Source organism: Schistocerca cancellata, chromosome 4, assembly GCF_023864275.1.
Source record: "Schistocerca cancellata isolate TAMUIC-IGC-003103 chromosome 4, iqSchCanc2.1, whole genome shotgun sequence".
Taxonomy (NCBI): domain Eukaryota; kingdom Metazoa; phylum Arthropoda; class Insecta; order Orthoptera; family Acrididae; genus Schistocerca; species Schistocerca cancellata.
The window spans coordinates 529454515-529742872 of record NC_064629.1 but is presented as its reverse complement, the minus strand read 5'-3'; the positions used below and the strand labels follow the sequence as shown (position 1 = coordinate 529742872).

At 40.3% G+C, this 288358-nt stretch overlaps 1 protein-coding gene across 4 annotated transcripts; it reads left to right on the top strand.

The window, feature by feature from the left end:
- Positions 1-64224: 64224 nt before the first annotated feature.
- LOC126184958 (dynamin) lies at positions 64225-180283 on the top strand. Of its 4 annotated transcripts, none has more exons than XM_049927633.1 (18): positions 64225-64687; positions 64907-64980; positions 66014-66163; positions 74975-75178; positions 81465-81657; positions 81756-81876; positions 91860-91948; positions 95977-96176; positions 99418-99563; positions 99881-100038; positions 100131-100299; positions 101919-102041; positions 122898-123017; positions 124508-124576; positions 143150-143356; positions 150712-150890; positions 155466-155684; positions 179167-180283. In XM_049927633.1, the coding sequence occupies exons 1-18, from the start codon at positions 64524-64526 to the stop codon at positions 179306-179308; spliced, it is 2727 nt and encodes a 908-aa protein (XP_049783590.1). In that variant the 5' UTR covers positions 64225-64523; the 3' UTR covers positions 179309-180283. The 4 variants fall into 4 exon arrangements, with proteins under 4 accessions (XP_049783590.1, XP_049783593.1, XP_049783591.1 ...); XM_049927636.1 differs by lacking the exon at positions 74975-75178 and adding an exon at positions 75683-75886 and having other exon boundaries at positions 177947-179304; XM_049927634.1 differs by lacking the exon at positions 74975-75178 and adding an exon at positions 75683-75886 and having other exon boundaries at positions 64226-64687.
- Positions 180284-288358: the final 108075 nt, after the last annotated feature.

The window sequence follows — 288358 nt, the reverse complement described above, 5'->3', positions numbered from 1 at the left end:
TCATGTTCCACATTCATTCCATGTGCAATCCCATCGAGAATCACTCTCCAGAGAAAATAGAAACTCATCTGTGCAAAGGACCTTAGCCCATTGTTCGACCATCCAGGTAGCATGTTGACGACTCCACTCTAGATGCTCCCTTCTGAGAAGATGGGTTAGAGGTACACGTACTGCAGGCCTGTGACAATAAAGACCACTCTGTCGAAGCCTTGTGTACACCATTTGTCTTGATAAAACACGTCCAGTAGATGCTGTGAGCTCGATGCCACTTGTCGTGCAATGCTAAGGTGGTACAGTTATGCCCTTACAGCCAAATAACGATCCTCCCTCATCTGAGAAATAACAGAACAATTCACAGTAAGCCATTGGGCCATGTCAGCTTGTGACTGTCCTGTTTCCATTCTTGCCATGGCCCTCCCCCGCAGGGAGTCTGGTAGGCGCTTCTCTATGTCATACTGCACCGTCTGTGACTGTGTGCACAGCAAATCTGGATGTGGGACTACCCAGAAACACTACCCCATTGATAGGTGCCCTGACGTCATCCTTGGCATGGTTGCCTGTTGACTGAAATGCCATCTTCTGTGCAGAACATGATCGTAGAGTCATCTGTTGACAGTTTGTATGATTATATTGTGAATTAGATAAAGGCTGGGGAAATTGCGGTTTGTTGCTTTATTTTTGGACACCAGTGAATTACACCCGTCTTATCTAAAATCGCAGAGTATGTAATTAAAGATAGAACAGTCAATTTTTAGAAAAAGACAATACTTTGAATGATGCACAGTGTGGGTTTAGGGAGGGTAGATCAACTAAGAGAGCAATAGCTGAATTTATAATGTGTGTAATTAAGGCACTAGACGAACAAAAGAAAGTTAGTGGTATATTTCTTGACCTTTCAAAAGCTTTTGATTGCGTCTACCACGGCATATTATTAGAAAAGCTTAGGTAGTATGGTATGAGGGGGAATCCAATTGATATCATAACTTCATTTGTGGAAAACAGAGCACATTGTATAGAAATAAAACAAAATGCAAACAATACTGTTACAAATGTCTACTCAAATTTTGAATTTGTTAAATGTGGAATGCCTCAAGGATCAATTCTGGGCCTGCTACTTTTCATGTTGTATGTAAATGATATGTCCAACATAGTAGGTGGAAATACTGTCATGTATGCAGAGGACACTTCATTTTATAAGTAGTGTTTCAACAGATGACTTACAAAACCAAGCTTTCCGAAATATGGAAAATGCAAACAATTATTTGAGAGGAAAACTATCTTTTTATAAATGCAAATAAAACCACATATATGAAAATAAATGCAAAAAACACCTAACTTGAACAACATTACTATCAAACTTGGATACTTTGATCTAAAAGCTACAGAACGTTATAAAATCCTGGGAATGGCAGTGGATTGGTACCTGACATGGGAGAAGCATATAAATAATATTTGTTGCAAAGTGAATTCAAGGATGTTTCCAATGAAAAAAAATTCAAGGATAATTATCACACAAATATTGCTATCAATGTACTATGGGTTAGTTAATTCACAAATTTCATATGGTATCTTGATCTGGGGAAATTCTGCAAAACTACACATGCAAAGAATACCAAAACTACAACATAAGGCTGTAAGATGCATAACAAAATTATCTCTTGGAGATTCCAGCAGAATTAAATTCATAGAACTAAACATATCAACAGTAGCGTCACTATACACATCTGAAACAATTATTTATGCAAAAAATAATCATGCTGCTTAGTTAAACAGAGATATCCATAACTATAAGACAAGAAGTAAAAGTGACTATCATACTGAAGGAAACTGGCTCAAATTAACTGACAAAGAGCCTGTAAAAGCAGGATGCCTTCTGTACAACAGTTTGCCAAACTAGATAAATATAAAAATGAACTGAAATGTCACTTGATTCAAACTTGTCTATACAGTGTTTAAGAATATCTTGAGGCACAAAATTTGTCTAATGTTTTATAAGTAGTTCTGCAAATATGTAAAAAAACTTTCAGAGAGCATAACGTGATTGTAATCTTTGGTAATTAAGTAAGTATATCAGCATTTGTTTTTTGAATTCTTGTATTTTAGAGGCTATTTTTGAAGAAACCCGTCGTTTTACTGATATATCCACGTACTTATGTATTTTTAAAAGATATAATTTTTCATACATCATGTAAACTTGTCCAATGCCATTGTACATAATGGTTCAGAGACATAAATAATTAAATAACATTGAATGCTGAAAACAATTGAGCTATTTAAGGATAGAGAGGCAGTTAAGCTGTTCAGATTTGTAGTTTGGAGAAATTTGTACGTTGGTAAAAAAAACTGTGAGTCTGAATGGTGATTATGATTCAGTGCAGTATTTCATTTCATTTAGAAAACTTCTGTGAAATAGTGAAAATAATTATTCTTAGGATGAACTAGAATCGCTTGGAAGTTGAACTTTCAATTTGTTTTGGAAAGGACTGATTTCAGATCACTGTCAGATGAAAACTCAGGGCCCAGGTGTAAAAGTTTCATTTGCAGAAACAATTGTGCATATTTTTGGGATTTAAATATTAGGTCCTTGTTGCAGGTAGTTTCAGCTGAGACAAAGAATTTAACACTAAATTGGTGCATAAGTTCCTAGCATTTTTGTTTTGCATGTTGGTATTCCCAGTGCTATGGATTTATTTATCGATTGTCATTTTTTGTTTGTAGTTCACTGTTGCTATTTGACTTTACATATTGTCATTTTCTCATTTAGAGATAATGAATGGAGCTGTGGAAGCTAGAAAATGGAGTGCCAAGTGGAGAACGCGGAACATTTCAGATATATTTTTCTTCTTCTGTTTGAGTTAAATAGAGAGGTGACAGCAGTGGAGACAGACAGAAATATCTGCGCCGTGTATTTGGATATTGCCATCGGACAGAGCATGGCAAGAAAATGATTTTCTCGTTTTAAGGAGAATCATTTTGACATTATTGACTCTCCACGCTCGGGAAGACATTCGCGGTTTGATGAAGATCGTTTAAACGCATTAATCCACAATGATCCACGTCAGGGTACTAGAGAACTGGCGAATGTGATCTCCTCTGGTCATTCCACCATCGTGCAACATTTGCATGCAATGGGGAAGGTTCAAAAATCGGGTGAATGGGTACCGCTTGCTCTAAATCAAATCACAAAAATCAGTTGGTGGCCGTAGGTGCATCTCTGCTTGCTCGTCACTAACAGGCTCGTGAACAACACCGACCATTCGTATCCTGTATCGTTACTGGTGACGAGAAATGATGTCTTAATGCTAACGTAACGAAAAGAAAGAAATGGTTGGGCCCAAACAAAGCAGCAACTCCCTGTACAGATTTGAGCGCATCCGCAAAAGATGTCATACATCTGCTGGAACAGCGACGGCGTGATGTACTACGAACTGCTTCCCCGAGGTGTAACCATCACTGCTGACATTTATTGTCAGCAACTGAGACGACTTGCAGACACAATCCAAGAACAACGGCCAGGAAGGCTGCGTGAAGTGATGCTACTCCACGATAACCCGCGCCCGCATTCTGCTAGACTGACAAAAAGCGCTATACAGGAGTTGAGTTGGCAAGTCATGCCGCACCCACCTTATGCACCTGATCTTGCGTCCTCATATTTTCACCTTTTCTATTCTGTGTCGAACAACCGTCATGGAACTTCCTTTCCAGATGAAAATGCGCTCCGAATATGGGTCGACGATTTCTTCGCCTCAAAACCACGTGATTTCTGCAGTCGCGGGAAAGAAAACTTAGCCCAGCGTTGGCAGACTGTTGCAAATAGTGAAGGAGCATATATTATTGATGACTAAAGTTTACATCTACATCTACATGGTTACTCTGTAATTCATACTTAAGTGCGTGGCAGAGAGTTCATCGAACCATTTTCATACTACTTCTCTACCATTCTAATCTCGAATGGCGCGTGGGAGAAAGGAACACCTAAATCTTTCCGTTCGAGCTCTGATTTGTCTTATTTTATTATGATGATCATTTCTCCCTACGTAGGTGGATGTCAACAAAATATTTTCGCATTAGGAAGAGAAAGTTGGTGACTGAAATTTCGTAAATAAATCTCGCTGCGAAGAAAACCGCCTTTGTTTCAGTGACTGTCACCCCAAGTCACGTATCATGTCAGTGACACTCTCACCTTATTGCGCGATAACACGAAACGAGCTGCCCTTCTTTGCACTTTTTCGATGTCCTCCGTCGGTCCTACCTGGTAAGGATCCCACACCGCGCAACAATATTCCAGCAGAGGACGGACAAGCGTAATGTAGGCTGTCTCTTTAGTGGGTTTGTCGCATCTTCTAAGCGTTCTGCCAACAAAGCGCAGTCTTTGTTTCGCCTTCCCCACAATATTATTATCTATGTGGTCTTTCCAATTTAAGTTGCTCGTAATTGTAATTCCTAGGTATTTAATCGAATTGAAAGCCCTTAATTTTGTGCGATTTATCGTATACCCAAAATTTATCGGATTTCTTTTAGTACCCCTGTGGATGACCGCACTTTTCTTTGTTTAGTGCCAATTGCCACTTTTCACACCATACATAAATTCTCTCTAGACCATTTTGTAACTGGAATTGATAGTCTGATGATTTTACTAGACGGTAATTTACAGAGTCATCTGCAAACAATCTAAGAGGACAGCTCAGATTATCACCTACATCATTTATGTAAATCAGGAACAGCAGAGGGCCTATGACACTACCTTGCGGAACGCCAGATATCACTTCTCTTCTACTCTATGTTTTACCGTCCATCACTACGAACTGTGACCTCTCTAAGAGGAAATCACGAATCCACATAACTGAGACGATACTCCATATGCACGCAATTTGATTAATAGTCGCTTGTGAGGAATGATATCAAAAGCCTTCTGGACATCTACGAATATGGAATCCCTTGTCGACAGCACTCATTTCTTCGTGGTAATAAAGAGCTAGCTGTGTTGCACAAGAACGACATTTTCTGAATCCGTGTTGGTTATGTATCAAATGGCTCTGAGCACTATGGGACTTAACTTCTGAGGTCATCAATCGCCTAGAACTTAGAACTATTTAAACCTAACTAACCTAAGGACATCACACACATCCATGCCCGAGGCAGGATTCGAACCTGCGACCGTAGCGGTCGCGCGGTTCCAGACCGTAGCGCCTAGAACCGCTCGGCCACGCCGGCCGGCGGTTATGTATCAATAAGTCCTTTTCTTCAAGGTGATTTATAATGTTCGAGTACAGTATATGCTCCAAAATCCTACTGCAAATTGAGGTCAGTGATATGGGTCTGTAATTCAATAGGTTACTCCTATTTCCTTTCTTGAATATTGATGTGACCTGTGCTACTTTCCAGTCTTTAATAACAGACCTTTCGTCAAGTGAGAGGTTGTATATGATTGCTAAGAAAGGCGCTATTGGTCCTCTGAAAGGACCCTGATTAGTATACCATCTGGACCGGAAGACTTGCCTTTCTTAAATGATTTGAGTTGTTTCGCAACACCTAAGATACCTACTTTTATGTCACTCATGCTAACAGCTGTTCTGGTTTCGAATTCTGGATTATTTACTTCGTCTTCTTTCGTGAAGGAATTGCGGAAAACTGTATTTAGTAACTCCGCTTCAGTGGCACCATCATCGGTAACATTTCCATCGCTATCGCGCAGTGACGGTATTGACTGATTTTTGCCATTGGTGTAATTTACGTACGACCAGAATCTCTTTGGGTTTGCCGCGCGGGATTAGCCGAGCGGTCTCAGGCGCTGCAGTCATGGACTGTGCGGCTGGTCCCGGCGGAGGTTCGAGTCCTCCCTCGGGCATGGGTGTGTATGTTTGTCCTTAGGATAATTTAGGTTAAGTAGTGTGTAAGCTTAGGGACTGATGACCTTAGCAGTTAAGTCGCATAAGATTTCACACACATTTGAACATTTTATTCTCTTTGGGTTTTCTGCCATATTTTGAGACAATGTCTCTGTTATGTGTATCTGTTATGTTTAATAAACTTATGGAACACAGCTGAGAACTCATGCGCCAATCAAGTAATACCAGGAGCACACAGGATTGGGAGTGTGTGCACGGATAGACTGTTTAAAAATATTCTTACACACCTCCCAACAGGAGAAATGCCACACCGCCGACTTTCCTACCAGGATTGTACTGGCAGTCAGTTGATTTTTGGAAGAACTTCTACTTTCAGTAGGCGAATATGTGAATAGCTGCGCAACGGCTAAGGGGTGCTGCTCAGCTCGCCTCTGCATGGGGTGCGATTCAGTCCACCCCTCACGACGTCTGCTGCCACCTTTGGCGATTTTAGGGTAGACTGTATGATGCTGGCTGCCTTGGTGGACGGCTGAGGTTCGACGGTACTGTCCTCATGGCAGCTCAGGTAGCACAAGTGCTGAGTCGCAGAACCGGCGGTGAACACATTAGCTCGCCCGCTATGCTGTGGCAGCAGAGCGAGTTTGTGCTGTATCTGGTGGATCCAGAACCTACAATGAGGGCATGCAGTACTGCCTGTCAACCCCACAGGGCAGGTCACTGAAACCCATCATAGACGGCGGCAGCGAGTGGCGGCATCGCTTTCAACAACGTGTCTAACTGCTGCACATTCTGCGGGCCACAGCTACGGCTTCCACAGCACAGGGGTCCATCGGCAGCGCATACAGTCCACTTGACAGCCAATCTACAGGATGGCTTCCCTACAATGTCTTGCTGTATAAATTTAAGATATGTTATTAAAGACAGTATTTTAATAATTAATCTAACTATGGAATAGGAGGTGATTATAAGAAGGACTTGGGTGGTAAATGTGGCAAAACAGAAGATTTTAACACTAAATGAGAAACCGTAGGAAGTGACTGTGATAAAGGTATAAATGACAAGGTATCTGCAGGATCAGAAGAGAAGTGGTGAGTTAGTAGATCAGAAATTACCAAGTTAGGTACGTGTATGTATTGACAAACCAGAATGAGATAAGCAGCAGTTAAGATTAGAAATTGGAGCTAATCACAGGGAACTGAAATCTGATGTAGAAAATAAATGGTTCAAATAGCTCTGAGCACTATGGGACATAACATCTGAGGTCATCAGTCCCCTAGAACTTAGAACTACTTAAACCTAACTAACCTAACGACATCACACACATCCATGCCCGAGGCAGGATTCGAACCTGCGACCGTAGCGGTCGCGCGGCTCCAGACTGAAGCGCCTAGAACCGCTCGGCCACAGCAGTCGGCTGTAGAAAATAAGCTAGATGCTAATTACAAAGAATTCAGATCTGGAATGCAAAATCAGTCTAATGAATGAATAAAGGAAACATAATGGGAAGGTGATTCAGTAAGAAGGGATTTTAAAACTGATATTACTAAAATACGACATGAAGTTGAAATGAATAGGCAGGAAGTAATACAAAAGAGACCATGAGAATTTTAGGACCTATACGAAAGAGGTCTTAGATGAATTTGTGGTACTTTCGTAAGAAGATGAATAATTTACATATTAACAGTACAACTATATAGTGACTTAAGGAAGGGACAATGTGAATATATCTGCTCTGTTACAAAATAATCTTCTGAACTCAAGAGTTCTTGTAAATTAACGAGTAAGAATCAATCTGTAATTGAAACATTACCTAATAATGTAGATCACTTGAAACCTGAAGTAACAGCGCAGGTTGAGGAACCAGAAAAGATTTGTTGGACAGTAAGTAATTAGCTGAAGTCCTTTGTGTAAACCTATCTTAATAAAACTAAAGAAACGCATTCTAGAAATAGTTAAGGCAAACCAAGCAGTAAAACATGTATTGGAAAAATCGGGATCCCCTGGTAATGTGGATTATCTTTACAGTGAATGAGATATGCTATACTGTAACTGGAAAGCAATAAGCTAAAGGTTGTCAATGGAGTGGCCCTAACCTTGGCCGAAAACTATTCCGACATCCACTATGGATAAAATTAATTTATTCCAGGGCTATTATACAAGAAGTAATACAACCTGGAAAGTTAACCACTACAGAATATGAGGGGAATACGTTGAAATATGTTTACTTCCCAGAACCGGGTGGAGTTTGTGTTGTTATGTAATGGACGCCTAAATAATTTTCAATGAGATATTCTTCAAAAATAAAATAGAAAGGATAATCGTTGGGAGGACTGGAATGATGTTTTGTGTTTATGTTGTAGGAATATTAAATATTTTTGCTATAAGATATGATTAATTGAGAAGGACTAAAACCATTTAAGGAGAAATGCTTGTAAGATGTATCTCTTATTTAACTAAGGAACGTGATGTTCTTTGGAAAATATAATAATGCAGGATTATTAGATAATTTATTTGGAGTAGATAACAAAAGGACACAAAATTGCTAGCAGTTATGATAATTATGTTTACTACTTGTTTGTTTTACGTTGAAGGATATTACCTACGAGAGAATGTGCCGAAAACTAAATAAATTACTATTGAGACGTACTTTATTACTTCCTGACTGCATAAATCTAGTATAAAGGTTGCTCATTAGTGAAACAAGGGTTTGAAGGCGTCTTAGGTGATGTGTAAAGTATGCTATGTTATGTAGCACAGTCAACTATCAGGGACAGAATTCGAAAGATATTTTACTTATAATCTAAATGCTTTTTACTCAAGGATTAGATGAATTAATTTACTTACTTCAGGCAAAGTTGTCTTATCCATTTGTTTATTTATTTATTGGTTGAGAAGAAAGAATGAAGTTACAAGAATTTAGGTATGTACATAATGTAAGGAACGTCAGTCAGCGTTCAGTTGCTTCTAATAGCTGCAGCAGACAGTTAAGTTGTTATAACAGTATCATTAGTTTAGTGCAACAGAACATATGCTTAAAGTCAAACAAATTCTTGCAGTCACATTGCACACTGCTGCGTAATAAATCTGGTGGTTGCTTTAGTTGGTATGCTTATTAAATAAATGAATATTGCAATCAATTTTGTGAAGTTGTTAGGTAAATGAATGCTTAATGAAGTCTTTAAAGGGATGGCGGAGAAAAATAATCAAGTATTAATAATAAACAAGAGAAACAGTACTGATATGAAACATAATCTTTACATTTACCAGTAGCTTTTTGTCTTTAAGAGTAATGCTTGTATTATGTCTAAAGGCAATTTGAATTGAACTATATTACTACTTTTAAATACGTGGAGTGTAATACTTACTCCCACTACCGATGTTTGGAGTGAATAAGGTAAGAGAAGAGCAATAAATGGTATTGTACATGAATAAGGTAACTTGTGTAGTAAAGTCATACGCTCAGAACAGAAGATATAGTTCCGAATGAGTCAGACGGTAGCAGGGAAGTCTGGTTTTACTTGCTTGTAGGTTGAGGCGTACGGAACCGAGTAGAGTTCATAACGAGGGAAGAGCTGCCTCCTGCTGACTATCCTTTTTGATGATCAAAACGTCTGTGACGGCAGAGAGGGAACCCCTAGTGCTGCGAAACTCGTGCAAAGGCAACCCATTTCTCTCGGTGTTAATTGAGGTTGAGCCGTTGCCGGCTGGGGGGGGGGGGGGGGGGGGGGGCGAGACTAGGTTTCAAACGCTAAGGAATGTGCCTGCTACATAAAAACATGCGGAGCCATAGACACTTAGGGGACTGCCCCACCACAGGTCTTATCGAGCCATGGATCGGTACTCCGCAACAGGTTCCGAAAGACCACAGAGACAATCAGCCAGATAGGTAAATGTATGACACACAAGCAGTAGGACAGATAATTACGACTGTTGCAACCTGGTTACCTACAATACGCAAGGAAAAGATACAAAAACTTAAGAGTTAGTGCCCAACTTAGAAAAGCAAAAAATTGAATTAACTGTAATTTCAGATATAATAAGAAAACACAAAGGTTTACTACAAAATGGGGAATATTTGACGATTTACTTTGGAACTGAGGAGATTATTGAAGTTAAAAAAACTCATATATTTGGATAAATGACGGGATAATTTCAGCGCGTTTGAAGATGGGAAGAAATCATTTTTTCTTCTGCCTTTGTCTCGCAATTGCGCGGGGTCGGCATGGTTACTAACGGATTTTGAATGGTAAGTTTAAAAGGTGGCCGGATGCCCTTCCTGTTGCCACACCGTTACGCCACAGGACGGTATGTGGGCATCCCAATATTCTGCGTATTTGTGTGAAAGAGTGCGAAAGTTTCTAAATCTTTGCGAATCGTGTAACTGTATCGGGACTTTGGTAGCAGCCCGGTAGTCACGAAGTGGGATTTGGGAATCCGCTTAAAAATCACATCGTGGCTGGTCGGGATATCGAACCTCGTTAATCCGCCCACCGGATTCGACCGGAGTCGGCACACCTTATGATCTTATAATAACATTTGGAGATTTAACAGCCAAAGCTGGAATGCAAGCAACAAAAAACTGAATATTACGTCACACAGAGACAGAAACAAACGGAAATGGAGTTTGGTTTAGGGGTTTCTGTGCTTATGAGGAAATTAAGAGTGAATACTTCCATTTTTAGGCATTAACATACATATAAATTTACCTTGTTTGCACATGGATTAAAACCCACATCAATTACGCCCTCGCAGATTGTAGAATTTACCACATAAGCAATGTCAGGAACATACATTGTGGTGACGAAAGCCATGGGATAGTGATATGCACATATACATATGGCAGTAGTATCGCATGCACAAGGTATAAAACGGCAGGGCCTTGACGGAGCTGTCATTTGTACTCAGGCGATTCATGTGAAAATGTTTCCCTCGTGATTATGGCCGCACGACGAGAATTAACAGATTTTGAACGCGGAGTGGCCGCGCGGGATTAGCCGAGCGGTCGGGGCGCTGCACTCATGGACTGTGCGGCTAGGCCCGGCGGAGGTTAGAGTCCTCCCTCGGGCATGGGTGTGTGTGTTTTTCCTTAGGATAATTTAGGTTAAGTAGTGTGTAAGCTTAGGGACTGATGACCTTAGCCGTTAAGTCCCATTAGATTTCACACACATTTGAACATTTTTGAACGCGAAATGGTGTTTGGAGTTAGACGCATGGGACATTCCATTTTGGAAATCGTTAGGGAATGCAATATTCCGAGATCCTCAGTGTCAAGAGTGTGCCGAGAATACCAAATTTCAGGAATCACCTCTCACCACGGACACGGCAGTAGCCGACGGCCTTCATTTAACGACCGAGAGCAGCGGCGCTTGCATAGAGTTGTCAGTGCTAACAGACAAGCAACAATGAGTGAAATAACCACAGAAATCAATGTGGGACGTACGACGAACGTATCCGTTAGGACATTGTGGCGAAATCTGGCGTTAATGGGCTATGACAGCAGACGACCGATTCGAATTCCTTTACTAACAGCATGACATCACCTGCGGCTTCTCTCCTAGGCTCTTGATTATATCGGTTTGAATCGACTGGTAAACCGTGGTCTTTTCAGATGAGTCTCGATTTCAGTTGGTAGGAGCTAATGATAGGGTTCGAATGTGGAGCAGACCCCACAAGGTCATATACCCAAATTGTCAACAAGGCGCTGTGCAAGCTGGTGATGGCTCCACAATGGTGTGGCCTGTTTACGTGGATTGCACTGAGTCCTCTGGTGCAACTGAACCAATCATTGATTGGAAATGGCTATTTCCGTTCATGGACTTCATGTTCCCAAGCAACGATGGAATTTATATGGATGACAATGAGCCATGTCAGCTGGCCACAATTTTTCGCGATTAGCTTGAAGAACATTCTGGACAGTTCGAGTGAATGATTTGGCCACCAAGATCGTCTATCATGAGCCCTATCGAACATCCATGGAAATAATAGAGATATCAGTTCGTGCACCGGCAACACTTTCACAATGATGGACGGCTATGGAGGGAGCATGGCTCAATATTTCTGGAGGGGCCTTCCAACGACTTATGAGTCCATGCTACGTTGAGTTACTGCAAGTCGCCGGGTAAAAGGTGGTCCGACAGGATATTAGGAGGGTTCTTATGACTTTTGTCGTAGTGTACATTATGATGTTTTAGCTTCCATAGCGCTAGAAGATGGCAGGACGTCAGCTTCTAGGAACGTCACTGAAGAAAATTAAGACTTTTATACCTTTCTTTTCATTACGTTATCCACTCACTTGCACTTATTGTTAAACGAAAAACAATAAATATTTCTAAGTTGATAAAGAAAAAAAGGAAGGAAAAATTAAACTAATTAATATCATTCATGAAGATAGAAACTTTCCTTTGGCCCTTAATAAATTTAACTAGTAACACTGAATGTTCTGTCTAGCTGGGGTTAAAATACGTTTTTCGTAAGACTGAGGGCTCCTCATAAACGCACATTCACCGTTACGTGGCGTTAAGCTGACGTTCTGCCTTCTGTCTCGTGTGAACCAACTCTCATTTAATAGAACGTTCCCAGTCCATGACGTGACATTTACTTGACGTCTAGTGGGAAACCTTCTTGAGTCCTCGCCATAGATAACTCTGTCGTGAGACCACAATCTCGTAGAGAGACGATATCGAAATATATTCTAGTGGTTCCTTGCATGGCTCTACTAGAATTTTTCATATTTTAGTGCTGTTTAGTTTGGCCTACAATCTTGAAATTATGATGGACCATGGTTTGCTCTTATTTACATGTTTTTCTATCTATACTAAGCATCTAAGCTGCAGAGAATTATTTTATTTGTTTTCTGATATTAAATTATTGCTTTAATTTAACAAAATGTAATTTTTATAGACGTTTACAATGCTTTTGCCATTGTTGATTACAGTCATACTTATTTGATAATAAAAGTAAATATTCATTTTACGGACTAGCTTATTAACCAAAAACAACAATTTAAAATTACGTGATCTTAAGCTTTCTCGGTGAATCTAGTCTTTGTATTGCTCTCGGGAGTCCATCTGGGTGCAGTCGTAAACGAAATACAGTATTTCGACAGCGTACCTTGCCTTGCGCAAAATAAGCTCATTCTACATATATCAACTAAAAAGGATGGCAAAGTACTCTGTCGAACTATCGCGTTACGTAAACGACTGCGTCCGGCTGGACACATGAGAACAATGAAAACAGTTTAAAAATATTCGCTAGGAGATAGCCCAAGGCATGGGAAGGGGCGCCATACTAGCAGATGGTGTTATTAGAAGTGAATTTTCGCATTTTGAGAAGACAGAAACAACGATCTGTTTTACTTGCTAAAAACGTTCAAAAGACAGTATCGCATAAATATTTCTTTATTTGAAACAACAGGTTCCGACAGACTGTACTGTCATCTTCAGGTCTGAAACATCTTTTTGTTACGATAAGTGTTCATTTTACGTTGGACCGTACGCCAGGTTGTCATGTGGATAAAAATCAGCACATTATGAAAGGTTTGTCACAACTAAAATCTAAAATATTTAAAATCATAAAGCATCTTGAGCGAATGGCCATGTCCACACACCGATCACAGACAGCACGGGTTGGCGCAGGCCTAGGCGCTTTGTCACGGTTCGCGAGGCTCCCCCCGCCGGAGGTTCGAGTCCTCCCTCAGGAATGGGTGTGTGTGTTGTCCTCAGCGTAAGGTAGTTTCAGTTAGATTAAGTAGTGTGTAGGCCTAGGGACCGATGACCTCAGCAGTTTGGCCCCTAGTACCTTACCACACACACACACACACACACACACACACACACACACGCACGCACACACGTTTATTACGTCACAAAAACAATAAGGTCATACCTTATACGCCGTTTAAGGTGAATTTTCAACGATTAGAATATGTCCAACTTGTGTAAACAGACATGCTACTGCATGCATTTTTGTGACGAAATAAGCCTGTGAGTGATATACATATGTAGACAGGGCCATTTGCACAAGGTGCTTTACGGTTTTAAATATTTTAGTTATGGCAAATCTTTTATAATGTGCTGATTTTTATCCGCATGACAATTTGGCGCGAGGTCCAACGTAAAATGTACGCGTTTTATAACAAAAATACTTTTAAGATCTGAAGACGACAATAAAAACTGTCGAAAATTGATGTTTTAAATAAAGAAATATTTATACGATATTGGCTTTTGAATGTTTTTAGTATTGCATTGTTAGTTTGATTTGGTTGAAATACTATCTCTGTTAATGCGGTAAATGTCCGCAGATCTCACATTGTCTGCAGTGTGTGTTATGCTAGGTTGCTCGGCCTAAAGGCAGTACTGACCACAGTAGGGTAGCTATGACTGCCTACTGTTAAAGAAGTCATACGCGCAGCCTCCACACTGCAATGACAACACTCGTCACACGATACTAGCACGTGACACCATATCGATAATCACAATACTCTACGCTATTTTAGATATCTGTGACTTCCTCGCTTACACTCCTATACCAGGTTTGCAGAGATCTTATGGCCGATTCTGTTTACTTCACTCCTGATGAAGTTCAGGTGGTACTGCAAGTCTACCAGAACTATACAAGGTATTATCTAGAGCTTCATGTTCTGAGGTTCCTGTTTCTCTATACGGGCAGGTTCCTCTCTGGCTTTGAATCTCCTTGGGTCTATTGGATAAGGGCCATGTTCTGTTAAGATACACAGCCGACTGAGCTGATACGTCACATCTTCTCCGCCGGCCGGAGTGGCCGAGCGGTTAAACGCGCTACAGTCTGGAACCGCACGACCGCTACGGTCGCAGGTTCGAATCCTGCCTCGGGCATGGGTGTGTGTGATGTCCTTAGGTTAGTTAGGTTTAAGTAGTTCTAAGTTCTAGGGGACTTATGGCCACAGCAGTTGAGTCCCATAGTGCTCAGAGCCATTTGAACCATCTTCTCCAGATGTTTGGTAAGAGAGAATACAGTATTCCATCCTGATCAGTGGTATCCCGTTGACTTACACTGTTATCCAATATCCAGTGTTTCAGCTGTTGTTTGTGATACCCGTCCTACGTACCTTGCGAATCATCTCTAAATTCTCTATTTTCAACCAGTACGCGGCTGCCTGATACCCAACGATGATGTCAATCGGCTATGTCCAGTGGCAAAGATTGGGCATAGCAAGCGTGGTGCGTACTCTGGACATCGTTTCCGCGGGGCACACTGTTGTGATGACGAAAAAATGAAGAGAGCCAAAGAAAAAGAAAAATAGGGAGCGTGAAGTAGGAGGAGGAATAAGACGAAGAAGTAGAAGAGGAATGGAAAGTATTGGAGGGGACTAAAAACCGAAAGAGACGGAGATGTATGAAAGTAAGTAATGATAAGACTCTCATTGGGTTGTGTTGAATAACAATTCTGCAAGATCTACTTCTCCCTGATGCTGAGACGATTGGGTCCTGATTTCAGCTACTAGGTGGAGCCTCTCTCGTTATGCCAAGTGAGCCAACGCATTGAAAGTGTAAAGAGCGTATTTGGCGTTATTATGTTGGTTTGTTTGTTTGTTTGCAGTTTTCCATCGATCGGAAATGAAACAGTGAAATTAGAATCGTGTTACTGTGACAAGCGATGCGACTTTGGACTGTGTGTTTTCATGTTTTTAAATACGAAAACGAATTACTGAAATGTGTGGAGGACTAAACAACAAAAAAATTGGGAGTTGTCGGTAGGTAGTGGCGAGAGGAGAATGGGGGCCAGTCGAAGTTTGCCCCAGTAACTGCCAGTTAGCCCTGTTCTCAAAAAGAACATGACACGAACCCATTGGAAGGGGCCGGAACACACTTGAAGTTCTCACCAGCTTGCCCCTCTGTCCTCGACGCACAGTCGAAGCAGAGCATGTGTGCCCGTATGCTGGCTGCAAAACAGCCTATAGAAGAGGAGATTGCGTTGTCGTATACTTTCATCACGGGCTTTTGCACGATCCCAGTCGCTTCATCAGTGATAGCGCCTATGAACTCAGTGTGGTTGCGTTGTCCACTCGAGGCTATAGTGTCACAAAATTATTTGCAACACTCACTACTCACAGCAGCTGATAAAATGTATGTATTACGCATTTTTATAAGTTTTATTATATGCTGACATAGATAAATGTTTACTACGTGACTACAGAAGTAATGTTTTTATTTTCATGTAATGGCTAATCGCCCAGTATGTTGTCCTCGACGGCGAGTGTTCATCAGAGACGAGCGTATCGTCAGGAGTGCCCCAGACAAGTGTGATAGGACCCCTGTTGTTCTCTATATACATAAATGATTTGGTTGTCAGGGTGGGCAGCAATCTGCGGTTGTTTTCTGATGATGTCATGATGTACTGTAAGGTGTCGAAGTTGAGTGACTGTAAGAAGATACAAGACGCCTTAGACAAAATTTCCAGTTGGTGTGATGAATGGCAGCTAGCCCTAAATGTGGAAAAATGTAAGTTAATACGGATGAGTAGGAAGGGCAAACCTGTAATATTCGGATACAATATTACTAGTGTCCTCCTTGACACAGGTAAACCGTTTAAATACCTGGACGTAACGTTGCAAAGCGATATGAGGAGGAACGAGAATGTGAGAACTGTGGTAGGGAAGGCGAATGGTCGACTCGAGTTTATTGGGAGAATTTTAGGAAAGACTGGTTCACCTGTAAAGGAGACCGCATATAGAATGCTGGTACGACCTATTTTTGAGTACTGCTCAAGTGTGTGGGATCCGTATCAGGTCGGATTGAAGGAAGACGTCGAAGCAATTCAGAGGCGGGCTGCTAGATTTATTACCGGTAGATGGGAATCCCTGGAGGGAGGGCGCGTATTGCCCCTGTAATATCCAATCAGTGCTGAAGTATCCGAATAATTATTATTAAAAAATGAATCTGTATAATTTCTCACGGTCTGGAAAGTCGGAAACACTGGCGAGAGAGAGGAGTGCTGACTGGATGTTCGTCCGTACCGCATCCGCATGACGCCGCAAGGCAGAGGATGACTCGGAGCTCGGTCGTCATCCCTTGGGCCTTCGCGGTCTGGTGAGGAGTTTGTATTTCGTATAATTTACCGTTCTGTTGAATGAATTTCAACAGTTAGTTGATGTTGATACTCTCCTAGATTTATTTCCTTTTGAATAAAAGTTTAGCGTTGGAAATGATGATTTATCTGAAGTTAAATATTATATGAGAATAAAGTGCTGACTTGTTGAAATTTCGAAGATCATTTTTCATCCAATGATATACAGGGTATTAACTAATATGAGGGAAACCTCTAGGGAATGAATAGAGGACTTAAAAAGAAGCAAAGAACTTCACATACACGCTGGTCACTATTTTTATTTTCTTAATTACAGATCAGGAGAAAGAAAACTGGCGTTCTACGGATCGGAGCGTGGAATGTCAGAACCCTTAATCGGGCAGGTAGGTTAGAAAATTTAAAAAGGGAAATGGATAGGTTAAAGTTAGATATAGTGGGAATTAGTGATGTTCGGTGGCAGGAGGAACAAGACTTTTGGTCAGGCGAATACTGGGTTATAAATACAAAGTCAAATAGGGGTAATGCAGGAGTAGGTTTAATAATGAATAGGAAAGTAGGAATGCGGGTAAGCTACTACAAACAGCATAGTGAACGCATTATTGTGGCCAAGATAGATACGAAGCCCACACCTACTACAGTAGTACAAGTTTATATGCCAACTAGCTCTGCAGATGACGAAGAAATTGAAGAAATGTATGATGAAATAAAAGAAATTATTCAGATAGTGAAGGGAGATGAAAATTTAATAGTCATGGGTGACTGGAATTCGAGTGTAAGAAAAGGGAGAGAAGGAAACGTAGTAGGTGAATATGGATTGGGGCTAAGAAATGAAAGAGGAAGCCGCCTGGTAGAATTTTTCACAGAGCACAACTTAATCATAGCTAACACTTGGTTTAAGAATCACGATAGAAGGTTGTATACATGGAAGAACCCTGGAGATACTAAAAGGTATCAGATAGATTATATAATGGTAAGACAGAGATTTAGGAACCAGGTTTTAAATTGTAAGACACTTCCAGGGGCAGATGTGGACTCTGACCACAATCTATTGGTTATGACCCGTAGATTAAAACTGAAGAAACTGCAAAAAGGTGGGAATTTAAGGAGATGGGACCTGGATAAACTGAAAGAACCAGAGGTTGTACAGAGTTTCAGGGAAAGCATAAGGGAACAATTGACAGGAATGGGGGAAAGAAATACAGTAGAAGAAGAATGGGTAGCTTTGAGGGATGAAGTAGTGAAGGCAGCAGAGGATCAAGTAGGTAAAAAGACGAGGGCTAGTAGAAATCCTTGGGTAACAGAAGAAATATTAAATTTAATTGATGAAAGGAGAAAATATAAAAATGCAGTAAATGAAGCAGGCAAAAAGGAATACAAACGTCTCAAAAATGAGATCGACAGGAAGTGCAAAATGGCTAAGCAGGGATGGCTAGAGGACAAATGTAAAGATGTAGAGGCTTATCTCACTAGGGGTAAGATAGATACTGCCTACAGGAAAATTAAAGAGACCTTTGGAGATAAGAGAACCACTTGTATGAACATCAAGAGCTCAGATGGAAACCCAGTTCTAAGCAAAGAAGGGAAAGCAGAAAGGTGGAAGGAGTATATAGAGGGTCTATACAAGGGCGATGCACTTGAGGACAATATTATGGAAATGGAAGAGGATGTAGATGAAGATGAAATGGGAGATATGATACTGCGTGAAGAGTTTGACAGAGCACTGAAAGACCTGAGTCGAAACAAGGCCCCCGGAGTAGACAACATTCCATTGGAACTACTGACGGCCTTGGGAGAGCCAGTCCTGACAAAACTCTACCATCTGTTGAGCAAGATGTATGAAACAGGCGAAATACCCTCAGACTTCAAGAAGAATATAATAATTCCAATCCCAAAGAAAGCAGGTGTTGACAGATGTGAAAATTACCGAACAATCAGTTTAATAAGCCACAGCTGCAAAGTACTGACACGAATTCTTTACAGGCGAATGGAAAAACTAGTAGAAGCCGACCTCGGGGAAGATCAGTTTGGATTCCGTAGAAATACTGGAACACGTGAGGCAATACTGACCTTACGACTTATCTTAGAAGAAAGATTAAGGAAAGGCAAACCTACGTTTCTAGCATTTGTAGACTTAGAGAAAGCTTTTGACAATGTTGACTGGAATACTCTCTTTCAAATTCTAAAGGTGGCAGGGGTAAAATACAGGGAGCGAAAGGCTATTTACAATTTGTACAGAAACCAGATGGCAGTTATAAGAGTCGAGGGGCATGAAAAGGAAGCAGTGGTTGGGAAGGGAGTGAGACAGAGTTGTAGCCTATCCCCGATGTTATTCAATCTGTATATTGAGCAAGCAGTGAAGGAAACAAAAGAAAAATTTGGAGTAGGAATTAAAATCCATGGAGAAGAAATAAAAACTTTGAGGTTCGCCGATGACATTGTAATTCTGTCAGAGACAGCAAAGGACTTGGAAGAGCAGTTGAACGGAATGGATGGTGTCTTGAAGGGAGGATATAAGATGAACATCAACAGAAGCAAAACGAGGATAATGGAATGTAGTCGAATTAAGTCGGGTGATGTTGAGGGTATTAGATTAGGAAATGAGACACTTAAAGTAGTAAAGGAGTTTTGCTATTTAGGGAGCAAAATAACTGATGATGGTCGAAGTAGAGAGGATATAAAATGTAGACTGGCAATGGGAAGGAAAGCGTTTCTGAGGAAGAGAAATTTGTTAACATCGAGTATAGATTTAAGTGTCAGGAAGTCATTTCTGAAAGTATTTGTATGGAGTGTAGCCATGTATGGAAGTGAAACATGGACGGTAAATAGTTTGGACAAGAGGAGAATAGAAGCTTTTGAAATGTGGTGCTACAGAAGAATGCTGAAGATTAGATGGGTAGATCACGTAACTAATGAGGAGGTATTGAATAGGATTGGGGAGAAGAGAAGTTTGTGGCACAACCTGACCAGAAGAAGGGATCGGTTGGTAGGACATGTTCTGAGACATCAAGGGATCACCAATTTAGTATTGGAGGGCAGCGTGGAGGGTAAAAATCGTAGGGGGAGACCAAGAGATGAATACACTAAGCAGATTCAGAAGGATGTAGGTTGCAGTAGGTACTGGGAGATGAAGAAGCTTGCACAGGATAGAGTAGCATGGAGAGCTGCATCAAACCAGTCTCTGGACTGAAGACCACAACAACAACAACAATTACAGATGATTTCTGTTACAAGTTTGTTTCGTTTCTGTCTTTTGTTTTCAAATATCCATGTTGGTACTATAGCTACTCTTTTATTTTCAAATTTTGTCTTCTGATGCTCAAAATGTCTGCCATTAGCTCTAACATAAGCTTCTAAACGCCGCATCATGGATTGTCGTACTCATTCCCATGTACTAGGCATTATCTGAATCTGCTGAATCCCTTCTATAACACTCTGAAGAAGAATGAAACATTCGCAATAGTTCTTGAATACACTATGTCCTTTAAATGCCTCCCAAAATAAAAATCCAATAGCCTAAGATCAGAAGGTCTGGTTGGCCAAGACGTTGCTCCCCCAAGACCTATCCATTTACTTGGGAAACGCTGGTTCAAAACTACTCTCACTTGCAGAGTACAATGAGTCTGTTCCTCGTCGTGCATGAATCACATGATCTGACGTAATAGTAGGGTACCTTCTTCCAGAAAAACATTTGAATGTTCCATTAAAAATTCTCTGTGTGATGCTCCAGTCGGTATTCCATGGAAAATGAAAGGATCAACTACTCTGTCCCCAATTATGCCAGTCCATACGTTAACGCTGGAAATTTGAAAACAAATGACAGAAACGAAGCAAACATGTAACTGTAGTCTAGATCTTTCCCTTCTTGTAATAACTTTAACGCCAGAGCGACCTCCTCTTCCACGAACTAGCATCTGACAATTAAATATTATTTTATTGTCGAAGTAAGTTTCGAATTTGTGCCTGACGTTGTTGGTCTTTGTACATGTCGTCATCCTCTGTTAGTTAGTGTAGCAGGAGCACTGCCGCAAGTCATCTCCTGACAGGAGTTGAATGAGGATTATAATAATAAGAATAAAAATTGTCCACAGCTCGTGGTGTAGTGGTTAGCGTTGCTACCTCTGGCCCACGGGGTCCTGGGTTCGATTTCCGGCCGGGTTGGGGATTTTCTCTGCCCGGGCACTGGATGTTTGTATTGTCCTCATCATTCCATCGTCTTTCGTGAAAGTGGCAGACTGGTCTGTGTAAAAAATTGAGAATTTGTACGAGCGCTGATGACGGTGAAGTTGTGCACCCCACGTAGCGGTCGCATGGTTCCGAACTGTAGCGCCTAGAGCCGCTCGGTCACCCTGGCCGGCACTTAGTACATCAATAAGAAGGTGCAATTCAGAAAAATATATCATTTTCAAATCATTCGTACGAGAATTTGAGAAGTTTGAGTGCTTTGCAATAGATTCCAGAAATGTGCGCTTTCTGTATGAATATGAGGTGTCTGTTCCTTCGGACTTGTTCGAAAGAACAGGCCCCATACAATCATATAATTGATTTACCTCGATGGGCAGTTAACCCACAACCTTCAGTGCAGATGTATATCTCAGTTCGACCTTCAGCGGGAATCTAAAAGTAGCGAGCATGGCAGACATGGACGGAGACTTCAGATATGTAGCGCTAGGTGCGACTGTGGGTCGGCTGAGGAACGTATCGAGATAGTCGGAGTATTTGCTCTAAACACTGGGTCTGGGTGGCGCAGTGGTTAACGCAACTGGCTAGAAACCAAGATATCTCGGGTTCGAGTTTCGGTCTAGCACACATTTTCAATGTTGCTGCTGATTTCCCAGAAAGTGCCGATGCAGTTGATATCATTATTTCCCTCCCTGTCCTTCCTCCTCGTCCACTTTCAACTACATAATCTGTACACCTTTGGTAAAGGATAATGTGGTCTTGTCCACAGGCTACTACCCCGACCTGTGGACAACCCCCGTATCCTAATGTTCCTTAAGGCTGACAAACCGCCATCCGCTGTCTCCTCCTACCGTCCCATCAGCCTTACCTCAATCTTCAGCAAGGTCCTGGAATCCATCCTCACGCGACGCATCCACCTGCATCTCCGCCAGCACCGCCTCCTTCCCACTACCCAGTGTAGCTTTCAACCATCCTTCTTTACCGATGACCTTCTCCTTCACTTCACTCATCTCCTCTCCGAACAGCTCAACTCCTGTCGATCCGCCATCTTCCTCTCCCTCGACCTTGAGCTTGCTTCCGACCGCGTATGGCATTCCGGTCTCCTCTTCAAGTTCCAAACCTTCGCCCTTCCTATCAACTACGTCCGTCTAATCGGGTCCTTTCTTTCCCAGCGTCCTTCCTATGTCACCATCCATAACACGGATTCCTACACCTTCCACCCCTCCACCGGTGTGCCCCAAGGTTCTGTCCTCTCCCCTCTTCTCTATCTCCTGTATACGGCGGTCATGCTGCCGCCTTCACCCCACATTCTCCAGTACGCCGATGACACCGTCTTCCTTGCCCTCGCCCCCACCCTGCAACGCTCGCAACACCTTCTCCAATCCCATCTTGACCGGTTCACCACTTGGTGCAACCAGTGGTTGCTCAAGATCAATCCTTCTGACCCAGGCGATCATTGTAGGCAAAACCACCCCTTCCTTCCGTCTCCTCAATTTCTATATCACCATTTATGGCCATCCTATCGCCCTCACCCCTACCCGCAAGTACCTTGGCGTCACCCTTGACCGTCGCCTCTCGTGGACCCCTCATCTTCGGACAATCCAAGCCAAGGCATGCTCCTGACTCCGTCTTCTCAAGCTCCTTTCTGGCCACACATGGGGTCTGGACTCCTCCACCATCCTCCACACCTATAAATCCCTCATCCGCCCTATCCTATGCTACACCAACCTGCCTGGATCTCCACCTCTCCTACCTTTTACAAATCCCTTCAAATCCTAGAACGCCATGCTCTCCACCTCACCTATCGCATCCGTCTCCCCTCCCCCATGCGGATCTTGTATGACCGTAATCCGTTCCCGCACCTCCTCCTTTTCCTGGAACGAATAGGGATCCTCTACATCTCCCATAAACTTGTTACCCCTCACCCGCTTGTCTCTCCCATCCTGTCCCACCCCAGTCCACTGCCACACCTGTATCCCCATGTCCCACCTGCTCTCCATCTCTCCACTCTGTATTCCCTCGCCCAAGGTGGCTTCCACCAACTCCCCCTCCCTGATGATGCCCTAATCCCCTCCATCTACTCCTCCTACCAACTTTGATCCTCCCCTTCCAAACCCTGACTTTTTTCCTTAGGGCACTCTCTCTCCCTCCTCCCTTCCTCCCCCTCCTCCTCCCAGGCTTCCCCTAGCCCCCCGTCCCTTCTTTCCTCCCCCTCCCATCTCCTCTGCCACTGGCATCTACCCTCTCCCCTCTCCCTCCCCTTCCCCGACCTTTCCCCCTTTTGGCAGGTCCCTGGACTTGCACACGTCAAGTGAACATTCGAGCGCCGGAAATCATCGCCATCGGTTCTGTGTGTGTGCCGTCATGTTAGTGCTTCAGTGTATTCACCACACCACGCTCCATCGTTCACATGTGTTATCTTAGTCGTCAGTGTTCGTGTACAGTGCTGACCGTTTTTTATATTTTTACTACGCCTGTTGAGGGCCGGCCTGAGTGGCCGTGCGGTTCTAGGTGCTCCAGTCTGGAGCCGAGCGACCGCTACGGTCGCAGTTTCGAATCCTGCCTCGGGCATGGATGAGTATGATGTCCTTAGGTTAGTTAGGTTTAATTAGTTCTAAGTTCTAGGCGATTGATGACCTCAGCAGTTAAGTCACATAGTGCCCAGAGCCATTTTTGAACTACGCCTGTGAACGGCTCCGTGTTTTTTACTCATGTGTCTACTGTTTTTGTGGTCCACCATTTTGTTTGGCTTTTCTGTGTCTTCCATGTTTCTATTTGTACTGTCTGTGGCCGAAGAGTGGCGTAATATTGCCGCTGCCGGCCCACCTTTCGTATAAGGTGTAAAAATAACAATAAAGGAAAAAAAATTGTAAAGGAGTAATTTACACGATATAAAATCGCTGTGTGCCTTCGCAATTGCAGGTATTTCACATAACACTACGGTTGTGTGCAGTGCTCTGCGACTACAGCTATCTGAGCGAAGATGGGGGAACACTGATTTTTTTCAGTATTTTGCCCTTTCGTTCAGAAAAGTCATTCTACCTCTTATTTTCAATTTTTGCGTTACTCAACTTCATGTGGTTTGCTGGTTCTTCCTCTGAACTCACGAACCCTGGCAGATTTGTTGTTGCCATAAGGTAGACTACGGTCAGCCTGTAAAGGGCGCCTTTTCCAGCTGGAATATTTTTTGTGGCTGATCAAGCTCATGCGAGCAACTGAAAAGTACCCCATCTTAAACATGACTCGCGATTTACTAGAATTCCTCGTCCGTTTCGAGACTGTAACTTTTCAGGGTACTTCATTTTCCGAACGTTAGCCAAAAAATTTGGAAATTGTTATACACCTCCTGGAAGAAAAGATATAAGAAAAAAGTGAAACACTCAAAAGACATGGTCGAATGTCAGTGTGATTTTGTGCCATCGGCGGGTGTGTAAGTGATAAAAGTTGTAGTCCTCTGAGCAAGTACAACAGCCACCAAAGAGCGTTAGTGCCATTCTTGTTTAGTGTTGTTTACAGGCGTGGCAGGGTATAAAAGGGGAGTGACAGTGTCTGATGTTGAGAGATCACCGCGAAGGATACAGAGATACTGTGCAGTTGTGTGAGACAGCAGTATCAACACCTCACAGTGTTTGAAAGGGGTCCCATTGTTGGTCTCCATTTGGCCAGCTGGTCAAATTATGCAGTATTCAGATTTGTGGGGCATTCTGATGTGATAGTGGGCCGATTTTTGACTCCATAGGAACAAAAGGGCAGTCATACTCGTTGTCAAAGTTCTGGGTTACTACGTCTGCCCACCACAAGAGAGGATCGCCGTGTTGTGCACCCTGCTCATCATAACCCCTTCAGATCTGCGTATGCCGTCCGAAAACAATTCATGGACTCCCTGCAACACTCTGTGTCATACCGCTACACTGATCGGAGATTGGCAGTAGCCAGACTAGGGAATTACCGTCCAGTCCGTAGGCTGCCGTAACACCACAACTCAAATGGCTGCGTTTGGAGTGTTGCCAAGACCAGGAAGCATGGGCATCTGCTGAACGCCGTCGCAACGTATCCAGCGATAAAATGTAATTCCGCATTACCCTGGATGACCATCGTTGGCGATTTGGAGAAAGGTCTCAACTTCCAATGATTTGGAGGGGAAGAGTGATGTCATTCCTGGCGTCATGGTGTGAGGAGCCGTTGGTTATGACGTCAGATCACGGTTGGTAGTGATTGAGGGAACTCTGACGGCACAGCAGAATGTCAAGGACACCCTGCGTCCTCGTGTATTGCCTCTCATGCGATGGTATCGTGACGCCATTTTTCAACACGACAATGCTCATGCACACACAAGGCACATATCTCGTGAACTTTCTGCGTGCTGTTGATGTACTCCCGTGGCTGGCAATATCCCCGGATCTATTCCCAATAGAAGATTTGTTGGGCCAACTCGGACATCAACTCTGTCCGAGTGACAGTGTGCAGCACATAAAGGACTAGTTTCAACAGTTGCGGGACAGCTTGCCATAGGAGAGAATACAACGGCTTTATGACACTCTTCCCAACCGAATTAGTGCATGCATCCAGGCCAGATGGGAGCCAACTGATAAGTGAGCTGTTACTACCCAGTTCCTTGTAAATTTGACTCAGTTTTGTAATCACTTACGTAACCTCAAATATCCTCTTAACCTGTCAAGTTTTATGTAGTTTTCCTCGCCTTCTGGGAGCTTCACTTTTTTTGTCAGGAAGTGTAACTCAACGGTTGCACTTAGTTTTTGGGATAGCTCTCCCATAAACAACATGTATACAATTTTACTTGCAACTATTATTATTCTGTTATTCTACCACTATCGCTCTTTGGGAGCATATGTTTTGCATTTTCTTAAAGCTTTCATCTGGTTCAAAAAAATGGTTCAAATGGATCTGAGCACTATGGGACTTAACATCTGAGGTCATCACTCCCCTAGAACTTAGAACTACTTAAACCTAACTAACCTAAGAACATCACACACATCCATGCCCGAGGCAGGATTCGAACCTGCGACCGTAGAGGTCGCGCGGTTCCGGACTGAAACGCCTAGAACCGCTCGGCTACAACAGCCGGCCTTTCATCTGGGATTCCGAGATATCTCCACTATGATATCGTCATCATAAGCTAAAACTCCATCCTTATCAAAAGCCCCATCCAACATCTAGTTGCTGTTGTAACTTGTCTTTTAGCTACTAGACTGAATAGTCGTATGTCCAAAAAAGTTATATTATTATATTACCTATAGCTGAATGGTTGTTAATTCAACTGTATAATGTACAGTCAGCACATTATCATACACTACTGGCCATTAAAATTGCTACACCACGAAGATGACGTGCTACAGACACGAAATTTAACCAAAAGGAAGTAGATGCTGTGATATGCAAATGATTAGCTTTTCAGAGCATTCACACAAGATTGGTGCCGGTGGCGACACCTACAACGTGCTGACATGAGGAAAGTTTCCAACCGATTTCTCATACACAAACTTCAGTTGGCCGGCATTGCCTGGTGAAACGATGCCTCGTGTAAGGAGGAGAAATGCGTACCATCACGTTTCCGACTTTGATAAAGGTCGGATTGTAGCCTATCGCGATTGCGGTTTATCGTATCGCCACAATGCTGCTCTCGTTGGTCGAGATCCAATGACTCTTACCAAAATATGGAATCGGTGGGTTCAGGAGGGTAATGCGGAACGCCGTGCTGGATCTCAACGGACTCGCATCACTAGCAGTCGAGATGACAGGTATCTTATCCGCATGGCTGTAACGGATCGCGCAGCCACGTCTCGATCCCTGAGTCAACAGATGAGGACCTTTGCAAGACAACAACCATATGAACGAACAGTTCGACGACGTTTGCAGTAGCATGGACTATCAGCTCGGAGACCATGGCTGCGGTTACCCTCGACGCTGCATCACAGACAGGAGCACCTGCTATGGTGTACTCAACGACGAACCTGGGTGCACGTATGGCAAAACGTCATTTTTCGGATGAATCCAGGTTCTGTTGACAGCATCATGATGGTCGCATCCGTGTTTGGAGACATCGCGGTGAACGCACATTGGAAGCGTGTATTCGTCATCGCCATACTGGCGTATCACCCGGCGTGATGGTATGGGGCGCCGTTGGTTACACGTCTCGGTCACCTCTTGTTCGCATTGACGGCACTTTGAACATGGACGTTACGTTTCAGATGTGTTATGACCCGTGGCTCTACCCTTCATTCGATCCCTGCGAAACCCTACATTTCAGCAGGATAATGCACGACCGCATGTTGCATGTCCTATACGGGTCTTTCTGTATACAGAAAATGTTCGACTGCTGCCCTGGCCAGCACATTCTCCAGATCTCTCACCAATTGGAAACGTCTGGTCAATGGTGGCCGAGCAACTGGCTCGTCACAATACGCCAATCACTACTCTTGATGAACTGTGGTATCGTGTTGAAGTTGCATGGGCAGCTGTACCTGTACACGCCATCCAAGCTCTGTTTGACTCAATGCTCAGGCGTATCAAGGTCGTTATTACCGCCTGAGGTGGTTGTTATGGGTGCTGCTTTCTCAGGATCTATGCATCCAAATTGAGTGAAAATGTAATCACATGTCAGTTCTAGAATAATATATTTGTCCAATGAATACCCGTTTATCATCTGCATTTCTTCTTGGTGTAGCAATTTTAATGGCCAGTAGTGTATATCCTCTCAACCAGTGAAGTATCATTCGTTTCTTCCTTCTCTCCTGCATGCTTCACTTTGTTTCAGTCATTATACATGAAAATACAAAGGCTTTTATGAAATCGTTCTTTGGAGGAGGTGTGTCATGACCTTCGCATCCCCCCCCCCCCCCCCTTACATCCCTCGCGCAGACAGGAGGATATAAGGCTGTCTCTAAATGTCTAAAAATCTATACCACGATTCTACTCTTATTTTAAACATAACCAGTTTGCATTGTTCCTTCCAAGCCCTGTGCCGCTTTAGCCGTAGCTGACGATCGAGGGCACCGCCTCCTGCCCGCAGTCCAAGGCACTTCAGACCTACTTAAATGCGCCTTTGTCCGGCCGTCGCTGGATAGCCGCGTCCGGATACATGAGGTATGAGGTGCCGTTGACACTACCTGGCTTTGCCATCCGTTTATGGACGAAACGATATTATAACACACCACAGGTCCGTTTTGCATTTGTAATCATTTGTTCTGTTTAGCAATAATAACAAAGGTACTATCGAATACGAGTATTGTACACATGATTTTCTCGTTTGGTTCAGGGCAATTATCAAACTATGTAACTTTGTACCTGACTCCGTTTCTAGGCTTTACTGCTCTGAGCTCTTCCCAAAAGCCATGCTTGTTGCAAGCTGAGCTCTCTGTTACAACTCTGAGCAACATTTTATGGGAATTCACCTGCACTGCATTTGCTTTACAGGTTACCGCCATTCCTATAGGGGGCTACCTAAGAAACCCAATCGCAGCAGGAGCTAGTGTAACGACAAACTTAACGATATGCATTCTGGGTGGTTCTAATTCAAGTGCAGCTACTCGTGGAGGTCCAGTGCAGGGTGTAATTATCATACGGCAGTGAAACTTCATAGATATGCTAATGTGTTAATGCGGAACCGATTTACGCTGGAAAAAGTTAGTTCCAATTTGGGTCACGAGGTGCAAATCTGGCGCTGTACAGCATGTCTTCGATGTCTCTGGTGCTCATATTGAACAAACTGTGTAAGTGGTGGTTAATAATAAAATCAGCACTATGCCTTTCTCACTTGTAGACTCTTCTGCTCGTGTCCCATTTCTAATCTATTACATATGGAAACATTTTTAGTGTCTTTCTTACATTCACAGCGCTAGATTTACACATGGTGGCCAAAATGGGAACTAATTTCTTTCCAGCATAAATCGGTTCCGCACTATTACATTAAAATTTCTGACAAGTTTCACTGTCATATAATACTTACGACCCACGCTGGATTACTGTGAATAGCTGCACTTTGATTATAACCACCTGGTATATATTTAATCCATGCCTACTGACATGATGAAATACGTTTTAGTGTAACGTTGGACTTTGAATCATAAAGCAAGACAAAGAATGATACTACAGCTTTGACAGACATATGTATCCTACATATCTGCCTCTTGCTCTAGAAAAGGATGAATGTTTGATGCACTAGACAATGACAAATGTGGCACCAGTAAACTTCCAAATCTGTCAAAGGCCTTTGATATCGTTTGCCACAAAACTTCCCTGAAAAAATAAGGATCATCTGGAATGAGAGGAATTGCCAAGAGCAGTATTCTTCTTGATATACATCAGTTACTTTCCAGACAATGTGAGACATTGGAATAAAACCTTTTTAATAATGACTGTAACATTGTAATCACCGATAAAAGACCAGCAAACGAAACTTCTAAAGGATGTATATAATTAGTGAGTACAGAATAAACAAGAAAACGAACAGCATGAAGTTTTGCTTAAAGAGGGAAAATAATCCTGTAAAATTAAATTTGGATGATAATTTTATAGTTTGTAATGCAAACACAAATTTTTTAGGAAACAATGTTGATTATCACCTAAAGTAAAATGAACTTACCAATACAATAACAAAGAAAATGTTATCTGCATGCTATGACCTTACAGGCCATCAGTGTAAAACAGACTATGCCTCATAACAGTAAACTAATCCTGCATGCTTTCCATCTTTAGCTATGTAATTTTTTCTCAGGGCCCCTATACACAAAAAATGGATACAGTTTTCAAACTTATAAGGGAAAGCAGATAACATAAAAAAATTAGTCAAGATCCCTTTAAAGATGTGCTTAAACAGCTGTGGGTTGCAACATGTGTTATGCATATCTAGGAGGACTTATTCAGTTATGTCATAAACAGCCGAATTAATTATAATGAAAAATAAATCAATGAAACCTACATTTACCAGGTGTGAACAAAAGAACTTCATTTTCTACAAGGGAATAAAATAGTAATGTAAATCATTGAAGGAGATTAAACAGAAAATGGAAATTCAAAATTTTGAAAAGTACCAGTATGTTAAAGTACACCTTTTCAATAACAGATACTACAAAGTCAAAATTATTTAGATAATATTTAGATAATGAGTAATGGTAAAAAATTAACATTATTTAATAACAAACAATTGTCCTTTTACAGTAAACTATCATAGTTTCATGACTCTTACTGTAAAATCCTATGCCCAGGATCTTTGATAGATACACTCCTGGAAATTGAAATAAGAACACCGTGAATTCATTGTCCCAGGAAGGGGAAACTTTATTGACACATTCCTGGGGTCAGATACATCACATGATCACACTGACAGAACCACAGGCACATAGACACAGGCAACAGAGCATGCACAATGTCGGCACTAGTACAGTGTATATCCACCTTTCGCAGCAATGCAGGCTGCTATTCTCCCATGGTGACGATCGTAGAGATGCTGGATGTAGTCCTGTGGAACGGCTTGCCATGCCATTTCCACCTGGCGCCTCAGTTGGACCAGCGTTCGTGCTGGACGTGCAGACCGCGTGAGACGACGCTTCATCCAGTCCCAAACATGCTCAATGGGGGACAGATCCGGAGATCTTGCTGGCCAGGGTAGTTGACTTACACCTTCTAGAGCACGTTGGGTGGCACGGGATACATGCGGACGTGCATTGTCCTGTTGGAACAGCAAGTTCCCTTGCCGGTCTAGGAATGGTAGAACGATGGGTTCGATGACGGTTTGGATGTACCGTGCACTATTCAGTGTCCCCTCGACGATCACCAGTGGTGTACGGCCAGTGTAGGAGATCGCTCCCCACACCATGATGCCGGGTGTTGGCCCTGTGTGCCTCGGTCGTATGCAGTCCTGATTGTGGCGCTCACCCGCACGGCGCCAAACACGCATACGACCATCATTGGCACCAAGGCAGAAGCGACTCTCATCGCTGAAGACGACACGTCTCCATTCGTCCCTCCATTCACGCCTGTCGCGACACCACTGGAGGCGGGCTGCACGATGTTGGGGCGTGAGCGGAAGGCGGCCTAACGGTGTGCGGGACCGTAGCCCAGCTTCATGGAGACGGTTGCGAATGGTCCTCGCCGATACCCCAGGAGCAACAGTGTCCCTAATTTGCTGGGAAGTGGCGGTGCGGTCCCCTACGGCACTGAGTAGGATCCTACGGTCTTGGCGTGCATCCGTGCGTCGCTGCGGTCCGGTCCCAGGTCGACGGGCACGTGCACCTTCCGCCGACCACTGGCGACAACATCGATGTACTGTGGAGACCTCACGCCCCACGTGTTGAGCAATTCGGCGGTACGTCCACCCGGCCTCCCGCATGCCCACTATACGCCCTCGCTCAAAGTCCGTCAACTGCACATACGGTTCACGTCCACGCTGTCGCGGCATGCTACCAGTGTTAAAGACTGCGATGGAGCTCCGTATGCCACGGCAAACTGGCTGACACTGACGGCGGCGGTGCACAAATGCTGCGCAGCTAGCGCCATTCGACGGCCAACACCGCGCTTCCTGGTGTGTCCGCTGTGCCGTGCGTGTGATCATTGCTTGTACAGCCCTCTCGCAGTGTCCGGAGCAAGCATGGTGGGTCTGACACACCGGTGTCAATGTGTTCTTTTTTCCATTTCCAGGAGTGTAATTCTAACCTCTGTCCATTTTCCTGAGCCTTTTTACGTCATTCATTGTGGTGATGTTCTGACTTAGCTCTCCCAGATCGGCCAAGAGGACAGCATAAAGAATGCAATAGACTGGCAGAAGTATAGTCAAGGTCCTGTGCTGGTCGAAAGTGTGTATGTGTGTGTGTGTGTGTGTGTGTGTGCACGTATAGTACAGTGCAATGCTGCACAGTGTAGTGTGTTCATGTGCAGTGTAAGCAGTGACCAGACATATACAAATGAATAGGGTAATAGTATTCTTTAGGATTAATTTTAAACTTGTTTGCAAATATAACACTTTCCACAACATATCAAATTTAGCAAAATAACTTCTTGATCTAGACGTACATGAGATAATAATAATGATCACATAAATTAGTTGATATAAAAAATGTTTCCTTTTTCAATAAATATGATATGGCTTATATCATTCTGATCTGTGGATGAATGAACAACTAACTAATTAACTAACGTAACTGTGCTGTATTGGCCATCTGAGATACCAGCAAATAATACACATGGCAGAAATTTTTCCGATGTCGTTATGCAGGGTGATTGTGCGATGATGTTACAAGCTTTTAGGGATAATGGAGAACGGTAAATGTATTTATTTCAGGTAAGGGACAATGTTCTTTAAACAACTGAGTCGAAACTTACTGGCAGATTAAAACTGTGTGCCCGGTCGAGACTCGAACTCGGAAAGCTGTGGGGATGGGTCGTGAGTCATGCTTGGGTAGCTCAGATGGTAGAGCACTTGCCCGAGAAAGGCAAATGTCCCGAGTTCGAGTCTCGGTCTGGCACACAGTTTTAATATGCCAGGAAGTTTCATATCAGTGCACACTCCGATGCAGAGTGAAAATGTCATTCTGGAATCTGAGTCGAAAGTTATAAGCGCAAATCGTTCTGATACATCTGACACTGGACCTCTTCTACTGCAACCTCTTTGTTTTCCATATTTTGGGAGGAGATAGTTGGACCAAAACAAGAAAAAATTATCTAGTCAGCATTGGTTCTAAACTGCATACCTTAGAAGCTATGAGCACTCGTTCTGTAGAAGAGATGTTTGGCAGTAGCAAAGATGAACAAGTGCTCATTGCTCTTAAAGTATACTCTTTAAAACCCATGTTTACTGGACTTTTTTATTGTTTTGGTCCGTGCTATCTCTTCCAAAAATATCGAAAACAAAGAGCTTGCAATAGAAGAAATCAATTGTCAAAAGTAACAGCGATTTTCGCTTATAGCTTTGGACACTGTCGTTTCCGAACTGGTGTCCCTTACCTAAAATCGATACCTTCTCCATCACCCCTGACAGTTTGTGACACCCTCACAGAATCGTCTAGTATATGATTGGGCAGCTTTAGTCACAATCGTTATTCTATAGTTATTCATTTGTTTCGTTAACCCTCATTAATTGAAAATTTTGACAATATGTGTTAGTTAGAATTTAAACAAGGTGTATTCGAATAACAATATGTGACAAAGATCCTTTCCTTTAGAGTATGTGATATACATACATAACTGAAATACTTGCAGTGCATTTTTCATGTCATTCCAAGCTAGCAGGTTTGAGTTATTTTCTGTACCAAGCTGTGAGAACATGACTCATCTGTACTGCTACCCATAGCCCTTGTATTTGAAATAACAAATATCATTCTTATCGTCCTGTGCAGAAGCAGAACTAGCTACAACACTCACATTCTGTACTGACTGAAACTTCCATGGAACAAGGAAACCAAAATTCAAAATTGAAATGGATTATATCTGTTTGAAGGCACTGAAACATATACCCTATATACAGGATGTTGTTCGAAAGCATTGTTCAAGTAAAATAAAACGTAATTTCGAAAAAAGGGGAAACTGGTGTTGTTGTTAATCCAGTGAATCAATAATAGTAAATTATAATAATGACATCGCTGAAAAGTATAAAATAACAAAACATGTCCATGTGGAGCTGACTGATTTTTATTTGGACCCATTTGATTACATTATGTACGGAGCGCATACCTGTAATATAGGACAAGTCAACTTAACCTAAAATCGTAAAATATTTGGCATACACACTGCAATATAAAATAACATACAAGTATATATATAAGTAATTTACATACATCATACTACAACAATGATTACAGTACATACACACAAGTAATAACAGCATTCCTTATTCTTTACGCTTATTCTTCAACAGTATAAAGTTATTTTTCCATTAAGTTATCCTTTAGAAGTTTCTGGAATGTCCTTTCTCTCACACTGTCGTGTAGACTGTCAAGAAGACGCTTTACCAGCTGCACATGAATATTGAGGACCTTTTTCCAGCCTGTGTGGTATACTTTTCAGCTACCTTCTATTTCTTGTGTCATGTGAATGAACAGCTGCATTTTTTTCTAGTAATGTATTGCCTTTGATTAATAAAATTATTGTTCTGTATCTATACGAGGGGCGTTCATAAGTAATGCAACACTTTTTTTCTGAAAGCAGGTTGGTTTCATTCAGGATTCCAGTAAACCATATTATTCCCCACACTTTCGGCTACAAAACCCTATTTTTCAGCATAATCTCCATTCACTGTGACGTCCTTACACCACCTTACTGGGAGGCCCTCTATGCCTACATGATACCAGTGCAATGATCGAAGTCGGAGCCAAAGTTTCGCTGTATCAGTAACCTCCCTATCATCCACGTATTCCTTCCTGCGGAGTGCATCCTTAATTGGGCCAAACAGATGGAAGTCGGAATGTGCGATATCCACGCTGTAGAGTGGATGAGGAAGAACAGTTCAATGAAGTTTTGTGAGCTTCGCTTGGATGTTCAGACTTGTGGAGAAGGAGGAGTATGTTTGCATTTTTTTGGGGACGAACACGCAGGAGTCGTTTCTTTAATTTCCTGAGGGTAGCACAGTACACGTCAGAGTAGATTGTTGCACCATGATGGAAAGGACATCAGACAGAATTGCCCCCTCACTCTCCTAGAAGACGGTCGCCATGAGTTCACCGGTTGAGGATATGGCTTTGAACATTTCCTTTGCAGAATAGGTGTGTAATGCCACTCCATGGATTGCCGTTTAGCTTCCGGTTCGAAGTGATGAACCTATATTTCAATGACTGTAAAGATGTTCGACAGAAAATTGTCACGATTAGCATCGTAACGAAGTATCACTAACATTCATCCAAACATGTTGGAAAGTAAATGTTGTAGAAGAAATGAAAGTGTATATATCTTTACCAAATCGAGCATCAGGTGTGAAAGGAAGTGTGAAGCCATACCTTTGAGTGTTTAAAAACATTTTGAAACAGAAGCTCCACAGTTGTATAAAATAGAAGGTACAGTCATATATGTGGCAATATACAGACCACTTATGTAGGACAGAGAAATATTTATTACTCAATTAGAAAAACTGCTTAACATTCTCTTTACAGAAAGACTCGCTGTAGTTGTGAGTATATGCGGGCTTCAGTATAAATCCTATACACGAAAGCAGGCTAAAAGGTCGGTTCTTAAATCTCTTATCTGGTTTTAACCCAATGCATCACATATATGAACTTGCAGGATTAATAAATAATACAAGCAGGGTTATAGGCAATACTCACTGTCAGAACAAAATTAATACACTGTTTTTCCAATTCACTCAAGATTTATTGTTGCAACGGTGCATATTGAGTACTTGAAATGATTACATTTACAGAATAATAGAAAAAGCGATTCCGAGGTAGCAGGTATCGACCAATGCTGAAACACCCATATTAGTATGTGGCGTAGACTCCAGTGGCGGCAATGCAGGTGCTGACTCTGGCATCAAGTCTATCATACAGATGGCGAATACTGTCTGGGATGTCACATGCCATGCCTGCTCGGCCTGCTCATGTAATTCTGTAAGTGTTGTTGGTTAACGAGTCCCACAAGTCACTTATCTTCCCATCATATCCCGCACATGATCGATTGGAGACAAGTTCGGAGATCATGCTGTCAAGGGCAGTTGCTGCACATCTTGCAGAGCGTGTTGAGTTCCAGGTGTGGTGTGTAGGTCACCGTTATCCTTTTGGGACAATACAACACTTTCCTGTTGCAAAAACTGCTAAAGAAAGCGTCTAACAACATTCATCACATACCGAGCACTGGTTAGCGTCCCCTCCAGAAACACCAAAGATGAACGAGATTTGTGCCTTATCTCACCCCAGACCATAATTCCAGGGTTGGAGCCAGTGTGTCTTGAACGAATGCGTTCTACGAGACATCGCTCACCACGTCTACATCGTATGCACAGAAGACGATCACTTGCGCACAGACAAAATCTGCTGTCATCCATGGCGCTCCATTCCCCCTTCCAAGTGAGTCCCTGACGGCACCATTCGAGCTGTGCACGTCGCTTCTGTGGCGTGAATGGAAGATGGGTGTAACGGAACCTATTAAAGGCTTTACTTTACCGAAGTATGCGTTACCCTCCAAATTCAACCAGTTTAACGAGTATTTATGATTATAGAAAAGTTATTGTGTATGTTAACAATGATTGCATAACATGTCTCCATAAACAGTCAACCCAATAAATTATATTGAATAACTGACCCACACAAAAGTTAATATCACTTGATCACTGATACAGCAAATGTCATCATGTAAAAACACTAATTTCATCTTAAAAAATTAATATGAAGTACGAAAAATAGTGGCCAACTTACGTATTTTGGATCTCCTTAAATAAAAATTGCCCAGTGAAACCTATTTGTTCACTAGGACCGTTTTCACTCAGTATTCACGTAAACGCTCCTATTTTAGACGAAAACCAATGTAATTCTTAATAATTCATGTATTTACTTATTTATGCAAATTAGAGAAGTCAATTGACAAACTTCTAAAAAACGGCCTTTTTGTAACAAAGAATTATTCTGTCAAGTCAACAAATCTGTCTGCATTTGAATAACCTGTCAAATTATGTCTCTCGATATAAATTAATAACTTTTCTGCACAAATTATGATAACAGATGTACATACATGTGACTTATAAACTATATCTCTTTTTACTAGTTCTTTGACAAGGTTATAAATACAAGCAGCAAAAAGGGTCGGGAGTGGAGTCTGAATGTCACTTTGGTAAAGTGTATGTGTGTTATTATTTGAGGTGGATAAACATTGCAAAAAAGATGTAAAAGAAGTGCTACTTTGTGTTGTGTCATTGTCTTTGGTGGACAGTGGAATTAAGATGGCCACCAGAGTAATAAATATTTGAAGTTTAAATATTTGTTGGTTTCGCTCATTATTTATCATCAAAAGCACATAAAAAAACACGGGACCTCGTCTTTTTACCCCTAGACAACCAGATTTAGAGCCAGCATTAGCATCGAGACACAGCAGCGATCCAGCAAGCAGCAGCGATTACCACAATGCATTTTAATGGCGCCAACCTAAATCAAGTGCTAACAAGCTCCGTAAATGGGAGTGAAATAGTGCGATTATAGCAATATCTACGACTAGGCGACCATTATATGGGCTAGGCGTGTGCGTGTCCACAGTCCCACTGTTAATAACCGGTTTGCAACAGTTCGAGTTGACACTTCTGGGCTCACAACCCCTCTTATCTGTACTGCGGTAGCTGCATGATCTGCCAATGCTGCCCTTACAATACAACGATCTGGCAGGCGTCTGTGCTGCGCAGACGTTCAGAACCTCGTCTACTGGGTCGAGAATGTTCATGTAACCACTAATACCAGCACCATCGCACAACTGACGCAGCACGCCCGACTTGTGTGACAATTCTCCAAAAGGACCATCCCACCACTTGGAAGGCCACAATTTGACTCCTTTCAGACTCGCTCAGTTGACTGTAGGAAGCACGATTGCATCTCTGTGGCATGCTTGTCTGCTTTCCACACTCATTTGCACCACACTGAGCCTTCTGGCACTGAGCATTCCCTATTAAATGGTAGGCGCTGATGCCACTCTGGTAGCTATGTCGCTATGCTACCTGTTGGCAGACGATGTTGAAACCATTATCAGTACATACAATATCCCACAGGTGGCATATGCCGTCATCGGATCAAAATCGACGTCGTTTTTCCAGGTGTTGTAATTTTTTTTTTCTGGCAATGTATTTTCAAATGTAGGATCTACTAAAATAGAAATAACAAACAATGATTTAGGGTTATCAGACCACAGTGCTCTTGTCCTCAAAATTCCTTCAACGTCATTGAAAGTTAAGTGTTGCGTCGCAGTCTTTATACAGTAACATTATAAGACTTCAGCAAAAGTAATGAGAAGCGGTGTGGAAGCCACTGTGGAGCGTTGCATTGAGGGTCGCAATCCGGTACCCGGCAATGTGACGACATGTGGGTCACAATAACAGACATGTAAGTGGATTGCAAGTCTAGGACAGCTGAGCGCAGCAATAAACTGTACCACACAGCGGTAATCGTGTAGCCAGCAGGTTGATGTCACCACACCAGGGCAGGTCTCCTGTTATAAACGACATGACTAGGTGCTGAGATTTAGTGAAACAAATGGGTGCTGGAGGCATGTAAATAAGGCTTAGTTTTAACGCTCGGATCACTTCTCACAGCCTGAAACCAGCAGCATCGCCACAGCGCCAGAACTTCGCTGGACAGCGGGACGACTGGGCTTTGCCAGTATCAGCCATTGGTTCGAGAGCAGGCTGCGCCTTCTGCAAGCACTAAGTCCTTCGTGAGACTTTGTGCCACAGCCCCGTCATCCTGCCGCCTGTGCCTGCAGCCGCCAACACTGAATTCCTAGGACTTGGTGCCACAGTGCTAGCTGCCATCTGCCACCTATCCGAGGGCAGCAGGTTGAATCCCTCGTACACCTGACTTGACACGTCACAACCGCGCCTGTGTGCGGAGCTGAGGGTCCAAGCCTGTCACTATGTCATTTGGTGACAGCAGAAGAAGTAAACAAAGCCTAAAACTGCCATCTATGGCTGACTCTACTACGGTATGGGTACTGCTCGTCGAATTGTGGTGACAATTATGACAAGTTGTTGGTTTTGTCAAGGGTTGAGTCATACTTGTAAGTTCAGTAGGTGACGTAATTAGTTTTCAACCTGGTTGGTATGGGCAATATCGGTGTCTAAGTCTCTGTCTTGTATTTGCTTGCCTCTGCCACTAAGGTTGAGAGACGGCGCCATTGCTGTTGCAAGAATGATGAGCCCAAGAAAGTGGAATAATTTTTAGCTGATAACGTCATTTGATGTGAAGCCAACAATGTAGAGTAGAGGAAGGTGAGGATGCTCCAGATTAAATAATGGAGAGCATGAATTCCGTGAATCTACACTTTATTACTAAGTGTAGATACATCAGAGGGCCGGCCGCGGTGGTCTAGCGGTTCTGGCGCTGCAGTCCGGAACCGCGGGACTGCTACGGTCGCAGGTTCGAATCCTGCCTCGGGCATGGGTGTGTGTGATGTCCTTAGGTTAGTTAGGTTTAAGTAGTTCTAAGTTCTAGGGGACTTATGATCTGAGATGTTGAGTCCCATAGTGCTCAGAGCCATTTGAACCATTTTTTTGAACATCAGAGAAATATGTACACCATAAACACTAAGAAGGGGCTAGTGCCAAGATTGTTCCACAGTGCAGCTGTAGCGCTGACCAATGAGTTTCCTCATGCTGCATCACGCCATCATTGCTAGGTCGTCACAGATTTATTTTTAATGTCAAAATCATGGAGGTAAGAATAAAGGGAGATGCCGTGACGTCACAGCTGCAAAGCTGTGTGAAGCCGAGGTTAGCCATCTTAATCCGACCAAAACATTGAACCTGTAAGTTTGTGTGCATAGGCTTGACGCTCTTTTTTGATAGGATTTTGCACTATTATGGTGACTTGTGTGGTGTTCGGCTGACGAATCGTTCTGACTGTGACGCGAAATCGAAGGGAATAACATTTCATGTGTAAGTTGTCTCGCTAAGTGTGATTTTACAACTTCATTGTGAACGAACGTGTACTACATCTTTACTTGTACTATAGCGTATTTTTCTCTTTTATGATTTTAGATTTCCTAAAGATGAAAGTTCGAAAGCTCTGTGGGAGAATGCCATCACGAGGAAGAATTGGCGTGCGTCTAAATGGAGTACTATATGTTCTCAGCGTTGTCGAGAAGAGAACATTGACCGAACTTCTCTTTCAAAAGTACGGCTCCGAGAAAATGCTGTAGTATCAGTTTTTCGTACACACCCAAAACATTTGCAAAAGGTATGTTAACTCAAAGATTTAAATTCTTAGATAACAAGTTCACGTTTCAGTATACGGTAATACGTACGTATCGCCGATAATCGAAGTGTTCAGCAACTCGCATTCTGTCTTCATCATGTACCAAATTACGAGGGCAGTTCAATAAGTAATGCAACACATTTTTTTTCTCGGCCAATTTTGGTTGAAAAAACCGGAAATTTCTTGTGGAATATTTTCAAACATTCCCGCTTCGTCTCGTATAGTTTCATTGACTTCCGACAGGTGGCAGCGCTGTACGGAGCTGTTAAAATGGCGTCTGTAACGGATGTGCGTTGCAAACAACGGGCAGTGATCGAGTTTCTTTTGGCGGAAAACCAGGGCATCTCAGATATTCATAGGCGCTTGCAGAATGTCTACGGTGATCTGGCAGTGGACAAAAGCACGGTGAGTCGTTGGGCAAAGCGTGTGTCATCATCGCCGCAAGGTCAAGCAAGACTGTCTGATCTCCCGCGTGCGGGCCGGCCGTGCACAGCTGTGACTCCTGCAATGGCGGAGCGTGCGAACACACTCGTTCGAGATGACCGACGGATCACCATCAAACAACTCAGTGCTCAACTTGACATATCTGTTGGTAGTGCTGTCACAATTGTTCACCAGTTGGGATATTCAAAGGTTTGTTCCCGCTGGGTCCCTCGTTGTCTAACCGAACACCATAAAGAGCAAAGGAGAACCATCTGTGCGGAATTGCTTGCTCGTCATGTGGCTGAGGGTGACAATTTCTTGTCAAAGATTGTTACAGGCGATGAAACATGGGTTCATCACTTCGAACCTGAAACAAATCGGCAATCAATGGAGTGGCGCCACATCCACTCCCCTACCAAGAAAAAGTTTAAAGCCATACCCTCAGCCGGTAAAGTCATGGTTACAGTCTTCTGGGACGCTGAAGGGCTTATCCTGTTCGATGTCCTTCCCCATGGTCAAACGATCAACTCTGAAGTGTATTGTGCTACTCTTCAGAAACTGAAGAAACGACTTCAGCGTGTTCGTAGGCACAAAAATCTGAACGAACTTCTCCTTCTTCATAACAACGCAAGACCTCACACAAGTCTTCGCACCCAAGAGGAGCTCACAAAACTTCAGTGGACTGTTCTTCCTCATGCACCCTACAGCCCCGATCTCGCACCGTCGGATTTCCAAACATTTTGGCCCAATGAAGGACGCAATCCGTGGGAGGCACTACGCGGATGATGAAGAAGTTATTGATGCAGTACGACGTTGGCTCCGACATCGACCAGTGGAATGGTACCGTGCAGGCATACAGGCCCTCATTTCAAGGTGGCGTAAGGCCGTAGCATTGAATGGAGATTACGTTGAAAAATAGTGTCGTGTAGCTAAAAGATTGGGGAATAACCTGGTGTATTTCAATGCTGAATAAAACAACCCCTGTTTCAGAAAAAAAATGTGTTGCATTACTTATTGAACTGCCCTCGTAAAAGCTAACACTAATTTAACTGCTGTAAAGTACAGGCCTAAACGGGACACTGTGTAGATTTACCATTCTATGTGTTTCCGTAAATATTTGTATTATTGAACAGTGTTTCACAGTAGGGTAGTGTAACTGAAATGTTCCTGTACTTATCACAAACAAGATGTATTCATAGGCCCTTGGCGGAAGGGCATAGCTAATTTAGTTTTCAGTTTCTGTTATTCAGTCGTAATTCCGAAAGTAATTGAATACGCATATGAAGTAAATGTTATCAGTTATATGAATACAATGTTATTACAAATGATTGAAGCGATTTCACAGCTCTACAATAACTGTATTATTTGAGATATTTTCACAATGCTTTGCACACACATACAAAAACTCAAAAAGTTTTTTTAGCCATTCACAAATGTTCGATATGTGCCCCTTTAGTGATTCGGCAGACATCAAGCCGATAATCAAGTTCCTCCCACACTCGGCGCAGCATGTCCCCATCAATGAGTTCGAAAGCATCGTTGATGCGAGCTCGCAGTTCTGGCACGTTTCTTGGTAGAGGAGGTTTAAGCACTGAATCTTTCACATAACCCCACAGAAAGAAATCGCATGGGATTAAGTCGAGAGAGCGTGGAGGCCATGACATGAATTGCTGATCATGATCTCCACCACGACCGATCCATCGGTTTTCCAATTTCCTGTTTAAGAAATGCCGAACATCATGATGGAAGTGCGGTGGAGCACCATCCTGTTGAAAGATGAAGTCGGCGCTGTCGGTCTCCAGTTGTGGCATGGGTCAATTTTCCAGCATGTCCAGATACACGTGTCCCGTAACTTTTTTTTTGCAGAAGAAAAAGAGGCCGTAAACTTTAAACCGTGAGATTGCACAAAACACGTTAACTTTTGGTGAATTGCGAATTTGCTGCACGAATGCGTGAGGATTCTCTACCGCCCAGATTCGCACATTGTGTCTGTTCACTTCACCATTAAGAAAAAAATGTTGCTTCATCACTGAAAACAAGTTTCGCACTGAACGCATCCTCTTCCATGAGCTGTTGCAACCGCGCCGAAAATTCAAAGCGTTTGACTTTGTTATCGGGTGTCAGGGCTTGTAGCAATTGTAAACAGTAAGGCTTCTGCTTTAGCCTTTTCCGTAAGATTTTCCAAACCGTCGGCTGTGGTACGTTTAGCTCCCTGCTTGCTTTATTCGTCGACTTCCGCGGGCTACGCGTGAAACTTGCCCGCACGCATTCAACCGTTTCTTCGCTCACTGCAGGCCGACCCGTTGATTTCCCCTTACAGAGGCATCCAGAAGCTTTAAACTGCGCATGCCATCGCCGAATTGAGTTAGCAGTTGGTGGATCTTTGTTGAACTTCGTCCTGAAGTGTCGTTGCACTGTTATGACTGACTGATGTGAGTGCATTTCAAGCACGACATACGCTTTCTCGGCTCCTGTCGCAATTTTGTCTCACTGCGCTCTCGAGCGCTCTGGCGGCAGAAACCTGAAGTGCGGCTTCAGCCGAACAAAACTTTATGAGTTTTTCTACGTATCTGTAGTGTGTGGTGACCATATGTCAATGAATGGAGCTACAGTGAATTTATGAAATCGCTTCAATCATTTGTAACAGTCCTGTATTTCAGGCAGTAGTTTGTGAACATCTCACTTTGTCTGGTGTACTGTGTTGTACAACATTTTTATTGCACTGTTTTTACTAGTTAATGATAGTTATGTCTTGGGAGTAATTGATACAGCAAGCGTTTTAATTATCTATGTTGATTTTTGGAGGATTCCTTCACGTCATTTCAATAAATTAATTTCACTTTCCATCTCATTAGCTCCTTCTACATAGCCTTTGCCTAGGACTGATTTCATGCTGTGTACAGAATTTAAGAGTGGAGGTGCTGGAACACTGAAATGTTTCTGCATCTACAGAGTATATTATAAAGAGATAATCTGGTTCTCCACATTGTCATGTAGAAACAAATTTATGGAACTTCTTTTAGATGAGCGTCAGCCTTTGCAGACAAGAGAATATTTCAGTAGAAAATTCAGGGTCATTGTTTAGATTATGCACTGTTTTTACTAGTCAATGATAGTTATGTCTTGGGAGTAATTGATACAGCAAGCGTTTTAATTATCTATGTTGATTTTTGGAGGATTCCTTCAGGTCATTTCAGTAAATTAATTTCACTGAAGTTTCACTGAACAAGTTTGTCTGGTATAATTATTTAGTGAAGTCACAGAAATTAATACTTTGGCTGTGTTAAATACAATTGTGTATGTGCAATAAGCACAGCAAATGAACATTTCTTTTGTTTGATGCACTGTTAACTGACATTCTCCATTGAAAAATATCATTATTGATTAAAAAGCTTTAGCACTACCTTCTTGTTAACATTATCCAGTACTGTGGAACCTACTACTGTCCCAAAATTAGATATAACACACAATTTTATATCATTAACTGTTGGACCAGTTGTATTAAGAGCTTTGTTAACTGACTGCAACCATAGTGATAAAGTGTGATAGTTAAACAAAACACACCAGCATAAATATTTTACATGTTCAGAGTTTACATTTTTTCATTAAGTGTGAATTAATTGTCGCTTCACACATGGGAGGAATCTCAAATTTTCTGCTGAACACAACAATGGTTTTTGTTAGAGTAATGGATATTTCATGAACAAGATAAATAGTTGCTGAAAAATAGAATTTATATTTGTGTAAAGTACTGAGAATAGGAGTATTTAGTGGGCTGTAACATGCTGTTCATGACAAAGACTGTAACACTTTCAACCATCTGTTAAAAAAGCGGTTCTAAATGTTTTCCATCTGTTCATTTTCTTTAGGGAGACAAGAAGAGAAAGCCACCACTGCGGAAGGCGAGCTCTTCCTTTCCATCTTCAGTTTTGGCTACTGTCAGCAGAGTGCAGGATGAAGTAGTTCCTGCTCCTGTTCCTGAGTACACTGCATTACCACAGGAACTTAGTCACACATCCTCTGAAAGTACTGAACTGAAGAGTAACTGTGAACACCTCATTACAAAAACTGAACAGTACAAAAGACAAATTAAAACTCTTCAGCAGTTTAAGCGACGACTTAAGAAGAAAGTGGCTTCTTTGAGTGCTGTCATTAAGGTACTGAAAGACAAGCATCTTGTGGATGAAAGTTCACTAAATATACTAGAGCGGCATACCTGGAATGCAGAGAGACTTGCTGCAGCAGCAAACTGCGAAAGCTAAGGCGCAATCTGTACCTAAGACATACAGCCCAGAACTGCGCTCCTTTGCTTTAACGTTGAATTTTTATTCCCACAGGGCGTATAATTATGTTAGGCGCTGTTTTAATACATGTTTGCCACATCCCAGAACGTTATCGACGTGGTACCAGTGCGTAGGTGGCGCTCCTGGGTCAATCCATATTGAAGTGGTCCAGTGATGGTTGCTTGACCATTTTTAAATATTTTAATTTTTTTATATGCGACTGCCCTATATTTGAGAAGTTCAAAACAGTTTTTTTAAAATAATTTATCTTGCACCTTTACTGGATGGCGGCCATTTTTATTTGTGGGTGCGTGACAATTTTTCAGTCTGGAGACATTAGCGAAAGTTTGAATACGTCTGCACTGGGTTAAGTGACAACATTGTAATTGACATGATTGTTTTCAGAAAAGTGTCCTCCACAACATTGTCTATTACACAAAATACCCTAAATTCAAAAATAACCAGTCAAAATAACCTCCAAAGTTTGGTATCCAAATGTTCAAAAATCCACTTTTTAGGCCCAAAAACAACAAACAAGGAGTGATTTATGAGAGTTTATTTCTTCCTATAGTTAGATAAAATACACTACTAGCCTCATATAGACCAAGAACACTTACATATGTTTCCTTAATTTTTTATGAATTTTTGAAATTTGAAAATTTTCATTTTTTGTAAAGTTTGGAGTTATTTATCTCAGGTGGGACTAAATATAAAAATATGATTTCTGCAGAGTTTTTCCACCTATATGATAGCAACGTATTGCAAAAATTTCAACACTGATATCTGACTCTGAACAAAGATATGAACTTTTGAAAATGAGGAAATAATTCGCATTGCTCTACAACTGTTCTTATGGCTGTTGCCTATTTAAACGGTTTATTATTTCATTGTAATAAAATTTAATTGTGACATATATTTAGTTAACGTTATCACCCAATATTCATTTAGTTTATTTATTTCTAATACGTACAATATTAAACAATAGGAGCTTTCGCTTTTCTTCTATGGCAACAAAAATGCCCAATTACTTTTAGGTTTATTGTCAATAAGAAGTACATTATTGCTGGGTGTGGCATTATAGAAATACATTGTTGCTAGGTGTGGCATTGTTTTAGTCAGTCTGTTCTGAAGCCTCTGTTAGAGTGGATGTACATACTTCATTGAGAGCGTAGAATGTGTTATGTGCTTTGTTCTATGTCTAATTTGTAATAAATTTTGAGAGATTAACTGGAATGCAATAACATGGATGAACAGTGTTCTGTTGGACAGATAGCAAGTGAAGTGTGTCACAAAACAGTTTACTGTTCAGTTTCAAAAAAAATGAAAAATGTCAATGATGAAGTTAGACAAACTTTGTTTAAATATCGAGTAAGTTCTTCTGTAACATCATTGTGAGAGTATCATGAGAAGAAATATATCCTGAATTACAACCATATTTTTGGAAGAAAGTGCTGTGATCCACTTAAAGTTCATAAAAAAGACCTTTTATTGAAGGTTTAAGGGAAATAGAACGTGAACATTTATCCTTGTTATGTAGAGTGAAACAGCTTCCCAAGTGAAACGTAATGTGATTCCTGCAAATTTCCTGTGCCCAAATTGTTACTGAAAAATATTTCTTGTGAATCCAGAACCAGAATCATGTAAGCTTGTTAATGACATTTATATTCCTAATTGGGAAGCTGTTAGCATATGGGATTTTGCTTGTTCTAAGTTAGACGTATCTCCTGCTTCAAAAAGAATAAAATTAAGTAGCAGAATAAGAAAAGCAGCTATTGAAAATAAGGTACAACAAATTTCAGACAAAATTAGAAAAGACCTCGAATCATGTTTTAATAATACAGATACCAACATTATTTCTAAAGCATCATCTGACACTAAATATTTAAGCTTAACAGAGAAATTAAAAATTAAACGTTCAGTGACTTCTAGAGAGGAAAAAGTTAAAATTTTAAGTATGCTCCCTGACTCATGGTCAAGAGAAAAAATAGTTCATGAATTTAACGTTTCTCATCGTTTGGTTAAACTAACCCAAAAATTAGTGAAAGAGCTGGGCATTCTTCCAGTTTTAGGAAAGAAGAAAGGAGAAGGTATAAGTGAAGAAACAAAAAATCCAGCAGTTTTTTGAAAATGATGAAAACAGTACAATGTATCCAGGTTGGAAAGTTAGCAAAAGATTTGTTATAAATGGAGTTAAAGTAACAGCAGAAACGACTAGTGCTGTCAAATTTAAATGAGCTTTATGTAGCTTCCAAAAATTCTCATCCTGAATGCAAAATTGGAAGGTCAAAATTTTGTGACCTCCACCCTAAGTGGTGTATTTTGGCTGGATCCTCAGGGACACACTCTGTATGTGTTTGTTTATATCATCAAAACGTGTGGATGCAAAACTCAGTGATCTTAACTACAAAGAGTTACTAAATTTAATGGTCTGTGACACTAACAGTTATGACTGCATGATGAGTTTGTGTAATAAATGCCCTGTTAAGGAATTGTTTCACGACTATTATCTGAAAATGCCAGACAGTATTACCTTCAAACAGTGGGTCACAACTGACAGGGCAGAAATGATAACAGTGGTTAAATCTCAGGAAGAGTACTTGGACCTAAAAAGTATTGGAGGTGAGTTTGACTGGTTATTTTTGAATTTAGGGTATTTTGTGTAATAGACAATGTTGTAGAGAATACTTTTCTAAAAACAATCATGTCAATTTCAATGTTGTAACTTAACACAGTGCAGAGATATTCATATTTTGCTAACTACATTAAACTGAAACATCGTCGCGCACTTACAAACGAAAATGGCCGGCATTCAGTAAAGTTTAAAGGTAAAATTTTTTGAAAACTGTTTTAAACTTCTCAGTTATAAGGTCATCAAATACAAAAAATTAAAATATTTAAAATGATCAAGCAACCAACTTAATTTTTGTTGGACCACTTAATTTGGATTGACCCACCTGGATTCACATCCAAGGCGTTTCAGGTAATTAAGGCAGAAACTTGTCACCCTGAAAAATAGTTTCCGACTCTATGTAGCTTGTTTATTGATGAAATTGTTATCAGGTTTGATGGTACATGCTATTACAGTTATGTTGACATGGGGTCATCTGTAGACACAGATAATTTACCCATTTCCAAAGAAGAATTTGTGCTCATGCTTCTGGCTATTAATGCTTCTTGCAAGCTCTCAGTTGGGTATTTCTTGACTGCTGGTATGACTGGTGGGCAAAAAGCCGAGTCAGTTAGACAACTACCTTGATCTTGCCAATTCAAGTGGTGTGAAAGTTGTTTCACTCGCATGTGATGGTTCAGCTATCCAGCTAGATGTTTAGTCTGCGATCTTAATTGTGAAACTTTTTCAGTTGAAGGAAATGATCATGAAGTGTCATTTTTCCTAGATCCTGCACATATGTTGAAACTTGTGCACATCACGTTAGGAGATAACAAAATTTTTGAGGATGAGCAAGGTAGTGTCATTTCTTGGCACTTTTTGGAACTGTTACATAAATTTCAGGTGAAGGAAGGGCTCCACCTAGGCAACAAGCTTACTGCCAGTCATCTTAATATTTTTTATAAAATGAATGTGGAACTGACTACTCAGCTGCTTAGCAATTCCGTGCAGATGTCATACAGTACTCTTGTGATGTGAAACTCCCAGGTTTTGAACAGGCATCTGCAACAGTAAAATTTATACGCATTTTCAACTGTCTCTCTGATGTCTGCAATTCCAGAATACATTTACAAAGTGATTTCAAGCAGGTTTAAATACAGAAAATTTTAGTGCTGTAGAGGGATTTCTTTTAAAGGCACAGAGGTACATCAAGGAACTCATTGTCAGTCCAAATCCTCAAGCAATGAGAGTTGTTGACTCAAATAGAGAGACAGGATTTATTGGAATCCTGGTGTGTCTATCCGGTGTTTTACTCATGTATAGCAAATTACTGGGGACACAAATTCATGCTCCTCCACTGAAGTTCCCACCTCTGTACAAATGTTCTCAGGACCACTTGAAAATGTTTTTTAGTGCCATCCGAAGTCGTGGTGATTGGAATAACAACCCCACAGCTCGCCAGTTTGTTGCAGCATACAAGAGGCTTCTAATTCATAGTGAGGTCTGCAGATTGGGAAAAGGGAATTATATGCCTTTGGAATAAATTTTCATTCTTACTTTCAGCAGTTCCAGTGTTCAAGTTTACACTTCAGAACAGTGGCAGTTACTAAGTATGGAAAATAGTGCAGCGACACCTGACCACGATTACTTTCCTACTGGAACTTATCTCTCTGAAGTGGCCATCCATATTGTAGTATATATAGCCGGATTTGTGGTGCACCACTAAAAAAATCTTAAAGTATGAACCATGTTTATCCGTGTTATGAGGGGATGGTAGCCATGTTGCTTATTCTCTCATTCATAGAAAGTGTAGAGGATGTTTGGTTTTACTATCAAATGATGTTTTTGACATCTGTGTGTGTGCAGGAAAAGTGTTCTGGTGCTATACTACAGGTAATTTAAAAGTTCCATTGGAAAATCTCTTTTTCAAATGTGTGTCTGAGGTGCTTAGTGAATTCATATTCAAGCCAGTGTTCAAAGAGGTAGCAGACAACATGAAAAATCAGCATCCCTTGCACAATCATATGACAGTACTGATTAAAGCAATTGTCACACCATACCTCCTAACACGGAAAAAACATGCCGCCAAGAGAATAAGTGATGCATTGCATGAAAATAAAGTCAGTACAACTTATACAAAACTGGTACTCTTTAAAGGTCAGTAACTGATATTTGTACACAGAGGCCTAGTGTGTGAGGCATCTAGTATCAAGCAGTCATTATATTGAGGCAAACTGAGAATGTGACCTTATTGTATTTAATAAATGATGAACATTCTATCTTTTCTGTTATTTCTGTGTAATTATAACCAGCTACACAAAGTTTGTGCTGTCTGTATCTTGAAACTAATAGTACTAGAATATTCATTTTATCTATGAAAATTTATTCGCAGTGTGTGATGGAGCCAGGCAATTATAATTTTATGTGTGTCTAATACCTTTCAAATATACCTTCCACAAACAAACATTTATAACTACCTTTTGTGTAGAGTGTTTCCAACTGGTTGATACTCCAACATACCAGTATGCAATACTAGTTCTGCAATAACTTGAGATCTGTATCGTACACAAACTGGAAAAATGCAATGGGTGTTCCACTACGTATGCTTTACCATGTTTGATCCATTTTTCCTCATTTTCTACTGCTGGCATGAGTTCAAAGACAAATTCGTGCTGCAAACGTCATAGTGGTAATTAAACTAGTAAGCTGCACTTAATCCATAAAAACATTTAGACACATTGTCCTGAACGCATAATATGCATTATGCTACAAATCACTCTGCTGTTCAATCAATAATTTGTAATCAGTTGGCTTTAATCAATCACGTAAGACTCTAATCTGTACCCTGACTACACTGCGGATTATTATGTCACCATAATCGAGACTATTTGCATTCGAACCTTGATTCTACATTTAATTCTCTTAATGGATGCTTCATTCAAACAATCTGGATTGACCTGATGTTCCAAAACGACAGCTGAAGGCAAGTCTTTATAAACCATGGAGGTTACCTCCATGGTATAAACGCCTATGTTCAAGACAGTGTTGTTCACAAATGTTTTATTTTCATATTTCCATCCGTAATGGTTTCTATTGTTTGGTGAAATCTGATTCATAATGGACACACATTTTTCAGTACATTTAAGTTTTGATGTGGGATTTTATGTTGATAATATTTTTTTTGCATAGAACTCTGTTATTTTTAAATTTCCCAATCTTGTGAAAAGGCAGTTAACTGAAAACACTCACAGTGTAATAATATTTCTGTATACCAGTAACAAACAATTCAACATAAAGTGGATAACAACAGATCAAGAAAAGCTTCTTTGGTGGAACAGAATTCTGAATATAGTACCTAGAGTTTGTTCTTTATTTCGTTCCCAGTTACCATGCTTTTTATAAATGAATAAGGAATATATAGCCTACATTTTATTAAGACAATAATTTCAAAAACAAAACCTAGTTTCAATATAATAAAACTTTGTCACTGGCAAGCAATGAAGCTTCTGCTTATTTATTGAGACATTCCACACTAGTCAAACTCTGATATAAGATTTTGGTCCATGATCTCTGTCTTAAATCCTTCATTATTTCATTTTGTACCACAGTACATACCTGTCAGCTTGACAAGAAAGGACTGGATTTAAAAGACTGAAAATTATAAAATAGGGAATGGCGTAAACAAAGCTCAATGTAAAATGGTTTATGCCTAAGTTACCTAAAAACATGGGACACTGTTGCCCTGGTAAGAAATCTCTTTCTTACCAAAATAAGAAATTGGAACCTAAGGTAAGTAAGCAATAACTAGAACTCCTTTTAATATTAAAATGACTTCCATAACAGATGAAAATTGGAACATTGTTATACTGCCTTGGTTAAGAGACATGTCATGCAGCAATTGCTGCTGCCACAACTGAGTTGTTTGTTACCGAAAAACGGGCACTAGCCTCATACTAGAGCTGCTGTATACCACTTAAGAGAATAAACGTGGGTATTTGTTGATGTGTCTATGAATTGTATGGTAAAGAGTTTTGTTTTCTTTCTCAGGGTCAATGTTACCTTTTTTGTGGATAACAAACTCCTAATTTATATATCTTGGGATTCTCCACAGTTCTGTTACATTTGACAATAGAATGAAGTTGTGCACAACGTGACAGGTTGTTGGCTAAACATTAACTCACATTGAGTTATTTTATCAGACTTATTTGTATCGCTTACACTGAAGACTGGAATATACTAGCTATTCGTAATATTGCATTAAAAACTATTTTTAATCGGAAGAAACGCGAGATTTCGCCTTTACGAGATTTTATTTTAAACAAAAACTTTGAAATAACAAATTTTATGATGTCACATACGTATATGGTGCAATTAGCGACTGTAAATACACAGCGCTATAGCACACTGAGAATGTTTTGGTCAGAGTGTCATGGCGGCCAGCCACGCCCCCATGGCTTTAAAACGTAGTACCACTGGGATACGTAGCATCATCTCCCTTTATTCTTACCTCCATGGTCGAAATACAGTTCACTTTTCTCTTACTCACTTTGGCTACCGCCCCTTCGCCATTTTACAATGTGCAAATGCAAGATCTCTAGTATCGTAATTTATAGTTCTGTTATATACATTAAGTGATGTACAGCAATAGGAAACGACTAAATCATATTCTGATGTAATTAGATGTGAATGTCAGTCCAAAAAGCACATTTTCATTTCTCATGACACAACTGTCAGCTATTTGTAGATATATTCATCAAGACCACAGCTCATTCATTAGCACATCCTTCTCTAAGTCGCCTTTAATGAACACCTTAAAGCGTATCTACTGTTCACATGTTAGAGAAAGATTTGAATCATATACTTTCTTGTTTTTCCTCTTTGCTCTAAATTAATCAAATTCAAAGTATAGTCTACTACTCCTCCATTACCTAATTTTTTATTTTTCAAGCTATCCTGGGCACCATCCAGATTTCCATGTATCTTAGTGAACATAGCTATTTGATAATCAAACAGGTGTGAAAGCCCTTAAGTCCTCTCATGAACTGTTATAAGTCTCTTTCCCCTACATGTGTTTAAACTTAACAACTGAGCACCAGAGGCAGCAGGAAATATCAAGTTAATATCGAAATTTGGAGTAGTGCGTAAATGAACATGCAGAGATGGATGAAGGAATGTACCTGGTGTTATGTTACCATCAAAAGTGAACTACATGGACACACATAATCATTTGTCAGTAATGATAAAGTACAAATCGCATGGGATTTGACATTCAAAGAATAGTAAGGTTTGTAGCAGCCTTATTAGGTGTTCATTATTTTACACTTCCTTGACATAGGCAAGAATTTACGATAACTGTGGTGGTTAATACATTCTAATACTAAAAAACGATGCAAATGAAGGAATTATCTGAGTAGGCCAGAAATCAGTAGATGTGATGCACATGCACAGAAAACAAATGTTTACAATTTTAGAAAAATTGCACGACTTTTTCAAGAGAAAAAACTTCACAACTTGAGCAAGTCAGTAACGTGCTGGTCTTATGAAAGTAGTTATTTGGCATAGCAATGATTAACACAGTTGTTGGATGTTCTCCTGAGGGATATAGTGCCAAATCCTGCCTAATTGGCTCTTTAGCTAGTCTAAATCCCTGATTAAAGAGCCCTGCCCAAAATACTGCAAACGTTCTCAATTGGGAAGAGATCCAGCGACCTTGCTGGCCAAGGTAGGGTATGGCAAGCACGCAGACAAGCAGTAGAATCTTTCACGATATGTGGGCAGGCATTATCATGCTGAAATTAAAGCACAGGACGGCTTGCCATGAAGGCCAACAGAACGGGGCATAGAACATCGTCGATGTACTACACTGCCATGCTGTAATGGTGCTACGAATTACAACCAAATGCGTCCTACTATGAAAAGAAATGGCACCTCAGACCAACAGTAATTGTTGTCAGGCTATATGATGGATGATAATCAGATTGGTTTCCCATCACTTTCTGGGGCGTCTGAAGACACGTCTTTGGCCTGAACTCCCAGTGACTGAAGCAGAATTGTCTTCAGTGATGAGTAACACTTCAGATTAAGCCCCAGTGGCCATCGAAGACTTGTCTGGAGATGACCGAGGCAGTGGAAGGATACCAACCTGACTGTCGCCCGCCAAGCAGCCTGATAACCAAGAGTGATGGTTTGGAGTGCCATTTCTTATCATAGCTGGACGTCTTTCATTGTTATCCATGGCACCTTTACAGCACAGTGGTGTGGTATGTCCATGATATTCTACTCCCCAATTTGTTGCCCTTCATGGGAAGTAATCCTGAATGCCCACTTGCTGATGAGAAGAGTCTCTGCTCCTTGTGCCTGTGATTGCCAAGCTCAATCTTGGTCAGCAGTGTTGCTGGACCTCTCCCCAACTGAGAATAGTTGGAGCATTTTGGGCAGGGCCTTCCAACCAGCTCAAGATTTTGATGATCTAATGCAGCAGTTGGACAGAATTTAACACGATATTCCTCAGAATACCAATCAGTGCCAAGCCGAATAATTGCTTGCATAAGGACCAGAGATGTACCAGTGCATAAGTGACTTGCTTAATTTGTGAAACTTTTTCTCTTGAATAAATCTTTATATTTTTCTGATACTGTAATCATTTATTTATCAGTACATGCACATTGCATCTACCGATTTTCGTCTCATTCAGATAATTCGTTTGTGGTGCATAGTTTTCTTTGTTTTAGAGTGTACATGAGTTCTCCATGGGCTCACCAAAGAACACCTCTCACATGAAGAGAAGAAGTCTTTCTTTCCACTGAAAGGCTACAAACCATCTATGTTTTGTGCAATGTCATGACACCTGTCGATAACTGGACGTTTTGTCATTGTAATTCTGCATAGCGATCGTGTACTGATGTTACAACAGTCTCTTTCCTCAATAAATTAATGATAAATGTTTGGCCACCCGTTTCTGCTGTAATTCTCCGTTTGTTATTATTTATTGTTGAAATAATGAATACTGAGCTGTGCTCTCCCGATGAGATGAAATGCGGAAAAATACGAGTAGAATAAATACTTTTGGTAATTAACTATGAAGCTTTAGTGTTTCTTTACACAACTAAACAATGAAAACGCAAGAAGATATCACTATTCAGAAAGAAATAAAAATTTTATATAGGATGATTGTGTTCATGCAGTATTAATAAGTATATAAAGCTTGACTTAAACTTTAGTAATAAAAATATATAATTTAAAGTAACCACTACTTAATCTGCCCACTCACTCAGAAGATAGCCAGTAGGTATGTCGTAAAAATATCAATTAAAGAAATTTAAGTTTCTGAACTGGAGGCCCAAGATTAAGTGAATTGTACTGTTGCTGACAGCCTTATATTTTCAAACCACTTGTAACGCAGATGGAGCAGCTCTCTAACTTTGTTAGGTTCTTCAAAGCCAGAACTTTGAAACTTGTGGTAGTGACATCAACATTAATATTGTAATGTATCGTTGGACACCTGTATGGCGTTCAGTAGAGCTTCTTTTTATTGATAAAACTCTCAAACTTTGGAAAGTTCTTCCAAGTCAGCACTTTGAAACTTGTGGTAGTGATGTCAACATCAACAATGTAGTGTATAATTGGAAGACCTTTATGGTACTTAGAAGAGCTTCTTTTGATTAATAACTGCTCCCTTATATTGGATAACTTATGGTTGAATATTAAGAACCAAATAAACCAAACCATTTGCACTGTTTCATAAATCATTACTTTCATGTTCCTGATCAAGTGTGTCTTCTCTTATTTTACATTTTACTCTTCCTAGTAAAGTATACTTGTTCAGAAAATCCCACAGCTGTCTTGTTTTTGGGCTGAATATAATTGGTTGGATTCAATATAATTATTGAAAGTCTTATCGTGGTTCCTGAGAATCTAACTGTTGATAATGTCAAGTACCACTAAGTGTGAGTAAGCATGCCCATTTATGAACTTTGTAAAAATGCGAGGAATGGCATGCATTTCAGGACAACAATTTCCTTTATGGGATTTGTAAACTGGTAAGTCCTTGCTCACTTATAGGCACATGGCCTCACCCATAAAAGAGGTAATATTCCTCATTAAGTATGGTCCTGTCTTCGAGTGGAGTTTACTCTGTAGGAGTGGGATAGATACTGGCTGGATCGATAGCAGAATCATAGGTGCATACCTGTAGTCACAGATGTGGAGGCAGCCCTGTTTTTTAGGGTAAACTCAAATTTCAATCAGACCGTATTAAAAGAAGTCAATATAACTAAAAGTTTGGAGACCAGCACATTTGAAGATAAAAAGGGGGTTAATGTATGTAAAAAAAAAAGAAAATCAGTGAACTTTTGATTTGTTTAGATGAACTGAACCTGCAATCATGTAGATCTAATATAAATATAGTCTGACCAGTGATATAAGAATACTGAATATGGATGGATATAGCTTAGTTTCTAGTTACTACAGGTAAAATGTGGAGAAAAAAGAAATTGTCACTTAAGTAAGTTCCATGTTTTGGCCATAGATGGGCCAATGGGAGCCAACCGACCGCCATGTCATCCTTTGACAGTGGCATCATTACATGAGGAATGGATGGTGTGTGGTCAGCACGCCACTCTGCTGGTCATTGTCAGATTTCTTGACCATGAACCACTACTAATCAGTCAAGTAGCTCCTCACTCAAGTAGCTCCTCACTTAGCCTGACTGCATGCCTTACCAGTACTCCCACTAAGAAAAACTCCCTGGCAGTACTGCTAATGGAACTCAGATCCTCCAATTGGCAGTCAGCTGCTCTGACCACTCAGCTATGGTGGAGGATTCTTACTTAAGAGATACAAACATAAAACCATTGATACCTAACAGTTTTATAATGACTAGCATTTCAAATCTTGTATGGCAGAAGAAGATTTTCATGCAAAGTTAATAATACTACTCACAATATACAAGTTGCCATTTTGTAATTTTGAATTACTTATGAAAAATCTTGATACATTATTAAACTTCATCACTTCCAAGCAGAAGGAGGCAGTGAAGATTTAATTTTTTTGTAGAACTGTATAAATATATTTGAGTCCATTGATAATTCATATAATCTTGCTCCTCTCATACAATTCAAAACAAGAATTATGAGAATTAGCACCACTGCTGTTGACAATATTTCTATAGTTGAAAAGTCATAGTGGGATTCTCACTGTTTATGGCCTCTCAGACAACAATGTTCACATTCTGGCTTTCAATAGAAAACTACAATCACTCTAAGCGAAAAATGAAATGAAGAATTTGTGAATTACTGACTGGAAACATGTACATAACATCCCTGCTTTTAGTTAAAAGTGTAGTTATTTCTGTAAGATACTTGTAGGTTATTTTCAAAGATGTTTCCAAAGAAATTCTTCAGTGGCAGCAGATCAACTGTGTCTAAATTCTGGGCTATAAATGTACTCAAAATATCATACAAAACTGAGAAACGATTCTACTTTGCTTTGAGGGACACATATAATGATAGGGTTAAATCATATTACAAACTTAACTGCAAAATTCTAAGGCAAGTCATTAGACCCTCAGATTGTATATACACTGAAGAAAAAGTAAGCTCCTACAGTAACCAGGTAACAACTCTTTGAAACATAGTAAAAATGAGTCCTGAAAAAGAACCCAATGACATTTGAACTGAATTGAGTTGAATGGAGTTGATTTGTTTGCCTGTAAACAACTGTTATAGTTTATAAGGTATCATCAGTTTATCCATCATTATATCAATGGTAATACAAATGATTATACAAGTGGCTAACATACATAAATATTATTACATAGATATTTCCTATCTTGTACTCGTCATTCAATTAGTTTTGTTACACGCATTACACAGACCATAAATCAGGTTGCATGCTACAAGCTACAGTTTTGTTTGTTACAGACACATTTGTAATAAAAGATAATCTTTTTTCATTATGCATAAGTTTGTTTGTGTTATAAAATGTTTTTCGTTTCAGATTTATTTTCTTCTAATTCCCTTGTATCATGTGCTATATTGCTGAAAATATTTTACCAGCAAGTACAAAATTATTTTGAACTTTACTTAAAGTCTATTAAGTTGAAGTATGTTTAATTTTTTTCTGTCAATAAGAAATAACTTAGTTTTGAACACTTCCTTAGGAGATACCTTACAGTTTCTAAGCAAAAGTTTTCCAAAACAAATTTATTCAAATTCGTCTTCTCTTAATATTGTCAAAAGAAGTTTTTATTGTTATCAATTCTCTTAAAAGTAAATGTTTAAGACGTTATGATGAAATCAATGGTGAAATAATGAAATGTTGTTCAGCTCAACTCAGTAACATGTTGAGTCATAGATACAATGACTCTTTCAACAGTGGTACTTACTTCTCAGAAGTAAATAGCTTGGAATTCAAAAAGGACTGACAAGTGAAGTTCTTACATTGACCTTGATGGATGATGTAGTACAATCAATAATCAGATATAATTACCATTAGAATTATATTATGCCTTGCCTTGGCTTGTAACTGTGTGAACCATGATATCCTCATGTATAAGTTACAACATTATGGCATAGTAGACACAGCAGGCTTGTGATTTTTTATTTTATTGGAATGGTTGAAAGCAAAGTGTAACAGCTACATAGAAATCATGCAACAATAGGCACTCAGAATTTGAAGTAATCAGATACGAAGTGCTACAATTTTGGAGCCTCTCTTGTTTTTGAATACATAATCATCTTGCACTTCAGTTTTAGGAGATGAAATTTAGTCCTTTTTGAAGCGTACATAAATACAGGGCTATTCAAAAAGAAGAAACACATTTCAAACATTTATTGCTTCTGAACTATTAAAAATAGTAACACAATTCCAACAGTCCTCGAAAGAGAAATGTCAGATTTTTATGTATTCAATGAGGGCACTGTGTTTTACCTGACACATATCAAAACGATGGCTCATTTCCTGCCACACGCAAAGCAGCTGATCTCTCGTTACAGAATTCACAGCTTCGGCAATGCAATGTTGCAGACTTTTAGAGTGTCAGACATATGGGGGGGGGGGGGGGGTAAAAACGCGGTCTTTAACGTAACCCCACAGATAAAAGTCGCTAGCTGTTAGGACTCTGGAGACCTGGGGGGCCACTGGCGATGAAGGTCATCTTCTGCTGCTCCTCTTCGGCTCCAACGTCCCAAACCTCACTTTTTGTGGCTTTTATCTATGGTGTTATGTAAAAGAGCGCGTCTTTATCCCCACTATGCCTGAAGCTCTAGAAAAACTACGACATCGCATTGTCGAAGCAGTGAATTCGATAATGAGAGACAAATTGCTTCGTGTGTGGCAGGAAATGAGCCACCAGTTTGATATTAGTCATGTAACACATGGTGCTCACATCGAATGCGTTAAAATTTGAACTTTTCTATTTTGAGGAACTTTGGAACTATGTTTCTACCTTTTGCAGTTTGGAAGCAAAAAATGTTTGAAATCTGTTCCTTCTTTTTGAAAAGCTCTGTATAGGGATAGAGGAAGTGCAAGTCCCATATTTAAAATGGCAACTAACAAAATATTCGATAACATCAACCAATGATGTAAGGCAACTGGATTATCATTGAAATTCAATGATTCCATACACGCAGTCCAGTTTTTACCTTAGAACTTCACAAGCTACGAAAATACATTTCTCAAGCTGTGAAATACAAGAAGTAGGAAGTTTTACGGTTTTTAGTGTACAGACAGCTCAAAGCCTTATTTGGAAAACCTACTGCTAGAGCCTTATCAGGTAAATCAGGTTTCTCCAGCCCATCAGTCACCTACTTTGGTAATAAAAAAATGAAATGTGAAATGCGATATTTTCATCTTGTTGCATACAATTTTCAAATCATTTGATTTGAAGTATAAGAGACATGCTAAGTATTACAATAAGAGTTTTATGAGAAATACAAAAGTTTGAGTCTTTTATGTATATTTCTGAGATAAAGCTACACAACTACTTATCATCATTTCCAGCTCACAAGAAATGTGTGCATAATTCCCTTGTTCAAACTGTGGAACTGTTCCCATTGCATTCTTTAGTAGAATAATAGTACCTTTCCACTAGAACAGTAAAGAACAATATTTTCACTGAATGCTCAATCTTAAATATCCTACTACCTTTTATTTTATTGTACATTTTTACAGATATACTATAGAGTCCAGGGCATATAATTTTAAATGGTGTTTTGGAAACTTAAAACTATCTCTTTGGTGAGTGCTGTGTCTGTGGTGAAATGGAAAGTGTCAAGAGTTTGTTGGTTTTTGAATAAGAAAACAAACACCACATGTCTATAAGGGGTAGTCAAATGAAAATGAGACAGATGGAAAAAATTAAATAAACAGTTCATTTTTTCAAAAGTAACTACCGTAACTGCTAACAATTTTATCCCACTGTGAGGCAAGACGATCAGTGCCTTCATGGGAAAACATTCACAGTTGCCTACAGAACCATGATTGTACTCAGATATGCACATTTTCATCTGAAGCAAATCGAGAGCCACAAATGTCTTTCTTCAGCTCTCTCAAAATATAAAAATCACATGGGGAGAGATTCGGGACTGTGTGGAGTATGTATAAGAGCTTCCCTGCAAAACTGCTGCAGTATAGTTGAAACAACTCTGTCGGCATGTGGGCAGCATCTTATATAATGAGAGGGATCGATTTTATGACATTTTTGAATGTTTTAACAGTGGTTGATGTGATTCCTATTATTTGACAACATTTACATTTCTGATTTTTTGCTTCTGTAGTACTGGGAGACTTGAGACATTTGCTGAATTTTCCTGGGAGGTTATGGGATAATGAATGACCAAATTAGAATAATAGTGGTAGACTATCTTTCTGCTGTATATTTAAGTGGTGCCTGCAAATTACACATTGCAAATGGTAAGCTGTTTAGTTTATTTGTTAAGTAGTCAATGTTTACCTTTGAATTTAATTTCCTATCAAGATTTGAGCCCAACAATTTAACATGGGATGCTTCTGAGATATCCTGTTTATTATTAGTTATTTTTATTTATATTCATTCCAATGATTTACTTTCAAACTACATCATTTTGGTGTTATTTACATTTAATTTCAGTCCATTTTGATGGAGCCAAGATTCAAGTTTCTCTAAAGTATTTTCGATGTGTTGTGGGATTCTGTTTAACACCTGATTTTCAGTTATAACTGAGTTATCATCAGCAATAACATATCATTGAACATCAATGATCACAGCCCACCAGGGCAAGGTAGATGTCAACTTCGTAAATATAAAACAAAATGAAAACTTTAAAACATTCCAAAGAATTATCCCAAAGTTGTGGAAGATACTTTAATGTCTTTAAAAAACGAGAAATCAGCTGGGTGGGATGAAATTCCAACCAGTGTAGTCAAGGTGCTTTATAACATCATTTCTTATCCATTGACTAAAATTATTAATCAGTCATTTGAGGAAGGATATTTCCCACATGTGTTAAAATATGCTGAAATAAGACCACTCTTCAAGAAAGGCACACCAGATGAAATGGGATATTACAGCCCTATTTCCCTGCTGCCAGTTTTTGCTAAGGTGATAGAAAGGATTGTTGCAAAATATCTTCAAAAATTTCTTATCAAAAACGATATTATAGTTAAAAATCAATTTGGATTTCAAATGAGGAAAAATACAATAAATGCTACCAGGAAATTCACTCGAAAGATAAGCCCTGCTTTAGATAAAGGTAAAAAAGCCACAGGTATTTTTTTGTGATTTGATCAAAGCTTTTGACTCTGTCAATCACTTACTACTTCTACACAAGTTAGAGAGACATGGGACCGTGGACAGGGCATTGCAGTGGTTCAAATCTTATTTTTCAGAAAGAATACACAGAGGTATTCTAAATTTAAATGGAAAAAACCATTCTTGGACTGGAAAAAGATATTTACAGCGGTCCCACAGGGCTCAGTTTTAGAGCCTTATCTCTTTCTCCTCTACATAAATGATTTACCTTTAAGCATTGATGTTCACTCCATTTTATTTGCAGATGACACGTTTGTTTTAATTGAAAATGACAATTTAGAACAACTTCATGAAACTGTGGAAAATATAATGGAAAACCTAGAATTCTGGTTAAAGCAAAGTGGATTAAATCGAAGTCACAAAAACACAATTAGTGCAGTTCTGTGCTAAAACATGGTCAGCATCTCCCATAAAAATAGTGCAAAGCGATCACGAAATGACTGAAGAAAGTTATGTAAAATTTATAGGTATAAATCTTGAGAAAAAACTTAAATTGGAAGGCACATGTAGATTTCTTAGTAATCAAACTATACAGCCTAGCTTATGCAATGAATGTCTTATCTGGATCCACACTCATGGACACCAGGAAGATAGTCTACCACAGCTACTTTGAGATTATAATTCGATATGGAATAATTTTCTGGAGAAACTCTATGAACAGCCCAAGATTACTTACACTTCAAAAGAGAATCATAAGTAACATGTTTTAGTAAGAAAAAGAATATCATATCGCCCATTATTTAAAAAATTAAAAATACTAACCATTCATTCTCTGTACATCTACGAAATCTTTATTTTCATATATAAAAGTCAAAGTCACTTGACAATTTTCATTTCAACCACAATTACAGTACTTGCCACAGGGACAGTTTCAAACTTCCCTCTCATAACAAATAATACTTTATGCTCAAGCACCATTTTACATGGGATTAAAATTTTACAAAAAATATAATAACACAAATCTTCCAAATATGGAGTTTGTCCCACTAAAAAGATTGTCATTTAATACACTAGTGGGAAAATGTTATTAATCAATTGAAGAATTCATGCAGGACGGTTTGGCAATTTGAAAAGAAAAGAAACAATAAAGATTATGTATTGTATAATAAATTGTTAATATTTTTATAAATTGTATTGGAAGCTGCAAAATGGTCATAAGTGGTATATATGTTCTTGATAAATTGTTCATGTCAAAAATTCAGAAATGCCTGCTTTAATATGTTAATTATTATAATCGTATTTTTTTAAAGTAATTTGATGTGTCTCCAGTAAAAAGTCTTTGGCTTGTAACTGTACGTTATAACACGAATAAACTATATTATATATTCAAAGGAATAGGTCCTTTATGTAGAAAAGTAGTAAATTGGGACCCAATATAGAAACTTATGGACTTCTTGAAAAATAGTATTCCAATTTGATGAGCAATTGCTTGAATTTGAAGTTGGAATTACTCATTATTTCCTATTTGTCAAGTAAGAGTTGAACATTTTAAAACAGTGTCCGTGATTCCCTATATCTATGTAACTTGAGTGGAAAGTAAGGATGGTTCAGTGTATAAAATGCTTTCGTCAGATCGCAGACTATTCCTGTAACCTTTCTACATTTATCTGATGAGGAGTATTTCTTTTGAGTGAGTTCATTGGTGTCATTTAAAGTTCTTTTTCCTTGTTAGAATCCAAGCTATTTTTCAAGAAATTTTTGAATCTGTTTTGCTGCAATATTTTCAAACATTGTAAAGAAGACTGGCAGAAAAGATAGAGTGGTAATTCCTCATCTATTCTGTCGATCACTTTTTGAATAATAGTTTTATGTCAGCATGATTCACTTTATCTGGAAAACATCCTTGCTCAAAATATTGGTTTATTATAATCGATAGTGTCAGGGAAATGACATTGCACAGATATGGGTATTTCATCCCACCCAGATGAGGATTCTTTTTTTAAAGACAATATTTCATTTTTTTTCCACGCCTCTTAGAGTAATTTTTTCAGATTGTTTAAAATGTGTGTTCACATTCTGCTCCAATTTCTCAGTTTTTTTATTCCTATTTTAAGTATTAACACACTAACTACAACCCTCTATTGTGAGTGGCTACTGAAAAATTTCATGGCTCCATTTCTCCTGTCTTCATTTGGGACTACATATTAGATAATTTTTTTACCACTGTTCTTTGTAGGTATATATACCAACAGCACTCGTTACGTGATAACAACAACTATACATAACAGTAAAGGCTATAATACATGCAACAACTGATTAAACTATTGCAACTAGCAACAGTGTGACACAGGTAGAATAATGTAAAAGTTACTTGGAAAGATCGAAAGTAATAGGCCAGTTTGATAAAATTGTAGTGAATTACCGATCATGAGTGTATGTGGAAATATGACCATGATTTTGTGTGTAGCTTAACAATGAAATGCTGTTAGTATCTAGCAACGGATACAGGATGTGTTTCGCGATATCGATGTTATAGCTTTAGTTATTTATTAGGAACGACGATGTTTAGTTCAGTTTTGTTTCGACAGAGATCTTTAACATAGAACTGATTCTCATCCAATTCCTGAGTGGATTTTTATCTTCTAAATTTTATAAATGACTTCCCAGTTCACATGCTGAAACCAATGATTGTAGAACAGTTTTCGTAAGACTGATGTATTTGCAAGCATCTTCATACTTTTCGATTCATGTTTCTAGGCAGCAGCTTTATCGTAGCAATAATTTCAAAATGAGAGTTATTAGATGTTTCATTTTTCTGTGACTCAAATAGGAATCGCGTCAGAAAATTTAGATAAAACGCTGTACATTTATTTCGTCTATCAAGTGCTACTTTGAGCTAAATCACATTTTCAAAACTAACCAGTTTTCAGATTGGCAATGTTTCCTTGACTACATTTGTTTCCATGAAGCTCCGATAGTTTTAACTTATTCGAGTCTACAAGTATTTGAGAAAGTAGGTCATGCAATATGTCTTTGTCTGCGCGTTTTTGATATCGATTAAGACATTATCTTCCGTGTCCTCAGATCGATATCGTAATACAGGTTATCTACAGAACCTGAGACAAATGTTAACAATAAAGCGCCGTGAATAAGTTTGACAGTACAGGAAGTGTGTGGGTTCGAAGTTTGACGTTTCTGTGTTTTCTTTGGTAGTGTCTCTGTTTACGTTATTGTTGTCAGTGCCGTGTCTATTAGGAATACAGTGTTGTTTACCGAGGAATGCAAGGCTAGCCTAATAGATGAATTTGTAATCAATTGACTTGATATACAGTAATATTATGTTTTCTGCTATGCAAATGCCGACCATGAAGTTCCATTCAAAATTTCGATCAGCAGTGATGCGCAGGGACTGATGGGTAATCAGCCATATTGTTTTATATCGCGGAGTACAAAATTGAAGTCAGTAGTGCGCAGGGTGCGGAGTTGAAAGTGTAGTTCACAATGGCAGGAAATGCGGGAATGGAGCAGCTAATACCAATAGTGAACAAACTCCAAGATGCGTTCACTCAGCTTGGCGTACATATGCAACTGGATTTGCCCCAGATAGCAGTGGTAGGAGGACAGAGTGCGGGCAAAAGTTCGGTTTTGGAAAATTTCGTCGGAAGGTGAGCAGTAGAGTTTAGGCTCTGTCTTAAAGTGAGTATTACTTAGTAGGTTTTCAAAATTGTAACGATTACAGAGTGTCTTATCTTTACATCGAACATGACAGCAGGTTATGCTATACTTGCAGTTTACTTACGCATTAGTTGGTATGTGCTTCCTGAATCGGGCATAAACATACCTGGCACGCAGACGATGTTTTTCATTGATGCACGTTTTTTCAGGGACTTTCTACCTCGAGGTTCAGGAATTGTCACACGAAGACCCCTTATTTTGCAGCTTATAAATAGTTCAACTGGTAAGTAAGCATGTCGTTTGTAATATCGAATACGTAAACTTAGGGCTAAAAGTGGGCGGATGGAGCATTAGATAACAATTATTGTCGACTACATATTATTGTTCGTTAGTGCAGTTACTCTGTTTAGGTTAAGTCTTACGTCAAAAAATTGATCGGGTAAGAGCTTTTCATGTAGTAGTTGATGGTATGCCGAGCATCGAAAATTTTTGTTATTTGGCGAGACAGTCCTACTTGCTGCTGTAAATCTGAATAATTCGTGCTAGGATTGAAACACGGCAGGAACATGCGTTCAGTTTAGAAATATAGTAATCTTATGTCAGAAGTTGCGTTGTTGGAGAATGATAAAATAGGTGTGGTACACACATTTTCGATTGATCAGACATTTATTAGTAAAATGTCTTGTTCAAGACACTTTGTTACTTTGTCTACCGAAACGCCGTTAAGTGCGAGCTCAGGTGTAAAACACTATTAGTTTATGAATGCAACTGATGCGAGAGATATTTGTCCACTAAAAATTGCAGTTTGGCTCGTCCGTTCCGTTTTTTGTGAATGACATTTGTGTGCGCAGTCCCATGGATATGCAATTATGTACAGAGGCATATCCGTTATGAAATGAAAAATTGGTACACTCTTTCATTAGAGGCAAGTGAACACATGTTTATACAAGTTTTATGTTTTCACTTGTGCATAAAGGATAAGGTTTTTGTTACTTGCAGACATAAGCACTGTGTGAGATTCTAGGAACTTTTAATATTTGTTCAGTGAGCCAATTTGCGTAACTTTTTTTCCACATTCTGTTTTTAGTACACTTGTGATAGAATTTACTATTTAACTAACACAAATTTCAATTCTACATGGTCTCCTGCAATGCAAGTTATAAATACATTAGCATCTTAAATCTGTATTAAAGTTATTCTGTGTCTAAAACAAAGCTGTCACTACAGTATCCTTTTTGTAGGAAACCACGTATTCAAAACCAGAGCGCTTTTGGTCATATCATGTTTTTGAGCATCCTTTTTTATCTATTTTGTAGAGTATGCAGAATTTCTTCACTGCAAAGGGAAGAAATTTGTTGATTTTGATGAGGTTCGCCGTGAAATAGAAGCGGAAACAGACAGGGTCACTGGATCTAACAAAGGAATTTCCAATATACCCATAAATCTTCGTGTCTATTCTCCAAATGGTGAGTGTCAACAGTTGAAAGATGCACAGCAATGACTACTTTCTAAAATAATTAGATAGTATTTCATTTAAAAATAATAATGTATGTTTTCAATTATTTACTCACCTTGAAATCTTTCTAACCTGTGAGCATGATTTTGTAGTTAACTATATCAGCCTCTGTGTAATGTACAAAAACACCTTACACTTTCACCTCAGTGTCTCCTCATATACAGCAATTTCTTAATGAATGTGAGAAACAAGACACTGTAGACAGTCAAGGAATTAAAAGTGAACATACAAAATCAGTAATTTTCTACATGACTTCTTATACATTCATTTTCGATATAAACAGCAAATGAGCGCTTTGTTACAGGATTATATTTGTTTGTTTGTTATTATCATTATTATTATTATTATTGTTATTGTTAGTTGAGAAACAGATATTATCACTTATATTGTAAGCAATTTCAATGTCCTCTTCAGAGCAATAGGCAAGACCTTATGGGCAAATCTTCGATTGTGATACATGAACCAGTTGCAAAGCTGATGAGAACAACTTTCAGCCAGCAGAAATAAGTTGTTTGTGGAATGTCAAAACCTGTAGTGACCAACTAAAGATGATGGAAGGAACTACCTGGAACAACACATTGACCCAATTGGAAAACAATTTAGGTAGACAGACAATGAGAGAGAGAGAGAGAGAGAGAAATTTATGAGTGCAGCAGGTTGGAGGCCTAATCCATAATGGAACACAGTTGTCATTACGTCAAAATGAAAAACTGCAGCTTGTCTGCAGTAAAAACCAAGAGGGTACTGTAACTCAATTGTCGGCTCAGTGCTGCTGAATATTTTGCAGAGCAATAGGTTGCATTCACTGTGTGATGTTTTTCAACATGTGTTTTATAATAATGAGTTGAAGCTGATCCCTTATGTTCTAAACAAAATAGTCTTTGGTTGTGCAATGTATTTGGATGGGGAAGGAGAAAGTGACAGCTACTGCAGAAATGCAACTCAGTCACTACGTTTTGACCGAGTTAGGTGACTCAGTTGTTAGCGCACTGGACTCGCATTCGGAGGACGGTGGTTCAGTCTTGCATCCGGCCATCTTGATTTAGGTTTTCTGTGATTTCCCTAAATCACTCCAGGAAAATGCCGGGATTGGTCCTTTGAAGGGGCACAGCAGACTTCCTTCCCCATCCTTCCCTAATCTGATGAGACCGATGACCTAACTGTTTCATCTCTTCTCCCAAAACAACGCAACTCACTACGTTGGGATATTAGAACAGAAATCAAAAGTGAAGCCAACATAATAACAAACATGTGATGCGACTAATAAGATTTGTAGTTGTAGTGTAAGGAGCAGAACGATAAGGACAAATGTAATAGAAAAACTCATTTGAAATTTAATTTTATCCATATTTCGCAGCTTAGCTTCGAATGTGACTGTATTCAATACTCTGGAGGTATGAATTAAAAAACTCCTTCAGTCTCGTCTTTTCATGTTTTATTAGGTACGTACCGTGTACTTAATAAAACACGAAAAGTTGTGTTTGAAGACATTTTTTAATTCATTGGAAATTTTCCTTACCTGTCTTCATACATGTTTTATTTAAATTTATTTCTCATAAAAAGTTTGTGTGATGGACCGCATTTTCTGGAATAGGTGATGCATGTGAAACAGTGCCTTGAAATTTTTTGGCCACTCTGGAAGTTATTTGCACATATCATATCACATGTGACTTGACAACTGTTTATGTATATCTGTATCAAATAGGATACAGATTGTTCACGTGCCACATAGATAACGCTGTATAACTGTTAGTAAGGGGGGGGGGGGTGTAGAAGCATTTACTTATTGTGTCTGATAAATATTTAATGGTTTGTTGCTCAGTTAAACAGGGGTGTGTCACAGACAAATGTGCCAAACTGTCCAAAGTTGCTCAGAGAAAACAGTTCATTGTTCGAAAAGTTGTAATTGTCTTCAGAGGTATGGGATATGTGAACAGAATATTCGTGAAGCAAAGATATAGAGATGTCTTTAAGGTTTGAACATATTATTTTGCACATTTTATTGATTGTAAATAAAAACACAGTAAATTTTTCTATTAGTTTCATTTAACAGAAATCCCCTTCCCCTTTCTGATATGCACAAGATATCCTCAATTCATTAATTGCAAGGGGGAGGGGGGATTGCGGGACACCCACTGAATCACCGCTGAGTCTACCCTTCCAACTCGATCCATTTATGTGAATGTCACATAGACATGTAGGAATGCTGCAAGAAGGTGGGTGGTTGGAGGGGGGGGGGGGGAGAGAGATGTGTAAGAAATGTGATGGTGTTAGGACCATGCAGCTGTCCATTGTTAAGCAGAAAGCTGTCACTGGTGGCTTAATTTTTTTGTGGTACAGCTTTCACATAAATAAAATTCCAGTCATTTTGTATTATCTGAAGAAGATACGAGGTGGTTATAATTAAATTGCAGCCACTCATAGAGGGCCATTGTGGGCTGTAATTATCATATGACAGCAAAACTTGGTGGTGCAAATCAGTTGCTGTGAATGCAAGAAAGAGGTATAGAAATGTTTTCCTACGTAATGGATTAAGAACAGGATGTGGGCAGAAAAGGTCAAACAGTAAGAAATGCATAATGTTGATGTTATTAACCACTGCTTACACAGTTTATTCAGTGTGAGCACTGGAGACATTGATGAGATGCTGTACAGTGCACGTGGTGGCCACAATTGGAACTAATTTTTTCCAGTGTACATCAGTTCTGCACTATTGCGTTAGAATATCTACCAAGTTTCACTGCCATACAATAATTACAGCCCACACTGGACCTCTGTAAGTAACTGCACTTTAATTATAACCACTCAGTACCTTTTGAGATCACAAATATGGGCACTAATATTGCTTAATGACAAGTTCTGGCTTTGAATGCAGTCCCATCTGATCATTTCCTCCACTCCATATATATCTGTTTTTCATTTATACATGCTATATCATTGCAGTTTGTAATAAGAAAAGAAAGCCCTCTCCCACCGCAAATATTCTCAAGAGCTGCTGACAATGTCCAACCAAACCTTTTTTTCCTGTAACTTGTTGAGATTTTCTACCTCACTGAGAGCTTTGAATATCAAGGGTATTTTGATTGCTTAAGTGCCCCTCACTTTTTCACTGAATGAGCACACAACAGTTGTATCCAGCATACACTAAAAAGACTGCAAATGTCAACAATGTTTTCATTAGTGACACATATCCATGGGTGAAGTCTGCAAATTTCTCCTACAATATTGCGAATTATGTGAAACTTCTTTGTCTAATCGCTGACATTGAGCCTTGACAGGTAACAGTACACTCTGTGCTTACAACCCAGCCAAAATAGCAGATAATGTGACTTCATTGTTTATGAGAAAATGAATAATGATGCATGGCTCGTTCATGATTACAGTTGTTGAGGAAATAGTTGTTTTCACTGGATGAAAATGCTCTGGCCTTCAGTATATTCTCATCGGATTCTGTCTTGTGCCCACACCACTCAATCTTCCAGTGACTGAGGGAGGTGGCGTAGTGGTATCACACAGGTCTCACCTTTGGGAAGGCTGTGGTTTGAACCATTTAGATTTTTCGTGATTTCTCTAAATGGTTTAAGGTAATTGCTGGTGTTATTTCTTTGACAAGTACATGGCCTATTTTCTTCCACAGCCAGAGCTTGTGCTTCAGCTCTGATGACTTTGTTAATGGCACATTAAACCCCTACCCTTCCTTCATTTCTTTGTATATTCCTGTGTAGATCTGATGAAACTCTTTTTAATGTTCAAGGTCCTTGTAGGAGCAACAACAGTGGTTTTTTGGGCATGTGCTGCAGTTTTGAATTTCTTACCTTGCACTACGGTATTTAAGTAATCGACGCACAAGTCTTATATCTGAGAAGTCGGTGAAAATATTTTGAGCTGAACATAATTTCAGAAATCAACCTTCATATAACTCAGAAAAAGTACTTGCTGCAGCTTACAGTGCCTCAGTACAGTGATAAAGTATGGGATATTTAATTTTGGTTGTAGGTCTTCAGGTTGGTTTGATGGGGGTGTGATTCCCTCTTTTGCCAATCTCTTCATCTCAGAAACAGCAGGGCGATTTCATCTCAGATCATACAGGTCAAGAGTGAGTGTTTCTTATCATTATTTCAAAGTTCTCTGAAGAAAAAAAAAGTGTTGAAGTTCCACAAGACACCTCTCAAAAACTAAAATATTTTGATTTTTTGATGATTTGTTAGAATGTTTTACAACTCTCTATATGAGTATTTGTGAAAATGTTGTAACGTAAGGGAAAATAATTAAAATTGTAACGAAAAAGCTACGAGTGATAGAGATCTGAAATTATTTTTAATAAAACCATTGTTCCTAATACTGTCAGACTGATTAACACACACTTCTGAGCTTGTTTCTTCTTTAAATTGGAAAAATAAACTATGAAAATTTGTAACTTTCAGTAAACTTCACAGGATGTTAACTGTCTTGAGAAATGATAGTGGAAAAGCTGCTACCTGTCGGCTATGACATTAATGCCTGAAATTCTTAACTATCAAAATATTTTTACATAAAGATGAGAAAATCGGAATTTTTTTGATATAATTATTTTCTATATATAAAAACCTCCATCCTGAATATTCTAAAAAAATGTGTGGGGTGTTAGTTGGTCATTATGAAATTTACAATCAGAGTGGGCAATATTTTGCTGTGCAAAATTTGAGAAATTTTTGTTAGACCTAGCTGCTGTCAAGGCCAAAAATCCTGGACACTTAAGTTTTTAAATTGATTGCTGATTTTGAGTAAATTTAATGCAAAACTGGTATATCTTAATCAAAATAATTATTTTACAGCCTTAGAAGTGAGTACTTATGACCACAGCAGTTGAGTCCCATAGTGCTCATTTGAACCTTAGAAGTGAGTGGGAAAACTGTTGTTCATTCAGTTCTAGCATTAAGAAAAATAGATATATAGAATAGCTTTTTATATCTTCTTCTGATATTATTTACAAATTTTTATTGTCTTCTTTCATGATTTTACTTTCTTGTGACAGTCCATGAATTAAAATTGCCTGCACTGTAACAACCAACACCACTCAGTTGAAAAGAGTTGTATAGCCAAGCTTAATTTGTACATGGACAAGGCTGATCCAACAAGAGCAGTACTTTGGAAATGGAAACTGCCCACTGATTTGTTGATGATGGCCATTTGAAAGAATCTGCCAGACCATGAGGTGTCATAAAGGAGATGGTTACATCATACAGCTCATGAGAGAGATTATTTGTCCCACCCACCACTGATTGTCATATAATGAAGTTCCACACAACAAAGTATTCTAAAACTATACTGAGGTCTCTATATATCACTCAAGTAACAGGCTGCATTTCATGTAGAACTATTCTTGCAATGTATATGCCACTCAAGGATACAGCCCAGCAGTGACTTGACTGAATTCCTACCACTGGCTCCAATAGCAGATCTCTCTCTCTCTCTCTCTCTCTCTCTCTCTCTCTCTCTCTCTCTCTCTCTCTCTTCCTCAAAACAGAATTAGAATTCCCCTAATGTACATTCATTTAGAAGTAAGGGTTTTGTTTTGTTGTAACCTTGATATAGTCTGTACAAATCCTATATCAAGAGCTTCATGCTGGAGATTAAATCTTGTTGCAAGATGATTACAGAGACCTCCTACCCCATCACATGTACTTTTTCCATGACCTGTTGCTGAAATTCACTTTTTTTTCTTCCCCTCCTATGTAGTGTTTTCGAAACTCATAAAGCTGAAAGCAGTTTTTAAAATGAGGTGCTGCACCATCGGACACATACACATGTTTAGTAAATGTGTGGCCTTTAGATGCTGTGTCATCAATTATCATGCTGACAGCATAGCATGAATATTTAATATCATGAATAAGATCATCACTGACAATAGCAAAGCAGTGTGATGTTCTGAGGAGGTGAGCAAAATGTGAATATTGACACTTGTGATGTGTGCCAATGGTAACTTAGAACTTCGTTCTGAAAAGCAACAGACCAGTTCTCAGCAAAGTCGAAATGAATAACTAATGTGTCAGTATTCTGCAAAGTGGCTGATTTTACTTTTGTTATTGCCTGTCTGAATTCTGCAAATGTGACGATGAGCTACTCCTTTTATGACCCAATGCCTAACCTCTATAACAAACTTCCTCAGGTCCACTGTCTTCTTCACCAACTCTCCTCCCTGACACAATGCGTAGGTTACGTCGTTGTCATTATCCTGAAGGTGTAATGGTTCAGTGGTCACCCCTTCAGCAGCAGGACAGACTGCTCACTCCTGCGACCAAAATTTATCTTGCGGCTGTTGGCATATACCCAAAAGCATCAGGTCCATCTCTACTTCTTCCCTGTGACATTACTTGAAGCAAATAAGTTTCAAATTAGTGCAGTAAATACATGTGCATACTTCCTTCGCTGGCTGGTGTTTTACCCGTTTTGGTTGTGAGAGACCAATTTGTAAATTTCAGTTCTCCTTTTTCATAGGGTGATATGCTTTTCCTACTGATCTTATCATATATATTTTTGTCTTCTTAACATTTCCACCATTTTCCTTAAAAGAGATAACATCAACCTGATTAGGACTTTGCCTACTGCAATGTTTGTCATCACTTAGGTAATATTCCAGAGCAACATTAAGCGTATCATCTTGCAGTGGATGGCCACAGTAGGAATCTCGGTATGCCTAACACCTTTTTCATTCGTTATTTTATGAGCTTTTGAAATTAAGTAGTGAGAGGAAGTGGATATGTATCTGTGAAGCCGCTGCTTGGAGTAGCTATCTACTATCAGTGTCAGTAATTGTACCTTCTCAGTATAGGTATCTGCTTAGATAGCAATGTTTATGTTTTGAAGCCACACAGCAAATTGGGTGCACATGTTACTATCTTCAGCTTCTGCATCAAGTGCATCTACATTATACACTTCACAAAGTTTTGAAGATGTTGCTTGTGTTTAAAGTCCTTCCAGTTTTCTTTGTACATATTGGTTTCTTCTTGTGCTTCTTATTGTGCCTGGGCATTTAAGGAGGGATATATTAGGGGCTACAACAGAAATGCTAACATTAAATGCATCAACAACTTTATACCTGGGGAATATAAACATTTGCACTGGCTTCTTCAGTTTCACACTCCAGTGATGGTGATTGTTCAGGTGGGTCATTGCTAAATTTCTTGTTATAGCGAGTATAGCAATTCCTGCACAATGGATGTGATGGTAACACAGTCACTTGAGGTGTAAGATATTTCTGCAATAGTTCTATCAAATTTCCAACAATTCTGAAGTCATTCTCACTTTTCATTAACACCACCTTCTTGTGCCTTTTTCAGAGGCAACACACCTCACCATTTCACACTGTGCCTGCTTATTGACATTGCATCTACCAAAAAGTTCAAACCAAACACAAAACTCAATGCTGAATGATTCATGTGCAGGTTCTCACTTGTTCATTACGAATATAAGAGAGCTGGCAACAGTGTTGCTGACATGCATATTTTAACCTAGAAATTCAGTGGTGTGGAATATCCAGAACATTAGAAATTTTTCAACCTTTTACACACAAAAATATTGCCCACTTTGGTTGCAGTAACTACTAACACATTAACCAGACAATATACTCTGCAATTTTTTTTTTAAGTTTTTTGATGAACATACGAAGGGGGAGCTTTAAAGTAAAAGAAAACATCTGCCAGGTATCCAGTACTTCTGGTTTATTAGTTCTATTTTTGTAATTCTCTATGGTTTTAAGAGTTATTTTCAAAGTATACAGTTTTCAAAGGACTGTGCCATTTACAAAAACCAAGGTAAAATGAAACTGTTTTATTTGTTAACACACGTTATAGAGGCCTGACATGTATTTTTTCCAGAGAAATTCATGATGATGAGATGACATGCCCTATATGATTGAGATGAAATCTCCCAGTGTCAGTTTGTAATAGAAAGGTTTGTGGACTAAACATTAAAAGGTTGCTGGTCTGTTATGCAGTCATTCTTTGCAATAGGTTTATCTTTTAATTACATGTTAGCATACTTTAGTGTATTTTTACATTTGAAATCAGATAGGTGTTGTTATATCATTCTAAAAATTATTTAGTAATCAAATTTCATGTTACTTTCCTTACTAATCACCACCAAGTAATGTAAAACTGAAATTTGCCTTTTACTAGTAAGGTCACTACGTTTTTTTTGGAGAAGTATGTCTATTCTCCAGTCGTGATTGATACTAAGCTTATCTCCCACATTTTGTGTCTGAAACGTTCCACTGAACAGAGCCTATTCATATTATTTTCTACCTTACATTAATATTCATTTTGAGATGGGAACCCCCTTCATCACTTTCAACCATGCTGTTGCTGATTGTAGTAAAGTTTCCTTGTGCAATGGTGGATACTGAATTCCAAGTACTGTGTTTCCTTACTTCTCTTCTTTCATCCAATGCACCAATCCCCCCCTCCCCCAATTGTAAAGGCTCAAGTTTCATTTCTATTTTCATACTTGGGTACGAAATTCACCCCCAGTGGATAAGTGTGTGTGTAGTAATAGTTATGCTAATAACGGAAGTTGTAATAGGAAAATAGGCAGAATTTGATGCAAGACATATATTGGTTGAAACTCAAGTTTTTATACCATTATTAAAAATTAAGATTTGATCAAAACTTGGTTTTGCTGCTTTGTCATTTGTTGCTTTGTATCATGAAATCATATTAATTTTATTTTCACCCAGTATTATAAACGAAGGACAATTTAAAATGAATTAAAATTGTGCTGACAGTGCTGAATATCACCCTAATCGACCTCCCGGGACTAACAAAGGTACCTGTGGGAGATCAGCCAGCAGATATTGAGAATCAAATCAAAGACATGTTGCTGCAGTTCATCACAAAGGAGACTTGTTTGATCTTAGCAGTGACACCAGCAAACACTGATCTCGCAACTTCAGATGCTCTGCAAATATCCAAGAGTGTTGACCCAGATGGTAAAAGTAGAAAGAAAGAAACCTATTGAACCAATAGTGGAATGAGGAATGGTATATCAGTATATATGCTTTGTTATTGATAGATGTTTGAGGCATAAGGAGAGCCCATTTGACTTAATTTTTACAACTGTAAAGGGAGTTAGCCTTTTGAGAGGAACATGCTGTTCTCTACTTTGCATAAAAATGTTATCATTGTTGCTGCTATTTCAAAAGTTAAGTGTTCTTTGTATTTCTGGAAATTGCAGTCTGAATGTGTACTGCGTACTGCTAAATGCCTTATGCCAAAACAGCTATCAAATTTCATACTGCATGAATGCATGTTTGTTGTCAACTTTGTTTACAAACTGTTTTTGTAGTGTAACGCCTTGGGCTGTGTGCGTGCGCGCCCACACACACACACACACACACACACACACACACACACACACACACACACACACAATTTTAGTAAAAGTAGCTTCTCTTTGCACTGTAGTTGTAGATATAGTAGAGTTTTTGTTGCAGTTTTGAATCTGACTCTTATCGATCTACCGGGTATAACTAAGGTTCCAATTGGAGACCAGCCGCCTCAGATTGAACAGCAGATCAAGTCAATGATCATGACCTACATAACTCAAGACAATTGCTTGATTTTGGCTGTGACTCCAGCAAACTCTGATTTGGCAAACAGTGATGCTTTGAAAATGGCAAAAGATGTTGACCCAGCAGGTAACTTTTTCTTTGCCCGCCTGGAGTGGATTTGCAGAGGTGTGGAACAGTACTCCTGTGAAATAACTGTCTTGTGGCATATGAAGTACCTTATGAATGTGATGGATATTTGGTTTGTGTAAGCATTTGGTGATGGGAGGTGGCTAATTGATTGTGACAGCTTCAATATTTGCAAAGGCGTTCAGAATTTTAGCTTCAACCAAAGAAAAAATAAATAGTTTTATTACTTTCTTCAACGGCCCAGGCAGTCTTCACAAGACACTGGAAAATGTGCCACTTGCTTGGCATGATTTGCTTTTTTATCTTACATTGCCGGGCTCACTTCAGAAATACACTTTTTACATCAGATTCATAAATTCGTCTTTGTTGGTTTTTGCTACTACCTACTTGCCGCTCTCCACCTGTTACCCTCATTTTCTCTTTCCTTTCCTTTTTTAAAAACTTTTCTCCCTCTTATTTTTAAGTAAAATGTAAATATCGTGTGACTAGGACCTCCTGTTGAGTAGACCGTTCACCAGGTGTAAGTCTTTCAATTTGACGCCAATTCGGCGACTTGCACATCAATGGGAATGAAATGGTGATGATTAGGACAACACAACATCCAGTCCCCTAAGCGGAGAAAATCTCCGACCCAGCTGGGAATTGAACCCAGGCCCTTAGGATTGACATTCGTCCCGCTGACCACTCAGCTACGGGGGGGGGGGGGGGGGGGGGGGGGGTGGACTTATTTTTAACTGGATATTCCAAGAAACAAGTGTGATGGAGCAAAGTGTGTTTCATTCCCAAAGCCATAAATGAAGTAGGCACTTATATTTAAACAGTGTATTTGGGGTGCATTGTATATGAATAAAGTAAAGATATATTGCAGGTTAGTGGGAGACCTTTAATTTGAGTGTCACAAGGATGTGAATACCCAGCAATGAAAAAGCAACACATCCTCAGAATACCAAACAAACAGATAGTCACGACGATGCTAAATGTGGTTCCACATGTTGGTGGCAGACACTACAAAGGAAGAGTTTCAATTGAGAGTAGTGACTAATCTACTCTGGTGTGCTGCTGCCCACCTCTCCCTAAATAAAATCCAATTACAGATATACTATGTTAATGGGATATGATGTCATACATTGTGAACATTGACATAGATTAAGAGGTATTTCTTTAGGACTTTTCCAGAAGTCCATATCCATATTACATAAAATGTCCTAATCTTATTTCCAAGATGATTTTAACACTCTCTGAAATTATTTGGATGTAGAAAAATCTCCTATATATGTTCCAACAATGATTTGTCATTGGTTTGCTGTTCCCAAAAACTAATGGCATTACAGCTCCTCAGTTTGTGGGTTTTGTCCAACTGCAATACATAGCTTCAGAAGTCAACATCACTGTTATAAATAAAGACATTTAATAACAGTCTAGTTGGAGATGTCATTTCTGAAATAGTGCAAGACTATGGCCACAAGCAAACAGAAAATAATTTTGAAATGTTAGCAGCTGTCACATCATTAGTTTGAATATGTTGCTATCACTCTTGCCAGTTGCTGAAGTAGTTCAGACCTAACAAAATCTGCCTGTGGATTGTATGCAGGTACCAGTTTGCTGTTCAGCCTGTGTGTGATTTTGGAATGGTTTGAAACTTGTGTAGGTAACAGCTACCATACATACACAGTTGATAAGCCTGATTAACAAAAGCTTGTGTACTTTACTAACACATTGTGATATTACCACTGCCTCCCAATTGTAAACGTCATGGAAGATGTTTCATCTACCTAAGTCCATAGTTACAGTGGTAACAGTGTTGTGAATGGTGAAGTCAAAGGATAGCATATGGGAAACTGATGTAATATTTTACCACAAATGTGATGGTTTAAAGGAAAGCCAGAGTTGGTATGCAAATATATCCTAAGATGCCTGACCAGTAAGCAGAACAATGGTGTATGCTTAGCTGTAGTGTGAATTGATGGCACTGTGTTTAGAGCTGTTGCTGTCAAAATTGTCTTTAGATATTTGTTTCAAATCCTACAGATGAGTTATGCCTGTGGTGAAAGCACATAGAAATGACTGATCTATATTACAAATGCTAACCCAGTTGACGAGGCTTTCATCCTTTGGAATTCAATACATATGCATCTGGTCTGTATTGTGTAATAAACTATAGTTTCTCATGATTGATTGGTGGAAAACAATGAATTACAACCACCAACATAACTGTGGTTGATAAAGCACAGGCTGTTAGGCAGACCTTGGGTTGATGTTCGGTATATTACAACGAATAAAGAAAACAAGTTTCATTTTTTACATCCTCCGCCATTTTCTGCAGCTACAAGTTGCACTATTACCTAAAGTATTAATTCAAAAATTGACTTCAACATTAATCCCAAAGAAGTGCTAGAACCAGTAACAGTAGTACGTCAAAAATGCAACAGCAGTAAGTGGCCACATACCCCAACAGTGGAAGAATAGTCATATTAATTATCTGTAGTTAACTTGACTTCCCAGGACACCACACTGGCAACCACTCCTTGAAGCAGATAAATGCTTTGTTGATTTAAATTTCTGTCACAGTTGTGTAATTTTGCTGATGATTAGTTTTGACTGTAGTCCTTCATTTTCAAACCACACCTGCACTAATAGTGCTTCTCAAAGCAAACTTCCTCTTGACATACTTGGGTAATCTCCACACAGCACAGTCGTACACCAAATATTACATGCATGATTCATTCAACAGGTAAAACTGCACTGAATGCACTCAGTGCAATTTCATCTGCTGAATATATCACACATGTAATAAGATTTTCCCATATCTGTTGTGTGGACATTACCCAAGTATGTCATTGGAGTTTTTGCTGTGATAAGTAGTATTAGTGCAGGTGTGGTTTGAAAATGAAGGCTTCATTCCAGACTTGTCACCAATATAAATTACATGGAACTGTGACAGAAATGTAAATAAGAGTTGTTAAATCTAAGTTTTTGGTCCTTCCTCACCAAAACATTCAAACTGCATAAATATTTGCTTTTATCCAGCTCTGTAGTGCTCTTATAAATATTTGCTTTTATCCAGTTCTGTAGTGCTCTCTGTATTTCTGTAATGTACTTGTTGCATGCCAGTTTTGTTGCCTTCCCCAATGCTCTGCTCTCCTTACCATTCACTTTTTTTCCAGACAACCATACCTTATCAGTTTATATCATGGCAGCGAACATGTTATTACTTACATTAGCTGTCCACTACAAAGCTGTTATTGCTTGCGTTTTTCCCCTTACTATTGTTCAGTTATTAGTTGGTTGAGGTATTCAACTTGTTTCATAACTTTCACAGCATGTTTTTGTGTGTATCATTCACATTTCTTGAAGTAAAATTTTGCAGTTAGTTTGTTTGGCCTCAGCTTGTTTATTTTTATCTGTCCGTCTCTGGACTTTAAAATAATCTTACTTGCATGTTATTTCAGTTTATAATTTTCAGTATTATGTAAAATGCTGCCACTATGTTGTGCTCCAGTCAGTACATAGGATTTTGTGCATTATGAATGTGCTTTATTAGGCACATTTTTTGCAAAAGCTTTGTCAATGTTTAAATTGGCTGTTCAATAGAAAGAGTGGATATTTGAGTGACTGTTTATTCCCATTAATTGCTTTGTTTTTAGGTAGAGGAGTTGGGGCATATAGAATTGGGAAGGGTGGAGTCGTTACTTTCTTTGCACTTAATGAGCAGAAAAAAAACTAATGGCTTTATAAAAAAAAAATGAATCTATGACTTTGGTAAAATGTTTGTAAAGCAAAGTAAGATGTTTTCCTACCCCAAATGAAGACCTTTGTAATTATGTGAAGACTTCAGTGTGGAAAAATCTTATTAGTTTCCAATGGGAAGAGAAGGGGACGAAGTGAGGTATTTTCTTATTGTAGATAAGTCATATGTTTTCAGCACCCAAATGGCATGTGCCTATATAATTTTCTTTCATGCAAGTCAGTAACTTTAAATTAAAATTCAGCTTATAAATTTATTTAGGCAAATTAACTGACTGTAATAATTGGCATATGGCAGTCTTTTTTCCTAACTTTGCTTATGGGTAAATCTGTTCGTCAAAATAATTTAATGCATGAATTTTGCTCTCATATACAATAAATATATATTATTATGGCTTGTTAAGTAAAAAGTTTGCAACTTGTGTGTGTGCAGCTAATTTTGGCTTTGTATTAACATTTGAAGAATATATCTTATAATTAAATATTTCCCTGAGGCATTTAAGTCTCTTCATTATCTACGATAATGATCGAAGCAGAAGAAATGAATTAAAATTTCTTCTGCTTTGATCATTATCATACATGAAGAATAATTTATTTTAAATTTTCCATTTGTTCTCTATTTTCAAGAACTGACTTGTAACAAGCAGTTATTTTGAATCAGTTTAGATGCAAATGAAATCTGTGCTGTTTCTTGTTTTTCTGTATTGTAGGAAGAACACTGGAAGGCAAAAATCACTTTGAATTCAAACTCTGGTCATTTGGATAAGAATTTGTAAGCGATGTAGAGTTACACAATATCTAAAAATACGTTAAAAGGCTGTTTCACAAGTTCTTGGGTAGAAGTGTATGTCCAGTGAGACAAGTTCGTATGGAATGTGCCATACCCAATGGTTCTCAAAACTCTCGAGAGGCGTTTGGGCATACTTTTGCAGATAGTTTTTGAAACTTGAGTATTTATTCTTAAGTTTTGGTTTTGTGTTAAACGTAGGCCATACCATATTGGTGGAAAAAAATTGTTGCTTCAATTGAATGTACTTAGTGAATAGAATTGCAAACAGTCAGATTTTATGAGAGTCGAGAGTGAAGTTGATCTGGGCAATAAATTTGAGCCCTTTCTGTTTCCTGTAGATAACTTGTTCATCTAGTATCGGTATAAAAGATGCTAGTCTCCATTTGCAACAGGCCTTTCAAGAACTGAGGAGTTAAGAATAAAGATGGTTAACATTACTTTCTGGAAACATGGTTTCAAAATTTATGATACGGTGAAAGAAGGTAGAACAAGTGAATGGTTTTTGTCACCATTGTTGTTTTGTTTCACAATATAGTCCTTCGGTATGTTTCATGATGTGAAGTGATTAACTCTGTTGTACTGGTGGAAACCTAATGGTTATTCTCAGTTTTGATTCTGTTTGACATTAACTAGAATTATTCCACTGCTATATGGCAGCATGGCTGGTTCCTCTTCAGCCCATTAACTGACTAAAATTCTTTTTGGCATATATCTGTAATGGAAAAGAAATGAGTATTTGGGCTATTCTTCAGTAATTTCAGTAATAAAATTTGTCGCATTGCCTGCCTCTTCCCAGAATTCAAACTTCTGTGATAAAACTTCTGAAACAGCTTCGATGTACTGGTAGTCATTCTTGCGTAAAATGAAAATATTATACGGTACCAGAAGTTAAATATACATTGGGAATGATATTCACAGCTTTAGTCTGTTTCATTGTATATTGAAAGTTTCCACATTCCTTTATCCATTGGCTATTCTAGCAATATATTATTGGATTTCTAAAGTCTCTCCTTCCATTTTTTTTACTTAATTTTCAATATATAGGCATCAGAACCATAGGTGTTATAACCAAACTGGACCTCATGGATGAAGGTACTGACGCACGGGATATTCTTGAAAACAAGCTACTCCCTCTCCGGAGAGGGTATATTGGGGTAGTTAATAGAAGTCAGAAGGATATTGAAGGAAAGAAAGATATTAAAGCTGCTTTGGCTGCCGAGAGGAAGTTTTTTCTCAGGTATGTATTGTTGTGTTTTGAAGAATTGTATCAATTGACACATTGATATTGTGGACTACTATTGATGACTGTGTAAACAAAACTCTATATCATTTCAGTCATCCATCTTATCGTCACATGGCAGATCGCCTTGGAACGCCATATTTACAGAGAGTTCTAAATCAACAGTTAACCAATCATATTAGAGATACATTACCAAGTCTAAGGGACAAGCTTCAGGTGAGTGTCTGTGCAAGAAGTAAGAGTGTTGTCTAGAAATAGTGTCCTCTCAGATAATTAGTTCATTGCACTATTACAAGGGGCACTCCACATTAATAATAATAATAATAATAATAATAATAATAATAATAATAATAATAATAATAATAATAATAATAATAATAATAATAATAATAATAATAATAATAATAATAATAATAATAATACACTAAATATACACACTAGGCAGAGATCAGAACAAACCAACACACAGAAGAAACGCACAAAACCAGCATGGCAACACAGGTTACAGATCAGAATAGAAAAACTGAGAAAAGACATCGGACAGCTAACACAATTTATAAGAAATGAAATATCAGACAAAAAACGAAAAAGGTTAGGTAAAATCTCACAACAAGAAGCAATAGAGCAATTAGATGAAAAAAAGCAGAAATTGCAAGCATTGGCCAAACGACTTAGAAGATACAAAAAAAGTGAAAATAGAAGGAAACAAAACCAAACATTCAACACAAACCAAAAGAGATTTTACCAAACAATGGATAACACACACATTAAAATAGACAATCCACCAAACATAACAGACATGGAACACTTCTGGAGCAGCATATGGTCAAACCCGGTACAACATAACAGGCATGCACGGTGGATACAAGCAGAAACAGACACATACAAGATGATACCACAAATGCCTGAAGTGATAATTTTGCAACATGAAGTCACCCGAGCAATTAATTCTACACACAATTGGAAAGCCCCTGGAAATGATAAAATAGCAAATTACTGGCTAAAGAAGTTCACCTCAACACATTCACATCTAACTAAGTTATTTAACAGTTACATTGCAGACCCATACACATTCCCTGATACACTTGCACATGGAATAACCTATCTGAAACCTAAAGATCAAGCAGACACAGCAAACCCAGCTAAATATCGCCCCATAACATGCCTACCAACAATATACAAAATATTAACTTCAGTCATCACACAGAAATTAATGACACATACAACACAGAACAAAATTATAAATGAAGAACAAAAAGGCTGCTGCAAAGGAGCACGAGGATGTAAAGAGCAACTGATAATTGATACAGAGGTGACATATCAAGCTAAAACTAAACAAAGGTCCCTACACTACGCATACATTGATTACCAAAAAGCCTTTGATAGTGTACCCCACTCATGGTTACTACAGATTTTGGAAATATACAAAGTAGATCCTAAATTGATACACTTTCTAAACACAGTAATGAAAAACTGGAAAACCACACTTAATATCCAAACAAATTCAGATAGCATCACATCACAGCCAATACAGATTAAGCGTGGAATATACCAAGGAGACTCATTAAGTCCTTTCTGGTTCTGTCTTGCTCTGAACCCACTATCCAACATGCTAAATAATACAAATTATGGATACAATATTACTGGAACATATCCACACAAAATCACACATTTGCTATACATGGATGATCTAAAACTACTGGCAGCAACAAATCAACAACTCAACCAATTACTAAAGATAACAGAAGTATTCAGCAATGATATAAATATGGCTTTTGGAACAGACAAATGTAAGAAAAATAGCATAGTCAAGGGCAAACACACTAAACAAGAAGATTACATATTGGATAACCACAGCGACTGCATAGAAGCGATGGAAAAAACAGATGCCTATAAATACCTAGGATACAGACAAAAAATAGGAATAGATAATACAAATATTAAAGAAGAACTAAAAGAAAAATATAGACAAAGACTAACAAAAATACTGAAAACAGAATTGACAGCAAGAAACAAGACAAAAGCTATAAATACTTATGCTATACCAGTATTGACCTACTCATTTGGAGTAGTGAAATGGAGTGACACAGACCTAGAAGCACTCAATATACTTACACGATCACAATGCCACAAATATAGAATACATCACATACATTCAGCAACAGAAAGATTCACATTAAGCAGAAAGGAAGGTGGAAGGGGATTTATAGATATAAAAAACCTACATTATGGACAGGTAGACAATTTAAGAAAATTCTTTCTAGAACGAGCAGAAACTAGCAAAATACACAAAGCAATCACTCATATAAATACATCAGCTACACCATTGCAATTTCATAACCACTTCTACAACCCTTTAGATCACATAATATCAACAGATACAAAGAAAGTAAATTGGAAAAAGAAAACACTGCACGGCAAGCACCCGTATCATCTGACACAGCCACACATCGATCAAGACGCATCAAACACATGGCTAAGGAAAGGCAATATATACAGTGAGACGGAAGGATTCATGATCGCAATACAGGATCAAACAATAAACACCAGATATTACAGCAAGCATATTATTAAAGATCCCAACACCACAACAGATAAATGCAGACTTTGCAAACAACAAATAGAAACAGTAGATCACATCACAAGCGGATGTACAATACTAGCAAATACAGAATACCCCAGAAGACATGACAATGTAGCAAAAATAATACATCAACAACTTGCCATAAAACATAAACTAATAAAACAACACGTTCCCACATACAAGTACACACCACAAAATGTACTGGAGAATGATGAATACAAATTATACTGGAACAGAACGATTATAACAGATAAAACAACACCACATAACAAACCTGACATCATACTCACCAATAAAAAGAAGAAATTAACACAACTAATTGAAATATCCATACCCAACACAACAAATATACAGAAGAAAACAGGGGAAAAAATTGAAAAATACATCCAACTGGCTGAGGAAGTCAAGGACATGTGGCATCAGGATAAAGTCGACATTATCCCAATTATACTATCAACTACAGGAGTCATACCTCACAATATTCACCAGTACATCAATGCAATACAGCTACATCCAAACATATATATACAACTACAAAAATCTGTAATTATTGATACATGTTCAATTACCCGAAAGTTCCTAAATGCAATATAACATATACCATACAGTTACAAGGAAGTCACGCTTGACCGAGGTCCGCGCCACGTTCCATTTTTAACCAGACTTAAGTCTGAGAAAAAAAAGTAAAGAAGATAATAATAATAATAATAATAATAATACCCCAGAAGACATGACAATGTAGCTAAAATAATACATCAACAACTTGCCATAAAACAACACGTTCCCACATACAAGTACGCACCACAAAATGTACTGGAGAATGATGAATACAAATTATACTGGAACAGAACGATTATAACAGATAAAACAACACCACATAACAAACCTGACATCATACTCACCAATAAAAAGAAGAAATTAACACAACTAATTGAAATATCCATACCCAACACAACAAATATACAGAAGAAAACAGGAGAAAAAATTGAAAAATACATCCAACTGGCTGAGGAAGTCAAGGACATGTGGCATCAGGATAAAATTGACATTATACCAATTATACTATCAACTACAGGAGTCATACCTCACAATATCCACCAGTACATCAATGCAATACAGCTACATCCAAACATATATATACAACTACAAAAATCTGTAATTATTGATACATGTTCAATTATCCGAAAGTTTCTAAATGCAATATAACATATACCATACAGTTACAAGGAAGTCACGCTTGATCAAGGTCCGCGTCACGTTCCATTTTTAACCAGACTTAACAGTCTGAGAAAGTAAAGAAAAATAATAATAGTAATAGTAATAATAGTAATAATAATAATAAGGCCCGGGAAAAGAATAGGCCTCCAGTATATTCTGCCAGTCGTAAAAGGCGACGAAAAGAACAAACCACTAATAGGGCTAACCCCCCTTTTAGTGTGATTAGTTGGTTCAGGACAGAACTAAAGAAGCCTCGGACAAGCGCCGTCATGGTCGCGGATGATGTTTGAACCCTATGCCCGACCACAATGGTAACGACACTGCTAGCCAACTGGAAAATGATTTAAATCCAAATAGAGGTGTTTTGCAGGATATGCTTCCTGCAACCACCCTAGAAGGAAAACAAAGACAGAGGATGAGATGGTCAGAGGAAGTTAATCGACACCTCATGTTCTGTTATTACCAAGCAACAAACCTAGGAACCAACACAACTGGATACAGATCACAAGTATACACAACATTTATTATCAGATACCCAGAATTAAAATTTTTAACAGAACGACAACTAGCTGATCAGATCCATGTAATAATCAAAAATAACAGGATACCCGAGTCAGAATTAGAAAACATCAAACAACAAGTACAACAAATACTGGAACAAAATAATGTGCAATCAGAAGAAGAAGAAAATACAGTTATGGGCTCAAACATCCCAGAGCAAACAAACAAGGAACAACACGCATCAATTAAACAATCAGAGGAAAACGAAATCTTAAGACAGCCACCAGAACAAGCACAAACAGAACTCGAAGTAACACATATGTTAGATACAGAAGAAAAATTTCAGCTGACATATATAGAATACAAAGACACAAATACAGACATTAGACCATTCTTGCATAGACCGCCAAATAACCCACAAGTTAAAACAACAATAAAAACTATCAACACAATCATACACAACAAAATAAATGAAAACACAACTATGGAAGTGTTACAACTACTGGTTTATATAGGAGCACTCACTACACTTAATATACACACTAGGCAGAGATCAGAACCAACCAACACACAGAAGAAACCCACAAAACCAGCATGGCAACACAGGCTACAGATCACAATATAAAAACTGAGAAAAGACATCGGACAGCTAACACAATTTATAAGAAATGAAATGTCAGAGAAAAAAAAAAAACGAAAAATGTTAGGTAAAATCTCACAACAAGAAGCAATAGAGCAATTAGATGAAAAGAAGCAGAAATTACAAGCATTGGCCAAACGACTTAGAAGATACAAAAAAAGTGAAAATAGAAGGAAACAAAACCAAACATTCAACACAAACCAAAAGAAATTTTGCCAGACAATAGATAACACACACATTAAAATAGACAATCCACCAAACATAACAGACATGGAACACTTCTGGAGCAACATATGGTCAAACCCGGTACAACATAACAGGCATGCACGGTGGATACAAGCAGAAACAGATACATACAAGATGATACCACAAATGCCTGAAGCGATAATTTTGCAACATGAAGTCACCCAAGCAAGTAATTCTACTCACAATTGGAAAGCCCCTGGAAAAGATAAAATAACAAATTTCTGGCTAAAGAAGTTCACTTCAACACATTCACATCTAACTAAATTTTTTAATAGTTACATTTCAGACCCATACTCATTCCCTCATACACTTACACATGGAATAACTTATCTGAAACCTAAAGATCAAGCAGACACAGCAAACCCAGCTAAATATCGCCCCATAACATGCCTATGAACAATATACAAAATATTAACTTCAGTCATTATACAGAAATTAATGACACATACAGCACAGAACAAAATTATAAATGAAGAACGAAAACGCTGTTGCAAAGGAGCACGAGGATGTAAAGAGCAACTGATAATAGATGCAGAGGTGACATATCAAGCTAAAACTAAACAAAGGTCACTACACTACACATACATTGATTACCAAAAAGCTTTTGATAGTGTACCCCACTCATGGTTACTACAAATATTGGAAATATACAAAGTAGATCCTAAATTGATACAGTTCCTAAACATAGTAATGAAAAATTGGAAAACCACATTTAATATCCAAACAAATTCAAATAATATCACATCACAGCCAATACAGATTAAGTGTGGAATATACCAAGGAGAATCATTAGGTCCTTTCTGGTTCTGCCTTGCTCTGAACCCACTATCTAACATGCTAAATAATACAAATTATGGATACAATATTATTGGAACATACCCACACAAAATCACACATTTGCTATACATGGATGATCTAAAACTACTGGCAGCAACAAATCAACAACACAACCAATTACTAAAGATAACAGACGTATTCAGCAATGATATAAATATGGCTTTTGGAAGAGACAAATGTAAGAAAAATAGCATAGTCAAGGGAAAACACACTAAACAGGAAGATTACATATTGGATAACCACAGCGACTGCATAGAAGCGATGGAAAAAACAGATGCCTATAAATATCTAGGATACAGACAAAAAATAGGAATAGATAATGCAAATATTAAAGAAGAACTAAAAGAAAAATATAGACACAGACTAACAAAAATACTGAAAACAGAATTGACAGCAAGAAACAAGACAAAAGCTATAAATACTTATGCTATACCAATATTGACCTACTCATTTGGAGTAGTGAAATGGAGTAACACAGACCTAGAAGCACTCAATACACTTACACAATCACAATGCCACAAATATTAAATACATCACATACATTCAGCAACAGAAAGATTCACATTAAGCAGAAAGGAAGGAGGAAGCGGATTTATCGACATAAAAAACCTACATCATGTAACATCAACAGATACTAAGAAAGTAAATTGGAAAAAGAAAACACTACATGGCAAGCACCCGTATCATCTAACACAGCCACACATCGATCAAGATGCATCCAACACATGGCTAAGAAAAGGCAATACAGTGGGACGGAAGGATTCATGATTGCAATACAGGATCAAACAATAAACACCAGATATTACAGCATGCATATTATTAAAGATCCCAATACCACAACAGATAAATGCAGACTTTGCAAACAACAAATAGAAACAGTAGATCACATCACAAGCGGGTGTACAATACTAGCAAATACAGAATACCCCAGAAGACATGACAATGTAGCAAAAATAATACATCAACAGCTTGCCTTACAACATAAACTTATAAAACAACATGTTCCCACATACAAGTATGCACCACAAAATGTACTGGAGAATGATGAATACAAATTATACTGGAACAGAACCATTATAACAGATAAAACAACACCACATAACAAACCTGACATCATACTCACCAATAAAAAGAAGAAATTAACACAACTAATCAAAATGTCCATACCCAATACAACAAATATACAAAAGAAAACAGGAGAAAAAATTGAAAAATACATCCAACTGGCTGAGGAAGTCAAGGACATGTGGCATCAGGATAAAGTTGACATTATACCAATTATACTATCAACTACAGGAGTCATACCACACAATATCCACCAGTACATCAATGCAATACAGCTACAGCCAAACTTATATATACAACTACAGAAATCCGTACTTATTGATACATGTTCAATCACCCGAAACTTCCTAAATGCAATATAACATATACCGTACAGTTAAAAGGAAGTCATGCTTGATCAAGGTCCGCGTCACTTTCCATTTTTGACCAGACATAACGTCTGAGAAAAGAAAGAAAGAATAATAATAATAATAATAATAAATACACTTTATTTCTGTCGTGCATGGTATGCTATCTGACATCTTTACAGGAGCAAGTATTTAGTACTTTAATCTACTCATAGGTGGCAAGACATTAACTAGAAGTGTAATCACTGCACAGCATAGCCTGCTTTCCCAACTGTTGTCATTAGGTGAGCAGACAATATGGAGTAATCATTAAGGTCAGTGCAGGGCGATGTGGTTACTGTGGAACGAGTGTGTAAATGCTGCGGATATTCACAGGCAATTGGTGGCAGTGTGTGTGTGCACCAGCACAAAAAACATGTACACATTTGGTTGGATGGCTTAATAAATGCCTGCACATCGATGAACAAAGGGACCAATTCTGGAAGGAAAGTGATTGTAGTACCACTAGTCAGCATTTAAAGTGTGGAAAAAACGTATTCAAGAGAATAGATGCATCAGATTGTGGGACTGGAGGCAGCTACAGGACTTGTCAGAAACACTCTGCATCACATAGTACATGAAAACCTTAAACTTGGGAAAGTGTCCACCAGGTGGGTCCTCAAATCTCTGAATGCAGCACAAACACAACAGCTCAAAATTGTCAGCCTTGATCTCCTTCAGTGCCACAGCCAGGATCTAAAAGATTTCATGCCCAAATTTGTGACTGGTTATGAGATTTGGCTCCATCACAATGAGCCATAGATCACAGCCCCAATCAGTGCAATGGAAGCATACAAGCAGCCCACCCGTCTGAAATAGTTCTGTACAGTGCCTTCAGTGGGAAAAGACGTGGCCACAGTCTTTTGGGCCAAGGATGATTGGCTTGCTGGAACCAGATATCATCATTAAGCATGGTGTATGTGGAGACTCTGAATAGGTTGAAGTGTGCAATTCAAAAGAAATTGCCAAGAAAATGGGTGAACGGAGTGCTCTAGCAACACGGCAATGCTTGTTCCCTTATGGGCTGGACAACAATGGCTGAAATAAGGTTCCAAGTACTGCCATACCCACCATATTCTTCAGATTTGGCCCCCTTCTGATTACCAACTACTTGAGGTTATGAAGAGACTTCTGCACGGACAGCATTTCGCAGATGTCCAGGAACTGTGAGCAGTTGTCGTACGGTGGGTTCAACAGACTACAAAAATGTGGTTAGAGGAGACTTTCCAGAAGTTACCACATCAGAGTGCCACAAATATGTGTGGCCTGATGGATACTGTTAATAAGTGCACCTATCTACCAAGGCATAGAAGTTCCTACTGAGTGGAGGGGGGAAGGGGGAGAGGGGGGGGGGGTTGAGGAGGTGATTCAGTATGGAAATGCCTGTTTATAATGTTGTACCTTCCTCCTAGGTGCATACACTACTGCTGTTTGACATGACTTGATTGGTAGAACTATTTTCTTTTCGTGTTATGGAGCATCTCCTTGAAGTTATATGCTGCTTGTGGGATTACAGCATTACTACATAAATATAGTCACGTGCAGTGGGCTATTTTTCCTCCTTGTCCAATACTGTTCACAGGTCCAAGATAATGTAATTTTAATAATGAAATTTTAACATTCTTAACAAAATCAAATTATCTAGTACACAGATTATGCAGACCATTCTAGGCTATTGTTGGTAACTATGGACATACTACAGTGCATTATACACAGAACCAGCACATCTGTGAGACAGCCTAAAATATTTGCCACCTAATGCCTTGTTTGCACTTCTCGCTGCAGATACCTTCTTATCTGGAGTAGTCTAGAGTGAAATTTAACCTCTCCCCCTTTTTTCATTAAGTTATGAACAGTAGCAAGAGTATCTCACTCTGCAGATCAACTAATCGAAATGGCAGGCCTTTTGAAGTGTATCAGTCAGTTGACTGAAACCATTGCTAAAAAATTCTTGCTATGTGTGTTGTTGCATTTTAGGTGGTATCTGGTTTGTCATTGTGGAAATATTCCAGACCTTCTGTTTACTTTCATTCAATTTAGCCTCCTTTTTGCGGAACTTGATTCGTAAAGGTATCAACTGTCCAGATGATAAAGTTTAAATGTACATGCTATCTTTCCTGTTTTAGGCCTCAGTTTTTCCAGTCACAAATATACGAGTAATATGGGTTACATACTGTCTTTTAAGACAGCTGCAAGATACTGCATATAATCCACATTAAAGTTAGATGTATTTAACTGCACATATTAGCACTTCTGCAGCCATAATGAGACTATACTTTGAATAGAATAACTTTGTGGTTGGCTTTACAGTGCACTGAGTGGCAGGTGCCTGCCTGATGCAGTCATAGTTGTTGTTTTCAACACAACATGCTAGGTGTGTTGCTTGTTTTGTATTGGCAGAGCCTCACCAAGTGTGGCTGGCTGCACACTGGCAAGACTGCAACCCCTGCCCCCTCTGCATCACTGCAATCTGAAATCACAAAGTTATTTTATTTGAGATAGTCATGTATGCAAATGCTGTAATGCTGCACAACTACATTGCTGTTGTGTAACATAGTGCATATCTTTCAAATTAAATGATAAAATTATTTCTGTGGTGCCTCTTTCATGGAGTGTTTGATGTACTGTTTCACTTAGTCAGCTAAGTAATTATCATGTCATGCTGGTGCAATTTACAGATGTATTGAAGCACATGAGTAAAGGCAAGTAAAATATGTTTCAGAAACAACTGTTGACCTTGGAAAAAGATGTGGAACAGTATAAACATTTTCGCCCAGATGATCCTGCGATTAAGACTAAAGCAATGCTTCAGTGAGTACTTGTTGTTGTTGTTATTATTATTATTATTATTATTATTATCATCATCATCGTTATTTGCTTTTAAAACAGATACCATTAAATTCTTGATTTGAAAGTTAACAGTGTGTTGCATTTGCCAAGAATTTGCAGAAGAAATATTTGTAGCATCTATTTCTGGTGAAATTTGCAAACTACTTCCTCAGCCCCCCCCCCCCCCCCCGCTCTCCTCCTCCTTGAAATGATTAAACATACAAATTTAAAAGGCTGTCCACTACTTGCCTGAAGACAAAGCGTTAATGCTTTGAAATAACTTTGTGATGATTGGAGAACGTTATGGCTGGAATGTTTACTTTTACAAAAATTTCAACTTTTTTTTTTTCTGGAATAGCCTTTGCTTGTTTTCTTCTTTTGGCTCTTTTTAAGTTTCCAACAAATGACTCTTTTCTGTTGAGAAGCAGCAGCATTTACCTGTCAGTGAACAGAGTGCTTCTTTGATTCAAGGTGTGTCTTAACATTATTTTTCTTTTCCCTTCCAATCCAATAATTACAAACTCTGCAGAATATTAATTTTGACCTTTCGTGGGTATTCATAGCTGTGCAACCTTCCTTGACAACACTACAAATAGAACCAACAAGGTGTTTAGCACAAAGCTGAACCAAAAATAGCTATTTGCATATAAGGGGAAGCTTTTGGCACAATCAAAATACGTTGAAAGGTTTTGTTTTGTAGACTGTATAGTGTAGAATCTGGACACTATAAATTGCCAGTCTGCCACAGGCATATATCGACTAAAATTTTGACTACCAGAGAGCAGAGGAGAGGAGTGGGTGGTGTGGGGGAAACCAGTCCTGCCTCCTCCTTGTGGGAAAGCAGCCCACATCGGTGTGCTGCATTTCTGCAAAAGCAGAACTGACATAATGGTTACAGGGATCGACGATCCCTTTTTGTGTTATGAGGGTCATGATTGATCCCCGTGATGGACCAGGAGTCAACTTTATCACTCCTTCAATATAAGAAAAGAAAACTATGACCAACACAAAACATTTGGTAATGGCTACTGAGCAATTACTTGCTGAAGTCGGCAGTGTTGTAAATGAGGTAGTTTAGGCCCAATCGCTGCCTTTATTTGACCACAGTTCAAAACACCTACTGCCTAAATTACCCATGCTAAAATGTCCACATTGTACTTACATTTCAACTTTGAGTAGCCAACAAACGTATGAATGTCTTTCCTCCAAGATGGTAGGCTGAGTCGCATTATGCAGTGTATATTTTATGCAGATCATTCAACTGCCCACAATTAGCTTGGCGCCAGAGCATCGTGGGTACCGACATCTTGCGTTTGTGTATATTTTATTTTGCAAACACTTTCTTATGTGCATTATCTTCACAAATTGAGCAATATGAGTAACTGAAAAGTGGTTACATTTTCATTATTTATATGCAAAAAATAAAACCATTTCAAACAGTACATGTTAAAATAGTTCATATGAATACAATTTGCTATGAAATAGCATCTTCAGATAAGTTTTCATTTAGAGGCAGAGTACGAATCTGTTGTCGCATTTATCACAAAATTAATACTTTTCATGTCGATCAGAATAAGCATTTATTTAACTTGTGTGAAACATTGCAGTTACACCATGAAGGTCCTTTAAATGTGTCCAAGGAGTAGGTTTCACAATCATTATGGTGTGTGTGTGTGGGGGGGGGGGGGGGGCGGCAGTGTGTTTCCTTTTTTTTTTTTTTTTTCCCCTGATTGTCTCTGAAGAAAAGTCAAATTTGGTTGAAATAGTTATAAAATTATGACATTTGTTAAGAATCAATGGCTATACTAAGTTATCTTTTCTTCACTTCAGGTATGATACCACCTATTCAAATGGTGCACTACAGAATCATTGAAGTTGTCAGTAGTCTATTAAATATACAGCACCTCTTATTGAAAAGTAAATAGCATATTGCAATGAAGAGATAATCTGAAGAACCCTAGTACTGAACTAATTAAATTTCTGTGATTGATAAATCTGATCATGTGCAAAGTAATTGAATTCTGATACCTTTCAGCACAGAAATTACAAGGATAGGTGTTGATTCGTGCAGAAAAAATGAGAATCATCTTTTTTTCTGTAGGATTTATAGTGTATGTAATAGTGAGTGGTAGGTTAAAAAAAATACATTTTTTATTAATGTGTGTTTGTAAGAGGGCTTATACAGAGAAAAAAAATTTAGACTAGGAGAGTCATTTCAGTACTTAGCAGTTAAATTGTGAACCACAGGATATGACAACATAATGTCCTGATTTCAAAACACAATAAAACCCAATTTATGGATTAGATATTTTTAATTTTTGTAAATGATGTAGGACAATTTTTAAGGTTTTGTTTTGCACACAGTTTTGAAATCATATCCGATAGGTTATCTCCCCCCACCCCTTCCAATGCCCATACACAAATACGTTGATTTCCGGCATTCCTCATGACCCTTACCAGCAAAGGAGTGAGTATGTTGCCAGTTTCTGCTTGGATGTTAGTCTTTAGGTCTCATAGTCCTTGGACAGTTGACATAACACGGGATTACAAAAAAAAATTGCAAGGGGCCAAATGGGGGAAAAAGGCTGGCCTGTCCAAATCACCCCGTATTTGGATGAGGCGCTCCAGGAAGTGTTCTTTCAAAACAGCCATTGAAGCACGAGCTGTTGCTCCATCCTGTTGGAACCAAATGTTCCCCTAAGTCCAATTCATCAAGTTGTGGAAAAAAATTTCTCCAACTTGTTCACATAACGGTCTGAATTCACTGTCACTGTGACCGCATTTTGTTCAAAAAAACAGGGACCAACAAGCCCAGCTGAGGAAATTGCACACCACACTGACTTTAGATGACTACAGAGGCCTTTGATGGAATTCTTGTGGATTGAACCCAGTAATGCATGTTTTGTTTGTTGTTATATCCAGTCAAATGAAAATGGGCTTCATCATTGGAGGGGAGGGGGGATTACATCCTCGGCTAAGTTTTTGGGAAGTGCTCAACAGGCAATTGGAACTAGTGTTCAGAGAGTTCCTGCACAATTGCAAACTTGTACAGATCTAAGTGAGTCATAGTGAAGAATTCACCTCGCTGTACAATCAGAGTGCACATACAGAATGCTGTGATAATTGCAAGAGTGAAGCCCTTACTGCCGCATTGTTCTCATGTGATCTGATTGGCTAAGGGACTTCATTTCTTATTCTTGTTATACTTGCAGTTTGCCTGAACGTAGTCGCCCATGCAACAATTGATTTCTGGTCTGGTACACGGCCCAACGAGACTACATTGAAGAGATTTTTAGAAGACGCACTGGATTGTGTTCACAGAGCATCCATTTCAAAAGTAGGTCTTGATGGCAAATGCAAGCTCCTCAGTGTTCCGAGCTGATTGTGACTAACTTGGAAGAGAAAACAATTTAGAACTGTGCCTGTCAAATGAGACCACTCCTGTCCCACTACAGCTTGAATGGCATGCATGTCAAACAAGGAAGTTATGTTTCTGCACCCAGATAATGCATGGCGGCACCTACCTGATATGATTCAAAAACCATAAAACAAAACTTAATATATGTACCTATGTTATAAAAAAATAATGAAAATCTGATCGATAAAATGGTTATTGCATTTTGAAATCTGGTAGTTGTTGCTGCACCCTGTATGTGGGTACAGTAGACCGTAACTTGTGTCTGAGATTACATGATCAGTGATGAGCAGGCAAATGAAGATGATCATTAAGATGTGGAGCTGCTGATCAGTGGAGCAAAGTAGACTGTGTGTGTGTGTGTGTGTGTGTGTGTGTGTGTGTGTGTGTGTGTGTGTTGGTGTTAAAGAGAGAGAGAGAGAGAGAGAGAGAGAGAGAGAGAGAGAGAGAGAGAGAGAATATGAGAATATAAACAGCCTATCATGTAGCTCATGTAATTTCAGGGTGTAGAACCAGACTTAAATAAAATTCATAAAAATTGTGTATATGATACTCACTTTATTGAATATTTTCTGTGTACTATAATAATTTGCAGGATGATTCAGCAGTTGCAATCGGATTTTGAAAGGACTATTGAAGGATCTGGCTCTGCACAGATAAATACAATGGAACTTTCAGGTGGTGCAAAGATTAACAGACTATTCCATGAGAGGTTTCCATTTGAAATTGTCAAAATGGAATTTGATGAAAAAGAACTCAGAAGAGAAATAGCATTTGCTATTAGAAATATTCATGGTTTGTATTTCAGTCCAGTAGTATGCCAGATTAGAGAACAATACTCTGCTTGATATAAAAAATGAAGCAACCGGAAGGAGAGGAGGAAATGAAATGGAAAATTCATGTGTGGAGTGGGTATGTGATGTTGTTTTAGTGGTTACAAAATTGTCACATTTACAAATAACTTGACAGTATTTGTCCACTTACCAATAAAACGTTTCTCCACTTATCAGGCCTCTGTGCATACACTGATTCTGTTTGGAAGAATGTCAGAAAGCCATTGTATTGTGTCCAGAGTCAAGCTGGCCCACAACTGTTGTAACTAGAACTTTGGAATACTGCCACTGGAATGGGGTAGATTTCTGAGCTGGTCCCACATGTCATGTCATGTCATGTCATGGACATATCTGGCCACTGGAGTACATCATCACCACACAGTTCATAGAGACACATGCTATGTGTAAACGAGCATTGTTCTGTAGGGGGGGGGGGGGGGGGGGGGGGGGAGAACGACGATATGATTCTATCAGATAAGTATGTAGAATGTCTGTGACGTAAAATTGTGCCATCAATTACCCTCAATCACTATCAGCCATGACCTGAAGTCATACCCGATGGCTCCCCACACCAGGAGTAACACTGCTGTACATATCCAAAAGATGGGATGACTGGGACCTCTCTTCTGGTTGCCACCATACTTACCAGCGATTGTCGTCCAGATAGTGAAGAACCTGATTCCGTGCTGATCACAATGTGACTATATTCGTCAGCAGTCCGTGCTTCCAGCTCATTGCAACAACGTGTTGTGGCATGGTAATTTCCTAGTCTGCCTGTCTGCTGCTGGCCTCTGACCAATGGTGGAGGATGACACAATGTTGCAGGGAGTCATTACTTGTTCTCAGATGACTGGCAGAGATGTGAAGGGTTAAGAGTGCGTGGTGCACAATACAGTGATCCTTGCTTGTGGGGAGTCAGATGTATTTGACCAGAACTTTACGATGAGTATGCTGACCTTCACATTTCCGTGCAGTCAACATCAGGCTACTGTTACATCTGAATACTGCACAAATACATAATTTCAGGATTCAACCAGCTGGCCAAATGACAAAATGAGGCCCCTTTCAAACACTCAAATGCTAAAATGGCAGTCTTAGATGAGTATAACAGCATCCATGTGGCCTAATCATTTACGTGGTGTGTATGTGTATGAACTTACATTGACTTCTGACCATATCTTCTGGGTGTTTCACTTTTTTTGTCAGGCAGTGTAGTCAGTAGTATTACAATTTCTACTTAAAATACTAGTAAGTTTAAACTATTTTAAGTTTGAAAATTGATTCAATATATGATTTGTTCTTTGCTGTGGTTCTAAACAGTACAGTGTATTCAGTAATACAAAGTCTAGTTTTCATACTGTTCATGTACTAGCAGACCATTAGAATCATGAAATCTTGCGAGTGTTGTCTAGTCAGTTAGTTACCTGCAGTTATTTCCTGAACTGTGCGTGATCAGTTTCAATCATGAATAATGTTTGGAAACCAGTAATATTATAAAATAATTAATTTAATGTAGGGATAAATTCCCTTTTTTATCCAACAATTTAGGAGCTAATCATTTCAAACTTAAACTACATTTATTTACTACACAGTAGTCTTATTGAGTATGGACTTTTCAACTTGTGGGAGATACTTCATTTCTGATTCCGGCTGCTTAAACACTACTGTTTCTGAAATTAGCTTCTCTTCTGGAGTAATTCTGTTGTATACAACAAAATCTAACTAGTCTCTTAGTGTTTTCAGAAGTTACTTATAGGTTACTTTATATTGTATAATACATAGATTTTTGGCAAGGTATATTGCCATAAAGAGGAATAAAGACATTTTGTTTGCAAGCTCCATCACCTTTTTAGCACTTTCATTCTTTTGTGCTTCCCATCATCAATAAATTTAATGATGCTAACTGCAAGCCATTGAGTCAGAACACAAAAGCAGTTTCTTCTATTTTCCATGCACTGAGAGATAACAGGGCACACTACTTTGAAATGGGACATCACTGTACCTAATTATGTGATAAAGTTGTTTCTACGGCTAGGTTTATGAGTCTCTTTGTCAAGTAATAATCCTTGGTTGTAACACATAGAAGTTTGTTCTGATGTTTCAGCTGTAGTTCACTTGTTTGGTTCTATTTGCTTACTTTCTTAGCCATTATTTCCTTCATAATTTTTAGAATAATGGGTGACTGATTCTGAGAATGTAATTGAACACACTCTATGTGGAAATTGTTTGGAGTTAGCTATCTGAAAGTTGTTATTGGTTACATGTTTATTGTGTTGCCATTAGAACTATGACTTTCCACAAATAGTGGAGGTTTTATTTTGTCTGAGTCTTTTTTTGTTACTGGCTTGGAGCACTGTTTTGTTATGCACTACCATCAGTGTGCAGTATTTGGGTGTACATTTTTTTTTCCAATGTGCGACAAATCTGAAAGCTCTCATGTACATTCTTTTATTGCCCCAAAGTCCTTTGTTGGTGAATAGAATGCCAGAATAAAAATCCAAAAAGATGAGTACCTGGTGATAAGACATCAGAAATCAAGGGTGCAGGCTTTATTGTGACTGCAGTGATCTTTTCCTATTACTTGTTCATAGAAATAGTACAACAGTGTGGATTAAACACTGATTGAATTACTGCTTTCTGTATATTTTTGTCCAAAAGAGCTACGAAAAAGTTCAGTTACAAATTTCTTATTGTTTTCTTTTCTGTATAACCAATGTTTTTATGTTTCTAAAATGGTCAGAACTATTTCAGAAGTACGAGAAGAAATTGCTGCAATTTTATTGTTAAGGCACTGCTCCAGTAGCAAAAATGAAAGTTGGATATATCTTAATAATATTTCTAAATGTGATACTACTTACACTTTGATTAAAATGACTTTGTGAATGACATTTCAATGAGTCAAGTGATAGGGCCCAGCTGCTGGCCAGTTGTACTCCTTTCTCGAGCACCGTGCTCTTGCTGTGTTCCTGTTTTGCCGGTATGTGCAGAACCTTGTCAAAAATGATAGGGTGTATGGTAGCAATGCTACCCCTTCACCACTGCAATCTCATTCACAAAATGATTGTATTTTAGCTATATTACAAGAATGTTAATGTGAACTACACTATTATTTCATTATAGTGGGGATTGGTGCAATGATATGTCATACAAACCTTTTTTTTTTTCCCCCTTTCTAAACTTCTCTTGTTTTCTTTCCCTCTCAGGTATTAGGGTTGGCCTGTTTACACCTGATATGGCCTTTGAGGCAATTGTTAAGAAACAAATTGCTCGGTTAAAGGAACCGAGCTTAAAATGTGTTGACTTGGTTGTAGCAGAACTGTCAAATGTAGTTAGAGTTTGCACCGATAAGGTATGTTGAAAATGTGATTCACAGAATTTAGCACTTATAATAAAAAGTAGCAAATATTACACTAATTCTTGTTTTTGAATTGAATAACCTTAGGCCTTTCCTGTTCTCTCTTCATAAGAGAGACTCTTTTTAGGGTTCTTAGCAGCAATGTAAGAGAGATCTGTTGTGATTGAGTCATCCAACAATAATAAAACCGATAAAGTAATACCTGCCTGGGTCTCAAAGTCAATTTCTTTAGTCATGAGTAAAGTTATCTCTGTCATACAGGAAAAAAGTAAGTTTGGCTACAGCATCAACTAAAAATATTTTTGTTTCAGATGTCACGGTATCCTAGATTGCGCGAAGAAACTGAACGAATAATTACTACACACATCCGGCAGCGGGAACAAAATTGTAAAGAACAAATTATTTTGTTGATCGATTGTGAACTAGCATACATGAACACAAATCATGAGGATTTCATTGGATTTGCCAAGTAAATATCTGTCAGGGATTTTTTTTTTTTTTTTTAAATAAGTGGGTGTCATTTTGAACAAGCACTAAAATGTGACTAACCTTTCTTTTCAGTGCCCAACAATCTTCAGAAAATTCCGTTAAAGCAGGACGTAAACTGGGAAATCAAGTTATTCGTAAAGGTTACATGTGTATACACAATTTGGGAATAATGAAAGGTGGTTCCAGGGACTACTGGTTTGTCCTTACCTCAGAAAGCATATCCTGGTTTAAAGATGAAGAGGTAATTTCAAATTTTAAAAAAAACTTTCTCCCTGCTCCTCCTCCTCCTCCTCCTCCTCTTTCTTCTTCTTCTTCTTCTTCTTCTTCTTCTCCTCCTCCCCCCCCCCCCCCCCCCCCATCCTCCTTTTCCCCCTTCCCGTCCCTTCTTCCTCAGTCTTTTTCCTTTTTCCTTCCTGTCTGCTATTATTGAGATATTATTATCTGAATAACCAATATCACTAAGGTAAAGAAAAAATTGTAGGCATAATTTCAGCTTGATAGTCTTCTAGTGTACTTGAGTTTTCATTCAACAGACAAATGTTGATTTTCTAGCTCTGTAAAATAACTCATTGAATGTTTATTCATTGCTTCTATATTTCAGTTCGAGAAGCATCCATTGCATCAAAAGGCTTAAACATTGATTTGAATATACTCTTGTGTATTTTCAGTCATTAATTGGTGATCTAATTGATTAATATACCACAATTACTCATACTTGATAATAGTTACGTATTTTATAAATAGCTTCCTATGCAGCACAGAAAGCTAGCAATGAACCGGTGGTTCCCTTAAATGTTTCTCACTGTGATATGTGCCATACTGTGAACTTTGGTGGTGCCAATACTACATTTGCATTGGTAGAATTTCATTGTACAGTTTTGGGTTAGAAAGGTCATTGTTGTAAAGCTTCACCAACTGGTACTTATGGCTTTGTTGTAACAGAAATGTAATCCACTTAACAGATCATCTATGGGAAAATATGTTCAGATGTTGCAGTTGTACACTTTGCAGTGATACCAGCCACAGATACTGTACTGCTGTCATGTCTTTCAGGGTCCACTCTATAAGGAGAGAGGTACCATGGCATACACACTGATGTTCTATTAGCACCAACTGTAACTGAATGCCACCAAAACAAATATTATGTGGAAGTTATGACTCGGCAATTTATCCCAAGTACATGACGGCCTGTTAGTTGTGCAAGTAATTTCCTTGATGGCCTAACTATTTCGAAATTTTAATTCTTTATATTGCAGATTTCAGTACATTGTAGGCTTGGACTTTGTAGTAGGCACAGATCTTCTACCTAGATAGAGATGTGAACCAAGCATTTCTAAACCCATGCAAGTGATTAATTACCATCTGTCTACCACACTGACTAACTTCGCGCCTTTTTATGAATTTTTGCAAACTTTTCTGGCTGTTTCTTAGTTGTTAAATATTTGTGCGTGCGTGCGTGTGCGCGCAGTACAGTTAATCTTGGTTGACGCAAAATACAATGATATTTTGTACTCGTCTCTCCTTTGTAATATATCTTTTGGCAGTTAACAAGTAATGCAAGCATTGAAGTAAATACTAGCGTCTGTGGTAAACCAGTCATCATTCCACCTTCATAGATGTAAATAGAAGACTAGAATCAATGATTATTTTTAGAATGCAGTTGTTGACAGATGAATGGTTTCAAATAAATGAAAAATTATTGCATTTATGCAGATAAAATACTGTTAAATAGTAGTTTTTTGTGAGCTGATACACAAGAAGTTGTTTTGTTCATCATAAGCAAATCATACACCACACACTTAATGAAGCTACTGTGTACTTGATCTACAGTAAGTTGTTCAGTTCCATTTTTATTCGTAGGAGCGAGAGAAAAAGTACATGCTGCCTCTTGATGGACTCAAGCTGCGAGATGTTGAACAGAGCTTCATGTCAAGAAGGCATACATTTGCACTGTTTAACCCTGAAGGAAGAAATGTATACAAGGTAATGTTTTGTTCTTACAAAACTATCCTTTTTAAGTAGAGTTAATGAATATTTACTGGTAATCTGCTTAGTAAATAGTTAAAATTGGCTCGTACTGCAGGGGGCAGGTGCAGTACACAGTTAAAGGCTCTGATGTGGAGCCACCCCTAAATATATATTAAAATAATGTATTACAGAAAGTAAACTATCAGGACTAATTTCAAAGATTTCTTGCACGAATAATGGCAGTGAACGGTTTTGGAACTGTTGAGATTGAGTGATGTTTTTTGAACAGGTAGTAGCTAATCTTAAGGTGTACCTTGAAATGCCTGTTAGCCCTATGTAGTAGGGGCTCGTTGGCATGGCTTCTTCAGAGTACAGTTCTTATGAGCCTTCCAAAGGCTCGAATAGCAGAGCCTAATGGTGTCTTGCCAACTTCCACATGGTTTTTCATGTTCCACTGACTGCATAAAAAGGAAACTAACAGAAAGGCCGAAATTTTGCTATCAAACACTTCTCTCTTTATACCTCTAATATGCTGTGATGCATCATTAATTGACGTTTAATATTGTTTAGGTAGTTTTTTTCTTTCTGGCCTCCGCAATTTGTTTGTAGTAGGAATAAGCTTGTAAATGTCTCACCAGAGTGCAATTAAACAATATGATAAGTATCACCACCTAGCAGAAATACGTGTGGAAAAAAATGTTCCATTACTGTTATCAGCAGTTCTAGTGAATTTTATTTCCTTGCAAATAACTGTAGCATACTGTGAGTCTGAAAACAGCGCAGTTGAATATGCAGTTTACTACACAAAAATTTGGAATAAGGGTTGACCCATTCTGCGGTACAGAAGAGGAGACAAACTGGTAATTTTTTTTTTCTGTAAACAACGCAATGAAAGTTAGCAAAATGTGCATTAATAAGTGGTAAGAGGAAATTCATTTGTTAGAACTACCTATTTTTGTCTGCTAAATGAAGTGCTTAAAATGTGTGGTAACATGTTTTTATGTAGACTTCACTTTAGCAAAAAAAAAAAAAAACAACAAACCATACAAAAAAAAACCACACATTTTGGAGAGACCTTTAATATGGTATATCATTTAAAATACATATTTTTGTAATATGCTCATATAAATAGGGAAACCAACAAATGCAGAATACTAGCTTCACAAACGAGTAATCTTTAGGTTGTTCGGTTTGCTTATATGAGCCAACGACAGCACAGGATGCATGATACCACGGAAACACCACTATTTTATCTCACATACTAACAAGTGCCGCATATTGAACACGTGTTAAATGTCTCAAATTTAGAACCAGAAAAAAAGCATGTACTGAAGTCAATACACACAGTATTAAAAATCTATCCTTAAATGTGTATTGTAATATGATTTTTTGTGATCAAGTCGAGAAATTTGACGTCTGCATATAAATATGCTAGCTACGTATATACACTCGTGGAAATGGAAAAAAGAACACATTGACACCGGTGTGTCTGACCCACCATACTTGCTCCGGACACTGCGAGAGGGCTGTACAAGCAATGATCACACGCACGGCACAGCGGACATGCCAGGAACCGCGGTGTTGGTCGTCGAATGGCGCTAGCTGCGCAGCATTTGTGCACCGCCGCCGTCAGTGTCAGCCAGTTTGCCGTGGCATACGGAGTTCCATCGCAGTCTTTAACACTGGTAGCATGCCGCGACAGCATGGACGTGAACCGTATGTGCAGTTGACGGACTTTGAGCGAGGGCGTATAGTGGGCATGCGGGAGGCCGGGTGGACGTACCGCCGAATTGCTCAACACGTGGGGCGTGAGGTCTCCACAGTACATCGATGTTGTCGCCAGTGGTCGGCGGAAGGTGCACGTGCCCGTCGACCTGGGACCGGACCGCAGCGACGCACGGATGCACGCCAAGACCGTAGGATCCTACGCAGTGCCGTAGGGGACCGCACCGCCACTTCCCAGCAAATTAGGGACACTGTTGCTCCTGGGGTATCGGCGAGGACCATTCGCAACCGTCTCCATGAAGCTGGGCTACGGTCCCGCACACCGTTAGGCCGTCTTCTGCTCACGCCCCAACATCGTGCAGCCCGCCTCCAGTGGTGTCGCGACAGGCGTGAATGGAGGGACGAATGGAGACGTGTCGTCTTCAGCGATGAGTCGCTTCTGCCTTGGTGCCAATGATGGTCGTATGCGTGTTTGGCGCCGTGCAGGTGAGCGCCACAATCAGGACTGCATACGACCGAGGCACACAGGGCCAACACCCGGCATCATGGTGTGGGGAGCGATCTCCTACACTGGCCGTACACCACTGGTGATCATCGAGGGGACACTGAATAGTGCACGGTACATCCAAACCGTCATCGAACCCATCGTTCTATCATTCCTAGACCGGCAAGGGAACTTGCTGTTCCAACAGGACAATGCACGTCCGCATGTATCCCGTGCCACCCAACGTGCTCTAGAAGGTGTAAGTCAACTACCCTGGCCAGCAAGATCTCCGGATCTGTCCCCCATTGAGCATGTTTGGGACTGGATGAAGCGTCGTCTCACGCGGTCTGCACGTCCAGCACGAACGCTGGTCCAACTGAGGCGCCAGGTGGAAATGGCATGGCAAGCCGTTCCACAGGACTACATCCAGCATCTCTACGATCGTCTCCATGGGAGAATAGCAGCCTGCATTGCTGCGAAAGGTGGATATACACTGTACTAGTGCCGACATTGTGCATGCTCTGTTGCCTGTGTCTATGTGCCTGTGGTTCTGTCAGTGTGATCATGTGATGTATCTGACCCCAGGAATGTGTCAATAAAGTTTCTCCTTCCTGGGACAATGAATTCACGGTGTTCTTATTTCAATTTCCAGGAGTGTATATTATCTTGAAGTTAGCTTTTGATATTATGTGGTAGTTGATTATGAAATACAATTTCTAAACTTTTGGCTAGTGCACGATATTTCCACCCCCTGTGTGATCCTGAAATTGTCGTCGTCATTGTAGTAGTAATGGCAGACTATTTGTAGCAAAGCCCAAGGTCTAGGTTAGATCCAATGGGTTAATGTTGCAGCGTTCCTGATATGGAAACCATGAACTTCATCTGTGCAGGGGTATGATTAGTGTGTCACACGGGAATGTGAAAGCTTATTTTGCGTGGGATAGTGTGTGAGGTATTTTTTGAAACGTTTACTTACATTTTGATTAAATACAGATTTAGCTGCGAGCATAGGTTGTGAAAGGGAGTCGTCAGTAGTCTTCTTCTTCTTCTTCTTCTTCTTCTTCTTCTTCTTCTTCTTGTGTTACGGCCTCTGTAGGACCACGGGTATCTCCTTTGTGGACTGCATTTTACTCTTCTTCTCCCAGAACCTCTTCATTCTTTCTCTTCTTCTCTCCCACTCTTCTTCCGAGATCTTCAGTGTACGTTTCTCCTGTCAGCTCCACTGGTGACACTCTAATCTTTTCCTGTATTCTTCTCCGTCATTGATCTCCGACATATTCGTCGGTGTATATTTGTTCCTCCAATTTTCCTTTCCTTCTACCTTGATTCCCAATTCCAACCACTCCTTCCGAAGTTCAACGACACAGTTGGTTCCTGTCTTTCCCCTTGTCCTCCCTGTTGTTTCCCACACTCTCTTCATCATTCTGTACATACTCATCCAAACTGCATGTCCAGGAAACCTTGCCCTTTTGAGTCTGATTTCCCCGGATATTGTTCTCATGTTCCGGTACAATTCTTCCCTAGGTCTTCGCATCCACCTCTTTTAGAACCTAGTATTTTTCTCTCTCCTTTCTGTAGTTGTTCTGTCCCATTTCTTCCTAGTGTGATCGTGTCAGCAGCATATAATACTGCATTCCTCACTCTTGCCTTGTAGTGGCTTATCTTTGCCTCTGTGTAATAAAACAAATTTTTGGATGTGTGACTGAATGGGGTAGGGTGAGAGGGGAGGAGAGGAGGTGGAAATTGGGTAAAAGGTAGAGAGTTGCATTGTAACACATAGAACCCAAACAAAGATTGAAAGTGGTGTTTACACCAAACAGAAGGATTAAAATAGTTCATTTTTATTTCTTACATTTGTTCTCTGCTATTTTTCTTGCATATTAACTACAGAATGTAAAATGTTGGTGCTCCTAGCTAGTGAATGTAGTATAGAAATGCTATTGCGAGCTACTTGTTCGGAAAGTGGCAAACCAATGATGTTTCTTTGTCAAATGCCAGGTGAAATGTTCTCTTATTGCTTTACACTTGCAGAAGAGGAGGCAACACTGTTTATCCACTAGATCTTGAGTCTGGCTGAGCTGTAGTATATGTTACTAGTAAAATACTGGATTGATTTGAATAAGGGTGAACTAATGTATAGTCACTTTTCTTGTCTCGTGCTTCCTATAGAAGTCTGCAGTAGGTGGCTTAAGTGGCTCTGTACATAGAATTTAGATGAACTGCTGCTTTAAGTCATACCAAATGGAAGAAAGTGTTCAATTTAGAATGATTTTGGCTGTCAAACAAAATTTCCTATTGTGTGAGCTCTAAGCATTCATTTTGGCTTATTTTATGTTAGTATTCCCTGAATAATTAACTAAATTTTGATTTTATACAGGGTGTGTTGAACAGTAGACGGGCTCATAAAGGTGGTACCTGAACTCGGCATGTCAGCTTTTGAACTTCCATATTGAGAGGAAATGCTCTCACTGGATGTGTGTGGGATGAACACAAAATGGGCAAGGATTGTGGAGGGTAATTGACAGCAGAGGAAGAGGATAGGAATGGGGCATTGTCAGCAGAGGAGGAGGATAGGAATGTGTGACCAGAAACTGCTTCCATACATGTAGCCAGTAGTAGTGGCATTTTGCACACAGCAGTGACCAGGACTGAAAAAGAAGAGATAATCCATAGTGAGGAACAGTGAAATTCCTCTTTTGCACTTCAGAAATTTGAAAAAAAGGTTGTAAATTTGCGAAATTACTTTTCAAGCGTACTTAACAAAACATTAATAAGCAATTTCATTAATTGTACTGGTCTTTATTTTGAAACACTTGGTCTTGCATGTACACCATGTTTCATGAACAAATTTATGACTAATATTGTTCCACTTGAATATAAAATTGTAGTTTCAATATCCTCTGGTGAATTTTTTCTACATAGTCTTCTGGTTGTGATTGTATTTTAATATGGTTGCCACTTGTCTCACTTGAAGCTTTTCAAACTGTTCTACATGCCAGGTTCGAACCTAGCTACCACCTCAGAAATTGCCTAATATTAAAAAGAAACTGAGGTTGTCACCCAGAAAATCTAAGTTATTGCATTTTTCTTTGCAAGCTAATGTGCTAGTAGTTCTCAATGTAGGTCATGCAATTTTTGCAAGAGGCATAATGTCTGTTGCGACTGTTCAAAACTAGTTAGTCTATTATTTATTGGCTGTCATAGCTTTTGTTTATTGTTGAAAACAAGTAGTGCAGACTTCTACCACTTCAGAACTGGGGTGTAAAAGCAAAGGAGTCTAGGGCTCAAGAAAGTTAACCAATTGCAATTGCTGTGGACATCTATACATGGTGTGCTCCACCATTCCCCAGGCGTTGTGGGTGCATATATGTGTCTCGCTTGGGATTTCCTACATCTGTATGTGTCCTGAACTGCTGACTTCTCACTGCTGGGGACAGAGTTACTTCAATCTCTCTGTGAATAAATCAGTTTTTAGTTGGGAGGGAGCCCAAATTCATATTCTTGAGGGGGGGGAAAACTGTGGTTCACAAAGTGCCTAGCATCTGGTGCACGTTGGTCTATCAATTATTCATGACCTTAAAATGCATCCCTGCTCATTTTTGAACACATTCTAAGTTGATTTCTAATTGAATCATAAGTTTATTTTTGAATGCATGTGTAGCGTACGTGATGTCTCTGTCAGGGGAATCCTCGTTGCGTCTAGAAATAACTTACCTGCAGACAAAAGGGGACTGCGCTGTACCAGTTGAGCCAAATAAACTCGAACGGCCGAATGCCAATTACTATCCGATTATGTGGTTGATTGGGTTTGCGAGTTATAATTACCAGCGAAATCCATGGATTCAGACTACCAGAGTGGAAATAAATGACTAACAGGAATAACTGTTAAGAAAGATTGCATGTTATCTTTTCAGTGTATCCAAGAAAATGAAATTTTGACAGAAAATTTTTGGTCAGATCGCTACACTAGTAAGGCCCAGTTGTACAGTCCCCGGCTAGCAGCCGCTTAAGTTCTATTTGGGAAGAAGTGCAGAAAACACGTTGTACGAACACGTAACAATGCCTAAGCAGAGAATCGCGAGATAACTAAACCGGTGATTCTGGCAGGGTTAGTAGAGTTAACCGGAGAATAAGTTTTGACAGTGGCAGGAATAGTGATGACAAGATTGTTTATTAAAATGAGGAAGGAGAAGAAATGGGGACATCACACAAATTATGAAAGAATATGATGATTCCAAATTTATATAAAAATTTTGTACTACTATTTTTTGTTCTCGTGCTTGAGAAACTGGAGCGTATTTTGTGACATAAAGCTTTTTGCTTGTAGTAGGCCTAATATGCATTTGACAGTGGTACTTCGTGAATTATATTCTGTTGTATTATAAAAGTAAACATTTTTGCCAAAACAATCTTGTTTATTTGGTGTGTGTTAAAATTGCTGCAATATTAGAAAGGCTTGTTTTGTTTTATCTAGCAGACAGTGACAAAATGAAAATAGACGTAATCAGATCGAGAAACCACACCAATCTTGCATACTATTTGTATTAACAGCTTTTTCAGTATTATACAACGACATTTCGATTTTTCATGTAGCAAAACGTTTGACAAACTTCGATGATGTAATAGATTCTTTCGCAGAAAAGATAGCACGCCATGTAAAGCTGTAGCAACGGAAAGAATGCTAGGAGCGAAGCATTGAACAAATGTGTACTGTCTTGCTTGTCTCTTGTCTTTACTGGTTTTATGTATCTTATATTTAATTTTACGTCACACAAAACAGCAAGTTATTAGCTAATAGGCAATAAAGAGTGTAAATTTTCTGAAGACTTCTTGTTCTACTGATAGCAAATAATCCCATCCAGTATTAATAGCAAGTTGTGTGTGTGTGTGTGTGTGTGTGTGTGTGTGTGTGTGTGTGAGAGAGAGAGAGAGCGCACGCTGCAGGATGTCAAGCTGGCCAACTGGGAGCAGGAGAGGCACCACAGAGAGAGAGAGAGAGAGAGAGAGAGAGAGCGCACGCTGCAGGATGTCAAGCTGGCCAACTGGGAGCAGGAGAGGCACCACAAGTCATTTTAATTTCCACTGTCATGAATATAGTTTGATGGCATCCATTACAAAAATACAGGTTTCAATTCCACAGAGTGAAATACAGTGACGTGCGATAGAAGAATGCTGTGTGAAGAGTTGCAGCAGTGGACTTTGGCACACTTAAGACCGAATAACATGTCTTACATTTCCTCGAACACGTTTTGTGCATGCAACTCTTCAGGAAGATGTGCGCTACTAAATGAACATATTTTTGAAAAACCGATTTTTTTTACGTCCTATCTTATAAGTACGAGGGAGGGGTGGGGGTGGGGGGCACTATCTAGTATTGCCCTATTCAGAAATATTGTAGATCTGGGGCTGACGTGCAGAGCAGTCAGAGTTATACTGGGTAGTCTCCATGTGACCCATGTTTACATTTACTGATTTTGCTGTTTCCTCTTCTTTTACTGCCCTCACATAAAATGAAAACAAAACGGATTTCTGTGGCCAGGTGCTATCAAGTGAATTAAAATACATTCACTTCATTATGGAAGGCCAAAATATGTTATTAGTTTGATTTGATTTTATTTCCACCTTTCTAAGAGTCAAGCATTAATTGCCTTGCAGACTACCCATTTCTTTAATCCTTAGCTCTTAGCATTTTTTTTTTTTTTCTTTCTAATTTTCAAGTATATTGACTGCCTCAGCAGAAAAGATTAAGAAAAGCCAAATTTCTTTAGCAAACTGACAGAAATGACTTCATTGTTTAATTCCATACTATTGCCTAGTTTCAACTGTTTGCTGCATTTCAAGGGCATGTTTTCATCTTCTTCATATAATACAGTACTGGTACTCCAAGAAAATTTACATCTTGAAAAGCACACTGAAAAGCTTCATATCAGGTTGAGGCCTACTTCATTGGGAATCTGGGCATACGAATGTGCAATTTAAGCCAGATTGTGAATTTTTAGTTTGGTTCATGAAATTCCAATGCTCTTGGAGTATCCTCTGATGTGTTGTTTCTTTTATGACATAATGTAATATCTTTTAATGTTTTACACATACAAACATATGGGCTTCATGCGTCATTGTAGCGCGCAAGCGCAGAGACACCTGTTACCTGGCGCTCTCTGGCAACTGCTGAAATGAACCTATTTCTAACAGGTTGCAGGAAAATATTGCGAATGGCGGTTTGAAAAACATTACTTTCAAAGTAAATTTCCGTTCACGCAAGTTGAACTATGTGTGAAAATGTACACTGAATTTCTTAAATCACAGAGCGTTTGACTCTCATTTAAAAATCAACTCTTTGATGACGAGTTATTTAGAAGAATTTCGAGCCCAGAAGATCAGACATTTATGTCGTAATTAAACATTTTACTGGCAGATTTGTGTGATATGTCTTAAAGTGTAACACGTGCAAATAAGATAAACATTATATGTGAAAGCTTAGCTTCTCTTGCAGCTTATTAACCTTAGGGACCAATATTATATGTGAAAGCTTTTCTTTTCTTTTAGTAACACTATGTATATTAATTTAAGTCATTAACTTTTCCCATTTGTGTGTTCACACTACTTAACAGTGACATTGCTAATTGCTATTGGCTGCCTACATCACATGTCCTATGCTCTGGATATCCGCTGTCATTGGCCGGCGAGATCACGTGATATGAGCTATGACTGGCTTACAAAAACGCATCGCAGTCTCAATTTCAATGCTTCGGAAAGTAGCACTCAGTGTTCGGTGGAGTTCGAATTTATACTTTCATAATACGAAAATGTGCAGTGTACATGTTGCTGCACATCAAAGATCTTTTCAAAATGTGTCTTCCTCTGAGTTTCGTTTTCTAAAGCGCCGGGAAATTCTACCCCCATGTTAAAGACTATAACCATTCAAAGGATTGATAAGTTTTACAGTTCCAAGGGAAAGTATACTGTCACTTAACACGGAAAAAGTGTGTTTTCACCTGGAAGAAAGTGTATTTTTGATCGGGAAATCCAGGAAAAATCTGGAATTTTTTTTCCTTGTCCATGTGTACACCCTGTAGTTGCTGTTGTTACATATGACCTGCACTGTAGAAGATACAGCAGTCCATGTTTAACTGTTGCTCAAGCACAGGACTGTGGATGGCTTGGAGGGGGAACAGTGACATGAACATAGCAGAGAACGATAATGAGTGTAGGGAGAGGAATAATGAGAGGGCAGCAAATTTTTGTCTTGCTGCCAACCATGGGGCGTACTTTGGCTTTTTATGAACATCTGCCATGTTTAAATTGCAGTTTGACTGAATCCATTTGTACTCAGAATTGAACTGACTTCAAAATTGGGCAGATACTCGACAACAGTATAAATTTCTGCAGGATATGCAGAAAGTCTAGACCGGGGCCAGTGGCATTCTTATGTGTTTTGTGCATTACAGTTGTCGACATTCACTGCGAGGAATGACTCAAACAAAAGGGAGTGTGTCAGCTGCTGGTTCTACATAGTCAATGAGAATGCAACGTGAAGAAAATATTTTTGTAGCAAAAGACATGTAACATTCTCACATCAGTATACAAGCGAAATCTGCTGTATGTTAAAAAAAAAAAAATCATATTTGGGAGAAATGGCCAAATATTTGTGACAACAAAGATACATGTTTCACAGCTGCCCTGGGGGGAGGAGGAGGAGGAGGAGGAGGAGGAAGGGCAAGGGTGATGATGATGATGATGATGATTAAAAATAGTGGCACCACACACAACGGGCTAAACGAAATAGACAGTGAAGATAAAAATTAATGTAAACAGGTTCTTTTTTTTTTTTTTTTTTGCTTTATTTCTCCTTTTATTATCAAAATGTGGACAACCAATAAATTCTATAACTTCAGAATAGGTGTAATGGTAACTTTAGAGGCAGATGTCTTACATCAATAAAAGTTTGTAATATTGGTTAGTGAGAATATGATAAAAAAATATTTTTTTCTCAAGGCTCCTCTTAAAAACGGGAGGTTGTCTTATATTCAGGGTCGTCGTATATTCAGGTAAATACAGTATATATTGCTGAACATTGTTTCATTAATTGATGTATGTGGTGGGAAATTGGTCAATTACTGTTTATACCATTTGAAGTAACTAATAAAAATGTAAGCAGTGGGAAAACATTAATTCTAAGAACATAAAAGTGGAATTTCATTATGTACATAGAGATTTCAAATACACAGACAGAAAAAAATTGCAATATCAAAAAATAATTAATGTAGAGCAATGAAATTTTGGGACTACAGTTGTCTAGGTAGCATATTTAAGTGATTAAGATTGCCAGATCACAGGTTAAAATAGGTGCAAGATAAGCCATTGAAAATATAAAGTACTAGTGCATTAATAATCAGTGCAACTGCCAGGATGTTGAATTCCAACATACAAATATGCATGTGTTGTGTTGTACAGGTGTCTAATGTCAGTTTGAAGGATGGAGTTCCATATCTGTTGCATGTGGTCGGTCAGTATAGGGACGGTTAATGCTGGTTGCATATGATGGAGTAGTTGTCTGATTATGTCCCAGTTGTGCTCAGCTGGAGACAGATCTGGTGATCAATCAACACAAGGCAGCATGTCGACACACTGTAGAGCATGATTGGTTACTAAAGCAGTATGTGGGCGAGTGTTACCCTGTTGTAAAGCACCTCCAGAAAGCTGTTTATGAGTGGCAGCACAGCAGGTTAGATCACCAGATTGACACACAGATTTGCAGTCAGGACACATGGGATAACGATGACTGCACGTCTCATGTCATACGAAATCACAGCCCCGACTTTAACTCCTGGTGTAGGTCCAGTGTGTCTAGCACAGACAGATTGGTTGCAAGCCCTCAGCTGACCTCTTCCTAATCAACACATGGTCATCATTGGCACTGAGGCAGAACTGGCTTTCGTCACAGAACACAACAGACCTCCATTCTGCCCACCAGTGAACTATCACTTTACTCAACTGAAGTCGCAAATGGCGGTGGTGTAGGGTCAGTGGACTGCATGCTACAGGGCATCTGGTTCAGAGCTGTTCTTGAAGTAACCGATTTTTAACAATTTGTTGTGTCACTGTGGTGCCAACTGCTGCTGCAGATGTAGTATAATGTACCAAAGCCATTTATTAAACACAATGTTGTTCCCTCTCGATAGTGCCACATGGCCGACCAGAGCCCCCCCTGCGGGTCCAGGGGTTAGAATAGGCCCAAGGTATTCCTGCCTGTCTTATGAGACAACTAAAAGGAGTTTCACATGTTTCAGCCTTCATGTGATGGTGCCCTGTAGGGTTTGACCTCCATTCTTCGATTTGGGAAGGATGCCTTACAAGCTGCATCGTGTCCATCATGCATTGAGATCTTCAGCCCACTTCCTCGTCATCGCTTTGCAGTCCTGCCCATTCTCCATCCCTTGGACGAGGACACTTTCCTGCATGTGTTTTCCACCACGCACTATGCAGTGTTGATTTATGCGTCGACGATGACCATGGACTTCTTTGCACCTGATACCCAGCACGGTAGCCAGTCCGTTGCGGTGGGGCCGCCATGTACCCTGTTGGTTGTAGCCCCCTGACTGCACAGGGATCGCTCTGCTGATGCCTGCTCTGTTAACTCCCCATATATGCCAAGGGGTAAACTCCCATCCCCCTGGGGCATTGGGACTCACGGCAATGACCATCCTGCCAGGTGTCCTTTGCTGCGGCTGGGTGTCTCCCCTGGTCGAAATGGGTGGCATCAGGGCGGATGACACGCGAAGAAGCATAGTCCATCATCTCTTGCTGGTGGTGAAACACCAGCAGTCTCTAAGCGATCATGAGCTCAATTCAGCACACAGGAGTATGACCCCAAATCGCTCCCCTCCCTGGCCAGACCATGGGAGGAACGTCATGCTAAGGATGGCAGCGGATCTTATTCGCCCCCAGTACCTTGTATGTTTGAGAGCTGATGGGGAATCTTTCATGACGATGAAGCCTATGTTTTTTGTTCAGCATTTAGAGGCAAAGTTCGGGGATGTGGAGGGCTTGTCCAAAATGAGGTCTGGGTCAGTCTTGATCAAAACAGCATCTTCTGCCCAGTCACAGGAATTACTCGCTTGTGACAAGCTGGGGGATGTTTCTGTAACCATCACGCCACATAAGAGCTTAAATATGGTCCAGTGTATCATATTTCACAGAGATCTTCTTTTGCAGTCCGATGACGAGCTGCTCACCAATTTAGAGTGGTGAGGTGTACATTTCGTCCGGCGTGTCCATCGGTGTCCGAAGGATAATCAGGTTGCCACCGGTGCCTCCACCTTGGCCTTTGAGGGTGATACATTGCCCTAGAAGGTCAAGGTGATGGTCTACCAGTGTGATGTAAAGCCCTATATCCCTTCCCCAATGCGGTGCTTTAAGTGCTGGAAGTTCAGCCATATATCATCCCGCTGCACTTCCAACATCACATGCCGAGACTGCGGACGCCCATCACATCCCAATACTCCATGTGCCCCGCCTCCCATCTGTGTCAACTGCAGAGAGCACCATTTGCCTTGCTTGCCTGACTACAGGATTCTCCAGAAAGAAAGGAAAATGATGGAGTACAATACCCTGGACAGACTGTCCTACACTGAGGCTAAGAGAAAATTTGAATGCCTGCATCCTGTGCATATGACAGTTTTACACCACCACTACAACAGGTCTGGCACCATCAGGTCTCCCAACTGAGGCCACCTCTCAGAGCTGGAAGACTACACCTGCCCCTTGATAGTGGGGGCATTTCCCCTCCCTGTTGCTCCTGCACCACCTACTTTGGGAGCAACACCCCCCCCCCCCCCCCCCAACCATCAGGGACGTCCGTCCCCACTTCTAAGCCGGAGAAGCATAAGTCTTCTTCGGCTTCTCTTCCTAGGGTGGGGTCCCTTGTGTCACTCCCTTCTCAGGTTTCTTCTAGTGGGAAAGATGACACCTGCCAGTGGCTGAAGAGCCCAAAAGCACCTGGTCGTAAGGCTTCACACTCATCCTCAGTCCTGGAGACGGAGCCAGTGAAGTCCTTCCAGGCAGGGAAACCCAAGGAGCAGCGAGAGAAATCCAAAAAGGAAACTCGTAAGATCAAGGAAATTGTGGTGGCACCCACACCAGCGCTACCTACAAGATCTGTGGCTGAGGATGGGGGTGGAGATTTTAGTGTCCGCTGAGGACCAAGATCTTGTCAGACCCTCAGACACAATGGATATAGACTGCTCAGGCAATAAATCAGTGACAGCAGGTGACTCTGAGGTGTAAACTGCCTCATTGAATGTTCATGCCTTCCCAGTCTCACGATGTCATCCTCCAGTGGAATTGCGGCAGTTTTTTCCACCGCCTGGCTGAGCTACAGCAACTGTTTTGAAGCTTTACACCTGCTATCACCATTGCCCTCCAGGAAACCTGGTTCCTAGCAATGCGGATCCCTGCCCTCCGTGGCTATAAAGGATATTACGGGAATCGTAGCGGCTATAATTGTGTGTCAGATGGAGTTTGTGTTTATGTCCTTTACTCGGTCTGTAGTGAACATGTGCCCCTTCAAACCCCCTCTTGAAGCTGTGGCTGTCAGAATAAGGACGATGCAGGAAATAACTGTATGCAATGTATATCTTCCTCCAGATGGTGCAGTAACCCTGAATGTATTAGCTGCAATGATTGATCAACTCCATAAACCTTTCCTACTTCTGCCCATAACCCCTTGTGGGGTGGTACCATGCTTACTGGCCGAGGCAGAGGTGCCGAAACTTTACCGTCACAATTTGACCTCTGTCTCTTAAATACTGGGGCCGCCACACATTTCAGTGTGGCTCATGGTAGTTACTTGGCCATTGATTTATCAGTTTGCTGCACAGGACTTCTCCCATCTATCCACTGGAGAGCACATGACGACCTGTGTGGCAGTGACCACTTTCCCATCTTCCTATCACTGCTCCAGCATGAGGCACACGGACACCTGCCCAGATGGGCTTTGAACAAGGTGGAATGGGGAACTTTCATCTCTGCTGTCACCGCTAAACCTCCCACACATGGAAACATCAATGTGATGGTTGAGCAGGTGCCTAGCACAATTGTTTCTGTGGCAGAAAATGTGGTCCCTCACTCTTTAGGGTGCCTGAGGCATAAGGCAGTCCCTTGGTGGTCGCCAGAAGTCACTGAAGCAATTAAGGAGCTTCGGCAAGCTCTACAGCGGCATAAGTGGCACCCTCCCCTCGATCACCTCATAGCCTCCATGCCTATGTTGACTACCTTATCAAACAACAGAAGAAGGAATGTGAGGAGAGATACGTCTCTACCATTGGATGCCACACGTCACCTTCCCAAGTCTGAGCAAAGATCAAACATCTTTTCGGGTACCAGGCCCCAACAGCTGTCTCCAGTGTTACCATACATCGCGAGTTACGTACTCACGCAAACGCGATTGCCGAGCACTTTGCTTGGTCCTCTGCGTCGGAGAATTACCCCCCCCCCCCCTTCCCCCCCCCCCCCCCCTAGCATTTCGCACACCAAAAAAGGCGGCTGGAAAGGAACATCCTCTCATTCACTACACACTGCACTGAATCCTATAACGTACCATTTACAGAGTGGGAGCTCCTCAGTGCCCTTGCACATGGCCCCAACACAGCTCCTGAGCCTGATCGCATCCACAGCCAGATGATTAAACATCGCTCATCCGACTACAAACGACATCTTCTTGTCGTCTTCAACTGGATCTGGTCACGTGGCTTGCTGGCACGATGTCAGGGTGGCTTCCGCCAGGGTCGCTCCACCACTGATAATCTTGTGTCCATCGAATCTGCCATCCGAACAGCCTTTTTCAGACGGCAACACCTGATTGCCATCTTTTTTGACTTGCATAAAGCACACGACATGTCGTGGCGACATCATATCCTTGCCACATTGTATGAGTGGGGTCTCCGTGGACCACTCCTGATTTTTATCCAAAACGTCCTGTCACTCCGTGCGTTCGTGTGCAGGTTGGTGAATCCGATATTTCCATCCATATCCAGGTGAATGGAGTCCCGCAGGGCTCTGTATTGAGTATGTGTCTATTTTTTAGTGGGTATTAACGGTCTAGTAGCAGCTGTCTGGCCCTCCGTCACACCTTATCTGTATGCAGACGATTTCTGCATTTCGTACTGCTGCTCCAGTACTGTTGTTGCTGAATGGCACCGCCAAGGAGCCATCCACAAGGTGCAGTCATGGGCTCTAGCCCACGGCTTACAGTTTTCTCGTGCACTTCTGTCGACGTCGTACCACTCATCTGGAACCCGCACTTTACCTTAATGACAATCCACTCACTGTGGTGGAGACATATCAATTCCTAGGACTGGTTTTCAACACTCGATTGACTTGGCTCTCTCATCTTCATCAGCTTACGTAGAAGTGGTGGCATCACCTCAATGCCCTCCATTGCCTGAGCAGCAGCAATTGGGGTGCAGATGGGTGCATGCTGCTGCAACTCTACAGAGCCCTTGTCCAATCCCGAATTGACCATGGGAGTGTGGTTTATGGCTCAGCAGCGCCTTCAGCATTGCATTTACTCGACCCTGTGCACCATTGTGGGGTTCAATTAGCGACAGGAACTTTTAGGACAAGTCAGGTGACCAGTGTACTGGTGGAGGCTCGTGTCCCTCCACTACAGATCAGACATGCGCAACTGCTCTCCAGTTATGCAGCACACATTCATGATTCCCATGAGCATCTGAATAACCGTCTCCTTTTCCCGCCCGTGGCAGTCCATCCCCTGCATCGGTGACCCAGATAGGGGCTAATGATTGCAGTTCGCGTGCGGTCCCTTCTCTTTGAACTGGAGTCCTTCCCTTCACCTCTACTTGCGGTCCGTTCACGTACGCCTCCATGGTATACGCCTTGGCCGCAGCTTCGTCTGGACTTTTTGCATGGCCCTAAGGACTCCGTTAACCCCGCTGCTGTCCGCTATCAGTTCCTCTCGATACTTGACATGTTCTGGGGCTCGGAACTGGTTTACACCGATGGCTCAATGACTGATGGTCAGGTAGGCTTCGCATATGTTCATGGAGGACATATTGAGCAGCACTCCTTACCAGTTGGCTGCAGTGTTTTCACTGCAGAGCTGGCAGCCATATCTTGTGCTCTTGAGTACATCCGCTCATGCCCTGGTGAGTCATTTCTCCTGTGTACTGATTCACTGAACAGCCTACAAGCTATTGACAAGTGCTACTCTCGCCATCCTCTGGTGGCTTCCATTCAGGAGTCCATCTATGCCCTGGAACAGTCCCGCCGTTCCATGGTGTTTGTGTGGAGCCCAGGATACTTCGGAATACCCAGCAACGAACTTGCCGACAGGCTGGCCAAGCAGGTGATGCCGAAACCGCTTCTAGAGATAGGCATCTCCGAAGCTGACCTGCAATCTGTCTTACACTGCAGGGTTTTCCGGCTTTGGGAGACGGAATGGCGTAACGAGGAGACTGTGAATGTGTGGAAGTCTTCCATGCAGACCTCTTGTAGGGAATCAGTTGTCCTCTGCCGGCTCCGCATTGGCTAATGCATGGTTACCTACTTCATCCCGAGGACCCACCTCAGTGTTGCTGTGGCTCCCAAATGACAGTCGTCCACCTCTTGCTGGATTGCCCACTTTTAGCCGCTCTGTGGCAGACTTTTAACTTTCCCATCACCCTGCCTTCGGTGTTGGGCAACAATGCCTCCACAGCACCTTTAGTTTTACGTTTTATCAGTGAGAGTGGGTTTTATACTTCTATGTAGGTTTTAGTGCATGTCCTTCGTCCCTTTTGTTTCCTACACCATAGTGCTTTTAGGGTGGAGGTTTTAATGTGTTGCAGAGTGGCTCCTTTCCCTCTTTATTCTTGTGGTTGGCCAGCGACTGTAATCTGCTTTCATGTTTTACTCTCTTCTGTTTCTAGCATCTCTTTGTTGTTTTCTTGTCCTCTTTTGCGCCTTTTAGTGTTCATTGCCTTCCCTTCATTCTTGTGGCTTTCCTTTCTTTCCGTTTTGTGTTTCGCCTGTTTTATTCTCACACTTGTGGCATTATTTTATTGGGAACAAGAGACCGATTGCCTCGTAGTTTGGTCCCTTCTCCCGCCTTTAAACCAACCAACCTACCTACCTGACCAGAGCCCGGTCTTGCGACTGTACATTCTCGTAACCACAGCTGCCAGCAGTCATTTACAGTGGTTATATTCCTTCCAAGTCTTTCTGCAGTATCACAACAGGAACATCCAGCATCCTGTAGTTCTATTACATGACCTTGTTCAAACTCAATGAGGCATTCTTGACTAACATAAACTCGCCATGCCCAGTCTCAAAGGTAACTAACACTCAAGACTGTTAAAGTGTGTATTTAAAGTAAACATGATTTGCATACTTGTAGTGGCATTGCTAGCACCACTGTCATGCGACTGGTACAAAATTTTAGTAGACATAGACATAATGTGTCGGATGTAGAAACGTGCCTGCTGACTTGTTTGTCTCGCAACTGCTCCTTTGTGTTGCTTTTTTTTTTTTTTTTTTTTTTTCCCACCCCCCCAATGTTTCATGCAAAATGAGGAACTCGGGTATGTGTAAATTTGATTGGGAGGGGGAAATATGGGCTTTGATGTGAGGACACAGGGTGATGACTTGAGAGATAAGGGTAAATGAGTGACAAAGGATTGAAGGATGTGTTGTAGAGCTAATTTCCACTCGCACAATAAGGAGAAGCAGATGAATGGGGAAAAAAGGAGAACATCCAGTGAGGCACCTTTTGAAGATGATGATGATCACTTATTGCTTGAAAGTGTGTCTGCAACTGTACGGTGGACTTGGCAGTGACTGCTTTGTTAGTGACTGTAATGGGGTAGGATCTTCAGTGCTGGAATATGTTGAGTGGATTTATGGGACACATATTTATCTTGTACCTGAGTCTTTCTCAAGGATATGATGGGTATTACAGGCATTATGTCTTTGAGGGACAGTAGTATGCGGCTGGTCCCGGCAGAGGTTCGAGTCCTCCCTCGGGCATGGGTGGGTGTGTGTGTTTGTCCTTATCGTAATTTAGGTTAAGTAGTGTGTAAGCTTAGGGACTGATGACCTTAGCAGTTAAGTCCCATAAGATTTCACACACATTTGAACATTTTGGACAGTAGTATTTTATAGTGTGGATGTGTTGTGAAGTATCTTTTTGGAGGGATAGCAGTCAATAAGTAATGGGCATTTCCCATTTTAACGCTTTGTAGATAGATAGATCAGTGGTGGACAGTACGATCAGATTGTTTCATGTTATGACGATATTTTATAATAAAATGGATATGTGTCTGAGGATGATGTCATGTGGCTGGTGTGTTAGAATCATGGGAGGATACATCATAGAGAAGTGTTTATGGATCAGGTGATCAGGGCAGTATGATTTGGATAATACTTTGCCAATGTCGATGTATTATTGGTAGTTGGTTGGCTTAATATGTAGAGCTTTTTGTGGAGTTGTAAGAGGTGAATGTACATATTTAGAAATGTGGCAAGATGTCTAACCACACTTCTGAAACCAATTGTAAGACACAGTAGTCACTAAGTGAAGGACTTGGGCATATTGAAAAAATTCACCTGCTGAAGAACGACCTGCTTGTGAGGTTTGACATAAGATCTCTCTTTACATCATTACCACTTCAAGATGCCTTGCTACTCTTAAAAGATCATTTTGAACCACGTGATGGGGATCTATTATTAAGTTAATGGAGTAGCCGTAGGCTGAACACGCGAATGGCACTAAAAAATGTGTGGCTCAAACCTAAATACATCTTCTGTTATTTGGATGACATCTGAATTGTGTGAGAACATGTCACAGTGTCCCTAAATGAGTTCCTGGGCAACCTGAACAGCACCCATCAAAATATACAGTTCATAATGGTGCAAGAAAAGAATGAATGTCTTCCATTTTTTTAGACATTCTAATAAAAAGAAAGGCAAATGGTGCCCTAGGACATGAAGTCTACAGAAATAAGACCCACACAGATCTCTACCTACAAGTAATGAGTTTTTCGCGCAGCAGTGTACTAACAACTCTGGTTTACAGCGTGCATGTCATTTGTGACAAAGACAGCTTGGGAGCAGAGCTGCAACAGCTAGAGATGGGTTTTAGCAAAATAGGTACAGCAAATTGCAGATTGGTGTACATTGAAAGAAAATGAGAGGTACAGCCATCTGCGGAGAATAGGTAAAGAAAGAGAAACTCACCGTTATGTACTAATACTGGGTCTCTTACAGCCAAAAATTGCAAGAATCCTCAGTAAGATCATCATCAAAGCTGGCTTTTGACCATCACAATAAACGAAAAATATACTTGGCTCAGCAAAGGACAAGCTGCAATTGCATATACTCATGTGTAGCATCCCTTGTCAGTACAGGCTCCAGTGCATTGGTCAGACACAGTGCTGTATCTCTCAACACCACATTTAACATGTTAGTTGCGTATATCTGGGGGCATAAAGACAAGTTAGCAGTGGCAGAACACAGCCTGAGTGAAATACATACATTTGAATTTGAGAAAACAAAAATGTTTGAGTGAGTGTCATCTGGAAGAACTCTATTAAAAAATCAATTGAGATAACGCTTCATGTCAATCTCATCAACAGGAGCAAGGGCTTACAGCTAAGTTTGGCGTGGAACAGTAGCAGTTATACGCCGAGGCTGAGCCCGACAGTTGATGCTTCGTGAGTCTGGGCAACTCAGAATGCGCTAAGAGTTGAATGGTGGCCCAGGACGCCTATATAATATTGACAGTTCCCATGATGATGATGATGATGATGATGATGATGATGATGATCAAAATGTTGAGGAATTTCAGTGCAGCCACCCAAATGGAAGCTTGACAAGTTTTCATAAGAACTAAGCAATTTATTATCTTTTGTGTTTGTCTGTTCACACTGCTCAGCATTTTTGTTTGCTGGTTAGTGATTGTCATACACAGGTTCTAATGTTGACTTTTCCATCAGCATTCAATACTACTAGATAAAGCCAAAAGCTCCAGATAATCAACCATTTTTTGGTTATTGAATGCTGATCACAGGGGCGGTCTGTTTCAACCATTGAGTCATGAACAGTCAAATAAAACCTGAAATGCAGAATTTGGTTTTCAAATGTTCCATAACAGAGAAAATTGCAGGAATAATCCCAAAATTCAGTTGCTGTACCAAAAATAGCATTCTGATCATGTGAAGTCATTAACTTCCTGAAATAATATGCAATTATCTAGAAGTTCAAAATATGTAGTTGTACACATCATGAAATATAAAAATGAAGTTGGTGGAAACCTTTGTTACTCAAATCCTAGTCTGTCAACATTTTGGGAACCCAAAAAGTTATTTACACAAACAAGAACTTTAGTCTTGCCCCGATACACACAAAAAGATACCATTCCAGCATAATTTTGTAGAAGGCAGAATGTATTGTAGGTACTGACTAGTAGCAGGTATACCCAGAATCTTTTGTCAAGAAATATCTAAACTATTTTGCTATTCACCACTAAACTAAGTCCCCCGCCCCCTTTCTTCCCCTCTCCATTCAGGTCTTGGATATGCCCCTTTTGAGCGGGTCATAGAATATTTAGCTTTTTTTGTCATGTTTCTTGCATCAGATTGAATAAGTTGCTTTTGTTTGTAAAACAGGATTACAAGCAGTTGGAGCTGAGTTGTGAGAACCAAGATGATGTAGACTCGTGGAAAGCATCATTCCTGCGAGCAGGGGTTTATCCAGAGAAGTCAACAGAGCAAGCCAATGGGGAGGAGGTTGGTATTTGTTGTTTATATCTTACTGTAAAGTTGCAGTTGTAAAATCTAATTATCATTAAAGCGGAGAATTCATTGTTCACTATTTGAACTAAATATCTCTCGTTTAATCTATAAATTGTTGCCTCCTCATGCATACAAGTAATCCTTTTAAAGAATTACTCTTACAGTGCTAACATTGTTTTGTTATGGCATGTTTGCATTTTCTTACAGCCTGTTACTATCTGGTTATTTGTAGCAATTTGTGTGTTGTTTCTCTTTTTTATCTCTTATGTGAAAATTGCTAGTTGCATTCTTTTTTTAATTTTTGGAATAAGGTATGTTCAAGGAGATTTTGTTAATTGATTTGACTCAGTGAATTCATTTTCTTCATATGGGATAATTGATAATAAAAAAATATATCGGAAAATATTTCTGATGTTTAAAATACCAGTAACAATTAATTTATTCCAATGCATTGCAAGAAACTGTCCTGTCAGTAATAATTTCTGTTAACTGGTAATACTTTCCATTTTATGATAATGGTAAAACACAATTACATAAAAATAGCCATATGATTGAATATGCTGGATATTCATACTTTCACTACAAAAAGTTCATTTGATATACTTAATAAAAAGTATCACCAACCATGTTAAAATAACATCGGACTTGAATTTTCTAATTTTGTAGCAGTGGTGGGTGGCACCAGTTATTTCTTACACCCAAACCTCCAGATGTCAGACACTCAGATCGATACCAAACACTGTGTATCCATAGAGTATCAACTGAAACACCGATGTAGTTCATGCTGTAGCACCAGAAGTTCGGAATCTAGGCAAACTGTATCTCTGAACTCTGATAGTGAAGATCTATGGTAGGTGAGTTGGTAGAGCATCAGATTGTTCTATTAAAGATAATGTGTTCAAATCCTAATGGCGGCAATTTTTTTAAAACAAATTACACTTGTAATTTTTATATGGGAGAACATTTTTCTGCCATGTAAAAGTGCCTTTTGGAGTTTGTAGCAATGTTCTTTTGTCAGAACATGTGTATAGATAGGTGTGATGTTAGCTATACAAATGTACACTATAGGTACCTTCAGTGCAACACTCTGAAGATCTACCAACTCACCTACCAGAGGTCTATGTATTCAGAGCTCACCGATATGGTTTGTCTATACTCCACAGTTCTGGTGTTACTTTTAATTACCGTTTACACATCTTTTGCTGGATGACAGCACAAACTAAATCGGTGTTTTGGTTGATACTCTGTCAAAACACAACATATGGTATGGATCTGAGTGTTTGACCTCTGAAGGTTTGTGTGTTAGTGGTAACTTTTGCGGTAGTGGATATCAAAATGAGGATGGTATTTCTGTGTGTGTGCGCTTGCAATTTCGCTGCCTGTTTGCCAGTGTATAAACGTAAATGACTGTGCACCAACTGCTCAGATCAATGCGTTTTTTTTCTCCAGGTTGAAAATATGTGTGTTCTTTTCCCTCTTTTTAGGTTAGGGTAAGTGTTGAGTCTGGCAAGAGTGGCAGATCAGCTGTCGAAGAAGTGAAGTCATCGGACCTGGTGCTGTTATACTTAAGTTATTTGTTTAATTGTTTTCTTAACATTGAGATTCCATGGCACTACTATGTAGTGTAGCAAAAAAAAAAGTTCCTGGAGAGTAATTGTTACCATATTTAGTGACATTTTGATCCATTCTTGTATCAACTTTTTTAATATTTTGCTTCTCATTAAAATTAGAGCTACCCTTGTTTTACATGGCTGAATTACTTCAAATGCTTGTCAGTATTTATGAAGGTGTTTCCTTACCCTGTAAATGTGTGTATTTGAAAGAATGTGTGGGATTAATTTGGGGGGGGGGGGGGGCCGGTTGTTGGAGAATAGAACACAAGTGTTGACCTGTTTTACATGTTACAGAAGATAGTGCATGGGCAGATGTGTGCTATACTTAGCTTATTAACAGGAGAAAACACACACACACGAAAATCAGTAAGCAACTTTGTTTATTGATCAGTTTACTCAATGGATTTTTGTCCGGTTTAGAACAAATATTGTTAGTTTCAAGTCTGTTTTCCATACTTAGAGAAACTTTTGAAATTGGTCCTAGGTCATGAACAATTTCTCTATTTTAGTAGTATGATAGCAGGTTGTAGACAGCTGTTTGAACTGCACCATGATGTCATTACATAAGACAGACACAAGCATTTCTATAATATTTAATATTTCTCTGCTCTCTCTCTCTCTCTCTCTCTCTCTCTCTCTCTCTCTCTCTCTCTCTGTGTGTGTGTGTGTGTGTGTGTGTGTGTGTGTGTGTGTGTTACCATATAAATTAGTTTTGGTGTTTTGGTGATTGTAATTTCTCCATTTCTGTGCCACAGTATTCTTTTTCATATCGATAATGCAGAGACCTCCTTTTCAGACATATCATGCTGTGGTTTTTGATCTTCTACCTTGAATCTTATAATTGTTGATGCTGTAAGGAACTCCTTATCCATTGGAAGCTTTCCCCAGTATCTTCGTGTCTGTGACATGTTATTCATGTTCATATTCATGTTCATGTTCTTGTTCTTGTGGTTGTGATGTGGCAGACAGTCTAGGATATTAAAACTCTTGTAAAAGGAGTACTCAGTTTGTAAGATTGTTACAGTTGCAGAGAGAGAGAGAGAGAGAGAGAGAGAGAGAGAGAGAGAGTGTACAGCTGATAGGTGTGTACCCTCAGGAAGTGTACCTGCCTTCCTGTACTGCCAATAGAAATACATAAAAATTAATTGCACTACTCACTGGTTTCAGAAGAGTAGGTTCTTTTTCCAGGAAGGAAAGAGTAGAAAGGAGGGTGGGCAGGTCATGCTCCCCCCCCCCCCCCCCCCCAGAAAAAAAAATCTTGGCAAATTTTTTCAGAAAGTCCTCTTTCCTCTCAGAGGTTAAGACGTATCATTATGAAAGTTAAGGGTGCTGCTTTCTATTTTAACTGTTCGTTTGCAATACTGGGAGTTGTGCCTCATAAAGATAAGAACTGACCAGCCGTTCTGTCTTCTCTTGACATTAAAAATACTTGTACTTGACATTTGTTTCTTCAAATAATGAACACATCTAAACAAGAATATTAATTTTTGTGCAAGACCATACTGTGCATTATTGTCACTCTTTTTTTTCCTTTGTAATTGTTTTTCAAAAATGGTTCAAATGGCTCTGAGCACTATGGGGGCTTAACATCTATGGTCATCAGTCCCCTAGAACTTAGAACTACTTAAACCTAAAATAATAATAATAATAATAATTGGAAATATACAAAGTAGATCCTAAATTGATACAGTTTCTAAACATAGTAATGAAAAACTTTAAAACCACACTTAATATCCAAACAAATTCAGATAACATCACATGACAGCCAATACAGATTAAGCGTGGAATATACCAAGGAGACTCATTAAGCCCTTTCTGGTTCTGTCTTGCTCTGAACCCACTATCCAACATGCTAAATAATACAAATTATGGGTACAATATTACTGGAACATACCCACACAAAATCACACATTTGCTATACATGGATGATCTAAAACTACTGGCAGCAGCAAATCAACAACTCAACCAATTACTAAAGATAACAGAGGTATTCAGCAATGATATAAATATGGCTTTTGGAACAGACAAATGTAAGAAAAATAGCATAGTCAAGGGAAAACACACTAAACAAGAAGATTACATATTGGATAACAACAGCGACTGCATAGAAGCGATGGAAAAAACATGCCTATAAATATCTAGGATACAGACAAAAAATAGGAATAGATAATACAAATATTAAAGAAGAACTAAAAGAAAAATATAGACAAAGACTAACAAAAATACTGAAAACAGAATTGACAGCAAGAAACAAGACAAAAGCTATAAATACTTATGCTATACCAGTATTGACCTACTCATTTGGAGTAGTGAAATGGAGTGACACAGACCTAGAAGCACTCAATACACTTACACGATCACAATGCCACAAATATAGAATACATCACATACATTCAGCAACAGAAAGATTCACATTAAGCAGAAAGGAAGGAGGAAGGGGATTTATAGATATAAAAAACCTACATTATGGACAGGTAGACAATTTAAGAAAATTCTTTCTAGAACGAGCAGAAACTAGCAAAATACACAAAGCAATCACTCATATAAATACATCAGCTACACCATTGCAATTTCATAACCACTTCTACAACCCTTTAGATCACATAACATCAACAGATACAAAGAAAGTAAATTGGAAAAAGAAAACACTACATGGCAAGCACCCGTATCATCTAACACAGCCACACATAGATCTAGACGCATCCAACACATGGCTAAGAAAAGGCAATATATACAGTGAGACGGAAGGATTCATGATTGCAATACAGGATCAAACAATAAACACCAGATATTACAGCATGCATATTATTAAAGATCCCAATACCACAACAGATAAATGCAGACTTTGCAAACAACAAATAGAAACAGTAGAGCACATCACAAGCGGATGTACAATACTAGCAAATACAGAATACCCCAGAAGACATGACAATGTAGCAAAAATAATACATCAACAACTTGCCATAAAACATAAACTAATAAAACAACACGTTCCCACATACAAGTACACACCACAAAATGTGCTGGAGAATGATGAATACAAATTATACTGGAACAGAACGATTATAACAGATAAAACAACACCACATAACAAACCTGACATCATACTCACCAATAAAAAGAAGAAATTAACACAACTAATTGAAATATCCATACCCAACACAACAAATATACAGAAGAAAACGGGAGAAAAAAATTGAAAAATACATCCAACTGGCTGAGGAAGTCAAGGACATGTGGCATCAGGATAAAGTTGACATTATACCAATTATACTATCAACTACAGGAGTCATACCTCACAATATCCACCAGTACATCAATGCAATACAGCTACATCCAAACATATATATACAACTACAAAAATCTGTAATTATTGATACATGTTCAATGACCCGAAAGTTCCTAAATGCAATATAACATATACCATACAGTTACAAGGAAGTCACGCTTGATCAAGGTCCGCGTCACGTTCCATTTTTAACCAGACTTAACAGTCTGAGAAAGTAAAGAAAATAATAATAATAATAATAATAATAATAATAATAATAATGTTGTATGGCTCAGTGTCCTGCTGCGAATCTCTCTGTTCGATGCCACTTCGGTGACTTGCATGTCCCTGAACCTGTGACACCTGGTATTCCCAGAAGGTCACCCATCCAAGTAGTAACTGGGCTCAACATTACTTAATTACCGTGATCAGGTGGCTGCTCTATCCAAGACTATGCCATTGACATCATAAATGATGACCTATAGAAATCAAAATTTAAAGTATATAAGTTTTGTTTGTAAAAATGTGTTATTTTTTTAAAGGAACTGTTATCTGAAATTACTTTGCACTAAAAAATTAATAAAATCTTCAGATAGAGGTATAACACTACAGTAGAAGTCATGGAATCATATTTATAAGTTGTGGTTAATTCAGCTGTAACTTTATTGCAGATAGTGCAGTCCTAACAAGTAGCTGTTGCTTTATATGTTTTCCTAAATATTACTACATGTCAACTTTTACTTGCTGGATTTTCTAGTTTCTGTGTGTGATTAACAGATATTTAAATTAGTGTCTCTAGTAAATTGTGGGTTTTATGTGACTTATTTGATAAACTTTGTCTCTGATAAACTTTCATTGCCATTTACAAAAAATTGTATTTTTCATTGCATGCATTGATTAAACTGGATCAGGCATAATAGTAACTGTTCGAATCTTAGCATGCGTCACCTTACATCAGTTCAGTTTTCAACCTATGTCCATCAATTGTGAATAAGTACCTCTGTTTTTTATTTAATGCCAGATGTTTGAATTACCAATTGATCCTGGCAGGTTCAACATTTTTAACACTAATGTCTGACAGATCATTCGGGTTTCTCATTAAACTGAAGCTTAAAGTAGAAGGAACTAGTGTAATCTGTACTTTACTGAGGACATAGATGTTGATGGAATATCAACCTACCAAAAAGTGTTACAGCTTTAATTGCATTCCAGAAATGTGCATACATTCTAGACTTTAATTTTTAGTGTACAGCTATTGGAGGAACACGTCAGTGGTACATTGAATAATAGAGCACATGTTTTGAATGTCAGTTCGGAAAAAACTTGAACACACAGTGCCCGATATTACTTTTCCTATGATACGTTCTTGATGGTATACAAAAATCAAAAATAGGGCTTTTAAAAATCCACCTGTTCATAGTCTTTCATTATAATTGCATTTTAAACAAAATCCCATTAGAAAAATAATATTACATGCAGAGAAATTGCTCACAGTTTATTTACTACTCTGCAAAAATTGATTTTCCTGTGAGTGTATGCAGGGCAGTAAGGTCATTTTAGGTTAAGAGCTATAAAATAGAGCCCAGTTTGCAAAATAACCTTTCAACAAAAATGCACCACTGTGGAGCCTTGGTGATAAAATAGCAGCCAATCAACAAGTAGCGTGCAAGTGTATGCATGTATAATGTAACTTGTCCCTTCTAATACTTCTTGTGCCAAAAATTGCAGTTACTGGTTAAATTAGCTCAGGCTTTAAGCTGGACAGTCACGAGACAAACTGAATTCCTATAAACACCTTGTTTGGTAAGATGGTCTTTGGTTATTAAATCAACTTTATTAGAACTATCATAATATCATTAAATTATTAACAGAGTAATAGACATGACAAACAGTGTCGCAGTAAGGTAATGGAAATAAAATCTGAAGGTTACTTTTTAATTTTTGTTGATGTACAGGGAACTCAAATGAACTTTAACGAATAGATCAGTAATTGTAAATTAAGACCTTGGTAAAAAAAAGAAAACAGAAATTACTCTTGATTTTTCAGTATTTGAAATTTCAGGCTCGATTATTGCTATAAAGTGGACGTTATAGAAGAAATTATTGTCGAGTGCTCAAAAATTCATGTGACTGTATGTTCACAGGTGTTAACTGATGTTCAGTAAATGTGATTCTTCATAAGGCCACCACAAACATGCAGCAGATTTTAAATCTGGCTATCTGGAAGCCACTCCCAGGAACCACTGTCCCAAATCAGTTAACTGTTGCTGGAGTACGAAAGTGCAATGTAGTGGAGCATTAACGTGTTGATACAGCATTGTTCAGCATATATTTGGGAAACAGTCTTCCAGCAGCATTGTGCAATTCCACTTGCAAAAATCGTAAATAATTCTGTCTATTTAATCGATGAGATGGATCAAAAGGGTTGAATCAAGTTGTCTTGTACAGTTCCATTCCAGACACTTACCAAAAATCTTGCTTGATGATTGTGCTTTTCAATGCTGTAAGGATTGTAACATACACACCCATTACAGTCACGATATTAACCCTTTCACTGCTGCATTGTGTGCTGAGTGTGACTTTTTTGTGGCTGTACTGCTTGCCATATGCTCTACCTGTGCTGAGAGACAGCATTGCAATTGCTGTGAAATACTTATCATTCAATTTTAAGAAAACTATTAGGTGAAAAAATTGATTTTTGTACACCTTACAGTCTGATATCGTTGCTCGATGAAGGACTGAATTTCTTTTTGTTATTTGTCGCAGTTACTATACTGCATCAAATAAAGTAAAAAATTGCCGGAATTTTAAAAACTTTGCGGAAGTAAAAACGCATTACTTAAACTTTGTGTAAGGCTGATCTTAGCTCTTACATTGCAGTATACGAAATGTAAATAAGATATTAAAATTTTATTTAAAATTTAGAACAGAACAATATCTCAGTTTCTTCTCAAGTTATTGAGTGTTATACCCGATGGACGGTAGTGTGCATTGCTTCCATTTCAGTCTCTGTGCATTATTAATCATGTGGTCATAACAGTCATCATACTTCATAAATGATTAAAGGTATTGAAATGAGGTGTATTGCAGGTGATATGTTGTATGACAAGTATTCGAAAGTTTTTTATTCACTGAGATACAGAAGTAACTTGGCCGCAGCAGTAAGAGGTCGGCAGAACAGGACAGACAAACATGTCAGTGATGCATCTGAAAACCCAGGGGCCACATTTAACACATTCTCAGCACCATGGAAGTGGCAAAGCAGGAAAAGTTAACACATCCACAACAGTTAGAGTTAACTTCTCCTTGCTTAGAGAAATAGCCATTGCCGTAAATAAGATGAAGTAGGGAAAATTGACATTGTTGGAATGCTGTCTCTGCCTAAACATGAAGGAATAAAAATATGCACATCTTGGGTAATCTTCCTTCAAAACATGGACCTTTTGTACATGGCAAGGATGTAAGTCATTCCAAAAACATGGAGTTGAGCAACAGAATTGATGAGCTTTGGTCGTGCTGCTGGTTGAAGGTATTTCAAAATGTGGGAATAATCCTTTCTCTAATTCTGGAGTCCCACTATTATATGCCACTATGCAGTGTCCTGTCTGGGTGCAAATATGACCATTTCTCTAAGATGCTGACCCATCACCCTAAAGGTGGTGACTACTGGTCTCCTGCTTGGAAAATGTTCAGCATACCTTCTTGTATCAAGAACAATGCGTCATTTTGCTTCATTGGATAACATACTGTTTGTGTACTTCACCCATTTAGTAGGACAAAACCACACTGCTAGAAACACCTCACCTCCACTAAGTGGAAAAACTTCTGCTCCTTTGTCATTGAATGGCAACTGTTTTATAGCCATAGCTCCACAGTGGTGCAGCTCTGACCTGTGGTTATTCGTCAAATTAGGCTTTATTTGATATTGTAGAATGAAGGCTTTCACGACCGGTTGAAATGGCTGTTGATATACTTTCCGGGATGTGACGTTGTGGTCCGTGGTCCTCACATCCCGGAAACTTTATTTGATATTCCCCACCCTGATTTGGCATTATCAGAGTTTCTGTATTCTTATATTGTTCAATTATTTGCTACCTTCATTTTTCATAGCAGAAAGCATCAAAATTCAGGTTTGCTGTACTTTCAGCAGATGCTGATAGTTTTCTTTTCAAGTCAGGCCACTTGTATTTTAGAAGGGGAAAATATCCGTGTACAGAAAATGTAGTCTAGTCAGTAAGTAAGTATAGTTTACTCTGAAACGTTAAACATGATTTTTATTTTTTTTCTTTCGTCTTTCAATCTTGTTGGAGGGCTATGAGGTTTGTACATATGTTAGCTTGCTCCTATCTTATGGCAGTTCATGTGATGTAAAACAGCATGCAATTAATGTCAGCGCACTTAGATATGATCTATAACTCTGTTTAGATGGGTTTAACAGTCAAGATATCTTTAGCAATAGAGAACTGGAGTTTGTGCACCCTGCCTCTAAAAAACCTGTTGCACCACATTAGTCCTTTTATGGGGCAGTTAGGTTGCTGCATGGCTTTGATCTGGGTACATTTTTTGGAAAATTGTAGCAGAGGCATGAGTAAGACAGTTGAAAGACGAGACCATTGTTAATACACAGGTTCACTCTGTGACAAATAATATAATTCTGTACTAGAAGATTTTGGTTGGTTCTAATGTTAAATGTGTGATAAATGGGTGTGAAGAGTGTTAGCAACCCCTCCCCCCCCCCCCCCTCTCTCCCCCCCCCTCCCCCCCGTCTCTCTCTCTCTCTCTCTCTCTCTCTCTCTCTCTCTCTCTCTCTCTCTCTTTCTCTCCCCCCCCCTTCCCTCCCTCCCTAAATAGGTTCTTGCAGATAGTGTCTTACTATACAAAAAATGATCTACCACTTCATAATAATCACTCACTGAAGAGATTTTCTTAAACTGAAGTCAAAGATTGATTGAGATGTATCAGTATTAACACCACACAATCATATCTATTCATAAGAGTCAGTTGTTTTCATGAAAAAGGGGAGTGTCACAACTTCTCACTGCAACTGAAAATGAGCAATCTGATACGAGATATTGCTCCATTTTTATTTTTTTTGACGCTATGTTGCAGAGATAAGGAAGAAGTTTATAATTTTCTTCTTGCAGATGGAAACTAAATATGTGGTGAAAACCAGACAAAGCACCTATGAAAGCCCTATGTCCCTAATCTGGCTGTGGCAAGTGTTTTGAGTTGGAAAGGAATTCAGTCATAAACATTGTTCTTTTCATTTCACTTCTATGCAGTATTTTGAGACACCATAAAGGAAAATTGAGTCAAGTGCTGCCATAGTGTTCACTTATTGCACAATATTGTAACAGGTAACATTTTTTGTGGTTTCCAAGGATGTAGAGTGCATTTCAAAACCTACTGCTTCCATTCTGTTGTCCAGATCACTGCACAGTGTCTTCTACACCTAACATTGAAGATATTCATTTGAAAAATTTTTTGATGATAATGTGGTGAAAGGTGTAGTTCTCAACCGTTTTTCAGTCAACAGTTAAAATATTTGTAAGTGGTGTACAAATGCCACTTTAAAGATGTGAATAGACTGATGAAGTTTGGTTGAAATTATAATGTCAAAGTGATATGAATAAGTTATATTAAGATGAACAAAAAGTTAATTAAACTAGAATGTTTCTGAACTAAATTTATGTTAACAAGGATGCACTGAATTCTTTCATGTAGTTAATAAAGAAAAACTAATATTGTTTGGTGTTGGCAGAGCTTTTCATGAGGTGGTAGTCTGCAGGATTTTCATTTCATGATTTCAGCTCAGCTGGAGAGTTGGAAAAATTTAGCCATGTTTTGTCAGATATTAATTCCATTATTTCCCTCATAATTTAGAGTATAGTATTTTCTGAAGGTCAGAGCTGTCTAAAGTACAGTCATATGACATGTATTTCAGTGTGTGCTCATAGTTATTCTGGTTATTGTGTTTATGTGAAACAAATTTGAGTGGTATGTAGTAAAAACATTTATTCCCATATGACACAAATAGTTTTTGAATTCGAATGGCACACACAGCATTGATGCCCATGTGGATTCAGATAAATGCTGATGTAAAAGTTCATTATAGTTTAACAAAGGAAACAACTTATATGGGAAAAAAGATTTGATTTGCACAAAATAATACTGCATTCATACATATAGTGATTTTGGAGCAAGTCATTACTTCTGTACTAGATCCTTTGTCAGGGAGCTGAGAGTACTCAATAAATATTTTTGTGTGCATATCGTATTTACTCGAATCTAAGCCGCACTCGAATCTAAGCCGCACCTGAAAAAAAAAAAAAAATTCCCAAAACTAAGCCGCACCTGAAATTTGCACTAGGCCGCACCTCCAAATCGAAACAAAGTTGGTCCATTGTAATATGAGACACAATTTAGGTCGAATGAATGACGATACAGCTACAGTAGTTTGGTTCGAGTCGTAAGCTTAGCAGTTAAGCTTTACCAGGTAGCCATTGCTATGCGTCAGGCGCTCCGTCCGTATTTACACAGATACTCTTCCTTTTTCACGTGCTTCATCTGGTTTGAATCGATTGCTTATTTTGCTTTGATCTGATAAGTGCAGTTTTCTGTGTTACAGGTGTTTACGTCAGTCACTCTAAGCTGAAAATGCATTACTATATTGTGTCATGCATTGTTTGTCGCATTCTGATAGTGCGTGTTTACGGCCTGTTGCTGCTCGCGGCATGTCTTGCTTTTGTGCACGCTACCGCCGCCTACAATTAAAAAAAGACAGGAATCGTCTCATTAGCGAAGCAATGGCAAGAGACTGCTATTTGTAGTTACTTACACTGCTGCTTTCTTTGATAATGATCAACAAGAACCAAATAATAGACTGCGTATGATAGAACATGTTCTGAACGAGAGTTTGGCGAAATTTTTTCTCCGTTTGAAAGTCTTTGCGGACGCTTCTTTAGTACATCAAATTCTGCACAAAAATTAGTCATCTTCGATTTAAAAATCTAGTCAGTTGCCGTGCTTCATTTCTGACTGTATCACTATTAGGCATAAGAGTAATACGAATATAAACATGACACGATACGTATATTCTTCCGCGTTTGCTGTTGTCTCACTCTAGTTTCGTAGTTTATTAGGCAGACAGGATTTAAATGAGATAGAAACAAACACGAAAGAATACATGGCAAAATGTTTATATTCGTATTATTCTTTTGGTGAAGAGAATACTGCATGTGATTCACATTTCATCAGGTTCCTATTAGCAACCATCTCTTCTCACAGGTAGGAAAAAATTCAGAACGTAGAGTTGGCCATATTGACAAAAATCCCAGTCTTGCCAGTCGGACTTTCGTAGTACATTGAAATTCTGCTACATTCGAAGATGAACAATACGGAATTTGTATTTACTTCGTTGGATAATGTATGAAAATGCAGTGGTCGAAACTCGGGCGGAGAAAAAAAAAGCTCGTCTTCCAATTTTTTTTTAAATTATATTTACTGACGCAGAGGTTTTGGCGCCAGTATTTATCTTTGTGCCTACAAAGGATGCCAGTGTAGCGCTACATACATATGCGATGGCAGAAGTTAATTGTGGCGGCACCTACCAACATTTTTCAGAACTTCCGCTTGCTTTGCACTCAATTCTAAGCCGCAGGCGGTTTTTTGGATTACAAAAACCGGAAAAATAGTGCGGCTTAGATTCGAGTAAATACAGTAGATAATTGGCAGTAAACATAGCTAATTCTTTGAGATTTTGTGTATACAGTTTTATTAGTTATGGAATGTGTGCAGCTACTATGTTGGTTTGGTCAGAAAGTATTTTGCACTTAAAATTATTGGCCGTACACAGAATACTTGCAATAAAACAGGAGAAAAATGAGTAACCCATTTGATTTTGGCTTTTACAGACATTTAAGGATGTACCATCATTTTTAATTGCATTCATTAGGCACACGACGAATTGAAGGAAGTAGTTTCAAGTATAATGACATCAAAATGTTTCTCCAGCTTGCGTGCACACTTGCTGAGAATTATTTCAGGATTAAAATTTCAAATAACCACAGACAGTTGATCGGATGTGTTGTGTAATGTGACTTAGAAGAAGTTTCCTGCATTCTGAATACATAATTTGTGTGAAGTCAAAACTTCTAGTGCTGTAGTATTTACTGTAATAGTTATGGTATAAGACAGAAGTGGGGGAAAAAAATTACTAGTTACAATGAATATGTGGTGAAGAATGGTACCATCTGGAGTGTATAAACAAACATATTCTGTAATGAGTTAAATATAAAGGACTTGCAGTTTATACACACAATTTTTATGCCCTAAGTTTCATTCATTAGTCATCTAAGGTTTTTAAGTGTCTTCTAAGTCCACATCATCATTTATCTGGAGGCTTACAAGATAAATACTGAAAACATTGCCATATATTTACTGTTATATGTTTGTGGTTATTTTAGAAATACTGCCTCAGCTTTTTAGTTGCAATGTTATATCAGTTAGGAAGCTTGTATTAGCTGATAAAAACATCATTTTTATAATACTGTTACTGATGGAGACCTAGTTCTTGCATAATCTGAAATGTTAATATTCCCAGGGTCTGTCTTGATTAAATTTGTAATGCTCTTTGTAGTTACTACTGTCTTTGATTTTTAATGTAAAATACATGCAGCATATCACCAAATATTCTACTTCCAGACACCTTCCAATGGTGATAAATTCAATTTATAATGTGTACCACCACTCCACTTGCTATGAGTTTTTCCATCATTTTGTGTTTATGAAGCTACTGCTGAATAATAGTTTCAAAAGTCTTCACTCTCATATTGAGTTTCTAAATGTAGAAATTTTTCCTTGAATGTGTATTGGTTTGTAGTTTAATTTTATTGACCATTTCTCCATAAAGTCAGCCTATGTCTTTGTCCAGTGTTTCTTAAGATACTTTCAGTGTATCATATGTATTTGGAATCGGCAGCTCTGAGAAAGGTCCCTCGTGGGTGGCTTCATGCAGCTGTCAGTGTAAATGTGAATTTAAAGAATATAATCTTCTGGTTGTAGAAATTTTATTTAGCCCATATCACATGAATTACATTTGTGGATGACTAGTTTTATAAAATTTTATTTGCAATAGTAGTTCCAACAGTTTTTACAATCTATTTGTTAACGTACATTTAGAACAAAATTTTTTCAAAGTATGGGTATCACATACTCTTAACATACATCAATGTAGTGCTACTGTATGTGGTGCACCGTCTTCTAATCCTGAAAACATAGTTACTTCACTGCTATATAAATAAAAATAATTATGGAACATCCAACATCAAAAGTATGATAAAATGTATCTATTGTGTCGTACTTCAAACAATAAAACTATACCTGTGATGCACATTCATAAAAATACATCTTGTATTCAAAATGTTAGTTGCTCTGGTCATGCTAACAGCTGATGGCTCACTGCGTAGCAATAGTATTGAGTTATGGAGTACCACCAGATGGGAACAAGCTCCTACTTAATAATTTGGAAAACCAAATGCATACATCTTTTCTATGTTTGTATAATTTGTACAATGATGCAGTACTCAACACTTCTAAGATATTTTTTATAATATTTAAAACAATTTGATAACAATTTCTTATGAACAGACAAGAAATAGCCATGTCGGGTCACTGCAAATTGGTGCACCATTTAAAAGCAGACAATCCAAGTTACTGACACCTTTTCAAAACATAAGATAATTTCTCAAGATTGCATGATGAAATCCACAAGTGCAATGGACTACACATGTGAGAGGAATTGGCTTTTAAGGAGACATTTTGTTTATAATCTCAACAGACCATTAATTTACATTTTGCAACCTTTATAATGTTTGTTCTTACATAAACAATATGACAGTTAATTACAGGCAGGGTTCATTCGTATTGATGAGTTTGATATATTCATAAAACCCAAATATTACAGAGTGATACAAAGTACATCTGTACCAGTTAACATAATCAGTAACATGCTGTTACAGTCAGTATGACAGTTTATTTATAAGTGGAAGATGTACAGCTTCTCACAATACAATATCTATGTACTTTGCAACAGGTAAAACCATCTATATTTTGTTAAACATCGTAATCAGTGGTGAAAAGTATTGTGGGAAGAGGGGAGTAGAAACTGGCCAGAGAGAGGGGGGACAGTGTTGGGGGAACCTAGGGTCGTGTTTAAAGATAGCTCATCTTGAGCTTTGGTAAATGTATCCTAGGGACATACTATGACATGTTGTATCATTTGAAAAATCATCATTCACACCATCCACATAGCAGTGTTCTCACCATTAGTGTAGTTGACCTCCAAGAATGCCTATGATCTGAAACCCATTGTGATTTAATATTGCCAGATGCTTGATAAACAACTGGACAATGAACTGTGTGTTATATGCACATATTAAGTTTTTCAAGTTAACCATAACTGCAGAATTGGTTGTGTGTAAAATGTAACCACTTGTGGTTTTCATCACGCAAACTTTGAAATTATGTTATGATGTTTCAAAAGATGCTGATAATTTGGATTGTCTGCTTTTAAATGGTGCACCTTGTTGCAGCGAGCAGACAAGGCCATTTTGTGTCTCTTAATAAGAAACAGTTTTCAAATTGTTTTAAATATTATAAAAAAAGATTTTACAAGTGTAGAGCACTGTCCTCAGTGTATGTATTGTAGAAAATGTGTATGTATTAGGTTTTCCAAATTATTAAGTAGGACCATACTGCCATCTGGTAGTACTGTAATACAGTCCAGTTGACTATTGCTGGGCAGTGTGCTGTCAGTTGCCGACAGGGACAGAGCAAGTAACATTTTGTGTACAGTGCACTACATACAATGGCACTAAATTGATGTGTGTTAAGGGTATGTAATACACATATTTTGAAAAATGTTCTTCTGAATGTAAAAACAAATTTTAGATTTGAAGATGGCAATTAAAGTTTGTCAAAACAAATCAAATGGCTCTGAGCACTATGGGACTTAACTTAAAAATGGCTCTGAGCAATATGGGACTTAACATCTATGGTCATCAGTCCCCTAGATGGTCATCAGTCCCCTAGAACTTAGAACTACTTAAACCTAACTAACCTAAGGACATCACACACATCCATGCCCGAGGCAGGATTCGAACCTGCGACCGTAGCAGTCGCGCGGCTCCGGACTGAGCGCATAGAAAAAACGAATCCTCCGCATACGAATTCACATGATCTTGGCTAAATGAAACTTCAACAACCAGAAAAATATATTTTTCATAGTAAGAGATCACTCTCCTGATGATGATGTTGGGTAACTGTAAATATGAAACATTGCTTAGGTTCACATTAAAAACAAAATGTTTAAAATTTAATTTTATATGCACAGTTGTTAAAACAACCTCAGATCAGTTGGGCACAACATTCATTTCGGGGATCTTTTTTAACAATATTAACAAAACTTGAATAATCAAAATTTCTAGCAACAAGTGGGTATTGTTGTTGTGTGCTGGGGCTGTGTAAATAAAATTAATTAACAGAAATGAACCGTCAAATAAGTTGTTGTTATAGGCTGATTGAAAGAAGGTGGTGTGCTGCTAGAATTGAGTTTAGTGACCATAATATTGCTTTTTAAAATAGTTTACTTCTATCACAAGCACTAGGGCAGTATGTGGAACTAATTTTATCCTGAAGAAAAGAAATTATTTAAATTTTTAATTGTTTAACACCAAAGCTGCTGTTTATTTTCTGGTTGAATAGTTTTTTGCTTTGGCCATTTTCTCAAGCCCCCTATTACAGAGAACAAAACTTCTTGCAAGTGGATATGTCGATTGTGGCTAATAATCTTAAGTAGTTATCTTGTATAAAGGGTGTATTTGGTGTGGATAGTTCTATTTATGTCATGACACTTAAGGTCCTGTATTAGAGGATGTCATGACTGCGGTTACACCTTATTGTATTATGTTAATATATATTAATTCTGATACCTTCATTATACAGCATGGTGTGACCCATGTGACAACAGTATTCCATATACAACAGAGAAATTGTTGTTATTAGTTTATACTGTATTTCACGGTGGCAAAATTTATCGAAGGTGTGATCACAATTTTCACAGATTGTGATGAAAGAATTTTGTATGAGTCATATATAATCTCCGGCATATTCAGTTCACTTCACGATTATATTAATATCGCTGAGTATATTCAGTGTGATGCACCATCACATCACAGCTGTGAAACAAATTTTCATTTCCTTTTCAGCACTGTTCCAAGGAAACATAAGATAGTGTTTTATACTGTTATAATTTTCAGTGTCTAGTTTGTAGTCTCTTATTTGATAATAGAGATTATACACTGAAATGCCAAAGAAACTGGTATGGGCTGGCATATTCAAATACAGAGGTGTGAAAACAGGCAGAATATGGTGCTGCAGTTGGCAATGCTTATATAAGACAACAAGTGTGTGGCGCAGTTGTTAGAATACTTACTACTGTCACAATGGCAGGTTATCAAGATTCAAGTGGTGTTACAGTCGGTGCCCAAGCGATGGGACACAGCATCTCCGAGGTAGTGATGAAGTGGGCATTTCCCCATATGACCATTTCATGAGCGTACCATGAATATAAAGAATCCAGTAAAACATCAAATCCCCGACATCGCTGCAGCCAGAAAAAGATCCTGCAAGAACAGGACCAATGATGATTGAAGAGAATTGTTCAATGTGACACTAGTGCAACCCTTCCACAAATTGCTTCAGATTTAAATGCAGGGTCATCGAGTGTCAGCATTCGAACCATTCGACAAAACATCATCAATATGGGCTTTCGTAGCCAAATGCCGACTCGTGTACCCTTGATGACTGCATGACACGCACCGAGCGATGTGGTGCACTGGTTAGCACACTGGAAGATGATGATTCAAACCTGTGTTCGGCCATTTTGATTTAGGTTTTCTGTGATTTCCCTAAATCGCTTCAGGCAGCTGCTGGGATGGTTCCTTTGAAAAGGGCACGGCCAACTTCGTTCCCTGCCCTTCTCCAATCCGATGGGACTGATGACCTCACTGTTTGGTCTCCTCTTCCAAATCAACCAACCACCTACAGGACACAAAGCTTTACACCTTGCCTGGGCCCTTCAACACCAACATTGGACGGTTGATGACTGGAAACATGTTGCCTTGCCGGACAAGTCTTGTTTCAAATTGTATCAAGTGGGTAGACATGTACGGGTATGGAGACATAATTACAAATCCATGGACCCTGCATTTCAGTAGGGGACTGTTCAAGCTGGTGGAAGCTCTGTAATGGTGTGGCGTGTGTGAAGTTGGAGTGATATAGAACCCCTGATACGTCTAGATAAGACTCTGGCAGGTGAAACATCTGTGAGCATCCTGTCTGATCACCTGCATCCATTCATGTCCATTGTGCATTCCGATGGAATTGGACAATCCCAGCAGGACATTGCGACACCCCACACATCCAGAATTGCTACAGAGTGGCTCCAGGAACACTCTTCTGAGTTTAAACACTTCTGTTGCCTTGAAACGTGCTGTTCAGAAGAGATATCCACCCCCTCATACTCCTACGGATTCGTGGACAGCCCTGTATGATTCATGGAGTCCATGCCATGTTATGTTGCCACATTTCTGCGTGCTTGCGGGGTGTTACACGATATTAGGCAGATGCACCAGTGTCTTTGGCTCTTCAGTGTATAAGAGCTTGTAATGAAATTCTTTGCATCAGTATGTCAAAATTATAACAACACCTGTGATAAATAAGCCACAGTGACTCACAGTATAATCCAGTGGGAAGAAATTCTCTATTATATGTAAATTATTGTTGTTACAAGGATCACATCATGCTGGATAATGAATGTACCATAATTAAGAAAAATATATATTATGCACATAGATTAAGATAATACAACAAAGTGTGACTACAGTTATGATACCTTTTAACACAGATCTGAGGTACCTTAAGTGTCATGACATAAATAGAACTATCTACCCTAATATTCCTGCATACAAAATACATAAGTAATCACAATATGAACCGTATCATAAGTGTGCCCTTTATCATTGAAACTACTTAATGAAAAATAAATAGCAGATTTGGTGTTTAAACATTTAAAGATAATGTCTTTTTTTCAGTATCTACATCCAAAATTAAAAATTAATGTTGATTAGTATTGTGTTGTGTATGTCATGATGGTTGGATGAGTATATTTTTTGTTAAATTTTCGTAATTTGTTGACTGTGATTATGGTAATAGTATTCAGGATACACTTTTTAACTTGCAGCACTGTGTGCTAAACCTGTCTACATTCATTTTGTGAATAACAAATGCAGAGTCATATGTAAATTCTGCATTCTCTGTTGAGCATAATGTATTCATGCACAGTTATGAAATACGGTACATATTCAGGATAGGTTGTGGGATTTGTGTTAAGGAAATTTTTTTGTGCCATTAGTGATTGTGAGGATTTTTCTTCTCCCTTCTCAAAAGAAAGTAACATACTTAATGTTCCATTCTCTCATTACTTTCTTTTCCTTGTATTACCCTACTCTTCCCCCTCCCCCCACTCTCTCTCTCTCTCTCTCTCTCTCTCTCTCTCTCTCTCTCTCTCTCTCTCTCTCTCTCTCTAACTTGTTTGCTCTTACTCGTGGCAACTGTTCTGTATGTTACATTGCCTCCAAAACTATGGAACATTAGTAACTACTCAGTTTTGTATCTTGTTTGCTTGTGTGCTGACTGACATAATCATCCTTAAATAACATGCACCAACACTTACTGCATTGTTCATGCTCATTAATTTCTGGAGCAACAGCTTTATGTTCCAAAAGCATGAAATACATTAATTTTTGTGTGTCTCTTTCTCTCCCTTAGTCAAATAACTGAGTTCTATATAAAGTTTTATGTAAGCACTTTACTCCATTTATTGTAGTGTGAAGGAATGAATTTGATAACCTTTGTAATAATGGAACACAGCAGAAGTAATGGTTAGAGTATTTAGTTGTAGGGTGTGGTCTGCACATGGTTATTTGCATGAAGTAATTTGTCTTTCAGGTAGTGCTAGGGATTGTGCACAACACTTTGAAATCTTTTTAGTAGTTGTAGATTGTAGAGTTTGAAATTAACAGATCTCAGTGAAAATGGAGTCTGTTCTAATATAATGTAAAAATGGTGTGTTAGTGTGTTTCTCTGGCCTCTGAATAGAAAAATAATGTATTTTTAACCAACAGGGCGCTGGGGAAGGAAGTTCTTCGATGGATCCACAGCTGGAGCGCCAAGTTGAAACAATCAGGAATTTGGTCGATTCTTACATGAAAATAGTTACAAAGACAACTAGGGATCTTGTCCCAAAAGCAATCATGCTAATGATAATCAACAATACAAAGGACTTTATCAATGGTGAGCTGTTGGCGCACTTGTATGCCTCTGGAGATCAGGTAATTCAGCGTCTTTTCTAATTCTGCAGTGACACACTATATTTATATATGTGATTTTAGGCTGTTAGGGAAAAAGAGTATAAGTCAAAAAATGGTTAAAATGAAGTAAGATGTGGGACAATCCATGCGAAGTCAAGCAAGCCATCTTGCCCACTATCCCAGGTTGGGATGAAACGTGACTGATTTGTTCTGCATATGGAAATAAGCAACCATACCATATTTTAGCATTTCATCTCTGTCTGTGCTTTCCACTTTCTAGCATTCCAAACTTTTTAAACTTTAAAATTTTTTAACACTGTGATAATGTGAAATAATTCTTGCTAACATTTTGAAAATAAATTACAGTTTCTTCTTTAATCATCCAATATGTGTGAAATTTTTGGAATTGTTCAATACAAAGTATTTTAAAAAATGGTTCATTACCTTGAATATTGTATAAAAGAAAGGGATAATCTTCAAAATTTTCTTCCCAAAATAATCTTCAAAGCATAGGATATCACATAGAGAAACAAAATAAGTGGGTCTTTTTGTTCCTTTGCTGTATTTTTTTTTCTATATTGGAAATTTTAGGCTAGTTTCTTATTCATATCTCATATCATCAGTTATTCTTCTTCTTAAAGAAGAGCAAATTGGCCAGATTTCCTCAGAATCTGAGAAGATGGGTGAGAAAAAATGACTTTATGGTTGAACTAACGTGGAGTGATCCATATACTACATTGAGTACTGGATTGCATTGTTTTATTTAGTACAACTTGTTTAATCTTCAATGAATACTCCTCACGATATTCTAATGTGGGACCACAAGTGAGTGAGTGGACAGGGTTTATAAAAGATAGAAAGGATAAGTTTGTTCATGATAGTGATAATTTTTGACTCTACTGTGATTTTAATGGAATAGAATTATTTGTGTGAAAGTAGTGATGAACATAGTGAGGATGAATAAATTGGTGTAAACATAATGTGTTGAGAGATGTTTGAAAAGAAAGGAAACAAAAATTAGTTCACACTAAACTATTAATCCACTTTTTGAACTACGAAGGGGGGGGGGGGTGCTGAAAAGTAATTCCTATGAATTGTTTATTTGAAAACTCCTAATGCTTTTTAAGTAAAACAAATGTTATTAACATTCTTCATCTTTATTCTTTGAGTCTATGTATTTGTAGCCCTCTGTCACTGGAGGACTCTGAATTGTGCAGTGTAACATGGCATGCAGTAATGTAACTACATTGGTGTGTGAGAAACAATGCTGTAATCAAGTTAAACATGGAATACCCTCTCATTCAGCACGACAGTGCTAGATAACAAATGAGCGCTGCAACAATCCAGTGCATTGCGATCACTGTTATCAATCACCCTCCATACAGTCCTGACTTGGCTCCATCTGATTGTCATCCATTTCCAAAACATATTGAATACTTTCAAAGTTTTCACTTTGTAAGCGGTGAAGCAGTGCAACCAGAGAGGAGGTTGGGGCTCCGTCAACAAAGTCAAATATTCTACTGTGATTGTATCGACAGTCTGGTCTCTCGTTGGAAGAAATGTGTTTGTTGCCAAGGTGCTAATGTTGATAAATAAATATATAGTCATGAAGAATAAAGATGTAGAATGTTAATACCATTTGTTCTATTTAAAAAGTTTTCACATAAAAAAATTTGGAGGAATTTCTTCAGCATGCCCTCGTGGAAGGAAATACTACTGTATAGAATGCCATGAAATGCACACATTCTCAAAATGCCAGAGCAGAGGCAAGTGACAAGGAAAGAAAAGGAAGTGCAAAGCATCACATGACAAAATGACTGACAAATAGTGCACAGTTGTAAATGGGATATTTTGTGAACCTCTGGTTCTAGGAACTCAGGATGAGAAGCTCAGTGGCAGGTCTTGCTGATTAAAAGGCATTTGTAACATTAGTGAAGGCACAATATCCAACCTAGAAGAAACTCTTTTGGTTAATTCGTGTATTTTGTTTGTAGGTCAGTGGAAAACTGTTTTGTTTTTGCAGGATGTTTTACAAATAACATGAATGATAATTAAGTATTTATGACATAGTGTCTTAATAATATAAATGGTAATGTCTCCTAAAACATTAGTAGCAGGTGTAGGCTCCAGTGTTAAACAAGCATTTTTCAAGGTTAAGGAACACCCATACTATACTTAGTTTCTTAATTACATATATTACACACAATTAGAACTTCTGAGACCAGAACTTGGGTGAGGAGTTCCATGACATGCTAATAACCTCGTGGACAAAGTTGAAAATTGTCTTTTGTGCCCCCCCCCCCTCCACCTAAGATAATGAAATGAAAGTTTCTTCTTTATAATTTTTACTTTTACTCTCTTTCTGTAACAGTGCGATGTTGGTGAGATGTTGGTGATATGTACTGTGTGTGTTGCATACAACATATATTATTTTCATTGGTGATGGGATGAGAGATTGCTTAATTACTAATTACATTTTGGTCATATCCCTTTTTTGCTCTTTGTCAACATTTACTTGTTGTCTGACAGTTAATTTCTATCCCGCCAAATGAGAGTAAACTCTCTCTCTCTCTCTCTCTCTCTCTCTCTCTCTCTCTCTCTCGGGGTGGAACGATTGCATCAGCAGACATGCATGGTGGCTGACGTACCCCCTGCCCTCCTCTAAATTACTGTAAGGGAGGACCGGCGATAAGGGTGCTGGCAGCATCTCATTGTCCAGGGTGTCAGTGTGGTTGAACTATGCTGACACTGGAGGCACCGGCTAGTTGTGCGGGTGTGCCAGAGATCCTCGTGGTTAAGGACCCAACAGTGATGGCCCAGCTGGCACCAGAAGCACAGGTGGCAGTGAAGCATCTTAAGGTCCATCAGTATGTGTCAGGGCGCTGGACCCTGAAGGAAAGGCGGTAGACGGCAGAATCCAGAAGTAGGTAGAGACTGCCCCTCTGAAACAGGGATGCTCCACGAGGCCGGAATGGGTGCTGAGGGACGATGTAAAGGCAGTGGCGGTGATGGCCCCATGGCCCTCACCATGGCAGAAGGAAGCAGCTCATCATGATAGGGCATCACCAGCCCCCTCGCTTGTGCCCACCATATAGAGGCGGTGGCTGTGGCAGCTGTGGACCATGGCCAGAATCCAGTCAGTCAGTGGTCGATAACCAGGGCGCAGACCACATAGCTAGGAGCGCAATTGCCACACCGATGGACATTTGTGGGCAGCATGAGCAGGTGCAGCAGGGTGCGTTGCTGGTGACCATGGAGCATCTTTTCTGGACTCTGATCCCCCACTGGGGTAAACCTGTAGGAGCTCTAGAAGTGTGTCAAGGTATAGTCCATGGAAGAGTTTGCAACATACTTCTTTATTTGATCCTTGAATGTGTGGACTAGCCATTCCGGGGGTGGAAAGGAGGAGCTGTCATTTGGTGAATGCCTTGACGGGTGCAGATCTAAAATCGGAGATATGAAATATAGACTGTTATCCGTCACAAGCCTATAAGGCAATTCTTCAGTAGAAAAAATTTTGAGAGGGTCTGAACCATAGCTGGGGTTGATGTGGAAGGACAGAGGGAATTGCGAGAAAAACTACTGAAAAAAATTTAGAGGAAGCATAGACAACTAACGAGTAAGAATTTAGGAATGGTCTCACAAAGTCAATGTGGACGCATTTCCAAAGATGCTACAGTACCGGCCACAGAGATAATGTTGCCCGCAGTGCTGCCTGTTGCACTGTCACTGAGGGCAGACCATGACAATATGCACAGCATCCTCATTTCTGCTGAGTCAGAACATGTGTTGACGGGCCAGTGATTTTGTGTGGGACCATCTCCCCCAATGTGCCAGATGTAGGAGCTGAAGCACATCCAGTGTGTGAAATAGTTACATAAAGGATCAGAAGCACTGCCTGGAGGCCTGTCCGGCCAACTGTACTGAACAAGATGAACAACTTGGTGTAAAACCATATCGGCAGCATCAGTAGCTGTAATCCAGGAGCCCATACAAGGATACCCTTCTACTAGATGCTACAGCTCAACATCTAAGTAAATACAGAGATTGTTCTGATCAAAAGTAGGCTCCAGCTCCATCAACACCGGGACAGTGCATTGGCAATGGCATTCTGCATAGTAGGCTAACAATTAATTTATTTTATAGTTGTAGTGAGACAGAAACAAGACCCATTGGGGGGGAGGCGGCTTTCTATGTGGTGCTTTGTGTGGCAATGAAGCAGAAGATTAAACAACAAAACTAAGGGCTTGTGGTCCATAATGAGTTCGAAAAATCCGTACAAGAATATGTGAAAGTGCTTGAGGGCATAGATGATAGCAAGTGCTTCCTTCCGACTTGGGAGTAGTGTTGCTGAGTGGAGTATAGCATTTTTGACCGCTAAGCTAGTGGACGTTCATACCCATCTTCATAGCAATGTACAAAAATGGCCCCAAGGCCATACTGAGGGTGTCTGTAGCCAAGACCATGCAATGGCTGGAATGGAAGGTAGCCAAACATGGAACAGAATGCAATTTAGATTTCAAAAGTGTGAATACATGCTCACAGGGCGATGTCCACTGCAAAGGAACATCCTTACGAAGCATTTCGTGGAGAGTTTGGGCCAACATGTCCACACCTGGAATGAATTTGTGATAGTAGGCAATTTTCCGTAAAAATGCTAGGGGTTCTTCGATATTGGAAGGGTTAGACAGAGCTGTGACACGGTGACATGACGACGTAAAACGCCTTGCTCCATCCCAAGAAACCTTTGACCCCAAATACATAATGGATGGCTGAAAAAGGTGTGACATTACCAAGTTGCACTACAACCCCACAGGATGCAAGTCTGGGAACAAGGGGCATAATTAGTGTAAATGCTCTTCCATGAATGCACCTTACAATGGTGTCATCGATACATTTGATGTACCCCGAAATGACATTGTCAGTTTTTTTTTTTTAAAAAAAAAAAAAGGCCCTTGAAAAATTGCATGGGCGATAGCCACACCAAACGGGAGGTGCAGATATTGGTACAAGGAGCCTTTTACAATTGTGACCCAACAGAACCTGTGAATGGGCTTCAGGTAAATCAGTTTTAGGGAAAAACTATAAAGTTGCTGCAAAGGCAAAGCTAACCATTTGGTTTTTTTAACAATCAAGAGGAACATAGACCACGGACTGAAGGTAATAGGTTGTTGACCCCCCAACAACATCAGCCTGTCCAATTCTGATTTCACCTGATCATGCAGGGCCACTGGAATAGTACATGCATGGAAAAAGCACATCTGGGCCATAGGTTTCAGGTTCTTGTGGGCCATAAAGTTAGTGGCACAACCTAACCCACCTGGAAAGAGACTAAAACTCAGAACACAGTGAATCTAACTGCTGATGAAGGACCTGGTTGGAAACAAGGTGCACTGTATCCACATTGGAAAAACCGAAAGCATTGAAGCATCCAGACCGAATAAATTGTAGGCACCAGCACCATCCACTACCAGAAAAATCAAGTAACAAACCACAGATTTATACATCTACATCTACATGATTACTCTGCAATTCACATTTAAGTGCTTGGCAGAGGGTTCATCGAACCACAATCATACTATCTCACTACCATTCCACTCCTGAACAGCGCGCGGGAAAAACGAACACCTAAACATTTCTGTTCGAGCTCTGATTTCTCTTATTTTATTTTGATGATCATTCGTACCTATGTAGGTTGGGCTGAACAAAATATTTTCACATTTGGAAGAGAAAATTGGCGACTGAAATTTCGTAAATAGATCTCGCCGCGACGAAAAACGTCTTTGCTTTAATGACTTGCATCCCAACTCGCATATCATATCTGCCACACTCTCTCCCCTATTGTGTGATAATACAAAATGAGCTGCCCTTTTTTTTGCACCCTTTCGATGTCCTCCGTCAATCCCACCTGGTAAGGATCCCACACCGCACAGCAATATTCTAACAGAGGACGAACGAGTGTAGTGTAAGCTGTCTCTTTAGTGAACTTGTTGCATCTTCTAAGTGTCCTGCCAATGAAACGCAATCTTTGGCTTGCGTTCCCCGCAATATTATCTATGTGGTCTCTCCAACTGAAGTTGTTCGTAATTTTTAATACCCAGGTACTTAGTTGAATTGACAGGCTTGAGAATTGTACTATTTATCGAGTAATCGAATTCCAACGGCTTTCTTTTGGAACTCATGTGGATCACCTCCCACTTTTCATTATTTAGCGTCAACTGCCACCTGCCATACCATATAGCAATCTTTTTTACACACTGTGGAACCTGTAAATTGCCCCAAAATTGGTGTATGCTGGTTGTTGTAACTCATTAAACATTGAGTAATTGTTAACAAGACTGGAGATCCCAAGTCCGCATAAGTTTGTGTGTTGAGCAGTGTCACAGCTGCACCCATGTCCTCGTGTAGTCAAAGCACTTTGTCCATAACTTAAAATTCAATAGACAGTTTATTATTCAGAAGCACTGGGGACACCCAATCAACATCCATGTCCATATCTGTAGGAGAGGACTGGGAATGACACAGATGCTATATGTCCTCTTTTCCTACAGTTGCTGCAAGTAGCCCAGTGCTTAGGGCACGTGGTCCTATCATGTTGCATGAAAGAGTATGGGCAAGATAGGAGCATTGTTCAGTGCCGCTACTGTGGTCGTTGTTGTTGTTGTTGTTGTTTGGCATTTGGCACATCACTGTCCAGTGTGGTGTGGAGGACACACTTATACGGTTGTGTGGCACTTGCATCCAACGATCAGGAACAGGAGCCACAGCAGCAGTTTAGACAGTCAGTTGCTTCTTATGAAGACAATGAAGGTAATTGTCGAAACCTCAAGGTTTTACCCTGAATTGACCGAGCAGGAAGTCGGAGAATGAATTATACAACTTGTCAAATCTGTTAACCAACGCACCAACTAAAAAACTGCATAAAACATACTTATATACACAATATTACAAAATTCCCGTCCACAGCTCGTGGTCGTGCGGTAGCGTTCTTGCTTCCCACGCCCGGGTTCCCGGGTTCAATTCCCGGCGGCAGGGATTTTCTCTGCCTCGTGATGACTGGGTGTTGTGTGCCGTCCTTAGGTTAGATAGGTTTAAGTAGTTCTAAGTTCTAGGGGACTGATGACCATAGATGTTAAGTCCCATAGTGCTCAGAGCCATTTGAACCATTTTTTGAACAAAATTCCCATTACTTTTTGAACACACCACTTATTTGCTTGTCTGATTAACTATTAACCAATAAATGGAGGTAGCCTTCTCCCCATCTTCCTCAATACTTAGTATTATGAGGCTGACACTAATTGACCTGACATTGTGTGTGTTTATCTAAGCTCATTAATCATGGTATATTATATTTTCAATCTTTCCTATTTTGGCAGGGACAAATGATGGAAGAGAGTCCTGAAGAGGCTCTTAAGCGAGAAGAGATGCTAAGAATGTATCATGCCTGTAAAGAAGCACTTAGAATTATAGGAGATGTTTCAATGGCAACTGTATCAACGCCTGTTCCCCCTCCTGTGAAGAATGACTGGCTTGTTTCTGGCCTGGAAAACCCAAGGTAACATAGGAATGTTTTCTGATGTGAACTGTAAAATATGGAGAAAAAATGCATGACACTTCAGTGTAGTGTCATAATTTCTAGGAGTTTCAACATTCCCTATTTGCAGTTTGTTGGGCAACCTTGGTAAACATTGATTACAATGTACAGGGTTATTACAAATGATTGAAGCGATTACACAGCTCTACAATAACTTTATTATTTGAGATATTTTCACAAAGCTTTGCACACACATACAAAAACTCAAAAAGTTTTTTTAGGCATTCACAAATGTTCGATATGTGCCCCTTTAGTGATTCGGCAGACATCAAGCCGATAATCAAGTTCCTCCCACACTCGGCGCAGCATGTCCCAATCAATGAGTTCGAAAGCATCGTTGATGCGAGCTCGCAGTTCTGGCATGTTTCTTGGTAGAGGAGGTTTAAACACTGAATCTTTCACATAACCCCACAGAAAGAAATCGCACGGGGTTAAGTCGGGAGAGCGTGGAGACCATGACATGAATTGCTGATCATGATCTCCACCACGACCGATCCATCGGTTTTCCAATCTCCTGTTTAAGAAATGCCGAACATCATGATGGAAGTGCAGTGGAGCACCATCCTGTTGGAAGATGAAGTCGGCGCTGTCGGTCTCCAGTTGTGGCATGAGCCAATTTTCCAGCATGTCCAGATACACGTGTCCTGTAACGTTTTTTTTGCGGAAGAAAAAGGGGCCGTAAACTTTAAACCGTGAGATTCCACAGAACACGTTAACTTTTGGTGAATGCGTGAGGATTCTCTACCGCCCAGATTCGCACATTGTGTGTTTCGCACTGAACGCATCCTCTTCCATGAGCTGTTGCAACCGCGCCGAAAATTCAAAGCGTTTGACTTTGTCATCGGGTGTCAGGGCTTGCAGCAATTGTAAACGGTAAGGCTTCTGCTTTAGCCTTTTCCGTAAGATTTTCCAAACTGTCGGCTGTGGTACGTTTAGCTCTCTGCTTGCTTTATTCGTCGACTTCCGCGGGCTACGCGTGAAACTTGCCCGCACGCGTTCAACCATTTCTTCGCTCAATGCAGGCCGACCCGTCGATTTCCCCTTACGGAGGCATCCAGAAGCCTTAAACTGTGCATAAAATCGCCGAATGGAGTTAGCAGTTGGTGGATCTTTGTTGAACTTCGTCCTGAAGTGTCGCTGCACTGTTATGACTGACTGATGTGAGTGCATTTCAAGCACGACATACGCTTTCTCGGCTCCTGTCGCCATTTTGTCTCACTGCGCTCTCGAGCGCTCTGGCGGCAGAAACCTGAAGTGCGGCTTCAGCCGAACAAAACTTTATGAGTTTTTCTACGTATCTGTAGTGTGTCGTGACCATATGTCAATGAATGGAGCTACAGTGAATTTATGAAATCGCTTCAATCATTTGTAATAGCCCTGTATAACAAAAAGTCCTTCATGCTTTAGTGTGCGATATGTTTTTCTTTCATAATACATCGGGTTCCTGGATAGTTAATGTAAGAGTTATTTTTGTGTGTGTGTGTGTGTGTGTGTGTGTGTGTGTGTGTGTGTGTGTGTGTGTGTGTGTGTGTGTGTGTCAACGAAGTAATTAGTGATTAGTGCAGCTTAGATTGATTAGCATTGGAACTATTGTATTACTATAGTAGTGACAGCAAGTAATATTTGAGGAAATTGTTAACAGAAGAAAAATAGATAAACACTCACAGGTAGAAAAATAAATGAATAAATACAGAATAATACAATAAACAGAAGATTAGAAGTTGTAAATTCCTGTACTATTGATAAAGTGTGCTCAGTATGAATAGTGACCAGACTGCCATATCTGTGACAGGAATAGTTCAAAATGGGAGTTGAGCTACTCTAAATTAACTGAGAAGAATTCAGCATTTTGGAAGTATCCCTCATAAGTGAGATGGTTCTTATTAAATGTAACCTCAAGTGCATGTTCCAGTCCCTGTGCATGAATGAGCGACAAGCATGAAAGTGGAGAGTTAGAGGAAAATATAGAATTCAATATTAGGCTGTTAAACTGACAAACAGAAGAAAATGTACAAGCATGGGATAAGAAGAAATAGTGTCATAAGGTACAATATGCATAAGAATCCACTTCAGTAAATGAGGTGCTGGAAGGTGCCAGTAATACACAAACCTTAGCAGAATTAATATGCACCAGGAAAAGTTGGGGTTAGTGGCCTCATTTAGCAATAAATAGGTATTGTGACCCAAATGTAAGAGAGATTTATCAGTATAATGGAAAAGCATAGAGACAAGTTTATTCTCTTCTGTTGTTAACAAACTGGCAAGAAAAGAGAATGAATCTACCTACAAGGTCATTCTATAGTTACAGACATAAAATTTGTACAATTTACAGTGAAGTATTAACATGAAAATAAAAAAAAAAAACCATATAGACCTGAATGACACTGATATGAGTAACTTAAAAGGGAAGCAAAGAAAAACAAGACTGGAATAAGGCTGAAGTTTGTTATACATCTGCTAATAAATGAAGTATGAAATTTTCATTTAGATGCTAAATAATATTTTTAATGATGTAAAGAGAAAATGGCAGTCACATATCCCTTTTATCAAATAAAACATCACGAATCAGAAGGCAGCAGTTGACTAAATCTTTGCTGTATACATTCTGTTATGTATTAATTATTGCCTCTCAGGATTTATTGCAAAATGTGTTTGATTTAGCTAATATCAGAACAACTGACAGTTTTGCTTGATAATAAGTGTTAAACTTGGTAGACTATGTTAGTGGCAGAAAATAACTTTCCATAACCAATGATTGTTTACATCTGCGTGAAAACCAGTGTTAGACCTCCCTAATTTTAAAAACAGCCACACAAAAATTTTGCTAAAAAGATCTTGAAAATGTCTGACATGACCAAAGCATTGGAAAAATGCACTAATAATGACTTCACTCCTTCACACAGGAGCAGTATGTAGACATAAAACATGTATTAAAAATAACTAGCTGACACAACAGCAACATGATAAAGTGCAAGTGTTACCCAGGAAACAAAGTATCAAATAACTTACGTTAAGTGTGAATAGATCGAAGGATTTGCAGCAGCGCACAGCCATTTTTCTTGAAAGTCCCTGAATTATCTTAATTACACTTAAGGGTTTTGACACAGATATCCTGATAGAATTATCATCTTTCAAAGTAGTAGTAAACAGGATGGGCTCCTAATTGTATCAGTGCAGATGTAACTTTTCCTGATAGAATATATAAGTTAATGAGCAAGAGCATCATGACCAGCACACATCACAAGACTGAACGCTTTGTGGGCCTGTAATGCTATAAGGAAAGCATACAAGTGCGGCGGAAACAAATAGTGAATCATTCTACTGGCTGCAAATTGGGAAATAGATTGACATAAATGACTTACATGTAGGGTAGATTGTTATGCCCCAGTGCCTGGGAAAAAGTATCTCAGAAACTGCGAAGCTGTTTGTGTGTTACTGTCATGTGCATCTAGAGAAACCAGTGAAAAGACTGCGAAACCACGAGTAGGTGAAAGGTGTCTGACATTTGCGCGTCATCACAAAACATGGAGGTAGGAGACTTGCCCACTCTGTAAAGCAGGATAAGCAGTGATCTGTTATAGGTCTGGAGACAGAGTTCATTGCTGATGCAGGCACAAGTTTAGCAGAGCACAACATTCAGTGCACATTGTTGAACATGAGTGTCTGTAGCAGATGACTTCCCAAGTTGACTCATTGACATCATCAATTAAGATTGCAGGAACACAGGACCATAAAGATTGATCTGTGGATCAATAGAAATGTGTCCTTTGGCCAGATGAATAATGTGCAGTAGGTGACATTCAGATGAGCTTCTGTGGCACATGTAGCAATCAAAGGCACCCTGGCAGCTGTAAACTATGCAGACATTCTGGATCATATCTCCCCCTTCATGCTCAGTGTGTTCCCTGGTGGTAGTGACTTTTCCAGCAGGATAACTGTTCATGTCACAAGGCCAGAATAGTGCTACAGTAGTTTGAGAAATGTGAAGGTGAATTCAGTTTGTTGCTTGGCAGCCATATTCATCTGAGCTGAACCCAATTGAACACAAAAACCAGTAGCCCACAGTGTACAGAAATTGCATGACCTGCATGTAAATATGTGGCACCACATGCTTCCAGAAACCTACTGAGGACTTGTAAAATCGCTGCCATGCAGAAGTGTTGCTGGATTGCATTTCAAGCAGAGGCAATATTAAGCAGATGGCCATAATGTCGTAGCTTATCAGTAGTCTGAATATGAAAAGCAGATGAATGTTTCTAATCATAGAAATTGGATCTATGCATTTGTCTTAAATCTGTGATGTTAATACTGTGGTGTGGGAGATACTCCAAAGTTATATTAAATGATAAACTATCATAATATTAGAACACTGGTGCTTTGTGTGATCCCCAGTTGAGGGAAAATAGTATTGTTTCCCAAATTTATCATCTGGGAATATCATATATCACGTACTGAAAATAATGCAGCCAGCTGTTGGAAAGGACATGCATTCACATTTTTTATTTCTTTTTTATTTGTTTTGTTTTCGATATGCAGACTGTCACCACCTTCTCCTGGTGGTCCTAGGAGGACTCCAATGCAGCCAACTCCTGCTGTTGGCTCTAGGGCTCCACCGCCGCCACCAGCAACAAGCAGGCCAGCTCCGAACATCCCTAACAGGCCAGGTCCAGATGCTGCACAGGGGCAGCGTGCTCCCCCATCACTGCCTGGAAGACCTCAGTCTGGAGCTGGTCTTCCACCACCACTTATTCCTTCGTGAGTACACACAGTTTGGAAGTTCTGATGATAACTTTATTGTTAGTTTTTTGAGCTCATGTCTGCTGTTTCTGTATTAGCTTCCCCTTAACAAATGAATTTGACTCTTTCTCACATTTTTACTGGTGGATAACAATCAGTATTAGGAAGGTTTGGTATTTGAGGTTCTGCATGTATTTAATGATATAGTGAGTAGGTTTCTGCTGTGTAAATAAACTTCACATTTCTAAGTCTACATTGCGTGTGCACTAAAAAACAACCTGTAAATGTTGGTGGTCAAACTACTACTACTAATACTATTGTACTAATGATAAAACAAAAATTATGCTAGTACTGCTGTGGGGGAGGTGGGGTTAGTCTCAAGGCTTACGTGGTTTTATGAAACTGGCAGTGTAGGCAAGAATACAGCGGTGGAAAATTTTGATATAATAATAACAGTAGTGTGATAAGACATTTTACCACATAAATGTCTGATGAAAAACAGCTAATAAAGCAAACAAATGTGGTACTAATGGTAACTGAGTTATCAAACTTGCTTTCTCCACCAGAATGCGCTAGAGTAATTCCCTCTATTCCCTACTCCCACCAAGGCACACATGAACTCTGTGCCCAAAATTACACCACACACACACACACACACACACACACACACACACACACACACAACCTCCCTCCCTCCCTCCCTCCCTCCCTCCCTCCCTCTCTCTCTCTCTCTCTCTCTCTCTCTCTCTCTCTCTCTCTCTCTCTCTCTCCCCCCCCCCTCTCTCCCCCCCCCCTCCCTCCCTCCCTCCCCCCAGCATGGAGGAATAGGTTTCGGATGTGGGTGATACTGTTTGACAGGTGACAGGATAGAGGACAATGGTTAAGAAGTATGAAGCTGTTGACTAAGGAAGAAAAGGAAGAGTGTATTTAGAAGATTGCGTACCTCACAATTAGACAAATTATGGGAGGAAAAGTTTGTTGGACAAATGGATGTGTTTGCAGAGACTGTCCCTACTTGCACCATTAAGAGAAAATGGTTGTGGAGCAGATGTTGAGATTGACACCATTGTGTAGTGTAGCATGCTCTGTAATTTGTTGATAAAAGTTTGCCCTTCCAATTTTTTGAATTTACTTACCGTCTGATAAGTTTGTTTATTTGGGTCAATATTGGATTATAAGATGTTGGGCAGATATTTTTGGCAAGTCTTGTACATGTATCTTCTACAATGGTACGATCCATGTAGCAATAGTTGAGATCACCCACTAAAAAAAGACAAAGGTTCAGTGTTAATTTCTTATATTTATTTTAGTTATAGATTACAAATTATGCAATAATGATGGCAAAAAGTATAATTATCCTTAAAAAAAAGTGCAAAGTGCGTTCTTGAAACATTCACATGTAATTGACTTTTCTATTGAAAAATTGAAGTGCTGGGCTGAACACTTATTTAGCCAGGTAACCCATAAAATGTTCATTGCACAGCAGTATAATTTATAATTGTGCTTGTCAGAAATATTCCGTTGATGCAATTTAAGCTGTGCACTTAGGATCCTGCATAATCATATGTAGTAGAAAAAAAAAAAAAAAAAAAAAAAAAAAACAGCAAAAAAACTTTTTACGGTACATATTGGAGTGAAAGCTTAGCTTTCCTTGTTGCTGTACCCTGTGTATATTAATTTAAACCATTAACTTTTCCTGTTTGTGCTACTTGACAATGACTGGTTGACTACATCACACATCCTGCCCTGAATATCTGCTGTCATTGGCTGGTGAGGTTTACAGCTCCGAGAGAAAGTATATTATCATTTAACATGGAAAGAATGTGCTATCACTAGGGGTATAGTGTATTTTTACCTAGGAAAAAGTGTATTTTTTGCCAGTAAATCCAGGAAAAAGTCTGGGAATTCTTTTTTTCTTGGCCACATATGCACCCTGTATATGAATGCTATGGCAATACCTTTAGCGTATTGTGAGAAATATTTATTCTCATTGCAGATGTGATGTTCACATGTGACATGGTTGTAGAGGAGAGTGTTATTGTGTGGCAAGGGTGGTTTCTCATCCTTAGAGAGGTGGTAGGCACCTAGAGAGAGTGAGTTCATTGTGCAGAATAGAACCGTGTGAAACAAAAATTAGATGTTCCATAGGGAAAGGTGAATGTTGACACTGAGTCTGTGTCATGATGATGATGTCAGTGAGTTTGAATTGCATTGAGGAGTTTTAGGATTAGGAATTATTAGCAAGAATTACACCCTGCGTTGTGATCAGGATTTATTAGCGAGTATTACTCCTGATAGCGTATGAACAAGTTAATATTAGGAATGTGTATAGTTGTCTATTGCTTTACCATAGATTTGTATGTAGTGAACTCTCCAGTGAAAAAATAGTAATTGGTGATGCAGTTGATCGTGTTAATGAAGAAAGCCACAATAGAATCCAGTACACAGAGCATTACAAAATGTAGTGTTAAATGTCAGTGAGGTCATTGCTGTGGCGATGGATACACTGAGGTGATAAGTAATGGGATAGCAATATGCATGTATATACAGATGGCTATAGTTTCGTGCACACAAGTTATAAAAGGGCAGTGCATTGGCAAAGCTGTCATTTGGACCCAGGTGATTCATGTGAAAAGGTTTCTGACATGAGAATGGTCGCATGACGGGTATTAACAAATGCTGAATGCAGAATGGCAGTTTGAGCTAGACACATGGGACATTCCATTTTGGAAATCATTGGGGATTCAGTAATCAAAGATCCACATTGTAAAGAGCATGCTGAGAATACCAACTTTCAGGCATTTCCTCTCACTATGTGCAGTTCAGTGGCGAACAGTCTGCACTAAACAACAAGCAACACTACTTGAAATACCCACAGAAATCAATGTGGGACATATGCCAAATGTACCTGTTAGGACAGTGCATTGAAATTTGGTGTTAATGGGCTGCGGCAGCAGACGACCAATGTGAGCGACTTTGCTAACAGCACAACACGCCTGCAGCATCTCTCCTGGGCTCGTGACCATATTGGTTGGACCCTAGGTGACTGGAAAACCATGGCCTGGTCAGATGAGTCCCAATTTCAGTTGGTAAGACCTGGTGGTAGTTTTAGAGTGTAGTGCAGACCCCATGAAGCCATGGACCCAAGTTGTCAACAAGACACTGTGCAAGCTTTTGGTGGCTACATAATGGTTTGGGCTGTGTTGACATAGAATGGACCGAGGCCTCTGGTCTGACTGAACTGATCCTTGACTGGAAATGGTAATGTTCAGCTACTTGGAGACCATTTTCAGCCAAACAACAATGAAATTTTTTGTAGATGAGGATGTGCCATGTCAGTGGGCTACAGTTTTTCACGGCTGGTTCGAAGAACATTCTAGTCGATTTGAGTGAATAATTTGGCCAACCAAATTGCCGGTCATGAATCTTATCGAACATTTATGGTGCATTATTGTTATGTCAGTGTGTGCACAACATCCTGCACCGGCAACACTTCCGCAATTATGGATGGCTATAGGGGCAGCATGGCTCAGTATTTCTGCAGGGGACTTCCAACGACTTGATGAGTCCATGCTATGTCAAGTTGCTTCACCACGCTGGGAAAAAGGAGATCCAACATGATATTGGGAGGTGTCCCATTACTTTTGTCACCTGTGTAGTGATGGAACCAACTGCGTCCTGTGGAGAGCCTGTTGTTGATAGCAAAAAGAACTATATAAAGGTGTTTAAGGGAGTGATGGTATGTATAATAATGGAAGGTAGGTTGTATGTGGTCAGCGGGCTGCAAATGCTGGACTAAAACAGTAGGGAATGCATAGTGAGTGTTACAGGTGGTTGAGTTTGGATTGAGGAAGCATTTGGAGGCCAGGGGACATGGTAAGGAAAACTAATTCAGGCGAAAGGTTTTAAAATTGACATAAGTAGTTGAAGTAGATGGTGGAAGTCATACTAGACTCATGAAATGGGATCATTGAGCAAGGTTTGTGTAAGGATGTTTGGTATAATGGGGGGCAGACCTACTGTCAGGCACTCGCTGCTAACTATGAAATTGGTAGTCCACATGGGGAGTGGATATGCTTTCAAGCTGCAGATGTCTTTCAGCAGTTAGTCAGATATAAGCCTGATGGAAGGAAGGAAGGAAGGAAGGAAACCTAATCCTCAATGAGGATTTTAGCACCACTCTTTCGATTGTCTAAACTACTTTGCCACACCACTTAATTGAAGGTAATTGTAAGTGAGGAGTCTCAGGGATGTCATTAGAGGCTTGTTTTGTGGGTTTGGGTAGGGTGATATTAGGATGGGAAGAACCAGGTTGTGCTGTCTTTAAGGTACTGGACTCTGATTTGGGAAGAATAGGCCTCAAGTCATTAAACAATGCTGATTAGGGTTTTCCATGGTTTCCCAAAATTGCTTGTCAAATGATGTGATGGTTCCTTTGAAAATTATAAAGGTGATATCCATCCTCCATTCTTATCCTGTCAAAAAATGTGTTCCATCTTTGACAATTTTAGGACATCAGGTACTCTGCCTACACAGTAAGTTCAAACTGCTGATTGGGTGAGTCAAGGTAGGATGTCAGCTTTCAGTTGGTTCTGGCTAGTAGTGTTGTTGCATAGAAACATTTTTGTTGTACAGAGTAGGCGAAGAAAATAGATCTTGGAAAAACTCAACATAGTGAGGCTGAAGGTAAAGTCATTGGATTGAAACTTCTGCGAGATGTAAGGTCGAAGTGGTTGTATGGCAAGTTCTGGATTAGACAAGGAGCAGAGAGGCTGGTTATTGGAGGTGCGGGAAATTTTCAGACGGTTTTGAGTATGCTCCTACAGTTATTAGAGGGTAAGGGCTTTGATCTAGGAGCATGAGGCCTGTGTGAAAAGAATCATTATTGGTACATGAAAATTTTGTGTGTATGGCATTGAGGATGGTTGGGGCATGGAGAGGTTCCAATGTATTGCACAGTATTTCAGAAACTATGTGGAGTATTGTGTTGGGTGGGAGCAGCAAGGATCTATGTTCAGATTCAGTAGGGAGAAAAGACAGAAAAAAGTTTATGGCTGAGTAATGGAATATTAAATTGACAAACAGTGGCATTTAGTTACATAGAATTGGTATTGGCAGTAAAATTATGAAAAATTAAAAAAGTAACCTTGTTGTCCTCACTTGCTTTCTCTCTTCCACATTAACACTATACTTTTGTGGCTATGGTTAAACATTACTTCCTTACTTATGCACTGCTTAATGACTCTTTTTGTGTGGCACTATGTTGAAGACAGATGGTGTCACATGCATTTTAAGTTGGGATCCTCCTCCTCAAATCAGCAGCGTGTTGGTGATGCAACGGGATGGTCGTGGTGGTGGTGGTGGTGGTGGTGGTGGTGGTGGTGGTGGTGGTGGTGTGATAATACAGAATTAAGTATGGTAGCTGCATGAAAAGTTCATAATTTTAATGAATACATATGTGTGCTTCAGGATCTCTGAACATTTAATGTGTAACGACTGGTCATTACAGTGGTGGTATGTATTGGGGAGTGTAGTAATCACATAGGTGATGTGGCTCTCAATTGCCATAAAATTTTTAATAGTAAATAAAAATATATCGGATGTGACAAAACTAAGAACCACACAAATTCAGTCCACATTTCTCCCAATCCGTCTGGGAATCATCGTAATTAAAACTGTTTCTGTATTATTGATAGATTGTTCGTGAAACCAAAATAAAAATTGTTAAAACATATATTTTAGTTTTAATCAGTTTTGCATTGTACAGCTGTGTATAGCAATGATGAAAATATTATCATTTTAGTGTTGTTGTTGATTAGCATTCTCCTCAGTCACATGCGATTCATCCATGCAGCATCAGTGGTATTGAATTGTTGTTGTTATTGTTAAAAATTGGTGCATGTTTTTTATACTTTCTTGGTAGTATACACTACAGTTCATTTCCTGAGAACAGTATTTGTCTGTTTAATTTTACTTGTACCAACATAAGAATGATTATTTCCTCTTAATGCATAGTAATACATTTCCATTACATATTCCTTCATGACAGTGTTTAGAGGTAAACCATTGCCATTTTTTCCTGTTGTGTATGGATAAACCACTGAATGTCTTACGAAGTCTTCATTCCAATTCAGTGCAGATTACTACTATTAGAATGATCCATTCTGTAACAAAATGAATGAATACAGTGTGTTTCACCATATTTTCATATTTATGAAAGTACCGTTTGAAAGTAGACATCTGAGGTTTGCTGAATGTATTAAGACAGAAGTGTGAAGATAATCTACAGCCTGCAACCTGCAGTGTAGAGACTTACTTTCATTTGGTGAATTTAAAGGCTTAATATCTCGTCATCAAGTAAAAGTCCCCCAAGTATTCTAGATTTTTTTCTTTCTTCTGAGTGATTTTACTGAACTGTGATAGTTACATTACTCAAAAAGTTTTAATGCAAAAACCTGCAGCTACATCACTGAAACGGTAAATCAGGAAGTAAATTAACATTTGTTTGAGTTGGAACACAAAACTTTGAAGTACATTATAAAAAGGTAATTCGTTGAATTTTCATTACTTCTGGAGTTTAGTCATTTCATAGAAGTATTTTTTTAAACATGTAAAAGTACGTTAATAATGTTACCATTGGTCTCAAGTACTGTAAGAATATTTCTCATCAGATCGGTGTATGCGCTAGGTAGAATTAATATACAAGGTAGAGTTCATTTTAAGAGTGACAGTATGAGAACATCGAGAACATACTCGTCTAGCACCAGTAGTAGACAAGTTGTACATCGTGGGAATGTTGTGTTAAAGTTCCAAGAGCTAAAAGAGACAAACATGTCACTTCCTTCGACAGAGAGATTTAGCCGATCTTCTTGCATATTGTTGTGAATCGAAGAAGGAAAGGGGGGGGGGGAGGAATGATAGTGGTGTATGAAGCACCCTCCACAACACACCATCAGGTGACTTATATAATAGAGAAGTGAGTGTAGAACATAGTATTCGAAATTATGTGCACAGAACTATGAGTACCTATTAACTATGGTGAAACCAACAGTCTTGGTTGTGGAACTGATTTTATTGCTTTACGTATTCGTTAGAGTAACAGAACATGTTTAGTGTGGTCATGTGGGTGTCTTAGGCTAATTGCTGTATTCCATAGTCAAAATCTGCTATTTTGTAAACTTCTCCGGATAGAGAATTGCATATATTTTTATGGTGCATCACATCTAAACGGTGTCCCATTGTTATAAGCCACATCTAACTGCAAAAAGTCTAATCTTGTCTTCACAGTAAGCAGCTGCAACAAAGCAGTTTTAAGGTTGTGTTTCCAATACTTTGAGTTGCACCTTTGGCAAGTTTTGTGTTTGTGAAAAATGTAAAGATGTAGTATGGTTTAGGTTTTGTGTTACACCTAGGCCCATCCTTATATGACTGGGCGATTTGGGAAAAGGTATACCATTTCAAAAGAGCAGAAACCTAAGAGGCAATGTAAAATTCGAGTCAATTTTTTATGTTATGTATCAAAAGTTCACTCTTCGCCAGGGAAGATAGCGTGTGTCATTGATAAAAAGTCAAGTAATTGTGGAAACATCAGTACAGGTTCAAAATGTGAAGAATGTGCATAAAAATTATGATCAGATATGGCTTGGAAATGAATTTGACGATTTCTGTTAGAACATTGAACATAAATGACTTTGGTGATAGCACTGAGAGCATGAAAGTCTCCTGATCATTTGTAAGTAATTGAGTGTTAACTACAAAGATCAGCTGTAAAGTAATGCCTTCAATTTTTCTGTCTAAAAACTCGTAAAGCTTTTTAAATAAAACAAACATTATTAACTTTCCTCATCATTACCGGTCATGTCTACATATTTATTTGTCAACATAGTCACCCTGGTGACAAACACATTTCTTCCAACGAGAGACTAGTTTGTTGATACTGTAACTGTAGAATGTTTGACTTTATTGATGGAGCTACAACCTCACTTCTGCTTACACTGCTTCATCACTATCAAAGTGAAGTGCTTGAAGGCGTGCTTTCCATTTTGTAAACAAATGAAAATTGGATGTCTCACATGTTGAGGTTAGTACCACCATTTCTTTCAGTAAGAGCATAAACAACTAAATGTTTCAGGCTACTGATGTCAATAGAATGATCACCATGTATAGCTTTCATTCTTCTATTGATTTCATTTGCGGGCAGAAACTCAATTACAGCATGCTGTTTCTCATGCACTGATAGTTACATTACACACTGCCATGTTACACACTAAAATTTGGAACCCTCTTACAGTGAGGGTTGCAACTTGTGTCAACAAAACAGGAAAGTTGACTGAGTAAATATACAACATGTCATACCTCAACCAATACTGAGAACAGAATAAAAAGTTTGGGGACATTACTTTTCAGCATACATGTTCTTGTATTTGTTGAGTGACACCATTAAACATATACTGCTCAGAAAGAAATTCAGTTAAATCATATCATAACAGGTTGTTTCACTGTTTATGTGAACTACCACCCATGTAAATGTGTAGAAGAGGAATCTTTTTTGACAGCAAAGCAACTAAAGTCGTAACTCTTCAATGCAGCTTCCATACTTGTTTGGTCCAGTTCCTATGTGGGTTATAAGGACTGGGGAAGGAAAAAAAGCAAAGGAAGGAAAGTTCTTGTGTGTAGAAAACCTGGTAAAAGCAAGTAGACGACTGAGTAGTTCATTCTCCTCATTCATTTCTGATGATGAAACTATGTAGGAGCATTGCCCTAAATTCAGATTTAGTATTCTGTATGTGCTAGATGCGTTAGTATCGATCAGTTTCATGAAAACAAAGCAACTGTGAAAAGATGACACAGAGAGATAAAGAAAAGCAGGCACACTTCATGCACATGTCACTATCTCCAGCTGCTTTGGCCCAGCTTGGTCCTTTCATAATTGTTAATATTCTGACTTGGACGTTCCATTGTTCGATTTCAATTGTGATGAGTTGTGTAAAACCTCAAACACAGGAAAATGGTCAGTATTTTTCAGATTGGACTGTTTTAGATTGTAATTTTAATTTTGGTCTGAGAACATGAGACTTGGCTTTTCATTTTTTTCTCTTCCCAGACACTCTTCATTCTGTCACAGCTTTTCTTTCTCCCCTCCTAGGAAATGTAAGGTATGGACCGTCTTTTAACTGTTTTCCCTACAAACCAATTTATGCTGTTGACTCTACTTCTAAATTTTTTTTGATCATGTCTATTGTAACACTAGTTTCTTGTACATTTCTTTTGACTTGTTCTACTCATGTAGAGACGGACTTCAGTCATGTTGTGTAAAGTGTCAGTATTAGGTTTGGTGTTCTTGTACATCTCCTCATTTTTTTCTGTTCTTCCAAGTATCGTCAGAAGTCTTCTGACTGAGAATTCTTTCTCTCTCCTTCCTTCCTTCAAAGCTTTTCCATCTGTACCTTTTTATTTAAAATAGGATTATCTGAAGCATAGAGTCCTTCTAGTTTTATAACAGAATTAAAGCGACTGATTTTAACGTTGCAGGGTATTGCTCATTTGTTGTTTCTGCTCCATTAGGTCGTAAGAAAGATCTAACTTTTGGCTGCCTGTTTATCCAATTTATTGGGTGGGATCCACTGTCCTAAGTATTTGAATTTATCTGTCGTTTTAATCTTCCCATATTTTACCTCCAAGCTTTCCTCACCTTTGTTTCTGTGTTCGGTATATTCTATTTTCTTTTTCATATGAGTTTTTGAGACCCATTTTCCAGCGATTTCATGCAAGATCTCCAGCATTCTTTGTGCTTAAAAGTACCTGATTTCAAAGTCGTTCCCTTTTTTCTCCAAGGTGTATTCCATTTCTTCCATCCTGCTGCAGAGCATCTTCCCAGCTTTTCGTTATTTTCTCCTGAGTGATATTGGAGAGTATTCGGGATAATCTGTATCTTTGCCTGACCTCTGTCTATTTCAAAGTGCTCAGATTTCTCCAAAAAATTTAACTTTCGAGATGGTGTCAGTTAGGTTTCTATCAATTCCGAATTCCTCTAAAACCCTAAATAAAGTTTGTCAATTGAGTCTGATGCTTTTTTAAAGTTGACATAAATTACTACTGTCTTTATTGCTATCAAGCAGCATGCTTCTACATTGAAGCACAGCGAACGATGTAAAGTGAAACTGATTTCTTCACAACTACATTTGCCATCAGCTCATTGTGGCTGTATCAGTGATAGTGTAATTTCATATTGGAGCTACACCATCAATTAATCTTTATTCTGATAGACAAGCTGCTTCAAGGGCAGAGTTAATCTGGTGTTTCAAACTGATTGGAGGGAACTTTGCTATTCAGCGAGCTTGTGAAGATGTCAAACAAACTTTTGAGGGGATGTTTCCTGGAAGTGTTCCTTCAGAGTTCACCCTTTCAAGGAAAGATGTTCAGTACGTGATGCCTTCTCCTTATTTTTGAAAAGCAGTTGGTGGATGATATTGGAGCAGCACATTTCTCTCTTAGTTTCAATGAAACTGTGAACACAGCTTCAAACTATAATTGAATTACTGGGTCTGATTCTAAACAAATGATGAGGACAAGACATCTAGAGACTTTCTTCATTGGTAAAGCCATTGTTAGTGATATTTATTCCAAGTTAAATGAAGCTATGGATAAGCTTCCTCATTGAAAGCAATTGATGATGGATCCAATGTTTATAAAACTGTGAATCGTCTGAAGAGTAAGTATTTGATCCTGTTAGGGGGAAAAAAAAAATTGATTGTTGGCACATGTAACATACACCTCATCCATAATGCATTCCAAAAAGGATTAAAAGATTTTGGTGAAAATGCTTCAGACATGATCTCGTTTCTCCAATTTTCTCTATGGCCAAACATCTCATTAGGAAGATGTTGAAAAATACAATAAGATATGAAACATGTAGGTTATCCTTTTTTGAAACAAATTTCCTCTAGTTAGGAGACAATCGAACCAGCTGGTGAGTCTTTTTACAACATTGGTGAAATGTTGAAAAATGCTTTCTTCAATTCATACTCCAGCACAAAAGCAAGTTAAGTTCTTTGAAATACAAGAATATTGTTAAACTGTTATAAGACAAAACAATCAAAGCAGAAATTATGCTCCCTCATCCAAGTGCTCATACTTGAAATATTCACTGGTTTCTTCCAGAAAGAGATCCTTTAATGCATCTAACATATAAATAGCTCATAAATCTCATCAGAGTACTCATGAATTGATTTTGTGTTAGTGATGCTCCACTGAGTCATGAAGCATTTTGTAATAAGTATTACTTGCTGTTGAAAAACATATGTTTGACAATAGAGAAAGTGAATATATCAAGAAGCTAACCACATAAGAAAGATGCTATATTTCCATGAAGCTAGAAAGCACTGCGTGTGTGCGTGCTTGTACACACATGTTAGAAAAGTCCTCTTTGGTTAAACCTGTGTTGTGGTATCTTTGATGTTTGGATCCTACAAAGAAATTAAGAGAAGGATCATACAAAAGCATAGTGAAATAGGTGCAGTTCTTCCAGTTCAGTACAGTGAACATGCACTAGTTGATGAATGGAAACTATTGATGTTAGAAGAAGAAAAATCACTTAATGACAAGAACCCAGTGGACATGTATTGAGTCAGTTTTTTTAGAAGATTTATATACCTCTGAAGAAAAGAAATACCCTACCATTAAAATAATTGTGAAGGATGCACTTGCACTTTTGCGTGGCAATACAGGTCTAAAAATGGGATTCTCATTGTCAGGGAACATTTTGAATGAAAGCAGTGTAAATGTGTGTAAAATAAAAGAATGTTGGATTGACTGTAAGAGATGCTGTAGTGAATGCACTCTGAAGTGCCAAAGAAACTGATGTAGGCATGTGTATTCAAATACAGAGATATGTTAACAGGCAGAATACGGGGCTGTGGTCATAGCCTATATGACAAAAAGTGTCTGGCACAGATGTTAGATTAGCTACTGCTGCTACAATGGCAGGCTATCAAGATTTAAGTCAGTTTGAACATGGTGTTATAGTCGGCACACAAGCGATGGGACACAGCATCTCCATGGTAACGATAAAGTGGGGATTTTCCTGAACAACCATTCCAAGAGTGTACTGTGGATATCAGGAATCCAGTAAAACATCACCTCTCGGACATCTCTGCGGCCAGAAAAAGATACTGCAAGAACAGGACCAACAACAACTGAAGAGGATTGTTCAGTGTGGCAGAAGTGCTTCAGATTTCAATGTTGGGCCATCAACAAGTGTCAGTGTACAAGGCATTCAATGAAACATAATCGATATGGGCTTTCAGAGCCAAAGGCCCAATCGTGTATCCTTGATGACCGCATGATACAAAGCTTTACACCTCACTTGGGCCCGTCAACATCGACATTGGACTGTTGGTGACTGGAAACATGTTGCCTGGTTGGATGAGTCTCATTCCATATTGTGATTCTGTTCTCTAAAAGGGTTGTGAAATTGTTCTGTAGAACTGTAGAGCTATGTTTTTCATGGCAGTAGGCTACAGACTTGGAGTACACTTTATGCTTCTATATAAGAAATTTCCTTAATCAACTTGCCTTCTAAAACATTCGCATATTTTTGAGGCAATTATTGTATTGAATGCAGATTACTCTCCTCATTCATAAAGCAATGTGCAGTGATGTCAGTTATAGAAACAGAGCTCAGGGAAAACCGGTGATCATAAGTAGTCAAAACTTTACATTTTTTCGCTGCATTTAGACATTTGATCGGCTTACATATGTATACACATTTGATAAATTTGTTAAGAACTGGCCATGCACTTCACAAATTAAGCCCTTTCACAAGTTTTGTTATCTTAGAAAAATTTTAAATTGATTTGTTATTAAATTTTGCATGTCATTGCAAATCTAATACTTCAGGCAGAATACAGCAGTAAATAAATATTTGTATGAAGATTCGAGGTAGATCTTGTAGGATGAAGACAAGTCCACACAAGGAGTGGCTTAAAATATATTTCATATACAGAATGCTACCTAGTCCACAGTCATGGTTGAGCGGTCCGTGTGTGTGACTGCCTCATGAAAGTTGTGGGTTCAGTCCTCTGTCGAGGAATTTTTATTGATAGGAGAACTGGTATGGAATCCATTTAGATGTGGAAGGACAAACAAGGAGCTACTTGAAAGAAAGAGTGTTTCCAGTTTGGAAAGCCAGTGTAGGTGTCAAGTAGAGTGATGCCCCTCCATTACTACAATCCATAGCTGTCTTCGAGCAGAGGATCAAATAATGATAACTGGAGCTATGCAGTCAAGAAAAATTACAGAGTACCATTAAAAAATTTGCAGACATCTTTGGAAATCCAGCAGTTGTTCATCTGCATTTATATTTGTACTAGGAGTATGTGGTTTTGAAACTATTTCCACCCACTTATGCCACAGAACTCTTATATAGGTGCCAACTTGTCGTTTACTTTTTGTGCTCTTCGATCAAACTTGTTGTTGAAATGTAACACATGTGAGATGCAACAGAACCGTGTCAGCGACATTACAGCAGGAAAGATGGCTCTACCTGTTTCTGGGTCCCACATACTGATGGTTGATTTGCTATATGATTTATACACACCAGCCATTAATAACAGGTCAGTATAGGCTTCAAGTGTAATTTCATCGAATGCTTTACAGCTAACCCTAAAAATTCTCCACCCTCAATGTTAGTCATTTCCACCACAATAATGTGAATATAATTGTTCATCACAACTTGAAAAGATGATTTTGTATCACTTACTCTGATGATAGCATCTGAAGCAGATGAAGGATGAATGGTGTCATCACTAATGTGATTTTCTTCTTCAGAAATATTCTCCTTGCAGTCAGATGATTTACTAATGCTCCATATTGCTCAATGGAAAGAACTCATTTTTTCATGATACCGACACTAAAATAACTAAGATAGGTACATGAACTGTATCTGCACACAACAGTTGATAAAATGTAACTGTTAGCGATAATGTACTATAATAATTTAAATGCAATCAGTGACTTGCATTGTTGCATAACATTTCAGCAGTAAGGAAGGAGATATTTACTTTGTCATAAAAAAGTTCTGCTTGTACCTCAGGCATGTAGAAATGAAACTTGACTACAATATTTGTAATTCCCCTCCCCCTTTGTCATGGTCAGCTGACTTCTTGAGGAGTAAAAGTGTAACAAATTAAGTTTTTGCGAGAGGAAGAAAAGTTGTATTTTTTTTAGCTTTAAGATATTTAGAATGTTGAGAAAAACAGTCATAAAGTTTGGAGCAATAACATTTAAATTTTGAAGAGTAATGTAAGAACAAATTCATTTTTTGTTCATATTGAGCCAAAAAAAACTGTAGGGTTAAATTACCCTTCCAACACTATTTTGTAAAAATTATGGGGTGTTAAAAAGTAGAATGGAATTGCTTCTTTGTAGTTTTGAGCATAGCTCAATTTCAGCTGGTACCTAGACACACTCCAGCACATATGTCTATGTATGTGTACATAAAAATATCATATTTGGTCATGTTGAGTTGCAGGCAGGCACGATAAAAAGACTGCTATGTGTAAGCTTTCGGCAAAATCCTTCTTCAGGAAAGAAAATTTCACACGTATTCACACAAGCAAGTACACCTCATAGAAATGACCACTATGTCTGGCCGGAGCGTATGGAGACACAGTGGTCGTTTTTCGTGTGTGTGTGTGTGTGTGTGTGTGTGTGTGTGTGTGTGTGTGTGTGTGTGTGTGTACTTGGCTGTACACACAGCTCAAAAATACGACCAATCAAGAATCACTTAGAACAAAAATTATTTGACAGCCAAAAGCCTTGCCTAAAGAAAATAGAATTTTATAGGAGATACAGGGTGTTTCAAAAATGACCGGTATATTTGAAACGGCAATAAAAACTAAACGAGCAGCGATAGAAATACACCGTTTGTTGCAATATGCTTGGGACAACAGTACATTTTCAGGCAGACAAACTTTCGAAATTACAGTAGTTACAATTTTCAACAACAGATGGCGCTGCGGTCTGGGAAACTCTATAGTACGATATTTTCCACATATCCACCATGCGTAGCAATAATATGGTGTAGTCTCTGAATGAAATTACCCGAAACCTTTGACAAAGCGTCTGGCGGAATGGCTTCACATGCAGATGAGATGTACTGCTTCAGCTGTTCAATTGTTTCTGGATTCTGGCGGTACACCTGGTCTTTCAAGTGTCCCCACAGAAAGAAGTCACAGGGGTTCATGTCTGGCGAATAGGGAGGCCAATCCACGCCGCCTCCTGTATGTTTCGGATAGCCCAAAGCAATCACACGATCATCGAAATATTCATTCAGGAGCGCCCAGACCAGTACTTTTTGAGGATGCAGGGACGATGGGACTGCAACATGGGGCTTTTTGGTTCCCCATATGCGCCAGTTCTGTTTATTGACGAAGCCGTCCAGGTAAAAATAAGCTTCGTCAGTAAACCAAATGCTGCCCACATGCTTATTGCCATCATCAATCCAGTGCACTATATCGTTAGCGAATGTCTCTCGTGCAGCAATGGTAGCGGCGCTGAGGGGTTGCCGCGTTTGAATTTTGTATGGATAGAGGTGTAAACTCTGGCACATGAGACGATACATGGACGTTGGCGTCATTTGGACCGCAGCTGCAACACGGCGAACGGAAACCCGAGGCCGCTGTTGGATCCCCTGCTGCACTAGCTGCTCGTTGCCCTCTGTGGTTGCCGTACGCGGTCGCCCTACCTTTCCAACACGTTCATCCGTCACGTTCCCAGTCCGATGAAATTTTTCAAACAGATCCTTTATTGTATCGCTTTTCGGTCCTTTGGTTACATTAAACCTCCGTTGAAAACTTCGTCTTGTTGCAACAACATTGTGTTCTTGGCGGTGGAATTCCAACACCAGAAAAATCCTCTGTTCTAAGGAATAAACCATGTTGTCTACAGCACACTTGCACGTTGTGAACAGCACACGCTTACAGCAGAAAGACGACGTACAGAATGGAGCACCCACAGACTGCGTTGTCTTCTATATCTTTCACATCACTTGCAGTGCCATCTGTTGTTGAAAATTGTAACTACTGTAATTTCGAAAGTTTGTCCGCCTGAAAATGTACTGTTGTCCCAAGCATATTGCAACAAACAGTGTATTTCTATCGCTGCTCGTTTAGTTTTTATTGCCGTTTCAAATATACCGGTCATTTTTGAAACACCCTGTATGTAGGTGACACACTACTGTTAGTGAAAGGGGATACCAAAGACATGACGGACATTCTAAATCATTTCAATAATCTAAATGAGAAAATCAAATTTACAGTGGAACATGAGCAAAATAAAAGTATCAACTATCTAGAACTAAATATTACAAGACGCAACACCACATGCACGTTCAAAATTTATAGGAAAAGCACAATGACTGACACCACAATCCCTGCAGCCTCATGTCACCCAAATATCCATAAACAGGCAGCATACAGGTCAATGCTGCATAGGGCAACAAAAATACCATTGAACCAAGAAAATATGCAACAAGAAATAAACACAGTGAAAAAGGTTGCAGTCGCCAATGGTTACAATGCTTACATGGTTGACAATCTTAGACAAAGTTAAGAAAAACCGAGGTACAAACTGCACCACAGAAGAAAAAGAGAAAAACAATATCTAGTATCCCATACATAGGCAATGTATCACAGAAGATTGCATATGTTTTCAAAAATCATAGAGTAAAAATTGGGTTTTCTACATCTAATAAACTACAACAAAAACTAATACATAATATAAAGTGCAATCATGATCCATATTCAGACTCTGGAATATACAAGGTAACATGCCAGGAGTGCTCAAAGTTCTACGTAGGACAAACAGGTTGAAATTTCAACACCCGGTACACAGAGCACATTAGAGCATACACACACAACACACACACTACATCAGCAATAGCAACACACACATGTAATACAGGACACCCATTTGGAAAAATAGAGCAAAATGTCAAAGTACTCCACTGACTAAATATAAGGACACAAAATGGATTTACTAGAAGAACTGGAGATATATTCACATTACAGAAAATGTGAAGATGAAATAAAATATTAAATGAAAAACTTGAAAGTGAATCAGTGAATTTCTTCGATGTTACGATAACATACTTAAATAAAAATAGGAAAACATAGAAATAAGTATAATTGTAAAATAACACACACACACACACACACACACACACACACACACACACACAAACCAAAAGAAATGGCTTAATACACACAAAAAACACACCTGAAAATGGGAATTATTTCTTGAAATGCATCGTGCGAAAAGTAAAATAAAGAAAAATCGTGACTGGTAGCAGAAGATTTATTTATTAATAAACAAACCTATTGTTTCTACATTCGCAGGCTTTCAAAAATCATTTATAATGGATTAAATGAGATTCGTAATAATTTACCAGGAGAAGAATGGGTGCATTTATTCCTCAAACAACAGTCAGATCATCTTTTCGTTCACTTAAGCGAAAATATTAAACGAGCTCGTGCATAAGTGAACAAAGAGACTGTTAAGAAGGTTTTTCTCCAATATTAAGGCAAAGCTGTAAAATCTCCCACCTAGCAACATGATCAATGTGTAAAATGTCACCAAAATCAAATAAAAAGCATGTAGAATTTAAAAAAAAAGCAGTAAATGTCCGAATTCGCCCTCTATATACTGTAACTTTGGACAGAGATTTAACAAACACGTGTCCGAAATCACCCCAATCTATGGGGTGACTTCAGACACTTTATTTAACTGCCTGAGATAAATATACCTACACATACACTTTCTGGTTCTGGGATGTTTTATTCGTTACACATATACCCTACCACTTCCATAACAATCAATTTAATCTAACAATATATACGAAAGTTACAATCAAAATAACGACAAAACCATCTGAAATCACTCCATTTGACAGTACTCCAAGGGTTATGCCTGGACGAGAATGATCTACTACTGAGCTTTGATGTCACTTCTCTTTTCACCCGGGTGGTGCTGGATGATTCCTTAGCTCTACTCAAAGACCACTTTGATGAGGGCACACTCAGATTCTTTTGTCTTGTGTTAACCACAACGTACTTCAAATGTGGCAGGAAATTCTATGAGCAAACAGATGGTGTTGCATGGGTTCCCCCCTGGCCCCAGGTATTGCCAACTTGTACATGGAGCACTTTGAAGATGTGACACTGAACACCGCCCACCATAAACCAAAGGTGTTCTGCGGATACATAGACAACACTTCTGCAGTGTGACCCCATGGCAAGGAAAAACTTCAGCAGTGGCATACATGACTGCATGAAATTCTCCATGGAGGTAGAAGAGAATGGCTGCCTTCTCTTCTTTGATATTTTGATCAAGAAAAATCCGGACGGTAGGTTGGGACACTTGGTCTACAGGAAGAAGACACACACGGGCTTATATCTCAATGCTCAGACCTGCCACCAACCAGCACAACATAACTCTGTACTAAACACCTCAGCACAAAGAGCCAGGTCGATCTGTGACAGCAAGAGTTTGCCGTGTGAGTTAGCACATCTGCGGGAAACCTTCCAAAAGAATGGCAACACTGAGACGCAAATAAGACGCGCCTTGAGTGCAGACAAGAGACGGGAGGAGAAACCTGAAGAAGATGAAGCAAAACGTGTGGCGTTTCTGCCATTTGCTGGTCCACCGACAGCCAAGATCACAAGAATATTAAAGAATCACAAAATAACTACCATCTTTCGTACACCACTAAAAGTTAAAGATATACTTGGCTCAACCAAAGACCAGCTGGTGTGGTAGATGCCGGGCATTTACAGTATTGAGTGTGATTGTGGGATGGAGTATATCATGCAGACACAACGATGTCTCTCCCAGCACTGTACTGAACACATTGGGAACGTACGACTAGGACAGACAAACAAGTCCACGGTAGCAGAACATAGCATTATCGAGAGAGACACCTTCGGATTTCGAAAAACGAAGCAGTGGTGCAGCGCGAACGGTTTCTGGGACTTGATCTTCAAAGAGGCAGTGGAGATACGTCTACACAACAATTTAGTAAACAGGGACAGCGGTTTTCAGCCCAGTCCCGCAATTGGTGAAACACGGCAGGAGCGCTCTGATCTGAAGGCAGTGGCGTCCGCAGGCAGATTGGATAGCCACCGGATCTCGATGCCAGGCCGCGCATTGGCCCCCCCACCACCACCGTCGTGGTACCCCCTTCCGGAGGAATGTGATTGGCTGGCCTACAATAGCGGACAATGGCCAAGCAGCTATATAGATATGCAGAACACAGCATCCTGACACGTCACCAGAAGGTGATGGATATGAAACACATTGAAACATTGCGACAAGACGATGCCACCACTTGGCTGATAACCCAAAAATAATTCATCAGTAGCAATAAATGTATACATTAAAAAAGCAACCGTGATAGACTCTTGTGAAAATAGTGTGCATTGCATACAATGTATTGAGGCTATAGAACAGCATAACAAGAAATATTCCTTACTAAACATAATTTGTCCATTTATGTGTGGTTTATGATACAACAGTAAATTGAAATTTAAGTAGCATCTTAGTACAGACACTTCATTTTCTGCTTGATGTAGCTAAATCTTTCAATCTGAACTACTTCTCCCTTCGAACTTTGTCGGTATTTGCGCTGTTGTGTAGCATAATGTGTCTTGGATTAGTTTGGTAGGTTAGAACTGTAAATGTTGCAAACTGTTGATGCTTTCAAAAAATATTAATTTAATATGTATCTCTGCGTTGTTCTGTGCTACTATTCTTCTGCTTTTAGCTGTATCGACTTCCAAGCAGTTAGTCGCATAGACTTCTTTTTACTTATAACTACAAATACAATTATCTGAAATGATCCTACTGTTGAAGAATTTCCTGCTTATCAGAAGACCATTGTCGGTCCTTGTGTATCTAATGGTTGTTATTGCTGGACAGGGACCTACAGAAGATCATGGAGAACTTTAGGTTTTTTCAGATGCAAGTATTGTCGTGTAAAGGACAGTTCGTTTTGTGAAGTCAGTTAGATTGTTTCAGAAGCTGGCATAAGCAGTTCACTGATAAATGAAAAAGCACCTACTGCATTTAGGATGTCATATAGTGGTTTGTTGCTTTGACAAGAATAGGGAGCTGGGGATACCACTGTACTACTACACCACCACCACCACCACCAACAACAACAACAACAACATTGTCACCTGCAGAGTCTTGAACACTGGCTATTTATATGTAGCAATATACTTGTTCCTGCTTTTTTTATGTACTTCATTTTAATATTTCGTGTATTATTACACAAAATTAGCTGCTTAACACTGAAATGAAACTCTGCATACTATCACGAACAGGAAAGTTAAGCATCCAAAAGGAATAATGGGATTGAAATAAAAATATACATTGGTGAGGGATGTCATGAAAATATTTAAATAAGAACAAATTCTCATCAGACTGCTAAGATATTGGGAAGTATTGATGTAAGAAAGGTCCAGTCCAGTAGGACCACTTTTAGTCTGTATGTGTGTGCTAAGAAGAACTAGAAGGCAATTGTCCAGTATTTGTATGGTCTGTGGAAGCACTTTGTCTTGGCAATAACTCAAACAGCTATTCTGCTATGGCATCTGATACCACAGACTGAGGGCTTTGGCTAGTTCCCGAAAAAACTCTGCATTATGTAACTGATTATTGTGTGTACTCTGTGTGTAGAACAAAAAAGGCATTGGAAGTGCCAAGTTGTTTCCATGTGAAATGTAAGACCTGAGGATGTGGTGTACCTTCAGTGCTCATGAATCGTATCAGGGATAACTTGTTTGGACCTGAGGAATCTGCATACCGTAATGTCACGCTTGCTGCAGGTCTCTCTCTTCCTTAAATTCTAGAACTCATCCTCACCACTTTAAACTGTCATAGTTATGTATTCCTGCTGTTCAGAATACTGTTTAACCTAGATTTTTCACTGTATGCTGTCCTGATACCCAGGTATCAGGAATTTGTAATTGACAATGGTACAGGATGACATTTAGTAATTTCATTATTACATTATCTTTATGGAGATATTAGGTGCAGAGGTGTTCTGTCTGTACATTATGTTGCAAACAATATATTAATTTTCTTCAGTTTAATGTCTGAGAAACTCCATAGTATATCTGGATACACCTCAGATACCCATGGGGGTGGAGAAGGAATCTTTGGCATTTTGTTTCACTTTGAATGGTCAACGCATATGGTAGTTGCGTAATTCATGCACCAATCCACTTGTATGGTGTGTGTGTGTGTGTGTGTGTGTGTGCGTGCGTGCGTGCGTGTGTGTGTGTGTGTGTGGGGGGGGGGGGGGGGGGGTTCTCTCAAAGCTACTGCTGAGTAGTGTGTTAGTGTGACACATTCTGTATCCTCACCTGGAACTCTTGATTCTGCTTTACTACTGTACGTGTGATACTACCATATTGTGACATCACTAATGCACTCTTCTGCCTCTACATAGTATGGCAGTCCAAATAACTGAAAATGCACTGATTTTGTGCATGTATACAAAATGAACCATTCCTTCTGGTTGCTTAACTTTTTTACAGTGACAAAATCTTGGAAATGCTTCAGTAGCTTTAATCTCTGCACATAAGTATAAAATTAAGTGGTTTAAACATGTATTTTGAAACCTTTAGTACGCTGTTTTCCTTTCATCTATGTCTGAAAGATCCATTTCAGCAAAATTACCATTTGTTGAAAGTTATATAAAATGTTACTGCATGAAAATGTGCTAGTACTACTAATTTCTCCTGTAATCTTTTATTTCTGCTTCAGTTAAGAGTTGGTTTCCTACTCTTTTACATAACTGAGTTGTCTATTATGCACTTGTAATAACAAAAACGTTGTTTTTTTAAATGACCTTTTTTTTAGTTAAAATGTACTCCGATTTTAATTTTTTTTTACTACTTTAACATCTTTTGTCCTTCCCCTAATGTTCTAATGTGTAACATACTAATATTGGTTAAAAAATCAGGTACAAATGGTGGTGACTTTTGAAAAAAGAGAGTAGTGGCTATTTCAAAGAGGCTAGTCCCTTTGTTATGTTTTTCCTATTACAAAAATTGCTTTTGTGGATTAAGTGATTGGGGTTTGGTTTTCAATTAACAGCTTATTTGTAACTATTTCTGTAGTATTGAATGCAAAGTTGCTGAAATGGTCTTTCACATTGTGGTACATGTGTGTTAAATGCTCGCTTGTTCTGCAATATCTGACCCTTTTTCTTTCAGGCGGAGGCAGTAACTGCAAATAACTGCATGACACAAATCTTCAGTCAGTTAACAAACTGTGATGTGTTTGTATAAATACTAACCTCGATTTTGTCAGGATTGGTCTCATTATAACACAAATTGTAAGAAGTCAGTTCTGTAGACTTTCAAAATGTTACCTATACACCCCTGTACTGTGCAGTTATTAGTCAGTGGTATCCATAAAGGTTGTCTAGTGATTACACTTTAAATGGGAAAAGAACAACAATGTTATTGTATTGTTAATAAGCTTAATGATGACTCAGTACTTAATATAGACCATTTCATTTTGAAAAGCTGGGTGACTTATACTGTAAAAATGTGAGAGCACACACCAGTGTATAGTTGTGTAGGTAAACCACACACACTGTTAAGGAAGCAGGTGTAGCAATGTTTCTATTGCACCAGTCCAGACAGTGTTACATTTATTTGTTGCCCCATATATATTTTAGCCATGCTGCTAATATTATCATGTGTTTCAGTAGCATTTTCATTGGTGACTTATTAATCTTTTAATGTGTGTTAGTATTTCTTATAAGTGATTTATCTAATAACAATGGAGATGGTACTGCCTGCTGGAATCTGAGCATTTCAGACTTCCAAAGGATTCATTCAAAGTTCAGTGCAAATGTGTATTGAATTTGACCCATAAAGGGCAAGCATATACCTATGTCCATAATTTTGCCGTTACATACTTAATAAAATTGTCCAGAATATATTCAACCAATACCCATTTGTTTATCTGGAGCTAATGTTGTAGAGAAAGCAAATCTACATTTGTCATGAGAGAAATGTATAAAGTATAGAACTAGGCACATCTGCCTAACAATATTCCCTGCTGATAAGCACATGTTAAAGAAGACCCTTCCATATATGGAGTGTTGTTTATTTGGAAAGTTGCCCTCTGGCTGTAAACAATGAGGTTGGCAATAGGATTTATTCTGGCACATGCACAACTTCAAATTTTATTTATTTCTTCTTTTTCCAAACAAGTATAAAATTACACTGGCTGTGTTCACAGTTGATCCTTGTAGATTAAGTTATAGGGTAGTTTATGAGTTCCCAAATACATAAATAGTGTGTCTATGGACATTGGGTATATGCCGAATACATTTTACATAAGTATATTCTAGCATACTTTGGTTGTCGTTAGAATCTTTGGGCGGGGGATCTAACTGTTCTTGTCTGCTGTCTGCGCACAGCCGGGGTGGCAGCGGGGGAATTCTGGGGACAGCCATGACAGGCATGCCTCCCATCCCCCACCGTGTGCAGCAGGCGGTCGGCCAGGCTGCAGCACAGGCGGCTGTCAATGAGTTAAGAGATGCTTTCCGAATGCCAAAGTAGGGACCTTGGAGTTCCCTATTAATGAACTGTTACATTGTGATCTCATAGTATAGATGTTGCTCACGTAATGTATCTACTTTTCAGCAAATTATTTCTTTTTGTGTAATACATTTAAAGAGAATGTGGATGAAATTGTAGATGCATTCTGCATATACAAAAATGTTGATATTAATCTGTATAATGGAGAGATCTGTGTTCATTTATTTTTAATTTCAGTTATTTATCCACCAACAGTTATAGTCTGTTGTTTTTTCATTGTTTACTCAGGCTAGTGTGTAATGTTCCCTACTCCATTTTGTAATATGACAACTTAGAATATTATTAATGAAAGAATTGTACATATGATTTTGTTTGTATTTAAAAATGTTTGTATGCATAGATGTAAAGAGAGAGAGAAAGAAAAAACTCTCCAGTAGAATTATGATTACATTAAGTAATACTAATGGACTACTGGTTATTTGCACTGTAGTCCTAGCATTTTCATATTGCAGATTGTTAAAGACACTTAAGACGTAGCACAAGTTAGATATACTTACTGATGTCTGAAAGACGATAAATGTTATCTTGCAGTTATGTAAATATGGCTTTCTCTCTCTGTGTCTCTCTCTCTGTGTGTGTGTGTGTGTGTGTGTGTGTGTGTGTGTGTGTGTGTGCGCGCGGCAGTGTGTGTGCGCGGCAGTGAGTGAGTGAATATATCTTTGTATGTGGTGTACTGCTTGGAACTATTTTTGTTTTGGGCCTAGTACCTAATACGCACCACAATGCGAAATAAGTCCATCTTCAGTTCCCTCATCCATCATGTAGTGGTGGAAGTAAGTTGTAGAGACTTCATGTAAAGTGAAGGAAAGTTATTTAAGCCCTACTTTTAAAAATTATTAGTATTTTTTCTTCAGTCATCCTCATAATTCACAAGTGTGTGATGGTCACACACACACACACACACACACACACACACACACACACACACACACACACACACACACACACACTTTGCAAAGCTATAAAAAAGAAAATGGTTTGTGTATTTCTGAAACTCCAGGGAGAAAGTTGTAAGCAGCTTGTACATACTTTGTTGCCAGTCTTTCCAAATGTGTAAAACACAAAGGACCAGAAGTGTAACCAAATTATGTTACGTATCAGGTGTGTAAAGTTGTAGTGTGTGCATAGCTCTTACAGAGTTGTGATGCATATTCTTGTTCTTGCCAAATGCTCTTTCTTTTAATGAACTGAAAATCTCATATTTCTAAGTTTTGTTGAAAAGCTTTCAGAAACATTTCATTGGCCTGAAAGTTGTAAGACTCGGCAGTTTCTTACGTAACAGATAATGCAAAGTAGTACTATAGTAAACTATTTCATAGTGATGAAACTTAGTGTCATGTAAATTATGTACATGATGTGTTTACTGTTCCACAGACATTGTGGTATTGTTGTTGTTTGGTAATAGTGACTCAACTATTGTATTTTGCTCAGGTCAAGTTCCATTCATGGTTCAGTGTTGAGGTTCTTGCTGTTGCAGATGCAGCCAGGTTCTCATAAAACCCAATATTATTTATTAAATGTAAAAATTGTATACTTTTATATATTTTGTTGTGTTTTTCAAGTAACATCACATATAATCTGGTATAATACTGAATTCCATTTGTGAGTGCAGCTGTCTTGTAAACTTATATTTTTAAATGTTTTATGTAATGCTTCCATGCTAAAGTGCTCCATTTAAAATAGAATATTGCTCTAATTTTAATATCAAATACCTTAAATAAAGACATTGTAATAATAAAAGACATCTATAATTATGAGGTTTTAATTTATTCCTTTTTTTCTATCTGAAATTGTGTAGATATGTGGCTAACTTAACAACTACATACTGTCTTTCTAATCATTTATGTGATGCAGTTTACAAAATAAAAGTAACACTGTAAGTTTGGCAAAGAATGAACTTTGCTGTACAAATGCAACGAGTTTTATGTGATTTAAATATTCTTGTGTTACAAAGTGTTCTCAGATGTCTGCTGTAGAAATGTTGAGACACACACACACACACACACACACACACTTTTCTTGCTTTTGCAGATGAGTGCACTTTCCTGAAGCTTCTGTTTACGAGTAAAATGTAATGTGTTATTTTTATTAGTAGTTACTTACCCCTACAGCCTGGAGTATTGATGAATGTTTGCAGACCTTTCGTTGAGGACAGTTCTGCACAATATTCATTCATTTTATTTAAACTCTGTGTTCCATATGTATAAAATGAGCTCTTATTCTATCATGGTGAAAGTTATTTTTATGAGATGTAGGAATTATTTTCATCTGAAAAATGAATGAAAACTTCCTTTAGATATAGTGAAAATCAACACAAATATTAGTTTCAAGTGGGCTTCCATACTTCGATATCTAACTTTAATGGCAGGCGTGACACAACAAGTGCTCAGATTTTCCTTTGTGTATTCTTTTCCTTTTCCCATATTCGTACAATTACCGTACTTTTACTTGTAAATAGTTTATTTTCCATTTGTTCCAGAAAATACCTGATGTTCCTTTTCATAGAGTTTCTTTTTCTTTTTATTCCCCAAAACAAAATTATAATTTGACAGAACATACACTTGTGCAGTTATCCATCATATTAATGTCTGGAACGTGTGTAGTAACATATTAGACATTCTTCTTCTGTGTATGTATAAGTTTTGAGCTGTGTTGATGTTCCAGTGTGTCTTTTTAATAAGGCGTAGGCAACAGTTAATTGTAATTGTTGATTTGGTAATTAATCTTAAAAACTGTTTAATAATGTGAGATAAACTTCTCAAATGTTTAATCACACATGTAAGTGAATGGTATTGAAGCAGCAATGGTGGTATATGATTAATAAGAACTGTAGGTGTTTATTGTGGTATACAATATTTTATGTCATGTTGTGATGACAGTTGTTGGAGCACATGTTTGTTGAAAGTAAATTTAGGATTAATGTTCTCAAAGTTCTTCATTGAGACTAGATTTGCACTGTTGCTTTGTCACAACTAATGAATGTACTACATGCATTAAATGTCTATCCAATGTTATAAATAAAGTCACATGTGTAATTTTGAAAATTGTTGAGACTATATGTGGTTGGTAGTTCTCATTTAAATGAATAAAAAATTTGGCTGCAAATTGTGCCTCTTGAGCTGTGATTATAATTTCTTAACATGCCACACTGGTCAGGCAAATGGTAAATCAGTAGCAAACTTCATGAGAGAGACTCTTAAATCCTAAAACAGTGGATGGTAATAATTCAGTACTGATAATTTTTCACCAAAGTATATCCTCTGTATAAGTATTGTAATACCATAAGCATAAAAAAAGGTGACACAACTGCAGTTACAAAAGACACATACAATATTTTCAGTGATAAGTGTGTACACAGTGCACGAGAAAAAGGGGTTTGGAGACAGATTTTAATTCATCCCATTTAAAGTTTTTACCACAGAACACATGCCTTAATATCTTCTGTAATATTCTGATGTATAATACAATGTTTAGTAAGCCATAATTTGAGGTGAAGTAACTTTCAATGTGCTGTGCATGCATGTTTGTGTGATTATTGACAGTGAGACCAATGGCTGTCTATTTGATGTAAGAATACATCAGAGCTCAAAGGTGTAGCACACTTAGTTGGAAGGGAGTAATTTGTATAGGAGCTTTACCAGTTTAACTAGAAATTTGGTGTGTTGATGGTCTACAATTTGAATTTTAAACTAGTGGAAGATATTTAAAACGATAAATTCACAATTATTTTGCTGTTCTGTTGGACAAATGATTGATTGGTGACCTACAACAGTACCTACAGTTATTTTCCAAACTAAGTATGGTCTCCAGTTTCCCAAATTAATGTGTATTTAGTCTTATATGCACTGTCTTGAAGATTTTTTGCAAATCTTACTTGTGCAAATGTCCCCCCCCCCCCTCAATCTCTCTCTCTCTCACACACACACACACACACACTAAAAATTACATTTGTAGCTATATTGTTGAGACGGCCTGTTGAAATCCGACATTTTGGGTATTTTGAAAACTTTCCGAATTTCTTGCAACAGCATCGACATACGTTATTGGTATAAATGTATAAAAGTTTATTCTCATACCTAGAGGATAATTACTAAGGCTGTCATTGATCAGAGATAAACTGGACTCAAATCTCATTGCTTTCAAAGCTCATATTAACTGTAACAGTTGTTGCTACCAATTTTTACTAACTTTTAAATGTTAACATACATAATAAATTCTAAACAATTTCCAGATATGAATGAATGATTTATAGACATACTGGCTGTGGCAATGGCTACCTTATCAAGTAATATTTGCTGAGCAGGTACATATTTCAATTTGTGTGTAAAACTGTTAATGAATCGTCATGGCCAGTAATAATAATAATAATATGACTATGCTAACAAGAATCATTTTTTACAATAGAGTCTTAAAAGCCTCCAGAGTGTAATTAATAGATATAGTATTGTGAGTGCTATAAAATATTTCATAATCTCCCTCTTACTCTTGAAAGTGTGGTCAAAATGCTTCATGTTTTTCTCAATGTGTGTGTATGAACAGAATTATTGTGTGCTAGTGCTCACAGGCTCTGGAAATCTTGTAATGCTGTTTCATTTTAAAAAAAAGAAAAAGAAAAAGAAAGGAAAGAAAAGTCTTTTGTGGGATTGTGTTTAAAGTTAGTTTAACTATTCAAATGACGCTTTAACTCTGCTGAATTTTCGGGCTTGAAGAGTTCTTTTTAGCTTATAATTAAGATAAACTCGATATGGTGAGCAGAGAGATAGTCAGTAAGCAACCCCTCCCCCCCCCCCCCCCCCTTCTAAGGCCCCTGCCACATAGAGCAAGTTTCACCATAAGTTTGTTTGACAGTGTGTGCGACTGTTGAGTGGTAGGTAGTGGGGTCAGCTGGCCTCCCTGCCAAAGCTGTTCAAAGCTGTAAGGTGTACTAAGTTGTATTGGTGGAAAAATACTGTTTCAGGGACAGGTGTATTCTGTAACAGTTGAGGGTTGTGTCAGTGTGTAAGAATGACACTTTCCTGCACACATCAATGAAAGCTGTGAAGACAGCCACAATAATTAAAAGGCACTTTGAGGTTAGATTCCAGCACAGTGCCTCCATAGTTTGGTTGCGTTTGCAGTGAGACCCTGTGAGCAGGCTTATGATTCCAGCTGCCAACATGACTCCTGATTGGCCAGAGCAGATAGTGTTCAGAGAATCTTACAAGGAAATTATCATGAGAACTATTACCCAAAACTATGCAAAGCTCCTTTCTGGCATCAAGCCTATCAGACAACAGTGTGTGCTTGGGGGCCATTGCACAATCAATCAAACTTCCTGCAAATCTTACTTCTTTCTGACACAGGTGTTATTACAGGTAGAGTTCTGCCATAAATGCAGATATGCGAGGAGTTCAAAAGCATTTTGAAAGAAAAATTACACTGATCTTATTATGAAATTTAGATACTGAAATGAAAGTGTTCAGTGGGTCCAGAAATTTCTAATTTTAGGCAGAAGTTTCACATAGTTACATCTGTATTTTTCTGTTCAGTGCAGGAAATCGGTTTTATCTGCTCTATTGTCATATCCCAATAAAGAAAATATGATCAAAGTACAAAAAATCTTTTGTTTATAACTAATATGAAGTACTGTTCTTTTTAAGAACAGAATTGGTAAGAAACACAGCAGCAAGGAAAATACATAATGCAGAATTTTGTTAGGGATACACAATGCCTACAGAACTGAAATATACAGCTGTACCCTTAAGAGAGTTGTTATAGTTAATATGTATCACATTGTCAGAGTATTAAAGAAAACTATTAGCTTCCCACTTGGGCCTCAAGAAACAAATCATTCACACTGTACTGAACATTATTCTCATAATTATCCTTCACTGTCTTTGACCCCAACAAGGATTTTCAGCAATTTCAAACAGGACAGAACCACTCAGAATCTGGTAAGATGAGTGTCAGCTTTCAAAATGCTGTTGAATTCCTCACACATCTCTACTTTTGACAGAACTCTGCCTGTAATAACTATTCGCCAGAAGGGCAGAAGGAGTGGCAGTTATGCCTGTGTCACAAGGAGTAAGATTTGCAGGAAGTTTAATTGGTAGAGTGTGTGATGGCTCCCAAGCAGGCACTGTAGATTGCTAGGAGGTTTGCATGTTTTTGGGTGATAATTCCAGTGCTAATTCCTTTTAAGATTCTCTTAATGCTACCTACTCTGGCCAATCAGGAGTCCTGTTGGTGTCTGGTGTCATAATCTGCTAGCAGGGCATCACCACAAGTGCACAAGTGGAAGTGAACTGGGGAGGCACTCAGCTGGAACGCAAGGTTAAAATTCCTTTTAATTAATGCAGTTATCTTCACAGTTTTCACTTATGAATGTGGGGAAGAGTTGTTCTTGTATGCTGACTAACCACCCAATTATTACAACAAACACCTGCACTTGAAACAGCATTTTGCCACCAGTACTATTTGCCACAGACCTTTCAGCTTTGGCAGGTGACCCAGCTATTCCTACTACCTGCTACTCAACAGCCATGCACACTGTTGTTAAATTATGTTTAGCTGTATCTCATATTGGTGAAAAGTGGGGTTGGGAAATGTAAAGTTTAGATTGCACATATATGGTTATACATTATCTTGTAACTTTTTCTCTGACAGTGCTATTTAATATTACCTTTCTCACTTTTAATAATTCACTTGCCACTGTGCTTCCAAGTGGATGAGCTAACTTAATGAAGGGTAATGGTTAGTACATTTTAATCAATAATAAGAAAGGTATGTTTTGTTAATTAATGCATGATTGCTTTAGCTCAGCTTCTTTGCCCATCGCAGTTGGTAGCTTGTCTTCTTCACAGCATGGTACAGTTATCAGATATCACACATGCACAAGGCAGAAACTGAGTTTGTCTCGTAAGAGATGCCAGACTAGTTGCACCTTTTACTAGTTGCATATGCTCTAATTGATAAATGTGGTGAGAATGTATAAATCTATTCCTAAATGAGTATTAACTTGTTGCCAATTGTAATACAGATGTTCGTGTTAAACAGGTAATATTTTTACATTTGCAATTAGGTCCCTTTTTTTCTAAAAGGAAAAGTACATGCAAGATAAATGCAGGTGTATTAGTGCAAGAATTTTAATAATTAACACTTAGTGATGAAGAAAAATCACTCCACATCTTTTAATGCTGAAATGTTAGTGCCTGTGACTGTTCCCTAAATTAGTGTAGGGATAATCACCTGGACCAATTTGCTCTACTCTTAAATAAATAGGCACATGCAATATGAAATTGAATCTGCTTTGTTCCTTAATCATTGTTGGTTTCTTGCAGTTGCTTTTTGTGGTACTGAAAAATCATTGTTGGCTGGAGTCACTGTTCCCAACAAAGTAAAGTAACAAAAGTGCACTGTATATTTTTGGGTAGTGCTTGCAAAAGTTACATAGGTATTCAGTTCTGAGTGCAGAATTATTAAATACATACAGATGTTAAGACACACTTGCTGTTTACTTACCTTGTGGTTTTGAACAGCGAATTTGTTCTATATTTGCAGGCTGTATTGGTGTCGTGACTAAGTTCTCTGATTCTTGTTGATATGATGGGTTTGCACTTTGCATACTTAAAGCTCATATATAATGACAGCTGTTAATAAGGGAGTATTATTAAATCAAAACTTGAGGCTATAACTGTGTGTATTCATAGGTGTCATAGTTGCATATAAGTTTCAGCTAGAATGTTGAATGGCTAATTTTAATTTGCACTGAATTTTTTCTGAAAGATTTTTATCCATTGAAAATCATTTTTGTTCTGCACATAGTAAAGGAGCTATATTATGTGTGTTTTCATTGCTTTCTAGGTTATTGTATATATATCAATGATGGCTTTAATTGCTGTAAATATCTGTAAATACATATTTACCACTAGAATATTTTATTTTGTGTAGCATATTAGTTTGTAGTAACCTTATAAAAACTTCAGTTCAACATACAGCATTTCATGTTTGTTTTACACCTATTTTATATGCATTAAACTGTTTTAATGGATGTGATTTTTTTTTGTAAGAATGCATTATGTGCTTAAACAGAACTTAGTAATCCGCAATGCAAAGCAAATTTAAAAACTGAAGTAGCAATATGTTATTTTTACTAGACTGTTGGCTTATATGCTTCTTTAGTGATTTTGTTAGGTCATAAAATACATTACTTTTTATAGGCGTCCTGTACCAAACATTCCCCCCAGAGTCGTGGAACGGCCCAATAATCCATTTCGGATGTGATGTACTCTATGGAAAAGTGGATGGTGGCATCACTTGGCATTGGGAACAAGCTACAAAGGAAAAGGCTCAAGAGCTTTAATACTTAACACAATTTGTGTGAAAGTGGTGATGTAAGTTTCGCTGTGAATGCAGAGTGCTTCTCCATGTTTCATAAGAAGCCCACTATAAGAGTGTGTTCCGACATGTTTTTATGTTCTAAAAGTGAGAATAAGATGATAGGATTGTGTATTTGTGGTTGTCTGTTTGTGTGTTGTATAAATACGAATCATAAGTTGTTAATTTTTTACAGATTTCCAGGTAATATGCATTCAGTGTTCTTACCAAGAAACACTGTGTATAGTATTAACTTTTAGAAGGCTGTATCTTGAATTACTGTAAGTCTAAATAGTCCTTGTTCATGCTGAGTCGCATAATTGTGATAGGGATATGATAATTCTTGATTGTGATATTGTATTTAAATGAAATCTGTCTTCCAAAAGTGGAGTCACTGATAAAAATTGAGTGTTGTTGACAAATGGTAACATTTTCTTAGGATCAGTCAACAAAGCAAGACAAAGAATGGCAAAAACACATACCACTTTATGGTGTGTGTATTGCACTGATGATAATGCTGTTTACAATATTTTCAATTTAGTTAATCAGAATAAGTGTTAGTAATGACATATTTGAAAGGTTACAAAATTAATGATGACATTGACAAATCATGCCAAAGTATTAAAAATCTTGTTGGATCTTAATAACGCAATGTGGCTGGGATGAAAAGATTGAATCAGTCTCTCTCTCTCTCTCTCTCTCTCTCTCTCTCTCTCTCTCTCTCTCTGTGTGTGTGTGTGTGTGTGTGTGTGTGTGTGTGTGTGTGTGTGTGTGTGTGTGGTTTTTTTTTTTTCTTTAAAAAAAAGAAACAGGAGGATGCATTGTAACTTGGTAGACTGCTTACTCAAAATTCCCTTTCCATTATTTTTGTTACTGGTACTGTGGAAAGTCATTTTGGACCAGCACAGATTCCTTACTGTGTTACCTAATGAAAATTAGAGTTTTCATTATAATTATTACTGTAATCACTACAAACATGAGCCCCACACGTCATCAGAATTGTGCTCTTTTCTATCTCATTGCATTTACTCAAAATTTTTAGGAGGCCAATAGTATTCATTTTAACTCATAGTTCCTTATTAAATATTGTTTTAGCATTTTTGTCTGTCAGAATTTTACATTCTTTTGAAATGGCTCTCTTACACCTTCACTTCAGTACTTTCCCAGGAGCACATACTCTTCAATAGGATAAAAGCCTGTTATGGCTAATACTCTTCCAGTTGAGCTTACACGAACAGCTAACTTATTGCAGAGGACCTAGTGGTAAGAAAAAGCTTTCATTTGGTCTGTGAGAGCTGTTCAGGTGACTCAACTGAATGAGCACTGCTCAAATAAGGCATTTCTCAGAGTTCAAGTCTCCGTTCAGCACACAGTTTTAACTTGTTTCAATTGGTCATTCTGAACAACTTGTACAGTCATTGCCATTACATGCTTTATAAATGACTGTTGCAATTAGACTTCACCATTTTTGCAAACTTTAAGATTTCTCAGGCAGTGAAAAGGTGATTGTTTCTGATTTATACATGTTTCTGATTTATACATGTTTCTGATTTATACATGAAAGCTAACTCATTGCTTGTTACTGCCTTAAGACTGTGTATTGGTTAGAAATGGTTCTTATAAAAATAGCTTCATAGTGATAAAAAGGAAGAGAAGTCGCCTTATTTCATTTGTAAGCATAAAACACTATCAGTTTCTCTGTCACTTACCAATATAAATTTTGATGTTACCACTCAACACTCAGAAGCAAGTTAAGTGAGTCTATGTGGAAGTACTTTGGTTATGTAAAGAGTCAAATAACCAGTTGTAATATGGAGAAAACAAATTTCATTAGTTGAGATGGATAAGTCATTTTTTTTACTCATGTCCTGTTTGTTCCTCTGTTAGTGCTGACCCAGTTAAATGTACTGCCCCTCTTTTTTCTATCAATATAGGTCAGCAAATTTGATTTTTTTTCACACAAGTCATTAAAATGTGTGACTGGTATTTCATACAAGTCATTAAAATGTGTGACTGGCAGCCATGATAAATTGATACTTCAAACATTTTAAGACTTTATATTGCATTGTTAGTTAGTTCCATTTTATGAAATAGCATCATAATGACATTACTGTTGAAATTTCACTCTGTAGCATGTACAGCTTTCATGAAATAGCATTGAAATATTTCACCTAATTACCTGAATACAGGAGAGGTTACGAAGGGATATAATTTGATGTAAATGACAGTTCTTTAAATGAATGTCCAGCACAATTAATTTATAATTCATGTCAAATAGCCTCTACTTACAAACACCCCTTTAAGATGATAGTGCCCCTTTTCTCTCTCTTTTTTAGTAATGTGGGTATCAGTGCAATGACTGTAGCATATTTTGCAATAGATATCTCATATTGAATGAGATTTAATTCTTCTGATTGTCTGATATAATAGATAGTACATTTCTTCTTTTCAATATGCAAATACAGATCATTTCTGAGTCAGGGACACACTTACAGTGTTCCGTTTGCATTTGATCATAAAATGTATACATTCACTCTGTTTCAGCAGATACTAGGAAGTAATCTGTGAAGACTACTTAACTATATGGACTGCAAAATAGATCTAGACAAGGTTGGCAGGCTATCTGCTGAGTTCCTATTGCAGTTTTCTGTTTACTGTAAATGATTTTACTCCATGAAATGAAGAGCTTGAGAGGTCACATCAGATAGTTCTACTGCAGAATGCGAGGTTAACTTTGGTTAAGAAACTGGACTCGTATCCGTGAGGAGTAGAGGTTGAAATCACTATGTAGTTATCCAGTTTTAAGGTTCCCCTGGTTTTCCTAAATTCACTTAGTTGCAAGATGTCAGGTGGTGTAAAGTGAAATGTGGGAATAAATAAATAATTTTCCAAAATTACTTAGGGGAAAGCTAGCAGTGGATGGTTTGTTTGATGAAGCCATTTCCCTTCCCCGTCTCTGTCCAATCAAAACTTGTGCTATATCGCTAACGATCTCATTGTGATATGATTGAACCTGAATCCCTTTTTTTCTCCCTCCAATACTTAACCTAATGCTGATTTCTTTACAATGACTCCAATCTGATGTTCAGACAAAACACCTTAAGAAAGAAATTGGTGGAGCTATGAAAGGTCAGCCAAGAGAAATGGAGAAATGGAGTAGAGGGAAAGGGAGGAAGTGTGTGTGTGTGTGTGGGGGGGGGGGGGGGGGGGGCACCAGAGAGAGACTCCCTCACTGCTCTTACACTCATGTCCATTTTAGTTGTATAGCTCCTGGTCATGTTCTACTCACTGCTTTACTGTCTATGCACTGTTATGATATTCATTGCACCACAAGACTTAATACATTGAAAACCAACACAAGAAATTTAATTTCCACAGTTGGTGTTAATATTTCCTATCTTGTGTTGTTAACTAGGGTATTGTATTTTGCTTGCAGTGCTTATGGATTATATTTCTTTACTTAACTGGCAGGTTTCTTTTAATTGTTTTTAAATATCTTTCCTGTTTTTATGCTTTCTTCCTGCAGTTTTGTTAGTTATTTCATGGAATAGAAAACAATTTTCTTCTTATATTTTGAGTAAAACTGATGTTTCATTGAGTCTGATGACAATAATTTGGTTTTTGAATATGATGGTCCTCAAGACAATCACAACTCTTGAACATATTTTTAAAACAAATTGAGGTACATTTTCTGAAATAAAGTAAAATCTAAGCTTTGAAAAGTCAGTGCAGTATAAGCTTGGATGAGGCAATGTTTGTTAGTGCAGTAGCAGAGAAATTTAAGGTTTCAATAAAACAAAAATGGCACTCTTCAGACATCGTGAATGAATAGTGCTTGTTATGATTGTATAGGGTGTTGTACATACCAACAGCGATAATACAATTAGAATTCTGTTGAGTACATCTTGTGCAAGAACTGTGCAGTAATTATTGATGCTCTTTTTCAACAGTGTCATATTCTCTCTGTTTAGTATAATAATCTCACACCACTGGAGGAGACTATAAAAAGTCACTTGGGAAACCTTAACTTCTTTATCGTCTTTATTCTCTCCCACTCCACCCCAATGTTAGGTGACTAGTTATCTTCAGCATGAAATTTACTTTTTGCAATGTAAAACTCACAATTATTACTCTAATGAGTCTAGTGCATTGAAAGAGAACTACTCTGCTGTATAGTCCACAAATTCTTATGCTACGTGTCAGTACTATCATTACATAAACGTTTATCCAACATTTCAGTGTAGTCACCATGCACATCCTGGAACATGCTGTGTGTTCTTACCATTTCATCTTTTTCCATCTTGATTAATGACATCAGAAAGATATGCAGCAGATTGTTTATCTTCTACAGATTCTTTGGTGCTTTCACAGTGTTAGATGATTAATGGGTTCGCCAGTTTTCGGAATAAATTGTTAGAATCCGTAAATAAATTAAGAGGATGATGATGATAAATCTTGAGCTTCAGACTTGTTAGTCCTATTCAGAAGCAGTCCAGTACACTTATTATGTTTCAGTCTGCTAATCTTTGCCTGTTTTTATGATAAGTCTTCTTGTCACTTTCTTCCATTATTTGTGGCATTACATAATAAAAGCCCCTTTGCAGTCCCACAGATGGCAGCCAACCTTTAAGTAGTGCAAATAGTTGTATCAATAAATATAGTAACAGATCTATTCCCATGCCACCATGGCATTGACGAGGTATTCCTGTTACAGACCCCTCATTTTCAATTGTGTTGAGAAATTCATTTCTTGTTCCATTCTAGTTCTCAAGAAAACTTTTTAAAATTGCTTTTTGAGCCAGTAAGTTCCACATCCAGTGCCAGGGGAAAAAAGTCCCTGCCTATGGTTCTTATATAAGGACTTTGTGATATTTCAGGGAGGGTACCCTCATTTTGTCAGCTGTCAGACAAGTGTGAAAAACAATTGTTGTTATTTGTGAGCTAGTGGTGGTAGAGTGTTGTTGTGTTCATTCCACAATATTTGTGCACTTTGCTTTCCCAAAATACCATTCCTCATCTTTTGCTGGTATGTCATCATTACGTCCTTGTTGTAAATTGGACACAGTTAGTAATTGTGCTCAGCTGTAGAATTCTTTTGCTCCACCATACTTTATTATTTATATGCACAATCACTGCGACCTCCTTTTTACACTAAAAATGTGCCCATATTGACTAAAGCATGATGAAGTGTGAACTATTGTACAAAAGGCAACTGTGTGATTATTTCCAGTGTACCTGCATTTTTGTTGTTATAACTAATGTACTTTTCAAGTTTGAGTGCGGGTCAGTCACCAAGTTATCCTTGTAGAATATCTAACAACTTTCCACTTCCTTTATAACATTTGTATGAATAATGTTCAGTCCCCGTAGCTACCTTTCAAATTAACATACATTAAAAGTATATCCACGTTAAAATATTATTTCCCAGGAATTGTTTTTACTTTTGTGCTCTACAGCACTATGATAACTATTGAACACAGAATAAATTAATCAGTAATTTATTCTTAGTTCTGAAGAATTCTGAAGGAACTAATACTATTGGCTTAACTGCTTGTGGCTCCAGATAATGAATTCTAGTCCGTATTATTTACTAATATTTGTAAATATTTAGTTTATATAATGAAGATGGAATATTAGATACTACACTCCATTTGTAGTACTATATAACATTTTCCAAAATAAATCTAAATCATATTTTCAGATTTTATTTACAATAATCAAAACACGATTGACTGAAATAAATCAGCATTGTTTTAATGCTTCCTCCTGGAAACAATCAAATTTGTTTTACAATGTGTGTGTGTGTGTGTGTGTGTGTGTGTGTGTGTGTGTCTGCAAGAAAGTCATTGAGTGCAAATATTAATTGTTTGTAAGAACAATGATTTTGTAAGTAACCTTTCAATGTGGCAACCAGATGTAAATATGAAAGAAGTTTGCTGATTGAGTAATTGTACACATTTATGTTTGATAGTGATATGGTTCGTGTACCATAGGTGCAATGCATTTTAAATTACAGCAGTTCATGAATTTTAATAATGATGCAATATATGCTTTGTTTACTGATTCATCGTACTGTTTTGTTTCAGTAATGTTATATCATTTACATTTACTGAACAGTTGTCATGACTATGAGGAGGTTATTCCATAACAGAGATTACTCCATATAGTTATCTATTTGTGATACCATATATGTCATATATTATAGTTATGTACCATGTCTATTTTCTAAAAATGATCGAAACAGTGTTAATCTTTCTAGATACTGATACCTCTGGCATCTCATAGACAATTTTCCAACTTATTAAGCCTTCTAGAGATAAAAGAAGAGTTTTGTATTTATGGCTGTAAGTGTTGAAAAAAATTCTTTGTGGGGAAATTTTTATTTTGACATTTTCCTAGCAATTAAAACAGTTCACATGTATTGTTGTGAAACTGTTGCTCTCTGTTGTATACACCTTGCTGCACACAAAAATTGTTATTTCTGAATGTGAGTGATTTGTAAAACTGCTCTGTAGGTATGGTGGCTTTGTGTGTATAGATTTCATAACATATTTATTTTCTGATAGTATTGTTGCTTAATACAGAAAACCATTAATGATAGCCAACTGCAAAAGTTACATTTTTAGTTGTCTTTCCAGATGTGTTTATTGGTTCACATAAAGGAAATTATTTTATTAAACACTGACAAAACTGTGCATATTTGCCATTCCAAATACATTCTATTGTCGTAATTGTCACATGGCTGTCATCAGGCAGTAGTGGTTAAATTCAGAATGAGCCATGTATATATACATGAGCCATGTATATCTTGGAATGAAATGAATGAAAACTTTTGTAAAGTTATGTGTAAATGTAAGGAATTAACTTTATCATATTGAGTTTTGTGGAAGGCAATTGATACCAGCAGAAGCCATTTTCTATTTTGGACTTTAAGAAAATGGAAAAAAAAACTTGCAAACGTGATATTTCATGCAGGAGGTTGTAGATCTACGATATACAATTGTATTATGTACCTCTTGAAGAGCTGAAATTGTGATTGTTAACATCTGAACTTTGAAACTACTACTTTTTATTCCAAATGGGAAATTGTCACCACCAGCATTTCTTATATGTGAAAATGACTATTTTTAGAACTATTTTTTCTTGTTGTTGAATGAAATTATTTACATGCCTAGCACTTCAGTAATTCTTCTTGTCCATAAAAGGCCGTAATAGAGTTGTACTTGTACAGTTCTTTAAAACCTAATTTGTGACTGTGTTTAATAAATTAACACACAATTATTATTTATTACCAGTAGGTCTACAGAAATCATTTAACTCTCTGTATATAACACACAAAAACAAGCTAAATTTATTATGTTATGGTTCTATGCTACTGTAACTGTTGTACTGAATTGTAATTTTGCTGACCACAGCATAATTGCTTATCTTTCTTGGGGACTGGTAGGGAGACAGTGATAAAAGTAAACAAATCATATTGTTTATGTGAGTTTAAGACATGATCTGAAGTTTTCAAGTAACCATGACAACTCCCTGTACAGCTAAATTTTGTGTTATTTACATCACATAACAAGAAATATCTGGGAAAAAATCATTTGCCTTGTGTAAGAAGAAATCTGTCTCTTGTATTCCCTTTCATGGCACTGCTATTGTTGACCATTTGAATAACAGATAAATTTCGAAGCTCAGTACTTATATTTGTTTACAGGTGGTAGTAATAGGAGACTAATTAGAGCAACCACTGGAAGAAAACAAATTAATAATGCCATTACTTGTGTGGGCTTCATAAGTACACTCAAGGTCTGCACCTGAGTGATAATCCAGTGAACATTCTAGTATCCCAAGAGCTCCCTGGACTGAAAAGATTATTGATGAAATTCAATAAAATGAGTTACAAGTGTTTTAAATTGTAATTTTATAATCATTTGTTAATTTTCTATTTTAATTTCTCACCTGAATGCTGGGTCATGTAGAAAAGTATTTTGTAAGAGACCATTTCGATATTTTCTAAATTTATTTCAGCAAATATAAATCCCAGAGAGGGTCTGTCAGACTTTGATTTTAACTGTGAGCTAGTATTTTATTGGTTTGTCATGTATCTCTGTTTTTATTTCACATACAGGCCCAATATATCCATGTATGGAGAATTAATGCCTATTCATGGAATGCATTAGTATAACTGCTTAGAAGAAATTATACTTAAGTTCCATTATATATTTCTCGGTAAAAGGGATGTAGTAACACATTGAGCTGTGGCAGTGTCTTTTCCATTGGATTTCCTGCAGCTTCTTTTTAAATTGGATTAGTCATCTGAAATGTACCTGAATGGAAGTAGCAATTGTGATTATGAGTTCTGTTTATTATTTTGTGTACATGTACATAATCTGCAGTAGGGACATTTATGTCTATAAGAACCATTCCTTACGCAATGCAGGGTCTAGCAGTTACCAGTAACAAAAATCATTGCAGACAAATATTCATTTCTGATATGCAGGTTGTTTATAAAGCTTGTTGTGTAGTTTGATGTATATGAAGTTCTGAAAGTTGGTAGTCACACTTGCTGATTGCCTTCTGTTTGTTTTCTACATAAAATACGGTTCTGTGAACCAATATGTAGGAACATTTTTCAACCACTGTACAGCATTTCCTTCAATATATTTGTATGGCACAGATGACATGATTCAGTAATGGTAGTTTTAGTGTTGTACAGTTTCATCTCATTTCCCATAGAACATTTTCAGGTCATGGTGGTATTAATTTACAAAGTGCAAGAAGAATATTTGTTGTAGGAATTAGTGTGTTATAACATGTAATTGTTGCTTGTTACAATCATTTTGGTGAAGACAGTGACATCCCTCCTACCAGAGGATCATGACTAAGAAAGTACTGTGATACTAAAATAAACATTTGGGTTTATGACAGTTGTATTTTTGTTTAAAAATTAGATTCTTTAAAGGATCCCCAAAGAAAGCAGAAAAGAGATAGTGCAGTAACTTTAACTATCTTTCATTGTAGTGTCTAGAACACGAGGGATGAAGATGAGAAGCTCAGATGTGCACGAACATTACTGTCAATACTACAGAGCTATTGAGTAAAAGCAGTAAAATACATTGTAAGCATTAGTTATAAGTCACATTGTTCAGCATACATAGTATGAGTCCTGACCCAGATGGGTAGCTGTGTGTAGAAATGGTGTATAATATAATACTTTTCAGTGGGGTTTTTGCAGACCTTTGTGTCACCTGTAAATAAACCACAGAATTTTTTAAAAAATTACAGTGATTCATGGCCAATACCATTCTCAAAATCAGTTAATTGTAAGGCTCCTACCTGTGAAATGTTTGTGCATTTGCTGCACTTGACACTGCTGGAAAAATACATACGTCATAGGGGCACCTCTTAAAGTTTAAGTTACTATTACTATATTGGTGAATGACTGCAAGCACTTTCTTGCTTGGAGATCATATAATTCAATAAAATTGTTCATCTTCAGTAGACTGTTTTAACCTCTCTACCCTAAGATGGGCAAGTGGATGTGTCATTATTATTATTATCTTATTATTATTATTATTATTATTATTATTATTTATTGTTACTATTGTTCTCTGTGTGTAGATCCCTTTCCCTCCATATGCCCCTTTCATTTCCACTTAAACCCACAGTTTTGGAAGACTGTTAATGAAACAGTGTTTTGGTTATCAGAGTTTCCTTTCCATTCAAGGGCCATCATTCAGACAAGAGGTGTTCGTAGGCACAGGTTCACAATCCTTATTTCATGCTGACCACACATGTCTAGTGATTCTGGATCCCCTCATGCAGTAAGTGACCTGATAATGAGCATTGTTCTTCAGGGTGATCAGTCATGCACTCTAATATTAAGAACATTAAAAAGTGAAAATATTACTAAAATAACATATTCTCAGTATTTGTAAATGTCAGGGGGTACATATGTGAATATTAAAAATTAATCTTTAGATTTGATGGGTTCACACCATTAAAGAAAAAGAATAAAATGCATATTTCCTCATTATTTATATCAACAGCTACATTCTAAAAGAAAGTGGAGAATTAGGGATTGCTCGAATGCCACACCTTACTGGCTGTAAAGATGTCATTTGTCATTCGTCCGTTAAAAGATATCCTAAAAAATACTCCATAATTGCAAAGAAAACCATTCACACACATTGTTTTTTATCTTCTTCTTCCTTCTACTTTTTAAGTTTTACATCTGTAAATATTGTAAATACTATTTCATATATATATCTGTGTGTGTGTGTGTGTGTGTGTGTGTGTGTGTGAGAGAGAGAGAGAGAGAGAGAGAGAGAGAGAGAGCGCAACACAAAAATGTCGAGTGGAAACATTTAGTTTTTGGAAATAATGTAATATTTTAGCTTTAACGAATAGCATTTTGTAATACAGAAACTACTTGAAGTATCACAAGCAGTAGTTCATTATTTATGGTACCTTTTCCCATAACCTTTTTGTGAATATTGTAAATATGTATTTAAATTAATATGAAATGTCTCTGATGTGATAATTTTATGTAATGTACTGTCTCAGTTGAAATGCATGTAAGTTTTGAAAATAAATATTTTTGTTAATATATATGTTTTGAGTTGTTAAAGCTTATTATAAGTTATTAAACACAGTGATCTGTGCATGAATAGTTGTTTAACTATGTATCACTGAACACATTACCACCAAGTCTGTGGTACAGGAACTGTAAGAACTTTATCTGTATTCAAAAGTAACATGCAGCAGAGATTATTTCTGCAATTCTTAACAATATAAACATAAAAGTCAGGAATGTGCTATATGTTTAAGAAATGATAGTAGTAGATACCTATAGGTGGCGTATGGGCAGAAGCAGTTGGCATGGAAAGAAATTTTATAGGTAGCCAAACGCTCAGTTTGACATGATGGTATCTGGCATACTCTTGTGTGTTCTGAATTGTGGTGTGTTAGTGTCAAAATACACACAATTTAAACCATCTGATTTTGGCACAGGAGACATGTCAAGAAATTTGTCATAAAACGTCACCATAAACGTAGAACAATCAACGCTAATAATAATACAGTTTTGTTACACGTATGAGGGTAAGTCAATTATTTTATAACTATAAAATTTTATTGTAATAAAATAGGAAACTTACAAGAACATCATTTTTGTCATAGTCTCCTTATGTTTCAACACACTTGGTCCATCATTGTACAAGCTTCCTGATGCCCTCATAAAGGAAGGTTCTCAGTTGAGCTGAGAGCCATGAATGCACCACTTCTTTTGCTGCTTCGTCCAAGACAAATCGATGGCCTCTTAATGTCTGTCTGAGTGGACCAAACAAGTGATAGTCAGAAGGGACAAGATCAGGATTATATGGAGGATGATCCAGTACTTCAAATTTGAGTTTCTGGAGCGGTTCAGCAATGTGGGCAGCAGTATGCGAACAGGCATTGTCGTGCAACAGTGCAACACCTTTCGACGGCAATCCTCGGAGTTTGCTTTGAATTGCAGGCTTTAGTCTGGCAGTAAGCATCTCACTGTAATGTACGCTGTTTATTGTTGTGCCCCTTTCCCTATAATGTTCCAGTACTGGACCTTGTGTGCCCCAAAGAACCATAAGCATCAGTTTTCCTGCGGGCAGTTGGGTCTTGAACTTTTTCTTGCACGGCAAATTTGGATGTTTCCATTCCATACTCTGCTGTTTACTCTCTGGCTCATAATGATGGACCCATGTTTCGTCAACAATAATGATCCTGTCTAAGAAGTTGTCCCCTTCGTTACCATAGCAATCCAAATGTTTTTGCAGACGTCCAAGCGCCTTTGTATATGCAGTTGTGTTAGTTGTTTTGGGACCCATCTTGCACGAACTTTATGAAACCCAAGTCTGTTGTGGATGATTTCATAGGCAGAATCGTGACTGATTTGCAGACGATGCGCCACTTCGTCAGTAATTAATTGTCTGTCTAAGAGAATCATTTCATGTGAATGCTCAATGGTTTCGTCATTTGTGGCAGTAAATAGTCGTCCGGCTCCTTCATCGTACTTAACACTTTTGCGACTATTTCGGAATTTTTGAATCCATTTGTAGACACTCCATTGTGGGAAAACACTGTTCCCATACTGTACTAAAAGTCTTCAATGAATTTTGGCCCCTGATATGCCTTCCAACCACAAAAAATGGATCACGGAACATTGCTCTTTTTCGGTGCAAATACACAGCGGAGCAGCCATGATTAAGAGCATGGCAGTGATAATGAAACTAACCTAGCAGTTTGAAAATTGACTTACCCTCGTATTCATATACACTGAAGAGCCAAAGAAACTAGTACACCTGCTTAATATCATGTAGCACCGCCGCAAGTACGCAGAAGTGCCGCAACACAATGTATCATGAACTCTACTAATGTCTAAGGTAGTGCTGGAGGGAATTGACCCAGGAATCCTGCAGGGTTGTCCATATATCCGTAAGAGTATGAGGGGATGGAGATCTCTTGTGAACAGCACATTGCAAGGCATCCCAGATATGCTCAATAATTTTCATGTCTGGAGAGTTTGGTGCCCAGTGGAAGTGTTTAAACTCAAAAGTGTGTTCCTGGAGCCACTCTATAACATTTCTGGATGTGTGGGGTGTAGCATTGTCCTGCTGGACTTGCCCAAGTCTGTTGGAATGCACAATAGACAAGAATAGATGCAGGTGATCAGAGAGGATGCTTATGTATGTATCACCTGTCCGAGTAATATCTAGGAGTATCAGAGGTCCCATACCACTCCAACTGCACACACCCCACATCATTACACTGTCTCCAACAACTTGAGCAGTCCCCTGCTGACATGCAGGGTCCATGGATTGATGAGGTTGGTTCACTGCTGGTCTCTCGTACGAGGCGACTAAAAGGAGTTTCACACATTTCAGCCTTTATGTGGTGGTCCCCTGTAGGGTTTAACCTCCATTCTTCAAAATTTTCCAGAAGGGTGAGCCAATTGGGGAATGGCGCATTACAAGGTGCATCGTGCATCGAGATCTTTAGCCCACTTTCTCGTTGTCGCATTGCAGTCCTACACATTCTCCATCTCTTGGGCGAGGACACCTTCCTGGGTGCGTTTTCCACCATGCACTATGCAGTGTCGATTTCTGCGTCGACGATGACCATGGACTTCTTTGCACCTGATATCCAGCATGGTACCCAGTCCTTTGTGGTGGGGCCGCCATATACCCTGTTGGTTGTAGACCCCTGACCACACAGGGATCGCATCTGCTGATGCCTGTGCTGTTAACTCCCAACGTATGACAAGGGGTAGATGCCCATCCCCCCAGGGGCATCGGGACTCCCGGCAATGGCCATCCTGCCAGGTGGCCTTTGCTGCGGTTGGGTGGTGCCTGTGGGGAGCCCCCCTGTTGGGAGTGGGCGGCATCAGGGCGGATGACATGCAATGAAGCGTAGTCCATCATCTGTTGCTGGTGGTGAAACACCAGCAGTCTCTAAACAATCATGAGCTCAATTCAATGCACAGAAGTATGACTCCAAATCGTTCCCCTTACTGGTCACACCATGGGAGGAACGTCATGCTGAGGATGGCAGCGGATCTTATTCGCCCCGATACTTTGTATGTTTGAGAGCTGATGGGGAATCTTTCATGACGATGAAGCCTATGTTTTTTGTTCAGCATTTAGAGGCCAAGTTCGGGGATGTGGAGGGCTTGTCCAAAATGAGGTCTGGGTCAGTCTTGATCAAAACAGCATCCTCTGCCCAGTCACGGGAGATAGTCGCTTGTGAGAAGCTGGGGATGTTTCTGTAATCATCACACCACATAAGAGCTTAAATATGGTCCAGGGTATCATATTTTACAGAGACCTTCTTTTGCAGTCCGATGATGAGCTCCGCACCAATTTAGAGGTGCGAGGTGTACATTTCGTCCGGCGTGTCCACCGGGGTCCGAAGGATAATCAGGTTGCCACCGGTGTCTTCATCTTGGCCTTTGAGGGTGATACATTGCCCGAGAATATCAAGGTGGTGGTCTACCAGTGTGATGTAAAGTGCTATATCCCTCCCCCGATGCGGTGCTTTATGTGCTGGAAGTTCAGCAATATGTCTTCCCGCTGTACTTCCAGCATCACATGCCGAGATTGCAGATGTCCATCACATCCCAATACTCCATGTGCCCTGCCTCCCATCTGTGTCAACTGCAGAGAGCACCATCTGCCTTGCTCGCCTGACTGCAGAAACCTCCAGAAAGAAAGGAAAATCGTGGAGTAAAAGACCTTGGACTGAATGACCTACACTGAGTCTAAGAGAAAATTTGAATGCCTGTATCGTGTGTATATGCATTGTCTTACGCTGCTGCTACAACAGTTCTAGCACCATCAGCTCCACCAACCCAGGTCACCTCTCATAGCCGGAAGACTACACCTGCCCCCTTGATGGTGGAGGGGGGGGGGGGGGGCATTTCCCTCTCTGTTGGTCCTGCACTACCTACTTCAGAAGCAACACCCCCCCAACCATCGGGGACGCCCGTCCCCACTTCTAATCCAGAGAAGTGTAAGTCTTCTTCGGCTTCTCTCGCTAGGAAGGGGTCCCTTGGGTCACTCCCTTCCCAGGTTTCTTCTAGTGGGAAAGATGACACCTGCCAGTGGCTGAAGAGCCCAAAAGCACCTGGTCGTAGGGCTTCACGCTCATGCTCAGTCCTGGAGACTGAGCCAGTGAAGTCCTTCCAGGCAGGGAAACCCAAGGAGCAGCGAGAGAAATCCAAAAAGAAAACTCCTAAGACCAAGAAATTGCGGTGGCACCCACACCACCAATACCTACAAGCTCAGGGGCTGAGGATGGGGTGAAGATTTTGGCGTCCGCTGAGGACCTAGATCTCGCCAGACCCTCAGAGACAACGGATATAGACTGCTCAGGAAATAAATCGGTGGCAGCAGGTGACTCTGAGGCATAAACTGCCTCATTTATTGTTCCATGCCTTCCCAGTCTCACAATGTTATCCTCCAGTGGAGTTCAGGCAGTTTTTTCCACTGCCTAGCTGAGCTACGGCAACTGTTAAACCTTACACCTGCTGTCTGCATTGCCCTCCAGGAAACCTGGTTCCAGCCATGTGGACCCCTGCCCTTAGTGGCTATAAGGGATATTACAGGAAAAATAGCAGCTATAATTGAGTGTCAGGTGGAGTTTGTGTTATGTCCTAAACTCGTTCTGTAGTGAACATGTGCCCTTTCAAACCTGTCTTGAAGCTCTGGCTGTCAGAATAAGGACGATGCAGGAAAAAACTGTATGCAATGTATATCTTCCTGCAGATGGTGCAGTACCCCTGAATGTATTAGCTGCAATGATTGATCGACTCCATAAACCTTTCCTACTTCTGCCCATAACCCCTTGTGGGGTGGTACCATGCTTACTGGCCGAGGCAGAGATGTCGAAACATCACCGTCGCAATTCGACCTCTGTCTCTTAAATACTGGGGCCATCACACATTTCAGTGTGGCTCATGGTAGTTACTCGGCCATTGATTTATCAATTTGCTGCCCAGGACTTCTCCTGTCTATCCACTGGAGAGCACATGACGACATGTGTGGTAGTGACCTCTTCCCCATCTTCGTCACTGCCCCAACATCAGGCACAGGGACACCTGCCCAGATGGGCTTTGAACAAGGTGGACTGGGTAACTTTCATCTCTGCTGTCACTGCTGACTCTCCCCGACATGGTAACATCAATGTGATGGTTGAGCAGGTGCCTAGCACAATTGTTTCTGCTGCAGAGAACGTGATCCCTTGCTCTTTAGGGTGCTCGAGACAAGGCAGTCTCTAGGTGGTCGGCAGAAGGCGCTGAAGCAATTAAGGACCTTCAGCGAGCTCTACAGCGGCATCCTCCCCTGGAGCACCTCATAGCATTTAAGTCTTTTTGGGTACCAGGCCCCAAAAGCTGTCTCCGGTGTTACCATTAATGGTGAGTTGTGTACCGACGCAAATGCAATTGCCGAGCACTTTGCTCAAGCCTCTGCTTCGGAGAATCACCCCCAAGCATTTTGCACACTCAAACGGCGGCTGGAAGGGAACGTCCTCTCATTCACTACATGCTGCACTGAATCCTATAATGCCCCATTTACTGAGTGGGAGCTACTCAGTGCCCTTGCACAATACTCCTACACAGCTCCTGGCCCTGATCGCATCTACAGCCAGATGATTAAACATCTCTCGTTTGACTACAATCGACATCCTCTCATTATCTTCAGCTGACTCTGGTGTGATGGCGTCTTTCCATCGCAATGGCCAGAGAGCACCATCATTCCGGTGCTCAAACACGGTAAAAACCCACTTGATGTGGATCGCTGTCAGCACATCAGCCTCACCAAAGTTCTTTGTAAGCTGCTGGAACATATGGTATGTCAGCAGTTGGGTTGGGTCATGGAGTCACGTGGCTTGCTGGCTCCATGTCAGGGCAGCTTTCGTCAGGGTTACTCTACTACTGATAATCTTGTGTCCATTGAGTCTGCCATCCGAACAGCCTTTTCCAGATTGTAACACCTGATTGCCATCTTTTTTGGCTTACATAAAGCACACCACACGACTTGGCGATATCATATCAGTGCCACATTGTATGAGTGGGGTCCCCGTGGACAACTCCTTACTATCCAAAACTTCCTGCACTCCGTACTTTCCAAGTCCAAGTTGGTGACTCCCGTAGTTCCATCCATATCCTGGAGAATGGAGTCCCGCAGGGCTCTGTATTGAGCGTGTCTCTATTTTTAGTGGCCATTAATGGTCTAGCAGCTGCTGTCAGGCCCTCCGTCTCATCTTCTCTGTATGCAGACGACTTCTGCATTTCGTACTGCTGCTCCAGTACTGTTGTTGCTCAGCAGCGCCTCCAGGGAGTCATCCACAAGGCACAGTCATGGGCTCTAGCCCACGGCTTACAGTTTTCAGCCGCAAAGTTGTGTCTCATGCACTTCTGTCGACGTCGTACCACTCATCTGGAACCCGCACTTTACCTTAATGACAATCCACTCACTGTGGTGGAGACATATCAATTCCTAGGACTGGTTTTCAACACTCGATTGACTTGGCTCCCTCATCTTCGTCAGCTTACGTGGAAGTGGTGGCAGCACCTCAATGCCCTCCATTGCCTGAGCAGCAGCAATTGGGGTGCAGATGGGTGCACGCTGCTGCAACTCTACAGAGCCCTTGTCCAATCCCGAATGGACTGTGGGAGTGTGGTTTATGGCTCAGCAGCGCCTTCAGCATTGCATTTACTCGACCCTGTGCACCACTGTGGGGTTCAATTAGCGACAGGAGCTTTTAGGACGAGTCCGGTGACCAGCGTACTGGTGGAGGCTGGTGTCCCTCCACTGCAGGTGAGACGTGCGCAACTGCTCTCCAGTTATGCAGCACACATTCATAGTTCCCCTGAGCATCCGAATAACCATCTCCTTTTCCCGCCTGTGGCAGTCCAACTCTCGCATCTGTGGCCCAGATCGGGGCTAACGATTGCAGTTCGCATGCGGTCCCTTCTCTCCGAACTGGAGTCCTTCCCTTTACCACCACTACTTGCGGTCTGTTCACGTATGCCTCCATGGTGTACGCCTCGGTCACAGCTTCGTCTGGACCTTTTGCATGGCCCTAAGGACTCCGTTAACCCCGCCACTCTCCACTGTCACTTCCTCTCGATTCTTGACGTGTTCCGAGGTTCTGAAGTGGTTTACACCGACGGCTCAATGGCTGATGGTCACATAGGCTTCACATATGCTCATGGAGGACATATTGAGGAAAACTCCTTGCCAGTTGGCTGCAGTGTTTTCACTGCAGAGCTGGCGGCCATATCTTGTGGTCTTGAGTACATATGCTCATGTCCAGGTGAGTCATTTCTCCTGTGTACTGACTCATTGAGCAGCCTACAAGCTATCGACCAGTGCTACCCTCGCCACCCTCTGGTAGCAACCATTCAGGAGTCCATCTATGCCCTGGAACAGTCCCACCATTCCATGGTGTTTGTGTGGACCCCAGGACATATCGGAATCCCTGGCAACGAACTTGCCAACAGGCTGGACAAACAGGCGATGCGGAAACTGCTTTTAGAAATAGGCATCTCCGAAGTTGACCTGCGTACTCTCTTACACCGCAGAGTTTTCCGGCTTTGGGAGACAGAATGGCATAACAAGGAGACTGTGAATGTGTGGAAGTCTTCCATGCAGACCTCTTGTAGGGAATCAGTTGTCCTCTGCCGGCTCCGCATTGGTTAACGCATGGTTACCTACTTCATCCCGAGGACCCACCTCAGTGTTGCTGTGGCTCCCAAATGACAGTCGTCCACCTCTTGCTGGATTGCCCATTTTTAGCCGCTCTGTGGCAGACTTTTAACTTTCCCATCACCCTGCCTTCGGTGTTGGGCAACAATGCCTCCACAGCACCTTTAGTTTTACGTTTTATCAGTGAGAGTGAGTTTTATACTTCTATGTAGGTTTTAGTGCATGTCCTTCGTCCCTTTTGTTTCCTACACCATAGTGCTTTTAGGGTGGAGGTTTTAATGTGTTGCAGAGTGGCTGGCTTTCCCTTTTATTCTCGTGGTTGGCCAGCCGCTGTAATTTGCCGTGATGTTTTACTCTCTTCAATTTCTATCGTCTCTCTGTTGTTTCCTTTTAGTATTCCTTGCCTTCCCATTGTTGTTGTGGCTTTTCCTTTCTTTCCATTTAGTGTTATATGTTTCGTCCGTTTTATTCTCACACTTGTGGCATTGATTTGTTAGGAATGAGGGACTGATGACCTTGTAGTTTGCTCCCTTCTCCCGCCTTTAAACCAACCAACCTATCTTGAGGTTGTTTCCATACCCATACACATCTATCCACTCAATACAATTTGAAACAATACTCGTCTGACCAGAAAACGTGTTTCCAGTCATCAACAGTCCAATGTCAGTGTTGACAGGCCCAGGTGAGGCATAAAACTTTGTGTCATTGAGTCATCAAGGGTACATGAGTGTGCCTTTGGCTTTGAAAGCCTATATTGATGATGTTTCGTTGAATGGTTCATATGCTGACACTTGTTGATGGCTCAGCATTGAAATCTGCAGCAATTTGCAGAAGAGTGGCACTTCTGTCACACTGAACAATTATCGTTGGTCCCATTCTTGCAGTATCTTTGCCTGACCGCAATGATATCAGAGGTTTGATGTTTTATCAGATTCCTGATATTCACAGTACATTTGTGAAAAGGTCATATGGGAAAATCCCCACTTCATCACTACATTGGAGATGCTGTGTCCCATTGCTTGCGCACCGAATATAACACCGCATTCAGACTCACTCAGGTCTTGATAACCTACCATTGTAGCAGTGGTAACTGACCTAACAACTGCGCCAGACACTTGTCTTACATAGGCATTGCCGACCACAGCGCTGTATTCTGCCTGTTTACATATCTCTGCATTTGAATACGCATATCTATACCAGTTTCTGTGGCACTTCAGTGGAATAAAAAATGTAATACAAAACTCCTTGCTGTAACTATTGTTGCGTCATCCATGAATGCTTCTACTAAATAGTAGCATTTCTTCCACAGCCTGCAGCCTTATTTTTAGTATCTCTTTCTTCATAATAAGTATGTTTTTACCTAAGAATTTATTGTATATTTTCATCCCTGTGTACTGTCGAGTCTGTGCATATAATTTCAGTTAGTGTGTGGGAAGCATAAAATTCTGTTTGTTTCTCATGTTTTATGTTTAGCTAAAATGATTTTTCTCAAATAATTTTTGTCTACAGCGCAAGAATGTAGGGAGGAAACTGTTACTATTTGTTGTTTCCAAAATAATGGGCAACAAGAACATCTTTTCTGTACAGTACACATGTATCTGACAATTTACTTCTTCAGCCTTAGGATTTTGGATATGCTATTTGAACTTTGCCAGAAAACAATGTTGTTGTTGTTGTGGTCTTCAGTCCTGAGACTGGTTTGATGCAGCTCTCCGTGCTACCCTATCCTGTGCAAGCTTCTTCATCTCCCAGTACTTACTGCAACTTACATCCTTCTGAATCTGTTTAGTGTATTCATCTCTTGGTCTCCCTCTACGATTTTTACCCTCCACGCTGCCCTCCAGTGCTAAATTTGTGATCCATTGATGCCTCAGAATATGCCCTACCAACCGATCCCTTCTTCTAATCAAGTTGTGCCACAAATTTCTCTTCTCTTCAATTCTATTAAATACCTCCTCATTAGTTGTGCGATCTACCCATCTACTCTTCAGCATTCTTCTGTAGCACCACATTTCTAAAGCCTCTATTCTCTTCTTGTCTAAACTATTTATCGTCCATGTTTCACTTCCATACATGGCTATGCTCCAAACAAATACTTTCAGAAATGACTTCCCGACACTTCAATCTATATTCGATGTTAACAAATTTCTCTTCTTCAGAAACACTTTCCTTGCCATTGCCGGTCTACATTTAATATTCTCTCTACTTTGACCATCATCAGTTATTTTGCTCCCCAAATAGCAAAATTCATTTACTACTTTAAGCGTCTCATTTCCTAATCTAATTCGTGCAGCATCACCCGATTTAATTCGACTACATCCCATTATCCTCATTTTGCTTCTGTTGATGTTCATCTTATATCCTCCTTTCAAGACACTGTCCATTCCGTTCAGCTGCTCTTCAAGGTCCTTTGCTGTCTCTGACAGAATTACAATGTCATCGGCGAACCTCAAAGTTTTTATTTCTTCTCCATGGATTTTAATTCCTACTCCGAATTTTTCTTTCGTTTGTGTTACTGTTTACTCAATATACAGATTGAATAACATCGGGGATAGCCTACAACCCTGTCTCACTCCCTTCCCAACCACTGCTTCCCTCTCATGTCCCTCGACTCTTATAACCGTCATCTGGTTTCTGTACAAATTGTAAATAGCCTTTCGCTTCCCGTATTTTACCCCTGCCACCCTCAGAATTTGAAAGAGAGTATTCCAGTCAACATTGTCAAAAGCTTTCTCTAAGTCTACAAATGCTAGAAATGTAGGTTTGCCTTTCCTTAATCTATTTTCTAAGATAAGTCGTAAGGTCAGTATTGCCTCACGGGTTCCCATATTTCTACGGAATCCAAACTGATCTTCCCCGAGGTCGGCTTCTACCAGTTTTCGATTTGTCTGTAAAGAAAATACTAACACTAGTATTTTCCAGCTGTGACTTATTAAACTGATAGTTCGGTAATTTTCATATCTGTCAACACCTGCTTTCTTTGGGATTGGAATTATTATATTCTTCTTGAAGTCTGAGGGTGTTTTGCCTGTCTCATACATCTTGCTCACCAGATGGTAGAGTTTTGTCAGGACTGGCTCTCCCATGGCCGTCAGTAGTTCTAATGGAATGTTGTCTACTTCCGGGGCCTTGTTTTGACTCAGGTCTTTCAGTGCTCTGTCAAACTCTTCGCGCAGTATCGTATCTCCCATTTCATCTTCATCTACATCGTCTTCCATTTCTATAACATTGCCCTCAAGTACATCGCCCTTGTATAGACCCTCTATATACTCCTTCCACCTTTCTGCTTTCCCTTCTTTGCTTAGAACTGGGTTTCCATCTGAGCTCTTGATATTCATACAAATGGTTCTCTTTTCTCCAAAGGTCTCTTTAATTTTCCTGTAGGCAGTATCTGTCTTACCCCTAGTGAGATGAGCCTCTACATCCTTACATTTGTCCTCTAGCCAGCCCTGCTTAGCCATTTTGCACTTCCTGTTAATCTCATTTTTGAGACGTTTGTATTCCTTTTTGCCTGCTGCATTTACTGCATTTTTATACTTTCTTCTTTCATCAATTAAATTCAATATTTCTTCTGTTACCCAAGGATTTCTACTAGCCCTCATCTTTTTACATACTTGATCTTCTGCTGCCTTCACTATTTCATTCCTCACACTTACCCATTCTTCTACTACTGTATTTCTTTCCCCCATTTCTTTCAATTGTTCCCTTATGCTCTCCCTGAAACTCTGTACAACCTCTGGTTCTTTCAGTTTATCCAGGTCCCATCTCCTTAAATTACCACCTTTTTGCAGTTTCTTCAGTTTTAATCTACAGTTCATAACCAATAGATTGTGGTCAGAGTCCACATCTGTCCCTGGAAATGTCTTACAATTTAAAACCTGGTTCTTAAATCTCTGTCTTACCATTATATAATCTGTCTGATACCTTCTAGTATCTCCAGGCTTCTTACATGTATATAACCTTCTTTTATGATTCTTGAACCAAGTGTTAGCTATGATTAAGTTATCCTCTGTGCAAAATTCTACCAGACAGCTTCCTCTTTCATTTCTTACCCTCAATCCATATTCACCTACTATGTTTCCTTGTCTCCCTTTTCCTACCAGCGAATTCCAGTCACCCATGACTATTAAATTTTCGTCTCCCTTCACTACCTGAATAATTTCTTTTATTTCATCATACATTTCTTCAATTTCTTCGTCATCTGCAGAGCTAGTTGGCATATAAACTTGTACTACTGTAGTAGGTGTGGGCTTCATATCTATCTTGGCCACAATAATGCGTTCACTATGCTGTTTGTAGTAGCTTACCCGCATTCCTATTTTCCTATTCATTATTAAACCTACTCCTGCATTACCCCTACTTGATTTTGTGTTTATAACCCTGTATTCACCTGACCAGAAGTCTTGTTCCTCCTACCACCGAACTTCACTAATTCCCACTATATCTAACTTTAACCTATCCATTTCCCTTTTTAAATTTTCTAACCTACCTGCCCGATTAAGGGATCCGACATTCCACGCTCCGATCTGTAGAACGCCAGTTTTCTTTCTCCTGATAACGACGTCCTCTTGAGTAGTCACCACCCGGAGATCCGAATTGGGGACTATTTTACTTCTGGAATATTTTACCCAAGAGGACACCATCATCATTTAACCATACAGTAAAGCTGCATGTCCTCGGGAAAAATTACGGCTGTAGTTTCCCCTTGCTTTCAGCCGTTCGCAGTACCAGCAGAGCAAGGCTATATTGGTTAGTGTTACAAGGTCAAATCAGTCAATCATCCAGACTGTTGCCCCTGCAACTACTGAAAAGGCTGCTGCCCCTCTTCAGGAACCAAATGTTTGTCTGGCCTCTCAACAGATACCCCTCCGTTGTGGTTGCACCTACGGTACGGCCATCTGTATTGCTGAGGCACGCAAGCCTCCTCACCAACGGCAAGGTCCATGGTTCATGGAGGGCAGAAAACTATACCGTACATAAAGGCAGACTCAGAATTACTATTTTATACTATTTTTTGTTTACTTATAATGCTTTTGAAATGTACTGACAGAAGCTAAAATGGTAAATACTTTCACCATTAGTAAATTTCTGTTTTTTTCGAGTACCAAATCCACACAATAATATATTACGTCCTAATATTTTTCCCAGATTTGTAGTATAGAGAAGCTAGTTTAACTCCTCACCCAGATTTAGGTTTTCATAGTTTCCCTAATTTGATGAAGTGAAATGTTGTAATGGTTCCCTTGAAAACGACACATTTTAAGTTTTTATCTTCCTTGTGTTCAACAGAGAATTCATTTTAGAATACTATAAAACTGAGAGACAGGATTCATGCCCAGAGTTTGTATTCAGGAGGCAAAATATCGGTACTGCTTAGAGGCCAAGTCTGTGCACCCGAGAGGAGCTCACAACACTTCATTGGTCTGTTCTACCTCATCCACCCTACAGCCTGGATCTCGCACTTTCCAACTTCCATCTCTAGGGCCCAGTGAAGGATGCACTCTGCAGGAAGCAATCCGTGAATAATGGGGAGGTTATTGATGCAGCGCAAGCATACAGGCCTTTCCAGTAAGATGGTATAATGCCATCACATTGAATGGAGGTTATGTTGAAAAATGGATGCATATATTAATTTGATTGGGAAGGGTGTTAGAAAGCCATTGTATCCTCTTCTGAAGCAAGGTGTCCCACAACTGTTGTAACAGGTCTTTTGAGATACTGGCACTGTGACAGAGTTGGTGTCTGAACTAGTTCTACATATGTTGTATCAGGGACAGATCTGGAGATCTTGTTGGCCACAGAAGAACCTCATCATCACACAGACAGTTCATAGAGACACATGCCACATGTGTACTAGCATTGTGGTGTTGAAAAATGGCACCACAATACTGTTGCATGAGTAACACAAGAGGGTGTGGAATATATGTGATATATTGCTGTGCCATCGAGTTACCTCAGTCACTCACTAGCAACTGTGACCTGAAGTCATACCCAATAGCTCCCTACAGCATTACTCCAGGAGCACCACTCCAAGCACATTGGAAGAATGGGAACTCTCCCCAAGTTACCACCGTACTTGCTGGTGATTGTCATCTATGGTAGTGCGTCACCATTATTCATTTCTGAAAACAATGCAACTTCATTCATCAGCAGAACATGGTTCCTGGTCACAGCACCACTCCATATGCAGCCGTTTGTGTTGTAGTGTTAAGAGTAGCCTAGTCTGGCTGCTGCTAGTCTCTGACCAATGGTGCGGGATGACAGCGTGTTGAAGTGAGTCCATTACTTGTTCTTAAATGGCAGGTGCAGATGTGATACGGTTATGATGAATATGCTGAACCTCTCTTGAGGCGGTTTGATGTGGTCAACCAGAACCTTGACAAAGAGTGTGTTCGCCCTCACATTTGCCTGCCCACATACGTCCATGCAATCTAATATGGAGCCAATATCATACATGATGTTTCGTAAATCTGGATATTGCATAACTTGACCAGACGGTCAAATGGAGATACACAATGAGGACCCTTTCAAGAGTTTATGTGATTGCTCTAAGCTTGTGGTTATAGCTTGATAACAGTGCCTACCAGTTTTAATTGTATATTACAGCACTGACGATGGTCACTAAGTGACCAAAAATAGATTTTGCTGACAAAAAAAAGAGCCAATGCTGATTGTTCCTTCCAATTCTACCCCTTCAAACCCTTTCAGCTGCTGATAATGCTACCTCAGATGCGTACATGGCTACTCCCCCAGAATGATCACTAAATGTCAGATGCTGTTCATGTTCCTTATATACTCTATGAGGCATGGCAACAACACTGTGAGTGAACATGAACAACACTAATGTACTTTAGTTGCCATTCTACATGTCACAGAGAACTTTAACACTAATAATTTACATACCCACCAGTGGTGTGTACATGTGCAAAGTTACATCGACATTGCACTGTGTCTTCTAGGTGCTTCACTGTTTTTGTTGGGTAGTGTAGTTTAACCAGATTAGTGTGTGTGTGTGTTGGTTAATATTCACTTGTGTGAATGGCGGCCTCACATAAATTGTGGATTCAAGATAAAAATCAAACAGTAATTACCATATTTACTCGAATCTAAGCCGCACTCGAATCTAAGCCGCACCTGAAAAATGAGACTCGAAATAAAGGAAAAAAATATTTCCCGAATGTAAGCCGCACCTGAAATTTGAAACTCGAAATTCAAGGGGAGAGAAAAGTTTTAGGCCGCACCTCCAAATCGAAACAAAGTTGGTCCATTGTAATATGAGACACAGTTTAGGTCGAATGAAAGACGATACAGCTACAGTAGTTTGGTTCCAGTCGTAAGCTTAGCAGTTAAGCTTTACCAGGTAGCCATTGCTATGCATTAGGCGCTCCGTCTGTATTTATATGGGTACCCTTCCTTTTTTCACGTGCTTCGTCTGGTTTTAATCGATTGCTTATTTTGCTTTGATCTGATAAGTGCCGTTTTCTTTGTTATAGGTGTTTACGTCACTCTAAGCTGAAAATGCATTACTGTACTGTGTCATGCATTGTTTGTCGCATTCTGATAGTGCGTGTTTATGGCCTGTCGCCGCTCGCGGCATGACTTGCTTTTGTGCACGCTACCGCCGCTTAAAAAAAAAAAGAGGAATCATCTCATTAGCGAAACAATGCTTTCTTTGATAATGATCAACAAGAACCAAATAATAGACTGCATATGATAGAACATGTTCTGAACGAGAGTTAGGCGCAAATTTTTCTTCGTTTGAAAATCTTTGCGGCCGCTTCTTTAGTACATCAAATTCTGCACAGAAATTAGTCATCTTACATTTAAAATCTAATCAGTTGCCGTGCTTCATTTCTGACTATATCACTATTAGGCATAAGAATAATACGAATATAAACATGACACGATACATATATTCTTCCGCATTTGCTGTTGTTTCACTCTAGTTTCGTAGTTTATTAGGCAGACAGGATTTAAATGAGATAGCAGCAAACACGAAAGAATACACGGCAAAATGTTTATTTTCCTATTTTTCTTATGGTGAAGAGAATACTGCATGTGATTCACATTTCATCAGGTTCCTATTAGCAACCATCTCTTCTCACAGGTAGGAAAAAACTCAGAACGTAGAGTTGGCCATATTGACAAACATCCCTAACAGTCTTGCCAGTCGGATTTTCGTAGTACATTGAAATTCTGCTACATTCGAAGATGAACAATACAGAATTTGTATTTACTTCGTTGGATAATGTATGAAAATGCAATGGTCGAAACTCGGGGCGGAGAAAAAAAAAAAGGTTTTGGCGCCAGTATTTATCTTTGTGCCCACAAAGCATGCTTGTGTAGCACTACATATATTCGACGGCAGAAGTTAGTTGTGGTGGGACCTACCAACATTTTTCAGAACTTCCGCTTGCTTTGCACTCGATTCTAAGCCGCAGGCGGTTTTTTGGATTACAAAAACCGGAAAAAAAGTGCAGCTTAGATTCGAGTAAATACGGTAAGGTACGTAGTGTGAGCGTAGCATTGAGTACAGAAGCATGTCCAAGCAAAGTTCATTTAATTGCAAATTAATTTGCAAATTAATTTGCAAAAATCAACAGCAAGCAATCAAAGTCTAAAATTACACATTGTAACAGAACATATTAAAGGCTTTACTGTACCGAAGTATGCGATACCCTCCAAATTCAACCAGTTTAACGAGTATTTATGATTATAGAAAAGTTATTGTGTATGTTAACAATGATTGCATAACATGTCTGCATAAACAGTCAACCCATTAAATTATACTGAGCAACTGACCCACACAAAAGTTTATATCACTTGATCACTGATACAGCAAATGTCATCATGTAAAAACACTAAGTTCATCTTAAATAATTAATATGAAGTACGAAAAATAGTGGCCAACTTAGGTATTTTGGATCTCCTTAAATAAAAATCACCCAGTGAAACCTATTTGTTCACTACGAGCGTTTTCACTCAGTATTCACGAAATCAATCCTGTTTTAGACGAAAACCAATGTAATTCTTAATAATTCATGTTATTTACTTATTTATGGAAATTAGAGAAGTCAATTGACAAACTTCTAAAAAACGGCCTTTTTGTAACAAAGAATTATTCTGTCAAGTCAACAAATCTGTCTGTCATTTTAATAACATGTTAAATTATGTCACTCGATGCAAATTAATAAGTTTTCTGCACAAATTATGATAACAGATGTACATGTGACTTATAAACTATATCTCTTTTTAGTAGTTCTTTGACAATGTTATAAATAAGAGCAGCAAGAAGGGTCGAGAAGCAGTCGGAATGTCACTTTGGTAAAGTGTGTTTGTGTGTTATTGTTTGAGGTGGATAAACAATGCAAAGAACATGTAAAGAAAGTACTACTTAGTGTTGTGTCATGGTCTTTGGTGGACAGTGGAATTAAGATGGCCACCAGAGTAATAAATATTTGAAGTTTACATATTTGTTGGTTTCGCTCGTTCTTTATCATCAAAAGCACATAAAAAACACGCGACCTCATGTTTTTAACCCTAGACAACCAGATGTAGAGCCAGCATCAGCATCGAGAGACAGCAGCGATCCAGCAAGTAGCAGCGATTACCACAACACAATGCATTTTAATGGCGCCAACCTAACATCAAGTGCTAACAAGCTCCGTAAACGGGAGTGAAATAGTGCGATTATAGCAATTAGCAATATCTACGACCAGGCGACCATTACAACATCCACACCATCAACAGCCAAGTAAACTTAAGTGTGTTATACTAACTAATCACTGCGAAAACGTCCAGCAAGTCCATTACAAAGAAGTATAAATATCAACCGAAACAAATAATTACCGTTCACAGCTGCCTCAAATCTTGAAAACATAGTTAATGTTTGGAAAGTGACTTGAAACTCAATCACCAAAGACACAGTCCAATAATCTAAGTCCTGTGAGAAGTTAAAGTATGTAACTTACGCTCTCAACATTATTTGAAGTGCAGTGAAAAGTTAAGGTATATAATTCACATGGGTGCATAGTCCTCTCAAGCGACTCACCAATAGCACAATGACCACAGACTAGCTAAAGATCAATGCCATGTGTGCCCTGCAGTTTTCTTTTAAGTACTGTCTCTGACATCACACACTACTGAATCCATACTAGATACTTAAATAATGATCGTCATTCATATCTAAAGCTAATTGCACATACATAAAGGATGAGAGTACAGATAAATTATTCTGATAATTTTGCAACCTCTTATTAAAATGACATGGCAGTAAGTTATTAAAGAAGTCCACAAAGCATACCTCCATCCAATTTTACAGTTTGAGAGAATTTACATATGGCCAGTTTGTAGAATGAGTGTCCTTCTGCTCCTTAGTTGGAATGTCTATAGCTCTGACATTTTATTAATTATATTTCACACCTCTGTGGTGGTTTTATACCATTTTATTAAGGGTCATTTACATAACTAAATCAGTCAAAGCTAACATAGTGAACTGTGGGTACTTATCCACCTGGAAGATCAGGTAAGAATCTAGGAATTTCATGCTGCCTTCATTCTATTTGTAACTGTGGAGGATTCATAGTACTGTCATATTTGCATATCAGCTTTTAATAAAATCATGTGTAATTCTTTGTAAACACACATAAATTGAAAAGTATCTTTGTTGTGTTTACAGACGTCAGCTTTAATTTAATTCTTCATATGATCAGATTGTTCCACTGGTTCAGTTGTTATTAATTTTATAATCTATAATAATTAGAACAATTTTAACTTTCTTAAAATATTATATGTAAATTGAAGGTGGAGGGGGGAAGAGAGGATAGGAAAAGAAAGGGATTACTGACATCGGCTGCATTGGGACATTACATGGAATCAGTGGTGACGAGTGAAAACGTGTACCAGTCCAGGACTCCAAACAGGGATCTCCTGCTTACTAGGCAGGTGACTTAAACATTACACTATCTGGGACACAGTGTTATCGAGACTGTGCAGACTATCTCAGCATGCTTCACTACTGACCCACATTCCCACTAAGTGACACATATCCACAGTCCCTGTCCATTTCCTCCATGCATGCTACTTTGAGACTCTGTAGGAGGTCAGATGTACTTGTGCATCTGCACTGAAGAAGGTGGATCCATTGTCCATCAAGGTGAATCAATTACATGAATGCATAGTGTCTGTTCTTTTGGACATGTCCAGAAGAATGGACACCATGCAGTCACATAATTTCTTTGTATAGCCTAAAATTGTGCTTGCAGTTGCAAGGAGATTGGCCCAGCACCTGTAACATGTTTTCATTAAAAATCTAATATTCATCTTTTATTTCATCAACCAATGAGTCACCTCCACCCTTCTGCCAAGCACATATGCTGCTGCATTCCTCACCCTCTTGGCTACCTATCTCAAGCTATAAAAGCACTGACCATTACCTCTGTGTGTGTGTGTGTGTGTGTAGACTTCTGATAATGTCACAGGCCCCCATTTCATATTGCGCTCACCTAGTTAATTACAATGTGAGGCAGCACTGGATTTCCTTGTAATAATTATGTTTGTATAATAGACCCCATCCTGTCCCAAAACTAATGTGCTAAGTTTTGTGGTGAGTGAATCTTCAAGAGTAAATAAGCACAAAACATAAATACCTATATACACAGATTTAAATATAGTAGATACATCTAACCTAGAACCTAGATAAGTACGTTAATAGAGCATTAATTAAATCTTGAAGAAAACAGATCCATTTCTGGGTTTATTAAAATGAACAACTTTAGCCTCTTGGAATTTTATATCTGCCCATTTAACTCTGTTTAACTGGTGGCATTTCACCATTCAAGGAAACCTTTAGATTTTTTTATTGCAAGTGCCTGATCACACATGCAGTGTCTCACTGTAACTGTGATGATTTTGACTGCTGGTGGTGGTGTGTCATGATGCCAGCTGATTGTGACTAGTTTCTTGCATGCAGCATTTTTCAGTATGGCCAGTATTCTTCCTACACTCACATCTGTGTACAGCCAACAGTGCTCTGTGCAAAATCTCACCAGCCACACTATGTCTTATTACATATTCAAACAAACAACTGTTACGAGAGTGTTTATTCTATGTGTCCAATGAATTTGAGTCTCTAAGGAAATTCATCAAGGCAACAAGATATCAAATATACAGAAATATAAAAACTGTAAACAAGACAACTACAGCTGCTCAGATATCTGAGTGTGTTGAAGTGCCTACTTCCAAGACATAGGGAGGCCCTGGATCAAATCTGCTTGGCTGATTAATGACAGAGGACAGTGTACCAGCCAACTTGGATGTGGTTTTTAGGTAGTTTACCACATTAATCTAGGTAAATACCAGGCCAGTTTCCATGTACTGCCTCAGTTAAATGATGTGCATATACTTTGCAAACTCATGTCACCCTTGACAATGTAATTACATTGGATGCAGACAGGAGTACAAAAATGCCTACTCAGTGGGAATCTGGCAGTAGCTTTGAAATGCCTTTGAGAATGGTGACCCCATCATAATAATAGTCTATATATAGGAATGGTTGGTTCTCCTTGGAGTTGGAGAAGCCGCATACCAGTACTGACCTGGAATTGACAAGATGAAGGCCACCAGACAGAAAGGAAGGATGACAATTACCTGTCTTAAATTTTAGTAAGCTACATATATCCATGACATCCCAAGTATAAATACTTTGATCTAATGAATCTGAATTCTGATGATTGGTATTTTGTATACCAAATTTGCTTATGATGCTGTGTAAATAAAGATGAAAGCAAAGGAATAAATCAATTCCTGACTCATCTCCAGATAAATAACAAGAACTACTCTAATCTCAGACCATGAGCTAACCACAACATTGATAGTAAGAAAAATCACAATACAGTCCATTTACATATTGACACAGATGCTAGTACACTGAGGTAACAAAAGTTGTGCAGTAGCTATATGCACATTTACAGATGGCGACAGTATTGTATACACAAGCTATAAAAAGGCAGTGCATTGACTGAGCTGTTATTTATACTGAAGTGATACATGTGAAAAATTGTCCAGCAGGATTGGGGCCACATGGCGTGAATAAACAGACTTTGAATGCAGAAAGGTAGTTGGAGCTAGACACATGGGACATTCCATTTTGGAAATCATTAACTAAATTCAATATTGTGAGCTCCATAGTGTCAAGAGTGTGCCGAGAATACCAAATTTCAGAAATTACCTCTTACCACACCTAATGGTCAAGAGCAGCAACATTTGCGTAGAGTTGTCAGTGCTAACAGACAAGTAACGCTGTGTGAAATAACCACAGAAATCAATGTGGGGCATACGACAAATGTATCCATTAGGACACTGTGGCAAAATGTCACATTAATGGTCTATGGCAGCAGACAATCAATGTCAGTGCCTTTGCTGACAGCATATCATCACCTGCAGTGCCTCTCCTGGGCTCGTAATCATATTGCGTGGATCCTAGATGACTGGAAAACTATGACCTGGTCAGATGAGCCACAGTTTCAGTTGGTAAGAGCCGATGGCATGGTTCAAGTATGGCACAGACCCAATGAAGCCATGGACCTAAGTCGTCAACAAGGTACTGTTCATCTGAGAGGTGGTTCCATAATGGTGTGGACTGTGTTTACATGGAATGGATTGGGTTCTAGGTTATGTTGGGCTACTTGGATACCATTTGCAGCCATTCATGGACTTTATGTTCCCAAACAATGATGGAATTTTTATGGATGACAATGCACTGTGTCACTGGGCCACAACTATTTGAAATTGATTCAAAGAACATTCTGGGCAGTTTGAGTGAATGATTTGGCCAGTCAGATCATCAAACATGAATCCCATTGAACATTTATGGGACGTAATTGAGAGGCCAGTTCATGCACAAAATCGTGCACCAGCAACACTTTTGCAATTATGGATGGCTATAAAGGCAGCATGGCTCAATATATCTGCAGGGAACTTCCAACAACCTGTTGAGTCCATGCCATGTTTAGTTATTGACTACCCTAGGAAAAAGGGTGTCCGACATGATAGTAGGAGGTATCTCGTAACTTTTGTCATCTCAGTGTAATTTAACAATATAACCCTATTAACTAGAGATCAAATTATAATGAAAATTCCATTACAAATCTTGCCTGCAGGCACCATACTAAAGCTAAAGGTACCATTCCTCATTACATAGTTGCTCATTATCATCATTCTGATAAAGAATGAATTTGATTCTAACAGTATTGACGAAAGTCTCAATAAAAAACTAAAACAATAGCCACAAATAACGAATTTAATTCCAACATCATTGACAAAATTCTCAATAAAAAACTGAAGAATCAACCCAGATCCCTAGTGTACCAAGTGAACACTATAGTTGACTGAAAAAGGGAATGTTGCAGTTTACCTTTTATAAGTAAAACTTCAAATAGGATATGTTTTAAAAGCAAAGCGTTTCTCTGTGCTTTTCTATATCCCACAGACAGTAGGTCAAAGTCTCTTCAATTCAAAAGATAAAACAATGGGTGTTATAAGATCATCTGCAGCGGTTGTCACTGTTGCTATACTGGACAGACTGGGAGCTCAATCCGCATTAGGCTCAGAGAACATCATAGAAGTTGAAGATTAAGGAAGCCAGATTCATCCTTTGCTGAACATTGAATAAATGAAACCACAAATACACAATAGATGTGGAAGTCCTATACATAGAAGGAAAGAGTGCAAAGCTCACTCAGTTAGAAATCAAGAAACAGGTGTTTGTGTCCCCACATTTATTATTTAAGGAACAAATCCTGTTCAATTATTCACCTCTTTTAGACAATATTGCAACTCCTACACAGGAGAACCATGGTGCCTTCATCCACATAACAAAATATTCCATTCCTGTGCATAGCTCTACTCCAATGTATGTTTAGTCATAGTTATTGTAAATGAGTTGTGTAAATGCTGCCCTAATGAATTTTTTAAGTCCCTATGTAATTTGCCAAAATTTTCAACAGGGATAACTGTCAAAGTTTAAGTTAAGAATCAATAGATTTCAAAAATGACATGTTTATCTTTTCTTGATCTTCTATGTTTATCTTTTCTTGGTTCTCATCCTTAGGATCAGTTATGTACTAGAAAGTGGGCTTGCAACCAGAAACCTTTGTCATATAGCAATAATAAAATTTGTGAAACATGGCAAAAAAGTATTTTGTTTAGTTAATACAATGTAAAGTGTTTCACCAATGACCTACAGTTGATTCATTAAAATTTTTGACAAATCTTACCTTCCACATGTGTACATCAGTGATGAAGTCACCCTAAATGTTCACTTATGATGTAAACAAACATTTATTATTAATGCAAATTAAATTATTCAAGGCATTCTCTGCCTCCACCTTTATTCTGATGAAATTGTGTCTTTGTCTCATTTACAGCAAGGCAAATCATATTACACAACATATATAAACTATCCTAACTGCACATAACTTCTCCAATGAACAATTAAAAATTTCATACCGCAATAAACAAATAAACATTTGAGCACAAATCGTGTGAAACAAGATCAGTTTACACATCTGCACTCTCTTTTCGCTTCTCAGCATACAACCTCAGCTCTGATATATTGGAGAGACACCTGTAATCAATGGAGTGTGGGCAGTTAGCTACCTCAAATGAGCAATGACATAATTCAAACAGTTCTTTACTTTCCCCACCAATATCACTTGAATTTTCTCTTGTCCAAACCAAACATTTAGCCTCCCATTTAAATTCAATGATCTTACATCTGGCATCATGTCTTTTCTTTCTCTCAAGTCCCTTCTTTAACATCTGCTGCTTGACCAATATTTCCCTCTCTTGAGGGGTTATCATGTGATCCAGAGGAAACTCTACATTTTCCACTATTAAATTCTCTGGCTTCCTCACATGGTGAGAAACCAGTAGTACAACTTTTACATTGTTCACCCAGGCAATATGTTTCTTGTTGAAAAAGTCTTACATATTGTACACAGTTCTCACATGTGCACTTGACAGGACAAAAATTGACCAGTGGATATCATAGCCACAGTTAAAGTCCAGTACAACACTGATGTGGATGAAATGCAACATACTATGTCTTTCAATATACCTCAGGAACATGCAGATGAAATATTACATCAGAAATTACAGGAAGCTGATTTTGTCAGTGTTCCAGATCTGTTCAAAGAAGGCACAAAATCTGTTCTGTAAGTAGGCTATGCTGGTATTTTTTTTTTATTTTCACCATAAGAGACACATTCTACTGGTTCAACAACTTGTTGTCTATGAAGTCCTCCACTGTATTACATCAAATACATTTCAATTGCGTGTAGCTAATTTCCTAAGGAAGATGTGATGGAACTTTGGCTATAGATAAATGAGAGTCACTTCTGGTGTATAATGACATTCCTGGTATGGAAAACTTAAATTTACTGTCTCTGTTTACATAATGTGTGAGAATTATTCACACAGTTTTGATGATTTTACACAGTAACAGACTGAAAGTGTGTTGTGGCGAGTTCAATCTGCACGCCACCACTTGCTCTGTGATAGATAATGACAGTACATGAGCAGTGTGAAATATCTGTACCACATCACTTTCAGTTGAGTAACAATACACAGACACCATGCCTCATCATCTGCAGGTTATTTGTGACTGCATCATTGCTCTTGTGGAGACAGAGGAAATTTTATGGTGTTGGAGGCTAGGACATGGTATGGCATTCCTGAACACACTGCACAATGAAGGATAAAACATTATCAAGATACTGGAGAATCCATTACGCATTTGGGAACTGGGCTTTGCCATATAACAACACCTTTCCAGGATAATGAACTAGTCAACATTTCACAGTAAAATTCTTTTTTAAATGTGATGTGGATGAAACATACTACTGCTTTTCCTGGGTTAGTGGATACGGTTCAGCACTAGCTTTGGTAGGACAGACTATTTAGTAAATGTGTGGCCATAAAGAAGATACTCTGTGATGGTCATTGACTCTACTGTTTAGCATTTTCTGAGGTCAATATCAATCACAACCAGCGGAACACGATGTTTTCTGATGAATTTGTATTTTCCTCAGTGAGTGATGGTCATGTATGAGCACACAGGCTGCACAGTTACTGTTTTGACCCCAAATACATCCACAAGTCATCTCACAGTGGCTGTGTGTCCATGTCAGTTTGGGACTTGGTGTGTTCCCGTGGGGTTGGAATGCATCACAGGACGCATGGTTGACACGATGCTGCCAAGCATATCCATATTGTGAGTAATATTATGGTGTCTTCAGGATGACAATTATATCCTGAGGGATATAATTGTACTTCAGGTCTCCACAACCTTCTGACAGTTTTCCAAAGAAATTAATTCTCAGTGACTCTCCTCTCCTGATGGTGATGATATTTTACATCTCTCCCTGAATAGCCACTGTACTATATTTTATTTCTTGGATCTGTCACATGCAACCAGCTGTCTTTACTCTTGTTGCCATGTTATTAAATATTGCATACTGTTGAATTATCTCTAAACACTTTTGTGCCACATAGTATTGATGACTGAGGTGAATATTACTGATTAATGTTTCTACTTTATCATTTAGGAAACATAGTTTCCAATCTTCCTTTTCATAAATTTTCTGTCAAAGCAGAACACCTTTATAGATTTAATAATACTACTGCAATTTTTCATATCCCTTACATCTGTAATTAACTTTAATAAATTCTAATGATGGATCCCCATTTTGAAGCACTTTCTAGTGAATTTCATCCCCTTTTCTTTCTCAACTCCTTTTATCTCCAATTTCTTCCACATACTCATTGTCATCTAAAGGGAAATGCAGCAAAGCATCATCCCAGTTGCTCTGCTCAACATTGACGAACATTGATAGCATGTCGGCCAAAGTCTTATTAAGGTGTTCAGCAGGTCCATTAGTTTGCGGATGGTATGCAGTCATCATGTAATGAGTAATGTTGCACAGACGGTTTATCTCTGTCACAAGATTCAATTGAAAAACTTACCCCCGATCCGTAATTAACGACCTTGGGGCACCGCATTTTAATACAATGTCTTCCACAATGAATTTGGCTATGTCGAATGCTTCGGCTGTTTTCACGGCTTTTGTAATGGCATAGCGTGTCAGATAATCAGTGCAAACAATAATCCATCTATTGCCACTAGCAGACGTTGGAAATCATCCGAGGAGGTCAATCCCAAAACACTAGAAAGACGTACCGGCTGGTGGAATTGGTATGAGTCAGCCAGGTGGTTTCTGAGGAACTGCCTTTCTCCTCTGGCACTCTCGACAGTGTAGCACATAGTGACGGACACTCCTAAATAAACCTGGCCAGAAAAATCTCTTGCCGATTCTATCGTATGTCTTAATATATCCTAAATGTCTGGCCTCAGGTGTGTCATGGAATTTCTTTAGAACATCTAAGCGCATGTGTTTAGGAATCACTAGTAGCCACCTCTTGCCAAACGGACCAAAGTCTTTCTTGCAAAGCAATCCACCAACTACCATAAATTGTCCTTTCACATCCTCTGACCGATTTAATGCAAGCATAATTTGAGATATCTTCGCGTCCTTCTCCTGCTCAGCAGAGAGATCCTGGAGTGCAGCGAGACAGTCACTATCTTCATTAAAGTCTTGATGGTCTTGCACAGGCTTTCTTGAGAGACAGTTGGCATCTTGGTGTTTTCTTACACTTTTGTACACTATGGTAACGTCATACTCTTGAAGACGTAGTGCCCACCTGACGAGTCGTCCTGTTGGATCCTTAAGACCTGTCAACCAACAAAGCGAGTGATGATCTGTAACAACTGTGAATGGCCTTCCATAGCGATACTGTCGAAATTTACACATGGCCCAGATCACAGCAAGACATTCTCTTTCTGTAGTTGAGTCATTCCTTCGGCTTTTGTAAGTGCCCTAGAACCATAGGCTATAACCTTCTCTTTTCCATCCGAAATTTGCACCAGAACAGCACCCTTCCCATACCCACTGGTATCTGTGTGTAGTTCTGTAGGTGCCCTCTCAACATGCAGACCAAGTACAGGGTCAGTCGTCAGAGCTTTTCGCAGCACATCAAAAGACTCTTGTTGAGCACCACCCCAGATAAATTTAATGTCAGCTTTTAACAACTCCTGGAGTGGCCTGGCTTTGATACAAAAGTCTTTGATAAAACGACGGTAATAAGAACATAATCTGAGGAAGCTTCTCACATCTCTAATACTTTTAGGAATTGGAAATTCCATTGTAGCTCTCACCTTTTCTGGGTCTGGCCGCACACCTTTTTTATTTCAGTTCAACCCCTCATCAATGCATACACCTAGAAATTTTGAATATTCTACCTTAGCTACCGATTTCTGATCGAAGTCTATATTTATTAATGGGGTCATTCCATTTACTGTGTGGAACTGTATATACTGTGTTTTGTCAAAGTTTAATGAGAGCCCATTTGCAGAGAACCACTTAATGATTTTCTGAAAAACATCATTTAAAATTTCACCAGTTAATTCTTGTCTGTCGGGTGTGATAGCTATACTTGTATCATTGGCAAAAAGTATCAGCATTGCATCTTTGTGAATATACAATGGCAAGTCATTAATATATATTAAGAACAGCAGAGGTCCCAAGACCGAACCTTGTGGCACCCCATTCTTGATTGTTCCCCAGTTTGAGAAATCACCAATTTTTGCATATTATGTGAACTGTCTGTTTCAACCTTCTGCACTCTTCCAGTTAGGTATGATTTAAACCATTTCAGTATTGTACCATTCATGCCACAATACTTGAGCTTATCTTGAAGTATTCCATGATTTACACAATCAAAAGCCTTTGATAGATCACAAAAAATCCCAATGGGTGACTTCCGGTTACTCAGAGCATTTAATATTTCATTAGTGAAAGTATATATCGCATTTTCCATTCTGGAGAAAAATCGCATCCACTGTTCTGGTAAGCTGAAAAGCTTTATCATGTAGTTACAAATTTTAGTATTAAAACTTAGTTTGTACAATATTCATGCAGTTTTTTTAACTGCACATTGTGTAGACATGAAACTAACCTAAAATGGCCACCAACTTTGCTACCTGCAGACATAAATCGAAGTGGTCCATTTCTCCCAGACAAGCAGGAGGGATGGTCCACAATTAAACTTAGCTTGAAAGAATGTGGAATAACCACACTGAATAAGGCAGCAGGCCAAGACGCGTGCTTATTTGTCGGAAGATATGTATGTGGCAACAAATGGAAGAGCAGAATCTGACACACAGGCCAACCAACCATTTCAATGCTCATGGAAATGTGTAGTGATCCCAAGCACATCAAAAGAGCAGAGTTATCGACACAAGTCAAATTTTATGCTGAAGGAAAATAGTGGTCCAACTCTCCCAGCCTTAACCTAAGTGACAGAGGTTTGGCGAATGTAAATTGCACTCACTTAAGTATTCATGGTAACAGACACATATTCCAGTAAATGATTGTAACTGTTTCTGATCCTGAGGTATTTGCACTCTGTAACTGCCTTCATTTTGTTTGTAATTTATTGTCCAGAAAGTGGAACATGATTTTGAGGTTCCTGCGGTAATTACTTGGAATGAAATAACAGCACTTGTTGCACTTATATTTTTGATCACAGGACTAGTTTTGGCTACCACTGCAAAAAAAAAAAAAAAAAAAAAAAAAAACCAAGTTCACTCAATTTTGACCCCCTTTTATGCAATGGCTGACAATGTTCTGTCCATTTGTTACTGATTAACAGTATACCATCAATGTTCACAGTTAATTGTCTTATTAATTCAGATCCAAGAACATGATTTAATGCCCTTATGAATACAGCCACAGATATAGAAAATCCAAAATAAACATAAATATTCTTCCTTCAAATAGAAAAGCTGTGTATTTTATACTTTCCTCAGCTAGACGTACCCGCCAATTCCCAAAAGTTACACCTGCGTTAGACATAATTTTTTACATTAATAAAATTTGAATTAACTCATTCTTGTTTTGTTGTTGTTGTGGTCTTCAGTCCCAAGATTGGTTTGATGCAGCTCTCCATGCTACTCTATCCTGTACAAGCTTCTTCATCTCCCTGTACCTACTGCAACCTACATCCTTCTGAATATGTTTAGTGTGAGGTGGATGTTCGGGTTGGTTACACCAATTAACACCATTTTAACAGTAGTTCATTTATTCGCCTAAACACATCAAAGGCTCACAAAGAACTGACATGGTGGGACAGCCCAAAGAAAATGTTCAGCATCCAAAGACGATGCTTGGAGTCTAGAGACAAACATATATTGATGCTGGTGTTGACCTCATCGGCACCACATAGCCCCCCTCCCCCGCATTACGGGGTACTTGAGAGGCTGAGGGAGGGTGGGTGACTAAGGCGTCAGCAGGGGTGATCCGTGGGAGCCACACCATGGTCAGCTCGACAGTGTCATCGGGGAACTGGGAGCTGTTGTGTAGGAAGGTTTGACCACCGAACCTTGAAGTTGTTGAAGCATGCTGGGCGTCGTACTGGGCGTGCTGGTCGTGTAGCGACAGGTACGCCAGCAGTTTATGGCTGGAATGGAGCGATGAAGACAATGTCTCCAGTGGGTGTGGCGAACACACAAAGCATGTCCAGGTCGACGTCGGGCAAGAGGGGATCACATTTCACCAGGTGGCAGGGAATGGTGGAGGTTGTGTCATGAGCGCTGGATGAAGGGAAACACATGACGAACAGTGTATAATCACACAGTATTATTGAGATATCATGGATTATGTCTGGGGGGACAGGCACAAACACCTCGAGTGAGGGCGTGAGACGGGGGAGGGGGGGCGTGAGAAACCTCAAGAGGGTGAGCAGGCGATTGTGGAGAGGTCGAAGGGGCCGGCGAAGGGCCTGGCGGGGAGGGCGTGATCGTAGCTAAGCTCAATGTGGGGAGCATGTGGTCACTCGACGGAGTGCGTGAGATCGGAGTAGGGGACGAGGTTGGAGGAGAGCTCGACGATTGGAACTGGAAGTCACTCAATGGAGTGTGTAAGTCGGATGTGGAGGGAGTGGTCGGAGTGTCACGAGCCATGACAGTGAATGGCATGGTTGTGGCCTGAAGGGGGGTAGAAGAAGGCTCGACATGAACAGGCTTAAGTCTGTTTAGAGAGGCTGTAACAGCTGAATCTTTCATCTGGATGTCATAGGTGTTGGCTGAGCGCCGGAGAACTCGGTACGGGCCGGTATATGGAGGTTGGATGGGAGCACGGACAGTGTCATCTCGGAGCATGACGTACTCGCAATTGTCCAGAGATTTTGAGACGTGAACCTTAGGGTGAGAGTGACTGGTGGGGGGAGGGATATGGAGGTTGATGAAGTGGCGTCTGATGGGGTCCACAAAGGAAGGTAAGTCAGACTGAGGGAGAGAAGCAGAAGGGCTCACCAGTTCGCCAGGGAGAACAACGTCCTAACCGTATACGAACTCAGCTATTGTACCTTTGAGGTCTTCCTTATAGATCGCACAAATGCCGAGTAGCACAAGGGGAAGGACCTCCGTCCATAGAGAGTCTTGGCATCGAAGAGCCACCTTGAAAGTGTGGTGCCAGCGCTTAACTAGCCCATTACTTTGCGGGTGATATGCTGTGGTATGGATGCGCCGGATGCCGCAAATGTTACAAATCTCGTTGAACAGGGCTGACTCCAATTGTCTGCCCTGGTCACACTTGATGATAGCTGGACATCCGAAACGCGATACCCATGACTCGATGAAAGTTCGAGCAACAGTTTCTGCTGTAATATTGGTGAGGGGGACAGCCTCGACCCAGCTAGTTGTTCGGACGACAGCCGAAAGCCGTTAGAGGGGGGGAGAAGGCCGAAAATGTCAATATGAATATGCTGGAAACGCCCAGGATGGATTGAAAAGGTGCCGAGGGTGGTGAAGTGTGCTTGTGTACTTGGCAGCGTTGGCATGCGACGCAGGAGTGTGCCTATTGCTGGCAGTACTTGTTGACATTTCTCCACACAAAGCTTTCCACTACGAGGTGGGCGGACGCACGAACACTGGGGTGGACTAAATTATGCAGTGCATTGAAGACAGCTCGACGGAGCTGATGAGGGGGCGTAACATGCCCGTACTGTCATCGCACCAGGTCTCACCAGAAATGCCAGGGAAGGTGGTGCGGACGAAGTGTATTGAAGAGGTAGAGTCTGAAATCAGGTTTTGTGTTTCCTCGTCGGCGGGTTGGAGGTTAGGTAGTTCAGAGAGGCCTAACAGCAAATGGACGGCATCGAATCGTGAAAGGAAATCAGCAACTATATTGTCAGCACCCTTTATGTGTCTGACAATAGTGGTGAACTGAGATATGAAGTCCATGTATATGAAGCGGCGAGGATGCGGATCAGCTGGCGGGTTTGTAATGGCCGCAGCCAGGGATTTGGAATAGGTTAAAACATAGAAAGGGTGTCCCTCAACATCAGTCTTAAAATGCTTGATCGCTTCGTAAACCGCGAGCAACTCCCTGACAAATGCGGAAAATTTCCATTGTGCATTGGTGAGCTTGTGGGAGAAGAACTGCAGGGGTGAAGTTTTTCCATCGATTGTCTGGCTAAGGACAGTGCCGATGGCAGTATAGCTCGTGTCTGTGGTGATGAAAAGCTGCGCATTGGGATTTGGATGCGCGATGGTGCAGGCCTCCGCAAGAAGATTTTTGAGGGAAGTGAAAGAGTCAGTTATAGCAGGGGTCCATGGAACGGGCCGAGATCAAGAAGTGTTGGTGCCTGCCAAGGCGTCTGTCAGTGGAGCCTGAATCTCCGCAGCCCGAGGTAGATGTCGGTGATAATAATTAACTGTCCCCAGAAAGCGCCGGAGCTCTTTGAATGACGAAGGTCTGGGTAGGTTTAGTATTGTTTGTACTTTCTCAGGGGGTGGTGAAATGCCATCGGCAGAGACCCGAAAACCAAGAAAAGTGACAGCGGGTTGATGTAGCTGCAATTTGTCCCAGTTGGTCTCGATGCCTGGTGCCACGATTGTGTTCATAACAGTTTGCACATGTCGAATGTTGTCCTTGACAGAGGAGCTGAACACAAGAATGTCATCGAGATATCCAAAGCAGAATTTTAGGTGGTGGCTTCGTTGATGAAGTGTTGTCAGGTCTGGGTTGCGTTTTTCAGACCAAAGGGCATGAATCGAAGCTGAAATAACCCGATCGGGGTGGTGATTGCTGTCTTCTCGATGTCTTCAGGTGCCATGGGGATCTGGTGGTGGGCCCATTTGCAATCAGTGACAGAGAACGTGGTCGCACCTGCGAGAGAACTGGTAAAGTCGGCAATGTTGGGTATGGGGTAGGTGTCCATAATTGTTCATGCGTTTAGTCGATGGTAGTCTCCGCACATGTGCCAGGACCCGTCTTTCTTGGGTATCATATGTATGGGAGTAGACCAGCTACTGGTAGAGGGTTGAATGACGCCAGAGCTTAGTAGTTAAGAAATCTGATTTTTAAGGTGGGAGAGGCGCTCGGGACAAAGTCGACGTGGTTCACTGGAGATCGGGGGACCTGTCGTCAGGCGAAATTTGTGAACCTTGCCGTTGGTGACGATGGAAATGTTGCCGGCAACGCGGGAGGCGGTTTGTTTACAATGTGTGATGGACTCGGTAGGCGAGGCGTGGTCGTGGTGTTCGGAGCCACTTGGTGGATGCAACGGGAGCCGAGGCGGCAAAGTGTCCCAGCGCGAAGCAGTGGCACCGTGGTCGGGTGAGCTCGGTAGAGCTCGTGAGCCGTTACTGAGTCCATTGTCTGAGGGCGTGGCCTGTGGCAGCACGGTCACGGGCAAAGCGCTTGGCGCGAGTGCACTGTTTGAGTTGTCAGTGGCGGTTGCACGGCGGCGTGCAGGAGCCGAAGTTGCATAGTTTGAGGTGCTGTCTGCGAGTGGCGGGATAGGAGCCGTCAGTTCAGAAACACGTGATGCTCATCACGCATGCGCACTTGTGACAGGCCGAGTGTCAAACGCTGCTGTGTTAGGGGGGTGTGGCCCTGCGGAACTGTCAGTACACGTTATGGCAGACTTGATAGCACAGTTGCGATGGGTAGCTTGAGGTAATCACACGGAGGCTCGATTGCTGGGACTGCAAGCAGATTAGGCGCACTTACTGACCTTGCTTTGTCCTTGCTGTAGTGTCTGTAATTCCTTTGCTGCATCGGAGAGCTGGAGCTGAGTTTCGTGAAGACGGAGGGAGAGCTCGAAGTTTTCCTTGCATAGGCGAATGATGCTTTCAAGCTCGACGAGGCACTTGTGTGTTGCTTCTTGTAACGTAGTCCACAGAGACGGGCATATACAGATGAGATGAGTCTGGACCGATGTGTCACTGGGGGGTTTGCTCGACGGAGCACAGGGGAAGTGAGTCTTGGACCGGTGATGAAACACGGTGTTTCCCACTAGGTCCGGTGAAAGTTTGTGGTGTCACAAGAAGTCAATGCCTAGTATAGGTTCGTCAATTTCGCACACCAGAGAGGCCACTCGAGTTTGCAGTTTGTGGAGAGTCAGATGACGTGGGAAGTTGAACCCGAGCATTGTAGTTTAGTTGAAATCACGGCCTGCAGTGAAGTATGATGAGGGCGGATGTTCAACGACGCTAAGGATGTAGGCAGCAGCGAAACATCGGCGTCCTTGTCCACTAGGAAAAGGTATCCCGACGAAATGTCTTTAATGTAAAGTCATCCGCAATTATCCAGTCGTTCCTGCACAGAATGGAACACTGGGGAGTGCCTGTCATGTTGTGCGTAGGAGGTGTCACCCGGACCTACCTGCAATTGGCGTTTGGGAAGTAGCAGGGTGGTCTGCAGTTCCGTGCCACCTCACCAAACTGTGTGTGGAAGTAACAGTATGGGTAGTGCGGTTGCATTTCCTGTGGAACGTTCATTGCCAGTGGTGGTGGCCGAGGTTCGGTGGCTGCAGCAGTCTCGGTTGCAGGAGGGGGCGTGACCATGGGCTGATCCGGTGACGCCCCAGTAGCTTGTTTACTGCTTCTCAGAGCGAGCGGAATGGTCGGCACAGTGCAGCCCCGGCCACGTCCGGCCGCAGGGCGATGAGCTTGAACCTGAGACTTGTCAAGTAGGCAGTGGCTGGCGAAATAGATCAGTGATGCATCGTGTAGCTTGTCAGCAATTGTCATTCTTTGCTCGGCAGGTTCGGGAGACCTCTGAGCCAGAGCAAAGCAGATGTGATGAGATAGTTTATCTGACTAGATGGCGAATAGAGCTGTGTCAGAGAGTAGATTGGCGCTGACCAGGGCACGTAGCCATCTCCAGAGCTGGGAAGGTTTGTCGTTGCCTAGTTGCTTGACGTGGAGCACTTGCCGTATTGCTGCTTCAGTTGAGCGTGCAAGTCGACGTAGAACTGTCTTTTTGGCTAGATGAGTCCGGGGCGTCGATCAGGTCAGCAATCAAGTCCTCCTGGTCGTGCAGGTGGGTGATGCGGCACAGAAACCAGGTCGACTCGTCGAGTTTGTAATAGTCGAACACTCTGTCTGCAATTTTGAACCAGGTTGCAGCCCTGTCGGGATTAAATGGCAGCAATATTGGTGAGCGTTGTAGAATGTTCGGAAGAACAGGTTGAGTTGAGATCGCCGGGCACTGCCTGAAACGAACAGTTGTTGCTGTAGTATTGCAGGAGAGTGTGCCTCCAGGGGATGTGGCAACGACGGCTGTTCGGGTGGCAGCGTGAATATGACACGTGGTTGAGCACGATCTGTCACGACGCAGAAGGCCGACGCAGGTGAGACACCATAATGTGTTGGTTGCTGTTGTGGAAGCTCAACACGTTGTGGGTGTGTTCGGATTGACGTGCCGTGGAAGACCGACGTGAATGAGGCACCGAGATTTTCCGAGAACAGTAGCGGAAGCTCGACTGGAGCCGGCGGGGGGGGGGGGGGGGGGGGGGGGGGCGACAGGTGAGAAAAAGTTCAAAGTAGGAGAACGCGTAATAGTCCGCGGAAAGCACGACGTATGATCAGAGCTGGGGCCACCTGTGTTGCGGGTAGGCTGCGGAGGCGTGGGGTGTCCAGAAGCACAGTGTGGGAAATGATGTCGAACGTGGTACGGAATGTGTGAATGTTCACTGTTCATAGTCACTCCACTCAAAACAGTGTGCGGATAAGGTGAATGTCGTGGCAGAAAGCACTGAGGCGTAGCAGTGGGATGGAGGTGGAGGTCAGGCACAGATAACAAGTTATTGATCCTGTTGCAGGCTGAGGTATCGAAGTAGGAAGGCATGTGCTGATGCGGAACCAAGGCAGGCGTGGGCATGTTTTAATACTGAGGAGGTTGACCTGTGAACGAAGCAGTTTCAGCCACATGGCAGGTTTCTGCATGGTACTGCATGGATTGCAGCGTGGCAAATCGTTGTCATGGCGGTGATAGGTTGTCCAACGAAGCATTTACAGAAATCGGCATTGCTCCCGCACTGTACGGAGATCCGTAAGAGGTAACTGCACAGTCAATGAGGGATGGCACATGTGGTGGGAACAAAGGCGTTTGATAGCCGGAGTCATGCACACTCCTATCTCACTTATTGTTGCAGGCTCGAAAACGTCCGGCGAAATCGGCGTAATTGTCGAGTGAGAGGCATCGTGTCGCAGTCCTGGCGGGTGTACATCGCCCACAACACGATGCATGTCGATCATAAAATCCCTTGTTAAGCACTGGGCCGAAGTCATTGTTTGAATGTTGTGTCAATGTAATACATGTGAAAGTAACCGACGTGGAGGGTGCGGACACAGTAAAACGGCAAAAATGGAAGATGTTACAACACGGGTTCACCAGTGAGGTGGATGTTTGGATTGGTTACACCAAACAACACCATTTAACAGTAGTTCATTTATTCACCTAAACACATCAAAGGCTCACAAAGAACTGATGTGGCGGTACAGGCCAAAGACAATGCTCAGCATCCAAAGATGATACTCGCAGTCTAGAGACATACGTGTATCGATGCTGGTGTTGACCTCATCAGCGCCACAAGTGTATTCAGCTGTTGGTTTCCCTCTACGATTTTTACCCTCAACACTGTCCTCCAATACTAAATTGGTGCTCCCTTGATGCCTCAGAATAATCCCTACCAACCGATCCATTCATCTAATCAAGTTGTGTCACAAATTTCTCTTCTCTCCAATTCTATTCAGTACCTCCTCATTAGTAATGCGATCTACCCATCTAATCTTCAGCATTCTTCTGTAGCACCACATTTCTAAAGCTTCTATTCTCTTCGTGTCTAAACTATTTATCGTCCACGTTTCACTTCCATACATGGCTATGCTCCAAACAAATACTTTCAGAAACCACTTCCTGACACTTAAATCTATACTCGATTTTAACAAATTTCTCTTCTTCAGAAACACTTTCCTTCCCATTGCCAGTCTAAATTTTATATTCTCTCTACTTTGACCATCATCAGTTATTTTGCTCCCCAAATTGCAAAACTCATTTACTACTTTAAGCATCTCATTTCCTAATCTAATTCGTGCAGCATCACCCGATTTAATTCGACTACATCCCATTATCCTCGTTTTGCTTCTGTTGATGTTCATCTTATACCCTCCTTTCAAGCCACTGTCCATTCTGTTCAGCTGCTCTTCCAGGTCCTTTGCTGTCTCTGACAGAATTACAATGTGATCGACGAACCTTATAGTTTTTATTTCTTCTCCATAGATTTTAATACCTACTCCGAATTTTTCTTTCATTTTCTTTACTGTTTGCTCAATATACAGATTGAATGACATCGGGGATAGGCTACAACCCTGTCTCACTCCCTTCCCAACCACTGCTTCCCTTTCATGTCCCTTGACTCTTATAATCGCCATCTGGTTTCTGTACAAATTGTAAATAGACTTTCGATCCCTGTATTTTACCCCTGCCACTTTCAGAATTTGAAAGAGAGTATTCCAGTCAACATTGTCAAAAGCTTTCTCTAAGTCTACAAATGCTAGAAACGTAGGTTTGCCTTTCCTTAATCTAGCTTCTAAGATAAGTCGTAGGGTCAGTATTGCCTCACGTGTTCCAATATTTCTACGGAATCCAAACTGATCCTCCCCTAGGTCAGCTTCTACTAGTTTTTCCGTTCGTCTGTAAAGAATTCGCGTTAGTATTTTGGAGCCGTGACTTATTAAACTGATAGTTCGGTAATTTTCACATCTGTCAACACCTGCTTTCTTTGGGATTGGGATTATTATATTCTTCTTGAAGTCTGAGGGTATTTCGCCTGTCTCATACATCTTGCTCACCAGATGGTAGAGTTTTGTCAGGACTGGCTCTCCCAAGGCCATCAGTAGTTCTAAGGGAATGTTGTCTATTCCCGGTGCCTTGTTTCGACCCAGGTCTTTCAGTGCTCTGTCAAACTCTTCACGCAGTATCATATCTCCCATTTCATCTTCATGTACATCCTCTTTCATTTCCATAATATTGTCCTCAAGTACATCGCCCTTGTATAGACCCTCTATGTACTCCTTCCACCTTTCTGCTTTCCCTTCTTTGCTTAGAACTGGGTTTCCATCTGAGCTCGTAATATTCATACAAGTGGTTCTCTTTTCTCCAAAGGTCTCTTTAATTTTCCTGTAGGCAGTATCTATCGTACCCCTAGTGATATGTGCCTCTACATCCTTACATTTGTCCTCTAGCCATCCCTGCTTAGCTATTTTGCACTTCCTGTAGATCTTATTTTTGAGATGTTTGTATTTCTTTTTGCCTGCTTCATTTACTGCATTTTTATATTTTCTCCTTTCATCAATTAAATTCAATATTTCTTCTGTTACCCAAGGATTTCTACTAACCCTCGTCTTTTTACCTTCTTGATCCTCTCCTACCTTCACTATTTTATCTCTCAAAGCTACCAATTCTTCTCCTACTGTATTTCTTTCCCCCATTCTTGTCAATCGTTCCCTAATGCTCTCCCTGAATCTCTCTACAACCTCTGGTTCTTTCAGTTTATCCAGGTCCCATTTCCTCAAATTCCCACCTTTTTGCAGTTTCTTCAGTTTTAATCTACAGTTCATAGTCAATAGATTGTGGTCAGTGTTCACATCTGCTCCTGGAAATGTCTTACGATTTAAAACCTGGTTCCTGAATTTCTGTCTTACCTTTATATAATCTATTTGCGATGTTCCAGTATCTCCAGGCTTCTTTCATGTATACTGTGGTGTCACCGCCAGACACCACACTTGCTAGGTCGTAGCCTTTAAATCGGCCGCGGTCCGTTAGTATACGTCGGACCTGAGTGTCGCCACCATCAGTGATTGCAGACCGAGCGCCACCACACGGCAGGTGTAGCCTAGAGACTCCCTAGCACTCTCCCCAGTTGTACAGCCGACTTTGCTAGCGATGGTTCACTGTCTACTTGCACTCTCATTTGCCGAGACGACAGTTTAGCATAGCCTTCAGCTACGTCATTTGCTATGACCTAGCAAGGTGCCATATTCAGTTACTAACAGATAATATTGTGAATCATGTACTGTCAAGAGTGATGTTCATAATTAATGGATTAAAGTTAAGTATGAAACTAATCATGTCCGCATTCTGAATTCTCATTCCTTGTCATGTTACAGACCTCATGTCGGTATAGTTCTTCCCTCTTCACGCCAGCCTGCATGAGCTAAAACGCGTGCATTTTGGCCTCCTCTAGTAACACAATGTTGGCTCTTCTGCCAACACAACATATACAATCTTCTTTTATGATTCTTGAACCAAGTGTTAGCAATGATTAAGTTATGCTCTGTGCAAAATTCTACCAGGCGGCTTCCTCTTTCATTCCTTAATCCCATTCTATATTCACCTACTACATTTCCCTCTCTTCCTTTTCCTACTATCGAGTTCCACTCACCCATGACAATTAAATTTTCATCTCCCTTCACTATCTGAATAATTCCTTTTATCTCATCATACATTTCATCAATCTCTTCGTCATCTGCGGAGATAGTTGGCATATAAACTTGTACTACTATGGTAAGCATGGACTTCATGTCTATCTTGGCCACAATAATGTGTTCACTATGCTGTTTGTAGTAGCTTACCCGCATTCCTATTTTCCTATTCATTATTAAACCTACTCCTGCATTACCACTATTTGATTTTGTGTTTATAACGCTTTATTCACCTGACCAGAAGTCTTGTTCCTCCTACCACCGAACTTCACTAATTCCTACTATTTTCTAACTTTAACCTATCCATTTCCCTTTTTAAATTTTCTAACTTACATGCCCGATTAAGGGATCTGACATTCCACGCTCCGATCTGTAGAACACCAGTTATCTTTTTCCTGATAGCAACATCTTCCTGAGTAGTTCCTGGCAGAATTGGGGACTATTTTACCTCTGGAATATTTTACCCAAGAGGACGCCATCATCATTTAACCATATAATAAAGCTGCATGCCCTCGGGAAAAATTATGGCTGTAGTTTCCCTTTGCTTTCAGCCGTTCGCAGTACCAGCACAGCAAGGCCATTTTGGTTAGTGTTACAAGGCCAGATCAGTCAATCATCCAGACTGTTGCACCTACAACTACTGAAAAGGCTGCTGCCCCTCTTCAGGAACCACACATTTGTCTGGCCATCTCAACAGATACCCCTCTGTTGTGGGTGCACCTATGGTATGGCTGTCTGTATCACTGAGGCACGCAAGCCTCCCCACCAATGGCAAGGTCCATGGTTCATGGGGGTAGGATTCTTGTTTTATTGTTGGTAATTTTCCATTACAATTGTTTTGTTTCATTTTTTTGTCATCCAATACAATCCTTACTACTTTACCTTTCTTTTTAAATATCACTATTGGATTGAAATACTCACTACCACCATGCACTATTACTTTCCAATCTGACATCTTTTGATTTCTGGCCCTGAGTGATTTCTTACCTGTCATGGCCACAAAAAATGTCTTACTTTTATTACATCAAAGAGTATCACTGTATTCAAAGTTAATCAGCTGCCCAGATTTAGCAGAGGATGTGTACTAATGATCTCACAACTGTTCAAAAAGTTGTATTCCCTGATCTTCTAACAAATGTTGCATTTCATCTATTTTATTATTTATTTTCTTTGTTGAACATATTTCCACATTTTCTGACATTCTGTAAAAGTGCAATTATTTCACCCCCTGATGATTCGCTTTTGAACCATAATTTTTCCCTAATCCCCAGCATCCAATTCCACAATTCCATTCTTCACAATACTGTTACAAACATCTTAATATAAGAAATCCATTCCCAAAATAATGTTCATAGTTAAACCAGGAACATCAAGACAATTAATAGCAAAACAGTTTCCATCAATCTTAAGTTATAACAATATCTGTCTCTTAACTGGCTTGCTGCATGCCTGAGCGGTTGTTTTTATTTTTACACCAGTCATAGGTATCTCCAGCAATTTCCTGTTGCCAGAAATACTCTGATATGGCTGAAAAACTGGAGTGAGAATCTAAAAGTGCAATATTTTCCTCTTCTCTCACTACCACAGTAGTAATAGGCTGAACTCTTAGAATAGGTACTCTCTTTAACACAGTTATCTCCAACAAATCTGCTTCAGTCTCCGGCCTGCTTTCCCTCTCTGTAACGCAAACAGTCTCATGCTCAATTTCTTTGTACCACCTAAATATATCATTAAATATTCCATCAGCATCCTGTTCAACACTTTAATTCTCTATCCTTCTAACTACTTTACATTTTTTGTTCCTCCCTTTCCTCAGGAATTAAGATCTTATGGACTTTTGCATAGGACATCCAATCACTTACATTATGATCTGCTCCTCTTTCTCCATCCTGTCCCTACTGACATTCTTATCCACATTCATATGACCCCCACCTTCCATAAAAAACATGTGCTTTTACTTCTTTGCCAGGGAAAATTTAATTAACAACACTTCCATTACAATTATCAGCTCACATTTCACTAAACAACTCATCATTTACATCATTATTAACAACCCACAATGGTACGGGTACAGCATTAATATTCACCTTATTACCCACCACATTATCACTATGAACAACTTTAGCAAATATCCCATTGTCAGAAGACCTATATGCATTACATTAAAAGAAATTATTAACAACATTACTTCCCGACTTTACATTATTATTCACCTTTGCATCCCCATAAACTAATTCCTCACTAATAATTTCATTGCTTTTAACTGTATTGCTGTCAGATCCATATTAATGCACATTTCCACTTCTTGCAACAGCAGTGCCTCTCTTTCAGACATCAGATTGATTGTAATAGATGCCAGTCCCAAACTGTTTTCATTTCCCTCAATTTAAACCATATTGTCACATAGAAGAAGGTGAAATTAAATGAACGACGAACACTAAATTCACTTAACAAAGGTTTATTCAGCACTTGCACATATAAGAGCGCAGAGCAAACTGCCTCCAGCCAGAACACATACAGTATATGTACAGCTACAGAACATTCCAGTTCAATGATTCTTGACATTTGTGGATACTTCTAGAATCTACTGGAACCAAGTATACAAGTTAAAAGTATACAGACCAGGTGAACTTTGAACCAACAACTCTCCCTGCAACAGTTTAGTATTATAACCACAACACCACGGTGCTACTCAGCTTCTTCTGCGACATTGCTTCCTCCTTAAGAGAACAGTGTCTTGGTATTATGTTCTCCTAGTCCAGCAACGAGTCATCGGTCCTGCATACTCTGATTCCCAATGACTGATGCTCGCTCTGGTGGTGATCTTCTTGGAACTTCTTTTCCCGCTACACTCTTCGTCACCTTTCTGCTTGTTGCCTGTCACTGGAGCTTCGAATTTACCCTTGGTTGCAGGATCCTTGTAGAGCTTCATTTGAAGAACGTGGACCGTATCTCTGATCTTTTGTCGGCTTGTGTCGGGGATCGAAATCTTCAACTTCATAAGTAACATCGTACAACTGTCTTACAACCTTATAAGGTCCAAAGTAGAGCCTGAGGAGCTTCTCAGAGAGACCAACCTTCCAAACAGTAGTGAAGATCCAGACGATGTCACCAGGCTGGTAGACAACAGGGCGGTGGCTCACGTCATACATTTGGCAATTGTTTTCTTGATCCTGCAACGTGCAGAGTCGAGCTAACTGCGGAGCTTCCTCAGCTCTGGTTAACACCTGGCTGATGTAGTCGTCGTCCACATCATCAGGATGTAACGGAAACACAGTGTCCATCGTCGTAGTCGCTTCACACCCATGCACCACGAAAAATGGCGTAAATCTTGTGGTGTCTAATTTGGCGATGTTGTAGGCAAACGTCACGAAAGGTAGCACCTCATCCCAGTTGCTCTGCTCAACATTGACGAACATTGATAGCATGTCGGTCAAAGTCTTATTAAGGTGTTCAGCAGGTCCATTAGTTTGCGGATGGTATGCAGTCGTCATGTAATGAGTAATGTTGCACAGACGGTTTATCTCTGTCACAAGATTCGATTGAAAAACTTTCCCCCGATCCGTAATTAACGACCTTGGGGCACCGCGTTTTAATACAATGTCTTCCACAATGAATTTGGCTATGTCGAATGCTTCGGCTGTTTTCACGGCTTTTGTAATGGCATAGCGTGTCAGATAATCAGTGCAAACAATAATCCATCTATTGCCACTAGCAGACGTTGGAAATCATCCGAGGAGGTCAATCCCAAAACGCTAGAAAGACGTACTGGCTAGTGGAATTGGTATGAGTCAGCCAGGTGGTTTCTGAGGAACTGCCTTTCTCCTTTGGCACTCTCGACAGTGTAGCACATAGTGACGGACACTCCTAAATAAACCTGGCCAGAAAAATCTCTTGCCGATTCTATCGTATGTCTTAATATATCCTAAATGTCTGGCCTCAGGTGTGTCATGGAATTTCTTTAGAACATCTAAGCGCATGTGTTTAGGAATCACTGGTAGCCACCTCTTGCCAAACGGACCAAAGTCTTTCTTGCAAAGCAATCCACCAACTACCATAAATTGTCCTTTCACATCCTCTGACCGATTTAATGCAAGCATAATTTGAGATATCTTCGCGTCCTTCTCCTGCTCAGCAGAGAGATCCTGGAGTGCAGCGAGACAGTCACTATCTTCATTAAAGTCTTGATGGTCTTGCACAGGCTTTCTTGAGAGACAGTTGGCATCTTGGTGTTTTCTTACACTTTTGTACACTATGGTAACGTCATACTCTTGAAGACGTAGTGCCCACCTGACGAGTCGTCCTGTTGGATCCTTAAGACCTGTCAACCAACAAAGCGAGTGATGATCTGTAACAACTGTGAATGGCCTTCCATAGCGATACTGTCGAAATTTACACGTGGCCCAGATCACAGCAAGACATTCTCTTTCTGTAGTTGAGTCATTCCTTCGGCTTTTGTAAGTGCCCTAGAACCATAGGCTATAACCTTCTCTTTTCCATCCGAAATTTGCACCAGAACAGCACCCTTCCCATACCCACTGGCATCTGTGTGTAGTTCTGTAGGTGCCCTCTCAACATGCAGACCAAGTACAGGGTCAGTCGTCAGAGCTTTTCGCAGCACATCAAAAGACTCTTGTTGAGCACCACCCCAGATAAATTTAATGTCAGCTTTTAACAACTCCTGGAGTGGCCTGGCTTTGATACAAAAGTCTTTGATAAAACGACGGTAATAAGAACATAATCCGAGGAAGCTTCTCACATCTCTAATACTTTTAGGAATTGGAAATTCCGTTGTAGCTCTCACCTTTTCTGGGTCTGGCCGCACACCTTCGTTTGACACAAAGTGTCCAAATACACTCCTGGAAATTGAAATAAGAACACCGTGAATTCATTGTCCCAGGAAGGGGAAACTTTATTGACACATTCCTGGGGTCAGATACATCACATGATCACACTGACAGAACCACAGGCACATAGACACAGGCAACAGAGCATGCACAATGTCGGCACTAGTACAGTGTATATCCACCTTTCGCAGCAATGCAGGCTGCTATTCTCCCATGGAGACGATCATAGAGATGCTGGATGTAGTCCTGTGGAACGGCTTGCCATGCCATTTCCACTTGGCGCCTCAGTTGGACCAGCGTTCGTGCTGGACGTGCAGACCGCGTGAGACGACGCTTCATCCAGTCCCAAACATGCTCAATGGGGGACAGATCCGGAGATCTTGCTGGCCAGGGTAGTTGACTTACACCTTCTAGAGCACGTTGGGTGGCACGGGATACATGCGGACGTGCATTGTCCTGTTGGAACAGCAAGTTGCCTTGCCGGTCTAGGAATGGTAGAACGGTGGGTTCGATGACGGTTTGGATGTACCGTGCACTATTCAGTGTCCCCTCGACGATCACCAGTGGTGTACGGCCAGTGTAGGAGATCGCTCCCCACACCATGAGGCCGGGTGTTGGCCCTGTGTGCCTCGGTCGTATGCAGTCCTGACTGTGGCGCTCACCTGCACGGCGCCAAACACGCATACGACCATCATTGGCACCAAGGCAGAAGCGACTCTCATCGCTGAAGACGACACGTCTCCATTCGTCCCTCCATTCACGCCTGTCGCGACACCGCTGGAGGCAGGCTGCACGATGTTGGGGCGTGAGCGGAAGACGGCCTAACGGTGTGCGGGACCGTAGCCCAGCTTCATGGAGACGGTTGCGAATGGTCCTCGCCGATACCGCAGGAGCAACAGTGTCCCTAATTTGCTGGGAAGTGGCGGTGCGGTACCCTACGGCACTGCGTAGGATCCTACGGTCTTGGCGTGCATCCGTGCGTCGCTGCGGTCCGGTCCCAGGTCGACGGGCACGTGCACCTTCCGCCGACCACTGGCGACAACATCGATGTACTGTGGAGATCTCACGCCCCACGTGTTGAGCAATTCGGCGGTACGTCCACCCGGCCTCCCGCATGCCCACTATACGCCCTCGCTCAAAGTCCGTCAACTGCACATACGGTTCACGTCCACGCTGTCGCGGCATGCTACCAGTGTTAAAGACTGCGATGGAGCTCCGTATGCCACGGCAAACTGGCTGACACTGACGGCGGCGGTGCACAAATGCTGCGTAGCTAGCGCCATTCGACGGCCAACACCGCGGTTCCTGGTGTGTCCGCTGTGCCGTGCGTGTGATCATTGCTTGTACAGACCTCTCGCAGTGTCCGGAGCAAGTATGGTGGGTCTGACACACTGGTGTCAATGTGTTCTTTTTTCCATTTCCAGGAGTGTATTTTGATTTCTTTTTCTCCAAAGAGACACTTTCTTAGATTACGTTTCAGTCCGCCGTGTTGGAGAAACTTAAGAACGGCCCTCAGTCTTTTTATATGTTCATCAGCTGTCTCTGAGAACACTGAAATGTCATCTAAATGACAAAGATACTTCGTTAACTTCAGATGACGTAGAATATTATCCATCATCTGTTCAAAAGTTGCTGGTACATTACACAAACCAAACGGCATTACTTTAAACTCATACAGGCCCTCAGGGGTGATGAATGCATTTTTCTCACGATCATCATCTACTTCGATTTGCCAGTATCCTGAGTACATGTCCATGGTTGAGAAAAACTTAGCCCCCTTCAGACAATGTAGTGTATTGTCAATTCGTGGACGAGGGTAAACGTCCTTTTTAGTTATCTTATTAAGCTTCCTGTAATCAACACAAAAGCGCCAACTCCCATCCTCCTTCCTGACGAGGACCACTGAAGGTGACCATGGGCTCTGCGAAGGCAGAATGATGTCATTCTTCATCATTTTCTCCACCTTGTCGCGAATTATTCGACGTTCCGTTGCTAACACACGGTATGCTCTCTGGCTTATTGGTTGATGGTCTCCAGTGCTAATCTGGTGCTTCACTGTCGATTTGTCTAATTTGCTCGTCACCTGTGGATTGAAGCATTCAGAGAACTTCTGAAGAATGGCAGGTAGCTTCTTCTGCTGTTCTTTAGTGAGATTTGGTGATAGTCGAGCTAGAAGATCTTGTTTCGTAGTGGCAGCGCTAATTTCGCCCACAGACTTGGCATGGGAGGTTTTTAAGATGCTCAGCTGTTCTTCATTTAACGGCTCATCGTTTGATATGCACATGTGTCTTGGAAGGATCTGCGGTTCTTGGTGACAGTTAACTATCCACAGTTCATCGAATCCGTTCTTAAACGAGACGACAGAGGCTGGGATGACCAAGTTATTCTTCAGTGGTATGCTTCTCTTACATTCCACTACAAGATCCATGGGTTGATGCATGGCATGACACGTGAAAGTTACTCTTCCAGCATTGACTGCATGAATGGTCACTTCATCCAGCACATATAGTCTCCACACACTCAGATCCGCGTCTTCCTGTCCACAGTATCTCATCTCGTCCAGCATAATCTTCAAGCAACCACAATCAATAATTGCCCGAGAAGCTTTCAAAACATTCCATCCGAGAATGACGTCATGACTACACTCTTGTAAGATGATGAATTCTGAGGGCTGTGTATGGCCACTTATACTCACACACTTCCTGTAGGCCTTATATATTTCCCATTAGCCACCTTCAGCAGAGATGTTTTGCTGTCAATGAATTCGGTTTTCTGCAACTGGCGATGGTACTTCTCCGAAATGACTGAATATGATGCTCCAGAGTCTGCAAGAGCTTGGGCTGGTTGGCCGTCCATGTGGATATCGACAGAATTTCGTATCATTTTTGTAGTGATCGACGGCAGAGGATTTTTCTGTTTGGCGGCCTCACCTCCAAGGAAGTTCGTACCCTTTAGTTTTCCAGGTTGTGGCGGCTAGTTGATCGGCTGGAGCTTTTAAACGACGATGGAGACCTTGATCGGCATGTTGGGCAGCGTCCTCTCTAGCTGCTAGCTTGCGTCGATGGTGACCTACGTCATCCTGCACCCACATCTTCTTGTTCATCTTTGTTGTCCTGGAGTTGGCGTCGGCTAAGATCGGTCTGCTGTCTTCTGGCGCGGGTGTCATCAAATATCCGCCGCCTTTCTTGACAATAACGCATCACATGTCCCGGTCGTTCGCATTGGAAACACACTGGTTGGTTATCCTGGGTCCTCCAGACGTCAGTCTTCCTTGGTGCCCAAACAGGTTCTTCATGCGACATTGCAGGAACGTAACTTTGCCTGGGTCTCGACTTTTTCACCGTTTTAAAGGGAAATGAAGGACGAGAGATTGGGTTCAATGTCTGTTCCACTTCCTCCTTATAACCTCTTGAAGCGTCTCGGTTTTTTGCTCGCCGTACAAGCCAAGTGCCTTCTGAACTTCCTCTCTCACTATCTGACGAAGAACACTTGTAAAATTAATTGCTTCCTCCATCACAGACATCGATACGACGTTTGGAAGCCGTTCAAACTTCTTGCATGTAGTTCTTTTTTTTGTGCATTGTCTCGATATACTGGCATCATTTTATGAAGTAGTCTGCTGTCGAGATCTCCTTCAGGAGTAGCGCTTGATACATGTCCTCAGCAACACCCTTCATGAGATGTGAAACATAATCTTCCTCCTTCATTCTAGGATCCACTATTTTACACAGCTCCAAGATGTCTTGAATGTAGGATGCTGTAGTTTCTCCTGGATGCTGTGCCCTGCACTTCAATTTATGTCCAGCCAAGCACTTCTCGTGTGTCGCCGAAATACTTGTGCAGTTCCACCGGGAATACTTCCCAGCTTGTGAACTTCTCCTCGTTGTTCTCATACCATTGCTTGGCAGTGCCCTCCAAGTAGAAAAATACGTTAGCCAAACACACAGTGTCATCCCATTTGTTAAATTTGGCTATACGCTCATATACCTTCAGCCACTTGTTTGTATCTTGGCCGTCATCACCAGGGAATCCAGAAGGATGTTTCATGTGGTGGCGCACAGTTGCTGTCATCGTAACGTCCTCTTGTTCTTCAGTCTCTGATAGATTGCGATCTATTGAATATGGCTCGAACTGGGGTTTCTCGCCACGTAAACGGCGGCTCTGTCATGGCCTGATGGGAGCCACTGTGTCGTTGATAATGTTCGCTACCACAAGTTCCAATTCCCATTGTCTCCACCAGAATAATATCACATAGAAGAAGGTGTAATTAGGTGAATGACGAACACTAACTTCACTTAACGAAGGTTTATTCAGCACTTGCACATTCAAGAGCACAGAGTGAACTGCCTCCAGCCATAACACATACAGTTTACAGGGTGTCCCATTTATCTTGACCACCCTAAATAACTATATGTCCAGATGCAAATTACAAAATGTTTCAAGCAAATGTTCTCTAGCCATCAGGGGGACATCAATCAACATGATTACCTTTGTTGTAGCTTTGTTTTTTACAAAGATATGAACAGCAGTATGAATTTTTTAAATAGCACCCTGTATTTTTTATTTGGTAAATCATTTCCTCTCCTAAAGACCTGTCCAAAATTTATCACAGTGCACCATTCACTGAAACACACCGTTATTAATTACATAACACAATACTGACGTTGACGCTCCCAGTGCTTAGTGCATGTACTCGGGGTAATGGAACACATCCACGCACTCAAGTTGACAGAGGACAAATGTAAAATTAAGCAGAATGCACACCAATCATTCCAACAACCATCGTCAGTTGAAGAGTTGTGTGAGTAGAATTTACACCAACAAAGAGAAGGTGGAAAATGCTACTCATCTCTGGGGAATGTAAGTTAGCAGAACAGTAATTGCAATACTGTTTTCTTATGTACAGGTACATTTAGTACAGGAGTTTAGTCATTTTAAATACTGTTGTGTAGAGTAGGCAGACAGTAAAGGCTGTCCTTCCTACAAACTGCATCGACATAATGTTTCTTTTATTGTTGTTGTTGTTGAAGGTAGGCAAAATGCTACGCAGGCAGTGGAACTGTACAGAGAGTGATATCCTGACAAGAACCCACCTTTCCAATGGATATTTTCTCATCTTGTTGTGAAGCGTCAGGAAATGGGATGTGACCAAAATGGTACTGAAACAGAGGATGACAGACTAAAGGCCGAAATACTAAATGTCTTTTTCCAAAGTTGTTTCACAGAGGAAGATTGCACTGTAGTTGCTTCTCTAGATTGTCGCACAGATGACAAAATGGTAGATATCGAAATAGACGACAGAGGGATAGAGAAACAATTAAAATCGCTCAAAGGAGGAAAGGCCTCTGGACCTGATGGGATACCAGTTCAATTTTACACAGAGTACGCGAAGGAACTTACCCCCCTTCTTGCAGCGGTGTACCGTAGGTCTCTAGAAGAGCGTAGCGTTCCAAAGGATTGGAAAAGGGCACAGGTCATCCCCGTTTTCAAGAAGGGACGTCGAACAGATGTGCAGAACTATAGACCTATATCTCTAACGTCGATCAGTTGTAGAATTTTGGAACACGTATTGTGTTCGAGTATAATGACTTTTCTGGAGACTAGAAATCTACTCTGTAGGAATCAGCATGGATTTCGAAAAAGACGGTCATGTGAAACCCAGCTCGCGCTATTCGTCCACGAGACTCAGAGGGCCATAGACACGGGTTCACAGGTAGATGCCGTGTTTCTTGACTTCCGCAAGGCGTTCGATACAGTTCCCCACAGTCGTTTATTGAACAAAGTAAGAGCATATGGACTATCAGACCAATTGTGTGATTGGATTGAGGAGTTCCTAGATAACAGGACGCAGCATGTTATTCTCAATGGAGAGAAGTCTTCCGAAGTAAGAGTAATTTCAGGTGTGCCGCAGGGGAGTGTCATAGGACCGTTGCTATTCACAATATACATAAATGACCTGGTGGATGACATCGGAAGTTCACTGAGGCTTTTTGCAGATGATGCTGTGGTGTATCGAGAGGTTGTAACAATGGAAAATTGTACTGAAATGCAGGAGGATCTGCAGCGAATTGACGCATGGTACAGGGAATGGCAACTGAATCTCAATGTAGACAAGTGTAATGTGCTGCGAATTCACAGAAAGATAGATCCTTTATCATTTAGCTACAAAATAGCAGGTCAGCAACTGGAAGCAGTTAATACCATAAATTATCTGGGAGTACGCATTAGGAGTGATTTAAAATGGAATGATCATATAATGTTGATTGTCGGTAAAGCAGATGCCAGACTGAGATTCATTGGACGAATCCTAAGGAAATGCAATCCGAAAACAAAGGAAGTAGGTTACAGTACGCTTGTTCGCCCACTGCTTGAATACTGCTCAGCAGTGTGGGATCCGTACCAGATAGGGTTGATACAAGACATAGAGAAGATCCAACGGAGAGCAGCGCGCTTCGTTACAGGATCATTTAGTAATCGCGAAAGCGTTACGGAGATGATAGATAAACTCCAGTGGAAGACTCTGCAGGAGAGACGCTCAGTAGCTCGGTACGGGCTTTTGTCAAAGTTTCGAGAACATACCTTCACCGAAGAGTCAAGCAGTATATTGCTCCCTCCTACGTATATCTCGCGAAGAGACCATGAGGATAAAATCAGAGAGATTAGAGCCCACACAGAGGCATACCGACAATCCTTCTTTCCACGAACAATACGAGACTGGAATAGAAGGGAGAACCGATAGAGGTACTGAAGGTACCCTCCGCCACACACCGTCAGGTGGCTTGCGGAGTATGGATGTAGATGTAGATGTAGACAACGCAATCATTGTATCTCTCACACAGACGAAGCTGCCACAGTTACTGTCCTCGCTTCTGTTGCTACGAATCCACATGTGAGCACACAACAGCTTGAACATGAGACTGGCATTCCTAAAACCAGTGTCCATCATATTCTTACACTTCACTGGTTCCATCATTACCATGTACATCTACCTCAAGAACTGCATGGGAATTATTTCCAGAATCGTGTTCAGTTTTGTCAGTGGGCACAGCAGCAAATCCTCACCAATCCAAACTTCTTCTCCACTGTTCTATTTACCAATGAATGTTCCTTCTCAAACAAAGGATGGGTAAATACAAGGAACATGCATTATTGGTCCAGTGACAACCCACGATGGCTTGACAGGCGGAACATCAGTGTCAATGGAGAGTTAATGACTAGTGTGGGATGCTTGGTACTACAATTATTGGCCCTTATTTCATCAATGGTAGTTTAAATTGCACAGCATATGCCAACTTCCTCAGATAAATTCTTCCTCCTCTCCTGTATGAAGTGCCCCTAAGAACCAGAATGCTTATGTGGTATCAACACAATGGATGTCCAGCACATAATGCCTTTCATGCACATCATGTTCTGAACCAAAGGTATCCTGCCAGATGGATTGGTCAAGGAGGAACAGTTACTTGGCCTGCTAGGTCTTGTGCTTTAAATCCTCTGGACTTTTGTCTTTGGGGACACATTAAAGACGTTGTCTATCACAATATTCCAAGAACTACAGAGGACATGCAGGGACGTGTCATGATTGCTTGTAATTGTCTTCAGCAGGCAACACTGGAAGCAGTAAATAATTCTTTCACTCAACAAGTGCACCAGTGTATCGGTGTCCAGGGTCACCACTTTGAGCACCTTTGAATGTTCTACTCCTGGGCAATGGTACAGGAGAGTCAACATTAATTTTGTGTTATGTTTTTACTTGGTTTTCATTTGTTTTCTGCCAACTCCAGCAAGTGGACGAGTTTGTGATCCCAGCTTCAAAGTCAATGTTGTGTTATGTAATCAATAACATTGTGTTTCAGTGAATGGTACACTGTGATATATTTTTGAATAGGTTTTTAGGAGAGGAAATGAATTACTGAATAAAAAATACGGGGTGCCATTTAAAAAAGTCATAGCACCATTCATATCTTTGTAAAAAAACAAAGCTACAATGAAGGCAATCATGCTGATTGATGTCCCCCTGATGGCTAAAGAACATTTGCTTGAAACATTTTGTAATTTGCATCTGGACAAACAGTTATTTATGGTGGTCAAGATAAATGGGGCACCCTGTATATACAGCTACAGAACGTTCCAGTACAGTGATTCTTGACATTGTGGATACTTCTAGAACCTACTCGAACCAAATATAGAAGTTAAAATTGTACAGTCCAGGTGAATTTTGAACTCACAACCCTCCATGCAACAGTTTAGTATCGTAACCACTACACCACAGTGTTACTGAGCATCTTCTGTGACAATATTATTTGTGGTAAACAATTCCTCAACTTAATAATTAGAAATTTTATTACTTCCATTATTTCATTAATATTTATTATATTCATTCCTTATATTCCACCTGTTGTACCTATTCCAGCCTCCCCATGTCAAACTGGACTCACATTCAGGAGGACAATGGTTCAAACCTGCATCCGCCCATCCTGATTTAGGTTTTCCATGATTTTCCTAAAACACTTCAGGCAAATGCCAGGATGATTCCTTTGAAGGGAATGGCTGACTTCCTTTCCCATCCTTCCCTAATCAGATGGGGCTGATGACCTTACTGTCTGGTCCCTTCTCCCCAAATCAGTCAATCAAATAACCTCCCCATGACTTTTCATTTCCGTTAATGGCATCCATGTGGCACACTTCAATTTCCCTCTTATCTTATTTGTTGCAAGTATACTGCTTATTATTACAAACCTTTCTAATTCTGTTTCTTTCATAGGTATTAGTTCCCCTGTGGACTTTAAGTGAGGCACTAGCTAGGTTCCCAACTGTCTGTGCTGGAGGATTGCACCTGCTGGACCCCCTTGTCTTGGTATTTTCCTGTCATCCTATCTTACCTATTGAAAATTGTCTGTTTCCTCCCCATAATTCTTGTATTCCTTGTATTCTGCTTGCTATCAATTATTGTTACCCTGTAATGGTTTCTTTTATTATTATTCTCCTTATGCTCAGCTAACTTTTACCTAAAGCACAGAGCTATCTTTTAAATAAGTTTCAGGAACTCTTCCACAAAATAAGTAGGGCTGTGGATAAGTTCCCACTATAAAGACTCTTGAAGGATCCTCTTTAAACCAGAAAATTCTGCCAATGACCCTAGTGGTTTGTCCTAAAGAATGAGATTATTTAATTCCCTGACACAAAATTCTTTCATACTTTTTTCCCACTTTTATAAGTTGGTCCATGTAAGAAATCATTTTGCAACATGAGTTGCATGGCTTGTCCCCAATATTTACGTAAAATATGGCTTCAAAAGTTGTATGACCAGTGAATTGCTGAGCATGCTGGTTAGCCCATTCCTACATAGCAAATAAAAATTATCTGAGGAGAATACTTTTAACCATATAAAAACATGAGAAATAAAAATGATTTTATGCTATGCATGCACCAAATGGAATTATATGCATGTCCTACACAGTATGTGGGGATGACAATATGTAATAAAATGATGGACAAAAACATATTTAATATGAAACCAGATATTCTAGAAATAAGGCTACAGCAGAATCTGTGGGAGAAATGCTACTACTTGGTAGAATAATTTGTAGAGGATAATTTCAGCAACAGGTACCTTAGTGTTAGATTTTTTGTTTAAGGCTGCTCTTATTAACTCTTCATTGAATGCACCATGGAATGCGAGGATGTGAGACTGCAGTTTTAACTTTTCATCAACAGTTAATTAGAAATTCAAGATTTCTGTTAGCAGATTTTTCTACCTTCCCCTCCTTCCTTAACAAATCACTGGCAAACTATTGAAGACAGTCATTATTGTCTGAAGCAGCAAAGGCTGGTGAGGACCAGAGTGTCAGTTCATGTGTGTGAATTCTTGTGAGTCACTTCTGTCATCAGTTCCTTGATACTGTATTGCAAGTAAGGCAGATTTTTCTTGGTAATATTACAAAATATAAATGATAATGTTTAGAAATGCTGTGCATCTATTTCTTTATTTAGAAATTTTACTTATCCCAACTGTCATACGATTACGAACCTTTTGATTGACCAACATTGATTACAGAATGAAGTTTTTTTTAACTATTTTCAAAAGAATGGCAAATGATGAGCATCTGTTGAAATGGTTGGATGAAGAGATTGCTAATGAAGACTGTAGCAATCTAGAGTCAATATTCGAAAGTGACCAGGTTTTTGAAAGTGAGCAGTCTTTGGATGAAACTGATACTATTGATTATCCAAGCACAATTGTAATCTTGTTGGTTCTGAATTTACATGATGGAAGTTGTGCTGCCTTAGCATATTCAGTAACTTATTTACACTGGGTTTGTTACATGTTACATCAAAGCTTGAATTAAAGTCTCCCCCAATTACAGTTACATACTGTTTCCATTTCGTTATGTAGCAGAGTACACTGTCTAAATTATCTAAAAAAGTTTTATCATCTGAGTCAGGGGAGTGGTAGATACATATTATGATAAGTTTCATTATATCACATATGATCCTGGTAGTTTCAAAGTGTTTCTCTACACATGCCCAACTAAGATCTAGCTCTCTACACTCTATTTCATTTGAAACATAGATAACACTACCACCATTACGGTACTGAGATCTGCAAAAACTGTTTCCATATTTATAACCTTCTGGTACATAGTATTGTATTTGTTCTGGTTTAAGCCAATGTTCTGATAGACATAAGAAAGAATACTTATTCTGTGGAAATGACTCCTCCAGAATTTCAACTTTATTTTCAAGACCCTGAATGTTTAAAAATAGGATGTTGTTGCGACTTATCTGTGAGTTAGCAGGCTGGTTTTTCACATTTTTATTTTCTTCTTGGCTTGAAACCATAAAGAATTATCACTGAATGACACAGATGTATTTTTCCTTTGGCTCCTCCTTAAGTGTTGCTGTGTTGCTGCTCCAGTCGTTGTTGGTTCTGCTGCTGTTGCTGCTTCTGCTGATAATGATGGTGCTGCTGCTGTTTCACTTATTTCTGGTGTTTGTTGTTCCATAACTGCTGTGCCTTTCTGTGAATTATTAACATTTGGAGTGTTCACTTGCATTAATAAAATTTCACATTTGTCTTGGAGAGGTGTAGCTTCACTGACAGCAGATTTCACATTGGAGTCTACAGGATACACACACTTCCTGTCCATGAGAGGTATGACTTTTCTATCATCACACTGCACATTTGAGATTTTATTTACAAGTTCTAAAATTTTTGTTACTATTACGTTTTTTCCAAGTAAATTTAGATGGGAACCCTGTGTTGTGTGAAATCTTTTCCCTAAATTGCTGATGTTCACAAATTTTACATTTTCAAACCCCTTGCAAATATTTTGCATCTCTTTATTTGCAGTTTCAATTTCTTTATTTACACAGGACCATTCTATCAAGTCGTAACGGCGTGGCAGCGAAAAAACAATAACATTTGTTCCTCTCAGTTCATACAGTTTTCTTTTTAGCGAGATTAAGAAATCGTTTTTTTCGTTCCTAGCTATATCATTTGATCCCGCCAGGAAGATGGAAAAGTCCTTTTTGCTCAATGAGGAAATTTATTCTTGACTCATTGACGTAGCAGCACTGAATTTTGCTCCTGGTTTTATTGTACAGTTAAAACTAAAATTCTGACTCCTTGTACGCCGAAATTCAGCGGCTGTATTTCGTCCTTGGCTGTCGGCATACAGTTCAATTTTACCGGTACTTGCTGTTCCGAGATTACCTGTTTTCTGCCTATCTTTGCAGTAAGCGAAGTCTTGTTTGGCACTATTTATTATGTCTTTTTTGCTAACACATGTCGATATTGTCTCAGTAGAACAGCTTAGCGGTGAAAGATTTTTCGTGAGCACTTTCGCATATGATCTTTTACTTAACTGCTGCTGAAATATTCCATGTTTTACCTGATTCACAAAGTCGTTTGGTTTTCCACATGGTACACTCGCACTGTTAACTTCACTTTCACAATACGTAGTCGAAAGAGCTTGAAAGTAATTTTCGTTCACTATATTTATGTTTCTTTTGCCGTTTTCTGTATCTTGTATTATCTGTTTGCGTCTTTTGTACTTCACTTCCGTCCAATTCTCCGACATATTCGTATTTTCATGGCGCGAGTTTTTCATGTTCCGTTCACTTTTTTCTTCTTTAAGTTTCTTGATATCCATCTTCAAGGAACTGATAATAAATTGTAAACTAGACACCCGTTCGCTGAGCTTTGTAATTTCATCCTTACAACTGTCACAATTTTTCTTTTTCACGGCAAAATTCACACTTTTTCTCGTACACGCACAACGAATTTTTACACTAGCCGCCATCTTGTCAGCAGTCTTGTGTAGAGAGGGGTGAACTTGTTACCATTATTGCTAACGCAAATATCATTGGAAATTTCATCCCACCAATGGCAATTTCGAAAGACAAAAAGTTTCACGCTGAATTTTCTGACAGTTTTCCTAATGGTTCATTAGTAACACTGTCATACTCAGTTTGGATAAATGAAGATGCTTTTTTGAAATGGTTGCCTCATTTTCAAGCTTGTAGGGTTCCTGAAAGATGACTCTTACTTCTGAATGGACACAAACTGGCACGAAAAACCACTTAGCACCCATGGTATCATTCATATGTTTGAAAATCTTGTCCCATCTCTGAAGAAGCAAATGGACCACAATCCACTGAGAAGAAAGCAATAGGCAGTTCTCTTAACATTTCCTGAAAATATTGATGCTAAAAGGAGAAAAAGTGAGGAACGGAAATGGAATGTGGAGAGAAAAGGGGGTGAAAGGCTGCTTCCACAGTTATCATCCTCAGAATCAGAAGAAGAAGATAGAATGTGTGGATTTTGTTATGTGAAATATAGTAACCACATATTATCAAAATTGGATTCAGTGCCAATGAAGAGGCAAGGAGTGGTACCATAAAAAAATGTTTGGGGCTGAGGGAAAGAAGAAGTTTGTTTGCGGTAGATCTGTACTTAAAAATAACATTCAGAAGTACAAAACTTGTCCTGGGGCACTCAGTACACCTCCTTAATAAATATATACATTATATAACAATTAAAAGAAGAAGAAATGTTATTGAACAGTGTCCTGATTCACCTAAGTGACTATTCTGATTCACCTTCATTGGCAAGAGTAAATAGGGACATGTGGTACCTAATTGTTGACTTTAACACATTACCTATGTATTTGATTATAAAGGTAATATGTCCTGTGATTTGTTCCTTGAATATTATGATTAAAAATGAATGCAATACAGCCAGTATTTTAAATATTCAATTTTTCCCAATGCAACTGAGCATACCCTATTGATTCTCTCAACCAGTTTAACATTTTATTCAATTTTAACTTCAATTTCCAGAAAACTACCCTCCAATTCATTGAATTTCTTACTTACAACATTTATTTTTTCACTGACCACCAGTTTCACTTCCCCAAAATTAGATTCCATTTCCCCAAATTTTGGTTCCGTATTGCCAAGCATCAATTTCATACCTCCAAAGTCTGATTTCATTTCCCCAAAATTACTGCCATATTCATATTTCATTACCCTAAATCTTCCCTCCATTTCAAACAAATCTGTTTTTACTTACTTTCTGAAGCCATTCAAAATGTTTAAAATTAATGATATTGGATTTCCTACCACTGACTTACTTTCCATATATCTTTCTTTCCTTTGTAACTTAGGACTGCCTGAATCATTTCCTACATGACAGAACTACAACCACGCAATAATTTTTTTAATATCGTTAACCATGCCCGACAACCAGTAAAACGCAAATTATAAAATGCAACTACTGCCTGTATTTGTCTTAATCTTGCGGACTGTATGCCACCGCTGCACCTATGCACCCAGTGTGATATGATGGCAGAGAGGGGGTGGTTCGGGTTGGTTACACCAAACAACACCCTTTCAGCAGTAGTTCCTTTATTCACCTAAACTCATGCAAGGCTCACAAAGAACTGAACATGGCGGAACAGCTCAAAGACAATGCTAAGTGTCCAAAGACGATGCTCAGAGTCCAAAGACGAACGCATATTGATGCTGGTGTCGACCTCATCAGCGCCACATACCCCCCCCCCCTCCCACAGTACGGAGTACTCTTTAGAGGCCAGGGGGTGGGTTGGCACTAAGGCGCTGGCAGAGGTGGTCCGCAGGAGCTGGACCACAGTCCGATCGACAGTGTCGTCGGGGAGCTGTGTAGGTAGATGTCGTGAAGGAAGGTTCGGCCACCAAACCTGGAAGTCGTTGAAGTGAGCCGGGCGTAGCACTGGGCATGCTGGTCATGCGGCGACAGGTAGGCTGGCAGTTTGCGGGTGGAACGGAGTGACGACGATGATGTCTCCGGTGGGCGTGGCGAACACACGAAGCAAGTGCAGGTCGACGTCGGGCGGAGGGGAACACATTTCACCAGGTGGCAGGGAATGGCGGAGGTTGTGTCATGAGCACTGGATGAAGAGAAACACACGATGAACAGTGTATAATCGCACAGTATTATTGAGATGTCATGGATTATGTCTGGGGGGACAGGCACAAACACCTCTTGTGAGGCCATGTTCAAGATGGGGGGGTGTGAGAAACCTCGACAGGGCGAGGCAGGCGACGGTGGAGAGGTCGAAGGGACCTGCGAAGGGCCCAGCGGCTAGGACATGATCGTAGATAAGATCAATGTGGGGAGCATGTGGTCACTCGATGGAATGTGTGAGAGCTTGATGATTGGAGCTGGAAGTCACTTGATCGAGTGTGTAAGTCCGATGTGGAGGGAGTGGTCAGAGCGTCGTGAGCCACAACAGGGAGTGGCGTGGTCGTGGCCTGAAGGGGGGGTAGAAGAAGGCTCGACATGAACAGGCTTAAGTCTGTTTAGAGAGGCTGTAACAGCTGAATCTTTCATCTGGATGTCATAGGTGTTGGCTGAGCGCTGGAGAACTCGGTAAGGGCCGGAATATGGAGGTTGGAGTGGAGCATGGACAGTGTCATCACGGAGCATGACGTATTCGCAATTGTCCCGAGATTTTGGGATGTGAACCTTAGGACGGGAATGGCTGGCGGGCGGAGGAATATGGAGGTTGATGAAGTGGCATCTGACGTGGTCCACAAAGGAAGGTAAGTCAGACTGAGGGAGAGAAGTGGAAGGGCTCACAAGTTCGCCAGGGAGACCAATGTTATGGCCTTGTATGAACTCGGCTATTGTGCCTTTGAGGTCTTCCTTATAGATCGCACAAATGCCGAGTAGCACAAAGGGAAGGACCTCCATCCATAGAGAGTAGTGGCATCAAAGAGCCACCTTGAAAGTGCGGTGCCAGCGCTCGACTAGCCCATTACTTTGCGGGTGATATGCTGTGGCATGGATGCGCCGGATGCCCCAAATGTTACAAATCTCGTTGAACAGGGCCGACTCAAATTGTATGTCCTGGTCAGTCGTGATGATAGCTGGACATCCGAAACGCGATACCCATGACTCGATGAGAGCTCGAGCAACAGTTTCTGCCGTAATATTGGGGAGGGGGACAGCCTCGACCCAGCGAGTTGTTCGGTCGATAGACGAGAGAACATAACGAAAGCCATTAGAGGGGGAGAGCGGGCCGACAATGTCAATATGAATATGCTGAAAACGCCCAGGATGGATTGAAAACGTGCCGAGGAGGGGTGAAGTGTACTTGTGTACTTTGCAGAGTTGGCACTCGATGCAGGAGCGTGGCCACTGCTGGCAGTCCTTGTTGCTATTTCTCCAGACAAAGCTTTCCACTATGAGGCAGGTGGACGCACGAGCACTGGGGTGGGCTAAATTATGCAATGTGTTGAAGACTGCTCGACGGAGCGTGGTTGGGATGAGGGGGCGTAACGTACCCAGACTGTCGTCGCACCAGATCTCACCAGAAATGCCAGGGAAGGTGATGCGGACGAAGTGTAGTGAAGAAGTAGAGTTTGAAATCAGGTTTTGTGTTTCCTAGTCGGTGGGTTGGAGGTTAGGCAGTTCAGAGAGGTCTAACAGCGAATGGACGTCATCGACTCGTGAAAGGAAATCAGCAACTATATTGTCAGCACCCTTTATGTGTCTGACATCAGTGGTGAACTGAGATATGAAGTCCATGTATATGAAGCAGCGAGGATGCGGATCAGCTGGCGGGTTTGTAATGGCCGCAGCCAGGGGTTTGTGGTCCGTTAACACATGGAAAGGGTGTCCCTCAACATCAGTCTTAAAATGCTTAATCGCTTTGTAGACTGCGAGCAACTCCCTGTCAAACGCGTAATGTTTCTGTTGTGCATTGGTGAGCTTGGGAGAGAAGACTGCAGGGACGAAGTTTTGCCATTGATTGTCTGGCTAAGGACAGCGCCGATGGCAGTATAGCTCGTGTCGGTGGTGATGAAAAGCTGCACATTGGGATGAGGATGCGCGATGGTGCAGGCCTCAGCAAGAAGATTTTTGAGGGCAGTGAAAGAGTCAGTTATAGCAGGGGTCCATTGAACGGGCAGAGATCCAGAAGTGTTGGTGCCTGCCAAGGCGTCCATCAGTGGAGCCTGCAATTTGTCTCAGTTGGTCTCGATGCCTGCTGCCACGATTGTGTTCATAACAGTTTGCACATGTCGAATGTTGTCCTTGACAGAGGAGCTGAACACAAGAATGTCATCGAGATATCCAAAGCAGAATTTTAGGTGGTGGCTTCGTTGATGAAGCGTTGTCAGGTCTGGGTTGCGTTTTTCAGACCAAAGGGCATGAATCGAAGCTGAAATAACCCGATCGGGGTGGTGATTGCTGTCTTCTCGATGTCTTCAGGTGCCATGGGGATCTGGTGGTGGGCCCATTTGCAATCAATGACAGAGAACGTGGTCGCACCTGCGAGAGAACTGGTAAAGTCGGTAATGTTTGGTAAGGGGTAGGTGTCCATAATTGTTCATGTGTTTAGTCGACGGTAGTCTCTGCACATGTGCCAGGACCCGTCTTTCTTGGGTGTCATATGTATGGGCGTAGACCAGCTACTGGCAGAGGGTTCAATGACGCCGGAGCTTAGTAGTTAAGAAATCTGATTTATAAGGTCAGAGATGCGCTCGGTACAAAGTCGACGTGGTTTACTGGAGATCGGGAGACCTGTCGTGAGGCGAAGCTTGTGAACCGTGCCGTTGGTGATGACAGAAATGTTGCCAGCAGCACGGGAGGTGGTTTGTTTACAATGTGTGGCGGGCGGGGAGGCATGGTCGTGGTGTTCGGAGCCACTCGGCGGTTCTGACGGGAGCTGAGGCGGCAAAGTGTCCCAGCCCAAAGCAGTGGCACCGTGGTCGGGTGAGCTCGGTAGGGCTCATGAGCCATTACTGAGTCCATTGTCCGAGGGCGTGGCCTGTGGCAGCACGGTCACGGGCAAAGCGCTTGGCACGAGTGCACTGTTTGTGTTGTCAGTGGCGGTTGCACGGCGGCGTGCAGGAGCCGAAGTTGCGTAGTTTGAGGTGCTGTCTGCGAGTGGCGGGATAGGAGCCGTCAGTTCGGGAACACGTGACGCTCGTTGCACATGCGCACTTGTGTCCGGCCGAGTGTCAAACACTGCCATGTTAGGAGGGTGTGGCCCTGTGGAACTGTCGGTACACATTATGGCAGTCTTGATAGCACAGTTGCGAGGGGTAGTGGGAAGTAAACACATGGAGGCTCGATTGCTGGGATTGCAAGCAAATTCGGCACACTTACTGACCTTGCTTTGTCCTTGCTGTAGTGTCTGTAATTCCTTTGCAGCATCGGAGAGCTGGAGCTGTGTTTCGTGGAGCCGGAGTGAGACCTCAAAAGTTTTCCTTGCATAGGCGAGCGACGTGTTCGAGCTCGACAAGGCACTTGTGCGTGGTTTCTTGTAATGTCGTTGACAGAGAGGAGCATGTACGGATGAGATGATCTCGGACCGATGTGTCACAGGGGTGGGGGGTTGCTCGACAGAGCACAGGGGAAGTGAGAAGCGAGTCTTGGACGGATGATGAAACACGGTGTTTCGCACTAGGTCTGGTGAAATTTTGTGGTGTCGCAAGAAGTCAATGCCTAGTATATGTTTGTCAATTTCGCACACTACAATAGTCCACTTGAGTTTGCAGTTTGCGGAGAGTGAGACGACGTGGGAAGTTGAACCTGAGCATTGTAATTTAGTTGAATTCATGGCTTGCAGTGAAGTATGATGAGGGTGGATGTTCGTGACGCTTAGGACATAGGCAGCAGCGAAACATTGGCGCCTATGTCCACAAGGAAAAGGTATCCCGACGACGTGTGTTTAATGTAAAGTTGTCCGCAATTATCCGCATATTCCCGGACAGAATGGAGCACTGGGGGGAGCTACCTGCATTGGCGTTTGGGAAGTAGCAGGGTGGTCTGCAGTTCCGTGCCACCTCACCAAACCGTGTGTGGAAATTATAGTATGGGTAGTGTGGTTGCATTTCCTGCAGAAAGTTTGTTGCCAGTGGCGGTGACCTAGGTTTGGTGGCCGCAGCAGTTTCAGTTGTGGGAGGGGGCGTGGCTGTGGACAGAGCCGGTTTCGTCCCTGTTGGTTGTTTACTGCTTCCTGGAGCAAGTGGAACAGTCGGCACAATGCGGCCCCAGCCACATCCGGCCACAGGGCGATGAGCCTGAACCTAAGACTTGTCAGGCAGGCAGCGGCTGGCGAAATAGAGCAGTGATGCATTGTGTAGCTTGTCAGCAATCGTCATTCTTTTCTTGACAGGTTCAGGAGACCTCTGAGCCAGAGCAAAGCGGATGTGAGGAGATAGTTTATCTGACCAGATGGCGAGGAGAGCTGTGTTAGAGAATAGGTCATCGCTGACCAGGGCATGTAGCTGTCTCCAGAGCTGGGAAGGTTTGTCATTGCCTAGTTGCTCGACGTGGAGCACTTGCCGTATTGCTGCCTCGGTTGAGCGTGCAAGCTGACGTAGAACTGTCTATTTGGCTAGAGTGTACCGGGGAGATAAGTCCGGGGCGTCGATCAGGTCAGCAATCAAGTCCTCCTGCTCGTGCAGGTGGGTGATGAGTCACAGAAACCTGGTTGACTCGTCGAGTTTGTAATGGTTGAACACTTCATCAACAATTTTGAACCAGGTTGTAGCTCTGTCGGGATTAAAAGCGGCAGCGTCAGTAAGCGTTATAGAATATTCGGAAGAACAGGTTGAGTTGAGTTCGTTGGGGCACTGCCTCAATCGAGCTGTTGTTGGTGTAGTATTCCAGGAGAGCGTGCCTCCAGGGGATGTGGCAACGATGGCTGTTCGGGTGGCAGCGTGAAGGTGACACGTTGTGGTTGAGCACAATCCGTCGTGACGCGGAAGGCCGACGCCGATGAGACACCATAATGTGTCAATTGCGGTTGTGGAAGCTCAACACATTGTGGGTGTGTTCAGATTGATGCGTTGCGGAAGACTGACGTGGATGAGGCACCGGGATGTGCCAAGAATGGTAGCAGTAGCTCGACTGGAGCCGGCACGGGGACGACAGGTTAGATGAAGTTCAAAGTTTGAGAACCCATGTTATTCCACGGAAAGCTCGATGTATGATCATAGCTGGGGCCACCTGTGTTGCAGGGAGGCTGTGGAGGTGCGGGCTGTCCAGAAGCACAGTGTGGGAAATGATGTCGAACGTGGGACGGAATGTGTTAATTTTCACTGTTCATAGTCACTCCACTCAAAACGGTGTGTGGATAAGGTGATTGTCATGGCACAAAACACTGAGGCATAGCAGTGGGAGGGAGATGGAGGTCAAGCACAGATAACAAGTTATTGTTCCTGTTGCAGGCCGAGGTATCGAAGTAGGAAGGCGTGTGCTGATGCTGAACCGAGGCAGGCACGGGCATGGTCAGATGATGAGGAGGTAGACCTGTGAATGAAGCAGTTCCGGCCACGTGGCAGGTATCTGCGTGGTACGGCACGGATTGCGGCATGGCAAATCATTCTCATGGCGGTAGTAGGTTGTCCGACGAAGCATTTGCAGAAATCGGCATTGGTCCTGCACTGCACGGAGATCCGTAGGAGGTAACTGCACAGCCGATGAGGGAGGGCACATGTGGCAGGAACAAAGGCATTTGATAGCCAGAGTCATGCACACTCCTAACCTCACTTATTGTTGCAGGCCCGAAAACGTCCGGTGAAATCGGTGGAATTGTCGAGTGAGAGGTATCGTGTTACAGTCCTGGCGGGTGTACATTGCCCACAACACAATGCATGTCGATCACATGATCCGGCGTTAGGTGCTGGGCCAAAGTCATTGTTTGAATGCTGTGTCGATGTAATACACGCAAAAATAACTGACGCAGAGGTCTCGGACACAGTAAAACGGCGAAAACGGAAGATGTTACAACTCGGGGTCACCAGTGTGGGTGTGGTTCGGGTTGGTTACACCAAACAACACCCATTTAGCAGTAGTTCATTTATTCACCTAAACACATGCAAGGCTCACAAAGAATGGAACATGGCGGAACAGCCCAAAGACAATGCTCAAAGTCCAAAGACGATGCTGAGAGTCCAAAGATGAACGCATATCGATGCTGGTGTCAACCTCATTGATGCCACACGGTTAACCATGCCTGATAACCAGTAAAATGCAAATTGTAAAATGCACCTACTGCCTGTACTTGTCTTAATCTTGCAGACTGTATACCACCGCTGCAGGTGTGTACCCAGTGTGATATGATGGCACCATCTGCTGCTGCTATGATGTGAAGTCACCATTTGTGATGTGGAGAATCTGCCCACCATGTGAACATACAGCTTGCTACATGAAGATACCGCCTGCAACTGTTGCCAGCTGCCATGCTGAGTTTTGAAGCAAAGTTGTCCCTCATGGACTGCTTCCTAGACATGGAGCAATGTGTTCTGTGCAACTGCTGCCATTTGGATGGACCTGCACGTTCTGTCATCTGCCTCTGCACTCGCCATGCGACTGATGTGATATGGTGCCACCCTCTGTTGTTGGGCCATGATACCTTGTGGACTGCTACCCGGATGTGGAGTGACATGATGTATATGTCTGGTGTGTTATGGGTGACTGCACATGTTGCAGCTTGCCTTTTCTGCTGTGACACTATGTTGCTTTGGCTGGACATGAACTTCTCCATTTTTGACTCTATGTGTGCTTTCACACCTAACTGCCCTGTCCATGCTGCTGCTGCATGTCATAAAACTTTCAAGTTCCCACACTAACTGCCTATTTTACTTAAGGTTTGGATTCTTCTTTAGTGGGATAGCCAATCTTGAAACAGAAATTATCAGCAAGAAAACAGAAATACAGTCATTTCATGGAGAGAAATTTGAATCACAAGGTTCAAAACTGGCTAAGATATCTCATTTGTAATTCAATTCTGGATTGTAAGCCTCTTTTTATTGATCACTATTGGTGTAGGTAATTCATAACCTAATTTGTTGGTTTGACCCATTTAATATCATATTGGTTGCTTATGTACTATCACTTTAAAGCCTATAAATTCATTACAGAATTGATATTTCACCCTCTGAACCAAAAAGTGGGCTCATATAAATTTTTCATTCAAAATACAAATAAAAATCAAACAATAATTAAGGTATGTAGTGTGAGCAAAGCATAAAATATAGAAACATTTGCAACCAATGTTCATTTAAAAGCACATTAATTCATGGAAGTCAACAACAAACAACTGTAGTTCAAAAGTACACTTCCACACCATCAACAGCAAAGTAAATTTAAGTTTGTTATCCTGACTAACTATTGCAAAAACATCCAACAAGTCCATTACACACAAATATAAATATTAAAGAAAGCAAATAATTACAGTTCACAGCTGCCTGAAATCCTGTGAGCACACTTTAAGTCTGTAAAATAACACAAAACTCAGTTACCAAAAACACTTGCTGCCTCTGGATCACGGAGTCCCGGGTTTGATTCCCAACCGGGTTGGGGATTTTCTCTGCCCGGGGACTGGGTGTTTGTGTTGTTCTCCTCATTTCATCATCATCATCATCTTCATCATTCATGACAGTGGCTAGATCGGGCTGTGTAAAATTTGGGACTTTGTACGGGTGCTGATGACCATGCAAGTGAGCGAGCACACCATGAACCAAATGACATCATCATCACCAAAAACACTGTCAAATAATCTAAGCCTAGTGAAAAGTTAAAGTACATAACTCACATTCACAAAATTACACCAAGTTCTACAAAAGTTAAGGTATGTAACTCACACAGCTTCTCTGCTGCACAGTGCTCTCAACCAACACACCTAAAGCCCAGTGACCACCAGCCAGCAAAAGACCTCCATCCAGTTTTACAATGTGACAGATTTATGTAAAATTATAAATACGTGTGGCCAGTTTGTGGACTGAATGTCCTTCTGCTCCTTAGATGGAATGTATTTTACTTTCATGTTTTATTGATTATAATTCATATCCCCATGGTGGTTTTACACAATTTTATTAATCAGTCAAAGGATATCAAATAGTAAATAGTGGGTACTCATTCATTCACAATATCAAGTAAGAATCTAGGAATATCATTCTGCCTTCATACTGTGTGTAAATGTGGAGGATTTATAGTACTGATACATTTGCATATCAGCTTTTAATAAACTCATCTGTAATTCTTTATAGGTATGCATGATTTGAAAAGTAGCTCCTTATGGTGTTTACTGATGTTGTCAGCTTTTATTTGATACTTCATGTGATCTTATCACTTAAGTGGTTCAGATGTAATTAATTTTATAATCTATCCTAATACTTAGCCTAGAATCATGCCTGAAGTTGCAATGAGCTTCTTCCCTTTTCTACAATTTTTCTGGTGTACTTGATTTAGCTTATGATGTTGTAGGGTCTGTCACATATTTTGATTCAAAATATAATATTCCTCTTTCATTTCATCCACCTTAGCTGCCTTTCAGTCATCTCTGCCCAGGTCAGGCACACACCCTTTGGTCTCAGGAAAAATCCCACACTCTGGTGCCCAGCCACCAGCCTACATGCATTCTTCATCCACTTGGTTAGCCACTGTGAACTTTCAAAGCATTCACCAAAGCCTCTTGTTCCACAAGCCAGCTTCTCATAATGCCACAAGTCAATCCAATGATGATAATGTTAGAAGAAGATAACAGAAACCTTATGGAGAGAACTGAGAAGCTTCATGAAGAGGTTCATGAAAAAACCAACAGGAGGATACCAAGGACTAGGTTCAAACAGACAAAAATGTTCATACTGAGAGACTATGATCTTTTTGATAGTCACAAGCTATCACTCACAGGAAGGAAAGAAATTCAAAGTCCTTCAGTTTGTACATTGGGCCATATAACTTCAAAAAAAGTTGTAGCAGTGAGAAAATTCAGGACCTCAAATGGGAGAAATATGATGATATATTTCTCAGTAGAACAGGGTTTTCTTTCATTATCAACCCTGAGGGTGAAATGGGAGAAATATGATGAGATATTTCTCAGTAGAACAGGGTTTTCTTTCATTATCAACCCTGAAGGTGATACAGGCTGGCAGGTGGCAGTGGGTTGAAATGGGATACCAGGTTGGTGAAGGTCCACAGAGACTCAGCTGTCAAAATCAGCACTTTATATTGATCATACATTTGTGCTATGAGAGCTGTTCAGAAAGTAGAGAACATTTCCGTCTGATGCTGCTAGGCGGTCACCAATCGTGTATATTTTGGTATGTGCATACTTGGCAATTCAGTCGACATCCATCCATGACAGCAGGAACGTCTCTGCACATCTGGGTTTTTTGATATTCGAATTTGAAATGTGCATTGCAATCAAAAATCCCGCCAGTTGTGACGTGCGGTCTGTGGTATGGTTTTTGCTACCAAAAAACCTAAAACCTATAGAAATTTATTGCAAACTGTGCGAAGTGTATGGAAACAATGTAATGAGAGACTGTTCCATCTGTAAATGGTACATTCAGCTTAAAAAAAGGCCAAACCAATGTTCATGATGAAGAGAGGAGTGGACACCCGAGCATTGTGACTAACGATCTTGTTGCTAAAGTTGATGAAACGATTTGTGAAAACCATCGCTTCACAATAACGGAGCTTTCGCTTTCTTTTCCACAAGTTTCAGGGACTTTGTTGTTTGACATTGTCTCTCAAACGCTAGGCTACCACAAGTCTTAGGCAGCAGAATTTTATGATGAAGGTCTTCTTTCAAAGCTTGTCCAACACTGTGATACATGCCTCAAATTGCTTTGGTGACTATGTGGAAAAGTAGTATGTCAGTTGCTCTTTCAGATGTATATAATAAAATGTATTTCTTGTACTTAGTTTTTTTTTAATGCCAAAATGTTCCCCACTTTCTGAATAGCCCTCGTATATTGGTGCAGGGTAGCAACCACATCCTCACTTCATGTAGGGAGAACCGAGTGACCAGTGAAATGATAAACAACATTCAGCCAGATAGCTGCAACACATGTGCACCCACCTTTGCTGATGCTTGCACTCAGTGTGTGGCATGTAACACAATTGTGTGAGTTGCACCACGAAAGCCTTGCATCAGTGGTGCATGAAGACAGTCATGAATCTTGCTATTGTAATCAGCTCTACAATGAATGACTGTGTCTCAGTAGCCATTAGTGTGCAGCACTGCAGTGCACACACCATTATGGCAGAAAGCAGTTGCCACTCATGGGATATGACTTACTGCACCCTGGGTAGTAGTCTAGCTTCCTGATGGATTGTCCACAGGATGGACTATTGCACCATGGTGCTAAGTCTGGAAGGAAGACTTACAAGGGAATGGTCAGACTTGTCATGCCGAAACATGTATTGCTTTCTTTTAGCACTGTTATTTAACTGTGCAAAAGGTCCGTATGCAAAATTGTAGCTGCTGACATGAACTGGAAGTCACCTAAGAAAAATCACGAACATAGCTGTGTTTCCTGCTTGGCGCTTGCAGTGACGGCTGGCCACCCCTGGAAATGGCGAGTCGCGAGCGTTGTGCGCATGGTCGGGAAGTGCGGCCGTCTTATCGCGGCGTTCACTAAAGAGGAATATCGCTGCATGGTTTTGGTGGAAAGGGGAAACGAATATTCGTTTCTGTGGCATGCACGTCCTTTTAATTTCTTGTACGTATTTCGAAACATACCGTCCTGAAACTGGTTAGGGATGTGAAAGATGTTCTGTACATGTTCATCTATACTCCACAACCCACTTTACGGTGAACGTTCAATCTCACCTCACAGGTGATGGCGAACCCTGTAAATGTTTTGCTGCTTGCCATGGAGATATACCACAGACGCCAAATGGAGCAATCAACAGAAAACACGCCTGAAGACTATGTGTTGTGCGACATGGTTGTTAAACTTCTAGACAAGCATGTAAATGGCGCAGACATGTGGCTAGAAACAACTGAACCACTCGATATTGCAGACTGTGAATCTACAGACGGCGAAGACACCGACGAAAGTTGCACTCATTAAGACTCTTCGAGTGATAGTGCCACGTACCATCATCAATTATCTCCGAAAGTAACACCAGCAACTACAATTACCTTATCAGACAAAGAAAAAGCGTTGACGTATTGGTTGAACGAAAGTGGTAAGAAACGCCTACGTGTCAGTACTGTTCAAAATAAGTATCGCTTTGTCCGTTCTGAACGTGAATTGTATAGATGGAAAAAGGAAGTCGCTGGACGACGTAAGAGTCGACTGAAAATTGCGACGGAGATAAATGCGTGACTTTTTGAGCTATTTACCGATGCCAGACAACAGTCATTTAGTGTCAGCGATACAACTTTGCGTGATTGGGCGTTAGAGATTGCCAACGCGATAGGCGCTAAAGAATTTACAGCTTCTCAAAGTTGGATTAGTCGCTTCAAAAGATCACATAAAATTGTGGCAAGAAAAATAACAAAATTTGTATGGAGAAACAGGTCGGAAAATGCAGTGACACAAATCGAAATGATAGAAGCTTTTCTTACGAATGCAAAAAATAAGATCGCTAGTTTTAGTGAATCGTATGTGTACAATGCAGATCAGTCAGGTTTTCAAAACGAAATGCGTGCGAAAAGAACACTGTCATTCAAAGGGGAAAAACATATTGAGGCGATTGCGCAGTCCACGACTGCACTCACCCATTCATACACTATAATGCCCATAATTTGTCTGGATGGTTCATTGCTGCCTAAACTACATGTGTGTCTTCAAGAACCAACTGGGCGTTTTGGACCACGTGTCAAAAGAACAATGTTCTACGCAAACAATCTTGTGATAGACGCATCGAAGTCTGGAAAAATGAAATCGTTACACTTTTCATGCGTCATGCTTTTCTTCCGTTCTGCGGGAACACATCTCTTCTCCTTCTAGATTCGTGGTCAGGTCATAAAAGGTCTGATTCATCAAAAACTGTATTTCGAGCCCACCCTGACAAAGAAGTAGAGATACTTCAGATTCCACCCGGCACGACGAACGTAATTCAACCTTTAGATAGAGAATTTTTCCGTCAGTGGAAGGCATTTTACAGAAAACTAACAGAGAAAATTACTGTGTGCAGATCACTGCAATTTCCTGTCTATCACCGTGACAATATTCTCAAGCTGCAATCAGTAGTACATTATCAATTTTCCTCCCCACGGTTGTAGAATTTGATTAAATATGCGTGGCACTCCTCGAAATATACTGATACTAGGCCTGATTCATTCCTAACACCAGCCCAGTTTTGTCTACGGACATCTAACAATGTCTGTGATTCGCAGGGCTGTCATATGTCGTCTTTGCTTGTATGTTCTTGGTGCAAAAAAACCTATGTTTTGAACATTGTATCAATATTTCGCATTTTTGCGGTAATTACAAGAAATAAAATTTGGACGTGTTCTAAACCGTATATTTATTTGTGTCTATTTCATAGCTACTTGCAAAGATTGTTGTAGATAACATATCAGCCATATTTGTCAACGAATGTTTAATTATCATACGATCGCTTTCACTGAGGGAATCAGCGCTCTCACTGCTGTGGCAAGAGAGCGGCGCGTAGCTAACGCCACCTTGTCCCTAGATGACGTTGGTATAACGTAGCGAGAGAGGTCAGGGTTGTACAAGAGGCAGTTATAAGCGCGGAAACCATGCGACAATAATGTCTCACTTCATAAAATTGTTTACAGACTTCCAGGTCATGTCAGCAGCTAAAATTCTGCATACAGACTTCTTGCAATGTTAACTCACAGTGGTAAAAAAGGCAACACAGGTTTCGACATGACAAGTCTGACCATTCCCTTGTTAGTGCAAGAAGCTGGTACCATGACTGAGACACAACTTGAGACTGCTCCAGGTGGCTCTTTATGGTCTCATCTGGCCCACATCCTGGTACAATAATGCAACAGCTATGTTAGTGTAATTGTTTGACAGTACCCTGAACTCGCCAGCTACCAGCAACTGCTGCAATACTCCACCACATATTCTCACATACATACATCAAAACAAGTTTTGCATCACCTCTGTTTCGAGAGTTCCAGAACCTATACAGAAAATTGGAATAGAGGTCAACATAAACATCATTTCTGCCCTTTTCATTGCTCATGAAAACTGCACATTGCATGTTGTACCACCATACAGTGAGACTTCAGAGGTGGTTGTCCAGATTGCTGTACACACCAGTACCTCTAATACCAGGTAGCATGTCCTCTTGCATTGATGCATACCTGTATTCATTTTGGCATACTATCAACAAGTTCATCAAGGCACTGTTGGTCCAGATTATCCCACTCCTCAATGGTGATTAAGCATAGATTCTTCAGAGTGGTTGGTGGGTCAAGTCGTCCATAAACAGCCCTCTTAAATCTATCCCAGGCATGTTCGATAGGGTTCATGTATGGAGAACATGCTGGGCACTCTAGTCAAGCAATGTTGTTATCCTGAAGGAAGTCATTCACAAAATGTGCATGATGGGGGTGCGAATTGTCGTCCATGAAGATGAATGGCTCGCCAATATGCTGCTGATATGGTTGCACTATTGGTCAGAGGATGGCATTCATGTATCGTACAGCTGTTACGGTGCCTTCCATGGCCACCAGCAGCGTACATTGGTCCCACATAATGCCACCCCAAAACATCAGGGAACCTCCACCTAGCTGCACTTACTGGACAGTGTGTTTAAGTCATTCAGCCTGATTGGGTTGCCTCCAAACACGTCTCCGACGATTGTCTGGTTGAAGGCATATACAACACTCATCGGTGTAGAGAACATGATACCAATCCTGAGTGGCCCATTCAACATGTTGTTGGGCCCATCTGCACCATGCTGCATTGTGTCATGGTTGCAAAGATGGATGTCGCCATGGACGTCGGGAGCGAAGTTGTGCACCATGCAGGCTATTGCACACAGTTTGAGTCATAACACAATGTCCTGTGGCTGCACAAAAAGCATTATTCAACATGGTGACATTGCTGTCAGGGTTCCTCAGAGCCATAATCCACAGGTAGTGGTCATCCATTGCAGATGTAGCCCTTGGGCGGTCTGAGCGAGGCATGTCATCGACAGTTCCTGTCTCTCTGTATCTCCTCCGTGTCCGAACAACATCGCTTTGGTTCACTCTGAGACACCTGGACACGTCGCCTGTTGAGAGCCCTTCCTGGCACAAAATAACAATGCAGATGTGATTGAACTGTGGTATTGACCGTCTAGGCATGGTTGAACTACAGACGATACAAGCCCTGTACCTCCTTTCTGCTGGAATGACTGGAACTGATCGGCTGTCAGACACCCTCGGTATAATAGGCGCTCCTCATGCATGGTTGTTTACATCTTTGGGTGGGTTTAGTGACATCTCTGAACAGTCAAAGGGACTGTGTCTGTGATAAAATACCCACAATCAACGTCAATCTTCAGGAGTTCTGGGAACTGGAGTGATGCAAAACTTTTTTTAATGGGTATATTCGACCATAAAATGGTAGTGGCACTACACCAACCCCCTCCAAATAAAGGCCCAACCAACAGGGTCTCACTTAAGACTGATCTGCAACAGCATATCACATTTGAAGAATAAGTTTCTATAATTAGAGTGTTTGATGGCTTAACCCACAAGGTTCAGAGACTGCATAACCTACAAACCTTACTAGGTTTCATCTTATTCTACTAGATTATTTATTACTACCCCACTTAATAGTCCATTAGTTCCTCTGGAACCAACATCACATCAGTTCTAATATAATAAATTTTCTTGAGCCTGAGAAGCTTATCTTCATGAATCAGCATAGATTTAGAAAGCATCACTCATTTGAAACTCATCTTACCCTTTTCTCACATGATATACTGCAAACTATAAATGAAAGGCAACAGGCAGATGCCATATTTTTAGATTTCTGGAAGGCTGTTGACATGGTGCCCCATTGCAGGGTGTTAACGAAGGTAGAAGGATATGGATTGCAGGGTGTTAACGAAGGTATGAGCACGTGGAATAAGTTCACAGGTATGTGAGTGGCTTGGAGACATCTTTAGTAATAAAACCCAGTATTTTATCCTCAAGGGTGAGTGCTCAGCATCATGAGTGCCCCAGGGAAGTGTGATAGGACCGCTGTTGTTCTCCATATACATAAATGATTTGGCAGACAGGGTGGGCTGAAATCTGTGGTTGTTTGCTGATGATGCTGTGGTGTACAGTTAGGTGTTGAAGTTGAGTCACTGTAGGAAGATACAAGATGATTTAGACAAAATTTGTAGTTGATATGATGAATAGCCCTAAATGTGGAAAAATGTAAGTTAATACTGATGAGTAGGAAGGTCAAACCTGTAATGGTCAGATAAAGTATTACTAGTGTCCTGCTCAATGCAGTCAAGTCATTTAAATATCTGGACATAATGTTGCAAAGCAATAGGAAATGGAATGACCATGTGAGAACTGTGGAAGGGGAGGTAAAAGGTTGAATTTGGTATATTGGGAGAATTTTATAAAGATTGACTCACCTGTAAAGCAGTCCGGATCTAGGATGCTCGTGTGACCTATTCTTGAGTACTGCCCAAATGTTTGTGGTCTTTACCAGGTCAGATTGAAGGAAGATATTGAAGCAATTCAGAGGTGAGTGGCTAGATTTGTTACCGATAGTTCAAAAAACATGTAAGTTTTACAGAGATGCTTTGGGAACTCAGATGGGAATCCCTGGAGAGAAAGCAATGTTCTTTTTGAGAAACACTATTGAGAAGATTGATAGAACTGGCATTTGAAGCTGATTGCTGAACAATTCTACTGCCACCAACATACATTGCATGTGAGGACCACAAAGACAAAATACCAGAAATTAGGGCTTATATGAAGGCATATATATAGTCATTTTTCCCTCACTCTATTTGTGAGTGGAAGAGGAAATGAAATGACTAGTGGTGGTACAAGCCACACATCAGAGTATATGTGTAGATGTATATGTAGATGTAGATCATGTGCCCTTGGCAATTCTCTTTACAAACACTCCTGCTTGTTCCATGGTCTCATATCCTCTTAAACACTGAGGAATACATTTCTAATCAGCATTCACACTACAGTATTCCACATTCACTCACTTTTGTGCTCTAGAGTTCCAGTCTACCGCAATCTTTACCACCAGTGGTTTGTGTTAATGGCCAATTCTCTGCCTCATATAGATGAAGGCTATGCACAACAGATTTAGAGACACTATGGCACTAAGTTTCATGAGGCTAAAAGTCATGGTCACTCATCATTATCCTTCCCTAAATTGCTAAATGTACTGCATAACCCTTCTGTTGAAATCCACCCAACCATGTTATTGAACTGGAACACTGTGAGACTCCAAAAGGAGTGACACTTTATAGATTTCTTATGTTGAAGAAGCACTACATGAACTGCAAGTCAAAAGTTCCCACCAGGAGAAATCTCTTTCAGAAACTTGACAGGTCACAGTGAGGATAGTCAATCAGAAACACTACAAACCTCGGCAATGGCATTATGCCATTCTGCATCAGAGTGTGCATGTCCTGTTTGGCATAATTGGATGTAGATGTCAGTGAAATCTGTAGAATCATAATGGGTTGCTTGAAATCAATTCCAGTTGAATGGCTTTACTACCTCACAGGAATAACACCAACCCCTGTTTGAAGAGAAATAGGCATGAATGAGAAAAGAAAGAAAGTGGAGCAGAAGAGAACTGGGCATGAAACACACCCACAGCAACTGAAATCAAGAATGAGTTTCCTATAATGTCAACGAAACTTCAAGCTACTGTTCAAAAAGCTAGGATGCAACTATGGATGAGTATGACCTACCTTCCACCTGGCTGGAATAGAGTTTCAGAAACTCTACCTTCTGGCTGAGATGAGAAATGAATGACTTGTAGGTCTTTGAACTGACTGAGATGTGGAGTTGATCGGTTGAAGGTTAATTTTGTGAGATGGGACTACACAAAAGTAATATAGTCATAACTGTATATACAGGGTGAATCACATAAAACTTGCACCAAAAATATTTCATAAATGGAAAGTGCTATTGAAATGTGGTTTTCATAGAATAGATAGGTTGTCAGGGGCTCATATTTTTAGCGAATCAACAGATTTTAGTAATATTTAGAAAGTGTATTTTTTGTGCAAACGTACACTTTTTAAATGGAAAAATGCCTATTGACGTTAACAAACTAAAAATAGGGTAAATTAGAATGTCAATGGTGTTTGTTGCAAGTTTTAGTGTGGGTCATTTATGAGACCTTGTATCTTGAAAAGTTCCCACACTGACACTTGCACAATACTTGTGGTACCACACACTAAAGGACATATTTGTATGTATTTTGACTAGTAACAAGACAACTGATCAACATAAGTTTTGTTCAAAATGACCACTGACTGTGGCAGTACAGGCTTCCAGTATTGTATGGAACAACTGCTGCACATGTGCTAACATTTCAGTGGAGATGTTTGAGCAGGCTACAATAATACATCATTGCACGTCATTGGGTGTTGTTGGTGTGTCCTTGTAGACAGTGTCTTCCAGCTTTCACCAGAGAAAAAAGTCTACAGTTATCAAATCTGGAGAATGGACTCGTGAAGGTACAGGTTCTCTGCATTCAAAGAAATCCAGTAGTACTTAATGTGCTACGGGCTGGACAGCCATCATGTTAGTACCACAGGTTCCTCCTAGTCTGCAGAGGAATGTCTGCTAGCATCCATTTAATATGGTCTATTAGGAGGCTGCCACGAGTGTGCACTTTTAGTGATCTGTCTATGACAAAAGGGCTTATGAGCTGATGGTTCGCTATGCCACACCACACATTTACATTTCATGGACACTGATGAAGCCAAAAAGGATTGTCAACAGACCAATAGTGCATGTTTTGGCAATTTACCTCACCATGATTGGTAAATGTCACTTCATCACTAAACAAAATACATGATTCATCTGGAGCATCCTGCCATAATGCTCATGTAAAGAAGTTAACACAATTCTCATAATCATTTCTATCCAGTTCTCGATGTCAATGGAGAAAATGTGGGACACTTGCCTGACTCGTGCCACCTCGTCGTGTGATAGTGTGGGAGCTAACATGCAGATCAACTACAGCAGCAGCTATAACATTAATTTCCTCCTCTTCTGTCATCACTTGTTTCCTTCTGTTACCTTGTGTACATGTTACACAGCCACTTTCATGTAACTGGTTGAAGGGGTGGATAAATATCTGTCAAGATAGTTGGCTTTTCTGCAATATTTGCAGTGCAAGTTTTAGGTGATGTTTCTGATATGAGAATTAATAGAAAGAAGAAGAAGAAGAAGAAACAAAGAAAGAAAGAAAGCAGCAGCATTAACACAGACTTGGTGAAAGACTTGGATTTTTCTGGATTGTGCATTGAATTTACCTGCACTTGTGTCCCACTGCAACCTACTGAAGTTAAGTAAACAATTTTTACCTATCTGTTGTTGTGTCTTTCATTTTCTAGTTTCTGCCTTAGAATCCAAAAATCACTACAGGATGCTATAAAGATGATCATTCTGACACAAATGAGGTGAGTTTTCACCATAGAGGGTACTCTCATCATTGCACAGAGTTGCAGCAGAAGTGCATGTGCTCAAGCAATGCATGCACAGTGACAACCGAGTACACCACGCATGTGTTGGCAGGGTATTAAATAGGGAAGCTCGGTGTACTTATTCCAGTATACACCTTAAGACAGCCAGAAGGCTGTGTGCCATAATGTTATGGCAGTAAGTTACTGACATTTGGCAGTTCACCCAAAATTTTGTGGAATCATTTTTTGCCGACTTTCACATGTGGTGATACCACCTCAGTTTGCTACCATTTAATATACAGATTTTCATTTAGAGTGTTCCCATTGATCTCTACTTCTGTTACCCTTAACACATTTTTATTCATTTGAAATATCAGGGTAAGAATTTTTACAAATTTAAGAGTAAAGATTTTCCAGATTTTTTACTTAATTAAGACACAAATGTGTTTCCATGTTATATTATTTATATTGTGTGTGTATTGTATATCTCTTTAGAAGTAATGTAAAGGCACTAACACCACTGAATTGTTCACCCATTTCCAGAAAAATCAGGAAAGGATGTCTTTGTATCCTTTGATAATTTAGACACACCCACTAGCTTGGGAAAAATGGAGTAATGAAGAATTGTTGAGTGTAGCCAAGCTAAAACTAGCAATGGATGCTAGGATGTACATTACATGCCATGAACAGTTGAGGGAAGCACAGTTGTTTAATGAATTACAAGAAGGGCTAGTGGAATGATATTTGAGAAAAAAAAAACACTTTGAGATACTACTGTGATCATCTTAAAACAATGTTTCAAAAACATGGGGAATCAAAGAGTTTTGTAGGCCATATTCATTTGCAAAATTAATATACAAGCTCACAGAGTATGATAATGCTAAAGAATCCATTTTACAGGATGCTGAGCGGAGAACAGTTGATGTGTTTTTATCATGTTTACAGCTAGAAATGTCACTTAGGGTCTGTGTGTAATTCCCAAACACTCTGAATGAAACACTAGAAACTGTGGTGGCACTAGCTGAAACAGATGTAGTCACCAAGCCAATGGAGAAATAGGGGGTATTACAGATGGATATTAAATGTTTCAGAAGTGATTGTACAGTTCATATGAAGAAAAATTGCAGAGAACAGCCGTGTTGGATGTGTTAGCATTTTGGACATTTTAGAAAAACGGAACTGTGATAGCACAAATTTGCAGAGTCATGGAAGGCGGTCACAGGGTGGACCTCATACCTCACTTTTAAAGGGGGCAGAGGGCAGTGTTTCCACTGTGCAATCCTCCCTGCTGGGCTGATGTCACCTATTTGATCAGAACTGAATGAATGTCAGAAACAAAGTGCACATTGAGACAAATGTAGGCAGGCAGCTTATCAGTGCCCTGATAAACAGCTCATGCCATGTGAGCAGCTCATATATCCCCCTGTAACAGACAGAGTGAGGACGTGAGGTCCACCTGTCTCATTCAAATAATAGTTTTCTTGGTAAATTTGTACAAAGGAATACCCACTGAGCAGGAAAAAAATAATCATTTATTATGTTAAATTTTATCTACCAACACAGTGCAGTTTAACAGGTGTAGGTCCATATACCTGGCATTCAGCATACACATCATAATATTTTTAGCAGGATTCATACAGAGAAAGTAGTTCATCATTTTTAAACACTTGAGTTAGTAACTTAAATCTGTGTGAAATGTTACATCTTTCAGTAAGTTTCCTATAAATATCCAAAAGCACTTCACAAATGTTTTGTGATTTCAGTCACTTGAAAATGGAATAGGCAGTCATAGGTCATTCGTTATCCTCATGGAACTCTTAACCCTCCAGCTGAATAGTCACAACATTTTCAGGAATATCCTGAATGTATAGGTCAAGTCATCACCTTCTTGAATACACCAGAGTTGTGCAGTCACTTAAGAGCAAAGTAATGGTCAATGCATCAGCAGATCTGACTTGCAGTATACACTCACTGCCATCACTTGAAATAATGATGAGCATAGTCACTCTACAAATGAACATTACCTTGTTCATTCTGGTGATGAACTAGTCACTGATGCCAATGTATCCATCACTTATACATTGATTTTTTTAAATTTAAATTGTTGATACTATTGCAGAAAAGTATATAAACAGTGATTGATGAATAGCTCACCCAGCAATGATAAAACTGGCAAAGGACTAAGATGTCGAGGTGCATAGCAGTAGCAAGTGAGGTGAAGAGGACACATGATGTGCTAACTGTGTTGTTTAACATTAGCTACAGTTTTAACAACACAAGCTGTGAACATATCAGTGTACATATGATGTCTGACTGAGAGTTCCATCTGGTGGTCATATTTGAAAATTCACAATTTTCTGTCATTAAAGTAATATTATCCAAGGATGAATGGTATCAACTATGTAATATGTCAATGCATATTTCTGCACTGTTTCATGGCAACATTCATTCGCCATCAGTAATGCTGTGGCATCATACTGTCACAGTAGGAGACTTTCCAGAAACAATGAAAATATTTAAGAGCAGAGAGGGCACAGATGTTTAAGAATCTAATATACACAAGTCATAGTATAAAGGATACCGTAGATTTTTGACTAAGGAGGCAATCATATGCACACAAATTGTAAAAGACATTGTGGAGTAAGCTTTTGGAATCTGCTTGCCAAACTTTGTGTGCATCAGAAGAAACCATTGCTCAGTTGTATGATTCATGTTGCATTATAATCTAGGTGGAAATGTATGAACCTAGTGTGCCAGATATAAGCATTGAATTGAGCTCATATTTAAGTCTTTTCATGTACCCTGCAGTATGTAAGTGTTTATAGAAGTTTAGTATATGGTCACTTCAAAATATCCTCTGGGCCAATATGGGTGTCTAGTTGTCATCATGGTGGAGTGGATGAAACATCCCCTTCACAAGACTCCTGTGGAAACTGATGGGTCCTGCAATGATAATGCTGGAAACCAGAGTAGGAAGAAGAAAAATAGCTCACTACTTCCCAATAACATACACACTTTCATGTTGGGTTCTTTAGGTTGTGGAAAAACTAATTTAGTTGTAACTCTGTTAATGCATCCTGAGGGGGTCCACTCTGAGCATGCATATATTTTTACAAAAATCCCTGTTTCAGCCAAAATATCAATTATTGCAGGAGATACTGCACAGCATTGAGAGGGTAAAGTACCAGATGTTCAACAAAAGCAGCAATATTCCACCACCTAAAAAAGTGCAGCCAAACAGTGTGTTCATATTTGATGACATCACAGTGGAAAACCAGGATGAAATCAGAAAATATTTCTGTTTTGGTCATCATATGCAAGTCGATATATTTTATTTGAGCCAGATATACTCAAGGATCCCAAAGCAATTGAACCAGGATAATACAAACAGTATTATAGCTTTCAAGCAGGACAATCTGAATTTAAAGCATATTTACCAAGCTCATGTAGGAACCAACAAGTCATTCACTGAATTCATCACCATTTGTGGGGATAGCATTATGGTTTTGTGGTTACTGATCAAACAAAGAAACAGAATGAGGAACAATGTAGATTAAACATCAGTGAGATTATGAATGAAAGGCAGTGTACCAAAACTTAACCCTGTCAGTATATTGTAGGCTACAGATAAATGTGCAAGGGTGCAGTGTGCTCATTCCATTGAGATGAAGCATTGGCCAGACATATGTTTATACATCAACAGAAAAAATTGAGACAATCAGTACAAGATTAGTGTAACAGGATAGCAGTGTCAAGGCAGCAGCTATAAAAGCTGAATGAATCTCAGTTGAATGATAGAATGTGGCAAAGTGAAAAAGCAATCAACACAAGGTTAATGGAATTGGAAAGAATTATCAAAGCAGCTGTTATAAAAGGTGACTCTCAGGGGCAGCAATTGAATGATAGAATACAGTCATATTTCAAAATGACAAACATAAATATCAACAAAAGGTCTACAGCAATTTTAAAGGCTCAAAAACATTATAAGAAATAAGAAAAATACCCTCCTGTAAATATTGCAGAAAGAAAAGCTCAGTAAGACCTTAGTGAAACCATTCAGTGGTTACTCAGTGCAATAAATGGAAAGATGAACAAGCTTGAGAAAGCTGTGTACAATACTATATAAGATGTGTACTGTCTCAAAGTGTGATCAGTATGTGACAGAATGTTGATGAAATGCAAGATAATAGAGGTGCAGACAGGCATTTATTGTGAAGTATCTGGATCATGAGCAGTCTCTCTCTCTCTCAAACCTTTAGACCTGTAACAGAAAGTATTAAACAGCTCTCACACACAGGGAGGGCATCAGACACCAGTAGAAGAAGAAGAAAATGAAGAAGAGAAGACGATGAAGAAGAAGGAGGATACTCTATCTCTGATTCCCTCAAATGTCATAGTGTTAGCGAATTAGGTGTGAGATGTGGGGCACATTGTGATCAGCTGTATGTATTTGGAAAGCTTCCTATACACTTAACAAAGGATACCATCCATCCTGGAGATGTAGAGTTTAAATAGACACCTGGTTTAGTGGAGCTAGTATTCCTAAAAACATCAAACATTCAGTAGTATTCGCTGAAAGAGAAGAGTCAATATTAAGTTTGGTAGCATGGAGTGATCTGATGGTAAACTAGTGATCTTAATCTGTATTTTTTGGTCAAAAATAGGCAAAAATGTGAGAGCAATTCACTTAAATACTAATTCCTATTGTCCTTCCAACACATAAACTGATGATGGTGTCATCACTACAACCACAATAGCCACACAGTGGTTAATTAAAGCAGTATGACTGTTTGCCCTGAAAACAAGTAAAACAATTTCTTTAACCTAACACAGTGGACATAAGCAGCACTGTATTGTCTTATGGAGACAAACACAATGTTTAGCCACACCTCATATATTTCTTAATCTACTGCCTAATGCATCTCAAAATGACTTGGGATGCGTGAAGTAAGAGACAGAATTCAGACCTTCAGATTTATTAACATTTACTTTTATGTGAAGGAAATTTGAATTGCATAGCAAACATTGTTCTTAAATGCTATTATCTGTTATGAAATGAAGACTTGACTACAGTGTCACAGACAAAGTGATCAGCATTGCTGGTGCCTCTATGGGAACAAAGGAATGGATTTTATAAGCTTGTACATGATGCAACATCCTTCAACAGATATAAGCACTGCTGAGGGCAAAGACCAAAAGAGGGAAGTTGCTATCACTCACTCACAGAGATATGTGATGCTGATAAACTTGCAATTTCATTAACCGATTTGCAGGGGACAAGAGCAGAGCAAGAGAGAAATTGATGTTAGTCACAGTTGTTGAAGTAAGAGAATGAACACACTGGTCAACCTAAAACAGGGCAGTGAAAATAATTTAGTTTACAACACATCTTGCAAAGGCTTCAGAAATTTGAAAAGAGTTTGATGAACAGAAGTGTGACTACTAACAAGCTATGATCATGACCTAACTAACAGTATGCCAGGAAGCAGTTGCATTGCATCTTGTCATCATTGTCTCATGGTACAGTTGCTCAGCCAGTATGTCCCCACTGGCCAACAGCATATCCAACACATCCAGACTGCAGTTCAACCTGTGTTCAACTGCCTACTGTTTACTCCTCAACACCCCCCCCCCCACCCCCCCACCCCACAGGACACATATTTTGGTGCACATTCTGGTCAATCACAAGCTTAGCTTCCAGGTGCAACACAATGATCCAATTGTCTCCCATCAAAAGTACACCCTTCAGATCTCTTATTCACCAATTTTAACTGATAGATTTTCTAGAAAGCTCTGGAAGATTCTACTGTGAACTTCCAGCAAACAATGGAAACATTCACCCATGAATTCAGTAGTAAAGATCATTCAACCTGCACGCTCCAAGTCATGTATGCAAAGATAGAGAGGGCCAAGGTTGTCTGCTATTATTCCTCTACTTGTTCTTCTATTCCCTGCTATAGTCGTATGTGTTCCATTGGTTCAGCTGTCTTTTTCTAAGCTTACAGAGAGCAGAAAATGTGCCTTAGCCCACAGCCAAACTAACAGAATGGATTTCGTGTTCGACAGGGAATGTTCATGAAGTAGAGGCTGCTGATCGTAAAGGGGAGTTAGGACAATATGAAACACATATGCCACAGATCATTTGCTGTAGGCCAGGGCCGGCCAAATGCTGCACAGTGTGCAGACGTGCGGAAGTGCTGCACATGTGCACAAGTGTGCGACAGCGAGTGACAGCGATTGATGGTGTTGGTATGGACTGGAATCGGTTAGTCTCAGTGACCACAGATGGAGCACCATCAATACAAGGCCATCAGAGAGGACTTATAGCATGGATGCACAAAAAGCTAGGGCGCACAGACAAGACGTATGGAATTCACTGCATTCTGCATTGAGAGGCGCTTTGTGCAAAATCAGTAATGTTAGCAAACGTCATGCAAATTGCTGTGCATACTGTAAACTATCTGAAGACACATGGGCTTACGCATCGCCAGTTTTGGCAGCCCTTGGAGGAATTAGGAGTGGAGTACGGCAGCATACCGTACTATACCGAAGTACGCTGGGTCAGTCGAGGTAAAATGCTGAAAATATTTTTTGATTTACGTTTGGTCATAGTAACATTCTTACATGAGAAAGGAAAAAGTGAACCTATGTTGGAAGACCCTTGTTGGATATCAGACCTTGCATTTCTTGTGGACATTACGTCTCACATGAACAGCCTGAACGTCAGTTTGCAAGGTGAAAATAATGTAATTTCTGACATGTTGGAAAAAGTAAATGCCTTTGAAAGGAAGCTTGCGCTTTTGGAGAGCTAGCTATTGACAGAGAACACCGCACATTCCCGACTCTTGGACTGGTGCATGAAAGTGCTAGATTTCAAGAATACTTGTCAATAATTGTAAAACTTAAGGAACAATTTCGAGCACGATTTGCTGATGTTACGAGTTTGTCTCCTGTCATTCACCTCTTTGCTCGACCATTCTCGTCATCGGTTTAAGATGCTCCGAATGATCTACAGATGGAACTGATCGACCTACAGTGCAATACAAGACTGAAGGACAAGTTCTTTGCAGTGCGAAGTACAAAAGAATTTTATGAAAATTTTTCACAACAAGAATTTCCACGCCTGCACCGAGAAGCCACGAGAGTTATGTCCATGTTCGGGTCGACATATGTTTGGGAAGGATTTTTCTCGGTGATGAAAATGAATAAATCAAGGTTTTGATCAAGCATAAGTGATGAAAATCTTCGCAACTGCTTGCATTTGTCAATGAGCTGTGCTTTTGTGACCGATATTAACTATATCATTTCTCATGACCAGTGATAAATGTGTTTGGATTTATGCCTTTCACAATTAAAAATTATTGTTTACTAATTGTGCATTATTGCCTCATTCTGCTCCATGTTACATTATTATCAGGAAAATTGGTCATTAAACCGATTGTTCCAATGTATACTTACATTTAACTGATGAAAGATATAGCAATAATGGTATTGAAATAACATGTGATCACCGAGAGGTCTACAGTTATCATTCTGTTCAGAAGTCAGTGAGACAGAAATTGTGTGGATGTAACTGAGGGCTGGTTCAAAAAAATGGTTCAAACGGCTCTGAGCACTATGGGACTTAACATCTGAGGCCATCAGTCCCCTAGAACTTAGAACTAGTTAAACTTAACTAACCTAAGGACATCACACACATCCATGCCCGAGGCAGGATTCGAACCTGCAACCGTAGCAGTTGCGCAGTTCCGGACTGAAGCGCCTAGAACCGCTCGGCCACAGCGGCCGGCAACTGAGGGCACCGAGAATTAGTTATAGGACACCTTGCGTTAGTTTAATGTTATTAGAAATCATGAATAAGGTTCGTTGGAAGTCGCTATTTTTTTTTCTTTTTTTTTTTTTCTTTATTGTAATTTTAAGCACCTCATACAAGGCGGGCTGTCAGCAGCATATTATGCCGCTCTTCAGCATTAAGTGGTACAATAATATGACATATAGGTGACACAAACAATACAATAAAAACGGCGGGCAAAAATGTAGATACAAAAACAATAAACATGAAGCCGTTCACGCTGGACGAAAAAAACACTAACACTTGTTGACACGGCGCACATAACACAGACGACTGCGATGGCACACGTGAACAGTGGAGGCGTGACGACGAAAGAACACTAAACACAGATGAAGGCACACACACGAGACACTGATGGCGATGATCTCTGGCGCGCGAATGTTCACTGAGCGTGTGCAAGTCCGGGGACCTGCCAAGTGAGGAGGAGGAGGAAGGGGAGTGGGAGAGGGAGAGGGGAGAGCAGAGATGCTATGGGCAGGGGAGAGTGGGGGAGGGAGGAAGGGGGAGGGGAAGCCCGGGGGAAGAGGGGCGGAGGAAGGGGGACGGGGGAAAAAGGAAAGAGAAGGGAGGGAGGGTGCCTAAAGGAAAGGAAACAGGAAGTGGGGGGGAAGGATCAAATTTGATGGGAGGGGTAAATGGAAGGGAGGAGGACATCATCAGGGAGGGGGAGCTGGCGGAAGCCACCTCGGGAGAGGGTAAGGGGGGTGGAGAGATGGAGACCGGGTGGTACGTGGGAATACAGGCGCGGCAGCGGGCGGGGGTGGGAGAGGATCGGGGAGACGAGCGGGTGAGGAGGATCGAGTTTACGGGAGGTGTACAGGATCCACATCCTTTCAAGGAAAAGGAGAAGGTGGGGGAAGGGGATGAGATCGTAGAGGATCCACGTGGGGGAGGGGAGACGGATGCGATAGGCGAGGCGGAGAGCATGGCGTTCAAGGATTTGGAGGGATTTGTGAAAGGTAGGGGGGCGGAGATCCAAGCCGGATGGGCATAACAAAGGATAGGGCAGATGCGGGATTTATAGGTGTGAAGGATGGTGGAGGGGTCCAGACCCCACGTACGGCCGGAGAGGAGCTTGAGGAGACTGAGTCGGGAGCATGCCTTGGCTTGGATTGTCCGGAGGTGGGGAGTCCAGGAGAGGCGACGGTCGAGGGTGACACCAAGGTACAGAAGGGTGGGAGTGAGGGCGATAGGACGGCCATAGATGGTGAGATAGAAATCAAGGAGGCGGAAGGAAGGGGTGGTTTTGCCTACAATGATCGCCTGGGTTTTGGAGGGATTGACCTTGAGCAACCACTGGTTGCACCAAGCGGTGAACCGGTCAAGATGGGAGTGGAGGTGTTGGGAGCGCTGCAGGGTGGGGGCAAGGGCAAGGAAGGCGGTGTCATCGGCAAACTGGAGAAGGTGGATGGGGGGTGACGGCTGCGGCATGTCCGCCGTGTACAAAAGGTACAGAAGGGGGGAGAGGACGGAGCCTTGGGGCACACCGGCAGAGGGGAAAAAGGTGTAGGAATCTGTGTTATGGATGGTGACATAGGAAGGACGGCGGGAGAGAAAGGAGCCAATCAGACAGACGTAGTTGATGGGAAGGGCGAAGGTTTGGAGCTTGAAGAGGAGACCGTAATGCCATACACGGTCATAAGCTGGTTCGAGGTCCAGGGAGAGGAAGATTGCGGAGCGACGGGAATTAAGCTGGTCGGAAAGGAGATGAGTGAGGTGAAGGAGAAGGTCGTCAGAAGAGAAGGACGGCCGAAAGCCACACTGGGTAATGGGAAGGAGGCGGTGCTGGCGGAGATGCTGGTGGATGCGTCGGGTGAGGATAGATTCCAGGACCTTGCTGAAGACGGAGGTAAGGCTGATGGGATGGTAGGAGGAGACGGCAGACGGCGGTTTGCCAGGTTTTAGGAAGATGAGGATACGGGAGGTTTTCCACAGGTCGGGGTAGTAACCGGTGGACAGGACTACATTGTAGAGCCTGGCCAGGGTGGAGAGGAAAGAGACAGGAGCTTCACGAAGGTGACGGTAGGTGACACGATCGTGACCAGGAGCGGTGGTGCGTTTTGTGCAGAGTGTAGCAATGAGATCCTGTGTAGTGATAGGGGCATTGAGTTCCGTGTGTGCAATGTTGTCCAAGTACTGGAAACCACGAGCAAGGGGAGGGACAGAGGCATCAGTTCGATCGCGGATATCCGGGAAGAGGGAGTAATCGAACTGGGGATCATCGGGGATGGAAAAGACATCGGAGAGGTAGGGTGTCAGGGAAGGGGTGATCATCGTGGAGAAGAGGATAGTAGGGGGAGGGTTTAGTTCCGGTAAGGTGACGGAAGGCTGACCAGAACTTGGACGAGTTGATAGGTAGGGTAGTATTTAAAAGGGTACATGTCTGTCGCCAGTCCCGGCGTTTCTGAGCCGCGAGCAAATTACGAATGTGTCGCTGGAGTTGCCGGTGGCATCGTAGTGTGTCAGGATCACGCATGTGGAGGAAGGCACGGTAGAGACGGTGGGATTCACGGAGGAGGAGGACGGCCTGTGGGGGTAAGGTAGGATGGTGGGGGTGGATGGCGACAGTAGGGACGTGGGCCTCCACGGCCTCAGACAAGGTCTGCTGGAGAATGGAGGCAGCATGGGTGACATCATTGAGGTGGTGGTAGGTGAAAGGGTGGCTATCGACCTGGGTGGAGAGGGTATCCCGGTAGGCATTCCAGTCGGCACGGGAATAGTCATGGACTTACTTAGGGGGAGGGTCATTACGAGGGTTGGGTCGGGGGCGACGTCCGTCTGAAACGGTGAAGAGGACAGGGAGATGGTCACTACCAATAGGCTCCAGGACATCCACCGTTATGCGACCAAGGAGGTTGGGGGAGGAGAGAATAACATCGGGAGTGGAGTTGGATTCGGGACGGGTGTGCTGGGGGATGGGGATGAGGTCGCCTTGAAGGGTGGAGAGGAACCGATGCCACCGCCGTAACTGGGCAGCGGAATGACTATGGATGTTGAGGTCGGCGGCGATCACGTAGGAGGAGAAGGTACGGTCGATGTGGGAGAGGAAGTCGAAGGGAATAGGAGCGTTGGGGCGGACATAGATGGTGGCGCAGGTAACGGTAAGGCCGGGGAAGAAGAGACTAAGGATCAGGTGTTCGGTGGGGTCGGGAAGGAGAGGTTGGAGCCGAACGGGGATCTGGCGGTGGTGCCGAATGGCAACTCCGCCACGCGCAATTGGGAGGGGATTATCGGAGCGGTGGAGGAGGTAGGGCAAAGTGTGGACTGTGTGGTGGGGTTGCAGGAAGGTTTCATTGAGGAGGAAGGCATCCACGCGGTGGGTGGCAAGTGTGTGCAGGAAGAGGTTCTTGTTGGTGGGAAGGGAGCATATGTTGTTGAAAAGGATACAGTGCTGTCGCGCCATGATTGGGATTTAAACGAGGGTGTCAAGACGGGAGAAGGTGAAATGGGCCTGGTTGTTGGAGTAGGTGGCATACATTTTGAGTTGGAAAACGGAACGGGCGGCGAGGGAGATCTGTTGGAGGGTGTGCGGGCGCTGAAAAGGATGGACATTCTGAAGGACGATGGTGAGGAATCTGATGATGTCCTCAGCGGTAGGGGGTGGGCGAAGGGAGTTGCCGGGAGGGGTGGGGGCGTCCAGAGGGCGGACGGGAATGGTGAGTTCAGGAGTGGTAGGAGGGGGTTGGGCCTTACACTTCTGGGAGTAGGTGGGATGAGGGAGGTTACAGGTATTACAGGAGGGGGTGGGGGGACTGGAGATTGGGGCACTGCCATAAAAAGTGGGCTTGCCTACAGTGCGGGCAGGTGGGGGCCTCGCGGCACTCAGATGTTGGGTGCGCATTATACCGCAAGCACCTTTGGCAGCGGAGGGATTGAGGAGGGGAACGGGAGGGGTCAACTTTATAACGTTGGTTAAAAAGGAGGGCACCCTCCTTCAGGAGACGGTCTATGGAGGGGGCGTGCTCAGAAAAAACCCACATAAGGCGGGTGGGGCCAGCAGCGTTGTGGATGCGACGAACCGCACGCACCTCCAGATGGGGATGGGCCTGAAGCTCCGCCAACACCTCCTCCTCCGTGATCGCCAGACTGAGCCGAGTGATCACAGCGGTGAGGGTCGGCGGGCGATGCGGGGGTTGGGGTTGGCGGGAGAGAGACGGGGAAGGAGCAGGGCTGAGGGAGGCATGAGGGCCAAAGCGGGTGACAGGGATGCGGGAAAGGAGGTCTGTGTTGAGAGTAGGGCTGGGGGAGGAAATGAGCACCGAATCACGGCGAGGAGTGAGGAGGGAGATGGGGGCACCAGGACAATGCTGGCGAAGGAAGAGGGTGAGGTTCCGGGCTTCAAGGAGGGAGGGATCAGGACGGGAGAGGAGGTAGCGGTAGGAGGAGGGGGTAGAGGAGGAGGAGGAGGGGGCAGGGACGGGCAGGGAGACATCCATGGCATCATGGGTGGGGGAAGGGGGACGAGGCGGAGCCTTTTTGGGAGCAGAGGAGGCAGGGGTGCCACTGGGGTGCTTGACGGCGGCGGAGGAGGTGTGGGGGATGGGAGCAACTGGAATGTGGCGGGGAATGGCAGGTCCCGGGGCTGGAGTCGGCGCCGGAGACAGTGAGGGCGATGGCGAAGGCGACGGTGAAGACGATGACGAGGACGATGAAGGTGAAGGGGAGAGTGGAGCGTGGGCCGTAGCCCGCCGGGCGACCACCCTGGCAGGGGCTGCAGAAACGGCAGGAGCAGAGGGAGGGAGCGGAGGGAAGGGATCAGAGGAGGCGTGGGAGGGAGGAGCCGGGGACGGGGCGACAAATGGGGAGGGAGATGAGAGAGTGAGGAGTGGTGGGATGGACTGAAGGGGGAGTGAAGCGGCACACCACATGATAGTGGTGGCAGCAGTGGCGGGGAAGGTGTATATAATGGCAGTGGTGGTGGCTGTAGAAGAGGTGGTGGGGGTTGACATTGTGATAAGGGGGAAAAAAAACACAGTACTAGACAAAGAAGCCAACGAGAGATGGGCAGGGCGACGAGAGACACAGAGGAGAAAGGGACGGAGAAGGACAAAGGAGACTGGGGCCTAAGCCCCACTCTGCTGCCGCTGGGGGGGAGGGGGGGCGACCCGGCTGACTGGCTGGCTGGCTGGCTGGCTGGTGGGGACGCCTCTGCTGCTGCTGCTGCTGCGGCTGGCGGATGGTGGGGGCAGCGAGGACCACAGCTGGCCGCTGGCTGCGACCGCTGGTGGCTGCGACCGCTGGCGGCGGGGACCGCTGGTAGCCGCAGGATGCTGGCTGGGGCCGGCGCAGGCGAAGACTGCTGCGTGGCGCTGGCGGGGACGCTGCTGGCTGCTGGCTGCCGGCATAGACCACTGCTGGCGAGGACCGCTGCTGGCAGGGACCGCTGCTGGCTGCGTAGTCGCTAAGTGCTCTCTTTCTTAAATACTAGATCAAAAACATTCCTCGTATTTATGTGCTGTCAGTCAAGCTGCCTTAATAAAAACCCATGGTTGTTAACTGTATCACCTGTGTTACTGGGTTAAACTGTTAACATAATAGTAGATGTCTCAATGAGTAGACTGTGACAGTATTTTAAATGTTTAATACGCGGAATACCTTTGTGTGGTTGGCTTGCAAACTGTGGAAAGAGCACTAGAATGCGCCGTTACAGAGTATCCCAGCAAGTGGATAAAGCGACATCTATGCGTAGAGACATGCACTACATGAACGCTGACGGCTGCAGCGTGCACGCTGTGACCCGGAAGTTACACATGTGCAGGAGCACTGCAGAATTTCTGGCCGGCCCTGCTGTAGGCATTGGTCCTAGTAGAATATGATAAAGATGGAATATGAAAATGATAACATACTGTACCAATTTTATAGGATAGACAATTGGAATGAAAGTAAATCTAATCTAATCTAAACTCAATGAAAGCTGTACTCAAATAAACATACATCTTTCATCACAT

Coding starts and splice junctions, on each gene's coding strand:
- LOC126184958 (XM_049927633.1), top strand. CDS start 64,524: ATGGCAGGAAATGCGGGAATGGAGCAGCTAATACCAATAGTGAACAAA. Junction 64,688..64,906: donor TTGGAAAATTTCGTCGGAAG/GTGAGCAGTAGA, acceptor ACGTTTTTTCAG/GGACTTTCTACCTCGAGGTT. Junction 102,042..122,897: donor AAGGAAGAAATGTATACAAG/GTAATGTTTTGT, acceptor TTTGTAAAACAG/GATTACAAGCAGTTGGAGCT.